This window comes from Emydura macquarii, unplaced genomic scaffold, assembly GCF_026122565.2.
Source record: "Emydura macquarii macquarii isolate MOO-44397 ecotype Brisbane River unplaced genomic scaffold, CSIRO-AGI_Emac_v2 contig_3296, whole genome shotgun sequence".
NCBI classification, from domain to species: Eukaryota; Metazoa; Chordata; order Testudines; family Chelidae; genus Emydura; species Emydura macquarii.
The window spans coordinates 213,792-443,408 of record NW_027133433.1 but is presented as its reverse complement, the minus strand read 5'-3'; the positions used below and the strand labels follow the sequence as shown (position 1 = coordinate 443,408).

The 229,617-nt window shown below is 58.6% G+C and overlaps 16 protein-coding genes across 26 annotated transcripts; 9 read left to right on the top strand and 7 right to left on the bottom strand.

Annotated features, from left to right (window-relative positions):
• Positions 1 to 865: 865 nt before the first annotated feature.
• On the bottom strand, positions 866 to 2,373 carry LOC137143134 (zinc finger protein 628-like). Its single transcript, XM_067532753.1, has one exon. The coding sequence runs from the start codon at positions 2,337 to 2,339 to the stop codon at positions 930 to 932; it is 1,410 nt and encodes a 469-aa protein (XP_067388854.1). The 5' UTR covers positions 2,340 to 2,373; the 3' UTR covers positions 866 to 929.
• A 2,881-nt stretch (positions 2,374 to 5,254) lies between these two features.
• Positions 5,255 to 7,469, bottom strand: LOC137143142 (zinc finger protein 581-like). Its single transcript, XM_067532767.1, has 2 exons — positions 7,178 to 7,469; positions 5,255 to 6,766 (listed from the first exon to the last, which is right to left on the bottom strand). Exon 2 carries the CDS (start codon positions 6,721 to 6,723, stop codon positions 6,073 to 6,075), a length of 651 nt encoding a protein of 216 aa, XP_067388868.1. The 5' UTR covers positions 6,724 to 6,766; positions 7,178 to 7,469; the 3' UTR covers positions 5,255 to 6,072.
• Positions 7,470 to 18,400: 10,931 nt separating this feature from the next.
• On the top strand, positions 18,401 to 27,401 carry CCDC106 (coiled-coil domain containing 106). Of its 4 annotated transcripts, XM_067532758.1 has the most exons (8): positions 18,401 to 18,421; positions 19,019 to 19,240; positions 21,198 to 21,262; positions 21,763 to 21,860; positions 22,447 to 22,554; positions 22,962 to 23,138; positions 23,576 to 23,782; positions 24,095 to 27,401. In XM_067532758.1, the coding sequence occupies exons 4-8, from the start codon at positions 21,830 to 21,832 to the stop codon at positions 24,409 to 24,411; spliced, it is 840 nt and encodes a 279-aa protein (XP_067388859.1). In that variant the 5' UTR covers positions 18,401 to 18,421; positions 19,019 to 19,240; positions 21,198 to 21,262; positions 21,763 to 21,829; the 3' UTR covers positions 24,412 to 27,401. The 4 variants fall into 4 exon arrangements, with proteins under 4 accessions (XP_067388859.1, XP_067388860.1, XP_067388862.1 ...); XM_067532759.1 differs by lacking the exons at positions 18,401 to 18,421; positions 19,019 to 19,240 and adding an exon at positions 18,504 to 18,523; XM_067532761.1 differs by lacking the exon at positions 18,401 to 18,421 and having other exon boundaries at positions 18,984 to 19,240; positions 23,579 to 23,782.
• A 1,638-nt stretch (positions 27,402 to 29,039) lies between these two features.
• U2AF2 (U2 small nuclear RNA auxiliary factor 2) lies at positions 29,040 to 48,137 on the top strand. 3 transcript variants are annotated; one of them, XM_067532750.1, is made up of 13 exons: positions 29,040 to 29,524; positions 35,563 to 35,698; positions 36,633 to 36,662; positions 37,019 to 37,122; positions 37,327 to 37,478; positions 38,388 to 38,504; positions 42,864 to 43,002; positions 43,634 to 43,713; positions 44,273 to 44,395; positions 44,718 to 44,777; positions 46,018 to 46,104; positions 46,913 to 47,161; positions 47,597 to 48,137. In XM_067532750.1, exons 1-13 carry the CDS (start codon positions 29,476 to 29,478, stop codon positions 47,729 to 47,731), a joined length of 1,461 nt encoding a protein of 486 aa, XP_067388851.1. In that variant the 5' UTR covers positions 29,040 to 29,475; the 3' UTR covers positions 47,732 to 48,137. The 3 variants fall into 3 exon arrangements, with proteins under 3 accessions (XP_067388851.1, XP_067388853.1, XP_067388852.1); XM_067532752.1 differs by lacking the exon at positions 44,718 to 44,777 and having other exon boundaries at positions 29,041 to 29,524; XM_067532751.1 differs by lacking the exon at positions 44,718 to 44,777 and having other exon boundaries at positions 29,041 to 29,524; positions 46,009 to 46,104.
• Positions 48,138 to 52,300: 4,163 nt separating this feature from the next.
• LOC137143143 (sacsin-like) lies at positions 52,301 to 69,697 on the top strand. The gene is made up of 7 exons (XM_067532768.1): positions 52,301 to 52,327; positions 54,273 to 54,360; positions 54,576 to 54,687; positions 55,121 to 55,267; positions 55,450 to 56,821; positions 57,171 to 57,259; positions 57,726 to 69,697. The coding sequence occupies exons 1-7, from the start codon at positions 52,305 to 52,307 to the stop codon at positions 68,534 to 68,536; spliced, it is 12,642 nt and encodes a 4,213-aa protein (XP_067388869.1). The 5' UTR covers positions 52,301 to 52,304; the 3' UTR covers positions 68,537 to 69,697.
• A 3,714-nt stretch (positions 69,698 to 73,411) lies between these two features.
• EPN1 (epsin 1) lies at positions 73,412 to 89,596 on the top strand. 4 transcript variants are annotated; one of them, XM_067532746.1, is made up of 11 exons: positions 73,412 to 73,780; positions 77,400 to 77,875; positions 78,396 to 78,645; positions 80,933 to 81,054; positions 82,263 to 82,337; positions 85,365 to 85,454; positions 85,631 to 85,925; positions 86,748 to 86,915; positions 87,125 to 87,205; positions 87,703 to 87,939; positions 88,081 to 89,596. In XM_067532746.1, exons 2-11 carry the CDS (start codon positions 77,648 to 77,650, stop codon positions 88,446 to 88,448), a joined length of 1,914 nt encoding a protein of 637 aa, XP_067388847.1. In that variant the 5' UTR covers positions 73,412 to 73,780; positions 77,400 to 77,647; the 3' UTR covers positions 88,449 to 89,596. The 4 variants fall into 4 exon arrangements, with proteins under 4 accessions (XP_067388847.1, XP_067388845.1, XP_067388849.1 ...); XM_067532744.1 differs by having other exon boundaries at positions 80,933 to 81,066; XM_067532748.1 differs by lacking the exon at positions 82,263 to 82,337.
• Positions 89,597 to 94,834: 5,238 nt separating this feature from the next.
• On the top strand, positions 94,835 to 97,501 carry IZUMO3 (IZUMO family member 3). Of its 2 annotated transcripts, XM_067532764.1 has the most exons (7): positions 94,882 to 95,236; positions 95,436 to 95,510; positions 95,761 to 95,850; positions 96,115 to 96,132; positions 96,392 to 96,472; positions 96,789 to 96,879; positions 97,320 to 97,501. In XM_067532764.1, the coding sequence occupies exons 1-7, from the start codon at positions 95,011 to 95,013 to the stop codon at positions 97,396 to 97,398; spliced, it is 660 nt and encodes a 219-aa protein (XP_067388865.1). In that variant the 5' UTR covers positions 94,882 to 95,010; the 3' UTR covers positions 97,399 to 97,501. The 2 variants fall into 2 exon arrangements, with proteins under 2 accessions (XP_067388866.1, XP_067388865.1); XM_067532765.1 differs by lacking the exon at positions 96,115 to 96,132 and having other exon boundaries at positions 94,835 to 95,236.
• A 238-nt stretch (positions 97,502 to 97,739) lies between these two features.
• IZUMO2 (IZUMO family member 2) lies at positions 97,740 to 100,340 on the bottom strand. The gene is made up of 7 exons (XM_067532776.1): positions 100,121 to 100,340; positions 99,622 to 99,696; positions 99,131 to 99,217; positions 99,005 to 99,025; positions 98,607 to 98,687; positions 98,117 to 98,240; positions 97,740 to 97,896 (listed from the first exon to the last, which is right to left on the bottom strand). Exons 1-7 carry the CDS (start codon positions 100,338 to 100,340, stop codon positions 97,857 to 97,859), a joined length of 648 nt encoding a protein of 215 aa, XP_067388877.1. The 3' UTR covers positions 97,740 to 97,856.
• Positions 100,341 to 102,211: 1,871 nt separating this feature from the next.
• On the top strand, positions 102,212 to 139,087 carry LOC137143144 (myosin-10-like). Its single transcript, XM_067532769.1, has 42 exons — positions 102,212 to 102,511; positions 108,316 to 108,681; positions 111,253 to 111,409; positions 111,671 to 111,698; positions 111,981 to 112,083; positions 113,143 to 113,163; positions 113,427 to 113,519; positions 113,767 to 113,830; positions 113,956 to 114,054; positions 114,470 to 114,613; positions 115,010 to 115,105; positions 115,342 to 115,460; positions 115,715 to 115,867; positions 116,262 to 116,439; positions 116,564 to 116,736; positions 117,649 to 117,763; positions 119,355 to 119,548; positions 121,200 to 121,321; positions 121,560 to 121,629; positions 122,057 to 122,217; positions 122,500 to 122,608; positions 123,060 to 123,191; positions 123,813 to 124,019; positions 124,610 to 124,747; positions 126,031 to 126,154; positions 126,402 to 126,573; positions 126,881 to 127,093; positions 127,686 to 127,830; positions 128,241 to 128,447; positions 128,830 to 128,934; positions 129,288 to 129,440; positions 130,732 to 130,980; positions 131,154 to 131,366; positions 131,759 to 131,971; positions 132,081 to 132,242; positions 132,616 to 132,744; positions 132,969 to 133,057; positions 133,497 to 133,620; positions 134,061 to 134,269; positions 134,765 to 134,873; positions 135,272 to 135,444; positions 136,872 to 139,087. Exons 2-42 carry the CDS (start codon positions 108,334 to 108,336, stop codon positions 137,020 to 137,022), a joined length of 5,964 nt encoding a protein of 1,987 aa, XP_067388870.1. The 5' UTR covers positions 102,212 to 102,511; positions 108,316 to 108,333; the 3' UTR covers positions 137,023 to 139,087.
• Positions 139,088 to 140,503: 1,416 nt separating this feature from the next.
• Positions 140,504 to 141,487, bottom strand: LOC137143151 (urotensin-2 receptor-like). The gene has a single exon (XM_067532775.1). It carries the CDS (start codon positions 141,485 to 141,487, stop codon positions 140,504 to 140,506), a length of 984 nt encoding a protein of 327 aa, XP_067388876.1.
• CUNH19orf85 (chromosome unknown C19orf85 homolog) lies at positions 141,486 to 147,588 on the top strand. Its single transcript, XM_067532774.1, has 4 exons — positions 141,486 to 141,557; positions 141,668 to 141,821; positions 146,702 to 146,975; positions 147,126 to 147,588. The coding sequence occupies exons 1-4, from the start codon at positions 141,486 to 141,488 to the stop codon at positions 147,586 to 147,588; spliced, it is 963 nt and encodes a 320-aa protein (XP_067388875.1).
• A 10,291-nt stretch (positions 147,589 to 157,879) lies between these two features.
• Positions 157,880 to 163,906, bottom strand: THAP7 (THAP domain containing 7). Of its 2 annotated transcripts, none has more exons than XM_067532756.1 (5): positions 163,749 to 163,906; positions 162,793 to 162,872; positions 161,990 to 162,145; positions 159,323 to 159,457; positions 157,880 to 158,795 (listed from the first exon to the last, which is right to left on the bottom strand). In XM_067532756.1, the coding sequence occupies exons 2-5, from the start codon at positions 162,870 to 162,872 to the stop codon at positions 158,156 to 158,158; spliced, it is 1,011 nt and encodes a 336-aa protein (XP_067388857.1). In that variant the 5' UTR covers positions 163,749 to 163,906; the 3' UTR covers positions 157,880 to 158,155. The 2 variants fall into 2 exon arrangements, with proteins under 2 accessions (XP_067388857.1, XP_067388858.1); XM_067532757.1 differs by having other exon boundaries at positions 162,793 to 162,905; positions 163,749 to 163,843.
• Positions 163,907 to 172,190: 8,284 nt separating this feature from the next.
• Positions 172,191 to 181,484, bottom strand: LOC137143148 (epididymal sperm-binding protein 1-like). The gene is made up of 9 exons (XM_067532773.1): positions 181,412 to 181,484; positions 179,848 to 179,994; positions 179,038 to 179,202; positions 178,456 to 178,611; positions 177,387 to 177,548; positions 176,851 to 177,015; positions 174,462 to 174,626; positions 173,399 to 173,567; positions 172,191 to 172,415 (listed from the first exon to the last, which is right to left on the bottom strand). The coding sequence occupies exons 1-8, from the start codon at positions 181,482 to 181,484 to the stop codon at positions 173,404 to 173,406; spliced, it is 1,197 nt and encodes a 398-aa protein (XP_067388874.1). The 3' UTR covers positions 172,191 to 172,415; positions 173,399 to 173,403.
• A 6,658-nt stretch (positions 181,485 to 188,142) lies between these two features.
• On the top strand, positions 188,143 to 192,784 carry LOC137143138 (E3 ubiquitin-protein ligase TRIM7-like). Its single transcript, XM_067532762.1, has 3 exons — positions 188,143 to 188,375; positions 191,709 to 191,792; positions 191,898 to 192,784. The coding sequence occupies exons 1-3, from the start codon at positions 188,165 to 188,167 to the stop codon at positions 192,413 to 192,415; spliced, it is 813 nt and encodes a 270-aa protein (XP_067388863.1). The 5' UTR covers positions 188,143 to 188,164; the 3' UTR covers positions 192,416 to 192,784.
• Positions 192,785 to 200,160: 7,376 nt separating this feature from the next.
• LOC137143147 (olfactory receptor 13H1-like) lies at positions 200,161 to 201,093 on the bottom strand. The gene has a single exon (XM_067532772.1). The coding sequence runs from the start codon at positions 201,091 to 201,093 to the stop codon at positions 200,161 to 200,163; it is 933 nt and encodes a 310-aa protein (XP_067388873.1).
• Positions 201,094 to 214,279: 13,186 nt separating this feature from the next.
• LOC137143146 (olfactory receptor 5V1-like) lies at positions 214,280 to 215,218 on the top strand. The gene has a single exon (XM_067532771.1). It carries the CDS (start codon positions 214,280 to 214,282, stop codon positions 215,216 to 215,218), a length of 939 nt encoding a protein of 312 aa, XP_067388872.1.
• The last annotated feature ends 14,399 nt before the right edge of the window (positions 215,219 to 229,617 follow it).

Below are 229,617 nucleotides of genomic sequence, written 5' to 3'. Positions count from 1 at the left end.
GGAACCCCGAAAGGAGGTACTGAGCCCAGCAAGGGGTAGCAAGAACATAGGGCCTGAGAGGCCAGAAGGACTGAGGGGGGAAAGTAGCCCAGGGGAAGAGGCTGCAGCTCAAACAATACAGAGCCAGCAGTATACCGCTGCGGTTCATAGGGCCCCTGGGCTGGGACTTGGAGGAGCGGGTGGGCCTGGGTCCCTACCCCCCTCCCCCAGGGAAGATGGGGTGATGGGCACTTTCCTGGTCCCCAACAGGAGCAAAGCACGAGATCCACTAGAGGGAAGCCGGCCATCGGCCACAAATGTTAAATAGCGTAAGGCCAAAAACCGGTCCCTCAGGGACCCCACTGGAGACACACCTGCTTGATGACGCTTCCCCAATTACAGTCACCTTTTGAGCCCTATCAGTTTTTAATCCGTGTAATGTGGGCCATGTTCATGGTGGATCGTTCTAGTTTAGCTTTATCAACCACCCCTGTAATCTCAGGGGAAATTGATTTCTTTGGGGAATTATTTTCCACCTTTTGACGGGGAAATGGTCTCACCTTTTCTCGTATCATTTGGGTGAAATTCTGGCATGGTTAGTTTTTATGGCTTGGGTTGAAGGAAAAAAATTCACACCCAACAGGTGAAAAGCACCGTGGTGAAAATTGGCTGGGTGAACAGTGTCACTGACGGGCCTCCAGGGCAGGACGAATGCGGGGGCATCTCTCTGGTAGCAGAGGATATGGCTGAGGCATTTTCACTCTCAGCACAGCACCCACTGCCTGGCCCTGGCATGGCCTCCCCGACTGCTCCCACAAACCAGCTATGGTTGCCTGGCCTGGACGTGGGCCTCACCCCATCTGCATTCATCCCAGCGGCCGGTGTCCACACCCCATGTTCTCCCTAGAGGCTGGCGACCAGCCCGGCCGTGGTCCCCACACCCTCCCAGCTCACCCCAGCAGCAGGTGCACGGCCCGGAGGTGCCGGACCACCCGCCGGCGCTCCTGGAAGCACTTCCCGCACAGGGCACAGCGGTGGGGGCGTTCGCCCGAGTGCACCCGCCGGTGCTTGGCGAAATTGGAGGAGTTGTTGAAGCGCTTGGGGCAGACGGGGCACTGGAAGGGGCGCTCGCCCGTGTGGATGCGCTGGTGGGTGGCCAGGGCCGAGGACTGGGTGAAGCGCTTGCCGCAGACCCCGCAGGCGAAGGGGCGCTCGCCGGTGTGGACGCGCAGGTGCTCCCTTAGGTCCGTGGCCCGCTTGAACCGCTTGGCACAGACGAAGCAGATGTACTGCCTGGCGTCGGCTGGAGGTGGCAGAGGGGTGCTGGCCGGCCTGCCACGTGGCGAACGGGCATCAGGGCGCGGGCGCCAGGGAGGGGCCTGAACAGGCTTGCCCAGCCCGTGGGCGTCAGGACTCGGGCACAGTTGGGGGGCGCCGATCAGCTTTTCCAGCAAGGTGCCACCAGCGCCACCGCCCTCGGCTTCCTCCGTCGCTCCTCCTTCGTCAGCAGCCTCCCTCCAGCCTGAGTCACCAGGGGACAGTTGGGCACCCGTGCCAGGACCAGCGGAGCCCTGCTCTGGGTCTGTCTCCACTCCCAGATGCCGCCGTGCCCTGGCGCACTGGCTTTCCGCCAGCCTCACCGCGGGCAGGGACGGGCAGGCACCGTTGGCCGGGAAGTAGGGCCCTGTGCCCCCAGCAGAGGACCCGAGGGGCACCCGAGAGGCACCCAGCCCCTGGGCGTCACTGTCTCCATCTTGCACTAGGCCCTTCGCGTGACCGCTGTGGGGGGCGCCGGTGAGCACAGGGAGGCAGCCGGCTTTGCTGCCCGGGGGCTGGGCGGGGGGCAGGGCGTGGATGCGCTGGTGCTTCTTGAAGTTGGAGCAGTTGTTGAAGGTTTTGGCGCAGACGGGGCAGCGGAACGGGCGCTCGCCCGTGTGGATGCGCATGTGGCCGGCCAGCACCGAGGACTGGGTGAAGCGCTTGCCGCAAAGCTGGCAGCCGTAGGGGCGCTCGCCCGTGTGCACCCGCTCGTGGTCCCGCCGGTCCGAGGAGCGCTTGAAGTGCTTGGGGCAGAAGGAGCAGGCGTAGGGCTTCGCCGGGGGGCTGGCGCCCCGCCTGGTGCCGGAGCGTGGCCGCGGGGCCGCCGGTGGCAGGGAGGGCTGGGCAAGGAATGGGCGTGGCCCCGGGGGCGCCTGGCAGCGGGCCCCCTCGTGGCTCAGCGGTTCCGAGCCAAACCGGACAGGGCAGCACGGCTCACCCATGCCCAGCGGCCACTCGGCTCCTTCCTCCTCCTCTTCCTCCTTCACCATCACCACCTGGATCTCCAGAGGCTCCCTTATCAGCCTGCGCTGCCCCCTCATGGTGGCTGGGGCCTCCGCCTCTAACCACTAGACCCCACTCCCCTTCCAGCGCAGGGGTGGAGGGGAGAGAGAATCCAGGCGTCCGCCAGCGCCTCCGATCCCTGTGGGATAGAGGGGAAGAGGAAAAGGAAGGGTGTAAGCAACAGGTAGAAACAAATACGGGTGGGGAGAGAACCCAGGTGTCCTGGCTCCCAACCCCCCCCCCCCCGGCTCTAACCATTAGACCCCACTCCCCTCCCAGAGCCAGGCGGAGAACCCAGGAGTCCTGGCGCCCAGCCCTTCAAATGAACCTGCTGTGGGGAAAAGGTTCAGGCCAGGGGAGCCCAGATCCATGGATTTGGTGGGGGGGCTGGGCCCCCATTACAGCCCCCTATCCCCCGGGCCCGCACACAGCAACTTGGGGGGTATGGAGGGGGTCCCACTCTCCCCAGCTGGGGTATCCCATACCCCCGCGTAGCCGGGGGTCCCCAGTCCCTGGGTGGGGCGGGGATGAGCCAATTCACCTCGGCGGGGTTCTGGGGCGTCCCCGAGCCATTTAACCCCCGAGTGGCCGGGGGATTCCGGGGGGGGGGGTCCCCAGCGCAGGGCCGGGGGGAGGGGTGAATCCCGGATCCATTTAACCCCCCCAGTGGCCGGGAGGGTCCCCAGCTTCATGCACCAGCCCCCCCCCCTTTGTCCCAGCGCCCCCTCACCTGGCCCGGTTCAGCACCACCCCCGGGCTCCCCGCAGCCCCGGGCCGCCCCGCTCCGCCCCTTTAAAAGCCCAAATCCCGGGATTTAAAGGGGAGGGCGGCGGAGATTTTCGCGTCTGGCCTTTCCCGTCTGCGGGCAAAAAACCGAAAGTGTGTTTGGGGTTTGGTTGTGCGAGAGAGAGAGAGAGAGATGGGGGGGAGGGGGAGGGGAAGACCCAGTTACATACGCCCTCCCACCCCAATGGCCTGTGAAGGGAGAACCCAGGCATCCTGGCTCCCAGCCCCCCCTGCTCTAACCACTAGATCCCGCTCCCCTCCCAGAGCCAAGCAGAGTCATGCACGCGGATGCACCCTGGGATGGTGGCGTTTGAGGTGCCTGTAACCCCCCCCCCCCCCAAAACTGCCCCCCCCCCCCGCCGGCTGACCCACAGCTGCCTCTCCCTGCCCTGCTTCCCTGGCATCCCCACACCCATCAACAACCTCCTCCTCACAGCGCCCTGGGGTGGGGGCGGCAGTGGCAGCTTCACCTCAGCGGGGAGGGGAAACCGAGGCACAAGGAGGGCAAAGGTCGGGTACCCCAGACTGCCATGGGGTCTGGAGCCACACTCAGCCCCGTCCCCAGGGCTCTGCTCCAGTGCAGGTGTCCTTGGTGCTGAGACAAACACTGGGATACCCAGGTGAGCACAACGTGCCAGGGCGGGGGATAGAACCCAGGAGTCCTAGTTCCCAACCCCCCGCCCCACTCTAACCACTAGACCCCACTCCCCTCCCAGAGCTAGGGAGAAAACCCAGGAGTCCTGGCTTCCCCTTCCCCCACCACGCCCTAGGGGATTTATGGCAGAACCAGATCAGTGCTCAGGTCAGCTCCGCACCTCTAAGGCCAGCCAATAAGCAGGGTGGCTCTCTGGCCCCCTCTTGTGGCTGGGGCACACATAGGGTGTGTCTACACTGCACACGAAGCCCGGCTCTGATGCAGGTTTGAGCCCAAGCCCTGCACAAATCAGTCCAACTGGGTCCTATGACCCTATGAGGGCATGGGGGCAGACTCCAAGTCCTGCTATGACTCCTGTCCAAACCCTCATTCTGCAGTGTGGACGCCACTCAAAATACAGCCCCGAGGCAGAAGGACTGCATGGTGCAGTGTGGATGCATTAGCCTGGCTGGACGACCAGGACCCAGCAGCTGTAAACCCAGGTTTATCATGAAGTGTGGATTTGCGATCATTGGCTTGGAACCCCTAGTTCCCAAGGCCAGGTCCCACAGACCTGTGTTTACAGTGCAGTGTAGACGTAACCTAAGAGACACCTCTTGAGAATCTGGGCCAGACAGCCTATGAAGTAATAAACCTCCGGCTTTTCTGGCAGGAGGTTTTGAAAACCTGTCTTATTTTTGTCAAAATTCCTTGCCAATATTTTTTGGAGGGACTGCTCCACAAAAACAAAAAACCCAACCCACATAAGTCAAAATGTTGCGAATCTTGAAAATCAGCCAGGTAAACAATTGTTTGCTTGTGGTAGCAAGCTTCCTCTTTCAAAACCTGTTTTGGATAAAATATTTTGTTTGGAGAGTTTTTGAAAACTATTTTTTGTTTCAGAAAAGAAAAGATCAGTTAAAACATTGGTTTTCCCATAATATGTTTTTCAAACAGCAAGAAAACGTTTAAGTAAAAAAATATTTCAGGGTTGGAAAAAAAAAGGGAATTAAAAACAATTGGTAAAAATTTGTTTCTGGTTTTAAAAAAATTGGTTCACATTTTCAGTTTTCCAAAACTATTGTCAGTTTAGAAAATTGAGTTTTCAATTAAACTGTTGGGGATTTTAAACACGGTTTTCAGCTACAACAAACTGGGTTCAAAGTCCATTTTCATGCCAATCAATTGGTTTTTAAATGACTTTCTCTGTCCATTTCTTTTGCCTGTATACAAATGTTTGATTCTCAAAACCCCCAACTTTTAACCAAAAAACGGAATATTTTTACCCCCAAAATGTCAGTTTTCTTGATCAAAACACCTGGAAAAAAATGTTTTTGCTGGAAAATAATTTTAGTGAGAAATTGGTGGAAAAGGTGCTTGGGACCAAAGCCACATCTCACCAAAGTACCTTTTAATATGAACCAGCCCCCTAGCTCCCCTCCAGCAATGAAATGGGCTCTCTAATGCCCCCCCAGCCCCTGCCCTCTGGGAGTTCAAACCCCAGTCCTGGCACTTTATTCCACACACACAAAAACAACCCCAAAAAAGTGTTTTAATTAATAATAATAATTAAAAAACCAACAGAACAAAGATTCCACCGTAAACATGAGGCGTGGAGGGGAAGTAGCTGACCAGGCTGGGCACTTTGGAGCGATCTGGGCCGGGCGACTCATGGGCCCAGTTCTGTCCTTGGATTTCCTTCTCCGGGGTGACCGGGAGGTGGGGAGATCTTGGGGGAGGGACGGCCTCCTGCTGCCCCGCCTCCGCCCACAGTCATTTGCGGGTGTCAAACTGAAAACCACTACATGAAGATTGGTCCCAGTGTATCGTGGGCCTTCCGGGATGGCCCCCGGCATTGGCCGCTGTCTGAGGCGAGGACACCGGGCTAGATGGGCCCCTGGGTCCGATCCAAACCCTATTTCCAGAGACTGTAGAGTCACGACGACCCTCCACTGGGAGGGCCTGTTCAATTCCCCATTTTCCCCCCAGGCTGTAGGTCTGGGGAATGAAGATTGATCTATTTGTGTCCTAAAGGGGAAAGGCCTCCAGCCCCATTCCCTGCCCCCCAGAACCCAGTATTCGACTGACTGCTCAGGGACCGAGATGAGCTTGGATTGGCCCTGCCCAGCCTGCCCTGTCCACAAGGGGCTCCCTCCGTCTTCTGGCACCGTAGGGGGGCATCTGTGGGGAGGCCAATGCCTTGGGCGTGGGCATGGGGAGGGCTGCCCAGAGAGGCACAAGGGGATCTCTGCCCCGGAAGGGTGCACCTCCCTCCCCTAGCTAGGAGGGCCCCGGGGGTGGCTAGGATCCGAGGGGGGTTGCCGGTCAGGCTCCGGGGCTCTCCGTGCCCGTCAGGGGGTGGGCGGCTGCGGGCGGTGTTTGCGGTGGATGTGGCGCTGGAGGGTGTTGCGCTCCCCGAAGCGCATGTGGCAGTCCTCGCACTGGAAGGGGCGCTCGCCCGTGTGCACCCGCTGGTGGTGGGCCAGCTCGCCGGCGTCCCGGAAGCTGCGCTGGCAGATGGGGCAGTGGTGGGGCTTGCGCCCGGCGTGGGTGTACTTGTGTCGCTCCAGGTGGGAGGTGCGCTTGAAGGCTTTGCCGCAGGCCCGGCAGACGTGGGGCTTGTGCTCCGAGTGGGTGATGCTGTGGCGCTGCAGGTAGGAGAGGTACTCGAACGTCCGCGAGCACACGGGGCAGCAGTACAGCTTCCGCAGCCCCGCCCGCTCACCCGCCGGGCCCGCCTCCTCCACCAGCACCGTGTAGGGCAGCCCCTGGCTGTCGATCAGCAGGTAGCGGCCGTAGCGGGAGGCCTCGCCCTGCTCCGGGCCGGCCTCTCCGGGACCGGCGGGCCACGGGAGGGACCGGGGGGCACGTGGCCGGCCGGCTTCCTCGTCTTCCTCCAGCTTCAGCCGGCGTCCGGACGGCTCCTCCCGGGCCGGGGGCTGGTGCCTGGGGTTGGTGGCCCCGTCCCTGGGAGGCCGCGGGCTGAAGGGGTGGAGATCCATCGGGCGTGCGGCGCCCCCTGCTGGCGGGAACGGCTCAAAGTGTCTGGAAGGAGAAACGGGTGGGGGAGAACGATCAGGCGTGTGTCATAGACCCCCCCACCACCACCACCACATACAGGAATCTCCTATGGCTGGGGGGGGACTTTTCCCCTCTAGACAGCACCAGCTTCCATCCAGCACTAGGGCAGGGCCTGGCTGGCCCAGGGGGGCAGGGAATGGGGCACGGGGCCTTCCCCTTCTGGGGGTCACCAGCTCTGATCCAGCTCCCAGCTCGGTTCCTAACAGGAGACGTGCCCGCCCGCAACTCCCCATGCCCACAGCACTGCCCCCTGGTACCCCCTTACCCCCAGCGTACCCCAGCACCCCCCACCGCCCCCAGCATCCTCGGCCACCCCAGCATCCTCGGCCACCCCAGCAGCCCCCCACCACCCGACTGCCCCAGGGGTACAGTTACCTTCCCAGGGGTCCGTGGCCAGAGCCCCCTCTCCGGGCTCATCTCGGCTCCAGTGTCCCGTCCTCACGGCCGGCCGGGCCGGCGCTGGGTGCCCTGTCCTCGGCTCATGCTCCCGAAGGCGGCCGCGGTGTCCGGCGCCGGGGACCAGGGCTCCGATCGGGGCCGGGATCCGGCAGCTCTGTCCCGGTCCCGGCACCAATCCGGGGGCTGGGAGCGCTGATGCAGTGGCTCCGATCTGGACCCGCCTGGAGAAGCCGCCCCGACGTGCCGCTGGCTGGGACTGACACCGGTCCGGTCCCGGCTGGGGGGCGGGGGGGTGGCACCGGTCCGGACCCGGCTGGGGGGGCTGATACCGGTCCGGACCCGGCTGGGGGGGGTGATACCGGTCCGGTCCCGGCTGGGGGGGGGGGGATACCGGTCCGGACCCGGCTGGGGGGGGGGGTGGTACCGGCTGGGGGGGTGGCACCGGTCCCGGCTGGGGTGGGGTGGCACCGGTCCGGTCCCGGCTGGGGGGGTGATATCGGTCCGGTCCGGCTGGGGGGGTGGCACCGGTCCGGTCCCGGCTGGGGGGGGTGGCACCGGTCCAGTCCCGGCTGGGGGGGGTGGCACCGGTCCGGTCCCGGCTGGGGGGGTGGCACCGGTCCGGACCCGGCTGGGGGGGTGGCACCGGTCCGGTCCCGGCTGGGGGGGGGCTGGCACCGGTCCAGGCTCTACGCGCCCGGCGCCCCCCTGCGCCCCGGTGCCATGTGCCGCCCCCTGCGAGCTCTGGTGCCTGGGACGGCCCCGGCTCCCCGGCCGGGGGGGAGGGAGGGGGCCTGTCTGTCTGTCTGTCCGACCGTCCGTCCCTCCACCCGCAGCAGGAGCCGGTGTCGCAGCGAAAGGCGACCGGACGGAAACGCCGCGCTCCAGGCCCGGACGCCTGGGTTCCGAGGGGGGGGGTGTGTGCAAAGAACTCCCCTCCCCCTCCCGCCTTAACCCAGGGAAAACCCAGCCACAGACCGACCTGGGGGGATGTCTGACCCCAGGCACCCCCAGACACACGCAGCCTCTGTCCGTCCATCCCTCGCCGGGAGAGAACCCAGGAGTTCCCAGCCCGCCCCACCCGCCTCCAACCACTAGACCCCACTCCCCTCCCAGAGCTGGGGAGAGAACCCAGGAGTCCTGGCTCCCAGCCCCCTCTATTCCCGCTGGTAGAATGAACTGAAATTCTCTCCCTTTCTCTCCTTTTCTCTGTAGGGCATTTTCCCACAATGGGGCTGGGGGGATCCCCACTGTCTATCCAGCCCACCGCCTCCCAGCTGGGGGCCGTGGAGGGGGGGCTGTGGACAGCAGCTGCCCAGTGGGGCTTGTGCTGAGCCCGCTCCAACACACCCCACCTAATTAGGGGTATCAGAGCAGAACAATAAGGCAGATGGGGTCCGGCGCCCCCTAGAGGGGAAAGGCCCAGGGCCCTATTCCCTGATGCCCCCTGGGCCAGTCAGTCCCCTCCTTGGTTTCCCTGAGTCACTCACCCATTTGTGTGGTTGGTTGTGCAGAAGGGTTTTTGCTCTGTTCCCTTGAGCGGGGGAAGGCAGGGACACACACACACACACACACATGCAAAGCAGGGCTTGTCCCCTCCAGCAGGGGGGTGACACACACACACACACACACACAGCAGGACCCGTCACCTCCAGCAGTGGGCAGCAGAAACACACACACGCACACAAACACCAGGGATCATCTCCTCCAGCTGGTGGCCTCAGGGACACACACACACACACACACAGAGTGGGGCTCATCCCCACCCGGGTCGCGTTAGTTTCCTCATGTGTCTTTAATGTAGTTTCTTTTCGAAGACACCAGAACCCTGGAACTCCTCTCCCCTTAGAATTGCATCCCGTGGGCCCCTGGGCTTGGCCCCATCCAGCCTCTTTATTCTGCTGCCCTCGCTCTTTTCCTTATAGCGGATTGTTTCGCAAGCACCTTCCCGCATGTGGCCGTCCACTGTCCAGCTCTCAGCCAGATCCTCCTTGTGCGTCAGACTCAAAAATACCTTCCCCCCCTTCCATCCTCCACCTTCGGAAACAAAAGATTTGTCCCCAACACCATCCAAGACCTCGAACACTCTGTGTTGTCAATCTGGAAAGTTAAAGTCACTGATTCCCACCAGGGCCGGTGCTTTGGCTATTTCTGTTATTGTCTCTAAAACTGCCTCTTCTGTCTCCTCCTTTGCTGGCCTATAGTCAGGTGTAGGAGGATTCGATTTTTTAATCAGCAGATATCAGTTGATGTCAATTTCCCCATAAATGCCAGTTTCCCCTACCTCAGTTTCCCCACAGAGGTCAATTTCCCTACACAAAGCTGGACTGATGAAAACATATGTCCAGCAATAATCATCGACATTTCCGGCTCGGCCCAGTAAGACCCATGCTGCTAGAGGACTCAGTTGAGTCTGATCCGTCGCTGTGTGTATTTTGAAAGGTGCTGTTGACAAATTGCGTTATAAAGCTTTCACCTTTTGAATCTCAGCCTCTGCAGTCGCTAAATAATTATTGTCTGACCCTCCTCATTGTCTGACCCCCCGCATAATTTCCCGCAACTGTCAAAATTTAAATCGATAAAAACTGGGAAATAATGCTTAAAAAGAAACGTCGATATTATCCACTGACATTATTTTAAAAAATCAAATCCTGCCACGCCCGGCGATAGCAGACCCTACCATGACACTGGCCCTGGTTCCGCCCCCCCCCCCCTTTTTTGTTTATCTTCACCCAAAGAATTTCAGCGTCTCTGTCCCTAACCTCTCTTTGGATCTCAGAGCAGGTGTGTGCATTCTCTGGCTGAGCTCACCCACACGTCTCTGCCATGCTGATCGATGTTGTTAAGGCAAAGAAGGGTCAGAGGAGAGCCAGGAGAATGATGAAAGGGTCAGAAAATCTGCATAAGTGTTAGCGTCTCAGGCACTCAATTAGCTTAACAAAGAGATGGTTGGAGGGGCCAGGGGACTTGATCTCATTCTGTAAGAACAAGGGGAGTCCTGCAGCACTTTAAAGACTAACAAATTTAATTTCTGCAAGCATAAGCTTTCGTGGGCTGTAAACCACTTGGTCAGATGTAAGGAATAGAAATTACGGTGGAGGTATATATACACATCCAAGGATAAGGAACAACAATGGGAAGGGTAGGTATAAGCAAAGTCCATTCAGTTAGAGTAGTTGAAGCCTATTCACAGCCATTGATTAGGAGGTGAGAATGTGTGAACAGTGACAATTACTTCCTGTAATGAGAGAACCATTCCACGTCCCAGTGTAGACCCAGTTTGATTGTGTCAAGTTCGCAGATGAGTTCCAGCTCTGCAGTTTCTCGCTGAAGTCTGGTTTTGAAGTTTTTTTGTAGAAGTATGGCAACTTTCCAGTCAGCGACAGAGTGTCCTGGGAGATCGAAGTGCTCTCTGACTGGTTTATGGATATTACCATTCTTTATGTCTGATTTGTGTCCATTTATCCTTTCGCGTAGCGACAGTCCGGTTTGGCCAATGTGCAATAATGGGCTCTTCAGTCTAGAAGACAAAGGTCTAACACGGTCCAATGGCTGGAAGTTGAAGCTACGCAAACTCAGACTGGAACGAAGGCGTACATTTTTAACAGGGAGGGAAATTAACCAGGGGGACAATTTCCTACGGGTCCTGGTGGATTGTCCATCACTGACCATTTTTAAATCCCGATGGGATGTTTTTCTAAAAGCTCTGCTCAAGGAGTTATTGTGGGGCAGATCTCTGGCCTGTGTTATACAGGAGGTCAGACAAGATGATCAAACCAGTCCCTTCTGGCCTAGGAATCAAGAATTTGGGTTTGGTGTTTCAGTCTTATTCCTTCAGCTTTCAGAGGCAGGCAAAGGACTGGATTTTGGGCTCACTGTCAGATCTGAACAATCAGGGGGTGGGGGAATCTCCCCAAACAAATGGTTTTTCCAAATTGTTGTCTGACCAAAAAGTCAAGAAAAAAATTCGGTTTGGGTCCAATGAAATATTGTGATTTTTTTTTTTTAGCTTAAAGGGTTTTTTTAAAATTGGATTTTTAAGTAACATTTTAAAATCAAAACTTTTTGACTTTGTTTGCAGTTTTCAGAGGTTTTTCTGACTGGAACGATTTATCAAAGCTGACGTGACTTCGCTCGGTGTTTAGGTCAGCCCACATCAGGATTTTGCATGCCAAAAATAAAAAGAGTTTCAGTTGAAACATCTTACCCAGCTCCAATTCCTCCTTTTATTTGCTTGGAGGATGGAGAGAGATCCACACTGAAACCAATTTTTTTTAATTTCAGAATTATTATTTATTCGGTGTATTACGGTAGAGCCTAGGAGCCCCAATCATGGCCCAGCATCCCATCGTGCTAGGTGCTGTATGTTGTTTATTAGGCGCATTACAGTAGCACCACAGACCTGATCAGCAGCAGGCACTTTCCTTACTCAGCAATCCAAGCCTGCTCCTAGCCAGTCCCATGCCCCAAGCAGCAATGTCTCTCTGCTTCCCCCATCGTCCCCCTCTCCTCTTCTTCTCTCTCAGTCAGCTAGTTCTCTTCTTCTCACACACAGACACCTCCTGCTCCTGCAATCCATCCCAGGAAAGCCCTTTAGCCCACATGCCCTAGGTCTGCTTAGCTTTGCCATGCAACCTGGTACCTTGGGTGGGGGCTTCCGACTGTCTGCCACTATCACTACCCAAAGGGATGTTTAATTGCTCCTTCTGTTTAGCTTGGGATGGCCTTTCACCAGGTCTGGGATTGTCTATAGATTCACAGATCCCATTTTGATCACCTTGTCTGACACCCTGTATAACACAGGACACAGAGCTGTCCCGAAAGAGTTCCTAGAGCAGATCTTCGAGAAAAACATCCAAATCTTGGTTTTAAAATTGTTAGAGATGGAGAATCCACCACGACCCTTGGGAAATTGTTCCAATGGTTAATTACTCTCACCCTTAAAAATTCACATCTTAGCAAAAACTTGTGTGATGGCGGCCATGATCACCCCGAGCAATTCTCTGTAGCGTCATAGCACTCTGGGCCCCAGCTGTGACTCAGGACCCTCATTGTGCCAGGTGCTGTACAGACAGAACAAAGAGATGCTCCCTGCCCATCCCCACTCCTCCCCCACTGTGGAGCTTCTGATCCCACCTTTCCCTGTGGGTTGCCCAGCACTCAGGATGCCCGAAGGCAAGTTCCCGGACACAGATCCTCCGAGACTGGAGCCCCATCACACTGGGCGCTGCCCAGACACAGTCGCCCAGATTGCAGCCCCTTCGCTCCAGCTGCTGCCCAGACACAAAGTGAGAGACGTTCCCTGCCCCAACCTCACAGTTTAAATAATCAAGAGGTTGGCCTTTCTCCTCGTTTTACAGATGGGTAACGGGTTGGAAGGAGACTTTCACTGCAGTCCCCCGGAAGTCTGTGTCAGAGCTGGGAATCAAGCCTGATTTGCTGGGTCCCAGCCTTGGCGAAACACCCGGTAGGTAGATAGATAGACAGATAGAATCAGGAGCGAGGGGCACCCGCCAAGCAGGGGGGCTGCAGGTCGGGAGTGAGGGGCATCGGCTGCCCGTTTCTGATCGGAAGCTTTTTCTGGTGGCTCCTTTTGTGCTGCCTGCTGGGGGGCGGTGGGCGGGGCTGGGGAGAAGGAGAGGACCAGACAGGCAGCGGCCACCAGCCCAGACAGGCTAGGTAGGAGGGAGGGGGAGATGGGGGAAGGACATGGTGCCCCCAGCATGGAAGGATTTGGAGGGTTTCTTGACCCCGCTCCTCTCCCAGAGCTGGGGAGAGAAGAGAACCCAGGAGTCCTGGCTCCCAGCCGTCCCCGCTGCGCTCTAACCACTAGACTCCACTCCCCCCCCACATTGCACTGAGCAAGTCCCCTCTCCTCCCTTTCTCCCACAGGGGGCGCCGGTGAAGGTGGAGGCCGGGGAGAACCTGGGCTGCCCACGCTGGCCGTGGCAGGGGGCGTTCTCAGGTGCCAGCTCCTGCTCCAGGGCAAGGCTGCCAGCTGCCAGGGCCCGCCCAGCGCCCGGAGCCTGCACCCGTGCCAGGTCTGCGGCAAGTTATTTCTTCTTCAAGTCGGGAGCCGCTCTGCCACACACCGGCCACCAGCCCTTCCTGTGCCCGGCCTGCAGCCGCTGCTCCAAGCACCGCTGCCACCTGGCGCACCACCGGCTTCCTGGACGGCGCCCGCCTGCAGGGCCACCGGAAGCACGCACATGGGCGGGAAGGCCTGCCAGTGCCAGCGGTGCTGATGTTGCTTCTCCTGCCAGCGCACCCGGCTCAGCCACCTGGCCAGCCAGCACCGCCCGTGCCCCGTCTGCAAGAAATGCTCTGAGTCGCCCAGGGAGGGCAGGAGCCCCCATGCGTCCCGTGCCAGGTGCTGCACCAGCTGAGGACGGGCCGGCGGCTGTAGCCATGCGGCGCCTGCGTGAGGGTCTCAAGGCCCTCGCGCAGCTGGCCCGGCACTACCTGACCCACACGGGCGAGGAACCATTTGCCTGCCCGGCATGCTGGAGGGCGTTCCGCCGGGCAGCCAGCCCGGTGTGCCACGAGCTGACCCATGCAGACCGCGAGCCCTTCTCCTGTGGCCAGCGCTTCCGGAAGCTGGACGACCTGGAGTTCCACTGGGCCACCCACGCTGGCAAGACGGCCTATGAGCACCGGCTGTGCCGTGAGGAGCCAGCTCAACCCGCTGGCGGCAGGCGCCACCAGCAGGCCCGTGCCAAGCAGGGCCAGGCCTAGGTGGCCTCGGGGTGCCCGGCGGAGGAGGAGGCGCTGGCGCGGGTCGAGAACACGGCGTATCAGTGCTTCCAGGGGGAGAAGTTCTTCACCAGCTGGGGTCTGCTGAAATCCCATAGCTGCATCCTGGACAGGCACCACAGGGTGGTCACAAAGGGGAGGCCACGTGGGCCTCTGAGAGTGCCCCAGGTGCTGGCCCCTGGATAGTGCCCACTTGGGCAGCACCAGCCCGTGCCAGCTAGAAAAACTGGGAAAGAGGGACTAGGAGGTTGTGGTGTGGGGTCGTATCCAGGCCCTGCCAAGAGCACTTCCTGTCCATAATGAGCTCACTTCCTGTCCTTAACCAGCTCACTTTCTTTCCTGCGAGGTTTCACTTCCTGTTCTTAACAAGCTAACTTCCTGTTCATAATGCGTTCATTTCCTGTTCTGGGAGGTTTCACTTCCTGTCTCACTCAATTTCATGTCCTGTGCTACTGGGTCCATTTCCTGTTCATAACAATCTCACTTCCTGTCCTCCCAGTGTTTCATTTCCTGCTCTGTTGAGCTTCACTTCCTATCTCATTGGTTCCCAACTTACAGTCCCCCTTAGACTGCACTTCCTGTCTTTAACAGGTTCACTTCCTATCCTATTTGGTGTCACTTCCTGTCCTGCTCAGCCTCACTTGCTGCCTGGATTATAGCATACCTTGGACCCCAAACTAGATGGATGCCTATTTAGGGGGGCAGGGAGGTGGCTGAGGGGCACTGGAGGTTGGCACCTGAGTGGGAAGAGATGGGGTTGGGTACATGGGGGGGAAGGAAAGTGAACCCCTTTATTTCATTTCCAGACACTGATCTTCCTGGAGCTACAAGTCCCACAGCTTCCCCACCCCTGCCATTGGGGACCAGGATCATCGCCCAACTGTACAGCCAGAGAAACTGAGGCACAGAGAAGTGCATGAGAATGATTCACACATCCCTTTCCTGCCCAGAGCCAGGGATAGACCCAAGAGTCCTGGCTCCCAGCCCCACTCCCCCATTCTCCTCCCAGAGCTGGACCCATTGGGGCTCATCCCATACTCAGACAGTACTGTCCCCTATAAAAGATGGGGGAGGGGAGCAGTGGGCAAAGGTCAGGTGGGATTTTAACCCTTCAATGCCTGATAATTTTTCCATCCAGCTGAACATGTAGGTGCATGAACTCCTAGGGCTAAACCATTAACGGGGGTATTATGGGATAGAACCAGTTTTGCCAGTCCCCCCCCACACCATTCCACACCCAGCCAGCCCCCAACACCCCTCTTTGCTAGATAATGGGATCCTCAAATCTGGGAGACTCTGTGAAGGACTAGAGAGCGGGTGGGGTTAGACGCACACTCACTGAGATCGGGGCCCCATCACACTGGGCACCTCCTGGACACAGAGTCATTGAGCTCAGGGTCCCAACGCACTAGGCGCTGCCCAGACACACAGTGAGAAACGTTTCCTGCCCCATGTATCTCACCATCCATGAAGCAGACAAAGGAAAGATCATTTCCCCTCTTTTAGAGATGGGGAAACTGAGGCAAAGAACTGTAGCTACTTGTCCAGGGTCACACACCAAAGCAGCTGGGTTTGTGGGTCTTAGCCACAAGGACACGCTGTTCTCGCTCACTATTTTAACCTTTGGAGTCAACCTATAGCTGGTGTTAATTGTCATAGTGTCACAGACTCGGTGTTCATTGTTTCTATTTATGTAACTCAAACATCCAAGAAACCCTTTGGAAAATAAAGTTGGTGGTGAAATTTAAAGCATCCTCTGAGCCCAACTTTCCAGCTGTTTCCCTCGCGTTGGCTTATGAATCTGGATAATTTTCCACAGTTCAAAATGTTTCTGTAAATCTTTGACCTTGAATCCAATTTTTTACATTGATTTTGGGGGGAAATTGTCCTCCCCTCCCTCCAAAAAGGAAAAATTGTGCATGGGGAGAATTTCAATTAAAAAAAATAACCCACCATGTGACTGGGCCAGCCAATCAAAACTAGTGGATGGAGGTGGGGGAAGGCAAATTGAAATGGAAACCAAGGAAGAAGAAGAAGAAAAAAAATTGGACATGAAAAGAAATGACAAGGGGGGGGGGCGACAAAGTGTTTTGCAAAGAAAAAAAAATCAATATTTTTTGTAAATCATTTTTGAAGGGACTGAAACGGTTTAATATGGAAGGGGCTTGGTAACCTCCATGACAGGTGATGAGGAAATCCCAGAGAGAAAGATAGATAGATAGATAGATAAACAGATAGATAGATAGATAGATTTTATTTTTAATGTCATTTGCCAAAAATCTGGATTTTCCATTTCAATACCAATACATGTCGCTCAGAAATACGCCATCATGGGACCAAATGGAGCAAGGGAAGAGACTTGGGATGGAAGAAATGAACCATTCATAAGCCAAGAAATGAAGCAAAACGGTTTTAATTAAAAAAAAAAAAAAAACCCTGGAAAAAGGCAGAGAAAATCCCAAAGGTTTTGTCAGAAAAATGTAAATCAATTTTGCAAACTCTTCTGCCTCTCCCAAAGCAGCCCACTGGCTTCCTTCCACTTGAGTTTAAAAACCTAGACCAATTTTGTGCCTTTTCCATTCCCTTCATTACATATTTTGCATTGGCAAAAACTTTGGAAAAGGCCGTTTTCGCCTTTCATCATTGAGGACGGCTCTTTTGGGTGCTGAAAAATATCCCCTACAAATCTGACTAGATTATTGATATAATCTAGCCACTGAGACCAGAGCCCCGGGGGCCAGCCGTTAATATAATCTAGTAATAAGATAAGAAATTCCCGTATTAATTAACAGCACACATTTCATCCACAGATCTTGAAGCACTTTACATTGGCAGACGAGTATCATTGTGCTCTGGGGAAACTGAGGCATGGAGCAGCGGAGTGACTGATCCAGCTGGCAGATGAAGGAATGAGAGGTCAGACGTGCTGGGTCTATAGTCCCCGGCTGGGGACACTATAGGGGGCAGGACACAGATGGGGGAGCAGGGTTCTGATTGCAGCCACTGGGGGCAGCATGGCGCTCTCTCTCACAGCACAGAGCAGGGACTAGCGCCTCCAGCAGGGGATGGCAGGACACACACCCACACACTTTTCTGTGCTGCCGATATATTCCTGGAGCAACGGGGGGGGGGCCCTCTGGTGGCCAGGGAGGCAGCATCTAAACACAAGAGGCTTGGCCTTGGAACTAGAGAATGTGCTTAAAAGGGGGCCAGATTAGGAGAGGGGGGGCTGAGGCCTACGTTGTGCATCTGGGCACAAATGAATCTGAACCCCCAATACCCAGCCCCTGCGCCCCACCCCCAGAGGGGCCGTGTCTCAGCACCGGGCGAAGGGTCCCCGTATAGCCAGCCCCTGCAGGAGCTGATCCAGGGTGGCAGGGTGGGGGCTGGGTCTTAGGTATGGGGGGGGGCACTAAGGGGGGCACTGTTCTTTGCTGGTCACATAACCGGTCTAACCTGCCGGGATAAGTGGTAGGTGGCGGATTCCCTGGCTGTATATTTAGTGGCTAATGACGGGTTGGGACAGTGCATCTGCCTGCTCAGCACCGCTGCAGGGCCTGTCCTGGCAAGTCTAGAGTCCCTGCCTTCCCCCCCCCCCCCGACCCCTCCTCCCCTGCTCCGCTACCACTGTCTTCTAATGCCTCTTGGTATAAAGTAGTCCCTACAAAAACACTTCACAAAGGCATCTATGTCCCTGCACCCTGGGCAGGGAATGGGACGTGGAGTCTTCCCCCCTAGGGGGTTCCGGCACCCCTCCGGCCCCAGAATGGGGTCTGGCTGGCTCGGGGAGGGTGTCCCCTCACCCCAAAGCCATTATGAATGGCACTATTTGGCCAGTTCTGCCCCAGGAAGGAGGCCAGTGGCTCAACTGGCGCCCCTTACTGGGGTCCCCCAGGGCAGTGTGGGGAGAGGGATGCAGGGGGGGGGGCCTTTCCCTTGCATGGCTGATGTTCCAGAGAGATATTGAGGGATTGTGTTTGGGGCAGCCCAGGGCTGGGCTAGCAGGGGGCTGCGGGTCGGGACTGAGGGGCACTGACAGAGCTGGGGTGGGGGGGGGGGAAGAGACAAACCCACCTATTAGAGCGAGCTAAAGCATCTCACACTTTGCAGATGCTCCCTAGCCCCCAGGCTGGGGGTACCACCCCACTTTTGTCTTTGAGGCAGCTGATTCCCCCCCCCCCCCCCGCGCCGCAGGGAGGGACTGGGGGATATTAACCCACGGAGCGTGATAGCAACCAACCGTCCCCTCCCCTCCAGACATGAGCCCCCCCGCCCCGCCGATCCATCTCCATGCCCTTCGCCTCCCATCCGGCTGGGGAATTGCGCCTCGCTCCCTGACAGTGCGTTGGGGGAGGGCGGATGAAGGGGCTGTCCCTAAAGAGTCGCGCTTTTCTAGAGGCGGAAAATAAAATGGGAAGCCCGGGGGGGGGGGGGGGGGAGGAGAGGGACGCGAGAAACAGTTCCACCCCGGTCTGCCGTGGGCTGATAGAGGATAGCTAGATTATACGGGATGGGCGATGGAGGGAGGGGACAGAGGGGGGATGGAGGGGGTTGGAGGGGCTTGTGGATAGGGTATGGAGAGAGTTTGGGGGGTGGATGGATGATGAGGGGTTTGGGGGATGGAGGATGGAAGGAGTTTGGGGGATGGAGGAATAGGGGATGCAGGGGGTTGGGGGGATGGGAGATGAACAGGGGCTGGGGGATGGATGGATGGAGGGAGGCTGGGGGATGGATGGAGGTGTGATGGAGGGGATTTGGGGGTGGATGGATGATGGAGGGGGGATGGGGGATGGGAGATGAAGGGGGCTTTGGGGGTGGATGGGTGATGGAGGGGGTTGGGGGATGGGAGATGGAGGGGGATGGGTGATGGAGGGGGTTGGGGGATGGGTGATGGAGGGGGGCTGGGGATGGATGGAGGGGGTTGGGGGGTGGGTGATGGAGGGGGGCTGGGGGATGGATGGAGGGGGTTGGGGGGGTGGGTGATGGAGGGGGGCTGCAGGAGGCTGATGGCTGTGACTGGTGAGGATAGAGGGGTGTCTATGGGGGTGTCTGGGTCTATCTCTCCAGGTCTCACCCCCTGTCAGTCCCCCCGGGGGCAGATACTGGTGGGGGGGGGGTCGCTCCACGCCGCTCTCTGGCCCAGCCCTACCCCGCGTGTCTCTGCCCTGCGTGCGCTGCGTGGGCGATCCCCCCCCCCCTCCGGCGGCGCTTTGCAGACGCTCCCTGGCTCTGCCAGGGGAGGGGGGGCGGCGTTGCAGTCCGGTTGCTGGGGTTCGCGTGCAGATCTGGGTGAGTGGGGATGGGGGAGGGGATTGTTCTCTGCAGACCCCGACCCCCCAGGACCCCCATGCACCCCCTCCCTTTGCAGTCCCCCCCAGCTCGGGGGCCGCGGAAGTCTCTTTACTGTGGGTCTGTTTTGTATCCATTTTAGGGGGTGGAGGGGAGGATTGGGGGTTACTTCCCCCCCCCCGGTTTGCATCCGGCCCCATTTCCATTGCAACCCCCTCCCCAGCGATTCGGGCTGGGAGCAGCCTAGTTATATCTTAAAACCAAAATACCCACCTGCGGGGGGAGGGGCGGAGGAGCCATTTTTTTAGGGCGATTTCCCCCCATTTTGGGGCACTCGACGACGTTGGGGGGAGGGCTGGGTACCCGAAGCCTAGACATGGGGGGCGGGGGTTAGAGCCGATCTGAAAGTTTGGGGTGTTGTGGAGGGGGGCTGGATCTGATGTGCAGGACTGGGGGTGTTTGGGGGGGGCTGGATCTGATGTGCAGGACTGGGGGGGTTTGGGGGGGGCTGGATCTGATGTGCAGGACTGGGGGGTTTTTGGGGGGGCCTGGATCTGATGTTTAGGACTGGGGGTGTTTGAGGGGGGCTGGATCTGATGTGCAGGACTGGAGGGTTTTTTGGGGGGGCCTGGATCTGATGTTTAGGACTGGAGGGTTTTGGGGGGGCAGGACTGGGGACAGTGTTGTGGAGGGGGGCTGGATCTGATGTGCAGGACTGGGGAGCTGTGGGGGGCTGGATCGGATGTGCAGGACTGGGGGGCTGTGGGGGGCAGCTTGCTCAGGTCTCTGGCTGCCGAGTCTGGGTTGCTGGTTTTTGGGGTGCGGTGTGTGGCTGGCTGGCTGGCCCCCAGCTGCAGGCTGCTGGGTTTCTTTGGGGAGCTCCCCTGCTCTCGCTGGGGCGGCAGCGGCGGTGTGTGTGTGTGTGTGGGTGTGTGTGTGTGTGGGTGTTTTCATCCACCTAGCTTGGATCCTCTGGGTCTGTTACCCATGGGGGCCAGGCCTGGCCTACGTGGCCCCTCCCCCACTTGCTGGTACCCGGCTCTGAACCTCGATCTCTGTCTTGTGGATGCCCTGGGTCTCCTGCTCTGGGGTGGGGTGGGCAAATTTAGCCAGCCTCCCTCCCCCAGGGATAAGTCCAACTCCCCATCCCCAGGTGACAGCTACTCCCAGTTTCCCAGCTCTGTGGGTGGTGTTGATTTTGGGGTGGGTGCTCGGGGGAGCAGAGGAAAGGGGGTGTGTTTTAGGGGGGTCTTGAGCTCGGGGGGCATGGGACTGAAAAAACAGTTGGGGTGTTTGTAGGGGGAGGGGCTGTGATCTGGGCTGGTTCAAGGTGGAACTGCCCATCCCTCCATGTCCTAAAATTCTTGTTGCTCTGGGGGGGGGGGGGACACTAAGTGGTGATGGGGGGCTAGGAAAGTTGGGGGGTTCTGGGCAATGTGGGGTGTCAAGGCCAGGAGTACTTGGCAACGTGTGTTGTTGCGTATGTGACTCTGCTAGCCAAGATTACACATGCTCATCCACATGTCATAGCACACATAGTGCATAGCAGAGGGTGATCCTCCTCCTGCTCAGGGGTTGGGATGCCTGGAGTCATCACTCTCCCCCTGGGAAGTTCTGAGCTGTTCCCAACATTTAATGCTGACTAGGTGTTGAACTGAGGAATAGCACCCAGGAGTCCTGGCTCCCAGCATCCCCGCTCTAACCACTAGACCCCACTCCCCACCCAGAACTGGGGATAGAACCCAGGAGTCCTGAGCCCCCCAGCTCCCTCTTCCTTTCATAAATCCCCATAGAATGGCTCTACTCCTGGTCTTGCCCTCTGATCCCACGCAGCAGCAGCCATGGCGTCTGCACGGCTCAGCCGTTGGCATTGATGAGGGCAGTCCCCAGGTTGCAGGTTCGAGTCCCGCTCCCAGAGAGTTGGCCTGACTGCATGTGTCTCTTCTCCCTCCCCCAGGGCTGGCCGGCGGGCGGCCAGGGACAGGTTCGGAGCTGGGTTGCCCCACGGCCGGTCTGTCTCAGGTAGGTAGGTAGGTGGCTGGCTGGCTGGCTGGCCAGCGGGGAGGGTCTGAAGGCAATTCCCACAGGGGCCATGCGGGGTTGCTCTGACAACCCCAGCCAGCACGGCACCCGCTGTGGGGAGCCAGGCTGTGCCCTCCTGGATGGGCCCAGGTCTGGGGGGTGATTGGCACCTGGTTCTGGGCACAGCCAGCGTGAGACGGCCACCCTGGGCTCCTGGGGGCGGGTGTGGTGGTGGATGGCGCAGGCAGGGAGGGGCAGGGGATGGCAGACCGGAGAGAGGGGGCACATTTACGGTGATGGGGGCTGGGCCGTAGGGGGCGATGATTTGGAGTATAGGGTTGCCCTGGGGGTCTCTGGGGCAGGTACTGGAGGTTATAGGAGGCTAGGGGTAGAGATAGCCCCAGAGGGTAGGGGCTGTCCCGGGGGGGACTGTGGGTGGGTTCTCTGGGGCAAGTAGCAGCTGCCCTGGAGGTTAAAACCTCCCTTTTTTCTCCTGCCAGTGTCCCTGTGCGGCGGCCGGAGGGCAGTGAGGGCCGCGCCAGGCCGGGGCGCCGGGACTGAAGGAAAATGACCGAGAGGAATAACCGGAGGCGGACGAGTACGCAGGGCACGGGCAGCAGGGGGCGCCCTGGAGCCAGGCCCCATAGAGCCAGGGGGCACATGGGGGAAGGGTCGTTGGGGGTGAAAGGGAGCTGGGGTGGGGCAGAGGAGCTGGCTGGGGATATGATGGGGAAAGCAGTAGCTTTCAGTCAGAGTTTTGCGTGACCTTTCCCTGGGGGGAGGAGAGTCCCACAGTATGGGGGGGGGGTCTCCCCTTTCCCGGGGGGGTGTTGTTGTGGTCCTGCCCCAGGCCATGCTGGCTGAGGGTGAGGCGGGGGAAGGAGGGCGCCTCAAAGTGAGTGTGGGGGGCAGGGTTGACCCGTTTGGGGCGGGGTTGGGGTCACTCCCCGCCCCCCCCCCATAGGGCAAGAGGCAGATTGTGGGAAGTACTGCATCCTGTTGGGGGAGGGGCTGCGGGTTTGTGGGGCTACCTATGGTGGGGAGGTGGGGATCCATCCCGTGTGCGGAGAGGGGTTGGGAGAGGGGTGCTATCCCAAGGGGGGGGTAAAGGCCTGGGGCTGCCATCTTGGGAGGGGGCTGGTTTTGGGGTCCCCCCGCCCCGTGTAACGCGTCTCTCGCTGCAGTGAAGAAGGACGACGAGGCCTATGAGATCTCCATCCCCTTCGAGGAGACGCCCCACCTAGAGCCCCAGATCTTCTACAGCCTCAGCCCCCCCCAGAGCAACTTCGAAGGTAACCCGCCCCCTCCCCTGGGGACCCCCCTCTTACCCCAGGGGACTCCCCTGTACCCCCACCCGCAGGGAGGGGGGGGAATGGGATCAAGATGGGAGGTGTTAGGTTGGGGGTGGGATTCAGATGGGAGTTTGGGCGGAATCCAGGCCGGGGGGGGGTAGTTTCTGATGGGGGGAGATGCTGGGGGGCCAGAGGAGAAGGAAGGGGGCATAGTGGGTGGGTGAGAGGCCAGCAGGGGCAGAAGGGTCCTGTCAGTGGGGTAAGACGCTGGCAGGGGCAGACAAGGGGCTGATGGGGGGAGGGGGTTGGGGCAAAGGGTTCAAGGCACTGTCAGGGGGGAGAGGCCAGTGGGGGAGGCAGAGGGGTCGGGCAGTGCCCCCTCCCCGCCCACGCCCTGCGCCCTGCAGAGTTGCCGGAGCCGCCCCCGCCTGCCCTGGCGCTGGTGAGCAGCATGAAGACCCAGCTGCACATGGCCCTGGAGCGCAACTCCTGGCTGCAGAAGCGCATCGAGGACCTGGAGGAGGAGCGGGACTTCCTGCGCTGCCAGCTCGACAAGTTCATCTCCTCCGCCAAGGTGGACGCTGGTGAGCAGGGCAGGACGCCTGGGTTCCTTCCCAGGTGCTGGGAGGGGAGTGGGGCCCGGTGGTTAGAGCAGGGGGGAGCTGGGAGCCGGGATGCCTGGGTTCCATCCCCGGCACTGGGTGCCTTTGTTCCCTGTAGTGACTTCATGAGCCAGAGGCGGCAGAGGAGGCGTGTTGGGACACTAGATGGGGGGCAACGGCCCCCGTTTGCCCTCATCCCAGGTTCCACCTCCCCATGCCGCTCTAAAGGGGGAGCTCCCTAGGCAGCAGGTGTGGAAGGGCTTTTATCCCTCCCAGGGGCAGCCACTAAGGGGCGCTGTATCTGCCAGCCAGTGGCCACAGGAGCCCTGGAGGTCCATTTCACTGACAGCCCCTGCCTGGTGGGGTGGGGCTGTGGTGAGGTGCATGCTGGGAGCCCAGTCTCTGCCCCTCCCCCCCAGAAGAGCACTGCCGCAGCAAGCAGCCCCCGCGGCGGGCAGAGGCGGCCGACAGCCGGCCGGGCGAGGCCACAGACAATGAGAGCCTGGCGTCCTCGCTCAGCGCCACCTCGGAGCAGGGCGGCTCCACCGAGCGCAAGAAGCAGAAGCAGAAGGGGGGCGTGAACCGGCGGCGCTTCGGCAAGCCCAAGGCCCGCGAGCGCCAGCGAGGTGAGCGGGGGGCGGGGGGCGCTTCTCCACCTGCTGGGACAGGGCTGGTGTCCTGCCTCGGGTAGCCCTCGCGGGAGGCGGGGGTGGTGTGTGGTATGGGGTGGGAGCAGGGAGGAGGCTGGAAACTATGGGGTGAGGGGGTGGCATGGGGAGGAGGGGGTGCTGGGGCATGGGGTGGGGGTGGAGGGCTGTGGGAGGCCATGGGGGAGGCTGTGTGGAAGGAAAGGACAGAACATGCTCTTCTCTCTTTCCCTCTGCTCCATCTGTCCATCCGTCCCGTCCTTCTCGCCCTCCCCGTGGCCCGCCCGGCAGTCAAGGATGCCGACGGGGTGCTGTGCCGCTACAAGAAGATCCTCAACACTTTCCAGAAGCTGAAGAGCATGAGCCGGGCCTTCGAGCACCACCGGGTGGATCGCAACACGGTGGCGCTGACCACGCCCATCGCCGAGCTGCTCATCGTGGCGCCCGAGAAGCTGGCCGAGGTGGGGGAATTCGACCCGTCCAAGGAGCGGCTGCTGGAGTACTCGCGCCGCTGCTTCCTGGCGCTGGACGACGAGACCCTCAAGAAGGTGCAGGCCCTCAAGAAGAGCAAGCTGCTGCTGCCCATCACCTACCGCTTCAAGCGGTGATGGGGCCCCCCTGCTGCTTCCCCCCCGGGACCCATTACCCTGCCAACCGGCCTATCCCACCGCTGGCGCCAACGCTGCCCCTGGGTGCTCCTCAGACCACCCTGTCCCACCGCTGGCGCCAGCGCTGTCCCCGGGACAATCTCGAACCGCCCTGTCCCACTGCTTATGCCAACGCTGCCCCCAGGTGCCCCTTGAATCAACCTGTCCCACCACTGGCACCAATGCTGACCCCGGGACCACCTTGTCCCACCGCTGGCACCAACACTGACCCCAAGACAATCTCGGACCGCCCTGTCCCACCGCTGGTGCCAACGCTGCCCACGGGACCACCCTGTCCCACCGCTGGTGCCAACGCTGACCCCGGGACAATCTCGGACCGCCCTGTCCCACTGCTTACGCCAGCGCTGCCCCCAGGTGCCCCTCGGACCATCCTGTCCCACTGCTGGCGCCAACGTTGCCCCGCCTCCCAGGATCTGTCACCAATGAACCTGCCTATCGTACTTCTCACACACTAACGCTGTCCCTGCCCCTCCCAGGATCTGTCTCCCTGCCAACCAGCCGATCCCAATGCTGCCCCTTACCAACCTCTGACACTAGCCTATCCCCTGACACCAACACTACCCCGTGGGACTCCCTCGAACTGGCCCATCCCACCATGGACATCAATCTCCCCCTGCCACCACGATCCGTCACCCTGTGGCCAGGCCTATCCCACGAACGCTGCCCTAGGATCTCCTCAAACTGGCTTATCCCATCTCTGCCACCGAGGCGCCGTCCCTGCCGAGAACCATCACCCTGTGAACTGGCCTGTTCCTCCAATGCCACCCCGTGAAACGGCCCATCCCACTGGTGCAACTGGTGCTGCCCCTTCACCTTCCCTGGGATCCGTCCCCCCACCACTGCCCTGGGACTCCCTCAAACTGGCGTATCCCACCGCTTACACCAACCCGGCCCCTGCCAGGGTCAGTCTCCCTGCGAACCGGCCTGTCCCCCCAAAGCTGCTCCGTGGGACCCTTATGAAACGCCCCATCCCACTGCTCACACCAACGCTGCCCCCGCTGGGATCTGCCACATCCTACCACTGATGCTGACACTACCCCCTTTGGAGCTGTCACCCTGTGAACTGGCCTATCTCCTCGTGCCATCCTATCCCACGGCTAACACCAATGCTGTCCTCTGGCACCGCATAGAACACCCTATCCCATGACACACATACCCTTGCTGCCCATCACCTCAAGCAGTGATGGGACCTCCCCCCCCGGGATACTCCCTCCCACTTCTGCCACAAATATTGCTCCCCACATCACCTCTTGCTTCAAGCAATGATGGACCACGCCTATCCCCTTCTACCACACTGCTGCCCGTCACCTATGGCTTCCCACCTCCACCCCACACTATCCCACTCCTGCCACCACCATCTCCTGGCACTGCTGCCCACCTGCCATTGCTTCAAAGGTGGGATCTTACTCTGCTCCAACACCCATGACCATCGACCCCCACATTCCTGCCACTCCAGCTTGTCCCTTCACCTACCCCATTCCTCTGCCAGCGTCCTCTGCCCGTGATCCACAGCCACCCCCTTTGGATTTGCTCTTTCCCGAATCTCTCTATCCCACCACGGGATCAATGGCTCTGTTTCTCCCTCTTTTTGTGCACGCCACCTGCTGGTCTCAACACAGCTGGGGAGCCAGGACTCCTGGGTTCTGTCTGGGCAGGGAGTGGGATCTAGTGGTTAGAGCGGGGCTGCAGAGAACCAGGATGCCTGGGTTCTATTTACCATCTTTCAGACCTTCAGGAAATTCCATATTTCCTCCCTACCGGCAGAGCGGGGATCTCACTCCTTTCCCGGGGCTGCGTGAGTGGTGGGGCAGGGGCCAGGCATGGGTGTCAGTTCCAGGAGCAGCTGAGCTGCCGGGCCATTGGGGTGTTGGCAGCAAGGCGTGGCTCTGAGGGGCCCATTCCCACACCCTGTCCTGGGATAGGAGGGCTGTGATAGCAGGGGCTGGGGTTGGGTTAGCTGGGGGGCTACCACAAGCGACCACAGGCTGGGTGCTTTCTTGTGGCTCAAGGGCCCCAGGGAAAACGCCTGGTTCTGCTGCCCATGGGGTTGGTCTGGGTGCCACTGGAGGAAGGGGTGGGGTCAGGTCAGGAAACTATTTGACCCTCTTGGGCTTGGGTCTAGTCGGGGCCTAAAAATTCGGCCTGAGCAGACCTCTGTGGCTCGGGGGGAGGGAATGGGACATGGGACCTTTCCCCTCTAGGGGGCGCTGGCTCTGATCATAACCCAGTTTATCAATGTCACCCCTAGATTCCACAGTGCTGAGCTGATGGGCCAACAGCTGCTCTGGCTACTTCTCCAATTTGGGGTCCCAATGCTGGACCCAACCTGCCTGCCTTCCTCCCCCGCCCCCCCCCCCATGCATATCACCTAGAGATCAAACCCGACCCCCATGCTCCGCATTCCCCCCCTCAACATCCTGCTCTATCGCCAATGGACACTGCCCTCAGCTCAGCAGCAGTGGGGCAGAAGCATCCGTCCCCCCATGTCAAGGGTAATCTGGGGCTCCCACTCCGTCTGCACCCACCTGGCACCAATGGAAGTGCCAGGATCGGGTCCCCCCTCGTGTCCCCCTCATGGGGGTTGTCATTGATTCACTTTGCTCCCTGTTTTTGGGAGTGATTCCCCTCTCCCCACCCACAGTGGGCCTAAGCCGCCAGGCCTGTATGTGTGCGTGAGTGCAAGGGGCTGTACGTGGCGGTGTGGCCAGGATGCCCCTTTTTATTCAGTGTAACAAACTCTTTTCTCCACTGTGCCTGTTCTTTCATGCCCTCTCTATGTTTAAAAAAAAAAAAAGAAAAAAAAAAATTCTACAAAAAAATCAATTTATTAATAGAATTTAAATTAAAAAGAGAAGAAAATTTGGAATAAATCAAGGCCTGAGTCTCATTTAATTACCCACACCTTTCGTTTCCTGTGAGCATAAAAACAGCTACGTCTGGGGTGGGGTGCAGGGGGCTGTTTATGCTGGGACCCTTTGCCCTGCATGGAAATGCGGCCACCTCTGGAGTGGGGGGGGCTCTATAAAGAAACCCCTCACATGGGGCTGAGATGCAGCCCATCCAGGGAAGTGCACAGGGGCTGGTTATACAGGGATCCCTCACGCGGTGCAAAGATGTGGCCCCTCTGGGGTGGGGTGTGTTTTTATGGGGAACCTCTTGCCTGGTGCAGAGAGGGCCTGTGGGTCTAATCTTGTGCAAAGCAGGCACAATACTGGGCTAGATGGGCGCATTGGTCTGATTGTCTGTCCCTAAGGGATGCTATTGGCCCACCCTCCCTGCGTGGGGGTCCCACTGGAGCAGGAGGGAGAGAAGCTGGCTGAAAGCAGGTGGAGCGAAGATGAACCGAAGCTATAAACACCCAGGGTCCAGCTGAGCCCCAATAAGCCCTGACCAGGAACACCCCACCCTCCTGCCCCTTTCTGTGCCATGGTCCGGAATCCCCCCATGAGCTCAGGAACCCGCCCCCTCACTCACCCTAGGGGAGTTCTCCAGCCCCCTGGACTGTCCCTAAAGTGAGAGGCTGGATTTAGTTGGGGGAGCAAGGTGCATGGCTGAAGCAGGCTTGATAGAGTTGGGAGGCATGGGGCCTGGTGGTGGGGAGGCAGGATAGAGTTGGGGGATCAAAGGGCCCAAGTGGGGGTAGAGGTTGGCTGGATGGGGGAGGGCAAGAGTTCGGGGGGGGGGTGTCAAGAGGCACCACTGGGGAGGGCTGGCTAGAACTGGGAGGACAAAGGGCTAGTGAGGGTAAATACATAGGTAAATCTACCCCACGCCTCCCTCATCAACGCCGAAGCAGATACACAGAACCGTATCCTCCAAGCACAGAACTGGGCCCGAGGCAGCAGAGGGCAGAGAATCGGACACTCGGCTCTGCCACTGGCCTGCTGGGTGACCATGGGCGAGTCACTGCCCCCTCTGTGCCTCAGTTTCCCCTCATTTGTCTCTTTCGACTTGTAAGAGCTTCAGAGCAGGGAGTGCCTCACTCCGTGTCTGGGGGACTGTGTGTGTGTGGGGGGGTGTTCATCTCAGTGAGGGCTTCCGGGGGTAGTTGGGGGGTAATGAGGGTGGATGTGGAGCTCAGTGGGGATTATCGGAGTAGTTGGGGGGCTCAGTGTTGGCTCTGGGGGGCTATGGGATGGTCGTGGGCTCAGTGGGGGCTATAGGACAGTTGGGCTCAGTGGGGAGCTATGGGGCCAGGGGTCTGGGGGAGAGTTGTGGGGCTCAGTGGGGGCTAGGGGGAAGCTGTAGGGCACGGGATCTCTGGGGGGGGGGTGGCAGGATGTCTGGAAGTGGGGCACAGGAGGGGGCTATGGGGTGGCTGTAGGGCAGGGGGTCTGGTAGTGGGGCACAGTAGGGGTTTATGGGATGGCTCTGTGGGGTTTAGTAGGGACTGGGGTGGCTAAAGGGAAATTGTGGGGGCAGGTGTGGGGCAGTGGAGGGCACAGTAGCGAGTGGAGGGCAGCGCTAGGAAAGTTTTAGGGGACTTATGGGGCTGGGAGGGCTGCCCTTTGCCCCCAATACGCCATTTCCGGCCCCACCCGGAAGTGCTCCCTTTCTGGCCCCGCCCCCGAATTCCGCGCTCTCTCCTCGGAGTTCTTTCGCCTAGCCGAGCCGCCGAGGACAGCCCCGGAGAGGCGGAAAGAGCCGAAACCTGCTTCCCCGTCTCCGCAAATAGCCGAATCTGTGTCACGAAGGGACGGGGGGGAAGGGAGGAACCGAAGAGCAGGCGGAAAGACCCGAAGCCGCGACCCCGGGGTGGGCGGAGCCTCCGGGAAGCGGAGTCCGGAGATCCTCGCGTGCATCCGGAGGTCGACGAGCGGGACGCTGGGGCGGCCGAGCAGCGGCGGAGATCCCCGAGCGCGGGGCGGAAGTGGCCGAGCGGTGGCGGAGATCTCCGAGCGCGGGGCGGAAGTGGCCGAGCGGCGGCGGAGATCCCCGAGCGTGGAACGGAAGTGGCCGAGCGGGAGGCGCCGCGGCCTGTGCGGGAGCGAGGCGGGCGCCGCGATGTCCGACTTCGACGAGTTCGAGCGGCAGCTCAACGAGAACAAGCAAGGTGGGGGCGGGGCGGCGCGGCGCTGGGTCGGGACCGGGCCGAAAGCGGGCCGGGGGGAAGCGGGTGAAGCCGGAACCGGGCCTCCAAGCCTCGACTGGGCCTGGCCCACAGCGTGCGTGGGGGGGGGGCTTCCCGCCCGTCCGCCCCATAGGTCCCCCCGAGCGCCCCCACGTCCGCCCCATAGCTCCCCCCGAGCGCGCCCCACGGTTCGCCCCCCCGCCCCACCGCTCCCCCCGAGCGCGCCCCACGGTTCGCCCCCGCGGGCCATGGCTCCCCCCGAGCGCGCCCCACGGTTGGCTCCCCCCGAGCGCGCCCCACGGTTCGCCCCCCCGCCCCATAGCTCCCCCCGAGCGCGCCCCACGGTTCGCCCCCCCGCCCCATAGCTCCCCCGAGCGCGCCCCACGGTTCGCCCCCCCGCCCCATGGCTCCCCCCGAGGGCGCCCCACGGTTCGCCCCCCCGCCCCATGGCTCCCCCCGAGCGCGCCCCACGGTTCGCCCCCCCCGCCCCATGGCTCCCCCCGAGCGCGCCCCACGGTTCGCCCCCCGCCCCATGGCTCCCCCCCGAGCGCGCCCCCCCCGACGGCCCCATTCGCCCCCCGCGCCCCATGGCTCCCCCCGAGCGCGCCCCACGGTTCGCCCCCCGAGCGCGCCCCACGGTTCGCCCCCCCGCCCCATGGCCCCCCCGAGCGCGCCCGTCGGGTCGGCCCACCGAGCGCGCCCCACGGTTCGCCCCCCCGAGCGCGCCCCACGGTTCGCCCCCCCGAGCGCGCCCCCCACGGTTCGCCCCCCCCGAGCGCGCCCCACGGTTCGCCCCCCCCGAGCGCGCCCCACGGTTCGCCCCCCCCGAGCGCGCCCCACGGTTCGCCCCCCCGAGCGCGCCCCACGGTTCGCCCCCCGAGCGCGCCCCACGGTTCGCCCCCCCGCCCCAGAGCGCGCCCCACGGTTCGCCCCCCCGCCCCAGAGCGTGCCCCACGGTTCCTCCCCCGCCCTATAGCTCCCCCAGAGCGTGCCCCACGGTTCCCCCCACCCCACAGCTCCCTACCGAGCCTGCCCAACGGATTTCCCTGCCCCATAGTCCCTCCCTCCTGCTCCATGAATCCTCCGCCCCATAGCGCCCCCAAGCTTGCTCCGAGGATCCAATTCTCCCCCCCCCCCCCCATTCAGTCCTATAGATGGTCCAGCTAGGTTCCCTGCCCGCCCCATGGACCCCCAATGCCATAGTCCTTGGGCCAGCCCCATCCCTACCCTATAGGCTCCTAGCCAGCCGCTAATTCCACTGCCCTGTAGGCCTTCTAGCTAGCTTCTTCTTGCCTGCCCCACATATGTCCCCTATCCCCTCCCACCTGCCTCCCAGCCTGCTCTATCGCTCTCCTGCCCCCCACGCACCCCCATAGATCCCCTGCTCCATAGCCACTTAGCCCTGTAGCTCCCCTGTCCCATAGACCACCCCCTGCCTGCTCCTGAGCCAGCCTTATAGCTCTGGTTCCCCTAGTCCTGACACCCTCCTAAGGGCCATGTCTCAAGCTCCCCTTTCCACAGCCTGCCCCATAGTCCCCTTCCAGCCAGCACCCTCCAACCCAAGTGCCTGCCTGACGTATCCCCCCACTGCCATACTCCTATGTGCCCCCAGTGTCTCCATCCCTCTCCACTGCCTCTTTCCCCTGCCAGGGACCGCCTGCTCACACCATGGCATGGCCTGCCCCCAAACTCCTGTTCCCAGTGCCCAGAGCTCCCTGGCCACTCCCTGAGCACCTGCCCCATAGCCTCCCCCGTCCCCACATCCTGACCCTGAATTCCCCAACCCACCAGCCCTCCCTTTGCCCCTCATTGCCTGCCCTGCACCCCTTCTGCCAGCCCCTTGGCATCTCCCCAGCCAACCCCTGCTTCCCCTGCCTGACCCTCTCCACCCTATAGCGACCCCTCTGGCTGAGACACTGAGCTCCATTATTAACCTTAGCAGGTTGGGGGGAGAAGGTGAAACATGTGGGCGTGCTCCCCTCCCCCAGGGACTCTGGGGGGTGGAGGAAGAGAAGGGCAGGAACACGCCCATCCCCAGCAGACTCAGGCCCCTGGGACTGGGGAGAAAGGGAGGCCCCCGTCTCACCCCTTTGGGGCAGGAGACCAACATCTCCTGACAAATAAGGGGCACTTTGGGGGGCAGGACAGGCCTAATGTCCCTACCCAGCACTTGGATGCTGTGGTGATGGCAGCCAATGGCACATGTAACAGGCATGAGATTCACATTGCCCCCTTACAACGTGGAGGGGCGGGGGTGGCAGTGGCTTGATCTCTTTGGGAAAACCCCTCCTCTCGCTGGTGGTGGGTGTTTCGCTGGCCCAGGACCTGAAAGGGTTAAAATCCTTTGCTTCCCTGCATGATTGATCATCTCCCTTGTGTCTGGAAGGGAGGACGTGGGGAAGGCAGCACATGGGGATGGCCCCGCTCTGGGGTGAAGCTGGAATAGATTCCAACTCCATCCCTTTAAGCTGATCTTGTATAAAAACAGCAAAAAGATAGTCTTGGAGCGCAGCAGAGGGTGGCTCCCAAACCGTTAAAGCCAGGATACTATTAAAAGCGTAAAGCTTTTCTAAATAAGCCCTCAAACCTGTGGTGTGTTATATTCCTCAGCTTGGCAGAATTTAGGTCTTGTTTTTTAATCATTTGAATGGATAATATTGATTATTTTAAAGCATTTTTTCTATTTATTTAAATTTTCACAGTTGTGCAAAAATTCCGGGGTGTTAACCATTTTTTTTCTCCTGTTTGCTGACTTAAATTTTCACAGGAGTGCAAAATGATGGGGGTTTTAACCATTTTTTTCTCTCTAAATGTTCAGTGGCTTGAAAGTAGAGGATGCAAACCTTTTCTGTGTCTAAATTTTCACAGTTGCATGAATTTAGGGGATGTAAACATTTTAAAAGATTTTTATTGATTTAAATTTTCACGGTTGTGTCAAGTTCTGGGTGGGTCAGACAATGATTTAAGGCCACCGTTACCACGTGTTTGATACGCATTGAGGTGGGGCTGTATATTCTTAAGCAGCCTTTTTCTTACTTTGCCAATCTGTAAATGCCGATTTATCATTGATGAAATATTTTTTTCATCGGTGTGTGGGGAGGGTGTGTCTGTGGGGGGGGTCAATTGGCATTTACTGACATTTACCCATAAAAATGGAATATTTCCAAACCAGTATATGCCTGTCCGGGTGACGCTAGGCACTGTCTGTGATGGAAAAATCAACCCCTGCCCAAACTGTCCTGCTGTGGTCTTAGAGCATGATTTTCAGAGTTGACAGTCGGCAGCTATAGGGCTGTGACATGGTTGGGGGAGCGAGGATGAGATGCTGAGTCATGTAAGGGTGATGGAGTGCTTAGGGGATCCGTATTCAATTCTTTGCTTGGCCGCAGACTCCCTTTGTCATCTTGGGGGAAGTCACCTTGTGTCTGGGTGCCTCAGTTTCCCCATCAGTAGCTAATGCTACCAACTTCCTTTTTGAAGTGCTTTGAGATCTCCAGATGAGACGCGCTAGTTGGGGAATGGTCTGGAAAATGGAGACAATAGCACACGGGAGTTGGGAAGAGAAATATAGCAAGGACCATGGGGGGCTCAGTTACCACGGGTCATGGGGGCTGGGTAATTACCAGACAAGGTTGTTTGCATAACACTGGAGTCCGGATGTGTCGTCGTCCCCCATCCCCGGACTTGCCACAAGACTGGCTGAATTACCCAAGATCAAACCACATGGATAACCCCCCTCTGGAAAAGGCAGTGAAATAGCTCCTTGAGTGCAGCGATTACTGAGTGTGATCATGAAACCTCTAAAAATGGGCACTGAGATCGCTCAAATCTAAAGACAGACCCGTGCAAGGGTTTCTCTGAAAATGACACCCCCCCCCCCACTTTGGTGGGGGAGGATCTGTACGAGCTGTGTAATCATCCACTTCAATGAGGACTGCGTGCTGCGAGATTTGCGAATCAAAGTCCATTCCCCCCCCGGCAATGCACAGACATCAAATAAACTTGTCCTGTCTGGGATCCAGGGGTGTGGGGGCTGAATAGTTAAGGTGCTTAACCATTCAGCTATTCTCCCGGCTTTGTACACGGGGTGTCGATGGTCCAGGGGCTTGCCCCTGTTGGTTCTAGAGATGGGATTCAAACCCAGAAGATCTGGCTTCCCGGAGTTCATCAGTGTATTGCCTATTCATTCATCAGTGGATCTCGTGCACTTTGCAGTCTTTAGTCTGTTTACCCTCCCAACACCCTCATGTGGCAGTGCTGAGCTGTTATCCGCATTGCATAGCTGGGGAAACTGAGGCACGGAGTGGTTAAGTGACTGAACCAAGATCTCACAGGCGGTGTGTGGCAGAGCAGGGAATTGAACTGGGATCTTGGCTGGCACTCTAACTGTGGGGCCAGCCCTCCCCTCTCGGGCTGGAAACCCGCACGTGGGAGCAGGGATTGTCCCAAGCCAGTGCCCAAACCACTAGGCCTGGCTGCTCCCAGGGTTAGGATTGGGGCTATTCACACTCCGCTGCCTGTCCTGTGTAGTCCCAGATTTCTGGATGCTCATCTCCCCTGCCCCCACTGAGAAATCTAGCCCCCCTGCTGTAGCGCCTGTGGCAGGATCACAAATGAGGCTTTGTACGGCCCAGCCCATGACACTGGCTTTTGTTTTCCCTCCCAGCACAGCTGTGGGCTCTTGGCCAGCACCTGCTCCGCTCTGGAGTTTGGCCTCCCTCCCCTCCCAGCTCAGACTATTTCTCGTGTAAAACTGCAGCCTGCGGAGTCCTTGGGCCCTGAGGGAAGGTGGGGTTCAGGACCAGCGCAGCTGAGATTGGGGTGCTGGGGGGTTGGCAGGGGCACCTGAGAATCAAAGCCCTGGTGGTGAAGGCACCTCCCACCTTTGTTGAGGGAAACTGAGGCACGGGGAATGGGAGCTATGGGGAAGGGAGGGCTGAGAAGCTAAAGGGCAGGTGGGAAGACAGAGAGGGTTGGAGGAAGGGGAGCTATGAAGACCTGGGAAGATATGGGGCAGGTGAGGGTCTAGATGAAGGGGAGCTATGGGGAGGGCGGGGGGGGAGGCTGAGAAGTTAGGGCACACATGGGAAAGAAAGCGGCTGGGGGAATAGGTGCTATGGGGGGCCAGAGGAGAGCTATGGGGGTGACTGGGAAGCTATGGAGGGGGCTGAGGAAGTCTGGGGAGCTATGGGGCAGGCGGCGGGCTCCCATGATACCCCAGGAGCCCTCAGCTGGTATATTTGAGTAATGTCTTGTTCTTTACCGTAAACCCTTTTAAAAATTCCTCCTTGGAGCGTAGCTTCTCTAGTAGAAGAGCCTATTAAAAACCCGGTGACCTGATTCACCGGCCCAAGGATGCCCAGCACACGTGGCTCCTGTTGGCTGAGATGGGGTTGGCAGGTGCTCCATGCTTCCTAAAATCAGGCCGAAGGTTGCGTTCCAGGGGGAGCCCCAGAGAGCGGGGGGCTGAATCTGGGGCTTAGAGAGGTGGAGCTGCTCTGATATAGAGGCACCGCCATTGACAGGAGAAACACCACAGGTCAACAGCAGAGCCGTGGCTGGTTTTGAGGCAGAACAGTCCGGGGGTCAGATCGCTAGCATCTTGTGTTGCCCGTCCAGGCTTTGTAGGTGGGGATGGGGCCACCTTCCTTGGACAGAAACCCTCTGGCTGGGCAGCTTCCCTCCTGGGACTTGAGCCACTCCATCACAAGGCAAAGTGTGGAAGTGCAGTCCCCCCTCCCCCCCGACTACAACTCCCAGCATGCCGTGCAGCATGGCATGGTAGGAGCCGAAATCTGCCAGCTGCACCTCCGGGACGGGGATGAAGCGTTGCATGCTGGAAGCTGTAGTCCCCCGTGGGCCGCATCCGGCAAACTGCCGTCTGCCGTTTCAACTGGACCCGCGGCTGCTGTCAGAGCCGGGAGAGGCCCGGGCCCCCCCCGTTGAGGAGATCAGTAACTGAGCTATCTTGGGGGGGTCTCGTGTGTCCCCTGCTAACCCACCCGCCTTTCCCCCCACAGAGCGTGACAAGGAGAACCGTCATCGGAAGCGCAGCCATAGCCGCTCGCGGAGCCGCGAACGGAAGCGCCGCAGCCGGAGCCGGGAGAGGCGCAACAGAGACCAGCGCAGTGTCTCGCGGGACCGCAGGCGACGCAGGTAGGGAGGAGTGGGCCAGGCACCAGGAACCTTTTCATTCACTCCCTCCGCTCCCCCCCATCCTCACCAGCGCCGTGGCTGGTTCGAGGTGCCAGAGAGGGATTGGCTGGCTCCAAGCACCAGCTTTCGGAAGAGAGCAGGGGGGCTGGGAACCAGGACTCCTGGGTTCTATCCATGGCTCTGGGAGGGGACTGGAGCGTAGTGAGTTAGAGCCTGGGCTCTCCTGGATTCTGTTCCTGGCTCTGCAGAAACTTGTTCTGTGACCTGCGCTTGTGTGGAGGGGAAAGTAAGTCCCTTTACCTCTCTCTGTCTCTCTCCTCCCCTCTAACGGTGGGAGGATCATGCTGGCCAGTCTCTGGGGAATGCTCTGGGCTTAACCCCCCTCTGCCAGGGACTTTGGGGGTCCAGGGTACCAGCGTGCTAGGTGTCCAGGCGGCATCGGCTGGTGTCCTGCAGCCCCTCGTGTGCTGCCGCAGAGCCCTTTCCCTTCGGTGGGTGACAGGCCGGGGCCGTGACACAGAGAGGCTCAGCAAGAGCAGGAAAGCGTCGCCCTGCCCGGTTCTGATCAGGTTACCATGCAGCCGATGTTAATGCCCCAGGAGCTGTGTAATGGTGCCCTCCGCCCCCCGCTATTATCTCCAGCCGAAGCTCTCCTCTGCCCCTGGACTCTAATCTCCCCGGGGGCCTTCCAGAGGAGAGCTCTTTAAAAAGCCTGTAAGAGGTGGAAATGGCCCTGTAACGTGGCCTGAAATCCTTGTGGGTTTGGGGTGGGATGACACAGCCACGTAATCCTGGTGAGGGGGTTTATCCCCCTAATCCTCCCTTGGTTGAGCTGTGTGGAGGGTGCGTTGCCACCCATAGAGTTTCTAGGGAACCTGACGGAAGCAGGAAAGGCACAAACCTGTTTTTTGTATTTTTTTCCTCCCCTCTGCAGATCACCTCTAAATCTCGCAGGCCCCCTGAGGTGAGTGCCATTATCCTTGTTTCACATGTGGGGAAACTGAGGCATGGGATGGAGGGACTTACCCCGATGTGGAGGGGTTCTGTGTCGGAAGCGGGAGAGCATGGTTGTTCCCAGCACCCTGCTGGCCCAGGCGCTCAGCTCTTGCCTCAAGCCACTGTCAGGATTGGCTGAAAAAGGGGGGAGGGCCTAGCGGGCTGGGAACTCTCCCCCTCCCGTTCACACCCCTAAATCCTGAGCTGTGATCCTGGCCGGGGCTGGATCAAAGCACTGTTGTGGGTGCAGAAGCTGACGCCCTAGCCCGGCCCTGCGCAAACCTTGCCTTTGCTGACCTGTGACTTTCTCCCCTCTCTTGACAGCCGTTCCCCCCGGCATGAGAAGAAGAAGAAGATCCGCAAGTACTGGGACGTGCCACCCCCTGGGTTCGAGCATATCACCCCCATGCAGTACAAAGCCATGCAAGGTATCTATCCCGCCTGGTGCTGTCTGTCCGAGTAGGGAGCAGGCCTCTACTGACCGCCCCGGCCCTCTAGCTTCCCCCCCATGTGACGTTCCCCAGTCTCTCTCTCTCTCTCTGTCTTCCCCCGTCTCCCCGATCCCCATCGGCACGGGGGCAGGGGGCGGGAATCGGTTTTTGAACGTGTGGATTGGTATTTCTCTCTCCTAGCCGCGGGTCAGATTCCAGCAACAGCTCTCCTCCCAACCATGACCCCCGATGGATTGGCCGTGACCCCCACCCCGGTCCCGGTGGTCGGCAGCCAGATGACCCGACAAGCCCGGCGTCTCTACGTTGGAAATATCCCCTTTGGCATCACTGAGGTACTGGTGACTTTGGCAGCCCAGCTGCCGCTCTCTCTTGTCTGTGTGTCGCCCGCACTCTCTCTGTCTGGGACCCGTCGAGGAGCTCCGGAGGATATAACTTTTCTCTCCAAAACAGGGCAGCGCTGGCATCAAAGGAGAGCTGAAATCCACGGAGCGAGGTTGACACTCAGCGGCTAAACACATAGGCAGCTTCAGGTCAAACATTAAACGTAGCATCTCACTGGGGCCGACCGCCTGATCTAGGTGGCGGAAGGGTATAGCGATCTGTCAGCTGCATTCTAACCTCTTGGAAAGCTCAGTCCCCGAGCGGAAAGCAGAGGGGGTCAGGGGGTGTATAGGGTGGGAACTGCCAGGAACGAAACTGGGACTGTGTCCGTGAATGATGTTGGGAATTGATAACTGCTGGTGTCCCAAGTGGACTCAGGTCTCGGTCTGTATCCCCATCACACATGCGAACGGGTTTCGCTACTTAGCCCTGTGAGCAGGTGCATTGGGTCTCCGTCATTTACTCTTTTCATTCCTGGACGCTAACAGGAGCACTGCTGTGGTTTTAACCTTCTCCACTCAAGTGTCTCTCAAGCCCTTTTTAAAATTTGTCCTGCCTGGTGACCACCGGGACCAGATCCCGACCCCTTCAGATAGCGTTAGTGCTTTCTTTCTGATTTTTTTTTAATTTGAATTTGACTCTTGCTCAACCAAAAAACCAAGATCAAAAAGTTGTTTCCATTTCTTTTTAAAGTGAAAATTGTGGGGCTGAAATCCCTCGTAGCACAAAAGTTTGCTACCATCATGCAAGGCAAGTAGGCTGTTCCAGCTTTCCAACCTGCTCTTTGCTATCTATTTGAAATTCCGGGCCCAGCTGCCGCGCTGGCCTACATCACGCCCTTCCCATTTCTCTCTCTGTAGGAGGCCATGATGGATTTCTTTAATGCTCAGATGCGCCTCGGCGGGCTGACCCAAGCCCCTGGCAACCCTGTCTTGGCTGTGCAGATCAATCAGGACAAGAATTTTGCTTTCCTGGAGGTGAGTCAGCTTTTCGTTCTGTCTGTACAGCGCCTGACATGATGAGGTCCTGGGCCGTGACTGGGACTCCTAGGCGCAACCACGATACACCTAATAAATAATAATTGTCCGAGTCCGCTGTCCACAATTCCAGAAGGATGTTGATAAATTTGAGAGCATTCAGAGAAAAGCCACAAGAACGATTCAAGGACTGAAAAAAATTCCTTATAGTGAGAGATTCCCGGAGCTCAGCCTGCTTAGAAGGTTAAGGGGTGAATTGATCCAGTCTGTCAGTACCTAGATGGGGAACAGAAATTTGATCGTGGGCTCTTCAGTCTAGCAGAGAAGATCTAACACGATCCAACATCTGCAAGTTGAAGCTAGACAAATTCAGACTGGAAATAAGGTGTACATTTTTAACAGTGAGGAGAATTCACCACTGGTACAAACTGCCAAGGGCCAAGGTGGAATTTCTACCACCAGCAACTTTTTGACCCATGCTGGATGTTTTTCGAAAAGATCTGCTGTGGTTCAAACAGGAATTATGCGGGGAACATTCTCTGGCCTGTATTATGCAGGAGGTCTAGATACTAGATGATCACCTCTGGCCTTAGAAATATGACTCACTTCTGTATTAGCGAGAGCAGTATTTGATCCCGTGTGTCTTCTGGTGTCCCCACTTGATAAAAGATATTGATCAAATTAAAAGGGTTCAGAAAAAGAGCTACAAGAAGGATAGGAGGGCTGGGAAACCTGCCTTGTAGCGAGACTTAAGAAACTGTATCTATTTAGCCCCCCCTGGAGATAGTTAAAAAGTAAATTGGTCTTTGGCTGCAAACAACTCCATGGGGAGGAGATTTCTTCTGGCAGAGGACTCTTCAGTCTAGGAGAAAGAGGCAGGACCAGATCCGACGGCCAGAAAATGAAGGGACAAATTCAGGGGCAGATTTTTCCCAGGAAGAAAATGTCAGGGTGGGTTCTCCGTCTCTCAGAGCGTTGAAATTTAGACTGGATTCTCCTTCGAAAAGGATCTCTCAAGCTCCCCCAGAAGTTACAGAATCATAGAAAGATCTCGAGAGATCATTAAATTCAGCCCCCTCCACTAAGGCGGGACCAAGTAAACCAAGACCATCCTGAAGTTTGTCCAATCTGTTCTTAACAATCTCCAATGGTGGGGTTTCCATAACCTCTCTTGGAAGCCTGTTCCAGAGCTTAACTACCCTGAGGACTTAGCAAGATTTTTGTAATATCTCGCCTAAATCTCCCTTGCTGCAGATTAAGCCTATTACTACTTGTCCTACCTTAAGTGGACATGGAGAACAAATGATCCCCGGCCTCTATATAACCACTTTGAACTTATTTGAAGATTGTTCTCAGGTCATCCTTCCTTGGTCATCTTTTCTCAAGACTAAACATGGCTGGTTTTTTAAAATCTTTCCTCATAGGTCAGATTTTCTAAACCTTTGATCATTTTTGTTGCTCTCCTCTGGACCCTTTCCAGTTTGTCCACATCCTACCTAAAGTGTGACACCCAGAATTGGACCCAGTCCTCCAGCTGGGACCCCCCCCGTGCTGAGCAGGGCAGGACAGTGGACCTCCTGTGTCTTTTACCTACGACCCTGCTGTTAACATAGCCCAGAATATCAGCCTTTTTAGCAACCGCGTCACATTCAGTTTGTGATCCACTCTAGCCCCCACATCCTTCTCAGCAGCACGACCCCCAGTTAGTCCCCGTTTAGTAGCCAGGCATTTGCTTTTGCTTTCCTAATGAAGTACTTTGAATCATGGAAGATTAGGGTTGGAAGGGACGTCTGGAGGTATCTAGTCCAACCCCCTGCTCAAAGTAGGACCAACCCCAACTAAACCATCCCAGCCAGGGCATTGTCAAGTCAGGTCTTAAAAAACCTCTAAGGATGGAGTTTCCACCACCTCCCTAGGTAACCCATTCCAGTGCTTCGCCACCCTCCTAGTGAGAGAGTTTTTCCTAATAGCCAACTTTGCACTTGTCTGTATTGAATTTTGTCTGGTTGATTTCAGTTTAAGGTGGTTTGGAATTCTGACCCTGCCCTCCAAAGGGCTGGTGTCTCCTCCCAGCTCCGTCTCATCTGCAGATTCTGTGAGCCTATTCTCCATGCCATTATGCAAGTCACTAATGAAAATATTGACTAGAACCGGACCCAGGATTGATCCCTGCGGGACCCTGCTAGATACGTCCTCTCAATTTGACAGCGTACCACCGATAACTGTTCTTTGAATATGGTCTTTCAACCAGTCGTGTGCCCGCCTTATAGGAATTTCATCTGGACCACGTTTCCCTAGTGTGCTTATGAGAATGTCATTCGAGACTGTTTCAGAAGCTTTACTAAATCAATATCCATCATTACTGCCGCTTTCCCCTGTCCAGGTGGCCAGTAACCCTGGTTTGACATGATTTGTTCTTGACAAGTCCATACTGGCAGTTCCTTATAACCCTGTGACCCCTCAGGTGGTTACGCATTGACTGTTTAATAATTTGGTTTAATGATAGGCTCTGGGTTGCTGGGGGATCCTTGGGCAGTTAGGCCAGACCTAGGTGATCCCAGTGGTACCTTCTGGACTTGGAAATCGATGAAAGGGGGAGTAGATTCCATGCTCCAGTGTGAGATGTGATGACAGGAGGGGGATTGCACCATTGGCCCTAATACATTACAGGTGGGTGTTGCCCACGGGGGCTGGGATGCAGGACTGGATCTAGCCCCTTCTGGCAGGGAGGGTGGCATACTGCACTTAGGGGCCTGATATGGGGCAGCATGGCAGTGGGTTACTGGCTGAAGGGGCCTGTGATGGGGAGCAGGAGGCTGGGCCCCAGGGGTAGCCAGTGGAACTCCTTGCCATATGATAGGGCTGAGGCCAGGGTCCGTTCAACATTTGGAATGAGGAAGAGACCTTGGTGTGGATAACGGAGCTTCTGCCGTGTGTAAGGAAGGGGTGTGATCCAGAGCTGGCAGGGAAAGGTTCTCTCCCCTCCCTGAAAATTTTCTATTTTTCAGCAAAAATTTGAATACCAAAATATTTTGGCTGAAAACTGAAATATTCCAATGCTGAAAGGCTGCTGCAGTGCCTCATGGGAGTTGTAGTTCAGGGATAGTTCATGCTCCCATTCTCTACAACCTGAGCCACTTGTTTGGACTCTATCTCCCATGATGCACCCTGGGCTGTTCTCTTGGAAAGAGGAGGTAGTGCATGATGGGAGTCCCTTGATGTAGTCTGGCCAGGGAACCCAGCCTGTAGATGCAGGTGGGGGCTTGAGGCAGGAGAACTACAACACCCATGGTGCACCATGATTCTTGGAGTGAGGAGGTGGTATATCCTGGGCATCCCTGGCTGTGGTGTATCATGGGAGATGAAGTCTGGCCGGGGGGTCCAGCTTGCAGAGGTGAGCAGAGACTCCAGACAAGCAAAGTACAGCTCCCATGAAGCACTGTGGTGGCGGCAAATAGGAATGTTTTGGTTTTGTGGCTTTCAGATTTTCTGTCTAAAAATTGCGCTTTTCCATGCAGAACTTTGCTTTGCCAAAGTCCCAGTTCTCTGTGGAAAACCAGTTTGGATGGAAAACTTTCTCCCAGCTGTAGTGTAAATCCCCCGTCCTGGGGCATCAGCCGGCTACTGCGGTTAAATTAGCCCAAGTGTGAGCAGCCACGTCCCTCGGCTGGACCTCTGGAACGGCAATCTTGCTGGTGCCGTGCTCCCCTGTGTATCTGGGTGCATGTCTCGGGTCTTCGTGCAGAGACGCTCTAGGATTCCGTCCTGGTCGATCGTGGGAGAACTTGACTGGCCTGCAGGGGAATTGTGGGAAAGCATTGGAGGGCTCTGAGCACTCGCATGGCTTAGCCCATGTCCTCACTGCAAAGTGGGCGGGTTCGCGCCTGGGTTCTGACTCAGCTGGGTCAGGGAGCCTTGACTTCAAACAGCAGGTCAGAGGGTTTTCTGTGTGACTGATGGGGGGGGCAAAACCCCACTCAGAGCCCAGGTTAACTGCTGTGATGGCACCTCCTAGTGGATGGGCTGGGACAGCGCTCCCTGCAGGGCCAGGTTATTCCGTTTGTGGCCTGTAGGGGGTGTTGTGCACCCAACTCTCACTGGGGCCCTACATAGGAATATTTTTGCTCCCCCCCAACACACAATAATTAGTAGGGGGCCCCCTTTGCGCTGCTCAGGGCCCATAACAATTACTTAGTCTGCTTATGCCTAGCACCGGCTCTGCTCCCAGAGGTCAGATTTGGCTCATTTTTGGAGACTCTTGGGGGCATTCGGGGCAGCGGTTCCGCTCGGCGCCCCCCAGGGCCGGGCCGAAGCGTTTGGGGCTGTGTCCCTCATCGGCTCCCCCTGACTCTTCTGCAGTTCCGCTCCGTGGACGAGACCACCCAGGCCATGGCATTCGACGGCATCATCTTCCAGGGCCAGTCACTGAAGATCCGCCGCCCCCACGATTACCAGCCGCTGCCCGGCATGTCCGAGAACCCATCTGTCTATGTGCCAGGTGCGTAGCCGCAGCTCCCTCCCTCCCCCCCCAGCCTGGTGTGAGGCCACCAGGCGTGAGTGGGCCTGCTCCTCTTCCCAGAACGCACTAGGGCGGTGGAGATCCAACTTACCCTGGCCAGCTGTGGGGTCCAGCCCTTCCCTAGACAAACTGGTGCCCATCCGGATGTGGGGCAGCTTGGGAAGGGATCCCAGCCTCCAGGCAGGATCATGGAGGTGGGAGAAATTGGAGGGAAGGATCAGATGCCCACAATCCTGCTGAATCCCAGAATCCATCTGGGGCTGCTTATCCGGGGACCCCTCTACCAGGGCTGAGATGCGGTCCCTCTGGCGTGGGGCGCGGGGGCTGGTTATAGGGAACCCCTTGTCCAGCGCTGGGCTGGGGCCCTTCTGGGGTTGGGCGCAGGGGCTGCTTATACGGGGACCCCTCGCCCAGCGCGGAGATGCGGCTGCCTCTGGGGTGGGGCGTGGGGGGCTCTAAGTACAGGGACACTCGCCCGTCCCACTGCATAGGTGGCCCCGCAGCACGTCTGTCCCTGAGACATAAGCAAGATCCTGCATTGCTGGATCTGCGTTGCTATCTCCTGGCTCGTCTCCAGAGCCCATCTGTTCCCTTGCCTCTCCCCTGGCAGGTGTGGTGTCCACCGTGGTCCCGGACTCAGCTCACAAGCTCTTCATCGGAGGTTTGCCCAACTACCTGAACGACGATCAGGTAAACACGGGACAGCAGGTCGCCTCCCTCTGACGGGGCCTGGGTACAAACTGGGGCCATTTCGCCCCGGTTGGCCCGCCGAAAGGGGCTTTTCCCCAGGGAGTATCTCTGGCCTGCTGGGTTCTCCCCCCATGGATCGCGGCTTTAGATGCTGATCCGCTCTGGTTTGAGCCAGACCTGTCCTGGGAGCCCCTGGCGATGCAGGCTCAGAGTGGGAGGGGGGACAGTGTTAAATCTTGGCCGGGGAGGGCTTTGAATCACGGGAGGTGGTGGTATTCAGCACCTGTCTTGCGGTTGTGCTTACCCGCTAACCAGATTGGGCCCTGTCATGCCAGGCATTGCGTCGTGCCAGGTGCCAATCAAAACTTGGGAGTGGGGGGCTCTTTTCCGGGGGCTGCCCAGGGACACAGTGAGAGACAACCCTGCCCCAAAGAGCTCCTGGGCAAAATAGACAAAGGGTGAGAGGGGAAACTGAGGCAGGGAGGAGTGGCAGCGTGCCCACAGTTGCTCAGGAGTCCTGGCTCCCTGCCCGCCTCATGCCGCCCTCCCTGCCCCACAGGTGAAGGAGCTGCTGACTTCCTTCGGGCCCCTGAAGGCCTTCAACCTGGTGAAGGACAGCGCCACCGGGCTGTCGAAGGGCTATGCCTTCTGCGAGTACGTGGACATCAACGTAACCGACCAGGTACCATTCAATTCCCCCCTCCTCTGCCCGCCTCTCCTCGCAGCTCTGCCGCCCTCCGAGGGCCCTGCGTCCGTCAGTCCAGCCAGCCGTGGGGGTGTGTGTGATTTCCTTTTTTTTTTTTGTTTTTTTTTGTTTTGGTTTGGTTTTTCCTTCTCCCCTCCGTGAGCAGGTACATTTTTTTTTCCTCCTCCTGTAGGGAGCGCCAGCCTTTCTCTCCTTTACAGCTCTAGGGGCCCCTATAGACCGCACCTCATCGCTGTGATCGCCTCCGTTTTCTCTCCCCCCCCACCGCCTTTTTTTCCCCCCTTCTCCCCAATCTTAGCCCGAACAGCTGCCAAAAACCAATCCGAAGACCCCAGCTCTTCTCTGCCCACTCAAGCCGGTAAGATCCCCCCCCCCTTCCAAATAAAACTCCCCCACCAAATCCCGCTGTCGCCGGGAAATCTCGTCCCTTAACAGCAGCTGCCTCCAGCGCCGATCCAGACTTGCCCCCGCCCGCGTCGGTTGCAGCCTTATAGAAATCTCTTCGGACTTTCTATATAACGGTGTTTTCTCTTCTCCCGCTGTGCTTTTTGTTATAGCGGGAGGAGGAGGAAGAGAACTGTAACAGCAGGGGCCCACTGTGCGCTGCATTCCCAGCGGTAGTTGTTCAAATGCAAGTATATATATATATTTTAATGTCTTTTTTTTTTGGATTTAAAAAAAAAAAAAAAGCAAAAGAAAAAAAAAAAAAGCAAAAAACCAAGCAACCAACCAAACGTCCCCCCACCCCCCGGCCCCTTCAAATCGCCCCCCACAAAAAGTCAGCCCCGGCGCTAGCGGGAGAGGGGCATCCTGCCGCAGAGAGGGTCTTTAGATGCGCATAACTTCATAACTGCCCCCCCCATCCCACCCCACCCCCCGGAGGGCTTAGAGAGAGCTGGTGTAATGGTGCATGCTGGGCACGAGACCTCTGTGCTTGGGTGAGTTGTGAGAGGGGTGTGTGTGTGTGTGTGAGTCTGTGTCTTCCTGGCCCCCGGCCTGTCTGGACCCCCTGCTTCCTGGCCCCAGCCTGTCTTTTGGGGCTGGTGCCCCCCTCACCACTTCCTGTCCCAAACTTGTCCCCAGCCTGTCTGGGTCCCTGCGCCGCGCCCTCCCCCACTTCCTGTCTCCAGCCCGTCTGGGTCCCCCACAGCCTCCCCCGTCTTTCCGTGGGCCAGCCGAGGCGCCCCCTGCTGCGTGGGGAGATGCAGCAAGGTTGCGCCGTCCGTCGGGTTCCCCCTGCTGGCTCGGCAGGGGGGCGCCCATGGCTGGCTGCGGGGCCCTCCCCGCCCCCCCCCCAGCTGGCCGCGCACCCGTGGCCCAGGAGGCCTTCAGAGACACAGGTAACACGGTGCCCCCGGGGACGGCGGGAGAGACGTCGGAGGCGGCTGTTCCTGCCCTCCCAGGCTCCCCGCATGAGCCTGCCGCGTAATCCAGGCACCCCAGGGCGGAGGAGAGCTGTGTGCGTGCGTGTGTGTGTCTGTCCGTCTGTCGCCCTTGGCGTCTGTGCTGATTGCAACAGGAGGGCTGCGGGGGGCGGGGGAGAGCGGCCCGCTCCGGTGTTGGGAACAGCCAGATTCATTTCCCCTCTGATTTCGAAGGCCATCGCCGGGTTGAACGGCATGCAACTGGGCGACAAGAAACTACTGGTGCAGAGGGCTAGCGTGGGAGCCAAGAACGCCACGCTGGTGAGTGCGGGGGTGGCTGGGAGCCGGGTCTCCTGGGTTCTCTCCCAGCTCTGGGAGGGGAGTCCGGTCTAGTGGCTAGAGCAGGGGACTGGGAGCCAGGACTCCTGGGTTCTCTCCCAGCTCTGGGAAGGAGGGAGGTTGGGTTGGGCTGCACTAGCTGGGTCCTTTGGTCTGATCTAGTCTAGAAATTCCTGCCCTACTAGAACGGGCGGCACTTTTTGCAAGGAAAAATGCCTCCCTCTTCCCCCAGCAGCGAACTTTTCCTCGCAAGCTATGCGGGGTGCCAGGGCCGTCTGCAGACGCGTTACCGGAGACCCTGCCTGCGGCCGGGGGGGGCGTCTGTTACCCTCACCGGGCTTCTGAGTTGATTCCCCTGTGAGCTAATTTGAGGATGAGGGAGCTTTGCTGCTGCTTCTCCTCCCCCAAGGATAGCGGGCGCGGGGGCTCTCGGCAGACACAGGCGGCATCCCGCCATCAACCCCGAGAGTTGGGGTTCTCGAAGAGCCTCGGGGTGGGGTTTTGGCCTCCGTCAGCCCTCGCCAGACCCCGGCCTCTGGAGCTCGATGTGGTTCTAATAAAGATCAGATCAGGCCACAAAAGATGGGGGTGCCAGTCCCTCCCGGCAGAGCTGGGAGCTACGGGGAAGGGTCAGAGGCTGGGCTTGGTGCTTTGGCACCGTGTGGGGCAGAGGGCAGGGGCAGCAAGCAAGAGCGTGTGGCGGGCCGGCCCAGGCAGGGGCGCTCCCCGCAGGCGCCGGCGGCTGAGCCCCGCACCGGTCCCATAACCTCCCGCCCCCCTCTCCCCGCAGAGCACGATAAACCAGACCCCGGTGACGCTGCAGGTGCCCGGGCTGATGAGCTCGCAGGTGCAGATGGGCGGGCACCCCACCGAAGTGCTGTGCCTCATGAACATGGTGCTGCCCGAGGAGCTGCTGGATGACGAGGAGTACGAAGAGATCGTGGAGGACGTGCGCGATGAATGCAGCAAGTACGGCGTGGTCAAATCCATCGAGATCCCCCGGCCCGTCGACGGCGTCGAGGTGCCTGGCTGCGGCAAGGTACGCCGGGAGGGGGGTGGGGGCTAGTGGTTAGAGCAGGGGGGTGCTGGGAGCCAGGACTCCTGGGTTCTATCCTGGCTCCGGGAGGGGAGTGGGGTCTAGTGGTTAGAGCAGGGCGGGCCTGAGTTCTGTCCTGGCTCTGGGAGGGGAGTGGGGTCTAGTGGTTAGAGCAGGGGGTTGGGAGCCAGGACTCCTGGGTTCTATCCTGGCTCCGGGTTCTGTCAGGGCTGTCCTGGCTCTGGGAGGGGAGTGGGGTCTAGTGGTTAGAGCAGGGGGGTTGGGAGCCAGGACTCCTGGGTTCTGTCCTGGCTTCGGGAGGCGAGTGGTCTCTAGCATAAGCCAGGACTCCTGGGGTGGGGGGTGGGACGGAGCCAGCCTTGCTGGCCACACACCCTCATCTCCCTGCCCCCCGGCACTGTGATCCTCCCCCTGCAGATCTTCGTGGAGTTCACCTCCGTCTTCGACTGCCAGAAGGCCATGCAGGGCCTCACCGGCCGCAAGTTCGCCAACAGAGTGGTCGTCACCAAGTACTGCGACCCCGACTCCTACCACCGCCGCGACTTCTGGTAGCCGCCGGGCCGGGCCGGGCCGGGCCGGGCCGGGCCGGGGAGCTGGGCGCCCGCGCCCCGTTAGCGACATAGCGTGTTTATATTTTATGGCCAAAATGGTTTTGTTTTGTTTTGTTTTTTTTTCAATTGTTTTCTCCCCCTCCCCAAAAGAAGGAGAAACTCCCCCCGATTTCCTCCCAGCCCCGAGGGCCCCCCCAGAGCGGGGCCGCCAGTGCTGGTGGTTCTGTCGTAGAGATGTCGCCTCCTCGCCTCTCTCTGGAATTGCATATGGGCTAAGAAGTATCTCCTCGTTCCAGTCCCCCCCCCCCCGCCTGTTCTGTTGTACCCCCACCCCCCTCGGTGTGCGTATCGAGTATCTCTCCCCCCCCCCCCTTCTTTCCCATCGTAATTAAACATTTTTTCCAATCCCCTGGTGTCTGGTCAACAGCTTGTGTGTGTGTCTCCAAGCGGGGCTGCCCACGGCGGAAGTTGGAGGGGGTCCGCCCTTTGGCTCTGTGGCAGCTGGAACGGAGGGTGTGAATTCTGGGGCGGGAGTTGGTTTGCAGTAGCATGGAGAAGCTGAGATAGAGATTGGGGTCCCCCTCGGGCTGGGCGGTGCTGGGATCGGGGGGGGGGCGTCCCATCATGCCAACCGCCATCCAGACACAGAGTCGGGGAGGGAGGCCTGCCAGGCACCCAGAGGATGATCGGGGGCGTGGGGGGTGACATGGCGCACCGGGCCACGCCCGGGCATGAGGTGAGAGAAATCCCTGGCTTAAAGAACTTGCAATCAAAAGAGACAAGGCAGACCGTGTGGGAGGGGAAACTGAGGCGTGGGGGATGAGACTTATCCCGAGAGGTCAGGGGTTGGAAGAGAATCCAGGTGTCGTGTCCCAGCTCTTCCAGCTGGGCCAGGCTGCCCGTCCCCACCACTTCCAGCCCCCCATGGGAGCTAGCTCTGATTGGATGTAGGTGTAGTAGGTTGTTATCCCCATGGGACTGAAGCTACCAGCGGGGGTGTCACCTGGGCCCAGAACCAAAGCAGGAGCCACTGCTGCTGGCTCTTGGCCCCGCTCTGTTAGCTGGCCATCCGTACCCAGAGCAGCGTCTAGCAGGGATCTATCCCGCCAGGCAGAACCGTACACCAGCAGAGAGTCTAGCTTCCCAGATTTCCCGGCCCCTGGGTCTCCTGCACCTTTAAATCTCCCAACCTCCCTGGCCAAGACAGACAGGGTGGGTTGTTATCCTCCTGTTACAGCCAGGGGAAACTGAGGCACGGGGCGATGCATAGAGATGACAGGCCCCTTAGAGCAGCTGCATGGCACCAGCCGTGGGCTTCCCCCCTTTTGGCTGAAGCGCCTCTTCTAGCCGGGATTTGAACACGCTGAGACACAATTGGCCACTTCCTGGGCTCGCCCGGGGGTGGCCTGGCCCCTGCCCGCCCCTTGCACCGCCTGGAGCCAGGATCTCTGATGAGATCCCTCCCGGCCACTGGCGGGTGGCAGCCCTGTCACAGCCCGGCAGGCACGTGCAGCGAGGTGGGGGGTGATTTCAGCGGCTTCCAGCCCATTTCCCCCCCGCACTGTCCCGTGGGCAGACTTAACCCTTTTGTGCCTCCTGCAGCGCATGGGGAAACTGAGGCAGGCGCTGGCGTGGTGGCACCACACCCGACGATTCCCAGCATGTCACGCCCGGTGCCCTCACCTGCCTGCTAGTTCTGGGGGGGCCGTGGTTGCCGTTAACAAGCGACACCCGGGGCCACTCGCCTAGAAAAACAGCCTTGGTCCTCCAAATCCTCCCAGGGAGTCGCGAAGGGCCGTGGCCATCGGTTGCTCAAAGCTGGGCCCTGACCGGAGGCTGGTGCTCGGGCGGCTTCCCCAGGCCGCTGGGGAAGTGAAACCGAGTCACGAAACTGAGGGGAATAGAAAGAACCAGCGCCTGGGTGCAGCCAGCCTCGAAATCCCCACCGGGGGTGGGGAGCAGCTCCTGATCCCTGCGTCCGGGGGCCATGCGGGGTCGGCCCAGGCTGGCTGCAAGGGTTGGAAAAATCCCCTTGGCGGGAGAGTCTCCGCCCGCTGCGTGTAACACAGCCGGGGCGAAGGGGGGCCTTGTTCCCCGACGGTCAGTACCTCCCGGGGGGCGAGGAGTGAAGAACGGGCTCTTTCTAACAGGCTTCGAGCGTGGATCTGCTCTGGGGAGCGTCAGGGCAGTTCGCCAGCCGGCCTGGCGCAGCCTGGATGGTCTCCACGGTCTCCTTGGCCTTGGAGCTGTGACTCCAGCAGATCGGGAAGCCCCCGCTGGGTGTCAGGACTCCTGGGTTCTGCAGGGCGCCTGGGGCGCAGCTCCCCCCTCCCTGGCGAGGAGCTCCCCCCGTCAGGCTCAGCTGGCCCCAGCCTACAGCTGAGCCATGGCGTTGGGTCCCTTGTCCAGCTGCACCGGGGTGGTGGATCAGGGCCGGGAGAGTCACCGGGCTGGGGAGATTTGGGGGGTCATGGGGAATCTGGGGATGCATATTGGGGTGTCACTGAGGGGGATGAGGTCGCCAGCACCTCGCTCAGGCCCTCGAGCTATGGGGAGGGACCCAGGCCTGTCAATTCCTGAGCCAGGCACCGACCCCCCCCCCGACCCCCATTCCTGCCCCCCTGGAGATGACATGGCACTTCAGTTTTTATCTGTTGGGGGGCAGATGTCACCATCCAGCCCCCACCCTCCCCACTGATGTTACCCAAATAACAAATGTGTCGGGATCTTTTCAGGGGATAAGGCAACAAGCCACGTTTATTGTGAACGCAGAAACTTGGGAAATAGGATCAAAGAAAAGAAAAGTATCAACCCTGGAACAACATCGACATTGTGCTTTACCTAGTGAAACAGCATCAATAATGATGCAGACACCAGGAAAACAGCACTAACACTGGATCAATACCACAATTACACAGACGTGTTTCAACTGGTGCTTTCATTCACACACACACACACACACACACAGGGAAACACAAACATACACAGGGATCTTCCAGATGTCGGAGTTACCAGCCTCTCGGTGCTCGGGGCAGTCACTGGCCAGGTGACTGGAGCACGAGGGTGAGGAGCAAGGTCCTGCCGCTGCGCACCGGTGCTCCCGGCTGATGTGATGCTGTTGTGGACCCGAACCTCCAGCCTTCCTCTTCTTGTCCCCTTTGACAGGGAAAGGACCCACGGCAGTCTGTGGGTTTTGCTCTGTCCTGCTGCAACTGTATTTGGTGCGATTCTCAGTCACCCGCATTCTTGCAAGCCTGACCCGATTTTGTCCTTTGAAATGGGCTGGCTCCACAGCTCTCAGGGTGGCTCCTCTTCCGCCAGTTGATCATCTTCGCTCCTTTCTTTTTCCCTCAAGCCTTCCAGGTGAGGCTGGTGTTTTCCACGTCCCTCACTCAGACCCATTCTTCAGTCACTCTCCCTGTCTGCACCCACCACAGCTGCTCAGCCATTCACACTCAGTCACTCCGGGCCAACTCCCGGCCGAAGAAGTCACAGATTAGTTTTAAAGCAAACCTGATTTCTTTGTTGCCAGTGTCAGTTTCAATGGCCAGTGGAGATCTCCCATTGCCCAGTGCGGCTTTTTATACCTACAAATGTCTTGAACGTGAGTAGAAGTAACAGATGAGATGGTCTGAAAACAAACAGACTCAGAGGAAGTCAGTGAACGTTTCAAAGGGTAAAAACACCGGAGTCAGCTGAGGTTTTAACTCTTGATTCACGTTACAGGGGGTCCGGCTGAAGTGTCTTTTGATGGGGCGGGGGGGGGGGGTGTGGTTCGGGGGGGTGGTTCTCGGTAGGAGGGGGGGTTGTGTTTCGGGGGGGGGGGGGTTGTGGTTCTGGTCTTTCATGTATTTCTCAAAAACCAGACTGGGCCAACACTGATACCCCCATGCCCTGCCCCACTGAGCCCCATAGCCCCACCCCAGGGACCCCACGACCCATTCCTCCATGCCCCACACCACTAGCCCTGCCCCACCTGCTTCCCCCCCCCCCCCCCCCCGCGCGGTGCGTCCGGCGGAACCTGAATCGAAACCGAAACGGGCTGGAGCCTGGAGAATGGATCAGCAGAAACGAAACTGACGGGGGGGGGGCGGCGGCTATAAAGGGAGCGGAGCAGCGGAGCCGAGACCATCGGAGCCCGGGACTCCAGCGACCCCCGGCCGGCATCAGACCCCGCCGAAGAGCGAGTGAGGTGGGACCCAGCCGAGACCTGGGGGAGGGGAGGCTGGAGCTGGGACTCCTGGGTTCTCTCCCCGGTGCTGGGAGGGGCAGGGCGGGGCGGGAGTCAGGACTCATCCCTCCCTGGCTTTACCACTCACCTGCTCTCGACTTGGACCTTATACAACGTCCTGCCCTGCTCTGTGCCTCAGTTTCCCCTCCCAGCTGGTGTCTAGTTAGCCTGGGAGCTCTTTTGAGGCAGGGACTGGCTCTCGCCCTGGGGGTGGGCCGTGCCTGCCGTGATGGGGGGGGGGATCTCACATGTACCCTGCCTTGAGGGAGGGGGCAGCGAGCGGGAGTGGGGGGGGTCCCTGCTTTTAACACTCCCTTCTGTTTTCTGGTCTGCAGATTTCACCATGTCGGCAACAGAGCCCAGGAGGTGGGTGCTGGGATTTCGGGGCGTGGCGGGGTGGGTGGGGGGGAAGGAATAGCCCGGCAGGTTTGGCAGCTCTCACTCCGTCAGGCCGGAGAACGCTGGGACCCTGCTCGCCCCTCGAGTGCGGCTGTGGCTAGCCTGGGGTGCAGGGCTTGGCCCTGCGTGGGGGGTGGGATAACCCGCCAGGCCGAGCCGGCCCCTCCATCAGGACTGGGCTGCTGGCCCCAGATTGGGATGAAGCTCCTCCGCCCCCCACAACTCCCCACTCGAGTTCACCGGGGGCTCCCTTCCAGCACGGACCGGGCCCTGGCTGCGGGAACCCGGCTGAGGCAGGCTCTCTGGGCATCTCTTGGGCAGCTCCCAGCATCTAGCCCCAGATGGAGCAGGGCTGGGAGCCAGGACTCCTGGCTTCTCTCCCTGGCTCTGGGAGGGGAGGGGAGTCTAGTGGTCAGAGCAGGGGAGGCTGGGAGCCAGGACTCCTGGGTTCTCCCCGCCTGCATTCTGTATCCATGCCGGAGGGCCACCTGTCCTGCCCTGCCCTGGAGATTTTTCCATGGTCTCTGGCTACTCCCAGATTTCCCATGACCTGCCATGTGGTCACTCTGCCACTTTCCCCACCCCCTGGGCAGACTTTCCCTGTGCACCCCCTGTCCCCCCCAGTCTCCCATGGTGCCCTGCTCCGGTTCCCTACCTGGTGCCGGTCCACGTGACCCTCCCCCGGCAGGGTGGGCACATGCCATGTGCCTGCCCCGGGATGTCCTCATCAGCATCAAAACATGGGCCAGAGGAAATTTCTATAGGGCCGGTGCCCAACTGCTTGAAAGACCAGACCCCGAGAACCGTTATCAGTGGGTCGCTGTCCGACCGGGAGGGCGTCTCTGGGGGTAGGGGGTCCCGCTGGGTCTGCCCTGGGGCTGGGACCTGTCAATATTTTCCCTAACGCCCAAGCCAGGAGCGGTCGGCAGCTCGGGGCAGGGTGGGATTAAGGATGTGAAACGCCCTTAAAGATGGAGAACCGGGCTGAACACCAACGCACCGCGCGGCGGGAGGAGCAGTCTGACCCCCAGCTGCCCGGGGGGCAGAGCGGGTCACACACGGAACAGCAGCCGCCAATGTGCTGCCGCGGTGGGAAAGGCGGATCTCTGCCCGGGGCTGGGTTAGCCGCGGTGTCAGAGGGAACGCGCCCAAGAACCGGGGCCTGGGCCCACTGGGGCAGGGAGTCCGGGCCGGGGCCGGTTCTGAACCATCGGAGGTTCAGAAATCCAGGAATGGTCTATACGGCGTCTACATGACACCCGTCCCCTCCCCGGCTGGCCCACGCCCCGGGCCCCCCAGGCCCTTTGTCCTCCCCGCCCCACCACACCAGCAAAGCAGGGCTCTCCTTCCCTCCCCTACCAGGAGTTCCCCTCATTCCTGCCCCCCTTTGTCCGTCCAGCCCCCAGGAAAGGCCGGGGGGGGGGGGGGTTGTGTGTGTGAAGAACCCCCTTCCCCTCTGGCTTTCCCAGGGCTTGGTCGGGGAAGGGTTAAAATCGCAGCTTCTCCCTCCCCCCCCCCAATTTTTGGGGGCCTGGAGGCAGGGAAAGGGGGAGGGGTTGGTTCTTGGGGCAGCGCGGCCCTCCGGTGGCCGGAGTGGGGATCGCCGTCTGAGCCTGGGCACCCCATGGAGAGGGGGGGTCTGACGGACCCACAGATGCCCATTGGCGGGAGGACAGACAGCCCAGGCTGACCCCTGCAATTGGGGGGCGAGGTGCGTTGAAGATGAAGCAGGACTGCCTGAGGATGGCTTGGTGACCCCTCCTCTCAGCTGGGGGCAGGATACCGGGTAGATGGGCCCATGGGTCTTAGCCGGGGATAGGGAGCGGACGGGATACCGGGGTAGATGGGCCCATGTGTCTGAGAGATGGGCGATTTATCCTGGTGAGTGACGCTTGTCTCTCTCCCCACACAGGAGGGGGTTCCGGCAGAGGCCCCCCCCGTTCCTCAAATACCTGCAGAGCATCCTGCGCAAGTACCCGGACGGGGGGCAGATTCTGAAGGTGAGTCCTGGACTTGGGGGTTCACAGCAGGACCCCGCAGCACTCCAACCACTAGACCCCGCTCCCCTCCCAGAGCCGGGATAGAACCCAGGTGTCCTGGCTCCCCTGCTCCGTGGAGCCCTGTGGCCCAGGCACCCCAGGCTGGGGGGAGGGGGGGGGGTGTTGGTAATGAGCTGACGGGCCCTGTGTTGCGCCCCCCCCCCCCCCCCCCCCAGGAGCTGATCCAGAACGCGGACGATGCGAGGGCCACGGAGGTGATCTTCCTGTGTGACGAGCGCAGCTACGGGCCCCACAGCCTGGCTGCGGAGGGGCTGCAGAAAGCGCAAGGTATGGGGGGGGGGGGCAGCAGCAGCAGCCCGGATGGGGGGCTGGGCCTGGCTGGGGGCTCGGGGTGACGGATTTGGGGAAGGAAGTTGTGATGGGTGAGGGGCCCTGGGGGGCCAAGGGGGAGAGGGGCTAGGGAAGCGGGGGTCCTGCCCCTCATGCAATGTCTGGGGGTCTGGGGGTCCCCCTCCTCACCCAATATCTCAGGGGGCAGCGGGTCCTGCCCCTCACGCAGTGTGCGGGGGGAGGGTCGGGGGTCGGAGGGGGATCGGGACCGTACCCCTCATGCAGTGGCTGGGGGGGGGTTCGGGGTTCAGAAGATGCTCAGGGCTCTGCCCCGGATGCAGTGTCTTGGGGGACTCGGGGGGGGGGGGGGATTTGGAGGGGCAAGGGGGGGCTTGGAGGCCCGGCTCTCACGCGGCGTCTCTGGCTCCAGGCCCGGCGCTGGTGGCTTACAACGACGGGCTCTTCTCGGAGGCCGACTGGGACGGGATCCAGAGCACGGGCGACAGCCACAAGCTGCGTGACCCTGGCACCGTCGGCCGGTTCGGTCTGGGCTTCAACTCCGTCTACCACCTGACAGGTGAGACCCGCCCCCGTCCCCCTCCCGCCAGGGGGCGCCGATCTCGCTGTGCCGAGGCGCTGGGGGATCCAGGTTGCAGCCCAGGGGGGGAGGGGGTTCTGGGTCCCTGAGGGGATCTGGGGGGGGGACGGCTGCGTCACAACCGGGCGGGCTCCCCGTCTCTCACCTCCTTCTCCCCGCAGACCTGCCGGCCGTGCTGAGCGGCCCCTGGCTGGGCGTGCTGGACCCGCAGCGGGCGGCGCTGGCGGACGGCGGGCAGCAGTGGCACCTGGAGGAGACGGCGGAGCTGGCCGACCAGTTTGCGCCCTTCTGGGGGGCGCTGGAGGCCATGGGGCACGGCAAGGGGGCCCCAGCGGCTGGCCACTTCCCCGGCACCCTCTTCCGCTTCCCGCTGCGCCGCGAGCCCTCCGGCATCTCGGATAACCTGTACAGCCCCGAGCGCGTCCGCCAGCTCTTCCTCGCCTTCCTCCACGACGCCCCCGCCTGCCTCCTCTTCCTCCGCCACGTCCGGCGCCTGGCCCTGAAGGTGGTGGACGGCCAGGGGGCCACCACAGAGCTGCTGGAGGCCACGGCCACCCCGCGCCCGCTCAACGGGCCGGCCTTGATCAAGGACGCCGCGGCCGCGGCGGCCCTGGCCACCACCGCCTGCATCAAGGCCGTGGCTGTGCGTGGCACGGCCACCGAGGGGGACGCAGAGCGCGAGTGGCTGGTGGTCTCGGCCGCCCCCTCCGAAGGCGCCTTCCCGGAGCTGGAGAAGCTGGCGGAGACGCTGGGGAGTTCGCCGGGCATGGCCTTGGCGTACCCGCTGAGTGGCGGCTGTGCCGGACACCTCTGCTGCTTCCTGCCGCTGCCGGCCACGGAGGAGAACGCCACGGGGTTGCCTTTCCACGTCAACGCCCCCTTCCACCTGACGGACGACCGGCGTCACGTCCAGTGGGCCGAGGAAGACAGCGGCGAGGACCGTGCCGCCCGGTGGAACCAGCTGCTGATGGAGGAGGTGCTGCCCCTCGCCTACCGCCAGGCACTCGTGGTGGCGGCAGGTTGTCCCGGAGACCCCTACGGCGCCTGGCCCGACCCGGAGCTGAGCCGGCACCAGCAGCGCTACCGGAGCCTGGCGGGACGGATCTGCCAGGAGCTGTGGGGCATGGAAGCCCTGGTGCCAGCCGGTGAACCCAGCCCGCGCCGGCTCCGAGCCGCCGACGCCGTCTTCCTGCCGCAGAACGGGGCCGGCGAGGCCACGCTCCGGGTGCTGGAGGAGGCCCTGCTGCGGGCGGGCGAGCCGCTGGCCACGGTGCCGGCCCACGTGCGCCGGGCGCTGGCCGCGGGGGGCCCGGCGGTGACGGAGGCCACGCCGGCCTACCTGCGAGAGGTCCTACGACGCGCGGGTCCTGCCCGATACCCGGCTGGCAAGCGGCTGCTGCTGGAATACGTGGCCGGAGACGGGGGCTACAGGGAGCTGGCGGGACTGGAGCTGCTGCCACGCGCCGACGGAGGCTTCTCCTGCTTCGGGGGCGCTGGTGGCGCCATCTATGCCGACAGCGAGGCCTTCCCCAGGTGAGAGATCCCCGGCCCGCACCCGCTGGGGCAGAGGCTGCCCCGGGAGCGCTGCCTCACTGGCCCGTGGCGCCTCCGTGCTGGTGGCGAGGGCAGGGCTGGGAAATGCAGGTTCTGGCGGGGGCCGGGCTTAGACGCAGGGACCCAGTTCACACCAGGGCCCTGAATCAGCCCATGGAACGGGGAACCCACTCCCTGCCCCCCTGACCAGCCAGCCCCCTGCTGTGGGGCCAGATGGGAGCTGGCGCCTCCTAGAGGAGACAGGTCCCCTGTCCTCTCTCCCCCCTGCGCCGCCAGTTTTACCCTCCTAACCCTCTTGATCTGATTGCCCTGAATTTCTGGTTTCCAGGATCCTGCTCCCTGGCCTGGCTGACAGTTTTCTGCCGGAGGATCTGATGCCTGCCCTGCGGACTCACCTGCACCGGATGGCAGAGCAGGGTACGAGGGGACCATCCCTCCCTGGGTGCCCGTCTCTGCCCGTTGCACATGGGGCGACGGGAATGTTGCGTGGTGCTGTTACCCAGTCCCTGGGCCCCACCCCAGAGGCAGCCACGTCTCAGTGCCAGTGTATAACCAGCCCCTGCGCCCCACCCAAGAGGGGCTGCATCACTGAGCCGGGCAAGGGTCCCCCGGATACCAGCCCCTGGCATGCCCCACCCCAGAGGTGCCATGTCTCAGCACTGGGTGAGGGGTCCCCATATAACCAGCCCCTGCACTCCCCCCCAGAGGTGGCTGCATCTCAGCGCCAAGCCAGGGATCCCCGTATAACCAGTCCCCGGGCCCCACCTCGCAGGCGGCTGCATTTCCCGTGGACCACGTTACACTGCTCTGGGTTTGCCCGTGGGACGGGGTGCCGACGCGGTTCTGGTCCGGTTGTGATCCCGGGTCTCTCTGGTTCTGGCAGGGCTGTTCCGGAACCTCGTCTCTCTGGACCCGGCTGTCATTAAGCAGAATCTGAAGGGCGCCCTCCCCCCGGACTGGTTCAAGGCCGGCTCTGCCCACGTGACCTGGTGCCCGGGCGACTCCCCTCGCCAGCCTCCCCGCCAGTGGCTGGTGGCCTTCTGGGACTTCTTACAGCACCACGTCCGCTCCCTGGCACCGTTTGAGGGCCATCCGCTCATCCCCCTCAGCCCGCCGGGCAACGGCGCCCATAGCATCCAGCTGGCGCGGCTCTCTCCCACGCCCACGCTGCTGTTCCAGACCTGGGATGGGCACAGCTTAGCTGAGGATGAATCTGGCCTTCTGGAGGCCCTGGGCTGCACGGTGATCCGCAGCTGGGAATCGGGCCACTGGCACCGCCAGCTGGTAGACTACGTCCTGGCGCCCACGGCCGGCAACGCGCTGAGAGCCTTCGACCACCTGGGCGTGGCTGGCGTGGCTGCCCGGCTGGCCTCCCTGCCCCCAGATCGCGGCAGGATCCTCTGCCAATTTCTCTCCCGGGCGCCAGCTTCCTCTCTCTCCGACCGGCAGGCCGCGGTGCTGGGCAGCTTGCCCATCTTCCAGAAGATGCCCTCCCTCTTGCCCCCTTGCCCGGCTGGGCTGGTGCCAGCCGGCAGCTCCCCAGCTTTGGAGAGGAACACGGTGCCAGCCGTGCCCGAAGACCTGGTGCTGCCGGTGCCCGTGCTGCGGTGCCGGGGCGAGGCGGACCGCCGGCTTTTGCTGCAGACCCGGGACAGCCTGCTTGGCGCGGCGGAGCTGGCGAGCCTGGCGGTGAGGGCGGTGAAGAAGGGGCAGTACGCCCGGCGGGTGCCCGACGCCGAGCGGCTCATGCTGTGGGTGCTGCGGCACGGAGACGCCCTCTTCGGGCAGAGCAAGAAACTGCGGTCTCTGTGCGAGGAGGTGGCCTTCATGGACCGTGGCGGGACCCTGGCACGTGCCAACGAACTCTTTGACCCCGACAATGGGATTTTCCGGGCCCTGCTGAACTCCCTTTGCTTCCCACCCGTGGCGTTCCGGGAGACGGCCGTGCTCCGATCCCTCCGGGCCCTGGGGCTGAAGACGAGTGACACAGCCCTCACCCCGGACCACGTGTTAGAGGCGGCCCAGGATGTGGGCCGGCTCCAGCAGGCCGGAGACGCCCCCGGGGCCATGGTCAAATCCCGAGCGTTGATCGAGCTGTTCAACCAGACCCTGGCGCTGAACCCGTTCTGTCAGAAGAAGCTGCAGCGGCTCCGGGACCTGGCCTGGGTGCCCGCCACCGACCCCACCGAACGCCAGCCGAATGGACCTTTCCTTGCCCCCGAGAGGTTGCGGTCGGCCCGTTACGCCAACCTGGCCGGGCTGGCGATGGCGCTGACGGACGCTTTCAGAGAGAAGGCCGAGGAGAAGCTGGGGCTGGGCCGGCCGCCCCCCCTGGAGAAGGTGGTGGAGAATCTGCTGTGCTTGGCACGGGGGTACCAGCCCAAGGACATCAGGACGGTGATGGTGAAGCTTCACGCCATCTACCAGCACCTGCAGCAGCATCTGGGGAAGTTTCAGGCGGCGGCGTCGTGCGCTGTCATCTGGACCGGTGCTGGCTTCTCCCTCCCAGCCAAGGTGGTGTTGTCCTACCCTGACGGCCTGGACTTGAGTTGCCTGATACCGAGGGTCCCCCAGGAATTGCTGCCTTACCGCCGGCTCTTCCTGGCCTGGGGGGCGCGGGACGTGGTGGGCGAGGAGGAGCTGAGCCAGGCCCTGCGCCGGATGGGGGAGGAGATGGATGGCCGTGCCGGGGGCGGCACCGAGGCGGAGCTGCGGCTGGCGGTCGCCATCCTGGACTGGCTGAAAAGCCGGGGCCACCGCGGCGATGGAGACCTGCCGGTGCCCGTGCAGGTTCCGGGGGGATCCGCCTTCGCCCTGCGCCCAGCCTCGTCGGCCCTGTATTGCGACATCGACCGGGCCAGCCTGGCGGATCTGGAAGGCGAAGACGCCCAGTTGGCCGTGGTCCACGAGGCGGTGCCGCCGGCTACGGCCGCCTTCCTGGGGGTGGCGCTGCTGAGCACCCGGGTGCTGCAGCCGCAGCTGTTCGAGCCCTGGGGGCCCTCCGAGCCCATCACCACGCGGATCTGGAACATCCTGCGGGAGTACAGCGAAGAGGCCGACCTCTTCAAAGAGCTGATCCAGAACGCCGAGGACGCCGGCGCCAGGGCCTGCTCTTTCCTGCTGGATCTGCGATGCCACGGGGGCGGCACGGCCGGGCTGCTGGATGACGGCATGGCTGCCTGCCACGGCCCGGCCCTCTGGTCCTACAACGACGCGGCCTTCACCCAGGAAGACTTAACCAACATCATCCGGGTGGGAGCCGCCACCAAGGAAGGGCAGGAAGGCAAGGTCGGCAAATTCGGCCTGGGCTTTAACACCGTCTACCACGTCACCGACGTGCCCTCCCTGCTGAGCGGCGGGAGCCTCTTGATCTTCGACCCCAACGTCACCCACCTGCGCAAGCACATCCCCAACCCGGCCTGCCCCGGCATCCGGCTGGACCTGCGCAAGCGCCCGGCCACGCTCAGCACCTTCGCCGAGCAGTTCCGGCCTTACCGGGGTTTGTTTGGCTTCCAGCTGCGGGAGCCCTTTGACTTCCCGGGGACCCTCTTCCGCCTGCCTTTCCGTACCGAGGAGGAGGCCCGGGAGTCGCGCATCAGCCAAGCGGCTTTCGGTCCCGACCGGGTGGAGAGGCTCCAGAGCGGCTTCCGGGACTTTTGCCACCTCTTGCTGCTGTTCCTACGAGGGGTGCGGGAGGTGGGGCTGGAGCGCCTTCCCAAGGGGGCCCCCTCCCCGGAGGCCACCCAGCCCTTGGCCAAGCTGTGCCGGAAACGGATCAAGACCCTTGAGGATGCCGGTGACTCCAAAACGGGCCACTCCAGCATCGAGCAGCTGACAGTGCGGTGGGAGTCGGACAGCGCCGTCAGCCACTTCCTGGTCCACACCTGCCTGGGCACCGGAGAGTCCTTGGTACTGTTTCAGCGGGGGATGAGTGATGGGGCCCGGCCCTCGCCCCCCAGCGCCGGCGTGGCTCTGCCGCTCACCCCCACCGAGGCGGGGAAGTGGGCTCCGCACCCGGACGGCTTTGAAGGACGCGTCTTCTGCTTCCTGCCCCTGCCCATCGCCTCCGGCCTCCCCATGCACCTCCACGGGGCCTTCGCCGTCCTCTCCAATCGCAAAGGACTCTGGGAGGCCGCGGCCAAGGGCGAGTGGAACCGGGCGCTGCTGCGGGACGCCGTGCCGGCTGCCTGGCTCCGGGCGCTGAGCCTGCTCCGCGACATGCACCGTGAGGGCGAGCTGGAGGCCTACGAGTATCACACCTTCTGGCCGGACGCTGGCAAAGCCAGGCATCCCTTCACCGAGGCCACGAAGGCCTTCTACCGGGCGCTGGCCACCAGGCGGGACCTGGCGCTGTTCTCCGATGGCCGGCAATGGCGCGCCGTGGACAGCGCCTGCTTCCTGGACTCCACCGTCACCCGTAACCCGCGGGTGGGGCAGACAGCCGCCAGGGTCTTTGCCAAGCTGCTGCCGGAGCCCCTCCTGGCCGTGGAGCTGCCGAACTGGGTGAGAGCCGGCTTCCAGGCCAGTGGCCATGAGGACGCTCTGCTGGCCAACACCTACGACTGGCTGAGGTTCTACCAGGAGATGGTCTTTGCCAACGTGGCCGCGCTGGACGCGCCCGACCGCGACGCCTTGATTCTCCAGGCCTTGGATATGGGCGATGGCGCCGTGGACCAGCTGCTGGCCTCCGTCTCCTGCATCCCCACCACCCCCCTGGGGCAGCTGCAGCCCGTCGGGAAGCTGGTGCACCCCCTGGGCCGAGCTGCCCTGCTCTACGACCCCCAGGAGGGGCGCTTCCCCACCGGACATGGCTTCCTGGTGCCGGCAAGGCTGCTCCGGCTGGAGGGGCTGGGCATGGCCAAGGACGTGGTGCCTATGAAGGAGCTCATGGAGCGAGCCCGCACCGTGGAGGGTCTGTGGCAGTGTGACCGCCGGCGGGCCTGCCAGAGAATCCGCTGCATCCTGGAGCTGCTGGAGCCGCTGTTGGAAGAGGGCTCGGACAACACCACCCAGGTGGCCTTCCGTGCCATCCCCTTCCTGCCAGCTGCTTTGCCGGGTGCCGGCCGCCAGCTCTGCCGGCCCACTGATCTCTACCACCACAAGCACAGGAGCCTGGTGGGACTGGTCCAACCCGTCCTGGCCAGCGAGGACCTGGGAGGGGAATTCAGGCTCTCCAAGGGGCTCCAGGACTTCTTGGGGCTGAGCCTCCAGCCGACAGCCGGCGTGGTGCTGCGGCAGCTGTCGGAGGCCTGCCGGGGCTCCAACGCCCTGCCCAAACTGGAGCTGCAGAAGACGGCGCGGCAGTGTTACGCCTACCTCGACAAGCTGGTGATGGAGCAGCCCCAATGCCGGAAGGAGGTCGCTGAGGAGGCTGCGGCGTTCCCCTTTGTCCTGGCGGGGGCGCACTTCGTGCCGGTGAAGGCGGTGGCCCAGACGCTGTCATTCGAGGCCTCCCCGTACCTCCACCAGCTGCCGAAGGAGTACTGGGACTTTGAGGCGCTGTGGGCGTGCGTGGGGCTGCGAGAGACCTTCGCCTTGGAGAGCTACGCGGGGGTGCTCCGGGAGCTGGCCGGGAAGACGGCCAGGCAGCCTCTCTCCCCGGAGGAGTTGCAGCTGGTGCTGAGGCTGGTGACCATCGGGCTGATGGAGGCCTCGCCGGACGGGCAGCCGGTGGACGCTTACGAAGCTCATGGCCTCCTCTTCCCGGATCAGCAGGGCGTCCTGCGCCCGGTGGCCAAGCTGCACTTTGACGACACCCCCTGGCTGCCCCGGGAGGAGGGGACGCCCTTGTGCCACGGGCGCATCCCCCGGGAGGTGGCCCTGTGCTACGGCGTGCTCACCACCAGGCACCGGGCGCTGGCCCGGGGGAAGATCCGAGGGCTGGAGCTGGCCCCCTGGGCGTCGGAGTTCGGGGCCCGGGAGGAGCTGACCGTGCGGCTGCGGAACATCCTGCGGGAATACTCCTCTTCCTCCCGCGACGTGCTGAAGGAGCTGCTGCAGAACGCCGACGACGCCGGCGCCAGCCGGATCCACTTTGTCTGGGACCGGCGCCGCCACCCCACCCGGTGTGTCTTCTCCGAGGAGTGGGGCAGCCTGCAAGGCCCCGCCCTCTGCATCTACAATGACAAGCCCCTGACCCAGGAGGACATTGAGGGCATCCAGCGGCTGGGCGTGGGGGGTAAAGGCGGGCGGCAGGACATGACGGGGAAGTACGGCCTGGGCTTCAACGCTGTCTACCACCTGACGGACTGCCCCGCCTTCGTGACGGGCGACAGCGCCCTGGGCGTCTTCGATCCCCATCTCCGCTACCTGCCCACGGCCAGCGAGCAGAACCCGGGCGCCATGTTCAGCATCAACGGGGACTTCAAGAAGACCTTCCCCGACGTCTACGCCACCTTCCTGCCCAGCCTCTTCGATCTGAGCCAGGGCGTGCTCTTCCGGCTGCCCCTGCGGACGGCGGAGGGCGCGGCTGGCTCGCGGGTGTGCCAGCGGGTTGTCCACGACGAGGAGCTGGAGGAGATGCAGGCGGCGCTGGCCCAGGAAGCCGAGAGCCTGGTTCTGTTCCTTCGCCATCTGAGGACCGTCGTCTTCTCCGAGATTTCCGAGGGCGAAGAGCAACCGCGGGAGCTCCTGCGGGTGGAGACGGAGATGGAGGAAAGCAGCGTGGCTCTGAGAAGGGCGTTCCAGGAGCGGTTGAGCCAGATGGCCGTGGCGGGCGGCGAGGAGGCCACGCCGGCGAGGGAGGTCTACACGATGAAGGTCTCCGTCTCCCACCGCTCTCAGCTTCCCACCAGCTGGGGCGTGGTGTGGCAGGCCGGGGTGGATGACGCAGCCAAGGAGGAGTCTCCGGACCCGGAGCGCCTGCCGTACGGCGCCGTGGCCGCCTGCCTGGATGCAGCCCTGCTTGGCAGGGCCTTCTGCACCCTCCCGTTGCCGCTGGAGACCGGCCTGCCCGTCCACATCAACGGCAACTTCTCGGTGGACGCGGCTCGCCGCAATCTGCGCAAAGAGGACGAGGGAAGCTGGAAGACAGCCTGGAACGGGTTCCTGATGCAGCAGCTGCTGGCCCCACTCTACTGCCAGCTGCTGGAGTGGCTGCGGAAGAAGCTGGGGGAGGCGCCGTGCTTTGGGACGCTCCCGGCGTGCTGCGAGACGCTGGAGCTGAAGTATCTCAGCTACTTCCCAGCCGTGACGAGGCTCGTGCCCCCGGCCTGGCACCAGCTGGTCAACCGGGTCTACAAGCTCATCGCGGAGACGCAGCAGCCGCTGATCCCCGTGTACCGGATCGAGCCCACCTGCCTCCATCTGCACGGGGCAGAGATGGTGAGAATCACGTGGACTGCACCCAGGGTGGGACGCCTGCTCCAGGAGCCCTTCTTCCTGCTGGAGGAGGCCGACGACACCGTGAGCCGTGTCCTCCAGAGACTCAAGATGAAGCTGGTCCCGGCCTTCCAGGGCCTCTGTCAGATCCATGACGAGTTCATCACGGCGGGCGTGGAGGTCCAGACCTTGACTCCTGTATCTCTCCGCCACTTCCTCAAGGCGCTGCCTCTGCACCCGCCCTGCCGGGTCTCGGAGACGCCCCTGAAAGACAAGAACAGCTGCTCCCACCTGCTGGAGTTCTGCCTGGTGGGGCTGCAGACAGGGGACGTCGGCGACCTGGAGGGGCTGCCGCTCTCCGTGACCCACGACGGCATGCTGCGGCAGTTCCGTACCCGGGAGCCGGTGTTCCAGAGCAGCGCCCACCACCTCTTCCCGCGGCAGCAACACCAGTTCCTCGCCTACCACATCGACCACAATCTGCAGCTGCTGCTCCAGGCTGGCTTCCTGAAGGCGTTCACCCTACGGGAGGTGGCCAGGTTCACCCAGGAGGTGCTGGGGCAGCCGGACTGGGAAGCCCGGTCGGAAGAGGCCCGGAGTTGGCTGAAGAAGGTGTGGGAGCTCTTTGACCGCATGATCTACAGAGCCAATAAACACAAGGAAGAAGCTGTGGCCAAGGCCTTCAAAGAGTTGGTTTCCCTCTTCAAAGACTGGGCCATCCTCCCCGTCTGCAGCGACCAGCCTGGAGAAGAGCACCTGGTTCGTATGGCCTCCCTGCCCACCATCATCCATAGGTATTTCAGCGAGGTGGAAAAGTCCCTGGGTAAGCTTGGCTTTGCCAAGCTGGATGTCCAGATGGTCCCCATTGAGATCACCTTCCACTGCATCTGCCCACTCCTGCTACAGACGGCCAACCCCGTTTCGGTGCTGAAGCAGCTGGTCGCTCGGACGGGCCTCCGTTGGCAGGAGCTGAAGTCCTACGAGACCAGCGGGTTGTTGAGGTTTCTCAGTCAGAAGGTGGAGGAGCTGACGGACGACCAGCTGGCTGAGCTCCGGTCCTTGCCTCTGTTCCAGACACAACAGGGGACGTGGGTGGCGCTGGCCTTTTACTGCAACTTCTACATCCTAGACACCAAGATCCCCAAGTCCTCGAAGGCCTTCCAGGCTTTGTACCAGCTGGACCAGCAGACGGTCTTGCTGCAGAACAACTGTCTCCACCAGGAGCTTTCCAAAGGCCTTGGCATTGGCGTCTTGAATGATCTGCAGCAGTTCATCCGCCATCTCCTGCCCCGTCTGCCCCGTCTCCCGGAATCCCAGCTGCTTGAGGCCTTGAGACTGCTCTTCACCATCAAAAGCTGCTACCAGGAGGAATACCAGGCGGAGAAGGAGACCATCATCTCGGCCTTCAGGCCTGTCCGCTTCATCCAGGACAGGCAGGGAGCCCTGCAGCCAGCTTCCTACTTCTACGACAGAAAGGTGCCGCTCTTCCAGACGCTGCGGCTGGATGCCAGGTTTGTGCCTGAGGCGTTCTTCAAGGCAGTGGGGGTCGAGGAGTACAGAGCGAACTCCTTCCTGCGGGAGGTGGGCATGAAGTGGGAGGTCTCGGAAGACGACTTCGTGGAGTTTGCTATGCGGATCGAGCAGCAGGCAGTGCAGATGGGCGCGGCATCTGGCGACCTCCCTGAACAGAGGAAGGCCCTTCTGTTACATCTGCTGTCCGAGCCCAGCAACTCCCTGTCAGACCGCTTCCTGGAGAGGGTCTCCTCCATCCGCTTCCTCACCCCGCAGAGGGTGCCGAACGAACTGGGGAACTTCCATCCGCCCTGCGTCCCTCACACCCAGCCCATGGCCCCCAAGGGTGCTCTGGTGATACCACGGGATGAGGACATGGCCCTGGTTTGGACATCGGCCAGGATCCTGGCTCTGCCGCTTGTCCCTTGCACGAAGGACACTCAGTCCGTGCTGGAGCGTCTGGGGGTGCTGCAGGCTTTGCCGGCCCCGGTGGTCCTGGACAATCTGAAGAACGTGTGCCAGGCACCGTGTGAGACCAAGGAAATGCAGAAGACCAGGACCCGTGTTTTCATGCAGACGTACGGCTACCTGGAGCGCGACTTGAGCGGCTTTGATGCCAGCTGCCTGGCGGGGCTGCCTGTGGTGCTGGTGAAGGAGGAGCAGGTGGCAGAAGCCGGCCAGGTGGTCTTCTCCTTGTGGGACGAGCTGGAGTTCCGGCCCTATCTCTACACCCTGCCCCCGTTGGTGGCCCTCTACAGCGAGCTGCTGCAGAAGCTGGGCGTGGAGCAGGAGCCCTCAGTCCGGCACTACGCCGGGGTGCTGCGCCGGATCCACCGGGAGACCCAAGACAAGGAAGCCCTGCAGCCCAACCTCACCAAGACCGTCCGGCGGGCCACCCAACATCTCTTCCAGCTGCTCAGCCAGAAGAAAGCGGACTTCTCCGGGGTGGAAGATCTGCACCTGCCCTGCACTGACGGGAAGCTCTACCCCTCCAACGCCCTGGTCTTCAACGACTGTGCGTCCACCCGTGTGTGCCAAGCCTTGGAGAGTGCCTTCCTGTTCCTGCTGGACCTCTCCAGATGCCATCTCCCCATTGAAGAATACCCAGCCTGGATGCTGCTGCGGCAGCTGCCCCAGCCCCTGAGGCCCCGGTTCCTGTCTGAGATCGTGGAGCAGCGGCTGGAGGAGACCTCTCTAGAGCTGTGCCCGTACGGCGAGCTCTGCGAGAGACGGAACCAGCTCCAGGGCATCCTGGTGTCTCCCGATTTCCGGGAGGGCTTGGCGGCACTGCTGAGATGGCAGGGGCGGGACCAGCAGGAAGAGGCGGAGACGGCCAGGAGGGAGCGGGAGGTGGCTTTCTCCGCCGAGCAGCTGGAGGTGGTGTGCTGTGAGAAGATCCGGACGGTGATGATGCACCGCGGGGAGCGCCTGGAGGGGAGCCAGGTCTCCCGGAGTGTCCATGTGGTCCTGGATGGTGATGGGAGGCGTCGGGTCTACCTGGAGCACCACGAGAGGATGGGTTGCCGTCAGTTGGTGGACATCCTGAACTGCCTGGCCCGAGAGGTGAACGGCATTCTGGGAGGGGTGCTGCGTTGGAACTCCCTGGGGATCCTCATGCAGATGTTGGCCTGCAAGGACCCCAGCGAGGTGCGAGATGTGCTGGAGGAGAACGAGGTGCCTTTGCAACCCAGCGCCGACCCCGACGCCTACACCCTGCCCAGCCCCGGTACGGAGATCCCCCAGGAGTGGCACGACAGCCTGGACATGAGCATCCTCAACACCTTCGCCCCGGGTGACTACGTGGGTTACCTGGACCCGGCGGCACCCGAGGAGAGCTACCGGTACGTCGTGGTGCTCGAGGTCCTGCCGGGTGGAGAGGTGCCCATGTACCGCATCGACCTGGGAGCTGGGCGCCAGGAGGAGGCGAGCGCCAACGACCTGTACCAGTTCAAGAGAAGCCAGCTGGAGGGCCGCAGCCGGGCGCTGGTGCCGGTGCCGGACCTGCGGCAGCACCAGGAGCGGCGGGAAGAGTGGCACCGCCAGTCCCTGGGGGAGGTGAAGCAGGAAGTGGACGCCAGCCTGGCCAAGATCTGGGAGCTGCCCGAGGGCGAGCGGCGGAAGGCGATCCGGCGCCTCTACCTGCGCTACCACCCGGACAAGAACGTGGGGCGGGAGGAGCTGGCCAACGAGGTCTGCAAGTACCTGCGGGAGCAGATCCAGGAGCTGGAGGAGGGCAAGAAGCCCCGGGCTGCGGGCAATTCCAGCAGCCCCCGGGCCTCGGGCGGCGGGCGTCATCCCAGCAGCCAGCGGGGCTTCTCGGCCTCCTGGCAGGAGTGGGACGGGCAGGCCCAGCGCCACAGGCAGAACCGCGGGGAGTTCACCAGCCAAAAGGGGCGTGGCTTCCGCTACGATTTCTGGTCGTACCACCGGGACGAGGCGGGACGACGCCCGCAGGCCGAGGAGGCCGGGCGCTGGTTCCGGCAGGCCCAGAGCGACCTGCGGGCGGCTGACCACGACGTGGGGCAGCGCTGCACCAACTGGGTCTTCTACAAGGTCTACCGGGCCGTGGAGAAGGCCCTGGCGGCGGCCATGTACAGCCGGGGGGAGCGCTTTGAGCGGGAGCAGACGCTGGCCTGGCTGGCGCAGAAGGTGGCAGCCTACGAGCCCGGGCTGAAGGGGCTGCCGGCCCAGGTGGCCGAGCTGCGCCGCCACGGCATGGATGACAAGACCACGCAGTATCCCAGCTACCACACCCTGCCCACCATCCCCAGTGAGGCCTTCCCAGCCGGGGAGGAGCAGAAGGTCCTGCAGCTGGCACAGGACGTGCTGGATGTGGTGCGGGTGTTTGTGGACCGGCGGTGAGGACTGCTCGGGCACGGTGCCATGGGGATGGTGCTACACAGGGCAGTGAGCACGCCCCCTGGGGGAGCCATCGGGGACTGCACCACTGGGACCAACGCCCCCTGGGGGAGCCATTGGGGACTGCACTATACGGACCCACGCCCCCTGGAGGAGCCATCGGGGACTGCACCACTGGGACCAACGCCCCCTGGAGGAGCCATCGGGGACTGCCTTATACGGACCCACGCCCCCTGGAGGAGCCATCGGGGACTGCCTTATACGGACCCACGCCCCCTGGAGGAGCCATTGGGGACTGCCCCACTGGGACCAACGCCCCCTGGGGGAGCCATTGGGGACTGCACCACTGGGACCAACACCTCCCGGAGGAATTACTAGGAACTGCACCGTCGCACTACTGCTAGCAGCGGGGGCAATCCCCTCCTTAGGGAACCCAGCAGTGACAGCAGCCCCTGGGGAGAGGCACCGGCTTCAAGCTGCCATCATTGCTGGTATCTTAGTGCTGGGAGGTAGGGGAGGAACAGGGGTCTCTGGGGGTGGGGGGTTATCGTAAGGTTGATGCTGTGAAGGTTTGTGGGGGCTGCCCTGAGAGCAGCTTGACTCTATCCCCTTGGCCTCACTGTTTGCTTCCTCTCTGCTCCTGTGCCGGCTGCATTCTGTATTAGGAGGAATAAACCCAGTTACTCCAGAAACTCCAGTTGTGGTGTCAACCCTTCACTCCTGCCGGCCCTCTCTTGGGGGTGGCTGGGTTCTAGCTGCCACATTCCTCCCACCGGGGTCCCTTCACCAAGGCCGGCAGTGACAGAGCTGGGCATGCTACACCCCCACCCCGCAACAACCAGGGCTGGGGCCCTGCCCAGCTCAGAACAGGGGGAGACAGGTGGACTCCATCTCTAGGGCAGGTCAGAGACCACCTAGAATTTGTTGTGTGGTTGGGGAATGGGGCATAGGGCCTCTCCCCTGTAGGGGGCGCTGGCTCCCATATTGCCTCAGGGTGGGGATTGGCTGGCTCAGAGGAGTGGGGCATGGGGCCTTTCTTCTCAGTGGCTGCCGTGGCCAGCTATGGTTTCCAGCTGTTTTGTGGTCCCTGCCCTGAAATGGGTTTGCTGGGTCTCAGTCCAATTCCTAGTGGGATGGGCCACAGCACCTGAGCCCCACTCTGCCCCCTAGAGGTGGGTTCCTTGGGGTGGGAGATGACAGGGAGGACAGGGGCTCACCCTGCCATTGGTTTCTGGGGGCTGCTGACCATGGGGCTTGGGGTCCAGCCCCTCTCACGGTGTCTGCCCTGCGGCACTGCCCTTCCCTGGGGGGCTGGCGGGAATGCGCCATGCTCCAGTTCATTGGGGACTTACCATGAGTTGATTTCCCTCCCCCCGCCAGCTCCATAGGATAGTACAGGCCAACGTACAAGAACAGCGGTGGAAGCAACCCCATTACTCCAGACAAACTACTACACAGCCCCCATTGCCAGGAGAGACCCTATCATAACAAACTAGCACATGGCCTGTTGTTCCTGAGGGGCCTTCTCATAACAAAGCAGTGGGTGCAACCCTAGGTGGCCTGGGGTTTTCAACCTCACTTCCTGTGTCGCCCCCTCGCTTTGGGCTGGCCGGATGGGGGGGGCTATCACACATGAACCTGACGCATGGGTGGGTCAAACGGATCATCTGACTGGGTCAAGTGACCGTCTCATCAGGTTAAGGGCTCACCAGACTGGGCCAGGGGGTCGTTGTGGTGGGTTAAAGGGGTCATCAGGTCAGGTCAAGGGGTCATCACAGTAGGCCGGGGTCATGAGACTGGGTCAAGGGGTGACTGCATTAGGTGAAAAGGGGGCATCAGGCTGGGCCAAAGAGTCATCTGACTGGGCCAAGAGATCATCAGGCAAAGATGCGTTGGTGATGGTTCAGAGCGGCACGATGGACGCTGCTTTAGTGGGATGTCACACAGGCAGCAGAAGACTTCAGGGGACTCGGGAGCGTATTGAAGCAGAAGAAGAGCCAAGCGATCTTCTGCGAGATCGTTCCTGTCCCACAAGCAAAGGAAGACAGAAGGCTGGAGAGTCTGGAAGTGAACCATTGGTTAGGCAAGTAGTGGAGGGTTTGGGGTGGGTTGAACATTGGGCCGCCTTCTGTGCATCTCAGGAAAAGGGACTGATCTTGTGGGCAAGCTGGCCAGCGTAGCGGGAGGTGGGGGGGTGGGCGGGCTTAAACAATTAACAAAAGGAGTGGGTAAAAAGAGGGAAGCTAAGAGCACTCTACAGAAAACTGAGATGCTGAGAGGCAAATGAATCAAAGAACCAACGGCCATGAAGAGAAGAAATTCTTGAGTTGCCTGTACACCAATGTTAGCAGCCTGGGTGACAAACACGAGGAACTGGAATTGCTCATTTATCACCATTAATTCAATCTAGTTGTGTGGAATCAAAGAAATAAGCATTACATTTATTAATAGAATGCTTGGCCTGAAACTGGTCATGGAAGGCCTGGCCTGAAGTTGTAGCCTGAAACTGAAATAGAAGCCCCAGGCTAAACCATTAACAGAAGGCCTCAACTGAAATTAGGATAAAGATGTTAAAGTCCCACAAGAGGTCTCTGAACCACACCCGAGAGGCAAGTTCTCTGTTGAGCCTTAAGTCTTATTGAAGTCTGTGAACAGACTTCACCTGTTTGATAAGTACCAATACTTGTCCCTTTGTCTTACCGGCCCCACAGAGACTCACACCATTGTATGCTCAAGTGACTCATTGGGCGTCTCTGGGAGGGCGTCTGGTGTGCCCACTATACATTATGATTGTCTACTTTTTTAAGTATAAACTGTTAATCCAATCCCAATACGATCAACATGTAAATGAACCTAAGCAACCCCTATATAAGTCTTTTGTATCTGTTAGCCAGTTGAAGTACATTTGCCCAGCATCCAGACATGCTGCTTGACTTCCCTATAGCCACCTGGGTTTTCCCTATGGCTATAGTATTCCCCATAGCTATGGTTATGTGATTGTGTGTGTCACAATTAAAGCTGCACCCGATCCAACTCTAAAATGTAGCAGTGTGTTTCTTTTCCACAACAGTTGGTATCACTGAAACCTGGTGGGATGATTTGCATGACTGGCTTGTTAAAATCAACGGTTATAAAATTATTTAGGAAGGAAGGAGAGGGCTTTTTTAAAGCAATGACAAAATAATGCACATTATATATCATTAACAAACCTTAATAAGTTCTTAGTTTTGCTTATTAAATGGATGCTGTACTTCAGCTGCTAGCTTCCGTTGAAATGCAGAAAAGGCATAAGTACAGTCTGTTCTGTTTTGGGGGAAAAAACAAATGATATCATTTTATCATATGGTGATGAGAACTCTCTTGCCATTCCATCTCTGGAGGATGTTACACAGAAGCTACGAAAGTTAGACATTTTAAAATCAGCAGGTCCAGCTAGCTTGCATCCAGGAGTTTTAAAAGACTTGGCCGGGGAGCTCTGACCTGCGAATGTTTTTCAATAAGTCGTGGAGCACAGGGGAAGTTCCAGAAGACTGGAATAATGTGTTGTGCCAATATTTCAAAAGGGTAAACGAGGTGACCTGGGTGATTATAGACCTGACATCCTGACACTGAGATGGGACTTGATTAATAAAGAATTAATGCCAAGGAACAAGAGTTAGTGGACGATAGATCCTGTCAGACTAACTCGATATCTTTATTACAAGTTTGGTGGGTGGAAGTGGTTATGGGTCGCCGCCCCAGCTCGGCGGGCCAATGCATTCGTGGGGAGGGGAGTCCCCATGCTGGGGGGAGGGGTCATTGGGCTGGGGCAAAGGTCATCGTGTCAGGTCATCTCGCAAGGTCCCAGGGTCATTGCCCTGGGTCCAGGGGGCAGCATGCTGGGCCTGGGGGTCAGGGTCCAGGGGGCAGCATGCTGGGCCTGGGGGGTCAAGAGCCTGCCCCAGGGCCTTTAAAACTAGGGAGACCCAGAGCTGCCCGTCTAGCCTCCCGTCTCTATGGTCGGTTGGCTTCCCAATCCATCCCCCCTCCGACTCTATGGCGGGGATCGCGGGAGAGAGCAACAGGAAGTGGCGTCAGGGAGAGGGCGGAAGCCAGGCGGCCGCGGTGGAGGGGGGAAGGGGGCGAAGGACGGGAAGGGCGGAAGTGGGGCAGGGCAGGCGGTGGCTTCCGCTTCCGGTGCGGAGCCGGAGGGGCCCGACTCCCACAGCAGCAGCAGCAGCAGCCGCCCCAGCGCCGCCGCCGAGTGGGGGACGCGCAGCCTCCGGGGGCCATAGAGCGGGGCTAGAGCGGACCCCCCGCGCCGGCCAGCGGGGAGACTCGGCAGAGAGGGACCCCCCCCGGCGGGGCGGAGCCAGGGGCGCAGGGACCCCCCCCGTAACCCCCCCTTTCGACCCAGCCCCCACCCCCCATAGGCCCCTCCCCGCATAGGCCCCACCCCCCCCGAGCCAGGGATGCCCCCGAAGCCAAGGGGTCTAGCCCCCCCTTAGCGAGCCAGCACCCCCCCCGTCTAGGGGACCCCCCCAGCCCTCACAAGGGCCCAGAGACCCCCCCCGCCCCAGACTCCCGCCCCCACCCCGCCCTGCAAGGGGCCCAGCCCCACTAGAGCCGGGGACACCCTTGAAGAGGGGCTCAGCCCCCCCCCCCCGATCAGAGAGACCCCCCACACACACACACCAGGGACTTCTAGAGGAGGAGCCCCTCCCCCCCTTTCCCTGCCCCCCCCCGGAGACAGAGCCCCCCACCACCACAGGGGCAAAGGGGGGGCACCTTCCTTCTCCCCCACGACATGCCCCCCCCGGGCCTTTGCTCAGCCCAGCTGTAGGTGGGGGGTCAGAGGTGATAAGGGGTGGGGGTGGGTAGGCGGGTGAGAGACCCCCCCTCCCTGCCCCTCAAACCCCCACCCACCCAAGGCAGGGCAGCGGGGGGCTCGACGCCTCCAGGGGGACGCAAGCGGCTCCGACGCCCGCCTCCCTGCCCGGATTGTACGCCCCCCCCCAGGGGCCTGAGTCCAGACAGGAGCTGCCCACAGAGCCGGAGGCTGGTCGGGCCCAAGGCCCTGGTGCCGGGGAGAGGTGGTGTCAGGCGGGGTCGCCGGCCTCCCCACCCTGCTGCAGACTGGACTGCAAATCTGCCCGCACCCGCTCTCGCTGGGGTGCAGCTGGGAAGCAGGCGCGCTAGACAGAGAGCGGACCCAGGAGTCCGGTGACCTGAGAGGCCTCCACCCCGCCCCCAACGGGGAGACGTGAGGTGAGTTCTTGACAGGGGGGTCTTTTTGGGGAGCAGGGTCTGGTGGTTAGAGCGGTGGGGGCTGGGAGCCAGGACTCCTGGGTTCAACTCCTGGCTTGGTTGCTCTGACCTTAAAGGCAAGTCCCTGCTCTTCTCTGCCTCAGTTTCCCCACCTGTGAAACCGGGCTTGTACCGTGCCCCGCTCCCCTCCACTTGTTGCATGTTGGCCGAGTGTTTGAGGGCTCCCGAGGCCGGGCACCGCGCCCTGCCAACAATCAGGTGCCTGGGCTGGGCGCTCCTGTGCTCTGATTGCTTTTTGCAGGCAGGGGGGAGGGAGCCGTGCCTCTGAGCCAGTGCTGCGAGCTTTTGACGGGCACATCGTGCGCCGCGCACGGTGCTGTCCAGAGTTCACGGGAAGGCTGGGGCTGGGAGGTGACGTGGGGCTGGTGCCTTCAGCTCAGGGCGGGGGCGGCGGGAAGTCTACCTAGGGTGGAGAAGAGGCTATTGCTGCCTGCCATTGGGGGATCTGGGCCCCAGGCGTTGCAGAGGGGCAGGCTCACACCCCACCAGCTTTGCAGGGTGTGGGGTGGCTGTGAAGGGGGAGAGGAGGCTGTTGGAAATGCAGGGGTCGGTCCTGTGCCCGGACTGGGGTGGAAGGACATCTTGCCGGGGCGCCTCAGTCTCCTTGGAGTCACTCCCTCAGACCAGCTCCACGCCTGGAGCGTGACAGGATGGCTGGTCTGGGACCCTGGGGAGGGAATGCCCAGGTGTGGGGAGGGATTGGCCCTGGGGGCGTCCGGTGGACACAGTGCTGGGAGGGAAGGAGGCTGGCCCGGGGGTGCCCTGGGCAGAGAGATTGGGGTCGGAGGGAGGCCGGCCAGGTTGTGCCTGGGCAGGCAGAGGGCACGCTGGGCAGCCCATTGACCAGCAGAGGGGCTGGTTCTTTCAGCACTGTCGCGCCGGTGGTGCCTCTCATGCCCTGTCCAGACCCTCTCTCTCTGCGCCCACCGGGCCTGGCTCTCGGCTGCCCGCCCAGGGTGGGGTGGCAGTAGCCCCGCTGGCGCTGAGGGGGGGCTGGCTGCTCCGCAGGGTGATACAAAGCAGGGGCATAGTCCGGCCTCAGCTCTCTGTGGCTTTCCCGGGCCTTGCTGATTTATTTTACCGCCCCCGGGTGCATCCCAGAAGTGCCACTGTGCTGTCCTGCTCCCATCCTCTCTCCAGAACTCCCGGCAGGAGCCACCCCAGGGGCTGCAGGCCGCTGGGGGTCTTGGAGAGGAAGAGAGTGAGGGGTCGTGGCAATGGGAGGGGAGGCCCTGCTCTACCTATCCCAGTTAGCATGTCGTCATCTGCTGCAGTCCTCTCTCCGTCTGTCGCTCCCACCCCTCTCCATGCCTGGGGCGAGGTATTTGCCCCTGTTGGGGGGGGCCAGTTGCTGCCTCTGCGGATCATGGCAGAGACGGGAGGGTGGCTTTGACACCAGCCACGCACCTGACATCAGGCCTTAAATCTTAGCAGGCACCTGCCAGCTGGTGCTGGGAGCTCCCTGGGGAGGGGCCTCTGGCTAGCAGGGGTCTGATGGGGCGAGGGTCTCCCCTGCCTCCTCCCAGCCTATATCAGCCTCATTGCACCTGCTGCTTTGGTCAGTTTCCTGGCTTCTGGATCTGTGGGTCTGTCTGTGCACCCCCTGGGTGGGCGAGGGGTGGGATTCCTGCTCGCCAGAGCTGGGTGGGGAGGTTGGATCTGGCCCAGGAAACCCCTGGGATTGGCCTGGTGGTGCAGGGGTGGGGGAGACAAGCGCAGCCTCCAGTGCGAGGTTACAGGGGCTTCGGGGGTGGTGCGGTCCAGTGGGTAGGAGGCCTGGGGCCTTCTCCTTGCTCTGTTGCTGTGTAACCTGATGTTCCCCCCCCCACCCACCATGCTTCGGTCTCCACTGACACCCCACAACAACCCTTGTTTGTGTGCTCTGTCTCTATTGTGAACCCTGGGGGGCAGGGAACGTCTCTTGCTCTGTCCCAGTGTCGCCTGGTGCGACAGGCACCTGATCTCACCGGCTCTGTGTCCGGGCGGTGCCTGGTGTGACGGGGCCCTGATCTCGGTGATTGTGTCTGGGCAGCGCCTGGTGCGATGGAGCCTTGATCTCGGTTAGAGCCTCAGTCGCTACCGGAATACAAACACACAGCCTAGGAATGGGGCGTGCTGCTGTTCTCGGTATTGCACCCCGTGGGGCTTGGTGGGGAAGGGCCCAGCCTTGTGTCATTTGGGGCCACCTAAACTGGGGAGTTCCTGTCCTTTAAACTGCCCCCTGCCTACCCCATCCCTTCGACTCCCCCAGGAACATGGGCGCCTCTGTTTAGCCTTCAGCACTCAGTGTTCGACTTGCCTTACCCGTCTTGCCATGCAGTCCAGTGGTTAAAGCTGGGAGCCAGGACACCTGGGGTCTATCCCCAGCTCTGGGAGAGGAGTGGGGGCTCGGAGCCACGACAGACAGGTGTATCAGTGGCTTCAGTCTTCAGCCCCCAGCCCGGAGATCTGCCCTGATTCGGGCTGTGGGGGGCTTCACAGGAGCATGGGGAGGGCTCCCCTGGGTCACGCTCCCCTCAGCTCAGTCCCAGGATTGCCATTGCGCCAGCCCCGATGACGAAAGGGAGGGGTGCCTGAATTCCCCCACCCCGGTGATCTCCCGCCCCACTGGTCCCATTGCCCCAGCTGGGAACAGCCAGACGGGAAGGAAGTGAAACTTTCTGCATTTCTGAGCCGTGACTCATGGCGCCAGGATGCCCAGAGATTTCCTTCCTTCCCCCAGCGCCGGACTCTGCTCGGCGTCACAGCCACGATCCCCGGGCGCTCCGGAGGGCAGCGCCGAGCTGCAGTGGGTGGGGTGCGTGGCTGGTTATAGGGAGACCCCACGGACGGCGCTGGGACCCAGCCCTGCTGGGGTGGGGCACAGGGTCTGGTTATCTCGAGCCACTCACTTGGTGCTGAGATGCGGCCACCTCTGGGGTGGGGCGTGGGGGGGCGGGTTACATGGGGCCCCCTCACCCAGCGCTGGGGTGTGGGTGATTTTGGGGCCAGCACTGACGGGAAAGGAGAGCTCCTGCCCCATTCTCTGCAGCACAGCACCCCCTAACGCTCCTGTGTTCCTTCCTTTCTTGGGGCCTTGGAATGGGGGCCATTGCCCTCCCGGAAAGGGTCTGAATTCCTGTGACAGGTGGTGTCCCTGCACTGGGGGTACTGGAGGGGGGCACCTGGCTCTGCCTGTTGTCTGCGGGATCGTCCTCCGTCAGGTGGCTGGGCACGTTTTCTCCCGGGTCTGTTGCCCCGCTCTGCCAACGCCTTCTCCTGTGCCAGCCACTCAGCCCTGCCCTGCCCTGCCTGGTAGACCTCCCCCCATACACACTCCCTGCGGGGAGGGGCAGATGGGGCCTGGAGAGTCTGCCCCCTAGAGGGAGTGTTGGGATCCCGGTCCCCTGCCCTTGGCTCCCAGCCTCCCTCCTCTAACCACTAGACCTCACTCCCCTCCCCGAGCTGGGATAGAACCCAGGAGTCCTGGCTCCCAGCCCCCCCCTTGCTGCGTCTCATGCCGGCCTCAGGCCCCGCTCTGTGTGTGTGAGTCTCTGATCCTGCTCTCTCTCTGTCACAGATGCGGCTCTGAGTGGCAGCCATGTCCAGATCGCCTGTGCCGTCCCGGGCACGGATACCGGCCTGACCACCTCCCCGTCACCCGCTGGTGCCAGCTCCAGCCCCCTGCACAGACACAGGGGACTTTCCCATCCCCTGGACCGGGATCAGGGGCTCCCCCATTGCACGGCCCCCGGGGGTTTTCCTGCTTCCTAGGACTGGCATCAGGGGCTGCCCCGCCGCCGGGACGCCCCCCCTCCTACTCCCACCATGTCGACCTCCTCGCTACGGCGCCAGATGAAGAACATCGTCCACAACTACTCGGAGGCGGAGATCAAGGTGCGGGAGGCCACGTCCAACGACCCCTGGGGCCCGTCCAGCTCGCTCATGTCGGAGATCGCCGACCTCACCTACAACGTGGTGGCCTTCTCTGAGATCATGAGCATGATCTGGAAACGGCTCAACGACCACGGCAAGAACTGGCGCCACGTCTACAAGGTACTGGCCCTGCGTCCCGCCCTCGGGGTCCTGGCAGCCAGCCCCCCCACTCTAACCACTAGCCCCCACTTCCCTCCCAGAGCCGGGGATAGAACCCAGGAGTCCTGGCTCCCAGCCCCCCCCATCTGTAAGCACTAGACCCCACTCCCCTCCCACAGCCAGGAATGGAACCCAGGAGTCCTGACTCCCACTGCTCTAACCACTAGCTCCTACTCCCCTCCTGCCTGCCCTATGCTGGGGAAGGTTGGAGTTTTGGGAGTGGCTCTGTGGGTGGGTGGCCTGTGGGTTTGGGGTGATTTGGTGACCTGTGTGGGCCTCGGGGATGGGTGGGCCCCGATTGGGGTGATGGGGGGGCTCTAGGGAATGGGGGGCTTGAGTATAGGGATGGAGGCTTCTGGGTGTTATTGGTGAAGGGGGGGGCTGGGTGGAGCTGAGGGGTGGAGGCTGGCAGGGGACACCACAGAGGAGGCGGTGGGTAGGCTGCGTGGGTGAGGATGGTCTGACCCCCCGGCCCCCCCAGGCCATGACGCTGATGGAGTACCTGATCAAGACGGGCTCGGAGCGCGTGGCCCAGCAGTGCAAGGAGAACATCTACGCCATCCAGACGCTGAAGGATTTCCAGTACGTCGACCGCGACGGCAAGGACCAGGGCGTCAACGTGCGGGAGAAGGCCAAGCAGCTGGTGGCCCTGCTACGGGACGACGAGCGGCTCAAGGAGGAGCGGGCCCACGCCCTCAAGACCAAGGAAAAGCTGGCGCAGACCTCCACGGGTGAGCCGGGGCTGCGGCGGCTCTGGGCCCTGGTACTGCCCCCCTGCTCCATCCCCCTGGGATCAGATCCCGTCCTGCCACCCGCTCGCCTGCGCTGCCCATCCTCCGCCCCGGGCCCCACTCGCCATTCGGCTCGGAGGTTGGAGGGGGCGACTGTTGTGGGGTTCGGGGGGTGACAGCTCTGAGGTTGGGGGGTGACCGCTGTGGGGCGCAGGGGGGCTCTGCTGGCCCAGGCAGGCCCTTGTTCCCTCCCCTGCGGCTCTTGACAAGGCGAATCCTGAACCCGCAGGCCTGCCAGAGGGAAGGGCCCCAGATCTGCCCCGTCTGTTGCCTGCAGGCTTTGCCCCAGGAGCGGGATTGGGGGGGGGGGAGTGCTTGGAGCCTGCAATTTGGGTTTCCCCCCGGGGGGGTGGGGGGGGGCTGTGGGGCTGTTCCTGTCCCACCCTGAGAGGGAGGGGTGGGACATATGGGTGCAGATGGGCAGGGTCTGGAGCCAATCAGAGGCTGTGCCAGTCCCTGCCCACCTGGCCTCGCCTTATCTGTGACCTTTGACCTCTGCTGGCTCCGCCCTCTGCTTCCCTCCCCCGCCCCCCTCCCAGCCAACCCAGCTGCTCAGTGATGGCCTCCCCCCCACCCCACCTGCGCCCCTCACTCCCGACCCACCCGCAGCCCCTGATAGTCCAGCCCTGGGCTCCCCCCCCCCCCAGCCGCACTGGGAAGCAGTGAAGGGGGGGTGTGAACGTACGTGTCCCTTCCCCCAGCCCCTTGCCTGCAGGTCCCGCCCTGCCCCACGGCTCTTATCGGGGCTGAGCTGCCAGTGACCTTCGTGCCCCTCTGCCAGCGTGCTGATAAAGGGGGGGGGAGGGGAATGGCCAGGCCCTTAAAGAGACAGTGCCACCATCCTGCCCCCTTGATTGCCCCAGCTGCTGAGTGCCCCATCCCCACCCAGCCCTTTTGCCCACTTCTGGAGCTCTGGCGGAGCCCCCAGCCTTCCCCAGGGGTCAGCTCCCCTGCCTCCCTCCTGGGCCCCCCCAGCAGAGCTCCCCCTCCCCGTCTCACCCCCTCCCCGATCCGTTCAGTGGCCCAGCTTTTGGTCAGTATCTGGGGGGCAGAGCTAAGGGGCACCTGTCTGGGGGAGGGGCAGACACGGGCACCCCGTCCCCGGTGAATCCCCCGCCCCGCGAGGAGCATGGCCGCCGCGTTAGCGCCGTGGAGAGCGTCCCCGTGAAGCCGGCGCAGGCTAACACGGGCTGACAGCTGGTGCCAGGGCGTCTGGGGGGAGGGGAGCCCGCCTGTCCCTTGGTGCCGCAGAGGGATCTGGGATGGGCGCTGCTGACCCCCCTCCCCCAGCCCAGCAGTTGCCCCGCCCCCCACCGGCTGGTTGAGGGTGGGGCTGGGGTGGTGATAACTGGGGGGGGGAGGAAGGGGTAAGGGCTGGCTGGGTTTGTGTGAGAGCCCCGCCCCCCCCCATCACCCCTCCCACACATGGTCCATGATGCTAACAACAATGACATTTATCTCCCTCACTCTGGATCCGCAGCCTCCTAAATCCCCGCCCTGGGCTCCCCTCTCTGCCCCCCCCCCCCCCGGGCTCGGCCAGTGCCCCTCACTCCTGACCCACAGCTTGGGGGTGAAGTTGGTGACGTGTTGTGGTGGGGGGAGCAAATTGGAATAACAGTGGGGGGGCTGGCATGGATTAGAATGAATGGGGGGGGCCTGTGGATGGGAGCGGGGCAGGGGATTATCCACCTGCCCCCTCCCTGCCCAGCTGACGGTCGGGGGGTCAGTGGGTTGTTTGGCTGCCCAGCGCAGACGCCAGCTGGGCCCTTGGCTCTTTGTTTACCAGACAGGCCAGGCCGCTCCCGGGCCTAGACCCACGGTGTCTGTCTGGGCACAAGCCCCTTGGAGCCTGCATGCGTCTGGCTCACCGGCAGGCTCTGTGCTGCAGGGAGCGGGGGGCTCAGTAGGGGGCGCCCTTCTCTGGCGGTCAGAGCTGACCCCCATGCCGCAGAGTGGGGGCGGGGAGCTGCTGGAGGTGCTCATGTTAAAACTGCTGTAGGAATCCCTCTGTACCCAGCCCCCGCGCCCCACCCCAGAGGGGCCACGTCCCAGCGCTGGGCGAGGGGTCCCCGTGTACCCAGCCCCCGCGCCCCACCCCAGAGGGGCCACGTCCCCGCGGTGGGCGAGGGGTCCCCGTGTACCCAGCCCCTGCGCCCCACCCCAGAGGGGCCGCCTCTCCTGTTGCTCTGAGCCCTCGACTGACCATTTAACCCTTTCTCCCCTGCAGCCTCCTCGGCCTCAGCCGCCAGTGCACCGGCAGAGGCAGAGCAGGCCTGGCCGCAGAGCAGCGGCGAGGAGGAGCTGCAGCTGCAGCTGGCGCTGGCCATGAGCAAGGAAGAAGCGGAGCAGGTAAGGAGCAAGGTAAATCTGGAGCAGCAGCTGCGGGGCGCGGGGGGGGAGGAAGGTTGGGGCGGCCGGGGCCGGGAGGTGGATCCGGGGATGCCAGTTGAGACGGGGCCCCTGTGGTAGCACCAGGGGGAGCTGGTCAAGCGGGGGCCGGCTGTGACCGTCCCCTCCCCCTGAGGGCATCCGCTCCCAGGGTGGGGTCCAGCCCTCGGCCGTCCTCGGGCTCTGTTACTTCTGATCACGGCCAGCCTGCCTGTCATGCAGGGCGCTAGGCTGGGACCGGCCCGGCCCGTCTCGGTGACTGCGGGGATCATTGGTGCACGGCTGTCGGATCGGGGCCCGTGCTCCCTGGCGGGGAAACGCCCCATTCCCCACCTCCCTGAGCCAGACCATCCCCCTCGGAGGAGCACGCTCATGTTTGCTCCTGGCCCTTCCCATGTGGAGGTGGGGGAGGGCAGCGGGAGGGGGGCAGGCACAGTAGGGTGGGAACTGGGGAAAGCCGGCTGGGGGCTGGTTCGCAGCATCTCCGCTTGGGGTGTCTCTTTGTGGCTTGGGTTGTCTGAGGTCCTGGGCTGTTTTGGGGTGCACAGGCCTCGGGAGGGCAGGGGGACCTCTGCACACAGTGGGGGTACAGTCTCCGGACCGCCCATAACCCCTCATGAAGCCATGGGGCAAAGAACCAGGGCCTATTGCAGTGGCAGGCTCCCAGCTCAAGATCGACGGCCGTCCCCCGCCAGCAGGGGATGTAGATGTTGGCAGGGGGGCAAGAGCCCCTCAATCCTCTCCGCCGGGCTCCTGTTCTGCCCCCCTCATGGATCCCAGCCCCCGCTGCTCCCCATCTCCCCTTAAGAGATGATTCACTCCCCTGGAACAAGCCGTGGCTCTTGGCAGCTTAGAGGGGCTCCCCCAAAATACAGCCAGCCACCCCCTCTCTGCGCTTCCACTGCCCTGCCTGCACCTGGCACCACGGGCCCCCCTGCGCCCCCTCCCCCATCCACTGCCCCCCAGCATCAGCTGCCCTGTCTTTCTCACCTCCCCTGCAGTCTGTTTATCCCGCCCCCTCCGTCTGTGCATCTACCTCCCCGGGGGGATGTTGGAGGGTTGTGCCCGAGGACCAAGCTGCCCCCCAACCCTGCTCCTGCCCCTTGCCCCCCGTGTGGGTGTGTGCCCTGCTGCGCCTTTATTCTCTGCTCTCTCCGCCCCCCTGCCAGCCCCCAGTCGCTGTCGCCGAAGAGGACCTGCAGCTCCAGCTCGCTCTTAGCTTGAGCAAAGAGGAGCACGACAAGGTTAGAGCCGACCCCTGACAATCTAACAACTCCCCGTGACGGGAGCGTGGGCCGGCCTTCCCCCTCACCCACTGCACTAACTCCCACCCCAGGCTAGATCAGAGCTAACTTCACTCACTGCTCGCCATTGCCTCGAAGGGACTTTTCTCTCCTCCAGGAAAAAGATGCTCTTAAAAGGGGTGAATTTTTCCGCCTAACCCTCCTTGCGAGGTCCTCTGGGTGCTGGAGTCAATTTCACTCCTGATCAGTTTCAGTCCCACTGGACCTTGGTCAGTTTCAGTTCTCTGGGTGCCAGAGTCAGTTTCACTCCTGCTCCCCAGCACTTTGGAGATGCTGTTGGGTTGGATCTCCTGGATCTCTGCCGCTCCCCTCCCCCGCCCCCACCCCCACCTGGAAGTGCTTAGCAGGTGGGTTCCCCAAACAGCTATTCAATAGCTGCCTCGCCCCAGCCTGCAGGTAGCTGCCTTTTAGTGGTGGGTGAAGCAATTGGAGCATCAAGCTTTGGTTCAGTCTCCGGTTCTGGGAGGGGAGTGGGGTCTAGTGGTTAGAGTAGCAGGGCTGGAAGCCAGGACCCCTGGATTCTCTCCCTGGCTCTGGGCCCCCGTCCATCCTGTGATCATCAGGTGCTGGCTGGCTTCCCGGGTTGTGTTGCCAAAAGGGCCCACCCAGCCCCTTCTCCCAAACGCAACCCCACCCCCCCATCCCGACGGAAATGTCTCCAGTGCCTGGCCTCTCTGGGGGACACTCAGGATCCCCAAGAGCCCCTCATGGTTTCTCTGCACCCCCTTTAATTCCCGGGTGCAATGTCACACCCGGATCCTGTAACCCCACCCCCAATGGAGGCAGCGGAAGGTTCTGAAAGGTTCTGGCCGAGCCTCTCTGGGTCGTTTGGGTCTCTCTGCAGCAGCTGCGCTCTAACCCCCCCCCACACCCCCATTAATCCTCACCCTGATCCTCACCCCGGCGCTAATCTGTGTCTGTCTTTCTGTCCGTCCTTCCTTCCTCCCTCCCCCACCCGGCTTTCGCTCTGGTTAATTGCCACTTCATGATGGCCTGATTTGGGGTCGGGGAGGGGGTGATAAGGGGCTGGGGGGCTGCCCTGATATGGCGGCGCAAGTCTGGGAGCCTGGCAGTGGGGGGGGGACCTAGTTGTCTGGGGTCGGTGCTTAGTTTAGTGTGCCTGACGTTGGGGGGGGGGGGGGGCTGCAGCTGGTACGGACGTTAGGGGGCTTGCACAGGGTTTCTGGAGGGCTGGGAGTGCAGCTGCAGAATTGAGGGGGCTGTGCATGGTGGGGGGGGGGGGCTGTGCATGGCTCCTGGGGGGCTGGAGCAGATTGGGGAGGGGTCTGTTGAGGGGGCATGTCTGCTCTTCGGGGGAAGGCCTGCTGCAGGCTGAGCCCACACATGAATGAGGGGCACTGACGGGGGGACGTGTCCCTGACTGCAGCTGAGGGGAGGGAATCGAGGGGGCCGCCCGATGGATCCAGATTAAACCCTAGTCCCTGCCTAGCCCCCATGTGGAGCGGGTGGCAGGGTGGGGAGCCGGGGTGCTCCGTGCTGTGGCTATTCCCTGCCCTCCAGGGCCCATAGGGGGTGGATCAGACTTCGCCGGTGTAGCTATACTGGGATACCGGACCGGCAAAGGGGACGCAGCTTCCCCTGGCCAAGCTGCCCTTTTGCCAGCATAGCCCAGGCCTTGGCTGCCAGCCGTGCCGGCAAAACCACCCGGTGGGATCTACGTCAGCAGAGTCCTTTGGCCAGCCAAGCTGCTACCAATTCCCCGAGCGAAACAGTCCCCTGGCCCGAGAATTCCCTTGCTGAGAAAATTCCCTGGAGACTTGGGCAGTTGCCGACCCGGCTGAGTCGGCCACTCCCCTCCCACTGGCATAGCCACGCCGGCCCGAGTTGGCGGCACAGCCCTGGCAGGTGCCTGTGCTGGCCAAATTCACCTGGGGCGTTTTTCCCACCGTGCTAGAGCAGGGGCTTCGCAAACTTTTTTTCCCCCAGGACTCCTTTTGAAAATATTTCAGGCTGTGACGACCCCCCCAAAAAAGTCACGACCCCCCGGACCCCATGCCAGGCCGCCCTTACTTCTGCGCTGCTGCTAGGAGCAGTGCTGCCTTCAGAGCCCCCAGCCAGCAGCTCCTGCTTTCCGGCCCCCCAGTTCTGACGGGCTCTGACCATCAACCATGCATGGGGGCTGACAGTTGCTGCCATGGCATATGCAGCGGCTGACAGCTCGCGACACCCTCCCACCCCCAAATAGCCTTGTGACCCCTTGAGGGGTCTCGACCCCCAGTTTGAGAACCCCTGCGCTAGATCACAGCTGTCTTCACTGGTGCCGTGAGAGTCGTCGTCCCCCCCCAGTCACTCGCCACGGCACGCTGGGGTAAACGTCCCCGCGCCAACGTCTGGTCCGGTGGGCATTTCCACAGCAGATGGTGGGATCCCGGCGCCTGCAGGGAATTGTGGGAGCTTGGGATCCGGTTCCCCCCTTTCTCTTCGCGCCGTCCCGCTGCCGACAAGGACCTGTACCAGCAGCGGGGCCCTGGCGGGGATGCGGCTTCAACCGGCCAAGCCGTGCTTCGGAGCTGCCTGCTGCAAGCAAAGCCAGCGACACCAGTCACCTGCTGTATAATGGCCTCCGCCAGCACAGCCACGCTGGGCTTGCAGAGCCAGGACACCTGGGTTCTTTCCCCAGCTCTGGGAGGGGAGTGGGCTTTGGTGGTTAGAGCGGGGAGCCAGGACTCCTGGGTTCTAGCCCTGGCTCTGGGAGGAACTTGGTCTGTTAACCCCGTAGATGCCAGTCAGTAGCAATGCCACAACCCCCTCTGCGTTGGCAGGGAATTATGGGCTAGGAGTCAGGCTGGGGGGCAGGCAACGTTCCCCATGGCTATAGGGACCCACGGCCGGGAGTGCTGCTGGGCTGGCAGTAGGTGAGTATTCCAACTCCCCCTCCCCCCGACGATCGGGGCCAGGCCCCCCTTGTCCTGCTGATGCCCCCACATTTCCCTTGCCTCCCCCCAGGAGGAGCGGATCCGCCGTGGGGACGACCTGCGTCTGCAGATGGCCATCGAGGAAAGCAAGAAGGAGGCGGTGCCGGCCAAGGGCGAGGAGGTAACCCCTCCCTCTGGGCCTGGCTGGCTGGGTCTGACTCATGGGCGGAGCCTGGGGCCAGGCCCAGCTGGCACTGGGTGGGGTCTGTGGCAGGGGGCGGAGCCTGGGCGCTGGGGTGTATCGGGGCGACTGGCTGCCCCTGCCCCCCCCCGTCTCACCACGTTTCTCTCCCGCAGTCGTCACTGATGGACCTGGCTGATGTCTTCACCTCGCCAGCCCCCCCGGCCGCCGCTGGGGACCCATGGAGTGGCCCCGCCCCCACCGACCCATGGGGTGGCTCGGTGCCTGCCCCCATGGGGCCGCCTGCCCCTGACCCTTGGGGAGGGGCCCCCGGGGGGGTGGCTTCCACTGGCGACCCATGGGGGGCACCGGCTGCCGTCACAGCTCCAGGAGACCCCTGGGGGGGCCCCGCTGCCGCCGCCAGCTCCGACCCCTGGAACCAGGAGGGGACGGGTCCTCCCCCACTTCCTGGTACGTCTCTGGCTCCTACGTCACGCCCCTCACTCCGGACTCTGGGCGCTGGCGACCCCATCCCCACATGCCTCCGTCACTAAAGACGCTCGAACCCCCAGCCTCCATGCCACACTGGAGATGCCATCTCCTGCTGGGTCCCAGTGGGGGGAGGGAGAGCGGAGTTGGCCCCTCCCCCATGCAAGGGGGGCAGATCCATGTCCCCCACTGAACGCAATGGGGGAGAAGGGAAGCTATCAAAGCTCTCGCCACAGCAGGGCGGTGTCCACATCCTCCATGGGGAAACTGAGGCACCAAGGCAGGGCCAGGAGCAGAACCCAGGGCTTACTGAATCCTAGCTCTTCCCACAGGGCCGCACCTCTGGGGAAGCAGCCTCCTGTCTGCCCCCCCGGCCCGAATCACCCCCAGGGCCCAACAATGGGGAGAAGGGGGAACTTTGGATGGGGAACAGAGGGGGAACGGATGGGCTGGAAGGGGGTTGAGTGTCGCAGTGGGGGCGTGTTTCTGATTCCCCAACTGTGCCCGTTATCCCCCCCCTTTGCTGACCTCCCTGGGGATTGGCCGTGTCAGTCCTGGAGCAGAGGTGGTCAAACATCATTGCCTGCCGGGAGAGTGCCCCCTTGAGAACCCCCCCTGCTCCCTGCAGCACAGCGCCCCCTAGTGCTGCCCTGGGGCAGCGGAGCCAACCCTGACTGCCAGGGAAGAGCGCCCCCTGCTGAGCTCCTTGCCCCACTCACTGCAGTGCATTGTGGGTGTATGTGGGGGGAGGGGAGTTCTGGAGCCAACAGCCCCAGCTGCTAACTCTGCTCCTCTCTCCTCCAGCTGGGGGCGCCGCAGTGAGCGGAGCGGCCCCTGCCAATGACCCATGGGTGTCGGGCCCAGCCCCGGCCCCCCAGGGGAAACCCACGGCCGACCCGTGGGCCCCCGCGCAGACCTTCCCCGACCCCTGGGGGGGCTCGCCTTCAAAACCCAGCACCAACGGCACTGCAGGTGGGTGGGCCACGGATGGCCGGGGGCCCGGACGCCTGGGTTCTCTTCCCAGCTCAGGGAGGGGAGTTGGGGGTCTGGTGGTTAGAGCGGGGTGGGGTGGCTGGGAGCCAGGATGCCTGGGTTCCTTCCCCGGTTCTGGGAGGGGAGGGGGTCTGGGGTTGGAGGGACCCCCCCTTGCTCTGCTTAACCCACCTCTTCCCACCCTGCAGTCAGTGGAGCCTTTGAGCCAGACGAGTTCTCGGATTTCGACAGCCTGCGCCCGGCGCTGCCCAAGTCGGGGAGCAGCACAGGTGGGCTGGGGGGGCCCCTGGCTGCCTCCCCCTTCCCCATTGCCTTCCCTCCCTTGCTGGCCCCTCCCCCGTCTCTCCTTTGCTGCCCTGGGTGTGTGCGGGGGCTGATGGGTAATTGGGGTGGGGGGACGTGGCCTGTCCTGGGGCTGGGTGAGAGCCGGTGCCCCCTAGAGGGGAAAGACCCCAGGCCCCATTCCCTGCCCCACAGAGCCAGCGCCCCCTAGATAGGCCCTCCTGTGTGCTTGGAAGGTGCAGGGAAAGCAGGGCTGGATTAACCCCTTGTTGTCCGGGGAGGTGAGTTATGGGGTAATCAGTGGGTCGCTGTCAGACTGGGAGGGCGTCTCCAGTGGGTCCTGAGGGGTCTGTTCTGGGGCCGGGACCGGTCCATATTTTCCCTAACAATGGGGCTAGCGGCGCAGTGAGGATGCCCCTTCCAGCCCCACGTCGCTGTGGGGCTGGCTGAGTGTCTCAGCCCCTCCTCGCTCTTTGCCCCCCAGGAGAGCTGGACCTGCTGGCCGGGGAGGTGCCAGTGTCGCGCTTGGCCGGCGCCCGGAGCCCCAACGCCTTCGACATGGCCGCTGTCACGGGGTCGCTGGCCGAGGCCTCCAAAACCACCCGGAAAACCCCCGAGTCCTTCCTGGGCCCCAACGCCGCCCTGGTGGACTTGGACTCACTGGTCAGCAAACCCCACGGGCCCCCCAGCGCCAAGACCTCCAACCCCTTCCTGGCCACAGGTGAGCTCCCGGACGCCTGGGTTCTGTCCCTGCTCGAGGTGGGGGGGTTGGAGCCGGGGGGGGGGGGGCTGGGAGCCAGGACTCCTGGGTTCTCTCCCAGCTCTGTGGCTGGTCTCTCACCTTCTCCCCCCTCCCTTCCAGGGACAGCGCCCGCGCCCTCGGTGGCAGCCCCGGGACCAGCCGCCGGAGCCTCGGCCACCAACCCGTTCCAGCCGGCCCAGCCCGCCACGCTGACCCTCAACCAGCTGCGTGTCAGCCCCGTCATGGCGCTGGGCCCACCTGGCCCCCCCGCCGGCCCCTTCGCCCCCCCCATGGCCTCAGTCACCCCCCTGGGGCCGGTCGTGCCCCTGGCCTCTGTCACCCCCATGGTCGGGATCCAGCCCCTTGGCCCGGGGGCGCCCCCTGGCCTGTCCCCCATGGCCATGCCCCCAGTGATGCCCCCCCAGGCCGTTGTGCCCACCAGCGCCTCGGCCCAGTCCATGGGCAACACCAACCCCTTCCTGCTATAAGGGGGGCAGGCTGGGGTGCGGGGGGAGGGAGGCAAGGGAGAGTGGAGCCCTGAGCCCCCCCAGTGGGGCAGCTGGGGGAAGGGAGCCCTAGGGGCAGGGCTAGAAGAAGGCAGCCCATGCAATGGGGGGGCAGGAGGGGAGGGGCCTGTGGGCATGGCATGAGATTCCCCCCTGTGAACAGTGCCCCCCCTTCCCTGAGCATTAAGGAGTGGGGGCTGGGTCAGTGTTAAACCCCTCCCCCTTCATAGCTCCACCCTCACTGAGGCCACGCCCCTGCTTCAAGCTCCTGACCCTCTCCAGGAAGTGGGGGGTGCTGCTGCCCCTTTAAGTTATAGCTACACCCCCCTGTGTCTCCCCTCAATCACACTACTGCCCCCCCTGTGGCCATCTGCCCCCCAGGACCCCGAGCCTGCCCCGGGGGCTGATGGGATGTTCCCTCCCATCTGGGGCAGGATTCTGTCTGCTCCAGGCTGGGGATGGGGGGCAGCACTGGACATGGACACATGGGGGCCCTGCTGCGGGCGGGGGGGGGGGGGGGCAGCAATGGCCCCTCCTGTGGAGCCACCTGGGCAGGGCCGTGGGACACCCCTCCCTGGGACTTACTGTTGGGGGAGGGGAGCTGCCTTAATCCCTCCCCACACACACATCATCAAGGGGCGGAGCCAGCCAGGCCAGCGCTAGGATTTGAACCCAGGACTGGACCCAGCTGGGCTTCTGCTGCCAGCCTTTGGACTCAAGTGGAGCCAGACATGCCCCCTCCGGGATGTGCAGCACTGAGCACCCCCTGCTGGCCGTGTGGGGCAGCGTGGTCCTAACCCCCAAATCCCCCCCCCCCCCACTGGGAGCAGCATGATCCCCTCCCCCTGCCCTCTATGTGCGTGTTTGAGGGGGCTTGTGGGGCTGGACTCACCCCCTGCTGGAGGGGAGGGACCCCCCAATCTCCATGGAAGGGGGAATCCCCTGGGACCATCCCTCCTTGCTGCTTCCCCCCCCATCACCCGTTTGTGTCCCCTCCTTTCACCACTCAACTGCAGCCCCCCAACTCCAGCTGGGCTGAGCCAGCCAGGCCCCAGCCACATCAGATCCTTTTGGGGGGGAGGCTGTTTCTTAAGTCTGGCCCCTTCCTGGGGGGAGGGGACCCCATCTAATTTCTCCCCCCCCCCATTTGTGTGTCCCCCCCCCAGTGTATGCAGAATGTGCTAAAATGAATTAATAATAAACAGATTCTTCTAAGGCACCAATGGGGTGTCTGGGGTGGGGCTGGTGCATCTAGGGGGCATTTGGGGGGTGCTGGAGTCTCCATGTGGGAGGGGCTGGGGCCAGGGTATGTATAGGGGGGTCTCGCTTAATCTCATCTCACTGCCAGGCCTGTGCTCAGATGGGGTTGCTAGCAAGGGTGTAATAGCTGGGGGGGGGCGGGAGGGGGGGACAGGATATGGGGGTTGATCTGAGGGGCAGGGAGGGGGTGGGATCCCAAGGGGGAGGCAATGTGGGGGGTTGGTGGGGGGCAGTTCAGTCACTTCTCCAGAGAAGCCAGGCTGGGAAAAGATGCCAATATTTAATGAATCCCCCCGGCCCCCCTCATGCTTTTGGGGCTGGATGCTGCCCCTCCGTGGGGGCCCCATCTCCCTGGTCCGCAGGGGGCCTGTCCATGGGGGACTCGTCCTCCTGGTTCATGGGGACCCCATCTCCCTGGTCCGCAGGGGGCCTGTCCATGGGGGACTCGTCCTTCTGGTTCATGGGGGCCCCATCTCCCTGGTCTGCAGGGGGCCTGTTCACTGGGTCCATGGGGGGCTCATCTCCCTCGTCCATGGAGGGTCCATCCTCTGGTTCCATGGGGGTCTCGTCGTCCTGGTCCGTGGGGGACTCCGTCCCGCCTGCCGCCAGCCCCTCCTTAGCCGCTTTGCTGCCCACGCGCTTCCTGTAATGACGGACAGCCCTGTCCCCGGGCTGGGGGTCACAAGCCAGCGCTCCCCAAGCCAGCCTGTCCCCCTACCCAGAGCCAGCGCCCCCTAGAGGAGAGCCGCCCCATTCCCCACCCTGGGGCTGGGTTGGGACCCGTCTATGTTCACTTCTCCCTCTGCCCCCCCTTCTCTCCTCCCCACTCACCCCACTGTGGCTCCAGCTCCCAGCAGCGCCCCCAGGCTCAGCACCACGGCCCAGATCACGGAAGCTCCTGGAGCGGATGGGGGGGGGGGGGCAGCAGTTAGGGGTCGATCGGGAGCAGGGGGGATCGGAGGTGAAAGGAAGTTGTGGTTGGAAGGTCCTGGAAGGGGTCTCGGGGGGATGAAGGGTTTGGGGGGCAGTGGGGGAACGGGAGGGTGATGGGGAGGCTGGGAAGAGTTTGGGGGGAGGTAGGGGCTGGGGTTTGGCGGGCTGTGGGGAGTTAGAAGCAGAAGTGGCTACAGGGCGTACTGGAGGGTGAAGGGGGTGTGGAGGCTGAAGAAAGGAGGTTGCGGGGAGTTCAGGGGCCCGTGGGTGCTGAGGTTCAGAGGTGCTGTAGGGATTGGAGGGTGCTGGAGTTTGGGGGAGCTGCAGGGTTCGTGGGGGGGTTGGGGATGCTGGGGTTTGCGGAAGCTGTGGGGGGTACTAGGGTTTGGGGTGCTGGGAGGGCCAGGGTCTGGGGAAGCTTTGGGGGCTGGGTATGGGGGGAGTTTGGGGATTACCTGAGCAGACCCGTGGGTCCCTGCACTGAGCTTGGAGCCGTCGACAGTTGCTGCACTCAGCCAAATCGAAGGGCTGGGGCCGGCCTGTCCAGGGGGGACCCCGTTAGAGAGATGCCCCCTAGGGGAGCCCCCCGTGACCCATCCAGCCCCCCCTATATTCCCAGGGACCCCTTGCTGGGGGCAGCTATGGGGGCAGGTGGAGGCAGCCCCACTTGGCAGCCGGCGCAGGGAGTGGGTGATCGGTTCAGCCTCTATGAGCTGTGGTCCCCCGGTGGGGGCGGGGGAGGACAGACGGCTGGACAGACAGATGGACTCACCACAGGACGTGCTGCACACTGCGGGGAGAGAGAGAGACCTCAGCTCTGGCAGAACAACTCTGACCCTGAGCCCAGTTCCCTCCCACCTGCCTCCTAGCCAGGAGAGAACCCAGGAGTCCTGGCTCCCTGCCCCCTCCCTGCTCTAACCACTAGACCCCACTCCCCTTTCTAGAGACAGGGAGAGAACCCAGGAGACGTGGCTTCCAGCACCCCCCCAACTCTAACCACTAGACCCCACTCCCCTCCCAGAGACAGGGAGAGAACCCAGGAGTCTTGGCTCCCAGCCCCCTCAACTCTAACCACTAGACTCCCCTCCCCTCCCAGAGCCAGGGCGAGAACCCAGGACTGAGGGGCACCCGCAGAGCAGGGCAGGGAGGGGGGCAGGGCTGGGCTAGCAGAGGGGCTGAGGGGCACCGGGGCGGGGGGCACGGTGGGTACCTTGCTGCAGGACGGCTGCTGACGCTGCTTTCAGGCGCTGGGTGAAGTTCTGCTTTTCAATTTGCGCCTCCTTCATCAGGCGCCCGGGATCTGTGGGACGGGAGGGGGTGACGGGCGTTGGTTGTGGGGTGCGGGGTGCAGGTGTTGAGGGGGGGGGCTGAAGGGAGGGAGCTCCTAGCATCAGCCTCCCTCCTCCATGGGGGGGGGGGAGTAAATCTCATTGGCAGCTCCAGGTGGCCACCTCCCAACACGGCGGGGGGGAGCCCTTGGTGCCCCCAGAGACCCAGGCAGCTGAAGGAAGCAAAGCACAGGCCTGGGGGGGGGCTGCTAAACCGCACCATACTGCTCAGCCACCGGGGGCGCCGGGCGTCACACGCCTTAGTCAAGCCAGGCCGCGTGGGGCTGGCCCACAGGTCCCTGAGCCAGCTGGGAAGGAAGGGCCGGGCTGGGCCCACAGCCGACCTGCTAGTACAAAACCATGCGGGCGGCCACTGGGGGCTACGGTTAAACCGTTGCCACCCCCGCCTGCGTGGGCGCCGAGGCTTGGCCGACGTAATCCCCGGGGTGGATGCAGCCAGCGGACTGCTGCTGGTGGTGTTGCGGTCCCGCGGGGAGCTAGACTTCCTCCAGCAATGGAACCCCCCCCCCCCCCGCACACACACACACACACACACACACACACACACTCCCGTTCCGACGGTGCGGTCTGCCCGTGGACGTAGACCCAGGAAGGCGACCACAGGGGTTCGGCTGCATCTAGGTCAGGAGAGGGGGAGAGCGACGTGGGAGAAGGCAGCGACCCAGCCGCCGAGAACGCGCCAGGCAAATTGGCTGAGAGCTTTTGAGCGCAGGGCTGCCCGGGAGCAGGCGTGGGACTGTGTGCGAAGAACCCGTCTCCCCCGCGCTCACGCCGGCTGTGTTCGGGGGGGGGGGGCACGGGACCTGGTGCTCGAGTTGCAAGGCAGCCAGGCTGCTGCTACCCAGAGGTACCGGACACCCCCCTCAACGCCGGTCTGCTCTAACTCAGGCGGCTGGGCTCAGCGCAGGAGTTGCTTGGTGGGGGGGGTGCTGGCCTGGGCTAGCCAGGGGGGTCTGGCCCGACGATCAGACAGTCCCTGCTGGCTTCACAATCTGTGGCTCAGTTTCACTGCTGAATGGCAACGGGCCACAGGACCCTGAATTTCAGCTAATGGCTCAGGTCAAAAAGGTGAGAGTCCCAAATTCTGCCATCCCTTAGTTACTGGAGGGGAGTGGGGTCTAGTGGTTAGAGCGGGTAGGCCGGGAGCCAGGATTGGGTTCTCTCCCCGGCTCTGGGAGGGGAAGGCTAGCCCTGATCCAGCACAGTGTTCATTGCTCCCTCCGTGTGGGGCAGGCGGGGCAGGCCGAGGAAGGGCTGGGCCCCTGGCTGGTGGCCCCTGGCGCTCACCGTGCCGGTTGCGGGTGATAATCTGGTCCAGGTGATAGAAGAGCTTCCCGGCTTCTCGCTCCAGGCGCTCCCGCTCTGTGGCCGGACAGACGGACAGAGGTGAGGCTTGCTGCCCTCGGCCCCCCAGAACACCCCCCACTCTCCTTGTGCTGCCTCTAGGGGATGCCACCGCGTGGGCAGCTGGGCCCGGGGATCAGTCAGGGGTTCGTTGGAGGGCGCCATGGTGCAGGGGAGGGGGGAGCTATGGGAGCAGGGAGTGGGGGGGAGGGCTCGGCAGGGGGCACCATGGGAGGTGGGCGAGGGGAAGGCTCGTGGGAGGGCCCCATACCCCACCCCTTACCCATGACCCAGATGCCGCGGTCCCTGCCCCCCCCCCGGACGAGTGCACTGAGCTCCTTCTCCAGCCCCGTGGCCCTCCCAGGCTGCGCCGCCCCCAGCAGCACCCCCACATCGTAGGGGACATAGCGGGCGGCGTCCGGCCAGCAGTGCAGGCAGGGGGCGGCGCCCGGAGCCAGCAGGGGCAGCACCAGCACCACCAGCGCCAGCATCGCCCCGGCAACCACCACGACCTCACTTCCTGTTCTGGTCAACTCCTTTTCTTAGAAGCGGCTTCTGCCTCTGACATCACTTCCTTTTCTGCCTCCAGTCCTGCCATCGGTCTGTGCTGCCTCTGACATCACTTCCTGTTGTGTGTCAAGTCTTCTTTAGCCCTTTTTTCTGCCTCTGACATCACTTCCTGTTCCTTTTCCATTAGTTTCCATCTTGTTCTGCTTCTGACATCACTTCCTCTTCTGCCACTGACATTGCATTCCAGTTTTCCTCAGTCCTCCTGTGACAAAGGGGGGATTTTCTGTAATATTTTTAATAAACTCGTGTGTGCCTCAGTTTCCCCCACACATTGCACGGCCACATTTGCCTCTTCACTCTCAACAAGCCTTCGCTGCTCCTATTACTATTTGCAAACATTTGGTTCGCTCGCAGAGTGTTTCAACGAGGAGTTTAATTGGCCCGGTTTCACTCAGGGACCCACACCTAGAAATGATCCCACAACCACAATCGACAGGTTGACGATTGCATGAGAATTCGAATGCATTTTCCAACCAGCTCCCTAGTATCTCAACCCGGTCCTTCCTCCCGCTGCCCTGGGGCCACGGCTGGGATCCGGGGGACACTCTGCCCGCAGAGACGGGCAGCTCCTGGCGCAGGAGGCCAAAATCCCAGGATGGTGATCCAGGCACAAGGGTTGGCAATCCTGCATCACTTTCCACTCAGCCTCAGTCTGCCTCCGGGCCCATCTCCTGCTTCTGACATCACTTCCTAGTCTGTCTCCAATCCTTTCTAAGCCCCCCCTCTTCTGCCCCTGACATCACTTCCTGTTTTGCCCTTAATTCTTCTTTAGCCCTATCATCTGCCTCCGACATCACTTCCTGTTCTACAGCCACTCCTCCCAACAGATGACGGGTCTGCTTCTGACATTATTTCCCATTCTGCCTCCAGGCCATCTTTTAACCCCATCTTCTGCCTCTGACATCACTTCCTGTTTTGCCTCCACTCCTCTCATTAGATCCCAGTTCTGTTTGTGACGTCATTTCCTGTGCAGCCACCAAGCTCCTTTTCTGCCTCTGACCTCATTTCCTCCCCACCTAGGGAATGCTCCGTCCCCTGTGGCTCTGTGATGTCACCGAGGCGATGAGGTCACAGCGGGGCTGGGGATCATGGGGATATCCTGCTCTCTCCTGCTCGTCCTGCTGCTGCTGCGTTCCCAGGGGGCGGGCAGCTGCCTGCACTGTGACCGGCCCTTCCTGCAGAGGCTGGGGGTGCTGCTAGGGGAGGTGGTGCCCCCCGAGGTGCCCAGCCGGGATGCCCTAATTCAACGCCAGGTCCAGGCCTTTGAGGATCTCTACCGCACCCTCCAGCTAGACAAACACCACCGGGTGCTGGGTACGCGGCCCCTCCCCTGGGGGCGCCTGGGCTGGGACAGCAGGGGGCTGTGGGTCGGGAGTGAGGGGCACCGGCAGAGCTGGGGGGTGGGAGCCCAGGGCTGGGACAGCAGGGGCTGTGGGTCGGGAGTGAGGGGCGCCGGCAGAGCTGTTGGGGGGCAGACACAGCAACCCCTTTGACCGCTTCGTTCCGCGAACAGACGTCCGCGGGGTGCTGTCTGTGAAAGCTGCTCTGACCAGCTGGCTGCGGGATCTCAAGGAGACGCCTTGGAAAGGTGAGCGGGTGAGTCGGGGGGCTCGGGTGGTCCAGGCTGGGGGTCACGGGGGGGCAGGGATGTCGGACAGGACCAGGCAGGGGCCGGGAAGTGGGCGGGATGGGAATGGGAGCGGGGCTGTGGGGCTGTGAGGGGGGAGCGGACCGTGCAATAGTTGCCCCCCATCTCGGCTGGCGCCGGGGGTGGGTGCCAGGCGCGTGGGGGACCGGCTGTACCACTGGCAACGTCCTTCCGTCCGTCCGTCCCCCAGGGGTTCACCTGCTGCAGCTGACGCTGGCCCAGCACCGCAACTCCCTGCGGACCCGCCTCCGAGATGTCCTGGAGAGCTTCGCCGACTTGGGTAAGGTGCCCCGCAGAGATGGGGGGGCTGCCCCCCATCCTCCTCCCTGCCCCCCAAGGGACAGCCAGGGCCCCCCGCCTCCAGCCCCATGGGACACAAACAGCACCAGGGCGGGAGGAGATCTGAGTCCTGTGGCCCCGAGATCAGAGCAGGGCCCTCTGGGGAGCTAGGAGGGGAATGGGGGGCTCTGGGAGGAATGGGGGGCAGTGAGTGCCCCATGGGAGGGCGACTCTAACACTGGGTCTGTCTGTGCTTCCCCCACAGCCTGCTCCGAGGACTGCAGTGAGTGCGGTCCCCTGCCGGCCCCCCTTGGAGGGCAGAGGCCCTGTGCACCATTCCCCACCCCCTGACCCAGCCAGCCCCCCACCCTGGAGCCAGATGGGAGCTGGCGCCCCCCAGAGGGGAAAGGCCCCATTCCCCAGCCCCATGAGTCAGCCAGTTCCCTCCCTGGGGCTGGACCAGAGCCAGTGCTCCTGGTGGGTAGGGTGGGGGCTCCCTGTGGGGCCCTGACCTGATCCCCGCCCCACTTTCCCCCTCCCAGCGGTGACGGAGGGGCCGGTTCTCGACTGCTGGACCTGCCTGCGCATCAACGCCCAGTGTTTCGGCGGGGAGCTTTGTGGAGGTAGCCGCTGCTGGGGGGCTGGGGTGGGGGGCTTGTATGGGGGCACTGGGGAGCAGCGGGGTATGGGGGGGCTGGTGGGCAGTGGGGTGAATGTGGGGTCTGGGGGGATAGCAGGGGTTGTGGGAGGGGGCTGGTGGGCAGTGGGGTGAATGTGCGGCCTGGGGGGACAGCAGGGGTTGTGGGGGGCTGGTGGGCAGTGGGGTGAATGTGGGGGGGGGGCTGGTGGGCTGTGGGGTGAATGGGGTGCAGGGAGTTGCCGGGCAGCGGGATACAGCTGTGGGGGGTGCTCTAGGCTCACCCCCTCTCCACCCCCCAGTGGAGGACCCCCGGGATGCGGAGAGGAAGGAGATCACCCTCTACCTCTTCCTGGTCTGCCAGTCCGTGCTGCTCGTCTCGACCGCCCTGCTGTGAGTGACCCCGCCTGGACTTGGGGGGCTGAGATGGCGCCGTGTGCAGATTGGGGGGCTAGGACGGGGGGGTCTGGCTCACTGAGCCCCCCTCCCCGCAGAGTGGCCCTGGGTACCCCACGTTTCCTGCTTCCCATTCCAGACGCCGTATTCCACCCCCTTTTGCCCCCTTGGCACCCCCAAACCTGGGATTACCCCCAAGTGGGGCACATTCAGGGTGCCCTCCAGGCTTGCCCCAGACACTGAATGGGGGGACCCCCCCCAGCATGCGGGGTAAACTATAAGACCCTTCCAGAGCCGGGGAGGGAACCCAGGCATCCTGGTTCCCAGCCCCGCCTCTAACCCCTTCACCCCACTCCCCTCCCAGAGCCTGGGAGAGAACCCAGGCGTCCTGGGGGGGGGGAGGGGGAAGAAGACCCTGATGGACGGCTCTCCCCTAGGTACTGTGTATGCTGCCGACACCGGAGGTGGTTGGAAGAGGGGCCCCAGGCCTGGCAGGGAAAGTGGCTGAAATACTAGCCAGGCCAGGGACTGCCAGGGGCCAAGATCCCCGGACCGTGGGTGTGCCCGGCCCCCGGCCTGCCCCACTGCAAACCTGGAAATAAAATACTGGTGTAGTTTGCACACGGACTCTTTGTTGGGAGAGGGGGCTAGTGGTTAGAGCAGGGCGGCTGGGAGCCAGGACTCCTGGGTTCTCTCCCTGGCTCTGGGAGGGGAGTGGGGTCTAGTGGTTAGAGCAGCGGGGAGCCAGGATCCTACACAACACCTTGGTGTCTGTGTTTATTTTCCAGCTGGGGGTGGGGAGGGAATGCTCCTGGGGGGGGATCTGAGATGGGGGGTGGGGAATTCGGGGCAGACAGCTGGAGCTAGCGCCCCCTGTCTGTGATCTCCACCTTGGCGGCTCCATCGTCCTTCCAGCCCCATCCCCTGAGGCCTGTCTCCAGCCGGCTGCCTGGGCCCCTCCTGGGCAGGGGCTACTACTTCAGCAACTGCTGGTTCCTCCAGTAGGTGACGGCCCTGGGGGGCAAGAGACAGTCAGATGGACAGAGCATGGACAGACTGCTCGCTCACGGGGGATGCGGCTGGCTCTGGGGGGGCGTGGGAGATGCGGACGGCTAGGGGGTGTCACAGGGGGATGCAGACAGCTCAGGGGAGGCGCGGGTGATGCGGCCGACTCTGGAGGGGTGCAGGGGGATGCGGCTGGTTCTGGGGAGGTGCGGGGGCCTCTCACACTCACGCGATGCTCAGCACCAGGAAGAGCAGGGCACCCATGCACAGCACCACGGAGACGCCGGTGCGGGCGATGGCCGGTCCAGGCACCGGGGGCTGGTACCGCAGAGAAAGCCGGGTCTGGGAGTCCACTGCGATGGGGGAGGGGCATGTTACAGAAGCTGACAGGCCCGAGGGACCCCCGAATACCCTCCCACCCCTGCTGTCTGCGCCCCCCCAGCGCGGAGCCAGCCACGTGGGGCTGGTCAATGATATCCCCTTTGCATCAGCTCTGTGTCCCGCCCTGCCCCACGGACTTGCTGGAGCCCCCCCATTCCCACCCCCCCATGCCCTTCCTGACCCCCAACCTCATGGCCAAGCTGCACCCCCTATGGCCACCCCTCCCTGCCCCTTACCCTATGACCCAGTTGGACGTCATGCTCCTCCACCCCTGCCCCCCCGACCCTCCCTGCCCCCCACCCCTCTGCCCCCAGCTGCCCCCCAGTTGCTCCCCCTACCAAGGCAGTAGCGTCTCTTCAGACACACGGCTTTGGCCTTCCTGCAGCTGGTGCAGTCAAAGATCTCGTAGTGGAGCCAGCCTGGAAAGGGGGAGAAAATGACCCCAGCCAAGCCTCAGCCAGACGCTCCCGCCGCCCCCCCCCCGGGGCTGGATTGGGGCTGGCACCCCCTAGGGGGAAAGGCCCCGTGCTCCCTTCCCCACCCCCCTGAACCAGCCAGGCCACCCCCTCCCCGGGGTCAGAGCACCCCAGAAGGGAAAGGCCCCATGTCACCCTCTAACACCCCGCTGAGCCAGCCAGACCCCGCTCCCCCCGGGGCAGGATTGGGGCCGTGCCCCCCAGAAGGGAAAGGGCCCCCCCCCACCCTGTTCCCCGAGCAGCAATGAAAAAATCCTTACCACAGGTTTGGGGGTCACAAGCTGGGGAGAGAGAGAGAGAAACTGATCATAGCCCCACAACAGGGGGGTGTGGGAGGAGGAGGAGCAGCCCGCCCCCGCCCCCGGCCACCCCCCGGGAGCTGGTACCTTTCGCCTGGTGGGTCTGAAGAGCCGTTTTCAGCTCCATGGTCGTCTGGCTCCGGTAAGCAACCAGTGCGTCCAGCAGGGCCTGGTCTGGGGGCAGGCGGGACAGATTGGGGGGGATGACTCCAGTGGGGATGCTGGGGGGCAGATGGGGGGGCTGGTTGGGGGGGGGATCCCGGCTAGCCCAGCCCACCCCAGCCCCACCTCTCCAGCAAGGGGCGCTGTGGGGTGCATGGGGCTGGCTAAGTGTGTGGGGGGGGCTCCCGGCTACTCCAGCCCAAACTCTCCCAGCAGGGGGGGGCGCTGTGGGGCACAGGAGTGGGGGGAGGGGCTGGCAGTGGGAGAGCTCCCGGCTATCCCAGCACAAGCTCTCCAAGGAGGGGGGGCACTCTGGGGTGCAGTGGGCTGGCTAACGGGGGGGGGGCTCTCGGCTACCCCAGCACGAGCTCTCCCAGCAGGGGGCGCTGTGGGGTGCAGGGGCTGGGGGCTGTCACCTGTCAGGGCGCTTCGATTCAGGCCGGCCGCCGTCAGCCTCACGCGATGGTTCAGGGCGTTGATGCTGCTCAGGGCTGGCGCGGGACGAGAAAACACGGGTCCCAGGTGGGCTGTGAAGCCCCTGCCCCCCCCCGCAGCACGAGGCTCCCCCCCCACCGATCCCCCCACCCCTGCAGCACAGCCACCCCTAGTGCTGCACTGGGGCTAGCCCTGACTGCCAGGGCAGTGGGGGTGGGGGAAGCTGTGGGGACGGACGGACGGACAGTGGAGGGTTTGTGGCTATGCTGGCGGATCAGATCTCATCCCTCCTGTCCTATGGTTCCTCCTGCCCATGCAGCGTCCTCCACCCCAGGCCGTACCCCCTGGAAACCCCCAGGCCATGCCCCCTGGATATCCCCGGTTGTGCCCCTTGGAGGTCCCCAGGCTGTGTCTCCTGGAAGCTCGGGGTCATGCCCCCTGGATATCCCCGGTTGTGTCCCTGAGGCCCCCGTGCTGTGCCCGTGAACTGGCTGGTGGCGTAGTGGCGGAAGAACCCGCCCTCCATGCCGCGCAGCAGGGCCTGGGCCCGCGCCCGCAGCCGGCTGTCGCGGATCTGCCGGGGCACCAGGCCGGTGCGGAGCGATTCCAGGGTGCTGCGGATCTGCCGGTCGCACTGCAGGCAGCCCCCGGCGCCCACCGCCAGCCAGGTCCCCAGCACAAGGAGCGTCAGGAGCACCATGGCGTAGCACGGCGTGACGAGTTCTGCCCGTTCTCAGCCCCACAGCGTGCCGGGCAGCGGGCGCACCAGGGAGAATCCTCGGGGCGAGGATGACATCATAATGCAGGGTGGGATTGTGGGGATGGAGGGTGCGGTGGCGTTGTGCATATCACCTCTTCTGCTCTAGCCAGCGGGCACGCACACAGCCAAGGGGGTTCTGGGGGCTGGGGCAGGCTCCCATCAGCATCCAGGCTATGACACCCCCCCCCGGCCCCCTCCTGTGTGCTGGGGTCCTGGGGTCACAGAGAAAGGACCAGGAGGGGACAGAGACAGGGTCACTGAGGTCACCGCAATTGGCATTAATTGCATAGGCCCCCCCCCCAAGCTGGGTGAGGAAGGGGTTAAAATTCTCCCCTGGTGTATGTGGGGGGAGGGGAACTGCCAGGTGATTTGGGGGTTCGGGGGGGGGGGTCACAGCACCTTTCCACTCCGGAAGGGGCAATTAGTCAAATCGAGGGACAGAGGCAAAATCCACCCGCAGAGGAACCCCAGGATCTTTGCATGGGAGACTTTACAGGACAGCGGGGCAGGACCCAGGACGGGGCAGGGCCCGGATGCCTGGGTTCCATTCCTGGCTCTGAGCTGCTGGCTGACAGCGAGCAAGTCAGTGCCCCACCCAGTGCCTCAGTTTCCCCCCTCCTCCCCCCCCACACACACACTTTGTCCAGGGGCTGCCCAGACTAGTTGCTGAGATCGGGGCCCCATCGTGCCAGGCGCTGCCCGGACACAGGGCCAGGGAAATTCTGCGTGCCAACGGTCGACCAGCTGAGCAGACGAAGGGCGGCAGGGGAGTTCTGACCTACCCCAGCTTTTCCATGCCCCTGAGACTGGCAGCTGAGCACTAACGCAGGCCAGCACCACCGGCTTCTCTCCCGACGGTGCCGGCTCCAGCGTGGGTGACCGCAGTGGGGCTGTGTGGGCGGTGAGGGGAGCTGGCCCCCAGTTGGGGATGGCAGAGAGCGGCCAGGCCCGGGAGGGGAGCTGCCAGGCCGACTCGTCCTGCCGGCCAAATCCACTCAATCCCCAGGCTCGCTTGGCCCCGGTGATCCCAGTCTCCCCAGCTGGTGCTGCATGTCTGGGGTGGGCAGAGAGAGCACCCCAGCCTGGGGCAGGTGTTGCAGGCCAGCCTGGGCCGCATCTGCCACAAGAGGTCAGGGCAATCCTGGGCGGCCGGGCTGGGCTTGGGGGCAAGCGAGCCGGCCCGGGTTCCCAGCACAGGGGTTTGGGTTGGGGTGGGGTGGAGGCTGGAAGCCACTCGGGACCTCTGCAGGGGTGGGCCCAGGCACAGAGTGGCCGAGATTGGGATCCTGAGGAAGGGGAGTGGGGTCTAGTGGTTAGAGCTGGGGGGGTGGGGGGTTTGGGAGCCAGGACTCGGGTTCTGTCCCTGGCTGTGGGAGGGGAGTGGGGGCTAGTGGTTAGAGTCAGGGGGTCTGGGAGCCTGGACTCCTGGGTTCCACGCCTGCGGCGGGAGGGGGCGCTTGGCTGATCCGATGACGTATCTGCCTCCCCCCCCCCCAGACAATGGGCCCCATTGATCCCTCCATCCCCTGCTTCACACAAAGCGCCTCATTCAGTTTCCACTCGCCCCGCCCTTCCCCTCTCCCGATTGGTCACGGCCCCTGCCACTCACTGCCACCTCCCGCCCACCCCCTAATAGGCGTGGCCCGACTGCCCCCACCAACCTATCCCAGAGCGGCCTTGGGGCCCCACCTCCCTGCCATTGGTGGGCTGCCTCCCGAGTGGGCGGGACCAGAGCACCGGGCCGCGTCCCCCCAGCTGGGTCCGATCAGTAGCGCCTGGGCCGGTGGGACGGGAGGCGCAGCGCCCGGGCTGATGCAGGGGGGTTGTCGGTCTCTCGGTGTCCCCCTCCCCCCACTCTCCCCGGGGGGGCACCTGGTTTGCAACCGGGGGCTGGGCCATGGATGCACCAAAAAAGCAGTAATCTAATTGCATAAATTTACATAAATTTGCATAATCGCTCAGATGCCTCTCCAGGCCAGTGAGCACGCCTTGGCCTTGTAAATAGCCTGGTCCAACTCAGCATCCTCCAGGGGCTCCCCCTTGGCAGCTGCTCCCGGGCGGCCTCTAAAAACCTCCCGGTGCCCACGACACCTTCCTTCGGCCCTGCTCAGGTAATCCCACCGCAGGCGGGCACCTTATCCCACCCGGGGGGCCGGCCTGGGGGTCCCGTTATCCAATGCAGGGGGGGGGTCCCGTTATCCGACCCAGGGGACCGGTGGGGGCCTGGGGGTCCCGTTATCCAATGCAGGGGGCTGGCCTGGGGGTCCCGTTATCCGACCCAGGGGACCTGGGGGTCCCGTTATCCAACCCAGGGAGGTCCTGTTATCCGACACAGGGGACCGGCCTCAGGGCCCCGTTATTCAATACAGGGGGCCGGCCTGGGGGTCCCGTTATCTGACCCCAGGGGCTGGCCTGGGGGTCCCATTGGGGGCCAACCTGGGGTGAGGCTGAGTTCGGTTTGGTTCTTTGCAGAGGGGGCCGTGCCATGCCGTGAAATGATTCCCTTTCCCGGGCGAGATCCTCTGCCAAAGCGTGGTGGGGAGGGAGGGGTTGGAATGAAAACCGCTCACCAGCGGTTTTCGTTTACAAGCCTGGGGAAAAGAGCCTGCGATCTGGAGCTCCTGGAGGAGAGGAACTGGGCCGGGAGGGCGCCGTGAACCCCCTGAAAGTGGAGTCTGGTCGTGGCAAGAAAGGCAGGAATTTTTCCATGTCTTACGCTGGCAAAAGCGTCTTGGCGCGTGGCACGAAACTCCTCTGGCGCGGGGGAAGTTCACTTGTGGGAAGGAAGGCTGGGGAAGACGTTTGGGTGCCGCTCAGAGGAAGGGACTGCCACGGATTTGAGCTGGAGAACCAGGAGGGGGAAAGACACCCGGTGCTTTTAGCGCTAACGGGAGGCAATTCAGTCGAAGTCTGGGGAGCGCAACAGCTCCGGGCCTTCTTGTGAACTGATTTCTGGCCGCCGCGCCCGCCCCCTCGCCACTTGCTGGGCAGCCCCTGCGAGCCATCTGTGATTGTTTTGCTGGGCTGGAGCGGGGCTGGGATCGGGCCTGGTTTGTAGACGCGGCGGAGGTATCGGGCCGGCGGCGGAGGCAAACGCAGTGGCTTGTGTTTGGAGGTTGTGTGCGCATCCCGCCCCGGCTGAGTTCTTGCTGCTGTTTTGTGCTGTTTTGGGTACCTGCATTGCTCTGCACACACAACTCCTGCTGGCTTCAGCCAGTTACTCCGGGACGGAAGAGCTGGTCTAGGTGCTGGGATAGACTCGCCCAGTATATGGCCCCTTTTATACTGGGGTAGAAGTCCACCCGCTAGTCTGGATTTTGCAATAAACTCTCCCAAGACGGGCCTCGGTGCCAGCCGAAGTGCCCTCACCCGAGATTGAATTGCACGGTGTCAAATCACCCCCCTGCACCATTTTGCCGGCTCCAAACGGGCTCGACCCAGGCCTGGTCCTGCTGCTGGAGCCGCGGGTGAGGTTCTGAGTAGCACTGGATGGCGTGGGCTTTCCCTGGATGGGCGCGCCGGAGGGGGATGGCGCTCCGCTGGTTTGGAACGGGCAGGGGTGGAACGACCGCCCCCCGTCCGGTGGAAAGGGACGCGGGCAGAACTCGGAGGGGATCGGAGGGCCCCGTCTCCGGGAGGGACGCTGCACTGGGCACCGGGGCGGGAGGGCTGTATTTATATCCCCGTGCCAAGAATCTGGGCCAGCCGGCTCCCTTTCCACCTAAAATAGGCGGCCGGCCCTCGTGCTCTTGGCAGGAGCCGTGAGTCCTAGGGGGGAGGCTGCCAAACCAATCGGCTGGAGCGTCGGCTTCGGGGGGGGGGGGGGGGGCGGGAGAGGGGCTTCCACCTGTGTGGCTGGCCTGGCATGATCCCTCCCCTCCCCTCCCCCCCCCCATGCCGCCTCTTTAGTGACAGTGCCAGGTTGGGGGGGGGGGGCAGGGAGAGGAGAGGCCGCAGAGAATTCTGGGACCATGCCTTTCGTTAGGGGACTTTGATCTTTTCACTTGGAAGGGGGGGGGGGGGGAAGGGGGATGGCTCTGAGCTGGTCCCACGGCTCTAACTGCTACGTCCCACTCTCCTACCGGTCCGGGGAGAGAAAGAACCCAGGAGTCCTGGCTCCCAGCCACCTGCTCTAACCACTAGACCCCGCTCCCCTCCCTGAGCTGGGCACCTTCCCCCCAGGGGAATAATTGGTCCCTGCAGAGAGAGGCTGAGGGCAGGACCGGTCATGGAGATGGAGACCCCCCAGGACTATCTACCCTGGTATCTCACCCCCTCCCTGCCCATGGGCCCCTCTACCCTGGCTTTGGCAGACTCCTTCCCTGGTGCCCACTTAGCTAGGCGGGTGGGGGTTGCCCGGCCAGACGCTCCAGAGGATGATAAGGCCGAGGGGGGGGGGGGGGGCGGGAGGGATGCTGCCAGGCCTGTGGGTCTCGGGAACATTCCTGGCATTCCACAGCACAGATCCCAATTATGCTGAGAGCACCTTCCCCTCCCCCCCCAGCACGATGGGCCTGGCTTGGTGCCCTGGGCCTGGCCAGAGCCAGGGAAAGAACCCAGGAGTCCTGGCTCCCAGCCACCCCTGCTCTAACCACTAGAGCCCGCTCCCGTCCCAGAGCTGGGTGAGAACCAAGCACGATGGCCAGAAGTCTCCCTGGGATTCTTGCTGGGGCATCGGGGCCAGCCCTGCCAGCCAGGGAGAGCGCCCCCTGCTGCCCCCCACTCCATGCAGCACAGCGCCCCATAGCGCCGCCCTGGGGCATCGGGGCCAGCCCTGCCAGCCAGGGAGAGCGCCCCCTGCTGCCCCCCACTCCATGCAGCACAGCGCCCCCTAGCGCCACCCTGGGGCATCAGGGCCAGCCCTGCCAGCCAGGGAGAGCGCCCCCTGCTGGCCTGTCCCCAGGGCAGTCCGGCGGATCCATCCCTGCCATCTCTCCTCCACGTGCTGACCTAGCTGGCCCCTGCTTTGCCGCTTTCCCCACATGGCAGCGGTGCAGTGGCGGGGAGTTCCCCAGCTGTCTTAGCCGCCTTGGGGCCTGTGGCTCATCTGTGGTGCGCCGGGCAATGCCCGCTGCTCCTGCCATCACCGTGCTCTGAGTCAGGAGCTAAGTAATTGGTTGGCCGGGTGCAGCTGGAGGGAGAGCGGGGGCTGGGCTGGCTGGGGGGGGTTCTGCTCCCTCCCAGGGCTGGGGAGTCAGCTGAGAGGGCTGGAACCCCGCTGATCTCTGGGGTCTGTCCCTGGCGCTGGGAGGGGAGTGGGGTCTAGTGGTTAGAGCAGGGAGGCTGGGAGCCAGGAAGCCTGGGTTCTCTCCCCAGCTCTGGGAGGGGAGTGGTGTCTAGTGGTTAGAGCAGGATGCCTGGGGGCCAAGACGCCTGGGTTCTCTCCCTGGCTCTGGGAAGGGAGTGAGGTCTAGTGGTTAGAGCAGGGGGGTGGTGGGAGCCGGGACTCCTGGGTTCTCTCCCCGGCTCTGGGCGGGCGCGGTTGGAGCAGGTGACTGGAATTTGCACCCTGCCCTGCGGAGCTGCCAGGATCCACCTGCCTTGGCTCTGGTCCAAAGGGCGGGAGACTCGCACCTGTCTTTTCGCTCCTTGTTAGGTAATGAACGGAGCCCGGCCCGGCCCTGCCCAGCGGGTCACCAGCCGTGAGACAAGCCCCGGCACGGCCAAGCAGCGGTGCAAGGGACCCCTCCCAGCTCTGCCGGTGCCCCTCACTCCTGACCCACAGTCCCCTGCTAGCCCAGCCCTGGGACCCCCCCCCCCGCCAGCTGGATTTTTGGTTCCTTGGCGGTGCTGGGCCCTGAATCAATCCAGTGTATTCAGGCCTCACGCTGCCTCTGGGGGCCAGGACTCCTGGGTTCTCTCCCTGGCTCTGGGAAGGGAGGGGGGGTGGGTCGGAGCCCGGACTCCTGGGTTCTGGGCGGGGGCGGGGCTGGCTTTCTCCCCTCCCCAGTGCCGGCCGGGAGGCGCCGCATGCCAGCCTGCGCGGTTGGCAAGTCCCAGCTGTCTCCTCCCTGCATCAGTGACACGGCCTGGCAGCTCTGGTGCTGCTGCCGGAGCTGGGGCTGTCCCCTGCGCACGCCGGGCCAGGTGAGGGGGGCTTTCGAGGGGGAGGGGCTGTGTGCGGGAGACGGGGGGGGGGGGGGGGGGATGTGCTCCCCCCTCCCGGACATCTCTCGGGGGGGGGGTCCCTGCACCTGGGGGAAGGGGGCGAGTTAGAGGCTGGTTTGTGCTCAGGAGTTCCCGGCTTCCAACCTGCCCTAGAGCTGGGGGGGGGGGCAGGGGATGGCTGGGGGGTGAAATCCCCCTCCCCACAGCTGCAGAGCAGGGCTGGGAGGGGTTGCCGGCCCTCCCCCGTGTGCACCCAACAAGCGAAACACCTGCAGGGAGAAGGCAGGCTGGGGCTTGTCCTGCAAGGGGGGGAGGACAGGATTTCCCAGGCAGTGGGAATGGGGAAATACAGATCTGCCCCCTCCCCACCTGCCCTTCCCCCCCCCCAGCAAAGCAACTGAGGGACAGTAGAAGTAGATTGAACCCAGGAGTCCTGGCTCCCGGCCCTCCCCCCTCCCGCTCTACCCACCAGACCCCACTCCCCTCCCACACCCTAGGAGCCTTTATCCAATCCCCAGCCCCCCCCCCCCCAGCTCTGCCGGTGCCCCTCACTCCCGACCCGCAGCCCCCTGCCAGCCCAGCCCTGAGCTCCCCCCTCCTCCCCCCCGCGGCTACTCGGGCTCAATAACAAACCAGCGCCCTCAGCCCCAGCTGTCCCGAGAGACCCTATCATAACAAACACAGTGTCCGCATCCCTCCAGGGCACCCCAAATCCCTACAGTAACAACTCATGTGCCCCTCCCCCCCCCCCCCCGGGAACCTGAGAGACCCTACAATAACAAACAGTTTTGGACAGATCACAATGAAAAATGAACCCCTCCCCAAAGAGTTTTAAATTCCCAGCCCCCACAGGTGGATTATTTCCTTATTCCCCTGGGCAGGGGTGGGGGGACAACATGGTGACAGGGGAGGCCCCTCCCCCTCTAGGGTTACCCATGGAGCTGGAGAGCCGGGGGGGGATGGGCTGGGAGAGGGGATCATGCTTCCTGGGGTGGGGAGGGGGGAGACAGGGGGCTGCCCCCTCCCATCTGGGTCCCTGAATGGTCCCCCGGGTGTGCAGGGTGTCCGGTTGCCATGGGGACAGAATTGGGCTGGCGGATGTCATGAGTTGGCCAGTCTCAGCTGTAGTGACCAGGGCTCAGCTTGCCCCCCCATTGCAGCCCAGCCTCGTGGTTTCGAATACAAGGAGGGCTGTGGGTTGGGGGCGAGGGGCACCGGCAGGTCCCCTTGCAGTGGCCTAGGCCAGTTTTGTTGTTATAGGGTGTCCTGCGGGTGGGGGTGGCGGTGGCGTGGTTTGCTTTGTTATTGTAGAGCCTCCCTACTGTGGTGTGGTCTGGTGTGTGATTGGAGGATATCTTGGGGCTGGTGTATTATTGTAGGGTCTCTCAGGGAGGAGATGTGGTCCGGCATGTTATTGTAGGGTCTCATGGGGCTGGTTTGTTATTGTAGGGTCTCCCTGCTGCGGCGTGGATCTGGTATGTTATTGTAGGGTCTCATGGGGCTGGTTTGTTATTGTAGGGTCTCCCTGCTGCGGCGTGGGTCTGGTATGTTATTGGAGGGTCTTATGGGGCTGGTTTGTTACTGTAGGGTCTCCCTGCTGCGGCATGGGTCCAGCATGTTATTGTAGGGTCTCATGGGGCTGGTGTGTTATTGTAGGGTCTCCCTGCAGCGGCGTGGTCCGTCCAGCATGTTATTGGAGGGCCTGTCGGCGGCTGGTGTGTTATTGTACGCTCTGCCTGTGGTGGTGTGCTCCGGCGTGTTATTGTAGGGTCTCCCTGCGGCGCTGACCCCGCCCCTCTCCCCCCAGGCTCCCTTGTTCCCAGCCATGGCAGCGCGAGTGGCTCCGCGGGACGATGCTGAGCGCTACCTCTTCGTGGACCGGGACTATGTGGGGAACCCGGCCACGCAGGCGGACTGGACGGCCAAGCGGCTGGTGTGGGTGCCCTCCGAGCGGCACGGCTTCGAGGCGGCCAGCCTGCGGGAGGAGCGGGGCGACGAGGTGCTGGTGGAGCTGGCCGAGAACGGGCGCCAGGCGCTGGTGCCCAAGCACGAGGTGCAGAAGATGAACCCGCCCAAGTTCACCAAGGTGGAGGACATGGCCGAGCTGACCTGCCTCAACGAAGCCTCCGTGCTGCACAACCTGAAGGACCGCTACTACTCTGGCCTCATCTACGTGAGTGCAGGACCCCGGCGTCCGGGAGCCCAACCCCCTGCCCCCACATTTCCACTCAGAGCCGGGGGTAGGACCCAGGAGTCCTGTCTCCAAGCCCTCCCCCCTTCCCAGCTCTAACCACTAGACACCACTCCCCTTCCTGAGCTGGGGATAGAACCCGAGAGTCCTGGCTCCAAGCCCCCCCAGCTCTAACCACTAGAACCCACTCCCCTCCCTGAGCTGGGGATAGAACCCAGGAGTCCTGGCTCCAAGCCCCCCCAGCTCTAACCACTAGAACCCACTCCCCTCCCTGTGCTGGGGATAGAACCCAGGAGTCCTGGCTCCCAAGCCCCCCCCAGCTCTAACCACTAGACCCCTGGCTCCCAATTCGCCCCTCTAAGCTGGGGAGAAGTCCTGGCAAAGACCCCGGGATTCCCAGCACCCCTGCTATAGAAGGGCCCCATGTCCCCTTCCCTGCCAAGTGTCCCTGGACCCAGAGAGACCCTGGGGCTGCCCCGGTCTGCACCGCCCGGCGTCCCCGCTAGGAGTCGCCCGGCCCCGTCCCTGACCTGTCCCGGCAGGCAGGGACTGGGCGGGCAGCGAGCAGCGTCTGTAGGGCGGGGGAGGCAGGGAGTGGCCTGCACTTTGCCCCGGGCCCTGGGCAGGGCGGGCCGGGCACATGGATTCCGTGGGGCTGGCTCACGGGGCGGGGGACGGAGCAGAGCCAGGGCCTTAGGCTCTGCCCTGCCCCCGGGGTGCCCTGGGTCCCATGCTGGCCCCAGAGCGGCGCTAGGGGGCGCTGGGCTGCAGGGAGCGGGGCGGGGGGACTGGGTGGCAGGGGGTGGGGAGCTCAGCGGGGGGGCGCTCTCCCCTGGCTGTCAGGGCTGGCCCTGTTGCTTCAGTGGTGGCCGCGCCCTGCCCCGGGGTACCTGATGTGGGTCCAGCCCTCTCTTGTTCTGGGGGGTTAATCCCCAGAAAGCCCCGTGGGGGGGTGTTGGGGTGATGCCCCCCAACGGCAAATCTCTCTGCTGCCCCCAACAGAGCCATGACCATGGGGGGGGTGAGCAAGGGGAGGGGCAGGAGAAGGGGGCTGGGGGCAGAGTGGGGTAGGAGATGCGGCGGTGGGGGGAGGACAGGGGTGGGGGCAGAGAACACCCTGGTTGAGGTGGGGGCGGCTGGTGGGGGGGAGAAAGGCTGCCTTGATCCCTGCCCCCCTTCTGCCGGGCTGGGTGTGGGGCAGGTTGCCATGGTGCCCGGGCCCGCTCCCACGGCGAAGACAGGCCTGACCTGTTTGGTGAGAAGCTGGGCGGGCAGCAGTGCCAGGTGCGAGTTCTGCCCTGCGTGCGGGGGGGGGGGGTGTCTGGCGCTGAGGGGAGAGGCCCCCCCCGGCATGGCACCACCCGTGCCTCACCCCAGCCAGTCTCCCTTCCTGCTTAGCGTGAGATGGGGCCAGGGGGTGGCAGCTGGCCCCCCTTCCCCACAGGAGTGACCCTGTCAGCCCCCCACGACTTCGGTCCAGCTCCCGCCCATGTGAACCTCCCCTTTCCCCGTGGGGCTGGTCATCCACCCGTGGGGCCCCACAGATAGGTCTGAAACTGGATGCGGCCCCAGCCCCAATAAACTCCCCCTCCCTGGCAGAACTCAGGCATCCTGGCTCCCAGCCCCTCCCCGCTCTAACCACTAGACCCCACTCCCCTCCCAGAGCCGGGAGATAACCCAGGCGCCCTGGCTCCCAGCGCTGAGCTGTGCCGGTTCTGAGGTCTCCTAGGCCCCCCGCATGGGCTCACCTCTGCCCCCGCCATGCTGCCGTGGCCTGGGCACCTCGCCTAGCCTGGGGCAGAGACATGCCCAGCGCTGCCCCTCGGCTCTGTCATTAGCTGGGAGTTAATTGCAGGGTGGCCCCGCCTGTAATTATGCCGCTCGGGGTGGAGTCTGTGGGTTCAACAGATGTTAGGACCAGCAGCCAGGACGCCTGGGTTCTCTCCCCAGCTCTGAGAGGGGCGTGGAGTCTAGTGGTTAGAGCGGGGGGGGGGGGGGGGGATTCCTGGGTCTGGCAGGGAAGTGGGGTCTAGTGGGATACCTGGGTTCTCTCCCCAGCTCTGGGAGAGGAGTGGGGATCCAACCCCCCCCCAGATCCCCTGATCTCCCTTTCGCCAGTTTCCAGATGCCATGCGCCCATTAGGCATGAGGTGGGCGCTGGCTGGGATCCCAGGAGAGCTAGGCAGGGAACGGGGCTGGGACCAGACGCCCAGCGGAGGCTTCCTGGCCTTGCAGAGGGTCCTGCCCCCCCCCCAGATCCCAGGGGGTTCCAGGCCAGCTGGGCTGAACGGGGGGCAACTGCGGCCGTAGCTCCGCCATGGCCCCTTTCCTCAGTGTTCGCCCCACGCCAAGGGCCTGCCCTGCTTGGAAATGAACGAGAAGGAATCAGCTTCCCTGTCTTAGTGGTGCTGGGGAGAGAACCCAGGGCTCCCAGCCCCCCCGGCTCTAACCACCACACCCCACCCCCCTCCCAGCGCCGGGAATAGAACCCAGGCGTCCGGGCTCCCTGCTCCTCCCCTGCACTGATTCCCCTCTCTCTCCCCCCACCCCCAGACATACTCAGGGCTGTTCTGCGTGGTCATCAACCCCTACAAGAACCTGCCCATCTACACGGAGCAGATTGTCGAGATGTACCGGGGCAAGAAACGCCACGAGATGCCACCCCATATCTACGCCATTTCGGAGGTGGCCTACCGCAGCATGCTGCAAGGTGTGTGTGTGTGTGTGTGTGTGTCTGTCCCTGTCGCCCTCTGCTGGGGGGGCTGGGCCCTGCGCTGTGTGTGCGTCCTCGCTGGTGGTTGTGTGGGATGAGGAAATGGGGGAACTGGGGCAGCAAAGCCGGAGGGGCTGGTATGTCTGGCTGGGTGAGCCCCCCCTTGGATTCAGGAGGGGGCTGCGGGCGGAGTGGGGGGGGTGACACTGCGGGGCGGCACGCACAGTACCACACTGACCCCTCCATCTCTTCCAACAGACCGAGAGGATCAATCCATTCTGTGCACGTAAGTATCACAAACCAGGTGTGTGCACGAGTGCGACGCTGCCTCCTGCTGGGGTGCGTGTGTGCAGGCATGTGTGTGTGTGTGCACGGTGCTGCCCCCTGCTGGTGTTTGTGTGTGCGCGAGAGAGCAGGGCTGCCCCCTAGTGGTGTGTGTGTGCCTGCCCCGCGCAGCACTGCCCCCTGCTGGCTCGTGCATGTGGTGCTGGCCCATGTGCTTGCCGGGCGGTGGCACCGGGGACGGCTCTGGCCCGTGCCCGTCACCACAGCCCTGGTGCCGTTGCAGGGGTGAGTCTGGAGCCGGCAAGACGGAGAACACCAAGAAGGTGATCCAGTACCTGGCCCACGTGGCATCCTCCCACAAGGCCCGCAAGGAGCTCAGCGTCCCGGTGAGAGTCCAGCCGCGCCAGCCTGGGCGCTGGGGTCCTGTGTGTGTGTGTGGGGGGATCCCTGGGCGCTGGGGCGGGTGCCCACTGGGGGCACGGGTATGTATGGTGGGCCTCAGCACCCGGGCCAGTTCAGATGCCCACCTGGCCAGCTCTGGGTCTCCCCTCCCACAGCTGCCCATATAAACCCATCTCTCACCCCCCAACCCCTGTGTCCTGCCCCTTGGCCTTGCCAGTTCCTCCCTGCCCTGATGTGCCCCCGAATCTGTCTATGTCCTGAGTGTTACCCTGGGGAAGGGGGTCGGGGCCGGAGCAAGAGGGATGGAGGTACACAGTGCTGAGAGCAGCGGGGGCTGGGAATCAGGACACCTGGGTTCCTCCCCAGTGGGGCCATGTCCCATTGCCGGGCAAGGGGTCCCTGTATAACCAGCCTCCCCTCCCCACCCCACGGAGCCACGTCCCGGTGCTGGGCGAAGGGTCCCCGTGTAACCAGCCGTGGCGCCCCAGAGGCAGCGTGGCCCTGGCCCCCACCTCCCCGTTCCCATGTCTCGCTGCCCCCCCCAGCTGGCATCTCCGAGCCCGGCCAGGCACTTGCCAAGTGGATGTGCCATGCACTGCCCGTGCCCGTTCTCGCCCTCTGATTGGCTACGCGTAGCCCCGCCCCCTTGGGGGGGCATTTCATTGAGTTGCCTTTTGCTTCCTTGGCTGGATAAATTTTTTTTTTTTTTGGCCACGTTTTTGGCAAAGGCCTTTTCGTCACGTCTCCCCCAGTGCCGGGGGCCCGGACTCCTGGGTTCTCTCCCTGGCTTTCTGAGAGGAGGGGGGTCTAGTGGTTAGAGCGGGGGGAGGGCTCGGGGCCCAGACTCCTGGGTTCTCTCCCTGGCTCAGAAGGGGAGTGGGAGCTACTGGTCGGGGAGGGGGTGTTAATTCCTGGTTTGTGTCGCTGTCGCCCCGTTTGGTCCTGTTTGGTTGCTTCCCTCCCGGCCGGCCCGACTCACCCTTTGGTTCTGTTTGTGTTTTGTTCCCCTCCCTTCTCATCTCGTGTCCACGACCCCTCCACAGACCTCCGGCCCCGTCTCCTACGTGAGTAGCTCCCAGCCTTCCTTGGCCACGGCCGCTCTTTCCTGGCTTAGCCCCCCCCCTAAATCCTGGGGGGTGGGGTCACGATTATAACAGCGCCCCCTGCTGGGAGAGGTGGGTGGGACTGGGGGGTGCGGGAAGTTCCCGCGGCCGCCTCCGCCCCGCAGCGCCCCCTGCTGGGAGAGGTGGGGCTGGGGGGCGCCGGGAGCTGCCCCCGCAGCCGGTGCCCCGAGTCCCGGTGTGTGACCCCGGCCCTCTCCCGGCAGGGCGAGCTGGAGCGGCAGCTGCTCCAGGCCAACCCCATCCTGGAGGCCTTCGGCAACGCCAAGACAGTGAAGAACGACAACTCCTCCCGATTTGTGAGTGCCGGGGCGGGCTGGGGGGCTGGGGCAGGGGGGCAGGTCTAAGCATGAGGGCCTGGGGGGGTGGAGGGAGGGGCTGGTCTGGGGGTGGGGGGAGATGGGGATGGTGGGAGGGGGAGGGGCAGTGCTGGGTGTGGGGGGAGATGGGGATGGTGGGGGAGGAGGGGTCTGGGGGTGGGGGGCAGAGGAGCCCTTCCAGCCCCTCTTCCCCTATATCAATTCTGTTGCACCCTCCCCCCCCCAGGGTAAATTCATCCGGATCAATTTCGATGTCGCAGGCTACATCGTTGGAGCCAATATAGAGACCTGTATCCTCGGAGCTGGGGGTGGGCGGGGCGGGGCGGGGTGGGAGGGGAGCTGGGTGTGTGGGGCGTGTGGGGCAGGGGGCTCTGGGACCCCGCCTCCCTTTCCTTTCCTTAGCCCCGGGGCTCAGACCTGCTGGAGAAATCTCGCGCCATCCGCCAGGCCAAGGACGAGAGAACCTTCCACATCTTCTACCAGCTGCTGGTGGGGGCGGGCGAGCACACGAAGGGTACGGAGCCTCCCCGTGGGCCCCACTGCCCGCCCGGAGCTGAGAGGAGAACCCAGGAGTCCTGGGTACCAGCCTCCCTGCTCTCACCACTAGACCCCACTGCCCGCCCGGAGCCGAGGGGAGAACCCAGGAGTCCTGCGTGCCAGCCTCCCTGCTCTCACCACTAGACCCCACTGCCCGCCCGGAGCCGAGGGGAGAACCCAGGAGTCCTGGGTGCCAGCCTCCCTGCTCTAACCACTAGACTCCACTCCTCTCCCTGACTCATTCCCTGGAGGCTGAGACAGTACAGCCGTCCCGTGGGGGGCTTCTCGGGGAAGGCCAGTCGGGCGCGGAGCTGACCCTGCTCGCCCTGTGGGGTGGGGGCGGCCGGTCGGATGTGGTGACGACCCCGTCCCTGTCTCTCCCCCCCCTCCAGCTGAGCTGCTGCTGGAGCCGTTCAACCAGTACCGGTTCCTGTCCAACGGGTTCCTGCCCATCCCGGGCCAGCAGGACAAGGAGATCTTCCAGGAGACCATGGAGTCCATGCGCATCATGGGCATCTCCCACGAGGAGATCCACAGTGAGCCAGTCCCACCCCGGCCCCGCCCCACTGGGGGGCCGATTCCAACACAAGGGGGGGGGGCAGTGGGAGGACACAGCTGGTGCCTAGGAGAGGGTTACGGGGGAGGAATCGGGGGGGGAGTTCATGGGGGGGCAGGATCTGGGGGCCTGCATGGGGTTGACCTGGTGGAGAGGGAGATGGGGGGGTTGGGGCAGGATCTGGGGGACCTGCGTAGGGTAGCTCCAGTGAGAGGGGGTGGGGGGCAGGATGTGGGGCAGCGGAGGTGGGCGGGGTGAGCAGGTGGGAGAAGGCCGGGCGGGTGTGGGGAGCCCCGGCCGGGCCACGGGAAGGGCCCCACAGGCTGAGGGGGGGGTGCCCACGTCCTGCCCCCCTCAGCGGCTTGCTGCCCCCCAGGCATGCTGCGGGTGGTGTCGGCCGTGCTGCAGTTCGGGAACATCGTCTTCCGCAAGGAGAGGAACACGGACCAGGCCTCCATGCCGGACAACACGGGTACGGGGGGGGGGCGGGACACGGGGACGAGGGGGGGCCCTTCCCTCGCGGGGGTGCTGGCTTCCCTCCAGCCTCAGGGCAGGGGACTGGCTGGCTCTGGGGGGGCAGGGAATGGGACTCGGGGCCTTTGCCCTCTAGGGGGCGCCAGCTGCCATCTGGGGGAGGGGGTGACCCAGTGGGGGGGGGGGAGAGGGAGCCCCCCAGGTTCTGAGGTGTCCCTGCTCCCCCCCTTCCAGCCGCCCAGAAGCTCTGCCACCTGCTGGGGCTGAACGTGACCGAGTTCTCCCGCGCCATCCTCATGCCGCGCATCAAAGTCGGGCGGGACTACGTGCAGAAAGCGCAGACCAAGGAGCAGGTGGGGAACGGGGGGGAGGGGGGAGGGGGGAGGGCAGGTGGATGTGTGGGGGGGGGGCAGGGAAGTGAGGGGGCGGGGGAGTGAGGGAGGGGTGGGGTGCAGGAGAATGGGGTGCAGGAGAATGGGGGGCAGGGTAGGCGGCGTGGTGGGACGGGTGCAGAGGAATAAGGGGGGTGGGGGAGCAGGGCGGGGAGCAGTGGGGGGGGTGGCGGGGGCCAGGCGGGGGGGGGTGACACTCCACTCCCCCCCCCCAGGCGGATTTTGCCATCGAGGCGCTGGCCAAGGCCACCTACGAGCGCCTCTTCCGCTGGCTGGTCCATCGCCTCAACCGGGCCCTGGACCGGACCAAGCGCCAGGGGGCCTCCTTCATCGGCATCCTCGACATCGCCGGCTTCGAGATCTTCCAGGTGAGCCCCCCCGCGCCCCCCCGAACCCTCCCTGCAGCGCTCTGCGCATCCCCAATCCCCTGCACCCCGAAACCTGCCCGAACCCCTCATATCTCCTGTGTCCTCCCCGCACCCCTGGGAACTCTCCCTGCAGCACCCTGCGTATCCCCAATCCTCTGCACCCCAAAACCTGCCCCGAACCCCTAATATCTCCTGTGCCCACTGCGCCCCCCAAACTCTCCCTGCCGCACCCTGTGCATCCCCAATCCCCTGCACCCCAAAACCTGCCCCAGCTCCCCCGAACCCCTAATATCTCCTGTGCCCCCCCTTGTCCTTCACATCCCCAGCTTCGGGCTCTTCCAGAGGGCTGCCCCCCCAGCCCAGCCCCCCTGACCCCTCTCCCCCCCCCCCGCAGCTGAACTCCTTCGAGCAGCTTTGCATCAACTACACCAACGAGAAGCTGCAGCAGCTCTTCAACCACACCATGTTCGTGCTGGAGCAGGAGGAGTACCAGCGCGAGGGCATCGCCTGGGACTTCATCGACTTCGGCCTGGACCTGCAGCCCTGCATCGACCTCATCGAGCGCCCGGTCAGCGGGGGCCGGCCCGGGGGGGCTGGGCGGGGAGCACGAGGGGCCGCGAGGGGCCGGGCGGGCGCGGTGCAGGGGGTCAGCAAAGTGACTCTTCCCCTTCCCTCCCTCCCTCCCGCCCCCCACAGGCCAACCCCCCGGGCTGCTGGCCCTGCTGGACGAGGAGTGTTGGTTCCCCAAAGCCACCGACAAGAGCTTCGTGGAGAAGGTGGCCCAGGAGCAGGGCGGGCACCCCAAGTTCCAGAAGCCCCGGCAGCTGCGCGACAAGGCCGACTTCTGCATCCTCCACTATGCCGGCAAGGTGTGTGTGTGTGTGCGTCTGCCGCCCCCTGCTGGAGAGGATGGGCCCTGCTGTGTGTATGTGTGTGTGTGCGCTGCCCCCTGCTGGCGGGACTGGGCCCTGCTGTGTGTGGGTGTGTCTGTGTGTCCCTCCCTGGTGCCCCCTGCTGGTGGGGGCTGGGCCCTGCTCTGTGTGTGTGTGTGTGTGTGTGTGTGTGTGTGTGTCCCTGCCGCCCCCTGCTGGAGGGGATGGGCCCTGCTGTGTGTGTGTGTGCTGCCCCCTGTTGGAGAGGCTGGGCCCTGCTCTGTGTGTACGTGTGTGTGTGCTGCCCCCTGCTGGTGGAGGCTGGACCCTGCTCTGTGTGTGTGTGTGTGTCTGTCGTTCCCTGCTGGTGGGACTGGGCCCTGCTCTGTGTGTGTGTGTGTGTGTGTGTGTGTGTGTCTGTCTGTCCCTGATGCCCCCTGCTAGTGGGACTGAGCCCTGCTCTGTGTGTGTGTGTGTGTGTGTGTGTGTGTGAGATGCTGCCCCCTGCTGGAGAGGTGGGTTCCTGCAGTGTGTGTGTCTGAGACGTCGCCCTCCAGGGAGACCCACTTTTCCCATAATAACCCAATTCCCCCACATTGTACCGGTCTAGCTAAGTGTTATGCTGCTCACTCCCCTCCCAGAGCCGGGGAGAGAACCCAGGAGTCCTGGCTCCCAGCCCCTCCACCTGCTCTCACCACTAGCCCCCTCTCCCTTCCCAGAGCTGGTGAGAGAACCCAGGAGTCCTGGCTCCCCTTCACTGTGTGTTATCCCGCTCAGGCTACTCCCCCAATCCTGTGTCGGCCCTACCCCCGCTGTGATTTCAAACCTGCCTGGTTGTCAAGCGGCAGGGAGTCCCCCAGGTCGCGTTCCCCGCGCCCTGACCCGTGCCCCGCCCCCCCCCCCCGGCAGGTGGATTACAAGGCGGACGAGTGGCTGATGAAGAACATGGACCCGTTGAACGACAACGTGGCCACGCTGCTGCACCAGAGCGCTGAGCGCTTCACCGCCGAGCTCTGGAAGGACGGTAGGGTGGGGTGGGGGTCACGGGGGGGGGGCGGTGCCGTGCCGGGAGGGGCGGATCGGAGAGGTAACGCCCTCGCTGGGACGCTGCCTGCTGCCTTCCCCCCCCCCCACGGAGCCACGGTTTGCCCCCTCCTTCTCCTCCCCCAGCCCCAAAACCTCCGGGCACCCCCCAGGCACTACTCTCTGCCCCCCATCTCCCCACGCCACCACCTCCAGCCGCTGCGCCCCCCCAGCCACTGGCCCCCCACCTGCTCCCCCTTCCCCGGAATCGGGTGACTCAAAGCGAAGTCCACTGTAAGTAATTGGGGGGGCCTAGCACCCCAGCACCAAGCCCCCCCATCCTCTCTGACCTCCATGAGCACCCACTGATTCTCAACCCCACCCTCCTGGTCTGCCGGAATCGGGGGGGGAGGGCTGCTGGAGGACACCCCCTTTCTTCCTCTTGCGGGGCTGCTGGGACGAATGCCCCCCCCCACTGTCTCACCCCCCCTTGGGTGCTGTAACTAACCTGCTCTTGCTGTTCTGCTGTATTCTCTCCCCTCGAGGCCTGGCCCTCTCTGTCTGTCCTTGATCTCTCTGTCTGTCTGTCTGTCTATCTAACCACCCCCTCCACCCACCCCCGGCGTTGGCCTTTCCAGAGATCGAGAACATCCAGAAGGTTTATTTCTTTGACAGCTACGCCGGGGTGTCCCCGGGCCAAGGTGAAAGTACGTCCACGCTCCTCCCCCCCCATCACACACACACCCCCCCACCCCAGCCCAGGCTGCCCCCCCCCCCCCAGCTAAGATCACTGGGCTCCGGGATCCCCGTCTCGCCGTGATGGCAAAGCTGCGGGGAGGGGGGTGTCAGGGTCCCGTTTAGCCAGACCCCGCCAGGTAGCTGTCCCCTGCCCGCCCCCCTGCTACCCCCTCTGCCCCCCAGCCTGCCCTTTGTGAGGTCAGTGGGGTGGGGGGATAAGGCCTGTCCCTGCTGTCACCCTTTGGCTCATCCGTCTGCATCCTCCATCCATTTGGGGTCCTCTGCCAGCTAGAGCAGGGGGCGCTGTGGGGCGCTGGCTGTGGGGCGGGGAGGGGGGGCTCATGGCTACCCTAGCCCCTTCTCTCCCAGCAGGGGGCGCTGTGGGGCACGGGATGGCGTGCTGGCTGTGGTGGGGGGAGTGGCTTCCAGGTTCCCCATCCCCATTTTTCCCAGTAGGGGGTGCTATGGGATACGGGATGGGGTCACTGCTGTGTGTGGGGGGGCTCCTGGCTCCCCCAGCCCCATCTCTCTCAGCAAGGGGTGCTATGGGGCATGGGATGGGGTGCTGGCTATGGGGGGGAGGCTATGGGGCTATGGGTACCCCAACCCCACCTTTCCCAGCAGGGAGCGCTGTGGGGCACGGGTTGGGGCGCTGGCTGTGGGGGGGGGGGCTTCTGGGTACCCGAGCCCCATCTTTCCCAGCAGGGGATGCTGTGAGTGCAGGGTGCTGGCCGCGGGAGGGGCTCCCGGCTCCCTCAGCCCCACCTCTCCCAGCAGGGGGTGCTGTAGGGAGAAGGGGGGGCTCTGGTTGCCAAGGGGGGTGGCCCCGGCTGACCCCGCTCCTTCTCTCGCAGTTGACCGGATCGTGGGCCTGGACCAGGTGAGCAGCATGGGGGACGTGTCCTTCGGGGCCTCCTACAAGACCAAGAAGGGGATGTTCCGCACCGTGGGCCAGCTGTACAAGGAGTCGCTGGCCAAGCTCATGGCCACCCTGCGGAACACCAACCCCAACTTCGTGCGCTGCATCATTCCCAACCACGAGAAGCGGGTGAGCCCCCGGTGCCAGCTGGCTGGGCGAGCGGGCCCCCCGGCGTGCGAGGGGAAGGGCCGACTGCCCTGCCGGGGTGGAGCGTGGTGCTTGTGGGGCAGCGTGAACGGTGGTAGGAGCGAGGGGGCCGAATTGGGCGTGCGCCGTCGTGCAAGCGGTGGCGGGAGAGCCGCCATGCGAGTGCAAGGGGGAGTGTGCAAAGCTGTGCAAGTGGTGCTGTTGGTGCAGGGCAAAGGGAATGGCCATTTGAAAGTGAGAGTGCAAAAGCGTGCAAAGGCCATTGTGCAGGCGGGGCAATAGGAATGGCTGTGTGAGCGTGACTGCGAGTGTGAAAGTTGATGTTCACGTGGGGCAGTGTGTGTGAGTGAGGGGAGTGTGTGTGTGTGTGTGTGTGTGTGTGTGTGTGTGTGTGTGCACAAAGCCGCAAGCACCTGTGGAAGTGGAAGTGGCCGTGCAAGAGCAAGTGTGAGTGCAAAATTGCACAGCTGCCATCGCGCAGGTGGGGAAATGTATCCCGTGATGCGAGAGCGAATCTGAATGTGCAAAAGCGGTGGTGGTCATGAAAGGCCGTGGGACCTGCGCAAGTGTGGGTGTGCAAAACCATGTGAGCACCATCTGTGTGTGGGGAAGTGTGAACCATCGTGGGAGAGTGAGTGTGAATGTGCAAACTCTGCGAGGACCTTCAGCAGATGGAATAGTGTGAGGTGCAGAGTAACAGCAAGGTGTGTTTGTGCAAAAAAGTGTGAGTGCCCTTGTCCCTCTAGGGCAATGTGACTGGTTGTGTGAGAGCGAGTGTGAGCACAAAATCATGCAATTGCCACTGAGCATGTGGGGAAATGTGAACCATGGTGAGAGTGCCAATGTGAGTGTGCAAAAGTGGCAACATTCATGTGCAGCAGTGTGAACTACTGTGCAAGAGCAAGTGTGAGTGTGCAAAACCATAAACCATCCTTTGAAAGCAAGTGTGTGTGTGCAAAATGGGGTGAGCGCCATTGCCCCTGCAGGGGAGAGTGAATAGCCGTGCGAGAGCAATTCTGAGTGCAAAATTGTACAAGCACCGTCGTGCTTGTGGGGAAATGTGAACCTCTGTGGGAGAGGAGTGTGAGTGTGCAAAAGTGATGTCGTTCGTGCAGGGCGGTGTGTCCTGCAGTGCAAGAGCAAGTGTGAGTGTGCAAAACTGCAAGCCCCGTCAGCATGTGGGGAAGTGTGAACAGCCACATGCAAGTAAGTATGCAAAATTGTGCAAGCACTGCCATTCATGTGGGGAAGTGTGAATGGCTGTGCAAAAGCAATGGAGTGTGCAAAATTGTGCAAGTACTTTTGGTGTGGGGAAGTATGAACAACTATGTGACGTCAAATGTGTTTGTGTGCAAACGAGTGTTCCCACAAGCCTGCCCTTTGGCAGGCAGGTGTGCAAACCAGCGTTCCCACAAGTGTTCCGTTGGCAGGCGGGCGTGCAAATGAGTGTGCCCCTGACGGGCAGACAGGCAGCCGCCCATGGACTTTGGATGGCATGCACCGCGGGAGGCGCCCCGGGCTGGCGGAGGGGCAGTGTGTGGGTGTGAGAGGCCGGGCGCTCTGGCGTGCCACCCCCGGTGCGTTGCACGAGCGCCCCGCCCCCCTTCCCGGGCTCTGACGCTCTCTCCCGCAGGCCGGGAAGCTGGAGCCCCACCTGGTGCTGGATCAGCTGCGCTGCAACGGGGTGCTGGAGGGCATCCGCATCTGCCGCCAGGGCTTCCCCAACCGCATCATCTTCCAGGAGTTCCGCCAGAGGTACCCCCCCCCCACCCCCCCGGGCCCGTCATCTGCCCCGGGCCTGCGCCCACCCGCCACCCCCGGGCCCATCTACCCCGGCATCCCACCTCCTCCCTCCCCCTGCCCGGATCAGCCCCGCAGGTCTACCTAGCCCAGTGTCCCGCTGCTCTGGATCAGACTATGGGGGGAGGGGGGGAGGGCAGGTAGGTGCTGTGTGACCTCTGACCCCTGTTTTTCTCCCCTCCCCCCCCTGCAGGTATGAGATCCTGACCCCCAACGCCATCCCCAAGGGCTTCATGGACGGGAAACAGGCCTGTGAGCGCATGGTACGGGGGGGCGGGGCCAGGGCCAGGGCCTGCCCTGGGGGCGGGGCTCTGAGAGGCAGCCTAGGGATTGGCCACCCGTCTGGTGGTGGGGTCAGAAGTGGGGGCGGGGGGCAGTGGCTAGTGGGGCCGGGACCCCAGAGCTCGTGTCTCCCACCCCAGTGGTCTCCCTCGTCCCACCCCGCCATCCACCTGCCCAGCCCCCCCACGCACCCCCCATTCCCCATCGCATCCTCCTATTCCACCCCCCATTCCTCCAGCCCCCCAGACCCTTCATTCCCTACCCCCTCCCCCCCACCTGCACCCCCCGTTGTCCTGCTGGCCCCAAGCTGGGCGGATGCTGCGGGGGGTGACCCTGGCCAGGTGGGGGGGCTCCGGTCCCCTCCACCCCCCCGGCTCCCCGCTCACTCCCCCTCTTTTCCTGCCCCAGATCAAGTCCCTGGAGCTGGACTCCAACCTGTACCGCATCGGCCAGAGTAAGATTTTCTTCCGGGCGGGGGTGCTGGCCCACCTGGAGGAGGAGCGGGACCTCAAGATCACCGACATCATCGTCTCCTTCCAGGCCGCCGCCCGCGGGTACCTGGCCCGCAAGTGAGTGCTGGGGGGTGCGGGGGGAGGGGCAGCCAAGCTCCTCCCCCTGGCCAGGGCGGGCTGGGACCTAAGAGGAGACAGCGGCTGGTGGGCGGGTCCTGGCTGGGTGTGGGCGGGGCCCCAGTTCCCAGGTCTGTGAAGGGAAGAGTCCTGGCTCCCAGCCCCCTGCTCTAACCACTAGACCCCGCTCCCCTCCCAGAGCCGGGAGAGAACCCAGGCATCCGGGCGGGCAGTGCTGATGGGCTCCCCCCCTCTCCCCCCCCTCCCCCCCCACACACACAGGGCGTTCCTGAAGAAGCAGCAGCAGATGAGCGCCCTCCGGGTGATGCAGCGGAACTGCGCCGCCTACCTCAAGCTGCGCCACTGGCAGTGGTGGCGCCTCTTCACCAAGGCGAGGGGACGGCTGGGAGTGGGGGGCACCGGGGCGTTCGGCCGGGGGCGAGGAGGGTGGGGGGAATGGCTGGGGGCGTGGGGGGATGGGGTGGGGGCGTGGGGGTTGGGGGGCCTGGCGGGGGTGTGTGGGGCCGTGAGAGCTTGGGGGGCTGGAGCGGTAAAGGGTGTGAGGTGAGTCCTGTGTTTAGAATGGCTGCGTGGAGGGGGGGGGGTGTGGATGTCAGGGTTGAGGGGGGCCCAGGGAGGTGGGGGTGGGGATGGCGGGTGGGGGGGACGCAGGGCCCGTGGAGGTGGGGGTGGGGATGCTGGGGGGGTGGGAGGCTGGTCTGGTCTCAGCAGTCAGGCGGGGGGCAGCAGTGCGGGAGGAGAGCTGGGCTGCCCAGGCGGGGAGTCAGGGCGTGGGGGGGGCCCCCCATTGACCCCCCCCCCGCACTCCCCCCCCCCCGCAGGTGAAGCCGCTGCTGCAGGTGTCACGGCAGGACGAGGTGATGCAGGCCAAGGCCGTGGAGCTGCAGAAGATGCAGGACGAACACGTGAAAACGCGGGTGGAGCTCAGGGAGCTGGAGAGCAAATTCCAGCAGGTGAGAGGGGGGCGGGGGCGGGAAAGGGGCCTGACCCCACGCTGGGGAGAGAACCCAGGCGTCCTGGCTCCCATCCCCCCACTGCTCCAGCCACTAGCCCCCACTCCCCTTCCAGAGCCAGGGGTAGAACCCAGGCGTCCTGGCTCCCATCCCCCCCTGCTCCAGCCACTAGCCCCCACTCCCCTTCCAGAGCCAGGGGTAGAACCCAGGCGTCCTGGCTCCCATCCCCCCTGCTCCAGCCCCACTAGCCCCCACTCCCCTTCCAGAGCCAGGGGTCCCAGGCGTCCTGGCTCCCATCCCCCCCTGCTCCAGCCCCACTAGCCCCCACTCCCCTTCCAGAGCCAGGGGTAGAACCCAGGCGTCCTGGCTCCCATCCCCCCCTGCTCCAGCCCCACTAGCCCCCACTCCCCTTCCAGAGCCAGGGGTAGAACCCAGGCGTCTTGGCTCCCATCCCCCCCTGCTCCAACCACTAGTCCCCACTCCCCTCCCAGAGCCAGGGGTAGAACCCAGGCGTCCTGGCTCCCATCCCCCCCTGCTCCAACCACTAGCCCCCACTCCCCTCCTGGGGCGGGGCTGGGACCCCGGTGTCCAGGCCGCCTCGCTGAGCGCCCTGCCCCGCAGCTGGCGGAGGAGAAGGCGATCCTGGCGGAGCAGCTGCAGGCCGAGACGGAGCTGTTCGCCGAGGCGGAGGAGCTGCGGGCGCGCCTGGCCAGCAAGAAGCAGGAGCTGGAGGAGATTCTGCACGAGCTGGAGGGGCGCGTGGAGGAGGAGGAGGAGCGCTGCCAGCAGCTGCACAACGACAAGAAGAAGATGCAACAGCACGTGCAGGTACCGGCGTGCAGGGGCCTTCCCTGGCGGTGCCGCGGCCACAGGAGCACAGCCGAGGGCGCGGGTCGGGGCTCCCACACGGGGCTCTGCCCAGTTCCCCTCCCAGAGCCGGGAGAGAACCCAGGCGTCCTGGCTCCTAGCCCCCCCCGTTCTAAACACTAGACCTCACTCCCTTCCCAGAGCCCGGAGAGAGCCCAGGCGTCCTGGCGGGTAATACTAATGGGATCTCCTCCCCATGCTTCCCCCCCTCCCAGAGCTGGGAGAGAACCCAGGGGTCCTGGCTCCCAGGCCCCCGTTCTAACCACTAGACCCCACTCCCTTCCCAGAGCCAGGAGAGAACCCAGGCGTCCTGGCTCCCAGCCCCCCTGCTCTAACCGCTAGACCCCACTCTCTTCTCCGAGCTGGGGCTAGACCCCAGGAGTCCCTGCGGCTGGGGTCCCTGACATCCCAATGGTGATTGGGACGTTGGGCCCTTTCCTTCCTGCGTGGTGGGGCTGTGCTGGGAGTGGCACCCGTCTCCCATGGCTGCCTTCGGAGGGTACTGCCCCGGCGGCCAGCCCCGCGCCCCCTGACCCCCGCTGCCCCCCCAGGACCTAGAGGAGCAGTTGGAGGAGGAGGAGGCGGCCCGGCAGAAGCTGCAGCTGGAGAAGGTGACCACGGAGGCCAAGGTTAAGAAGATGGAGGAGGATTTGCTGTTGCTGGAGGACCAGAACTCCAAGCTGCAGAAGGTGAGGCGGGGGGGTCGGGGAGGGGAGTCCGGCCCCTGCCACCTGTCCACCCTTCGTGCCCCCCTCCGTTGGGTTGGGGCGACCCTGGCTTCAGGAGCATCTCGGTGCCTGTTGGGCTCAGGACCCCCTTTCCAGCCACCGCCCCCAGCTGTGGGTTGTTCGTGGAAGGGGAAGATGCCCCTGGATCTGTCTGGCTTATCCTGAATTTGGATCCTGTTCTTACTCTTGATTAGAATGTGGGTTTGAACCCAAACTGAGAGCTGACTTGTAAACAAGACGTGACTCTGGATCTTAATCGGGATCTGAGTTTTTAGACCTAGACTGGAATCTGAATCTGGTTCAGACTCTGGATCTTAATCTCATGCTGAATTGGAATCCGGATCTGGCTCTAGATCTGAATTTGAATCCAAACGTACACTAATTGTTAATCTGGATTTTAATTTCACTCTAAATCTAAGTTTGAATACTAAACCATATTTGAACCCAATTTTTACTTTCATTCTGAATCTGGATTTGGTTTCAGTGTCCTCTCAATCTGGATTTTATTCCCACACAGAGTCTGATTCTTGATCTGAATCTGAATCTTAATGTACTCTGGAGCTGAATGCAGATGTGGATTTTAATCTCACTTTGAATCTGGATCTTGTTCTGAATCAGACTGCACACTTTAACCTGCATTTTAATCTTAATCTGACTCATAGCCACAGTTTTGATCCTAATGTGATTCTGAATCATAATCCACACTTAAATCTGATTTAAAATCCAGAACTGGGTAAACATCTGAATTTGAATCTACATCTGATTTCCTGATCCTGATGTGGCACTGGTTTTGATCTGAATCTGGACCCAGAACTCATGCAGGTGAAAGATGTGAATGCAACTCTGAATCTGAATCCAAATCTGATCATCTGACTCCTAATCTGGATACAAATCTGAATTAGCATCCAAACTCTCATCCGATTCGCAGTCCAGCTCAGATCCCAAATCTTGGGCCATTAATCTGAACCATGATCCGGATCAGGATCTGGCGAGATGCGGTGTGACCCAAAACCGAAGCTGGCTCTGCTTTGCGATCTGAATCTTGGGCAGAACTGGCGTTTCCACACCAATTCGGATCTGAATCCGGATCCAGCTGCGAAGTGTCACCCTGAACCTACCCGCGCTCCCGCCGGAGTCCATCCCATTCCTTTCGGTTGGGGGCAGCGGGGATGGGCTGGGAGGGGTTGGTGGGAGGTGTGGGGGGGTCCCTGGCACCACCTCACCCCCCCTCCCGCACCCTCCAGGAGCGGAAGCTGATAGAGGAGCGCCTGGCGGAGTTCACCTCGCACATGACGGAGGAGGAGGAGAAGGTGAAGAGCCTGTCCAAGCTGCGCCACAAATACGAAGCCGTCATCGCCGACATGGAAGGTGAGGGGTGGGGGACGGCACCCCGGGGAACCCCTGCGCAGGCAGCTGGGGTGGAGGGTCCCCTTGCCGGGGGCTGACCCCTGGGTGGGCCAAATGGGGTGTTTGGGGGGACCCCAGGGCCGGTCCCTGGCTGGAAGTGGGGGGCGGGGGCTCCCCAGGCTGGGGGAGGAGATTCCTCAGTGGTTGAGCTGGGGGTTCCCAGGTGGGGGGGGGGTCCCACGCTGACCCTCCTCCCCCCATCCCACAGAGCGGCTGAAGAAAGAGGAGAAGGGGCGCCAGGAGCTGGAGAAGCAAAGGCGCCGGCTGGACGGGGAGACGAGCGACCTGCAGGAGCAGCTGCTGGAGCTGCAGAGCCAGCTGGAGGAGCTGCGGGCACAGCTGGCGCGCAAGGAGGCCGAGCTGCAGGCCGCCCTGGCCAGGTGCCCCCAGGATCTCCCCCCGCCGGGTGTCCCCTGGGGTCCCCCCACTCGGCACCACCTCCCCCTGGGGTCCTCTCCCCCGGTCCCTGGCCAAGGCCATCCCCAACTCCAGGCTGGGTCCCCGCCATATCCCTGGTCCCCCCCCTCTTTCTCCCGTGGCCAGGGACCCCCCAACGAGATTCCCCCCCTTCCCGGCGCTGACCCACTGCGCCCCCTCCCCACAGCGCCGCTCCCCCCCTTGGCGTTGACTCGTTGCCTCCTGCGGCGCTGACCCGCTCTCTTCCTGACCCCCCCATCTCCGGCGCAGGCTGGAGGAGGAGACAGCCCAGAAGAACCAGGCGCTGAAGGCGCTGCGGGAGCTGCAGGCCCACCTGACGGAGCTGCAGGAGGACGTGGAGACGGAGAAGGCGGCTCGGGCCAAGGCCGAGAAGCAGCGGCGGGACCTGGGTGAGGAGCTGGAGGCCCTGAAAACCGAGCTGGAGGATACGCTGGACTCCACCGCCACCCAGCAGGAACTACGGTGCGCTGCCACCCCGCCCCAGAGCCGCCCCAGAGCCGGCCGCGTCCCCCCGCACCTGGCCCGCCACGCCCCAGGGTCGGCCGCGTCCCCGTGTGCCTGGCCTGCCTCTCACCAGAGCCGGCCACGTCCCCCCGCACCCGGCCTGCCTTGCACCAGAGCTGGCCGCATTCCGGGGCACCCAGCCTGCCCCAGAGCTAGTTCCGTCCCTGGGCGCCTGGCCTGCCTCACCCCAGAGCTGGCCGCATCTCTGGGCACCTGCCTGGCCCGGAGACGGTTCTGTCCCTGTGCACCCGGCCTGCCTCGCCCCAGACCCGGCCGCATCCCTGCACACCCAGCCTTGCCCCAGAGCTGGCCGCATCCCTGCGCACCCGGCCCGCTCCAGAGCACCCACCCGCCACACCCCAGAGCCAGCTGCAACCCCGCGCGCGCACCCACCCACCTGCCCCAGGACAAGCCACATCCCTGTGCACCCCGCGCGCCCTGGAGCTGGCTGCGGCCCCACAGACCCGCCCCACACCATGTCGCAGAGGGGCCGCGTCTCCGAGCTGGGTGAGGGGTCCCCGGATAACCAGCCCCTGCTCCCCCCCCCCAGGTCGAAGCGGGAGCAGGAGGTGGCGGAGCTGAAGAAGGGGATGGAGGAGGAGGTGAAGGTGCACGAGGCCCAGGTGCTGGAGATGCGCCAGCGACATACCGGCGCCTTGGAGGAGCTGTCCGAGCAGCTGGAGCAGTCGCGCCGGGTATGGGGCGGGAGGGGAAGGGTCCCCTGTGGGGCAGAGTCCCCCCTGCATCAGCCTCCCTGGACTCCCATGCCTGGATCTCTGTAGTGCTGGGCTCCCCCAGCTTTCCCCCTCTTATATCCCCCCCCAGTACTGCCTCCTTCCCCGCTATGGGGCTCATCATGGGTGGGGGCTGGGAGCCAGGAGTCCTGGGTTCTCCCCCCGGCTCTGGGAGGGGAGTGGTGTCTAGTGGTCAGAGCCGGCAGGGGGCCAGGACTCCTGGGTTCTCCCCCTGGCTCTGGGAGGGGGGTGGTGTCTAGTGGTTAGAGCCGGCAGGGGGCTGGGTGCCTGGACTCCTGGGTTCTCTCTCCGACTCTGATCTGGGGTGTCAGCTCCGTATGACGTTGCTTCCTGCGGGCCTCCCCCCCCAGTTCAGAGGCACCCTGGAGAAGGCAAAGCAGGCGCTGGAGGGGGAGAAGGCGGAGCTGGCGCAGGAGGTGAAGGGGCTGCAGGCCGCCCGGCTGGACTCGGAGCAGCGCCGCAAGAAGCTGGAAGGGCAGGTGCAGGAGCTGCAGATCCGGGCCAGCGAGGCTGAGCTCGCCAAGACCGAGCTCACCGACCGGGTGGGCAAGCTTCAGGTGAGACCCCCGCCCCCTGGATCACCCCCGTGGGCCCATCTACCCCGGCATCCCGCCCCCTGGATCACCTCCGTGGGCCCATTTACCCCGGCATCCCGCCCCCTGGATCACCTCCGTGGGCCCATCTAACCCAGTATCCCGCCCCCTGGGCCCATCTACCCCAGCATCCTGCCCCCTGGATCACCCCCATGGGCCCCTTTACCCTGGTATCCCGCCCCCTGGGTCATCCCCGTGGGCCCATCTACCCCGGCATCCTGCCCCCTGAATCACCCCCAGGGACCCATCTAGCCCGGTATCCCGTCTCATCCCGTCCCCGAATCACTCGGGTGGGGTGGCGGGGGGCCATGGAGCGGTCTCTGAGCCCCCCGTCTCCCCGAGGCAGAGCGAGCTGGATGGCGTCTTGGGGTCCCTGGGTACCACGGAGTCGAAGACGACGAAACTCACCAAGGAGCTGGCCAACGTCGAGTCCCACCTGCAGGACGCCCAGGTAGGGCCCCCTGAGGAGCGTGTGGGGGGGGGGGAGGCCGGCTCGGGGCAGTGTTGGGTTAATACAGGGATGGGGGCAGGGCTGTGAGTGGGGGGGGGAGGGGATGGAGCATGGTGTCTGAGGTTGGGGGGGGGGGCTGGGAATGGGGCCGGTGTGCCTGTGGGAGGGGGGGAGGAGCTGAGGCCAGGGAAGTGGGGCTGGGTCGGGGGTCTTTGCCATGTTGGTGGGGTGGTGTCTGGGGGGGGCAGTGGCAGGGTCTCTGGGGGGGTCTTTGACTGCAGGGCATCTCTGACCAGGAGGGCATGGGGGGGGGACTTCGAGGGGGTCTCTGACCCGGGGTGGCCCCCCCACAGGAGCTGCTGCAGGAGGAGACGCGGCAGAAGCTGGCGCTGAGCGCCCGGGCGCGGCAGCTGGAGGAAGAGAAGGGCTCCCTGCTGGAGCGGCTGGAGGAGGAGGAGGCTGGAAAGGCCAATCTGAACCGCCAGATGCTGGGTCTGCAGCAGCAGGTGGGGCAGGGCGCGGGGGGGGGGGCTTGCAGGGGGATGGCTCAGCGGTCATGGCGGTGGGTGGTGCCCGGCGCAGTGGGAGGGAGCCGAGCACTGGCACACTGGGTGCAATGTGGGGGCGCAGTGGGGGGTACCCTGGGAGCTGAGCACTGGGGCAGTGGGTGCAGTGGGGGGTACCCTGGGAGCTGAGCACTGGGGCAGTGGGTGCAGTGGGAGCCATGGGCTGGTGCAGTGGAGGGCGCAGTGGGGAGTTATCCTGGGACCCAAGCACTGGGGCGCAGTGGGTGCCCTGGGAGCTGAGCACTGGGGCAGTGGGGGGGGAGCCCTGGTGCAGTGGAGGGCGCAGTGGGGAGCACCTGGACCCAAGCACTGGGGCATTGGGGGCGCAGTGGGGGTGGGGGGTACCTGGGAGCTGAGCACTGGGGCAGTGTGCAGTGGGAGGGGTGCAGTGGGGGCAGTGGGGAGTTATCCTGGGACCCAAGCACTGGGGCATTGGGGGCGCAGTGGGTGTAGTGGGGGGTACCCTGGGAGCTGAGCACTGGGGCAGTGTAGGGGTGCAGTGGGTGCAGTGGGGGGTCCCCTGGGAGCTGAGCACTGGGGCAGTGTAGGGGTGCAGTGGGCGCAGTGGGGGGTACCCTGGGAGCTGAGCACTGGCGCAGTGGGTGCAGTGGGGGGCACCCTGGGAGCTGAGCACTGGCGCAGTGTAGGGGTGCAGTGGGTGCAGTGGGGGGTACCCTGGGAGCTGAGCACTGGTGCAGTGGGGGTGCAGTGGCCGCAGTGGGGGGCACCCTGGGAGCTGAGCACTGGGGTGGGGGGCAGTGGGAGCCACTGGGGCTGGTGCAGTGGAGGGCGCAGTGGGGAGTGTATCCTGGGACCCAAGCACTGGGGCATTGGGTGCAGTGGGGGGCACCCTGGGAGCTGCAGTGGGCACAGTGGGGGGCACCCTGGGAGCTGAGCACTGGCGCAGTGGGGCAGTGGGGGGCAGGGAGCGAGCACTGGGGCGTGGGAAGTGGTGCAGTGGAGGGCGCAGTGGGGAGTTATCCTGGGACCCAAGCACTGGGGCATTGGGGGCCGGGGCACAGTGGGGGGCACCCTGGGAGCTGAGCACTGGCGCAGTGGGGGGCAGCGGGGTTGGCGTGGGAAGTGCAGGGTTTCCTCCCTCCGGCCCCCTCTTCGCTGCGTGTGCCGGCTGGGTGGGGCTCGGTGCCGGGGGGCCGGGCGGGGGGCTCGGTGCCGGCTGGGCCGGGCGGGGGGCGCCGTGCCCCGGCCGGGCTGACCCCGCTGTGGGCAGGTGGCGGAGGCGCGGCGGAGGCTGGAGGAGGAGGCGGGCGCGGCGGAGGCGCTGGAGGAGGCGCGCCGGCGGGCGGCCCGGGAGCTGGAGCTGCTGGGGCAGCGGTGGGAGGAGAAGGCGCAGGCGGCCGACAAGCTGGAGAAGAGCCGGGCCCGGCTGCAGCAGGAGCTGGACGACGTCAGCGTGGAGCTGGGCCAGCAACGCCAGGCCGTGGCCAGCCTGGAGCGCCGCCAGAAGAAGTTCGACCAGGTGAGGGTGCCGCCCCCCAGCCCCCCACCCCCCCATTGCACCCGAACCCCTGCAGCTTCCCTCCCCCAACCATCCACACTTCCCCTGCCCCCCCTTCCTCCAATAGCCCCTGACTCCTCACCCCCCAACCCTCCTGCCCCGGCCCCCCCTGAGCCCTCTGGCCCCCCCGGCAGATGCTGGCGGAGGAGAAGCTGGTCTCGGCGCGCCACGCGGAGGAGCGAGACCGGGCCGAGGCGGAGGCCCGGGAGAAGGAGACCAAGGTGCTGTCGCTGAGCCGCGCGCTGGAGCAGGCCCAGGAGCTGCGGGAGGAGCTGGACCGGCAGAACAAGCAGCTCCGGGCCGAGCTGGACGACCTGGTCAGCTCCAAGGATGACGTCGGCAAGAATGTAAGGGAGCTCCCGCCTGGACGCCTGGGTTCTGCCCCTGTGGGGGCGAGGGGGTCTGGTGGTTAGAGTTGGGTACCAGGACTCCTGGGTTCTGTCCCTAGGAAAGGGGAGTGGGGTCTAGTGGTTGGAGCAGGGGGGATGCTGGGAGTCAGGACTCCTGGGTTTCGTCCCTAGGGAGGGCTGTGGTGCGGTGCACTCTGGGAGTCGTGGGCCGTGCCCCAGTGTATGCTGGGAGTCGTGGGCCATGCCCCGGGAGGGCCATGGCACGGTGCATGCTGGGAGTCGTGGGCCATGCCCTGGGAGAGCTGTGGCATGGTGCATGCTGGGAGTCGTGGGCTGTGAGGGCCGTGGCGCGGTGCACACTGGGAACCCTGGCCCGTGCCCTCCTGCAGGTGCACGAGCTGGAGCGGTCGAAGCGGGCGCTGGAGCAGCAGGTGCAGGAGATGCGGGCGCAGATGGAGGAGCTGGAGGACGAGCTGCAGGCCACGGAGGACGGGAAGCTGCGGCTGGAGGTGAACCTGCAGGCCATGAAGGCGCAGCACGAGCGGGAGCTGCAGAACCGCGACGACTCCGACGACGACAAGAAAAAGCTGCTGTCCAAACAGGTGGGGGCGGGGGGCTGCGGGGCTGGGGCGGGGGCCGGTTGGTTGGGTGCGGCGAGCTGGGTGCTGGGTGGGCGCTGGCCGTGTGTGACCCCCTGAGCCCCCCCCCCAGGTGCGGGACCTGGAGCAGGAGCTGGACGGCGAGCGGAAGCAGCGGGCGCTGGCCGTGGCGGCGCGGAAGAAGCTGGAGCTGGACCTGCAGGACGTGCTGGGGCAGATCGATGCCGCCAACAAGGGGCGTGAGGAGGCCGTCAAGCAGCTCCGCAAACTGCAGGTGGGGGGCCTGGCTGTGGGGAGGGGCCTGGGCGGCTGTGGGGAGGAGCGGGGCCCACCACAGGGGAGGCCAGAAGGGGAGCGGTGCATGCTGGGACCTGGAGTATCCTGTTCTTCCTCCTCCTGCGTTACGGGACCCTGGCGTCCGGGCGCCCAGAGGGTGGGGTTTACTCTGTGCTATGGGACCCTGGCATCCAGGGCGGGGTTTACTCTGCATTACAGGACCCCGGTGTTCAGGAGCCCTGGGGGGCAGGGTTTACTCTCCATTATGGGACCCCGGTGTCCGGGTGCCCCGGGGGGTGGGGTTTACCCTGTGTTATGGGACCCCGGTGTCCGGGGAGGGTCTCTCACTCGCTCTCAACCCATCCCTCCAGGTCCAGATGAAGGAGCTGTGGCGGGAGGTGGAGGAGTCCCGCACGTCCCGCGAGGAGATCTTCATCCAGTCCCGGGAGAGTGAGAAGAAACTGAAAAACTTGGAAGCGGAGCTACTTCAGCTGCAGGAGGTGAGGGGGTGGAGCTATTGCACTCGGGGGCGGAGCTACTTCAGCTGCATGAGGTGGGGGAGGAGCTATTTCAGTTGGGGGTGGAGCTACTGCAGCAGCACGAAGTGAGGGGGTGGAGCTAGTGCAGTGGGGGCGGGTGTGCACTGGGGGGGGAGTGTTAGCTCCCCCTCCCTGAACACAGCAAAGACCCCCCCCGCCTCTAACCACTCCTCCGCCCATCCCAGGAACTGGCAGCAGCCGAGCGAGCCAAGCGGCAGGCGCAGCAGGAACGCGACGACCTGGCTGACGAGCTGGTCAACGGCGCCAGCGGCAAGTGAGTGCCCCACCCATGGCCATAGGCCCCGCCCCTACCGGGTGCCCTGGGACACGCCCACTACATGAAGCCACGCCCCCCAGCCCCACCCACTTTCCTGCCTCTGCCCTGTTGTGTGCTCCACCTCATTGCCCTGCCCCTGTGCCTGCCCCACCGCTGTGCACACCACGCCCGCTGCCCTGCCCATCCCACACCCTCTGTGCCCGCCCCATCTACCTGCCACGCCCCCTGCCTCAGTCGTGCCTGTGCCCCGCCCCCTGCCTCACCCACAGCCCCGCCCAGTCTTTTCACTTGCCCCGCCCATGCCCCCCTGGCCGACACCGGCCCCTCAGCGGCTGCTGTTGCCATGACCCGTCCCAGGTGCTGCTCGCCCCAGCGCCCGTCCCCGCCCCGGGCTCCCCGCCCCCCGCAGCTCAGCTCCACTCCGCCTTCCCCGCAGGTCGGCGCTGCTGGACGAGAAGCGGCACCTGGAGGCCCGGATCGGGCAGTTGGAAGAGGAGCTGGACGAGGAGCAGAGCAACGCCGAGCTGCTGAACGACCACTACCGCAAGCTCACCCTGCAGGTGGGTGCGGGGAGGAGAGGGGCGCCGGCGAGGGGCGGCCTGGGGCGCCGGCGAGGGGGGACGTGGCTGGGCCGAGAACCCTGCAGCCCAGCCCTGCGTCGGGGCTGGCCCTGCCAGCCAGGTGTGAGCGCCCCCTGCTGGCCCCCCAGCTCCCTGCAGCACAGCGCCCCCTAGCGCCGCCCTGGGGCATCGGGGCTGGCCCTGCCAGCCAGGTGTAAGCCTCCTCTGCTGGCCCCCCAGCTCCCTGCAGCACAGCGCCCCCTAGCGCCACCCTGGGGCATCGGGGCTGGCCCTGCCTGCCAGGGGAGAGCGCCCCCTGCTGGCCCCCAGCTCCCTGCAGCACAGCGCCACCCTGGGGCATCGGGGCTGGCCCGGCCTGGGGTGAGCACCCAGCAGGGCAGGGGGTGCCAGGCTCTGCGTGACCCGTGGGCCTCCCGCAGGTGGAGACGCTGACGACGGAGCTGGGGGCCGAGCGCAGCTTCTCGCAGAAGGCGGAGCACGCCCGGCAGCAGATGGAGCGGCAGAACAAGGAGCTGCGGGGCAAGCTGGGCGAGCTGGACACCTCCGTCAGGGCCAAGTACAAGCTGGCCATCGCCACCCTGGAGGCCAAGGTGGCCCAGCTGGAGGAGCAGCTGGAGCAGGAGTCCCGGTGAGCCCGGGCGGGCCAGCACCCAGCATGCACTGGGGCTGGAGAGCAGAGACTGGGACTGGTTTACCCAGCATGCACTGGGGCTGGAGAGTGGGTGCTGGGGGTGGGGGGCAGAGGCTGGGGCTGGGTTACCCAGCATGCACTGGGGCTGAAGAGTGGGTGCTGGGGGTGGGGGGCAGAGGCTGGGGCCGGGTTACCCAGCATGCACTGGGGCTGAAGAGTGGGTGCTGGGGGTGGGGGGCAGAGGCTGGGGCCGGGTTACCCAGCATGCCCTGGAGTACAACACATACCCTTTTCCACCCCGCCAGGCGCCCTGGGGGATTCTGGGTAGAGCCATGGCCGTGGGGTGGGGGGGGGGGTTGGTGTTTGTTTGCCTGGAACCCTCTGGGGGAGGGAGGGTCAGAGAAGAGAATGTGGCTGCCCCGGGGGATTCTGGGTAGGGTGCCCACCCCCTGTGGGGCAGGTGCTGACCCACCCCCCCCCCGCCCGCCCCAGGGAACGGATCCTGTCGGGGAAGCTGGTTCGCCGGGCGGAGAAGCGGCTGAAGGAGGTGGTGCTGCAGGTGGAAGAGGAGCGCCGGAGCGCCGACCAGTTCAAGGACCAGGTACGGCCCCGCCCCACGGCGCCCTCCGCTGGCCCCCCTGCGGAGCCCCCTACCCTGCCACTGGCGGCACGGGGTGCCCTTTGCTGGTCCCCTGCCCCTTGTGGCACGGCGCCCCCTGCTGAGCCCCCCTGCCCCGCCCCCTTGCATCACGGCGCCCCCTGCTGAGCCCCCCTGCCCCGCCCCCTTGCAGCACGGCGCCCCTTGCTCTGCCCTGGGGCACGGCCCTCCCCACCTGTCTCCCGCCCCATGACACAGTGCCCCCTGTGGCCCAGTGCCCCCAGCTGGCCCTCCCCCCAGCGTGGTGCCCCCTAGCGCTGTCCCCCCTGCCCCGTCAGCGGGAAGGACCCCCACCCCCCGGCCCCGGCCCCGCTCCGAGCCGCCCTGTCCCTGCCCGGCAGGTGGAGAAGGGCCACATCCGGCTGAAGCAGCTGAAGCGGCAGCTGGAGGAGTCGGAGGAGGAGGTGGCCCGGGCCAACGCCAGCCGGCGCCGCATGCAGCGGGACCTGGACGACGTCACCGAGTCGGCCGAGTCCATGAACCGCGAGGTCACCACCCTGCGCAACCGGCTCAGGTGACTGGGGGGGGGCACGGGACACCTGGGGGGGACACTGTGGAGGCTGGGGGCGGCATTTGAACCCAGCTCTCCCTGCGCAGTGGGGGACACTGACCTCTAGGGGGCGCTGGGCACCCGTCTAATTCCTCCCCTACAGCTCAACCCCCCCCAGTCTGATCCCAGGGTTCTTCCCACCAGGCCCCAGAGAGCCCCACCCTGCTCTGGTGGGGGAGGGGAGGGTGGGGCTGTCTGATGCTGGAGGAGGGCGTTAGCTGGGGGGCGCCACCGGGAGGGGGGTCCCCGGGGGGGTCCCCCCAGCTGGTGTCTGCAGGGCTCAGGTGAAAGTTTCCCAAGAAGGGAAACAGGTCTAGGGAGGGAGCCACGAAGAGAACCCAGGAGTCCTGGCCGCCAGCCTCCCCTGCTCTAACCACTACCCCCCCGTCTCTCCGTGGCTGTGTGCTCTGTCTGTCTGTCTGTCTGTCTGTCTCTCTCATTTTCTGCATTTCTCCGTCTCTCCTGTTTCCTTCTCTCTCTTCTGACCCCCCCCCCCTCCAGCAAGTTGGAGCGTCTCCAGCGCAAGTACGTACCCCCCCCCCCAGCTTGCCAGCCCCGTGTGGTGTGTGGCAGTGCCCGGTACTGGCACCTTGGGGGGGGCTGCTTTTGCGTGCGTGTGGGGGGGGGGCACTCCCTGGCCAGGCCTGGGGGGAGGGAGCTGAGCCATCGACTGGGACGGGGTCCCCGTTTGAGCTTCCCCCACCCCCACCTCTGAACTCCCCCCGAACCCAGGAGAGATGGTTAGGGGTCGGGACACAGCCCAGAAAGTTACAGCAAAGTCCATGTGGGTCAGTCCGGAGCCCAGCCCCCCCGTTTCCTCCCCTCCCCGCCTAGGTCACCATGCTGCACACAGGGGAAACTGAGGCACACACAGTGGTACAAAATATTACGGAACACTCCCACTCTGTCACAGTGTGCTGCCCGGGGCCTGCTGTGCAAAGCTGCTGCTGCGCTCTGCTCTGGGGGGGAGGCTGTCGGGGGGGGGCGTGGGGCTGAGTGTGTCATTTCTAGCCTCTCCCAGCAAGGGGCACTGTGCAGGGCACTGCGGGATGCTACCTTGGGTGGAGGGGTGGGTTGGGGGCCCCCCCAAGGAGTGCTGTGGGGGTGAGGTGGGGATGCTGTCTGTGGGGGGGCCCCAGGGAGTGCTTTTGGGGTGGGGGCACTGGTGCAGGGGTGTTGTGGGGCAGGGTGGGGGTGCTGGCTATGGGGGGATTCTGTGGGGGTGACATAGGGGGCAGACTGAGGTGTTGGCTGTGGGGGTGCCGAGGGAGTGGGGGGCACCATGGGGGTTGGGGTGGGGGAGGCTGGCCCTGGAGGCAGGGTGGGGACGCTGGCTGGGGGAGCAGATTGGGGGACATGGGGCCCACACTGACCCCCTCTTTCCCTCCCAGGCGTGCCCCACTGACGTTCACCACCCGCACGGTGCGCCAGGTCTTCCGGCTGGAGGGCGTCTCGGACGAGGAGACCGACGGGCCCGACCCAGAGACCCCGGCCCCCGACCACCAGCCGCAGCCCCCCCCGGCCGAGCCCCCTGCCCTGTGAGGGGCTCCGGGGCTGGGGGGTGGGCACAGACAGGCCCCCCCCCTCCCTTGCAGCAACGCGGCCAGGCTCAGCACCGTGCCGTGGGCACCATCCCAGCCCCCTTGCTGGGGGGCTGTTCGCATATCAGCCAGCACTTTATAGCGGGGGGCCCGGAGGGGCTGTCTGGAGCCTAAATGGATCCCCTATGAAATAACCCCCCCGCCCCCCACCAGGGTCTGACCTCCGGGGGGGGGCACAGCAATGGCCTCCCAGCCTGGGATCCTCTGCCCCTCCCCACCTCGGCCCCCCAACCAGGGACCCCCTGACCCAGCACTTCCTCAGCCTAGTCTAGCATCCCCCCAACCCAGCCCCCTCACCTCCCAGTCCCAGGACAGGAGGGCCGGGCTGGGCCCATGCGCCCCATCTTCTCCCCATTGTGCTGCCCTGTGGGGCAGGGCAAGGCTCAGCTGGCTGGGGGGTGCCCCACACCCCTACACCCTGCAAGTAGCAGGCACTGAAGGGGTAACAGGCTCCCTGGGGACTGAACCCCTCCCCAGAGCCAGGCCCGGGCCCCATGGCGACACCCCTTGCCTGGCGTGTGTCACCCCCCACCCCGCCTGCTGGGTCCTGCCCCCTGCCTGCAGCGCTGCCGGCTCCAGCCCTGGCAGACAAGTCCTTGGGCCCCGGGGCCCCTCGGAGCCTCTCTGGCTTTAGCCCCACTTAGGGCCAGGCTTTGCCCCCCATGCCCCAGGCCTGGTCTCCACAGGGCTGAGCCCACAGTGCTGTCGGCATCGCTGCCCCACAACTGCCCCCCGGGCCCATCTACCCCGGTGTCCCGTCTGCTCCCTGCTCCTGAGTCAGGCCCCTCCGGGTCCCTGCAGTCACAGATCCACAGAAACAATTCCTGGGGGGCCCCCTCCGGGGCATCGGCCCCCTCCGGGTCCCCCTCTCAGCTTCCCTGCCCCCTGGGACCGAACCTGGGCGCCTGCATCATGCCGGGAGCTCCCCGCAGCGGGTCTGCCTGGAGGGGGACCCACACATTCAAAGGGAGCAAGGCCCCTCCCGCCCCCTGTGTCCTTGATCAGGAGTGACTCAGCCAGCGGTGTGAACGCAGGAGGGTTTATTAGGGGTCGGGACCCAGTGCAGAAAGTCCTTCGTTAACCTGGAGGACGGAAAGCGGCAGCAAAGCCCAGCTGGGTCGGCCCAGAGCCCAGCGCTGTCCTCCACCGGCCCAGGCCTCCAGCGACCCACACACCGCCCGGCCGGGCCCCTCCTCAGTCCTTTGTTCTTGTTCCCGGGCAAACCTGGGCACCTGGCCTCCTCCCGGCCCTTTGTCCTTCAGCTGCTCACACCCAGCTGGCTTCCTGCAGGGGGGGGGGCATCCGCGGTCTTTAGTTAGTAGGCACCAAATATCCAAGCCCTTGTCTTCGGGAATCCTCCACGGGCAAGGGGCCAGGCCTCCAACAGGCAGGGACAGTCACCCCTGGATCTTTGCAAAGAGGAATTCCCCCCCCCCCCCCCCCGTTTCCCACTGTGCAGCACAGAGGGGAAACTGAGGCACACAATATTCCCACAAAACGTGAAAAATACCCACTCCGTCACACCTGGTCCCCTGGAGCAGACACAGCGGCCCATCTACCGCAGCATCCTGCCCCAGGAAACCCTTTGCTCAGCCCCTTGCCTTCGCCCTCCCCCCCCTTTCAGCAAAAGCTGGGTCAACAAATTTTCTCCCCCACGCTCCTCGCCCTGTTAGTTGTCAGGGCCACCTCTCCTCCCAGGTTGGATCCTGCCTGGCCTTTGTGATCCCCCCCACTCCCTGATTTAGTCTCATCTCTGCACTGATATGGGGGGGGGGCCCTAAAATTGCTTCGTTCAGAGCGGTTGGATTGTCGCCCTTTTGGGGGTTTATTAGGGAAAATTTCTCGGTGACTTTGCCGTGGATTTTCTCCCCCTGCTGGGGCTGGGCCGGGATTGGGTTGGTTGGGGGCTGGCTGGGAAGGACGCGAGCGGTTTGGTCTTTTCTGCTTTATTTTTTTACCCCCCCCCCTCCGGTTTGTGTCTCCTAATAAAGCTCATCTCAGATACACCCTGCCACGTGGCTCTCTTCCTGGGCTGGAAGGGGCACCGGCAGCCTGCCCCGGGTGCAAGAATGAGACACGCAAGCGGGAGATGGGTGGGTGGGGGGGGGGGGGTGTCCCTGGCACCCCTGGCTTGGCCCTCGCACAGCTCCAGCCGATCGGGCGTTTCCAGGACAGCGGAGCTCGGCCGGGATCCCTGGCACCCAGCACAGGCGCCATCGCGACAGCAACCATCTTACGTAGCAGCGTGTGCAGTGGCAGAGCCAGGGGGAGAACCCAGGAGTCCTGGCTCCCAGCCTCTTCCCCTGCTCTAGCCACTAGCCCCCACTCCCCTCCCACAGCTGGGGAGAGAACCCAGGAGTCCTGGCTCCCGGGGGGGCTAGTGCCAGCCACTGCCAGTTGCCCCCCAGCACAGGCGCTTTGTTCTCCAGGGGTCAGTGATAAGGGGGAAGCTGTCAGAGCCCAGTGGGGCTCCCCTCAGGTCCCCCTGGGCAAGTGGTGGGGCCGGCACAGCTGGGGGAGGGGCCCTGGGGTGCTCGCAGTTTGCTGACCCCAAGGGAAGACGTGGGGCTGGCTTGTGCCACCTTCCTGGCGGGCAGCGCATCTCTGGAGCTGGGCACAGGTGTGAGGGGTCAGGCCCCCGGCTGTGTTAGTGCCTGGGGCGGGGGGAGGCTGTAGATACCTTCCCCCACCCGTGTAGAAACCCAGCCACACAGACCCACTTCATCCAGGGGTCCCGCGAGCTACTGCAGGGGGAGGCAATATCCCCTCCCAGAGCCCGGGAGAGAACCCAGGCGTCCTGGCTCCCAGCCACCCCTGCTCTAACCACTAGGCAACCCCGTCCCTCCCCTCCCTGCGCAGTGGAGCCCTGTCGCCTTGTTTCCCACTGGTGCGGCTCCTTTCTCCTCTGGTCCCAGCTGTGCAGGGTTGAGGGGCCTCTGGTGGCCGACGCCTGGTCCTGAGGGGGGGCTGCGCCGGGGCCAGCGGGGGAGGGGGGGAGCAGGTCCATGGCCAGGCTGCAGGGGGGTGCTGCTCCTAGGGGTGCACAGAGAAGGGGGCTTAGGGACAGAGCTTAATGTGAGGGGGGCCAACCCTCACAGAGCCAGGGTCCAGATCAGACAGGGGGCCGGGGGGGGGGAACATATGGGCACTAAGGGGAGCTGGCGCACCTTAGAGGATAGAGGCCCTGTGCCCCACGCCCCTGGGTCTGCCAGTCCCACTGGTTTAGAGCTGGAGAAGTGGGGATGCCCCAGCTGCGAGCTTCCCTCCCAGCAGTGCCCTGTGCCAGCTTCCAAATGCTGTGAGCTTCCCCACAGCAGTGCCCCACGGCACCCCTCCCAAACGCTGTGAGCTTCCCCCAGCAGTGCCCCCCCCCCCCCACTGCACTCCCCCCTACCTGCGGCTGGTGGAGGGCTGTTTGCTGCTCAGACCCCAGCGTCCTGGGCCCGTGGGGCCCCCCCACGCCGGGCCCGGTGTTGACGCGCCCGCAGGTACTCACGGTAGCTGCGGGTCAGGAGCGTGTACAGGAAGGGGTTGATGCAGCTGTTGCTGTACGTCAGGCAGGTCACCAGGTGGTTGATGTAGATCTCGGTGGCCACGGGCAAGCGGGCGGCCGTGGCCGGGCTATAGAGGGGCACCAGCTGCCACAGCCAGAAGGGCAGGAAGCAGGCCCAGAAGGCCAGGACGATGAGGAAGATGAGGAGGAAGACCCGCTGCTTGGGCCCCCGCCCGGGGCCCAGCACCCCCCGGGTCTGCGAGAGCCAGTAGGCCCGGGCCAGGCGCCCGTAGAGATACCCCAGCGCCAGCCCGGGCCCCACCATGCTGGTGCCGAAGAGCACGGTCAGGTAGGTTTTGTACTGGGCCTCGTCCCAGGTGGGCACGCACAATCGCCGCACCCCGCCGTCCTCCGCCGCCCGCTCCTCCTGCCGCACCATCAGCATCATGGGCAGCGCCAGGGCGAAGGCGGCCGCCCAGGCGGCCCCGGCCAGGGCCCTCCGGCGGGCGGGCGAGGGGCGGGCGGCCCGGAAGGGGCGCCGCACGGCCCGGCAGCGCTCGCCGCTCAGCCAGGTGAGGAAGAAGATGCTGGCGTGCATGGTGAGCAGGTCCAGGCTGAGCAGGGCCCGGCAGCCGGCCTCCCCGAAGCGCCAGTCCCGCACCAGCCCGTTGTGCACGATGAAGGGTACGCCGGCCAGGTAGAGCAGGTCGGCCAGCGCCAGGTTGACGATGTGGACGTGCAGCGCCGAGGGGGCCGCCCCGGCCTGGGCCACCGCCAGCGTGTACAGGTTCCCCGCCACCCCGGCTGCCCCCAGCAGGCTCAGCGCCGCGCCCAGCGCCGCGGCCCCTGGCAGGTCATCTGTCGGCACCAGTGAGCCGTTGGAGGGGGACGACGAGTTGGAGGGGGGGTCCATGGCCGTGGAGAGCTGGCCTGGATCCGGGGGCTTCGACCGACCGGAGGAGAAATGTCCCTCAATCGGCAGAGTCGGTCCGTTTATCTGTCCATCCCCCAGACGCTCCGTAATCTATCTATCAATCTACCTATCTCCAGACACCTCCTCTGTCTCTCTCTTTCTCTCCTGCCTCTGTCTCAGTCCGTGGTTCCGTCTGGCGTGCTCTCGTCCGACCCTCCGACCCCCAAGCCGTGCCAGAAAGGCTGGGGGTCCGACTGCCCCATCGCTGGCCTTCTGCCCCCTGCTGCCCGAGGGTCGGCGTCTGGCGGCGCCGTGGCTGGGCAGGCTGGCGCGGGTGCGTGCGTGGCGGGCGGGCGGGCGGGCGGGGGGGGGGTGTGAGTGTGTGTCTGGCCTGGGCCGTCTCCTGCGTCCGCATTCCACGCACCCTGCTAGGTCGGTATGTGGGGGCACACGCTCCCGGCTTCTGTCGGAGCCGCGCTGCCGAGAGCAACCTGTTTATCCCGGCCCCCGGGCGGGCGGGACGGACCGCTTGGGAGAGGGGTTGGAAAGAGAGAAAGAAAGAAAGGAAAAAGGGGGTCTCCACTGAAACACGCGGGAACAAAGAAGGGCCGAAAGAGATGGGAAAGGACGAGAGAGAAAAAAAAAGGACGAAGAAAGGCAAGAAAGCAAACAAGTGCAGCCTGCGGGAGCTGCGTAACCCTGCTGCTTTCAGCGGACCCGAGGGCACGAGAAATAAATAGAGCCAGAGACCCAGAAGAAGCGAGCGAAGCGCCGGCAGAACGACAGGAACAGCTGCACGAGGGAAGGCAAACGAGGGGCCAGCTGGAAAATGCTCCTTGCCTTTCCGGGGACAACGGCCTTTTTGACCCAGCGAATCTTGGCACCAGGATCTCTCCGTTTGATTCAGAAAATTGCCTCCCTGGGGCGTCAGGGCCAGCACTGACTGCCCGGGGAGAGCGCCCCCTGCCGAGCCCCCGACCCCCTGCCCTGCAGCCCAGCACCCCCTAGAGCCACCCCGGGCCAGCCGTCTGGGCGTGGGGAGCTGGCTAGACCGGGATCCAGGGCATCTGCCTTGGCAAAGCTTCCTGGACAAATGTCAGCGACTTGCCCACAGAGAGGAACCAAACCCCAGAGACAGCAACAAGCCAGAGACCCCCCCCCCCCCACACCCCTCCCTCCCCAGCCCAGCCTTCGGGAAAACTTACATTTCAACACCCTGGCCCCCACTACCTTCCCAGGGCTCCCAACCCCTGAGTCCTGCTGCCTCCCCCCTGGTCTTCATCTGTAACGAAAGAAGTGTCAGGGTTTAAACTGCCGGCCGGGGAGCAGCGGCTGCTAGCCAGGCGCCCAGCTCTGAAAGCCGCGGGTGTGTCTGTGAATAAACCATTCCCCCCTCCCCCCCCCCCCCCCCCGCTTCAGCTAAGCCCACGTTCCTTCCCCAGGCCTGCATCCCCCGCTCTGTCACTCTGTTATGTGCTTGGTGAGTCGGGACCCTTGACGGCGACGGGGTCTCCTACCGGCCAGGGCTCCCCTTGAGATACGGCCCCCGGTACGGGCCCTGGCCCCCTGGCCGCTCCACGCACCCCCCTGGGTTCCTCTCACCCGCCCGCAGGACACAGCGATCCTTGATTTCCCCCACTTCTTCCCTTTCGGCTGGGCGCCTGGCCCCAGTGATGGTTCCCCGGCTCTCTGTTTCTGTACTAGGGGCAGGCAGTCGGCTCTTGAAAGCTCCCACCCGGCTGGAATTTGCCCGGCCTGGCTGCGGGATCTTTGTTTTTTTTTTTAATGGATTTGCCAGTGGGCAGAAAAAAATCGACTCGGCCGTTTGTTTTTTTAAGCGGGGGGTCTGAAGATTGGCAGGACGATGGCGGGACTCTGGGGTAGCTAATGGGCAACACGTAGCCTTTGATTTGATGTCAAAGGAATTTAGGAACGTTGCATTATACCCTGGTTCAGCTCGCATGGCTGTGAAAACCACGACTGCGGCTCGCTTCAGAGGTAGGGACACATAAAGCCCAAGGTTCGCGACCAGACGGATATTCACAAGCGCAAAGTCTAGCCGGGTTTCCAAGGTTTATTCAAGTGTCAGTTCAGGTTCTGATTACGCACACTCACGGAAAGCCATGAAGACCTACGCCAGAGTTACAAATCTAGCCCCGCTCACATCCCGAACCGTCGTCTGGTTGCCTGGCCGCCGGCTCTTGCGTTCTTCACCCCCCCCCGGAGCCAACCCGCCGGTGACGTGATCCCACACGGCTGAATTCACTCGAAAGAAACGGCGGCCAACGTTTGCGTCCAGCGAAAGAGGCGGCCGCGGTTTCCCACTTCGCCAACCGGGCGAAACAGCCACACGTACAGCGCTGCGGGCCCACCGACACGCACGTGTGCCGCACGGGTGTGCACGAGAGGCACTGGGTCACACGAGAGTGCGGGGACGTGCGACGGCAGCTATCGGAGCTCTCTGTGCGATCTAGCTAGAGGCTAGGCTGGAGTTGTGGGGTTGTTTTGTGTGTGTGGGGGATGCATGCTGGGAGAGGGGGTTGCATTTCAAAGATGGTAACCTTATTTCTCTCCCCACCACACACACACACAGGGAGTCGCCTGAATGAAGCAGCCACTCCTGTTTAAGTGCGTCTACACTACAAAACGAAGTCGCCCTGTTACGTCCGGCGCACGGCCGCTGCAGGCCCGAAGTCGGCTGCGCACGCGTCCTCACTGGCAGCACGTCCGTGGATGCCGAGGGCCGTGCCCTGGGGGGCAGCTCGCCTGCCGTGCCGCCGTTGGGTGCTGGGGGGGGGGGGGGGCAAAACCTTCCCCCGGGGGCGCCTGGAAACGTGGTGCGAGCATCCCCAGCCCGTGAGGTTTGCACCCCTTTTCGCCAGCCCCGCCAACCCGCCGGCCCCGTGCTCCACGGCACGGCGGCAGGGGGAACGCTGTACCGCGGCCGAGGGCGCCGGGAGCTGCCTTGTGTCGCCCCAGCGCTGTAGTGCAGCCTGGGGCTTTGGACGCTTGCCACCCCTCCCCCCCCGGCCCCGCTTGCCATCCTGGCTTCCTTCTTCTTCCTCCCCCTTTCGCTGGGTCGCTCTTGAATTCGGCTCTTTCTTATTCTCTGCACCTGGCTCCTCGCTCGGCTCGTCCGTCCCTCCTTTCGGTCTCCCCTCGCCCCCACCCCGGCGCTGCTTCTCCGTTCCCTCCCGCGCCCGCCTTGCCCTCCCCAGTGCCGCCGAGGCGTGACGGCCGCGGGCCGCGCCATTCCTGGGGAACGGCTCACGTCCGCCTTGGCTGCCGTGCCCGCAGCCTGGGCCAGGGGCAGCGGGGATTCCCTGCCGGTGCCAACCCCGGCGCCAGCCGCTGCTTGGCTCGGGCCTGGTGGAAAAATAAACCAACAAAGACCGGCAGCAGCAGGGAGGGGCCAGGAAGACAGCCTCCCCCTCCACCCATTCACTAGACTCCACTCCCCTCCCAGAGCCAGGGAGAGAACCCAGGAGGCCTGGCTCCCAGATCCCCCCCTGCTCTAACCACTAGACTCCACTCCCTTCCCAGAGCCAGGGAGAGAACCCAGGAGGCCTGGCTCCCAGATCCCCCCTGCTCTAACCACTAGACCCCACTCCCTTCCCAGAGCCAGGGAGAGAACCCAGGAGTCTTGGCCTCTTGCTCAGAGGATATTCCTGCTGGCTGTGGCTGCTGGACCCCCCCACACACACCGCAGGGCCTCCCCCCCCACACCGCAGGGCCCTGCTAACATGAGAGGAGACATTGTTCCCTGTCTGAGTTTATTTTGCTGCCTGCTTGTGAAGGGCAGGGGTGTGTGTGCGGAGGGGAGCCTGGGAAGGGGGGGGGGGGGGTTGAGCTTTGATCTTGCCCAGCCAGGAAGGGGGGGGGCAGTGTTTGCCAAGGTGGAGGAGGGGACTGGGGGGGGGGGGGGGGACAACACAGGCTGGCTTAGGCAACTGTGGGGAAGCAGATGTGTGTGCATGTTGGGGGGAGTTTCTGCCACCCCTTGCTGGAGGAGGGGGCCTATGGGTCTGATCCGGGGGGCAGGGGAGGGGGCGGGATCCAGGGTGGATGGACCGGTGGGGGGCTGGGGAGGGGTCAGACACACGCTGGCCTTGCACTTAAGTCTCCAGTGCTCCGCAATTGCTTTAACCGCTCTCCATGGCGGGGAACCGGGAGGGGGGCCCTTTGTGCAGCCGGATTCCTGCCCCCGCGCGCCCCATTGAGCCTGTCTCCACGGAGCCGCTGGCGCGTGGCTCCCCCCCCCCCCGACGTCTGCCCCCCCCCCCCCAATTGCTGCTAGGTGCCAGGGCCGCATCGCAGGGCAAAGAATGTCCTAATTGGACAGCTGGCGTGTGTGTGTGGGGGGGGGGGGGGGGATTGGTGGGGGCGGGAGTGGAGGAGAGATCGGGGGGGGGCAGGCGGGAGAATGGGGGGCAGAGATGATGGGGAGGGTGGGAGGATTGTGGGGGGTCGATGGGGGTCCAGGAAGGGGAAGAGATGGAGCGAGGGGAGGGGGCCCCTCTCAAACCACATCCCCTGTTATTAGAATCAATGGGGCTCCCCCAAACCCCCCAGTTACTGCAGCAAGAGACTTAGGAGGGGGAGGGCCCCGTGCCCCACACCCTGCCCCACCCAAGCCAGTCGGTTCTTTACCCTGGGGCAGATTGCAGCCGGCGCCCCCTACGGGGGAAGGCCCCATTCCTTGAGGAGTTAGGGGGGACGGGCAGGAGGGAGGGGCTCAGAGAGGCGGGGGGAGCTGGGGGGGGGGGCTCCGCGGGCGACTGTCTGAGCATCTTCTTGCTTCTCCCAGCTGCGCTCGGCCCCCACCTGAGACTGGAGCCAGCGCCGGGGCTGGCTGGGAGGGTCTGGGCCGGTGGGGCAGGGGGCGAGAAGGGGGCAGCCCCAAGAGAGAGGGAACAGGGGCGGGGAACTGAGCCCCCCCACACACACGCTGCGTAACCACGGCTGCTTCTTCGCACACCTGGATGCCGAACCAAGTAAGTGTCCTGGGGGGGGGGCCCAGCATGAGGCGTTTGCCCCTCGCGGCCAGGGCTGACCCCCATCCGGAGACACAGCTCCCCCCATCCCAGCCCTGGGCTGCCCCCGACCCACAGCTCTGCCGGTGCCCCTCACTCCCGACCCACAGGCCCCGCTCCTCCTGGTGCTTTGGGGGCTCACGCTCGCTGGGCTGAGACCCGCTGCCCTTCGTTACTGCAGGGCTCTGTGGGGGGGGGACCGGCCTCGCCCAGTCTGAGGGGGCGCTGGCCATTGGTTCAGCCCCTCCAGGGGCTGGGAGACAGCGGGGCGGGCACCTGTCACTGAGTTTCCTGCCCCCCCAGCAGGCGGGGCTGTACGAGCGCGGCCGGGACCTCTTCACCTTCCTCACCGTGGCCTCGTCCCATATCATGCGGACGCTACAGAGACCCCGCCGGAGCCGGCCCGGCAAGAGACGGGTGAACCACCGCCGGTTCCTGCACAACCAGATCAGCAGGTGGGAGCCCACGGGGCACTGCTGGGGGGGGGGAAGGGGGGGACGCTCGCAGCACCAGGGTATGTGCTCAGGGCACTGCTGTGGGGAAGCTCACAACCCCCTCAGGGCACTGCTGCGGGGAAGCTCACAGCCCCTCTCTTCTCTCCCCAGGCAATTCGCTGACATCGAAGCCGCCACGCGCCGCCTGGCCTCCTCCATCCTGGCCCAGGAGGCCCCGCGGGAGCCCATGCCCCGCGTGGAGCCCCGGTGTCTGGGACCAGCACCGCCCGCCCCGGCGGCCAACGTCTTCCTGGGCGTGGCTGAGGCCTTCGTGGCCCCTGAGCCGGGGCCCGGCTGGGGCCTGAGCGTGGCCTCCACGGCCCCCGACCCCAGCGACCTCTTTGATCCCATCATTGGCCCCGAAGATCCGGGGCTACCCCCCGGCTGGGCCCCGATTACCCACAACTCCCTGGGGTCTAGCCAGAGTCCCCTGCCCTGGGACCCCCTGCCCTGGGACCCTCTGCCCCCGCCAGGTACGGAGGCTGCCCCTCTTTGGGCGCCAGGCCCCCCTGGCTATGTGCCCCACATCTCCCCAGGGTACCCAGATGGGGCAGCAGCACCAGGGAGGTGGTAACCACAGCAACTGCATGCCCACTGCCTCAGGCTCCTCCCGCATTCCCCCTCCAACCCCTTCTGCAGGACGTGGGGGGCCCCCATCTGCTGGGCACCCCACAAATGGACCCGGAGAGGAGTCCTGCTGAGCTGATAGATGTTGGGGGGGGGTTCTTGGAGATGGCCAGGATACCCTGAGCTGGGTGGGCACCCCTTGAATTGTGTGTGGGGGGGTGTCACCGTCAGCTGGGGACAGAGCCTTGAATGCGGGGGGGGGGGGGGGGCATCTCTAAATTTTGGGTGTCACTTTGCTGGGGGGGGGGGTCTCCCTGGATTTGGGATTCCCACCATGTGCTGGGGTAGGGAGTCACATCTTGGGGGGGGGGGACAACCTGGGTTTTGGGGGTGTCAATTCCTCATGGGGGGGGGTTTCCTGTGGGGAGGGGGGTCATAGTGCTCTCCGGGTTTTGGGGGTATTGTGGAAGTGACAGATGTTCCTGGATTTGAGGGGTGCCCTGTGTCACACCAATAATTGTAAGGTGGGGAAGGGTCTCTTATTTTTGAGCCTCCCCCATCTCCCAGAAGCAGAACTCCTCTGATTAGCATCAAGAAAGATGGGGGCACCCCCCCCCCAAATAATTCCCTGACCCCCCCCCACATCCCGTCTGTGTCTAATAAACAAGAAGGCCGATGCATAATGGTGTCTGGTGTGCTTCAATTTCCATTGCGCGCCCAGCCTGGGGGGGGAGGGCGGGAGGGCCTTGGCAGAGACACGACCCCTTCGTGTCCGTGCCCACCTCCCGGCACAGCGCCCAGCTCCACCCGGTCACCCAGTTCCGCCCCATCTCTCACTGTGTCGGGGTTCCCGGATACCCAGCCCCTGTGCCCCACCCCAGAGAGGCCATGTCTCAGCGCCAGGCGAGGGGATCCTTGGGTAACCAGCCCTCCCCCCCCCCCCCCCCGGAGGCCCCACCCCAGAGGTGGCTGCATCTCAGCCACCGGGCGAGGAGTCCCCGGATAACCAGCCCCCGCCCCAGCGGTGTGGACACAGGAGGGTTTATTAGGCGTCGGGGCCCTAGCGCAGACAGTCCTGCGTTAACACAGAGAACGGAAAGCGACAGCAAAGCCCAGCTGGGTCGGGCCCAAGCCCGGAGCTCCCCTCTGATGGCCCGTGAGTCCCAGTCCACAAGCCGGGCAGCCATTGGCACCTGGCCTCCTCCTCGTCCTTTGTTCTCCAGCTGGTCACACCTGGCTGGCTTCCTGTGTGTGGGCTGGGTTAGCCATGAGCATTAGTTGCTAGCTACCAAATGTCCGGGCAATTGGTGGGGGGGCCACTATTTTCTGTGACTGTCCATGGATTTGGGGGGCGGGGGGGAGCCAGGCAGGCCCCACACAGCCAGGCCTCAGGTCTGGGTCTCTGCAAAGCATAAACCACCTTTTCAAGCATGCACCACACAGGGGAAACTGAGGCACACACACTAGTCATACAAATTATTATGACAAATTCCCATTCTGTCCAGCTCCCCCCTCCCCCCCATAGCTGGGCTCCCTGACCTGGGGTAATGCACACTTACCCCCCACCCCTGCCAAATTTAGTCTCTGCCCGGCTGGCTGAAGCCCTGGCTGTTTAGGGGCATCTGGCTTTCCTTCTGTCCCGACGGAGCTGGGAACCAGACAGAGAAGCAGATTCCCCACAGCGAGGTGGGTGTGTTACAGCCCTGCCCCACAGACCGCAAAGCCCTTCCAGTCTCCAGAGGGGGAAACTGAGGCAGCGAGAGGAGAGGGAGCTTGTGGAGGATAGAACCCAGGAGTCCTGGCTCCCCAACCTGGGCTCTGCCTATTGTGCATTGCTGCCTTTCCAGATGCTGGCGGCGTCTTGGATGTTGGGGTGGGGAGTCCATTGCGGGGGGGGGGGGGGGGTACATTGCAGCTGGGGTGGGTCCTGTGCATGGCTAGCGCTGAGATCTAAGCACTTCTGGTCTCTCTGTGCTGCGTCACACACCCCCCCTCTGGGCCCCACGGCCCCTGCCAGGATCACCCCACCCAGCAGCTGGCCCCACCCTCGGCAGGCAGAGAAGGAATGTGTCCTGTGGGGCTGTGGTCCCTGGAGACACGTGGCGAGGATCTGGTCTAGCGCCCCCTACTGTCAGATCTGGGCCCTCTGCTCCCAGTACCCCCAGGCCCCAGGACCCTCCAGTTTCTCCCCCAAAGCCGGGTAGGGTCGAGGCCTCAGTCAAAGCGCTAGAGTGCAGGTCGCCTGCCACTTTCCATGCTAAGCCCCTGTTTTCAGCCCCTGGTAACTTTGCCCCATGTTCACCAATGGGGCTGGACTTCCTCGGCCCAGGGGGGCCACCTTGGAGTGAATTTGGGGGGCGGGACAGAGGGGAGAATTTCAGCCAAATCGGTTCTTTTGGTTCTGAGAACCAGGCCACCGGTTTGTGAGCCGTTAGCCCCCACCCCCGGACAGCTTTGCCTTTCAGGTTAACAGCAGCTGCCCCCCACAAGTCCCTTCTGCAGGCGTCCCCCAGCGGCGTGGACACGAACGCGCAGGGTAATTACCAGCATGGCTATTTGCAAGGGGGCCGGGATCCCCACAGCTGGACCCAGCTGGGGTGGGGGGGTCAAACCGTTGGGACACAACCACCCGCAGCAACAGTCCCGGCGGGAACAAAGATGGTTATTACCACCGCCGAAGCAGGAGGCTGGAAACGGAGCGGGCTACGCGTCGCCCCAAATCAGAACATCCTTGTCAGAGCTGAAATTTACCTTTAACAGGCTCAAGGCCTGGGCTGAAGGAGTTTCTCACCTAAAGCAACTGCCCAGCTCACCAGCCCACATGGCTGGGACCATAAGAGCTAGGAACAGTCAGAGCAATGGTCCATCTAGCCCAGCATCCTGTCTTCCGACAGTGGCCACTGTCAGGTGCTTCAGAGGGAATGAGCAGAACAGGGCAATTAGCGTGTGATCCAGTCCCAGCTTCTGGCAGACAGAGACCAGAGCCACCCAGAGCACGGGGTTGCATCTCTGCCCATCTTGGCTAATAGCCATTGATGGACCAATCCTCCATGAACTTATCTAGTTCTCTTTTGGATCCTGTTATGCTTTTGTCCTTCACAGCATCCCCTGGCAGTGAGTTCCACAGGTTGGCTGTGTGTTGGGTGAAGAAGTACTTCCTGTTGTTTGCTTTAAACCTGCTTCCTATTCATTTAATTGGGTGAGCCCCTGGTTCTTGTGCTCCGTGAAGGGGTAAATAACATTTCTTTAGTCACTTTTTCCACACCAGTCATGATTTTATGTCCTCCATCATACGCCCCCCCGGCACCGGTTTGTCGGCCCAGGAACAACGCTGACTGCTGTGTTGTTGAGACCATCTAGCACCCCGTGCTGCAGAGAAGGGATGTGAAAGTTGCCACTCTGTGTGTGCATGCGTGTGTGTGTGTGTGTGTGTGTGTGTGTGTGTGTGTGTGTGGTCCGGGGGGGTTGAACCAAGGTGTTCCAAATTGAACAGTCCCAGGTTTTTTAATCTCTCCTCCTATGGAAGCTGTTCCAGCCCCCTAATCATTTTTGTTGCTCTTCTCTGCATCTTTTCCACTTCTAACCTGTCTTTTTTGAGATGGGGCCACCAGAACTGCCTGCAGTCTTCAAGGTATGGCCGTGCCATGGATTTATATAGTGGCAGTATGAAATTTTCCGGCTTATTATCTACCCTAATGGTAATCTAGCCTAATGACCTTTCCTCGTGGGCCCTAAAATTCTGTCAGCTTTTTGACTGCTGCTGCACTTGGGTGACCAGATGTCCCAATTGTATAGGGCCAGTCCCAATATTCGGGGCTTTTCCTTATATAGGCACCCATTGCCCCTCCCCCACCCACCCACCTCCTGTCCCGATTTTTCACATGTGCTGCCTGCCTGGTCACCCGAAGCTGCACACTGAGTGGATGTTTTCAGGGCTCTATCCACGCTGACGCCAAGATCTCTTTCTTGCATGGGAACCGCTAATTTAGACCCCATCATTTTGTCTGGACCGGTGGGATTGTTTTCCAACGTGCGTTGCTTTGCATTTCTCAGCGTTGAACGGCAGCTGTCGGTTTTTTGCCCAGCAGTTTTGCAAGACCCTCCTTTGTAACTCTTCGTGGATTGCTTTGGATGGCGGGTCAGGAGTGAGGAGCATCCTCCCTGGGGGAGAGGGGAGGGAACGCCGGGGTTGAGGGCACAAGAGGCCCTGATGGGAGGAACCCCTCTCTGTGTCCGGCCGCTCACTTGGTCGAGGGGGCCTCCTTTCTCCTTTCTTTCTGTGGCAGGACTTGGCCAGAATCACCCCCAGGACTAGCAGGACCCCGGCGCCCAGGCCCAGACGGATGAGGTTGCCATGGGTGAAATCGGGGAGCGCGGGGGAGGTGGGGGCTGCTAAAGAGAGGAAGAGGGGAGGGGTCAGTCTGCAGCCACTTGCCAGGGGTTAAATATTAGTCGGCAGCGGGTGGTGGTGGAGGGGGGGCTGAGATTAGACCCTGCCCTGCCCCCATTGCAGTTGGGGGGTGACTCTGGATTGACACCGGGGGAGGCTGAGATCAGAACCCAGCCCTGGCTCTGTTTTCCATGTCACTTACCCAATGAAGGGCTGTGGCTGAGCCCCGAGAACGCTGGTGAGGTGGGGCTGGGGGTCTCTGGGGGATTGGTGGGGCTGGAAGCCGGGCTGGCGCCTGTGTAAAGAGAGGGGTTTAAATGCAGCTGCTTTATCTGTCCGCTGCCACTGTCCAAGGCACCATCTCCCAGCCCTGCCAGTGCCTGGGCGGTACAGATCCCCTGGCATTTCCCCCCCCCAGATTGGGGGCCTGAACCCCGACATCCTGGCCAAATCCCTCCAGGGGTCGGGGGAGTATTCTTGGTTTTTTTCCCCCCTAGTAACTTTTTATTCTGTTTTTAACAATAAGATGTCTAGGAAAACCAACATAACAAACCAGACGTCAGCGTCTCGGCCCACAGACCCCTTGTGCCAGCCAGCCGCAGCGAGACGTCCCCCACTGCGTTCTCCCCAGGGCGAGGGGGGAACACCAGGCCCCCGTTCTTTGTGTCCCACTGCGTACAGACCCCCCACGCCTCAGGCATAGAGTCATAGAATCATAGACTATTAGAGTGGGAAGGGACCTCAGGAGGTCATCTAGTCCAACCCCCTGCTCAGAGCAGGACTAACCTCAGCTAAATCATCCCAGCCAGGGCTTTGTCAAGCCGCAGCTAAAAAACCTCTAAGGATGGAGATTCCCCCACCTCCCTAGGTAACCCATTCCAGTGCTTCACCACCCGCCTAGTGAGAAACATTTTCTAATGTCCAACCTAGACCTCACCCCTGCAACTTGAGACCGTTGCTCCTTGTTCTGTCATCTGCCACCACCGAGAACAGCCTAGCCCCATCCTCCCTGGAACCCCCTTTCAGGTAGTTAAAGGCTGCTATCAAATCCCCCCTCATTCTTCTCTTTTGCAGACTAAACAAGCCCAGTTCCCTCAGCCTCTCCTCATAAGTCTTGTGCTCCAGCCCCCTCATCATTTTGGTTGCCCTCCGCTGGACTCTCTCCAACTTGTCCACATCCTTTTTGTAGTGGGGGGGCCCAAAACTGGACACAATATTCTAAATGTGGCCTCACCAATGCCGAATAGAGGGGAATAATCACTTCCCGTGACCTGCTGGCAATGCCCCTCCTAATGCAGCCCAATATGCCATTGCCTTCTTGGCAACCAGGGCACACTGCTGACTCATCTCCAGCTTTTTATCCACCGTTACCCCCAGGTCCTTTTCTGCAGAGCTGCTGCCCAGCTCGTCGGTCCCCAGTCTATAGCTGTGCATGGGATTCTTCCTTCCTAAGTGGAGGACTCTGCACTTTTCTTTGTTGAACCTCATTAGATTTCTTTTGGCCCAATCCTCCAGTTTGTTTAGGTCACTCTGTATCCTATCCCTACCTTCCAGGGTATCTACCACTCCCCCCAGCTTAGTGTCGTCCGCAAACTTGCTGAGGGTGCAATCTACCCCATCCTCCAGATCATTAATGAAGATGTTGAACAAAACCGGCCCCAGGACCGACCCCTGGGGAACTCCGCTTGTGACCGGTTGCCAGCTAGACATGGAGCCATTGATCACTACTCGTTGAGCCCTATGCTCTAGCCAGTTCTCTATCCATTTGATAGTCCATTCATCCAACCCATACTTCTTTAACTTGCTGATAAGAATACTGTGAGAGACCGGATCAAAAGCTTTGCTAAAGTCAAGGCATGAGGAAATCCAGCTCGTTGAAGAAAAATGAGGACAACAAAGTTCAGAAGCAGGGGAGCGAGCTGGGAAGGGAACGAAGTGGGCACAGAAGAGGGGGGGATGAAGGAAGGGCCCAGGCATTTAATACGATCATTCAGATACTTCCAGGAAAGCATCATATGCCTGTGACTGCCCTAAATACCCTCTGCCCTTTCAGCTGCATTCTCCATCACGTCCTATCCCAAACACTTGGGGTATTGCTTTGTGCTGTTAAACAGCCCCTACGTCTCACCCCAGAGGTGGCTGCATCTCAGATCCAGGTGAGGGGGGTCCTTGTATAACTGACCTGCGTGCCCCACCCCAGAGGCAGCCGCATTTTCGGGGACTCACCTCTCACGACCAGCTGGACGGGGTCGCTCTGCTCTGACCACTGGGGCAACCAGCCTCTGCTGAGGTACCGACAGCGGTAACTGCCGGCATCGCCTAGACCGGCGTGGGAGATGGGGAACTCGGCCGCCTGGCCCTGCGCTTCCGCGTGCCGCACCGGGACGGGGCTCGCGCCCCTGTAGAGGAAGAGTCGGGTGCAGGGCACCTGGCAGAGGCAGCGCAGGGAAACCTGCTGCCCCACGGGCACCGCGCCCTCCGCTGGGGTCACCCAGAGTGAGGCTTTGTCTGGGGTGACAGAGGGAGGGGCAATAAGACACAGAGCTCCCAACCCCACACCCCAGGGGGCAGAGACTGCTCCCCTCTCCCACGCCCCAAATCCCCAGGGGGCAGAGATTTTCCCTTGGATCACCCCCCATATGAGCAGAGACCACTCCCCTCCCCTATGGGGGCAGACACCTGCTCCCCACCCCACATCCCAGGGCTTAAAGCCCTCCCCCACCCGGGGCGGGGGGGGGCAGAGAGCTCTCCCCCATGGTCTGGCCCCTTCTCAGAGCAGGAAGGGCCTGGCTGGGATGCCCAGAGGGTTGCATGGGGGGGGGTGTCAGGCCCCCCAGCCCCCATTCAACAGCAGTGGGATGTGGTGGCCTAACCCCCCCTCCCCCACGTGGGTCCCAGCCCCCATCCCAGGGTTACTCACGCGCTGCAGCACCCAGGAGGTGGCCAATCCTTAGGGCACCTGCAACAAACAGGGGGTCATTATGGGGAGAGTGGGGGGGCCCTGATGGGAGGACCAGGCACCATGAGCCAGCTGCAGAGCAGGCCAGACACAGGGCCCAGGGCAGAACGCGGAGGGGGTGGGGAAGTAGCGGATGGGACGCTGGGGGAAGGGAAGCCCTGTCAGTAGGGGGTGATGGAGGGGCATGTGTGTGGGGGTGGAGGGGGCCCTGTGTGGGGCAGTGGAGGGGATCTGGGGGGGTGGCAATAGGGCTGCCCCTGGCACTGCCCCGGCTCTAGAGATGCACCAAGCCAGCACATCCCAGCCGCTGAGCGACCTGACAGCCCCAGGGGTGGGGGTCCGGACGGGAGGACACACCGGCTATGGGGAGCAGGTGGGGGGCACGTCGGCCACGGGGTGGGCAGGGGAAGCTACTCACAGCCGAGGAGGAGGAGGGCGAGCACGCGGCCCATGGCGTCGGGGCCCACAGCAGCCACTGGGCAGTGACGGCACAGCCGGGGCTGGGCAGGAAACGTGGCTAGAACAGGAAAACCAGCGACTTGCGAGCGAGGCCGGTCTGTCGCCTTGTGCTGGCCGCCTCTCGGGCACCGTCACTGAGCTCAGGGCCCATCAGGCCAGGCACTTCCTGGACCCTGCCACGGAGGCGAGGCCTGGCTCGGCTGAGAGCCAGTGCCAGGGTGGGCATCGCCTCTTCGCACTCATTGCCCGAGGGCCGCGAGCATCTCGACTCCATATCCAGGCTTCTTCCCCAGTGCCCGCTGGCTCCGCAGGCGCGGTGTGAAGGGGGCTCACCCCCCACGGGATGCCCCGTCTCCCAGCGGGGCCACCTGCCGTGGCGCCCTGCGTCGTAGCTGGCATGGAGCTGGGTCAACTGGGTGCTCTGGGAGAGGCCGTGGGCTGTATCCATTCCCCTGGGACGTGGGGTTCCCTTTGTGTCACCGGAGCAGCCCGTTTTAGCCGAGGCTTTGCCACACGAGGCCCCACCCGCCCCGTCCTGGCTGCCGGCCACCCACAGCATTAACCGAGTGTTGGCGTGAGGGGGGTTGGGAGGTGATGGCATCTGGGTGCTCCCCCTCCTCCATCGGGCCCCTGCCCTCCAGGCAGGCAAGGATCCCGCTGAGTTCCCGGCTGGGGGAGACAGGGCGACATGGAACAGGCCAGTTGGCAGTGAAGGAGAACAAGGGTTGGGGTACAGGGGAGCTGGTGTCAATCGCCATAGCGCAAGAAGCGGCAGTGGGTTACATCGACTGTGGATCTGGGATTGGGGCCAGCTGGGAGCAGCTCCCTGATTTTCAGTAATCTTGGCTGGTTTGGGGTTTACACACACACAATTATGAAATTACTAATTCAGGCCTAAATGGACGAAGGGCGCTAAGGCCTCCGTGTTCTCCATGTCTCTATAAACATCTGTCACTAAAGGTCTGTGTCACCAAATCCGTATGTTTTACCAAAAAAGTGTAGGTAGAACAATTACACCCAGTTCTAACCAAAACTCTCCCTGGTCTGAGAACCCCAGGGCCTGTGGGGCAGTTTCCCCAGGACAGAGGGGCAGGCACCAGCCCCAGGCATCACCCCAAACTGACACGGGTACCGAGCTGATGCCAGCCTTCCTCTGGCTTTGTGAGTGTAAAGCTCACTAGTAACGTGCCCCTTCAACTCCCTCTAGTGGCTGCTCCATATCCGAGGGTGGTGAGCCGGCTCCTTCCCAGCTGTTCACTTCAGGTTCCCCTTTTAGGTTCCTGGCTTTAACCCCACTCCCGGCCCAGCTGGGTTAGAAAAGGGGAGGTTCCGAAACAGGGACTGATGCTACATGGCGGAGGTGGGGTTGTGAGTCGCCTCAAGTGATAATGAAGCCAGCCCGCTGCCAGCTTGGTTTTTTGGGGGGATAGAGCTCCCCCAGACGACAAATCTTCTTGGGATGGCTGGGGAAAATCTGATGTGAGGTTTTGGAGTTGAGAGGGCGAGGGAGATGCACACACTCACATATGCAGAGAGCAGGGCTCACCCCCACCAGCAGAAGGGAGGAGGGATGCACGCACAGACACACTGCCTTCCACGTGAGCGTCTCAGAAATACCGGCCCTCAGCGGCTCAGCTTGCCAAGTTTGGGGCTCCTAAACTGACCGATTAGCATCTACATGATGCTGGAGCTGGAGGGCTGGGGTTTTCTGCTCCCTCTAGGGTGGAGCAGAGGCGAAGCCTGCTCTGTGCAGCCTGATTTACGTGCCATTAACCCATAATCCCACCTGCTGAGTTTGGCTGTTGTGCATGGCCTGTGTTCACGTGTTGGTGTGTAAATGTGACAATAGTTTATTATCCTTGCTGGGTCAGAGATGGGGCACGGGGCAGAGGTGTGAAGAGGCATGGCTCAGGGGTCACCCCCACGGCTCAAGCAATTTGGCTTGGTTGGGTAATGAAAATGGGTAACAGTGGCAGGTGGGAAAGTCTGGACATGAAGGAGGGAGATTTGCCTTGGAGAGATGGGCTGGGCTGGGGATTTTGAGCTGTTTGATAGCTAATGTGGGCATCGTGTTCTTGTTTAAATCTAATCCTTTGGGACTATAGCAGACGCCGTCTGGCCCCTCTATTTTCTTATACTTAGAAGATTTTGCTGCCATCCTCCTCATCAAAACAAAACTTCCTTTATCCAGTATTTTAGGTGCGTGGAGTCTATGGTGATGAGCATCGTATAAATCCCTAAATAGCGCCGGCTTTGAATATCACATGCTCTCATAGATTCCCAGACTTTAAAGCCAGGAGGGATCGTTAGATCATCTGGTCTGACCTCCTGTAGAATACAGGTCATAGAATTTCACCCCATCATCCCTGAATTGCGCTCAATAACTTGTATTTGGCTAAGCCCGTCTTTCAGAAAGGCGTCCAATCGTGATCTGAAGTCATGAACAGATTGAGAATTCACCACTTTCCCGGGCCAGGCCAGGCCCATCACCTCAGTACAAAACAAGACTTTATTTACAACCCCCCCACGAATCCATCACACTGGCACAGAGGCAAAGGTGGGGGGAGGGAAGTGCCGTTACCTGGCTTGCGTCTGCAGCCCTGGCATGCCACCGTTTACAGGGAGGGGGCGAGCTCAGTCCGCGGTCGAGGCATAGCGACGGAGCCCAAGGCCTTCCTGGAGAGACGGCCGGCCCGGGCAGAGGCGTGATTCTCATGCAGCTCCTCTGGGGTGGAGCGAAGCCGCCCCCCATGCACAGTCCCGGGCTCACTCGAGCTCACGGAGCAGCTGCAGTTCGAAGACCTGGAGGTGCTCCTTGAGCTGACGCCGCATGTCCGGGGCCGCCCGCCGCTCCCGCTGCAGCTCGCAGATGCGCAGGCGCAGCCGCTGTTCCCGCCGCTTGCAGGCCTGTAGCTGCCGCTGGACCCGGTCCAGGGCGTCCAGCGCGGCCTCTGCCCGCCGCTTCCACAGCAGGGCGCTGCCCACCTGGTAGCTGTGCTCGCTCTGGATGTAGGCGCCGGCCGGGGGTGGCAGGCGCAGCATGTAGAAGGAGGGGGAGACGGGGCGGGGCGGCTCCGGGGCAGGCGGCGCAGGGGCCTCGGCCTCTGAGGGGGCATCTGTCTCTGGGAGCCCCGGGGCGTCCGTCTCCGGGAGCGCCGGCGTGGCTGTGGCCGCCTCCTGGCCCGTGGCCACAGCTGGGTGCTCCAGGAGGATGTCTGACAGGCTGGCCAGGATGACATCGTGCTGATCCTCTAGCTCCACCCCCTGGGGGAGGGGCCCAGGCAGGCTGCGGTGCTCAGCAGTGGGGGCGGCTGCGGGCGTGGCCGGCTCGGACTCCGCCTCCTCTGGGAAGCACGAGATGTCCACGTGGGCTGGGGCGTCCTGCTCCTCTCGGCTGGGATCGCGCCTGCAGGGAGAGGAACGGGGTGGTCAGAGCCCATCCCACAATGCACTGCAGGGGGCAAGCTCAGCAGAACCCCAGAGCCCCAGACCAGCCCAAACCTCCCCAACCCCTGACCCAGCCCCAATCCAAACTTGGAGTGGCCCCTCCCACACCTAGACCCTGACCTCACCCCCAACCTAGCCCAGGGGTCAACATACATGGGCAGCCCCGGCTCCTCCCACCCCCAGACCCTGACCCCACCCCCTCAATCTAGCCCAGGAGACCACATCCAGGGCTGCCCCACCCACCTGACCGTGACTTCATTCCCTGCCTCCCAGATCTGGCCTCCGGTCCCAGCTCCTCACCCTCACCCATTGCCCCTGTCATGACCGAGCCCTGATCAGCCTCCCGGGCCCTTCTAGTCACAGTCTGGCCTGCACAGCCCCCTGCTCGGAGGCTCTGCGTCGGGAAAAGACAACCCAGCCCCTCACTCCATGACCCAGCCCCTGCCCCCCTTAGTCCAGCAGACAACACACAGGCCGGGCACACACCTCCACCTCCTCCAGGCCCTGGCAGACTTGGGGTCATCGCTCTTCTGGCCTGGAGGCCTCACCTTTGCCGCCCGGCGCGCCTTGGAGGACTCAAAGATGGTGGGGACGGCTCCCTCCTTGAGCCGGTGATAGCCACTGCAGAGAGACATCGGCAGGCATGAGCCATCCCCAGCCCAGCTGTCTTGGGAGGACCCCACTGCCCTGCACAAAAGGCATCACCCTGAGAGGAAGCTCACCCAGAACGGGGACGCTTGGATGGGAACGCGGTTCCACTAACTTAGCAGAGTCTCTCTTTGCTGGCTTGGGAATATTTTTAAATGGCTCTTTGCCCCGTAAGAAGCACCAGGCCCAGGATCACGCCGTGACTTTGGGGCATAAGATTTTTAATCGATCAGTCTGTCTTGGGCCGTGTCGACGCTATGGGTGGCACAGCGGCAGCTGTAACCCTTTAGCACCAGAGCACAGACACTTCCGACATCGACGGAAGGGGTTCTTCCATCAATGCAGGTAACCCGCCTTCCCGAGAGAATTCTTCCGTTGACCTAGCCTCCTCCACAGTGGGGCTTAGGCAGGCTTAACTACGGTGTTCAAAGGTGTGAATTTTTCACACCCCTGAGCCACGTAGCTAGGTCGATCTCAATTTTAAATGTCGACCAGGGCTTAGTTTGTGGTCATAATTTTCACCTGTATATAGGCTTCGTAATAAGCAGCAGCCTGAGTTTTTACCCCCTCTTGCACAAACCCCATTGGCCTCTGAACCAGGCCATGTTTTACTCAGGAGTTTAAGGACCCAATCCTGCGACTGGATCCACAGTCAGCCCTCAGGGCTCCACATCCATAGATTTTTAAGGTTGGGAGGCAGAATTAGATTATCTACTCTGACCACACATCTAACAGGCCATAGCATTTCACTCATGCCTTGAACCCAGTGACTTGCGTTTCATTAAAGCACCTCTTCTGGATATAAAACCATCAGGAGATGGACACTCACTTCCCATGGGAGTCTGCGCCAGTGGATAATCACCCTCATTGCCACACACCTGGGCGTGAGTTCTAATTGGAACAGGTCTGCAGAATCCAGCCCTGAACATGGATTCAGGAGCTTCACATGCAGCCATCCAGGTTTGACACTTTGAAAATGAAAATGGACCCAAACATTTGCTTTTCGGGGCAATTGTAGAGGCTGATCCAGCTACTGCAAAGGTAAGTCACTTTGTTCACATGAACAAGCAGTCGGAGTCCCTGATCTTAAGCCAGAAGGTATCTTCACAGATTCCAAGGCCAGAAGGGATTATTGTGATCATCTAGTCCATAACACAGGCCAGACAACTGCCCCCAAATTATTCCCAGAGCAGATCGTTTAGAAAAACCCACATTCGATCTTGATTTTAAAATAGTCAGTGATGAAATCCACCATGATCCTTGGTAAATTGTTCCAGTGGTTAATTACCACCACTGTATAATGGGATAATGGTCCTGGCTTTCTTTGTAAAGCGCTTTGAGATCTAAAAATGAGAAGCCCTAGATAAGAATTGGGGGTTATTACGGTCTACAGAGGGAAACTGATTGGAAGAGCTCTTATATCCATATCATTATTCTAGAATAGCTATAGTGCTTTAAATTCACACCCTATCCTGTTCCCGGTTAACTTCCCTGTCCTATTACACGCCTGAGGAATGACTTTAATTATGCGGGTAAGTGGTTGTGGGTACGTTTAACCTCCATCACAATAAACCCCAGTGCAGAATATAATGCTTATTTGACATTACTTTTATGTTCTCAAAAAACCTAAACTTTAAACCCCCACGCCACGCATTTCTTTGCTCACTGGAAAGACCTTACACCAAGAGATCTGCTGTAACCAACCAGCACTGCGTTCCATCAGACCTCACTGAAAAATGGGGCCAAGGAACTGTGACAAACAGACCTTAAGAAAACTCTAGGCCTGAGGGGACTCACGATCCAGTCACTCCTCACAGGGAGAGGGGATGTGTCTGGATCTGGGGGGACAATATGGACCAGTCTATCTTCACAGGTAGAGGGGAATATCTAGACGGGAGAAACCATGCAGATCAGTCCATCCTCATGGGGAGGGTAAGTGCATCTGGACTAGTGGGATCATACAGACCAGTTCATCTTCCCGGAAACAGCTGTCTTGACTGGAAGGTGGGGGAACCCTACAGTCCAGTCCAGCCTCACAGAGAGGGGACGGTGGGCACATCTGGACTAGAGGGAACCAGTCCATCTTTGGGGGCAGTGAGTGTCAAGACTAGGGGGAACTATATAGACTAGTCCAACTTCAGAGGAACATGCCAGGACTAGGGGGATCCATACAGACCAATCCATCTTTTGGTGGGGGAAGGAGGGTATGTCAGGACTAGGGGGAAACATATGGGCCAGTCCATCCTTCCAGAGGGCAGATGAAGAGAGCTCAGGCCAGGGCACCACATGGTCCAATGCACCCTTCCAGTGGGCAGAGCACCAGGACCAGGCGTTTACGTGGCTGATGGAGCTGCTCCTCTCCGCCCTCCAGCTGTGGGCAGAGTCAGGGAGAGCTGGTGTGAAAGCTCACCTGCCAGACTGGCTGGACTCAGATTCTGTAGTGTGACCCAGCTTTGGGGCACAGAGCCGGGCCACCCTGGCGTCGGCTCGGCTTCCTGCACCCACCTGATCCCCACCATCTCGAAGCAGCTCTTCTCAAAGTGTCTGGAGCAGAAGTAGATGTAGTCAGAGGCTGGGTTCCAGGGGCCCTGGCCGCTCGGATCCTTCCGCCGGCAGTTCTCCAGCCACACGCTGCGCCGTGGGTTGTCCTTCTTGGGCAGCCTGCGGGGGTACAGATGGCACCGTTCAGCTCCCAAGAGAGGCGTGGACTGGGGGTTCAACTGTGACAAAGAGGGGCTCCATGGGGGGCACAGGCAGATCCAAGAACAACCACCCCTCCTTCTCAAGAATTTTCAGCCTAGAGATGACACTGTCCTTGTTGAAGAAAAAGCAACTCAACCTCCAAATGATCCCCACCAGCTCAAAGGCTCCACTGAAGCTGGGACATTGGACCAACCAGAACGAAGCAGATCAAAGGCCCATCTAGCCCAGCATCGCACCTCCAACAGACTCCAGCAGCTTCAGAGGAAGATGAAAGGCACCTCCTAGAACTTCTAGTGGGCAGTTCTGGAATAACCTGCCCAGAGGGGAAGTTTGATCCTAGCCTCCCAGTGATTCCTTGATAACACCAGGACACTGCTGTGGTTTTGGAGAAACAAGCTTTGATGCTAACGAGCAATTCCCTGCAACAGGGAGTGCCGCAGGCTGGCGGTGGTGCTGGGAAAATGTTTCCTTTCTGTGGGTGTTAAAGGTGCTGCCATTCAGTGTATCTGGATGGCCCCCTTGCACCTTACCCATGGGGGGCGGGAAGGGAGAGTCGGCCATAAGGGAAGGTCGAGGGGAGGGAGCAGGACCGGGGTGGCTCTTACCGATGGAAGGAGATGCCTCGGTTGCGGGTCTCGCGGGTGTCCCGGGTGCAGCAGCCGGCAGCAGAGCAGTGACGGGGCATCTGCAGGGAGAGAGAGACAGAGATGGGGAGGCCCTGAGAAGCACTCACCCCTGCTCTGTAGCTATGACCCAGCCAGTCGCTCACAGTCGGGAACCCTGATGCCAACCCTCCGTTATAGCCGGGATAGTCCCCCATCAATATCTAACCCCCCCCCACCCTTCCCGGCTCTCAGCCTTCCCCGTAGGTGACCCCTGGGGACTCCCCCTCCACAGAAGCTCTCTGCCTTCTCCTGTATGATGTTCCTCCCCCATAACCAGGGCACCTCCCCTCCCCCAACAATATCAACCCCCAACATCCTCAGGTCGGTATCTTATCCTCCCAGCCCCATGGCTCTCAGTCTTCCTCACCTCACCCCCATCGCCAGGCCCCCACCCCCACATCTGCCCCCCGCCCCCTTATCGCCAGGCCCCCACCCACATCTGCCCCCCACCCCCCCCTCGCCAGGCCCCCCTCCACATGCCCACCACGCACTGCAGCTCTCAGGTTCCCCATACGTGTCTCCCCCCCCCCCAGTAACCGGGACCCAGCTGCAGCGACGCAGGGAGCTTGGCCCCCCCCCGATCCGCATCTTTGCGCCCCCCCCCGGTGCTCGCACCCCAGCTGCGGAGGAGAGGCAGGAACCGGGTGCGGCGGCTGGGGGGGGGGAGGGGCGATCCCGGGGGGACAAACAGCCCCGGCGGGACGCGGCCCGGGGCAGAGGCGGGGGGATGGGGGCGAGTCACACGGGGGGGGGCAGGGAATCCCCCAGGGAAGGGGGCGCCTACCAACAGAGGGGGGCTGTTGGCAGGGAACCCCCGTGGGGGCGGGGCTGTGACGCAGCGGGGGATTCCCCCCAGGGAGGCGGTGACGCGGTGGAGGGGGGGGGTCCCGTCTCACCTCCCCGCTCCCATCACTCCACACGGACGCCGCAGCAGCAGGCCCGGGTCTGACGCTGGCGGTTCCCCCTCCTCTCCCCGCCTCCGGCGCAGGCGCAGTTTGGCCTCTTGCCGCGTTCTCGCGAGAGCTGGCGACGGCCGCTAACGCCCCCTCGCGGAGCGAGCGCGAGTCCCTCCCTGCGCGCGACAGCGGGGGTGGGGTCGGCGGCGGCCAATCGGATTTCAAGCGCCTGCCCCGTGGTGGGGTGGAGGGAGGGGGTGACGCGTCACTCTCCGACGGGGAGCCCCGCCCCCCGCCGCCCGCCACGGCTTCGGAGCCCGGAGACAAGCCACGCCTCTTCCTGCCTACAAACCCCGCCCCGCCCTCAAAGTCTACTACAAGCCCCGCCCCTTCCTCACAGAGCCCCGCCCTTTCCCTCAGGGGTGGTGCAGATCCCCACAGGGCAGCCCCTCCCCCCCCGCAGTGGCCCATGGCCCTGAGGTGGCTCCTTTCTCGTCTCCGGTGACCAGGTGGAGGGGTCTTGGAGGCTCGGCCCAGTGACCTCCCGGCCCCGTGGCTGCCCAGCTGGCTGCAGGCTGCCCCCGGCACGCCCGGGTTGAGAGGACAGCAACTCAGAGCATCCAGGGCGCCGACCCGGCGCATCCAGGCCATGAGGACAGCAACTTGGTGCAGCCAGACCGCAAGGATGGCAACTCTGTGTCTCCAGGCTGCAAGGACGGCAATGCAATGTCTCCAGGCTCTCAGGCCGGCGACTCGGCGCATCTAGGCCGCGAGGACGGCGACTCGGTGCATCCAGGCCGTGAGGATGGTGACACGACACGTCCAGGCAACCAGGATGGTGACATGGCACCTGGCGGGGATGGAGGCTCTCGCTCATCCCCCCCCCCCCGCTTGTGCTTGCTGAAACGCCAATCATCCATTCTCTCTGCTCTTTCCTGCCCTGCCCTCTCGCTGGCCCTACTCACCATACGCAGTTGAGCTAATCCCACCTTCCTTCGCTTGGGCCAGGCCTGTCAAATGGCCTAGGCCTAGGGAAGTGCTGGCTGGCTTTGGACGTGTCACATCCTATGGGGGAATTCATAACCTTACACCGTCACTACCGACATTTCACCGGGAGGTTATTGCCCACCGAGTCAGATCTAACAAGGCAGGATTCCGCCTTCCTGGTAGGCAGTGGAATGCACTTAACCGCGCTCAGACAACACAGAGAAGGTGTGGGGTCTTGAGCATTTGGTTTTTGGATGAAAATTCAAAATTTACTGGCAAGCAACGCTTTTTGAAAAAAACAAGTTAGAGTAAAACCCAATTTTTCATAAGAAAAGGGCTTAAATAGAGAATTGTTGACCATTCCTTCATAAGAATGGCCATACTGGGTCAGACCAGACCAGACCATCTAGTCCAGTGTCCTATCTTCTGACTGTGGCCATTGCCTGGTACTTCAGAATGAACAGAACAGGGCAACTATTGCGTGATCCATCCCCTGTTCTCCAGTCCCAGCTTTTGGCCGTCAGAGGTTTAGGGATACCCAGAGCATGGGGTTGCATCTCTGACCATATTGGCTAATAGCCATTGATGAACCTATCCTCCATGAACTTATTTAATTCTTGTTGAACTTAGTTATACTTTTGGCCTTCACAACAACCCCTGGCAACGAGTTCCACAGCTTTGCTGTGTGTTGGGTGAAGTATTTCCTTTTCTTTGTTTTAAACCTACTGCCTGTTAATTTCATTGGGTGACCCCTGGGTCTTGTATTATGTGAAGGGGTAAATAACACTTCCCTATTCATTTTCTTGACACTATTCATGTTTTTATAGACCTCTAACATATCTTCCCTTAGTTGTCTCTTTTCCAAGCCGAAAAGTCCCAGTCTTTTTAATTTCTCCTCACCGAGGCTGGGTGAGTAGGAGCTCTAGACATCTCTGCCTCTTACAACACCAGCCCCTTGCGAGAAGACACAGCTCTCAGCTGGAGAAGGGTTTAACTGCTTTGCAGGGGCAGCTGCGTCTCCAAAGCTTTGAAATATCCTAGCACCTCTGGGAGCCGTAGGAAGACACAGTCCCTCAGGAGACAATTACTGGTCCCTCCATGCTCCCAGTTCATGCCATGCATCTGCCAGTCTATGGAGGAACATCACCCAGCGTCAATCCGGAGCCACCCCTGACTGCAATGGGATCAGGGCTGAATTCTGATCTCAGCTTCCCTGGAGTCAATCCAGAGTCATACCCGACTGAGATGAAATTGTTCTGGATTGGTTTAAATATGAGCAGAATCCAGTCCATATTCTTTAGAAACAACCCCTGGTGCTGGAGATGCCGGCTCATATCGCCTCTGCCCTCAGTTTATAGCCACAGACCAGTTCATAGATTCCAAATCCAGAAGAAACAATTATGACTCTGCATGGTGCAGGCCGGAGGTTTCTCTAAATTAATTCTTGCTTCCAGTCCAATAGCTGTGATTGAACTAGAGCATATCCATTTTTCTGAGATGCAGAATCCAAACAGCAAATGCAGCTGTCCACACACAGAGTCTGTTTCTGGGGTTTGTTCCTTTTTCTTAGTCATGTATAATAGCACAGAAATTGTGTGTTGGAAAGCCCACCCCTTGTAATAGGTAATCAAGATCTGAGAAGGAGATAAGTGCTCATATCCTCCTCAGATGGGGTGGCTGAGTGGTTAAGACAATGGCGTGGTTATATATTGTGCTCTTGATACATTCAAATCCCAGCTTTGCTAGACTCTCTTATTCTTCCTCCCTTCACAAACATCATTTTCCTCCTTGAGTTCTGCCCCGCACTAATTGCTGTATTCGCATTCAGGGACCTTGCAAGAGAAACCAGACAAAGGAGTGTAAAGTGCCTGCTCTCCAGATTCAGTTCACGAGCGGCGTTCACTTTTGGAAGCGACAAAGTTTGGATTTCAATGGGGAAACCATCCCTTAATAACCAGCGGCTCAAGTTTGTCTTCTTTCTCATTTCGTTTCATGATGTCACCAGGATTGTATGCACCTGGTGCAAAATCAGCATGGCACACATTTGTCATCTTCTTACATGGGTATGGACCTCTGCTAATCTCTTTGTGAATGAGTAGTCCTTTTGATCCACCCATCGTCCAGACAAGACCTTTTTCTGCTTTGTGTTCTTCTGCTGTCAACTTTCCCTTCCAGTGCCCGTAAACATGCATCGCTCGCTGAACCTCTTAAAATGCACCCTGCAAATTGAACCTGTCTTTTCATAAGACCTCTAATTAACATTTGCTTTGTTCCAGTCATCTTCGTTGTTGGTTACGTGGTCTATCCATGATTTTTTCAGAATTTTCCTATAACACCATAATTTAAAGGACTGTAGTTTCTTTATTATCGATTGTTTGAAGGTCCATGTTTCCCAGTAACTTAACATAGACCAAATGTATGTTTGCAAGAGTCAGAAATTTAGTCTTCAGATTTATGCCCCTTCTCATCAAAGGTTTATTCTTCCAGAATGTCTCTTGAACTCTTGCTATTCTGGTGCTGACTTCAATATCCAATCTTCCATCTTCTGTCATGATGCTTCCTAAATAGCAATAATTTCTCACTTGCTGCATGGCTGTGACATTCACTGGACTCTTGCATGTTTTCCAGGGATCCCTGCATGCCGCCATAGTTTTTGTCTTGTCCACATTCAACTTTAGACCATATATTTTGCCATATTCATATATAATCTCCACTAACATCATAAGACTTTCTTTTGAATCACCCAACAGCACTATGTCATCTACGTAGTGAATGTTTTCATTCATTTTCCATTAATCTTAATGCCTTCTTCTGTTTCTTCCATTAATGTAATCAAATACTCACTATAAATGTCAAATAAAGTCAGTTGCATTATACCGCCTTATCTCACTCCTCACTGGATCTTCATTAGCTTTTCATTTTCATCTCCCATTATTATTACCTTCTGATGCCAGTATAATTGTTTTATTACTCGGAGTTTGTATCCATCGATCCCCACAGATCTTAATATATTGAGCAGTTTGTAGCGGTAGCTTCTGTCGAATGCTTTTTGGAAGTCAATAAAACACAAGAATATTGTTTTCCCCTTTTCAATTTATCTTTCTAAAATGAGCTTCAAGTTCACAATGGCGTTTATCGTGCCTTTCCCACATTGGAAGTCATATTGTTGTTTGCTTATTCCCTTATCAATCTGTCCTGGTACTTGGTTCTGAACAATTTGCAAAAGTATCTTAGAAGCAATACTACGCTGCTTGTTCTGTAGTCTTTACAATCCATAGTAGTGTTCTTTTCTGGGATTTGGATACACAGTGAAGTTGTAAAATCCTTTGGCAAACATATTCTTCATTACCTCATTACAAATCAGCTAGTATTCCACCACAACCTACTGCTTTTCATTCAGAAGTATTTTTATTGCTACCATGATGTCTTCATCCATTATTGACAGGCTAACTTGGTTGATATCTAGTTGACGTTTTTCAGTTCTATCATCACCATATAATTCTTTGATATGTTCTCGCCATCTCTCGTTCTTGTCTTTAGGATCTGTCAGATATTGTTCATTTTTGTCCTTAAGGGTTGCATTGGTCACTTTCCTTCTGTAATTTAAACTTTTTGAAACATTTTACTTTGTTTGTTTTCTTTATCCAGTTCTTCAAATTATTTGCATTTCTAATTCAGCCATTCAGACTTTGCTAATCTGCTTTTATTCTTTATCACTTTAGTTAGTCTTTGGTATTCGTTTTCTGCTGTCGATCTGTGTGCTTTTACTTTCTTTCATCTAGCAGAACAGTGATTGTATCCGTTTCCATGTTTTTTTCTTAGTTAGTAACTTCTTGCCTACCTGTTTATCTGCACCTTCTTTGATGGCATCTTTGAGAAGTCTCCAGTTTAACTGATCTTTGTTGCCATGAATGCACACATTACATAGATTAAAAACTGGCTAACTGATAGGTCTCAAAATGTAATTGTAAATGAGGAATCATCGTCAAGCAGGGTTGTTTCTCGCAGGGGGGTCCTGCATGGATCAATTCTTGGCCCTATGCTACTTAACATTTTTATCAATGAGCTGAAAGAAAACAAAGTCATCACTGATAATGTTTGCAGATGACCCAGCGATTGGGGGAAGGGTAAATAATGAAGAGGACACATCACTGATACAGAGTGACCTGGATCGTTTAGCAAACTGGGAGCAAGTGAACAATCCACAGCCAAATTAATAATGGCCAAATGTAAAGTCGTTCATCTAGGAACAAAAAGTACAGTCAACTGTACTTATAGGCTGGGGAACTCTCTCCTGGGTAGCAGGAACTCTGAAAAAGATTTGGGGGTCGTGGTGGCTAATCAGCTGAACACGAGCTCCTAGTGCAACACTGTGGGCAAAAAGGGCTGATGCAATCCTGGGATGCATAAACGGGAATCTTGAGTAGGAGCAGAGAGGTTATTTTACCTCTGCATTTGGAACTGGTGTGACTGCTGCTGGAATCCTGTGCCCAATTCTGGTGCCCACAAGGTAAGGAGGATGGTGATACGTTGGAAAGGGGTCAGAGAAGAGCCACGAGAAAGATTGGAGGACACAACCCAGGTGCTCGATCTATTTAGTTTAACAGAGAGAAGGTTAAATGGTGACTTGATCACAGGCTTTCGGAACCTACAGGGAACCAGAAATTTGCTCTTTACTCTATCAGAGACAGGTCTAACATGCTCCAATGGCTGGAAGTTGAAGCTAGACAAATTCAGACTAGAAAATAGGGTGTGCATGTTTAACAGCAAGGGCAATTAACCTCTGGAACAATTTACCAAGTGCTGGGTGGGGGAGGGATTCTCTATCAATGGTAATTTGTTAATCTTGATGGGCTGTTTTTCTATACAATCTGCTCTCGGTCAAACAGGAATGAATTCAGGGAAGTTCTCCGGCCTGTGTCATCCAGGAGGCCAGAGGGGAGGATCACGATGGTCCCCTCTTACTTTATAGTCTACGAATCTACAGGCCCATGCCCAGGGCTAGATTAAGGGCTAGGCCTTGTGGGCCTGGATGCACAGATGGATTTAGCCGTCGCGAGGCTGAGTATTGCAGGACTTACGCTGCAGGGACCTGGATGATCACAGTAAGATGCTGTGGTTGACAAAGCCCGAGTACGGCACCTACACTCCCTGTGCAATGAATGCGGGGAGAAAGGTGCTGGAGAATGGGTTCCACAAATGCCAGCACGCGAGGAGGGGAAGTGCCTAAGCCAGCCAATGGGAGATGCGGATGAGAGGGGGTGTGTGCAAAGCCCCTCCCCCTCCCTTGGAGAAAGGGGCCTAAATCCTGAGGACCAGGGAGGTGCCATTTTCTGCTTGGGGTCCACAGTCAGGAGCCCTCTTTGGAACTCAGTTCCTGTGGTGTTCTGGCAAGCAGTGGCCCCCTGATAGCAATGAGCCCGGAGGTTGGGGTACTGCTCCGGGATGCGGCTCTTTAACCTCCAGTGCTATTTAACTCCAGGATGCTATTTAACCCCCAGTGACGCACCTTCAAGAAGAGAAATGAGAGTGCCGTCCCTTGGGCTATCCCAGAGCTCAGCAATCAGGGCATTCCTCTGACAAGCAGCCAAACCGGGTTCAAATCTCTTCCCCGGAAGAGGGGGGAACTGAACCACTGTTGCCCACGTCCCACAGGGGGCCGTAAGCTTTGCACGAGTGCCTCCTTGCATGAACTCGCCCAAGTCGGCGGGCAGCCTCTGCGCACATCCCCCGTGTCAGGCCCCACAAGCAAGTTCAGTGGCCGAACACCTATCTTCTCCCAGCCTGTGACTAGTTCTCAGAGATGGGCATCCAGCTGCCTGGTGCGGGGCTGCAGAGTGCAGACCTGGAGGCAGAAACAGTGGCGCTGAAGGAAGTTTTTGCTGAAAAAAAAAACCAAAAAAAAACCCCAACCCAAACCTGCTGGAATGCAGCCGCACCCCAGCCACTGACCCGTCCATGGCATGGTGCCACCCAGCTTACACGCGGACCGGACTATTGCAGCGTAACCATACAACAAATCGTATCCCCCTCTCCCTCACTCTCAAAGCTTGCACCCCTTTTTTTTGCAATTAAATTAATTGTTTATCTGCTGGCTGCTTCTCTTCACAGTCCCCCAAGGCAGGACCGTTATCTATGCCCAGCAGAGCCACTTTGCGTTTCCTTTTTAACTAGCCCCGCTGGAGTTCGCTTCGGTTACCCGCTGTTAATGAGGTAACCACGGTGCATGTCCTCCCCATCCCTTGGGAAAGGAGTTGTGGGTCTGCTTCTAGACTCTACGCTTGGGCCTGGCATCAGCGCCGGCAGATGTGGCCTCTGGATTTGACAGGCATTTTGATGCCCATCTCCAGCTGTCTCAGACCTGGCTTTCTGCACTCAGGATGCTAGTTAAAGACTTTCTCTAGCACATCAGACTTCCGGCTTGTTGTTTTCACGTTCAAGGCCCTTCAGGGCATATTCCCCATCCCACCCTGGGCCAAGACCACCATGCTGACCGCTCAGGAAGGGCTAATGCAGTCCTGGGATGTGTAAACTGGGGAATCTGGAGTAGGAGTTGAGAGGCTATGTGCCCTCTGCATTTGGCATGGGAGCGACCACTGCTGGAATCCTCTCTCCGGATCTGGTGCCCACAAGTCAGGAAGGGCGCTGAGAAGTTGGAAAGAGGCCAGAGAAGAACTGCGAGAATGATGAAAGGGTTGGAAAACTTGGACTCCAAGATCTGCATTTATTCATTGTGACATGGAGGAGGCTGAGGGGGAACTTGATCCTGGCTTATCAGCACCTACGCGGAGAACAGATATTGGCTAATGGACTCACCAGTCTAACGGACAAAGGTCTCACAAGAGCCAATGGCCAGAAGTTGAATTAAACGAATTCAGACTGGAAATAAGGTGCAGTTTTTTAACAGGGTGGGTGTTTAGCCAGGGTCGTGGTGGATTCCCCATCAGTGGTGATTTCAGGACTGAATGTTTTTCTAAAAAATCTGCTGTAGCTCAAGCAGGAATTGGTTCAGGGAAGGTCCATGGCCTGTGTTATCCAGGAGTCCAGATTTCAGTGGTCCCTTTTGCCCTTAGAATCTATGGATCTAGGAACCTCTGGACCTGAATCAGCTGTAGCTCCATCAGAGTCAACAGGGCGGACCCGTATCTGGGGTCAATGGGTGTTGCTCCATTACTGAAATCAAGTCAGCATCACTCCATGGATTTAAATAATGAGCCACACCCACTGAGGCCAGGAGGGGATCTGGCCTCTTGCCCTTCGCAAGCATGGAAACCTGTTCCCTTCCTGATCACGAAGAGTGATCACCTTCAACCCTGAAACATGAGGATTTATAGCCTTCCAATAAACCACATTCATTGGGAAATGCTGAATATGCATCAGAGGCGAAAGCCATCACATTATCATCCTCACCCCTAGGAAATGGACAGGTCATTTATTGCCCTTCTCCTGGACACAGAACCTGCAAACACCATGTTTCAAAAGATGCTTTATTTGACTATAATAAAATCAGCTAGAGGAACAAGCACGGCTGGGTTCAGACACAAGGCTGATTACGCCACCAGCGTCTATTGATCAGAAGAGATCTTTGTTGAGAGAGCTGAGGGGCTAGAGTGGGGCTTGCTCCTTTTATTTAATTTCTAATGTCACAATTCTTTCTCCTCCCGGCTCTGGGGCTGTCACCTGAAAAGGAAAGAAAGACAGACCTTCAGCACCATCCCATTGGCTAGGCAGTGGTATGGCAGAAAAGGGTTAGAGTGGATCCCAAATTGAGCATGAGTCAACAATGTGATGAGTTTGTGCAAAAGGCAACTATAATTCCAGGTTGTATTAACAGGACTGTCGTATGTAAGACACAGGAGGTAACTGTCCTGTTCTAGCTGGCATTGGTGAAGTCTCAGCTGTGTCCAGTTTTGGGTACTGCACTTTAAAGGCAGATGTGGACAAACTGGAGGGAGTCCAGAGAAGAGCAACCAAAATGACCAAAGATTTAGAAAACCCGACCTAGGAGGGGAGGTTGAAAGAACTGGACACGTTGAATCTTGAGAGGGGAAGGCTGATGGAGGATCTGATAACAGTCAGTGGTGGTTAGAAAGTGGATGGAGCTCAATTGTTCTCCATGGCCAGCAAGGGAAGGACAAGATGGAATTGGTTGAGTTTGCAACTGGGAAGATTTAGGTTAGATACCCGGAAAAACGTTCTCTCTCTAAGACTAGTTCAGCACTGGAGCAGGTTACCTAAGGGAGGCTGCAGCATCCCCGTCATTGGAGGATTTTAAGAACTGGCTAGACAAAACATCCGTCAGGGATGGTCTAGGTATATTTGGTCCTGCTCAGCATGGGCGGGGGACGCTGAGCTCCCTGCCAGCCCTATAGCACTGATTCTGATTCCAGAGTTGGATGGTTGGTTGGATGTGTGTGCGGATTGATGAGGGTGATAGGGATGGGGGGTGGGTAAAGGGATGGATGAAGAGTCACCAAGCTTGGGTCCCCTCACGCCGGGCGCCACCCAGACACCAGGTTGCTGAGATCGGAGCTCCCTTAGAGCATGCGCTGCAGAGACAGTGCCCAGAAGTGTTCCCCGTGTAACTAGACAAAAAGAACATCATCCCCCTGGTCCAGACGGGGATGCTATAAACAGAGGCAATCCTCCCGCCCTGCTCCTACCTGTCTCATTCAGAGCAGTAGCTCCACTGATGATCCCGGTCATAGTTGTCGGTGGTGGAACACCAGAACTTCCCCGTGGATGTATTCAGGTTGGTGCAGGTGTGGAATTTAAAATTGTTGTAGATGAAGGGGAAGACACAGGGTTTGCCATGGGTGGGGTGGTCGTAGTCTGCAGGTCAAACGCACCAACACCAAGTGACTACCATGGCCAGAATCAAGGACAGCAAATAGCAAACACAAGCAGCATCAGACCATGAGCAAAACACTTGGTTAGACAGCTCCCCAGGCAGCTTAGGGCTAGGGGAGAGAAAGTCGCTCTGTGGGTAGGGGCACTGGCTGAGCAACAAGAGATTTGCGTGCTATGTCTGGCTCTGCTGGGTGACCTTTCACAAGGCACGGCCCAGCTCTGTGCCTCAGTTTCCCCACTTCTGCAAGGTGGAGCGAAGGAGCCAAAGATGCCAGGGGGACAGGCAAAAAATGTCTGTGCTGCTGGGGACTACGTGGGCAAAAGCTGTTAGATGGCTTGTGGGTCCAATGGGAAAGTGGAGTTAACCAGTTTATACACGTGCAGGTGGTTAGACATAGCCATGCCCAGATGTGATTTTGGGGTGCATCCTCTGTGGTAATTTGGTGTATCAGTCAAGGCTTCTAGTTACTAGTGTGAGATTTGGGGGCTCTCGTTGCTGGGTGCCCCCCCCCTCAGACACAGAGTCACTGAGATCAGGGCCCTGTCGCGCCAGGCGCTGCCCAGACAGACAGATCTACAGTCCCTGTCTCAAAGTGCTTCCAATCTAAACAGCCATAAGAAGGAGCCCTGTCACCCTTGAATAAGTGGGATCTGAGACCCAAGGCAACTTGGGGAATGGTTTTAAGACCTGCTACCCATGAACTTCAGCTTGCTCATCATTTCCAAAGGGTGGAGGTGGGGAAATCAAAAAACCATCCCACCAGCTCCTAACGGACTCACCCAAGAAGTTGGTGACAGAGCCAGGAACTGAACCCTGACCTTGGGGAGCCAAACTCCTTACCCGCGAGGCTCAACTTCCTCCATCCCCTGCCGTACCTGGCATGGAACAGTGAGTCCACCTCTTGTCTGTGTCGTAATTCTTGGTGGTGCTGCACCACAGTTTTTCTGAGTTCCACCCTTCACTGATGCAGGTGTGGCGTATTTTGTTTTTGTAGATGTAGGGGAACGCACAGCTCTTTCCAGCCGCGTTCCCACCCAGGACTAGGGAGGTAAAGGGAGAAGGTTATAGACACGGCCAACACATCCACCTGCCTACAGTCTAAAGGCTCCCACATCCCAGTAGGACCCGGCCATCCACCACGAATACCCAAGAAATCTCAGAAAGGCTTAGAGATCCCATGGCCAGAAAGGACCGTTGAGATCATCCAATCTGACCTCCTGTATAACACAGGCCAGAGAACGTCCTCTGATTATCTCTGTATTGAACCCAGTAACTTGGGTTGCATAGGATCAGGGTTGCATAGATGATTAGGGTTGGAAGGGACCTCAGGAGGTATCTAGTCCAACCCCCTGCTCAAAGCAGGACCAACCCCAACTAAATCATCCCAGCCAGGGCTTTGTCAAGCCAGCCCTTAAAAACTTCTAAGGATGGAGATTCCACCCCTCCCTAGGTAACCCATTCCAGTGCTTCACCACCCTCCTAGTGAAAAAGATTTTCCTAATATCCAACCTAGACCTCTCCCACTGCAACTTGAGACCATTGCTCCTTGTTCTGTCATGGGCCACCACCGAGAACAGCCTCGCTCCATCCTCCCTGGACCCCCCCTTCAGATAGTTGAAGGCTGCTATCAAATCCCCCCTCACTCTTCTCTTCTGCAGACTAAACAAGCCTCAGCCTCTCCTCATAAGTCCTGTGCTTCAGCCCCCTGATCATTTTTGTTGCCCTCCGTTGGACTCTTTCCAATTTGTCCACATCCTTTCTGTAATGGGGGGCCCAAAACTGGATACAGTACTCCAAATGAGGTCTCACCAGCGCTGAATAGAGGGAATAATCACTTCCCTTGATCTGCTGGCAATGCTCCTACTAATGCAGCCCAATATGCCATTAGCCTTCTTGGCAACCAGGGCACACTGCTGACTCATATCCAGCTTCCTGTCCACTGTAACCCCCAGCTCCTTTTCTGCTAAACTGCTGCCTAGCCCGTCGGTCCCCAGTTTCATTAAAGTATCTTCTGGAATGGTGTCTGGCCTGGATTTGAAGACATCCTCATGACTAAAGCATCATCCAGGAAGGCCAACACTGGGCTGGGGCAGGAACCTGGTTTCTCAAATCCCACAGACGTTGGCCTCGCCATCGGTTCTAGATTTGATTCTGCACTGATTCCATGGTTGTTCCTAGACCCTGGCCTTGAACCTTTCCAGAAGAAATCCCTTAGAAGCTCATTTAGTTGCTGGGAGTGGCGTATCGCGAGCCAAGATCCCATCCGTCAATCAAGCAGACTCCCCTTGCCCAACTCCCGTGGGTATCAAAATGCCACAAGTCCTCACTGGCTCTGGGTACAACAGAGAGATGATGGGAGATCAAGAGGCTCCCGCACAGCTCGGTAAACAGAGCTGGGTGAAACTTTTCAGCTGAAATGTGTTTTGGTGAAAACTACAGATTCGGTGAAACCAAAATGTTTTGTGAATTCACGTCAGTTTTGTCGGATTGTTCGTGTTGAAAAAACGACCAAAAAAAAAAAAAAAAAAAAAGTTGATTCTGCCATTCAAAACGCCTTCTGCTTTCAAAATTTCCTTCTATTTTATTAAACCAAAATTTAGAAAGCTTTTAAAAAAATGCTCAAAATTTAAATGAAAATGTTCCATTCAACCCCAAAGGATTTGTTCCCTACATTTTCAATTCAAATGAAAATTTTTTAAAATTTCATTTTTGGGATCCATCCCAAACAATTTTGTTTCCTGATGTTTTAATTCACCAAAAGTTTGGAAGAAAGTTTCAATTCCACGATCCACCCAAAGTGTTTTTTCCCTTGCTCTTTCGAATCCCATAAAATTTTGAAAAAGTTTGTTTCCAGGATCCTCCCAAAACACATTGCTCCCTGATTTTATGATTAATTGAAAACTGAAATATTTCATTTTCTGGACAACCCAAGACAAAATGTTTTTTCTAATGTTTTGACTCACTGAACATTTCAAAAAATTTCATTTTAGGAATCCACTCGAAACCGGTTTCCTGACTTTTCAATGCAATGAAAAAAACAAAAACAAAAAAACCCTGAACTTTTCATGATCCATCTGAAATGATTCTCCCCCCAATTTTCTGATTCACTGACAATTTCAAAAAAATTAATTTTCATGGCAACCCCCCACCCGATTTTTCTGAATTGCCACCAAACCACAAAGTAATTCTTTGCCCAGCTGTATGGGTAAAGCCAGAATCAGATCTGCCCGAGAGAGAACATACGAAGAAGAGGGGATACATTACTAATGTCAGGACAGTAACTCCACTGCTTTTGCTGATCGTAGTTGTGGGTTGTGGCACACCAGAAATTTCCCAGACTGTCTCCAGCGTTGGTGCAGCTGTAAAACAGCTGTTTTTTGTAGATGAAAGGGAACGTGCACCGCTGGCCGTTGCTGTTCCCCCCGTAGGCTGCAAAGGCGAGAGGAAAGCAGAGTGAAAAGCAGGAAAGCCAAAGAGAGTGACCATCAAGGCTGTTTTCTTAGCAAAAAGGAAAAGCCGGGGTGGGGGTGTCTCGTCTCACTGGTGCGGCCAAAGGTAATTTTTTTTTTTTTTTTTCAGTGGTGAATGACATTGTGCATGTCTCTGACAGCCGCATCAGAAGGAGGTGCCAGGCAATCTGGCTGCACAGGGGAAGCCGTTTGTAGCATGCAGCCCCGCGAGTGTGTTCTATTTGGCCTGCAACCCCAGGTGACAGCTCCAGCGCCACATACCGGCACATCCTCCACAAACTATTTACCTCTGTGCCGACACAGAGTGCTCTGGTCACAGCCGGGACTCACCCTTGCTCAAGCAGAAGCGCCAGCGATGGTCTTTGTCGTAGTTGGGAGTGGTAGCACACCAGGGCCGTCCCATCTTGTCATCTACTGCCGTACAGCTGGAGTAGGTCTTGCCCTTATAGATGAAAGGGAAGACACAAGGGGAGCTGTCCGAATTCTCCCCCACTGTTGGTGGAGAAAGAGGCAAGGGAGCAAAGGGTTAAAAACCGAGCCAAAGGCAGGGCACAGGGCTGGTGATTTGCCTCAAATGTAGAACTGGGTGCGAATTTTCCTGACAAAACCTTTAGTGGAAAAAATGCCAATTCACGGAAACTGAAAGTGTTTGAACATTTTGACAAATTTTGCTGGATTTGACGCATTTTCCAACTGAAGAAATGTTGAGGGGAAAAAGCGCGGAAGTGTTTAGCCACATTTGAAAGGAAAAAAATAAATCTGGGTTTCCACTTGGGAATGCCTTTTTGTTTTGAAACTGAAGCTAATTAGAGTTTAAAAAAAAAAAAGTTAAGAAAAAGAAAATAAATGGTGGAAATGGAAACGGAACATTTCAAAATGATCAAAACGAAACATTTCAATGGAATCGAACTGAAAGAGCATTTGGTTTTTCCATTCACGAATATTTTCGAGGTTTCATTTTTCCCCTCCAATCCAAGGTGGGGAAATGTGTTGAATTCCCAAAAATATTTCTAGGATAGGAAAAAGAAACGTGTCGATCAGCTGCGCTGAGCAAAATTTTGGCTTGGTTTCAATATGGGTGATAAAATGTTCCTTGCTCCTGCAAAACCTATGTAAAAAATGAACGCTTCTTGGCTGCTCATTTCATTTGACCGTTCAGATACCACAGGGTTGGAGATGCTATAAAAACCAGAGTAGAACACAGAGCCGCCGAGATCAGAGCCTGTCACGCCAGGCGCTGTCCAGACATACAGTGAAAACCAGCAATAGAACCCAGGTGTCCTGACTCCATCTCCTATGCTGTCTCCACTGGGCCATGCTACCTCTTCCCCCTCATATTTTGCATACAGTCCAGTTGCAAAGTGCATCCATCCCTTGAGTCTCTACCAGCCCCACGCACCTGTCGTGCCGCAGTACCTCCATCGACGGTTCACTTCGTAGTTGCTTGTGGTAGCACACCAGGGCCGGTTTGCATCGTCCATGGTGCAAGCCGAGTACTTCTTGCCTTTGTAGGTGAATGGGAACGTACAGGGCTCCTCTGAATTCCCGCCCAGCACTGGGGAGAGAGATGGGATGATGGGAGACAGAGAGCATGCTGGGTAACTCAAACCAGAACTGCCCAAAGTTGAGCCCGTTGCCAAGTCAATAAAACCCATCCCCTCAGCCCCCCAATTGCTGGCCACTGTCCTCCAACCACCCGAGGATAGTGCAGGAAATGGGGGTCAGGAGAGGGGAGCCCAAGTGTGGGCTAGCAGGGAGCTGTGGGTCGGGATTGAGGGGGCATCTGCAGAGCTGGGGTGGGGGAACCCAGGACTGGGCTAGCAGGGGGCTCTGGGTTGGGGGCACTGGTAGAGCTGGCGGGGAGCCCAGGGCTTGGCTAGCAGGGGGCTGCAGGTTGGGGGGCTCTGGCAGAGCTGGGTGCGTGGGAGGATGCTGGGTGCGGCTGTGTTCCATGACCAGAGAGTCCCCGGAGGCGCCATACTTGTGTCAGGGCAGTAGCTCCAGCGCTTGTCCGCGTCGTAGCTCGCCGTGGTGGCACACCAGGGCTGGGCCCCGTGGCTCAGGTCCGTGGTGCAGGTGTGGAAGGTACGGCAGTGGAACACGAAGGGGAAGAAGCAGGGCTGGCCGCCCGCGTTCCCACCATAGACTGGGGGGAGACACAGACAGGGGCCGTCAGGGGGTGGGACTCCCTGGGGGGCAGCACAGACAAGCTTAGACTCCTCACCCCACTCTGGGTAAGGCCCAACACGGCCCCCAGAGACGGGGAGCCTGCTGCCACCCCGCAAGGGTCTGACCCACAGACAAACAGACAGACAGGGGGTGTATGGGGCTGGACAGACAGACAGGCAGAGGCGGGGTGTATGGAGTTAAGCAGACAGACAGAGGGGGTGTATGGAGCTAGACAGACAGAGGCGGGGTGGTGCATGGGGCTAGACAGACAGACAGAGGGGGTGTATGGGCTAGACAGACAGACAGACCAGGTGGCTCTGCTCTGACCAGCCTCTGGGGGCGTTGCTGGTGCCGGGCAGATGGCAGCCAAGTGCCTGGACCTGGATCCAACCCACCGGTCCCGGGCACATGGAATCACAAGCGGGGAACATGATACTCGTCCACGCTGCCCACCGCTGCCCCTGTCCCCATCCCCCATCTGACCCGGTTCCCCTCCCTTCCCCCAGCTGGCCCCCGTCTCTGCCCCATCTCCCAGCTGTCCCTGCCCCGTCCCATCCCCCACCCCATTCCGCTGCTGCCCCCTGTGCCGGTCGCCCAGCCCCATCCTGCCCCGGGCACTCACCCTCCGTGGTGCAGAACTTGTAGGCCTTGTCCCGGTCGTAGTTGGATGTGGTGGCGCACCAGGGCCGGTTGCTGTCCACCGTTGTGCAGGCCACATAGACCTTGCCCTTGTAGATGAAGGGGAAGACGCAGGGGGCAGGGTCTGCACCTGGTCACGAACACGGAGCAGAGATCAGAAAAAGTGGCAACGGCCACCTGGGGGCCCCTCAAAACCTAGCAGGTAGAGCACTGAGCTGGGAGCCAGGATGCCTGGGTTCTCTCCCTAGCTCAGGGAGGGGAGGGGGGTCTAGTGGTTAGAGCAGGTGGGGGCTGGGAGCCAGGACTCCTGCTCTCCAGCTCTGATCTGCTGGGCTGACATGTCGCACAACACTTCAGAAAACACACTGTGCTATTCCACACAACAACAGGGTGTCCCTCAGCACGCACTGCCCAAGAACACTGCACCACCGCCCCCGTGCACGATAATCCACAACACACTGCTCCACACAGAGTGCATTACACGACACAACAAAACAGTACGCGGAGCCCTCCCCGAGCACCCTACTACGCTGCTCCACAACAGCCAGTTACACTTCACAGCACACAGACTGCACCTCAGCGTACGCCTACATGACACCCCAACACACTGCTGCAGAGCCACAGACTGCTACACTACACGCACTCGACTACACAACACCACACACTGCTGCAGAGCCACAGACTGCTACACTACACCACACACTGCTCCACAACACGCACTCGACTACACAACACACTGCTCCACAACACGCACTCGACTACACCACACCACACACTGCTGCAGAGCCACAGACTGCTACACTACACCACACCACACACTGCTCCACAACACGCACTCGACTACACAACACCACACTGCTGCAGAGCCACAGACTGCTACACTACACCACACCACACACTGCTCCACAACACGCACTCGACTACACCACACACTGCACACGCACTCGACTACACCACACCACTACACCACACCATACACTGCTCCAGAGCCACAGACAGAGCCACAGACTGCTACACTACACCACACACACACACCACGCACACTATACAACACCACACACGCACTCTACACACACACACTGCTCCACAACACACTCGACTACAGAGAACCACAGACTGCTACACTACACAACACCACACACTGCTCCACAACACGCACTCGATTACACAACACACTGCTTCACAACACGCACTCAACTACACAACCCCACACACTGCTCCAGAGCCACAGACTGCTACACTACACAACACCACACACTGCTCCAGACTACACAACACCACACACTGCTGCAGAGCCAGACTGCTACACTACACCACACCACACACTGCTCCATAACACGCACTTGACTACACAACACCACACACTGCTCCACAACACGCACTCGACTACACAACACCACACACTGCTCCACAACATGCACTCGACTACACAACACCACACACTGCTCCACAACATGCACTCGACTACACACCAACACCCTGCTGCACAGCCACACACTCTGCCACACTACACACCAACACACACCCCGAGCCCTTATCTCCCTTACCCTGGATGCCCTCGCAGAGCAGCACCAGGGGCAGGGCCCAGCCCAGGATGCACGCGGCTATGGGTGAAGCCATCCTCCTCTCCTCACCACTCCAGCCCCAGACTAGAGCCCCAGCCCCATATATAGAGCCTCCCTTGGGGCTCCGCCCCTTAGCCGCCCCATGGGACTGGCCCTGCTCACCAGACGGCTTGCCATGTCACCACCCTGCCACACCCACAGCAAACCATCAACTGTCTGCTTTCTGATGCCAGCCCCCCCAGCCCCAGCCAGCTGGGGAAGCACCCTAGACCCCTCGCTCCATGGCTATGACGGTCTCATTGTCCCCCTGCCACAGGCCATAAAAGCCACACTCAAGGCCCAGGGACCCAGATCCACAAAGATATTCAAAATCAGTGGAAATTAGGTGCTTAAATATCCATGTGGATCTGGAGAAGCATGAGATTCAATCCCTCCTGGGTGTGACGGTCGGGAATTTTTGCCGTGAATTTCCAGTGGGTCAAATCTCATTTGACCTTCCAGGGTAAGAAAATTTTTGAGATTTCAACTTTTTGGGACTGGAAACTTTTCAATTTTTCAGGATGTCAACTTTGCATGATGAGAGATTTTGACTTTTCAGGAGGGGAACTTCTGTCAAAATCCCAGCAGGGGAAAAACCACTGCCTTCCCACCTCTACTCCTGTGCCACATCTATATAACAACCACCCACCCTTGGTCCTCAGCAATTTAACACTGAGCCATGCCCCCCTTCCTAGTGAGCTACAGGCGCAAGCGTGGTTAGCTTTCAGCAGTAGTAGGTTGTTATCCAGCCCTAGAGGGGGAAATGCCATACACTGTCCATGAGCTTGCATGAAAGGGGCAGCTCTCTAAAGTTAACTGATGTTGCTCTCCACATCTCTGGCAAGCAATCGATTCTCAAGAACAACTCTTTCCAGGATCACATCCCTTTCATCGGCTCCTTGCCAGAATTTGGGTCTCGGGTGCAGTTGGTACCATTCCATGGCAAACAAGGCGATTCTGAAGCACGCCGGCACTTCAAAGGGTAGTTTACAAGTTCAGGTATCCCGGACCTGCTAATTCCTGAGAAAGTTTACTTTCCATCAACCACCCGGTGAAGAGACAAGAGGCGCTTGTTCCGGAGAATGACTGGCTGGCATCTGGCATTTAGGAGGAAAGCGTCCCTGACCTGACGATGAACTCATCACGGTGCAGGGTTCCCGCCCCACCGGCTGGGAAAAGCAGTGGGAAGGGGCTGCAGGTCGGGATTGAGGAGCACCGGCAGAGCTGGGTGGGAGGGAGCTGCCCAGACAGAGTCGCTGAGATCGGGGCCCTGTCATGCCGGGTGCTGCCCAGACACAAAGTCACTGAAATCGGGGTCCCATCAGGCCAGGCGCTGCCCAGACACAGAAGGAGAGAGTCTCTGGCCCCAAAATTTCACAATCTTAATAGGCAACACAAGGTGAAAGGAAAAACTATCCCGTCCCCTGCTACAGCTGAAGAACAGGGGCAAGGGGATGTGAAGGGACTTGCCTGGGTTACCCTGAAAGTCTAGCACTGCTGGGAGCTGAGCCCTCAGCTACATGGCAAACCAAGAAGCCAATTCTTCCTGTGGGGAAACTGAGGCACAGAGCGGCCTCGGCCCTCAAAGGCACATAGATGCCTAAATCCCATCGGTTTCCATGCATTCTAGGTGCCTAAATCCCTTTGAGGCTCTGCTGCCAGGTAAGTTGCTCAAGGTCCCCACAGTGACTTAATAGCAGAGTAGAACCAGTTCTCCTAAACACCACCCCATATGGGGGCGCTGATGGGAAAAGTGTCTTTCCCTCCCCAGCTCCACCTGAAGAACCTGACAGAGAACCCAGCCGGGTTCATACAGGAAGGTCGGGGTGACAGAATGGGAATTTTCTGTGTTATTTTGTAAGAATAGCATGTGTGCCTCAGTTTCCCCTGTATGCTGCTTTGTTAACTAGGTGATGGGAAAAGGTTGGTTACTCTCTGCAGAGACCCAGGTGTACCAGCTGTCTGGGACCACAGAGAGCCCGAGAAGATAAGGATCACCCCAATTGCCTGGACATTTGGTACCTAGCAGCTAAGGACCATGTATTGCTTGATCCTTTTTAAAGATGGGGATTAATGGCCAATCGATCTGACTACAATAAGGTTCTTCCCCCAGAATCAGACCACACAGAATTCCCACTGAGGAGTTCAGATATCTTGTGGGGAGTCTTGGGGTGGCTAACCAGGGCCACTCATGCTGAGTGACCTTTATTAAAATAATAGAGCCAGCTGGAAAAGACCCGAGCCACATGACAAGATAAAGATAACACAGGGTCTGGCTCACAGGCACTAGCTTTTTGAATCGCAGACTCACCCCCTCAGCGAAGGACCTGGTGGTCAAAGACAAAAGGACTAGCCCGGTCTTTCTGCATTCTGTGTCCGATGGTCCCCAACGAGAAGGGTCAAGCAGAAAGAAACAGACAGCAGTGGAAGACGTCCGGCCCCGGGCCGCGTGGTGACTGCCTTGTTTTATGGCCTCAGCCTCAGCTACTCATGCCGTCCTCCGTGTCCATATTCAGCCTTCCCACCAATATGACACCGAGGTGTTCCTGATCTCTAGGTTAACAATCACAGGCGTCGCCAGCATTTCAGCGCGCAATCACACCATGACCCCTCGCTTAAGCGGATTCGCGACTTTTACTTCCATGTTCCTTGCGTCGCACTGACTGGGACACTCGAACGCCCATCATTGAGCAGGCGTGTCTTAGCTCCCCCAGTCTAAAGATCCTTAGCTCCCAAGCCGGGCCCAGGGTTATGGCCTATTTGACCACATTCATGCTAATTTATGTTCCAGCTAATAGCTTCCTGGCTGCCTGTAGATCTCTTGCATTGCAGCTAAGTAAAAGGCAAGCCAGTGACTATCATGGGGTGAATCTCATCAGGCGAACCTGCCCTCTGGGCTACACGCGGATGGCCCATCCCGCCGCCGCAGGAATCCAGCCCGGTTTGCTTGGGAAGATCAAAGGACTGAGGAGGGGTTCAGTAGCAGATAGAGACCATCCTGACCTGGGACAAAAGAGGAGTCAAGGCGGACGAGGCTGTAACTTTCTGGTCTCTGCGCTGACCCAGGACGCTCTGTGCCGTGGTCCAGCCCTCTAAGAAACTCGACTGTCTGTCTCCTGCTGGCTGAGAGTCACGGTAGCTGCTGGATTTGGCTCCCTTTGGGGGGACACGTCTCCCACAGGTGCCCATCTCAGGGGGAGCGGCTGAAGGGAGCTGACGGTGAAGCAGGGGGGCTGGAGGCTCCGAGGTTTGGTCCAAGGAGGCAGAGAAGCCACATGGCTTCCCTCAGGGACAAAGGGGGGCTGGCCTGCTGGGGGGGGGGGGTTGCCCAGAGCTCTGGACCCGTGGCTCCATGACATGGGATCATTGGCATTCGAGCCAGGACATTCTGCTTTTTTCCTGAGAGGTTTTTTTCACATGCAGGAACTATCCCACCACAGGCAGCCAAATCTTACTCCTTCGCACCCTCTTACCCTGCCCAAGGTCCTGTTGGGGTGGTTCAACCAGTTCTCCTTATCTGCGTGGTTATGTGCTCCAGTCCCGACCTGGGGCATCACTGGGTGTTACACACCCTGGACCCTACACAAAGGCATCGGTCATTTTTTCCCCCACGGACAGGATTTCCTCAGTTTCATTTCTCAAGCTAATGGTGGAGAGCTGTTGTTTTCCAGAGGGGAGCAGTTAATCAATCAATCAATCAATCCATCAATCGGCCCCTGCTGCAGTAACCACTGTGGGGCTGTGATCTCTGAGTTCTGTGTGAGTTATCAATTAATCAGTCCCTGCCTCAAGAACCTCCTCCCGTCTGTAACTGACAGCTTCCATGTAAATGACCAACCAATCAATCAATCCCCTGCTTCAATACGATCCTTGGGTCTGTAATCTATGGGTTCTGTGCGCACTGCCAATCAATCAACCAATCAATCCATTCCCCAGTCAACCCCACCCCTCTACCTCTCTCGGCCTCTGTGATCTCACCAGCCCACTCCAAGCTCGGGGGGAGGGGAGCCCAACTTTAGCCCATGAACGTCAACTTTTTTTCCCTCCCAATCCCTCCCCCCTGAACGCAGGCTGGTGTCACCCAGCGGCTAGAGCCTGGCCCAGGACTCCTGGGTTCTGTCCCCGGAGCGGGCACCCCCACAGTGCTGGCCTGTTCATCCTGAGGGTCCCTGAGCACTTCACAAAGGAGGCTGGGCTGGTGATGCCCGTTTGACAGATGGGGAAACTGAGGCAGGGAGCAGTGTCCTGCCCAGATGACCCGGGAGGCTCCTATAGCCTTGTGGAGGGCGGGCAATGGGCCCCTCATGCTGGTAGAAACGAGGAGACGGATCAAGCCCCTGGCAAGGAGGGGGCACCAGGGCTTCCTATCTCTGAGCCACGGTAGCTGCCATCCAGGGGCCAGTGTGGCATAGCAGCTAGAGACCAGTGCTCAGGGCTCCTGGGTTCTGTTCCCCGCTCTGCCGGGCCCGTCTGCTGTCTCTGCCTCAGTTTCCCTCTCTGCACAACGAGGCGGGTGGCCCTGACCCCTCCCCCTGCGCTGGGGGCACTGCAGATGGGGAGAGCCAGGAGTCAGGGATGGGGGGCAGGAGGTGGGCGGCGTGTGGGAGCAGCAGAGGAAGGGGGGGCACCGGGAAGCAGTGGGGAAACGGGGGCTGGGATGGGGGAGCTGGGACCCCCCGCGAGTGACAGAATAAAAGCAGAGACCTGATCGTCAGGGAAAAGCTGGGTCGATATCGCCCTGTGCCCCCCTGCGCCGCCCTCTGCCCATCTACCCCCCCCCCCGCGCCGCCCCTCCGGCGATGAGCCGCCCCGAGGCCGTGCAGACGGGCTGGGGCCGGCCCGGGCTCCCCGCGCCGTGTGGACGCTCTCTCGCCGCCCGGCCGCGCCGCAGTCCCGGGCTAAGGGGGAGGCGGGGCTGGGGCCCGGGGGCGGCCTTTGATCCTCGTCCCTCCCCCCCCCCCGAAGCACTTTCGCTTCCGCTTTTCATTGCCGGGGCTGGTGAGTTGAGCGATGCCCGGGACAACCCCCCCTGACCCCCTCTCCCCACTGACCCCCTCCCCCTGCTAACCCCCTCTTCACCCTCCCGTCCCTCCCCCCCGATCTTCCTCCCCGTCTTCCTCTCTCTGCCCCCTTCCCCATCTGATCCCCCTCTTCCTCTCCACCCCTCCCCTCCGGACCCCCATCTGACATCCCCCCTTTCTTCTCTGACCCCTGCCCCTCCCATTGCTGCCTCCCCCACCCCACAGCCGCCCCTGAGCCCGGGGGGGGGAGGGGGAGCAGATGGACAGGGGACCAAAAGCCAGGGCAGCTGGGCCAAGGGGCTTTCAGCTGCCTCCTGCCTTCCCCATGGGGGTGAATCCACTTCTCAGCAGCTGAGCGGCACCAGAAGCCGGGGCGGCTGGAACCTGGGCGTCGATCCAAGGGGGCGCTGGGGACCCAGCGGTTCAAGCTGGGGCGCTCCCTGTACTCAAAACAGGTGGCAATGGGGAAACTGAGGCACAGGACTGGCAGGCAAGGGGCAGCCGCAAAGACACACAGCAAGGAGCCCAGATCTGGGGTCTGGGCCCAGTTCTGCCATGGGGTGTCTGGGGCCGGGGCTGGGGCTGGGGGATTGTGTCTGTTTCAGGTGCTGAATAACGCCATGTAACCCCTGGTTCTCATCAGTAGCTCTTGCAGTGCTCTGCAAAGGAAATCAGGATTGTTATCGCCATGGCACAGATGGAGAAACTGAGGCACGGGGCAAGGGAAAAATGACTTGTCCAAAGCCCACTACCAACAGAGTCGGGCAGAGGACCCAGGTGTCCTGCATCCCAGTCTGGGTCTCTAGCCCCTATATGAGCGTCTCTGGAGATTTATTTATCCTCTCACGGCAACAGCAGTGAAGAGAGAAGGGTTCCAGAGCCCTGGCCCCCACCAGAACGCCACCATGGCTATGTTATAGTCCCACAGCCTGAGCCCACTGGCATGGGTCAGCCACAGGTGTTTTATTTCAGCCAAGGGATTGATTTTTAAACATAGGTAGGTGCCTAGAGCCGCAGATGGGCAGCTAGTGGAACAGCCGCAGGGCCTGGGTGCCCAACTCCCCTTGGTTTCTGGGAGGATCAGGCACGGCAAATTGTTTGGTCAAAACACGACCCATTTTTCTAAATATTTCTCTGACGACAAAATCGGCAAAATTTCCAGCCAGCCCTCGCTTGGTGTACAGCCAGCACCCACGTGGTACCCAACCACCAGAATGCCTGGCCTAGTGGGTGGAGCACACTAAGGGCTGTCAGGTTCTATCCTGGCTCTGGGAGGGGAGTGGGAGTTAGTGGTTAGAGCAGGGGGGTGGGTGGGAGCTAGGACTCCTGTGTTCGCTCCCGGCCTCTGGAAGGGGAGTGAGGTCTAGTGTTTAGATTGGGCTGGGAGTCAGGATTCTTGGGTTCTATCCCTGGCTTTGCGGGGTGACCTTGTGCAAGTTGCTTCTCCCTTTCTGTGCCTCAGTTTCCTGATCTAGACAATGGCGATAATAATCCTGCCCTCCTTTATAAGGTGCTTTGAGATCCCCAGGTGGACAGCGGTCATTATTCATGTTCTCTTCTGCGCAGGCCGCTTTCCTGCTGAGGTCTGGGACGCCGGCCTGGGGTGGAGATGGCAGAGAGCGCGTGCTGCAAGCTGGTCGAGTATTTGAACGATCTAGCAGCAAGCGAGTTCAAGATGTTCAAGCTGCACCTGGAGCACTTTCCCGTGGAAGACGGCTACCGGCGCATCCCCCACTCCAAGACGGAGGGAGCCGACACCATGGACATAGCGAGAGCCATGGTCCAGGCTTACGAGGAGCCCCTGGCTCTGCGGATGGTGACGAAGATATTTGATGGCATAAACCGGAAGGATCTGTCTCTCCGGGTCCAAAAGGACATGCCGGAGGGTGGGTAGATGGAGGAGACACCCCTTCATTTCCCCCTATGGTCTGACTCGTTCCTTACTGGGGCTGGTTGATAAATGGGGCTGGGGGGAGGAGGGGGTCAGCTCCATGGTGTGCCTCAGTTTCCCCCAATCCAACAAGGGTGGCCCAGGGACTGGTGCACAGGAGTGGCACTCAGCAGATCGAGGTTCCATTCCCAGCTCTGCCCCTGGGCTGTCAGGTGAGCCCAGACAAATCGCGGCCCCCTCTCCAGGCTTCAGTTTCTCCATCTGAAAAACGGCCAGTAGGGACCCTGGCTTCCCCTCTGAAGTGCTTTGCCTGTATGAATGGAAAGTATGAAGGCACGGAGAGGCTGTGTCTACAACTCTGCCACTGAGCCTCGTGTAGACGCCGCGGACGCTCTGTCTACACGGCAAGAACTGCCTCGCCCGCTGCAGTGTAGACGGGTGTCATGCTGTCTGGATAGGGGGAGGTCCTGAGGTGTATTCGGAAGCTCTGATTGCTCCTTGCTACACTAGTCTCGTGTTGGGGGTGTCATGCGGGCTGGCTTGAGTGGGGGGGCATTTAGTATATGGTGTGACATCAGCATGGCAGAATCATAATAATCCATGTGGGATAGGCCACGTCAGGTACTGTTCGGAAGGTTGTAATGTGCTAAGTAAGATAATATTTATGTTCATGTGTGATATTTGAAATGGAAGTTATAGATATATTTGAGATATCTGTGTTTCAGATTGTTCTGCCTGGGCAACACCCCAGATAGGAAGGCTGCAGAACAATGGCCTGCATAATGGCCCATTGAGGCATTCCCAGGTGCAAGGGGCCAGGAGGGAGAAGCCAGCATCACCAATGAGTCACCAGAACCTGCTTATGTGACTCTGGACTCCAGTTTGGGTCTTGTGACTGTCCGCAGGCCACATGGCCGGAGGAGGGGGTTTATAAGATCAAACCACAGGATCCATCTTTGTCTATGATCCTGTCCAGCTACAGACACACACCTATCTCTGGAACAATTCACCTTGGCATTATCAGTTGGCTACCCTGGGCACGGGTCTAAGGAAACATTCCTTCGTTGAGCCCTAACAAACTCATTCTGCATGTGACTCCAAGTCAGAGCCGTTCCAACCCACCCTCAGCTGGCCACACCCTCAGCTTTCCCCCCCTTGTCCGGCATGTCATCTGCATTAACACATACACTAGCTAGTTTACTAGTTTCCAAATCCTTAACTGTTATCCCTTTCCAGTCTGGACTAGGTTCTAAAGAGAGCTCCACCATTTTCAGGGCAGGCTGCAAAAGGAGAGCAGATTCTCCCCACGCTGGTGGGTGACACTGAAGCCCGGCTTCCCAACCAGCCACGAACTGCTTCTGATTACCCCACACTGGATATCACGAAGCCAGTCCACAAATGCCTACAGCCAGCTTTACTGCATTTCAGCTCCAGGCTCCCAAATCAGCACCAGGTCCAGCAAAGAGACCAGTTACTTAAACTCTCTGCTCTTTGCTCTAAAGGTTCCCTCTGACCCCAAAGGGTCAGCCACAGCACCAGAGCAATAGAAGTGTGGAGCTTACCTAAACTACCCCGCTGGCAGCCAATCCTTTAGTATCTAAACTAAAGGTTTATTGTAAGAAGAAAGAAATAAACCACGAGAGAAATGTTAAAGGGTTAAAGTAAATCACAGATATACAAATGATTAAAAGTCCATTTACATCAGGTTTCTGGAAAAGATGTGGATTTGCAGGCTTGTGTAGTTCTCTCTGGTTCACATCCAGTACCTGGATGGGTCTAGGTCCTTCGGTTCAGTTGCAAGATGAATTGTTCCAGAGATCGGTATGTGTCTGCAGCTGGACAGGATCATAGACCAAGATGGATCCTGTGGTTTGATCTTATAAACCCCCTCCTCCGGCCATGCGGCCTGTGGACAGTCACAAGACCCAAAATGGGGTCCAGAGTCACATGGGCCAATCCTGGTGGCTCTTCAGGTGTGCCTGGGGTCCAGTCACATAAGCAGGTTCTGGTGACTCAGTGGTGATGCTGGCTTCTCCCTCCTGGCCCCTTGCACCAGGGAATGCCTCAATGGGCCATTATGCAGGCCATTGTTCTGCAGCCTTCCTATCTGGGGTGTTGCCCAGGCAGAACAATTTGAAACACAGATATCTCAAATATATCTATAACTTCCATTTCAAATATCACACATGAACATAAGTATTATTATCTTACTTAGCACATTATAACCTTCCGAACAGTACCTGACGTGGCCTATCCCACATGGATTATTATGATTCTGCCATGCTGATGTCACACCATATACTAAATGCCCCCCCACTCAAGCCAGCCCGCATGACAACGGGTCCTACATCGGTGGAAGGGTTCTTTTTCGGTCACTGTGGTTAATAATCCTCCTCTTTGAGAGGTGGGAGTAGGTCCATGGAGGAACCTGTCAATCTAGCTGCATTGACGCTGGGAATGAAGTCGGCCTAACTCCAACGCTCGGGGCGTGACATTTTCCACAGCTCAAAAAATGCAGCGAAGTCAATCTCATTTTGAAGCGTTGGCTAGACACTCTCGTCCTTTGCAGCTACTCTGGGATGTGTTTGAAGTGTAGACCGGGCGTACGTGGCTTGTCCCAAGGCATCTATGGTGATGTAGCAGATTCCCAAAGCGTCCAAGTGCCAGGCCAGTATCCTAAGAAAAATACGGCTTGAGACCTCATTCAAGTTTGATTTAAGGCTGTTTACTTGGTGTATTTTGATGTGTGACGCAGCCACTTTGACTATAAAGCTTGAACTTGTGGAATCTCAGTGTCTCCTGCCATTAAATAACTATTGTCTGACCCGCCCACCCATCGAAAAAATATTCCTGCAACTCTGAAAATTTAAAATCAATCAAAAATAAATGCTTAAAACCCCAGAAATTTGGCACAACTGTGAAAATGCTGGTCGATCAATGCAGAAAGAAATGCTTAAAACCCATCATTTCCAGCACCTGTGAAAATTTCAGCTGATAAAAAGAGACCCAAAAAAAAAAGGCTTCCAAACTAAACATTGATAGTTAGCTGTCAAAATTGTAAACACATAAAAACTGAATTCTGCCAGTTCAAGCTGTAGAATTGTTCATTGTTCCCGTATAAAAAGAGAGAGGGACAGGACAGTGTGACATTCAGGTTTTAATCCTTTCCTCTGCAGAGATGGCCTGGTCTCTGGCCTGGGAAGCGATGCATCTTCAACGGGTCAGACCCCTGAAGTTTGTAGCCTGAACTCTCGCCAACCTGTCTCTGTTTGTCCCTTTCTGAGGCAGTTTCTCCCATCGGTAATCGTTTCTCCCGTGTGTCTTATAGTTTTTGAGCCGGATGACAAAGAGGACCAGGAGGAGAAGCTGGCCTTGGACATGTACGATCGATTTTTTGGGGACAAGAAGAAAGGTCAGTGGCTGTCCGATACCAGCCCAGAGCGCCGTGGGAGTTCACAGCAGCCATTGGTGCTGCACGCTGGGATCTCACCCTAACTCTGTGATTCTCTCTCCCCAGTGGAGGTGATGCTGGATCCCAACACTGCTTTCCCCACTCTGCTGATCTCCCCAGACAAGAAAAGTATGAGGCTTGGAGACCGTCCCCAATACCTTCCCAGCAACTCCGAGCGCTTCGATTACCATCCCTGTGTGCTGGGCTCCCCGGGCATCTCTGGGGGGCTGCTGGATTGGGTGGTGGAGGTGGGCGCTGGGAAAGGCTGGATTGTCGGCGCTGCCCGGGAGTCAGTGGAGAGGAAGGGGTTTCTCTCCATGACAGCTGAGAAGGGGTTCTGGGGTCTGGAGCTGAACAACGGGGAGTACCACGCACTCAGCACTCCTAAGACAGCGCTTTCCCTGCGGGCATCTCTGCACAGGATTAAGGTGCATCTAGACTACAGCCTTGAACAACTCTCCTTCTACGACAGCGACACCATGCAGCACATCTTCACCTTCAACTATCCCTTCTCTGAGAAGATGTTCCCCTTCTTCCTGACCTGGGACACGGATGTCCCACTGCAGCTCCACCCAAGCAACTGAAAACGCCTCCCCACGGCACTTTGTTCAAGAGCAGGGATGTTAAACTTCAGTATTCTGGCCAAGATTCCAGGCCAGCTGCCTAAATACTTCCACTTGGCAAAGCATCCCATCACTTCCTATCCTGATCGGGTGCGTACCCACCTTGTCTGTCTCGTCACTGTGTCAGATTATATTTTCTGTTGTTTCACCATGTCTCCAGCTCTCGGAGCCATGGGTATTTGTGAAAATCTGAGCCTTCATTAAAAAAAAAAGGAAGTAGGTTTCTTCCCCTGCGGGTTGTGGAGTAAACCTGTGAGAAATGTGACCCATGAAAACTCAAAACTCAGAATGTAAATGTAAAAAAACCTCCAAGGTTTATTATTCGTAAAATCTTGTGATTTTTTTTCAAGCCAGTCTCATGAATTTTTGGGGCTTCCATCCCGCTATTTGAGAGGGAAAGCCTTCTTTGGAGAGGTTTCAGAGGTGACCTGATTCTGACATGTAAGTACCTTCCCAAAGAGAAAATACCAGATACCAAAGGGGTCTTGAAGGTCACAGAGAAAGGCAGGACGAGAACCAAGGGCTGAAAGTTGAAGGCAGACAAATTTGAATTAGAAATTAGGCGCAGATCTTTAAGAGAGAGGTTGACTGGCCATTGGAACAAACTCCTGGAGGAAGAGGTGGATTCTCCATGTCTCGATGACTTCACACCTTTCTGGAAGTTGCTTTCTCCAAAACACAAATCCAACATTCTCCAAATACATTAGAAGGAAGAGGAAAAGCAAGGACAGGATAGGCCCATTACTCACCGAGGGGAGGGGAAAACAACAACAGAAAAGGTGGAAATGGCAGAAGTGCTAAACCTATCATCAACTTATGTGACAAATTTGGCTTCTGTATATTTCATCGACGTTGCTATTTGCGTGAAAGGCTGATAGTTTGCACGCATCATTGGAAACTAATGCGGCAACGCGCCTCTCCCCTCAAAGCCAATTAAAACAACTGCCACTTACAGAAACTTCGGGCAAGTTTGCGCATCCCCAGGTGTTTCATTAAAGGTCCGTTTAGACATTGTGGGATCCCGTGTGGCTGAAGCAATCAGACACGCGGCCTAGCATAAGCTCTCCGCACGCAGCAGTGCCCATTAGCATTGCATTCTTTTAATGATGCCCGGTGCAATTTAGCTTCGTCATTAAAAGTTTCATCTGGGATGCTAACTTTGCCCCTCTTGGGAGACACATGTTCACACTGCAGATCTGCTTCAGCAATGGCCAAAGGGGACTGCTTCTGAACCACTCTCCAAGTCGTGGATCTGATTCGTACAGAGAGACCTCGATCAATTTGATAGACAATGGTCTCAACAGCCCACCAACCTAACTGTTGTCAAGTTAGGCCTACTGTACACCCAGATTTTGTACTGGCAGAAACATTTTGGTTAGAGGTGTGATTTTGCAACCCAGTTATACCAGTGAAACAGCTGGAGTGGACACAGTTCAAGCCAGTATAAAGATATCTTATAGTGGTTTAACTTATTTCCCTTCCCATGAAAGAATAGTTATACCGGTATAAAGCACCTTTATGACAATATAACTAAGGCCTGGTCTACATTTAAAAATTAGATTGATCTATCTACTTGTGCCCTGAGCTCTGTAGCTTGATAAATAAGGACGCGTTATTTACTCCTTCTCATAATACAAGAACTAAGGGTCACCGATGAAATGATTGGGCAGCAGGTTTAAAATGAACAAAGGAAGTATTTCTTCACACAACACACAGTCAACCTGGGGAACTCCTTGCTGGAGGATGTTGTGAAGGCCAAGACTACAACAGAGTTAAAAAAAGAACTAGATAAGTTCATGGAGGATCAGTCCATTGATGTCTATTAGCCAGGATGGGCAGGGATGCAAAACCATGCTCTGAAGTGTCCCTAGCCTCTGTCTGCCGGAAGCTGGGATTGGGCGATGGGATGGATCATGTGATGATCACCTGTTCTGTTCATTCCCTCTGAAGCACCTGGCACCAGCCACTGTCAGAAGCCAGGATACTGGGCTAGATGGACCATTGGTCTGATCCAGTCTGGCTGTTTTTAAGACTCCAGATACTGGCTACATGCTTAGGCCAGGAAAGGGTAACAATAATTAATAAAGTAGGAGGACTGAGAGTTCCTGTTATGATGGTAAGAAACCCATTCTAAATGTGCCCTTATATAGGCCAACCAGTCCCTGTCCCAAAAAGCTGACAATCTAAGTATAGGGCAACACACAGAAAGGGGAGTACAAGGAAATGAGACGCATAGATTTCAAAGCCAGACGGAACCGCTGTGTTCATCTAGTCTGACCTCCTGCATAGCACAGGCCAGGAAACCTCCCCAAATCCTTTCCTAGAGCAGATCTTTTAGGACGCTATCCAATCTTGATTTAACAATGGTAGGCCTCGAGAGCTAATTCCCAGAGTAATCAGGAGGAGGCGCCAGACCGGCGGTGCGAGGAGCACCCCGTGACAATGCAAGCATGACCCCTTGCTAAATCCACCCCCCGTGGCTGGGCCTCTGCATTAGGATTCACATCCCCAGACTCAGCTCTGATCGAGCATCAGGCGAGAGAGTTGTGGGTCTCCAGCTAGGGGTGTCTGGAGATGTCCACCCGCGGCCAGCAGGGCAGTTACACATTAAAGGTGGTTATAAAGAGGATGGTGATCAATTGTTCTCCACGTCTAGCCAGGGGAGGATGAAAATAAATCAGCTGAATCTGCAGCAAGAGAGATTCAGGTTAGATCTTAGGAAAAAACTTGCTAGCTGGCTCAGCACTGGAGCAGGTTACCTAGCGAGGCTGCAGAATACCCCCCCGTGACGAAGTGGGAATTTCCTGTAACATTTTGACTAAGCCTAGGCATGTCTCAGTTTCCCTTTGGGCGTGGCATGGCTACCCGGTAGGTACCAAGGGGTTAATGCTCCTCTTGGAACAGTGCAGGAGGCGGGGTGTGGGTGTGTGTGTAAGAGAGAGATCACCGCACTGTCTGGTGGGGACAGATAGCGTCATTAAAGAACTGGCTGTAGCTGATTCAAGTCAACAGAGGTTCCAGCAAGAGAAAGATACACCCCAATGACCGAACAGTGCACATGTACCAGCAGGAGACCCGGTGGGCAGGACTAGGGGATGGAGCTGGAGAATAAGGGGTCAGGGGACTCAGAGAAGAGGGGCTGGAGAAAGATTCAGGATCCTGGATTGCGGGGGGCAAGAGAGGGAGCCAGAGATGGAGTCCTCAGGGCACCGGTTTGCCCAGGATGGGCAAGGGCTGAACTTCTGCCTCATTCTGCTGCCCTCCAACCTGTCAGATGCTGGTGCCAGGTGACTGATCCACGGTTCCCTTCTTCTGCGAAGGCCACCAGGTGTTGCTGTGAAGACCCCCCGGCATCGTGTCCTGGAGGAGACAGGACAAGCCTCTGTAGCAATCGGATTGGGCTGGATTGCTGCCGGGAGCCAGGGTTAGTGGAACTGTGTGCGACCTAAAGGGGTCACGGCCAGGGGACTGCTTCCAGAGGGGGCGTAACCAGCTCCCGTGACTCTGCCTAGGTCAGAGCTGAAACAGGTGACCTGGGGCAGCTCTGGAATCTTCTTCATCAGAGGTGCTTAAGGGCAGGTCGGACAAACACCTGCCAGGGATGGTCTGGGTTTATTTGGTCCTGCCCCAGCATGGGGGAGATGGACGAGATGAACTCGTGAGGCCCCTTCCAGCCTGAAGTCGCTACAATTGCGTGATCACCTAAAATTTTTTTAAAAAGGGTAAAATGGAAGTTCAACATTGCAAGCGACCTGACACCAGTATGGGGGTGGGGGATTTTTCTCTCAGGCAGGAGTTTGTCATTTTCAGCTTCCATTCACAATTGGAATGAAGACAAACGTCGAAACCCCAACACGGAATTTTCACCCTCCGCTCAGCGCCTCATATACTCCCCTGAGAGTCTACGTGAGACGGCCTGCACCTCACACGGGCTGTCTGCACACAAACAGGCGTCTCCTCACCCATGTACTCCTGTGAAAGTTGGGGGGGGGGGATGCAGAGGTAATGCCTACTCACATCGATTTATAGAGTCCCGAGCCAGAAGGGACCAGAGTGATCATCTAGATCTCCACGATAACACGGGCCAGAGAACTGCCCCAAAATAATTCCTGGAGCAGATCTTTTAGCAAAACATCCTATCTCGATTTGAAAATGGTCAGTAACCGAGAATCCACCGTGGGAAATTGTCCCACCGGTAATTACAAATTTATTACAAGTTTTTTTACTTATAAGTTTATATATATGTATAAGATTACAAATTTTTGCCTTATTTCCAGTCTGAATTTGTCTAGATTTAACTTCCAACCGTTGGGTCATGTTAGATCTTTCGCTATTAGCCTGAAGAGCCCGTTATTAAAAACGTGTTCCCCATGTTGGTACTTGTAGACTGGGATCAAGTCAGCCCTTCACGGGCTCCTTGTTAAGCTAAATAGATGAAGCTTCTTGAGTCCATCACTAGAAGGCAGGTTTTCTAACCCTTTAATCATTCTCCTGACCCCTCTCCAATTTATCACCATCCTTCTTAAATTGTGGGCACCAGAACTGGACACAGGGTTCCAGCAGCACTGAACACAGATAAAATAACCCCTCGACTCCCACTGCTGATTCCCCTGTTTATGCATCCCACGATAAGTAAAGGATGAGGCAGGGGTACAGGATTGGCCCTTTTCATTAAACGAAGTATTAAAGGCGTAAGAATAGCCTGTGTTCCAGCCTAAACGGTATGGTCTATTGGCTTGGACTCCTGGGTTATATTCCCAGCCCTGGCACTTCCCTCCCGGCTAACCTTGGGCAAGTCACTTTCCTTCTCTTTTTGGCCCTGTGTTGACTTTGAAGTGTATGTTCTTTGGGGCAGGGACTGGCTCTTGCTCTGTGTCTGCAGCAGCCAGCATCATAGGATTCTGATCTGGGTTAAAACCTCGACCCAGTGCTACAGTGCAAATGATACTGCTGGCCTTTTTTCCAACCCGTACCTCCCTTTCCGATACCAGTGTCTTCCCTCTGCTACCCGGTAGCAGTTATCCAGTGATTCGCAGGCCAGCTTCCCAGTAGAAGAGAAATCAGCAACACGGTGTCTGGGCATATAATTTAATGCAGCTTGTTTATTCAACCGATTTACACACCAGTTTTGGAGCAGGGGATTCCTTTCTTTTAGTTCCAGCCAAGCTAACGGCATTTTTCTACTGCAGCTCCCTGAAAGTACCTGAAAATTAACAAGGTATTAAAAAGTTAGCTTATTGCTAAAGCTTCAGCAAAGACTGAGCTTTGAATCAGATCTCTATCATCTCCAGCCCATTTGGACTCAAGGAGGGAAGGGTTTTTATTGTCTTTAAATTGAGATTGATTGCCAGTCATCCTCGCATTTTCTGCTCCTGATCTGGTTTCTTTTTCGAAGGCCTTTTTCGAAGGCCAGAAAAGACCATTGTGATCACCTAGCGTGTCCTCCTGTCTAACACAGGCCAAAGAATTTCATCTACCTATTCCTTCATCAAGCCCCATATCTAGTGGTTGGACTAAATCGTGTCTTTCCTCTGCTGTTGTTCTCTGCCGCATGCAAGAATTGGTTCTGTGACTGATTTGTGCCAAAGCCTCTCAAGGCGTCCTGGAGACCAAAATTTCCAGATTGTCAAAGGAAGAAAAATGCTGCTTGAGAACATACTAGAGACATTTACTAAGGGTATGTGATATGTGATGTTGACAATTTGTGTTTTAACAGTTATAAAGCTTTAAGTTCTTGAATCTCAAAGTCAACTGCCACTAAATAATTATTGTCTGACTTCCCCCATAAATCTGTGCAACTGTGAACATTTAAATAGATAAAAATTGAAAAAAAAATTATTTAAAATAAACATCAATATTATCTGTTGAAATTATTTAAAAAAAAAAAAAAATCAATCTCATTCCGCCAAGCCTCATTATTGGATGGTTTTTGCTAAAGCAAAAGGTTTTATAGCCCTTCAGACACTCTTGTAATCTATTTGGTGTCTCTATCTTTGTTTTCATCCTTTCTATTGTAACTCTGCTGAGGAAATTTCCATGGAAAATGCCGCTTCCGCGAAATTGAAATTTTCCATAAGGAAAATTCAGAATTTTTCTGAAACAAGTTCATTGTTTTGCCTTTTTTTTTTTTTTTTTTTTTAATGTTGTTTCACAGGAAATGTTGACTTTTTTGCTTTCTTTCTGTTTTGGAACAAAACCAGTTTCAAAGGTCGGGATTTCTCACAGACTGGAAATTCCAAATTTGTTCTGCCAGCGTTACCAGTATCTCACTACCACGAAGATACCGGCGCGGTGAAAGCGGTTCTGAAAAGAACCAGGTTGGATGTGCATATCTTGGCTATGTTCAGCTGAGTGGAACGTGGCAGCAGATTCTTCTTCTTTCATCTGGCTTGGGTAGATAGCAGCAATGAATGTATATCTTGGTTTGATAACCAGCACATTGCCACAGCAGTGAGCTGGGGAATGTCATTCAGGCCTCCGGTGAAGGAACGAAGGGGATCTCAGATACGACGTGCTCCGTTGTTTGTGACTGGTGACCACAGTTGCATACAGGTGTTTGCCTCATTTTCCATTTAAAGAGGGCTTGTCCACAGCTCCCATGAGATGTCCTGATGCGGTTCAATCTGCACCAAGTGCTCCGACATAAAGCAAAATCCAGTGATTCGTCAGCAGGGTCAATGATGAGCTGTTTTGTCTTGAGTGGTTGAAACGCTCTACCTGCCTCTCCATTAAGCCTCAGCTTCGAAGCTGAGCGTAACCGTCTTGATGCAGTTCCATAGAAGGCTGCAGGAATTTAATCTGGTCTTTCTTGGGTTCTGCAATGGGATCCACATTGTTTGCATTGACATGGTTAAGGAAGCGAGATGTCTGGACAGCTCTTCTAATCTGTGGAGGCTGGATGTGCAATAGGACCAGGAGCCACTCAACTGGGGTGGATTTGAGCGTCCCTGACGCTATGCGCATGGCGTTATGGAGCGGAGTATCAAGGAGTTTAGTGTGACTGCTGAGAGCGCATATTGGCACATGGTATTTAGTCGCAGAGTGTACCAAGGCAGTCGTTGCTGTTTGTAGGATCTGTGAACTGGAGTCTCATGAAGTTCTGGCCAGCTAGTGAATCCCTGAGAGGGGAACTGGGTCCTGTTAACAGCAAAACGTTTGGTGAGATACAGCCTGATTTTTCAGTGTAAAGACAGAAAATCAGAGTGGTTTATATCAAGACCAGTTTTATTAGTTCATTTATACGGATGGTTGGGAATTTTCTGTCAATTTTTTTTTAAATGCAAAATGGAATTTCTGCAACATTAAATCTTTCCCTAGCTGGACCAAATCCACTATGAGGCGACCTCTGGTTGAACTGTTGCAGTATATCATGGGAAACAGGTGATCACTGTGCATCATGGTAGATGTAGTCCAAACCACTGAGAATGGGGGAACAAGACACCCAAACTACAACTCCCAAGATGCACTGCTGTCTCCCTACTGGTTGAACGGATGCAGTGTATCTCAGGAAACGTGACCACCGTGTGTCTTGGGAAATACAGTTCAGCCCATAGAGAAGTACAACCCCACGATTAACAGTAGTGCTCAGGGGAAGACAGATTAATGTCAAACACAACACTCTTATGTTGGTAAGTCAACCAAAGGAGGCACATGAACAAGGCTCTGAAGCGCATATGGGAGAAAGGAATCAAAGTTCTCAGAAGCTCTCAGCAATTCATTTTCGCTCCTCTCAACTTCTTCAGGGCTTCCTTCACATCCTTGTTTCTCAGGCTGTAGATGAGAGGATTTAGAATGGGAGTTACAGCGCCGTAAAAGAGGGAAATGTACTTGTCCTGATCTAGGGAAGATTTGGACTGAGGCCGCAGATACACAGAGATGGCCGTCCCGTAAAACAATGCCACCACTGTGAGGTGGGAGGCGCAGGTGGAGAAGGCCTTGGCCTGGCCTTGGGTAGAGTGGATCCTCAGTACGGTCGCAATGATGCGGACATACGTCACGAGGATGAAGGAAAAGGGCACCAGCAGGACGAGGATGCTGGTTGTGAACATCACAATCTGGTTGCTGTGGGTGTCTGAACAGGCCAGCTTCAGCACGGCCTGAAGCTCACAAGCAAAGTGGTTGATGACGTTGGGCCCACAGAAGCGAAGCTGCTTGGCAAGGAAATCGGACATGCATAGGAGGAAACCGCCGCCCCATGACATGGCCGCCAACTGGATGCAGACCCTGTTGCTCATGAGGATGGTATAGCGCAGCGGCTTGCAGATGGCCACCCAGCGGTCATAAGCCATCACGGCCAACAGGAGGAACTCAGTTATCCCCAAGAAGAGTGAGATGTACATCTGGGCCAAGCAGCTGCCCAGGGAGATGGCGGGTCTCTTGGAGAGGCAGTGGACCATCAACTGAGGGACATTGCTGGTGATGTAGCAGATATCTAAAAAGGACAAGTTACTGAGGAAAAAATACATGGGGGTGTGGAGTTGGAGGTCCACTCTGGTGAGCAGGATCAGGAGCAGATTTCCAACCAGGGTCAGTAGGTAGATTGCCAAAAGGAAGCCAAAGAGGGCGAACTTCACGTGTGGGCCACCAGAAATTCCAGCCAGGATGAATTCAGTCACCACAGAGTCATTGTCTCCTTGCATGGTACCACAGTCTGGGGCTCATCTGGCAAGAGGACAGGAAGAATGGTTACAACAATGAGGACTAACAACCAGAAGAGACGTCATGCCATGCAGAGTCAGAAAAGCCGGGCATAAAATGCAAATGGATGGTTTTCCTCAATAGTGCACACAACGCTGTGCTCAATGCTGAAATGTGCATAGTATAGTTGTTTATACTGCAGTAGCACCTTCAGGCTCAAACCAAAACCACTGCCTGGAGTGTGCTAGGAGCTGTACGTATAGCAATGTATCTGTAGCAATGGACAGTCTCATTCCTGTGCAACTGACACAGTCTAAATGGCCAAGGGTTAGTAGAGCTGGGGAAAAACTTCCAACTGAAACTCTTTTTGGTGAAACGGAACAACAGATTTAATGAATTTGTGTTGGTGTCATCAGATTGTTCATGTCAGAAAAACCAAAAACAAACAAACCCCCAAACCAAAACCCTGAAAGAGTCAAAATGGTGGGTTTTGGTTTTTTGTTTGTTTGTTTTTTTGACAGTTTCAAAAGATAATTTTTTTTCAATTTGGAATGACATTTTGCTTTGGAATTTCCTTCCATTTTATTAAAAATCAATAAAAATACATTCACAAATTCTTGAAATTGAAATGAAACATGTTGAGCTCTGCCTGAAATCAAAACTGATTTTATTGTTTGATTCACGAAAAAATTCATAACATTTCTATTTCAGGTTGACTCCAAGCTAATTTTTTAAATAAAATTGAGCCTGCCAGTGAATCAGAAAAATCCGTGATTTGCACAGCTGTAGTTATTATTACAGTAGATTCTCGATTTCACAAGCATCAGTCTTACAAACAACCCATTTTACAAACCACTTTTCCTGATGGGGTTAAAAAAAAATAAATAAAAAAGCAATCACATGACAGAAGTAACACTGATGAAAAATACAACATCTTTTCACAGTCTGAAGCCATCACTTAATTGGAAATGGTTTTGCAATGACTTGAAAGACAGGAAGAGAGCACCATACTGCAATTCACAAACCACTCCTGCTGTCATTTGGAGATGTTCAATTTATGATAATTTCAATGCTATGAACTCCTCAGTTCTCAGTTAGCTGGTGAACATTGAAAATTAGCTCGACCTAGATATGGTGTTCAGGACTGTGAAAAGAATTGTGCCCTGAAAGGGCTTGATAGAAACGGTGAATAATATGGAGGAGGAAACTGTTGCGGACTTGGACTCTGCACGGGAAGCTTGGGAAGTGGAGGAGCAGTTATATGTATTGCTCCTGTTAATCTTTGACAATAGATTAGAAGTGAGTTTGCAATGAAATGTGGCAGAAGAAAGGCTCGTGCTGTTTTGGGCTGTGTACACAAAGACGCCAAGTCATGGACAGGAAGATAGAAGTCCGTCTTTTATATGGCTCTGGTAGGATCTTATCTGGAATATCAAATTTAATTCTGGGCAGCCTCTTACCAGATAGTAGCAGATCTGTGTGCTAATTCCAAGAGGATCAGCCAGGAAGATGGACTGATTCTTTGGTTACAGACTTTAGCTTCCAGAATTCTAGGAAGCAAGGATGGGTGAGGAAAAGAGAGAGACAACGTTATGAAAGATTTTGGAAGAGCTTCAGATAAGTATCCAAATTATGGGGAAAAAGTATCTGAAACTTTTGAGTTTCCCTGACACTAATCACTGTAGGATGGCTTCCCTAAAATAAAAATAGAGACGATGGGGAAAGGAGGCAGAAAATAATGTACAATGTGGCATAACAATCCAAAGGGCATGCTGCCCTCTGCCCTTTTGTGGACACACAGTTCATGGATGCTTATTCAGTGCCCTGAAGGGAATTAATCACACAGCTTAAGAAAGTCACAGACATGATTGTTTGAAAAAAAAAAAAAAAACAGCAATAACATATTAAAATCCTCGCTCAAAATATTTTTCTTATTAAAATTAAGGTTGTTTTTAACCCTACTTATGAAACCTGAATAGTACATAACTTCACAAACAGTAGAAGCTTAAAGAAAATTACTTTGGAACGTTAATCTTTAGACCTTTGAACAGTTGCTTTGGTGCATAGACAGAACAAATGGAGGTTGATGGCTTTCATTGTTTTATCATTGACCTTTAGGAGAATGCTGATAGTAATGGTAAACAACGTTATTTGCATAATTCACGACTATTTATTCCACTTAAATGTTTCAGATATTTCATTGCAAAACTTTATCATAATTTATGACAAAAATATTAAGTCAAATGATTTATATGCTCATTATTTACCTTTGACAGCAGTAAAAAACATATTTCCCTCCCAAACGGTGTGAAAACCCTTCTCTCTGTTGTATGTTCACAAACTGTTAAACTTATACAATAAACTAATTAAATTTAAATGACATTTTCATTTTTCCCTAAGATTCCCATAGGTTTTCCCACCTTTGATACCTCCAGTGGGCTGGACTAGATGACCACCCGAGGTCCCTTCCAACTCTAATATTCTATGATTCTATGATGGTTAGGTCGATCTAACCCCCAGTGCAGACACACCTGTGTCAATGTAAGAATTCTTCCAGCAAACTAGTATCACTGACGGAGATGGATTAACTACGTCGTCAGAAAAACCCCTTCCATTGAGTAGGAAGCATTCGCTCTCAGGCACTCCAGAGGCTCAGCTGCAGAAGCAGCTGTAGTGTAAACACAGCCTTAGGGTACTACGAGCTGGTGTGTAAATCTGCAGCACGCTAGCTTGCCCTGGGAACCCTGCCCCCATGCATTAAAAGTTCCCAGCAGCTGCTTCAGTATGTGAAAACACACGGGAGAACTAATTTCAAAGATTCTAAGGCTAGAAGGGACCATTGTGATCATGTTGTCTGACCTCCTGTATAACACAGGCCGGGGAACTGCCCCGGTCATCCTTGCGGTAAACCCAGAGCAGACCAAGCTACACTGGTCTTGATTTAAAGACTTCAAGCGGCGGAAAATCCAGCAGGTCCCTCAGTGAATTGTTCCACTGGTTAATCAGCTCCTGGTTCAACAATTTGTGTCTTATTTCAAGGCTGACTTTTCCCTCGCTTCAGCTTCCAACTGTTGGATCTCTTGATGCCTTTTTCTGCCAGAAGAGAATTCCTACTGTCAGATAGCTCATCCCGCACGTAGGTTATTGTAGATCAGGATTGAGCCTCTAAATCCATATTCTCAAATTGTGCCGCCAGTAAAGACATTGTAGATGGTAGCATCGTTAATGGCAGCCAACATGGATTGAAGAAAAAAATAGGCCTCATTGAACAAGCATGTAATCCTGCCTTGAATGCAGGGGTCTGGACTAGATGGACCCATCGAGGTCCCTTCCAATCCTACGCTTCTATGATTCTATAATTCTACTGATCAGACCACAAGTAGGGTTGATAAAGATAGCTATGATGACATATTATATCTATACTTCCTTAAGGTATTTGTCATGACATTCTGTTAAATATAGTATGTTATTCAATAGTGAGACTGATTTCCAGTTAAGTGTACCAAAATGCCTTTCCAATCTACATAGGAACAGAAATATGAAAACCAGAATAAAAATATACAGAAGGGGTCAAAAAGGGGCGGCTCTGCACATGAAGCAAAGGAAAAATTCCAGTGACTCACCTCATTCCATAGTCCCGGGATTAACTGCAGCCAGGAGATCGGCAGAAGCCCTTCCCAGGAATTTGCATCCTGTGGAATCACAGGGAAGAGTCCCGAGAAAACTTTGACAGGAAAAGATGATTTTTTTTTCGGTTTTCTGGGACTTGGTGCCAGTTACAGCTGGCTTGAAAGTAAGAAGTCTAAAGAGTTGTTATCTTTTCAGATGTGAAAGCCAGACAATATTGCATCAATTCAGGGATATTAGTCCTTGGAACAATTCATCTCCAGTGAAGTAAGGTGCTTGGAACACCTTTGGTTTTGGGGGGTTAAAGCTAAAGATTATTTTTTTAAGTACCAAAAAATATTTCTATTGCTGATTGTATTAATTTTGGCTGATCACATCAGCAGAAGGATTCTCCATAGAACATAACCTCTATCCCAGATCGCATATGTGTATGAAAATTTCAGTGCCTTCTGCAAGTCTTTGACAAGGACCCAAACTCCTGGGCTTGTCTAGGTAGCATGCACATTGGAAGTGGAAGGACAGAGAATGGCTGGATAAGGAAATTACATGGCAAGTGTCCCCTGTTAGATCAGAGGAGACAAGCCTGAGAGGCATTCTAGCATCTCTATTTAGAGGGTTAATTCAGTTTCTCAGACCGCAGAGAATCAGGGAGCTCAGCTGAAACTGGAAGAAAGTTACATTTTCTCGAGATCTTTATACACCTGACCGACATCCTAAGTGCCCGATCTCAGGCATGACGAGACGATTCACAAACTGATTCTCCAGGGCTCAAATCCCAAAGAGGCAATTAGCCGGAGCGCCTGCTATCAACTTTTGAGTTGAACACGGAGGATGGAATTCGCAGCTGATGTGCAAGGCGGAGTGAGCAGCGTCTAAGCCATTGTCTGCAGTGGAAAACTGCACTGCTTGGCACTGGACAGGGGTAATGAGTCAGCTTACGCAGAGACAGTTCATTGAGTGCACTGCAACCAGGCTGACCCCTTCACCACCCGTGCCCCGAAACCATTTCAAGCCGTGCTGATCAGTGCTAAAACCTTTGCAGGTCTGCCCTGCATTGTCCCAGTCCAGTTCAGTTGCAATGCTCTCTGGTACCTAAGCCACACTTCCCAGCTCACAAGCTGGCAGCAGTACATTCTGGGAGATTAGAAACATAGGAACTGCTACACTGGGTAGAACTGGAGAGCCAGTTAGTCCAGCTTTTTATGGGCTGGGACTGTCTCATTGCTCTGGGTTTGTACAACATTTAGCACAACGGGGCCATGACTGCAAATCCTAGGCACTACCGTAACACACTTAACAAATATTGTACAGCACCTTGCACAGTGGGGTTCTGGTCATGACTGGGTCTCCTGGGGACTATTGGAATTTTAAAAAACAACAACAACAACAACATTAAATGACCATCATTGGTCCCCACTTGGGATTAAATCAGGGAACTCAAGAAAGCTGCTGTAGCTTGAGCTAAAAGGAGAAACTTCTGGCTCCAGCAGCTTTATCCGTTTCACAATTTTTTTTTTAAATGGAAAACTGGGTTTTCAGCTCAATGCAAATCTTCATGGAACGTGTTGGCATTCCTCACAATTGTTTGATTTTTCATGAGAAAACCGAAAAGTTTGAGTTTTCAGCCAAAATGCTCAGGGTTGTAACTATGGGGCTGAGTGCTTTGGGTTTTTGGCAAAAATTTGTGTCTTCTGAAGAAATATCAAAACAAATCTCAAGGCGAACAGTTTTTGTTTGGCCAAAAACCTAATTTCCCATCAAAATAAAGTCTGGATGGGAAACATTGGATCCAGCCCTTATTCCTGCCTAGAGAGGAACAGAGTTTGTAATGGAACAAAAAATCATTTTTAAAACCCTATCTTTCTCTCTTTTTCTCCACCATAGAGAACCCAAACGTGGTATTAGCCACTTCTGTTTTGTTTTCCTTCTCCTTTATAGGTGACCTTTAAATATAAAATCGATCAACTACCACACCAAAAACCATTCTTGGATTGTAGGGTTCTTCACACATTCTAGGGCCAGAAGGGATCATTGTGCTCATCTAGTTTGACCTCCTGTATAGCAGGCCAGAGAATTACACCCTGGTATTACTCAATGGAAGAATCACTAGGATGAATGGTGACTGGAATGCACATAAAGTCTACGCTGAAGCCTGCATCGAAGCATCAGAGGTCAGCATGACTCATACAGAAGCCGTTTTGCCATAGGGGCAGAGATCTCATAGCCCAGAGAGGAGTCCAGTTCAGATCATGGGGATTATGGAATATTTTCATTTAAGTGCATTGCTAATGCCAGTTTCCTGCCATGACAGAATTGTTCTCACTTGCTCTGGTGGCATTCTCTCTCTCTCTCTCAAGCCTTTAATTTAACTGCAATGGCTTTGATTGGGTCATTAAAAACAACAGTGACTAAAGCAACATTCGTGAGATCTGTCCCGGACATTATGTCCAGTTCTGGGGTCCTTTCTTCAAAAAGGACGTTGAAACATTGGCTCAGAAAAGAGCTACAAGGTCTGGAAAACCAGCCTTTTAGTGAGAGAGAATCAAGAAGCTCCATCTATTTCGTTTCTCCAAATGAGAGTTCAGAGTGGACTTCATCAGAGTATACACAAGCACAGGCATGGGGAAGGACTTTCTGATAGCAGACAGCTCTTTAATCAAACAGAAAAAGGCAGTGTGAGCTCAATGGTTGGAAGTCGGGAGCAAAAAAAAGGTTAGGTTCAATATCTAAGGGTCCCTGTTCAACAATACAACACAGAACCAACTCGAGTGCCCACCCAGTAACCTGGGATAATTACAGACCACCTCTTGGGCATCTCTAAGAGGCCAGACATCCCTTCTCGCAAGCTCAGAGTCCGAGTCTAGAAAAGGAACTTTTAATACAAAGGAGGAAAGTAACCTGGCATTCACTTGGGAGAACGCTGGAAGCAGGATTCATAAGCATAAACCCATGAACAAAATACCCAGCCCAGAGTACGCTGAGCAGTGTCCCTTTGCCTCAGGTTCTTAAATCCAGCAACCCAATACTCTGCTTCTGGCCACCGGCCGCTTTGCCGGCTGCTCCGCTCCGCCAGCCATTCTGCTGGCCATCCTGCCTACTGGTCACCACCCCACTGGCCGCCCCGCCGGCTGCTTCGCTCCCCTGGCCAGTCGCCACTCCGCCGGTCGCCCTGGCCGCTTAGCAATGCACCCTTTGGGATGTCTTGAGGCACCACCACTTAACACAGCTCTCAGGGATTCGAGCTGTTAGTGCGGGAACCTCACTGCACGTGCAGGCCGGGCAGTCTCTTGTAGCAGACCTGCTTAGCAGTGATTTCAGCTCCGTTGGTCTGCAACAAGAGACTCTCCCTTGCGAGTTAAACAGCTTTTTTATTACACAGTAGAGGAAAGAAAGGTCAGGGCCCACGCCACCAGGTACAAATACTCGTCCCCACCCTCCTTCAACTCCACTGGGCTTTGGCACCCATGGGCGCAGTTTAGTTTAGTTGAGGGGGAGTCCCTCAGTCAGGGTTTGCCAGGCACGGTTCTGCTCCCTTGAGCCATGCAACCCGGGTAATACCTTTAGTGCCCCTACCCCCAGTAACATTACACCAAATCCACCCGTTCCTTCTAAAGAGCCTGAGGAAACCTACTATGACTTCCACAGGCCTGAGAGCTAAGTGGATCGGTTCTTTGCTAACCCCCCCAGGTGTTACCCAAACAACAAATATCACAAGATCTTTTCAGGGGATAAGGCAACAAACAACATTTATTGTGAACACAGAAACTTGGTAAATAGTATCCAAGAAAAGAAAAGTATCAACCCTGTAACGACATCGATATTGTGCTTTAGGTAGTGAAATAGTATTAACAATGTAACACTAGGAAAACAGCACTAACACTGTATCAATACTACAATTACAGAGACATGTTTCCATTGGTGCTTTCATTCACACTCACACACATTGACAGACATACACAGACAGGGAGACAGACACACACACATAGGGGTCTTACAGATGTTATAGTTACCAGCCTTTTGGAGCTCGTGGTAGTCACTGACCAGGTGACTGTAGCATGAGGGTGAGGGGCAAGGTTCTGCCAATGCGCACTGGTGCTCTTGGCTGGTTGGTGATGTAGACCCGAACCTCCAGCCTTCATCTTCTTGTCCCATTTTATAGAGAAAAGACCCCATGTCAGTCTGTGGGTTTTGCTCTGTCATGCTGTAACTGCATTTTTGTTGTGATCTTTAATCACCCACATTCTTGCAAGCCTGATCAGATTTTGTCCTTTGAAATGGGCAGGCTCCAAAGTTATCAGGGTGGGTTCCTTTTTGGCCAGTTGATCATCTTCGCTCCTTTCTTCTTTCCTCAAGCATTTTAGGTGAGGCTGGTGTTTTCTTCATGTCTGTTTCCATATCCCTCACTGAGACCAATTGTTCAATCACTCTCCCTGTCTACACCCAGTTCAATTGCTCGTCCATTCACACTTCAATCACTCAGGCCCAACTCCTAGCTGAAGAATTTACAGATTATTTTTAAAGCAAAACATTATTTCATTTTTGCCAGTGTCTTTTACAATTGAAAGTAGAGATCTTACATTTCCCAGTGTGGCTTTTTATACTTACAAATATATTGAAAGTGAGTAAAATTAACAGAAAAAATGGTTTGAAAACAGACAGACTCAGAGAAAGTCAGTGAACATTTCAAAGGGTAAAACAATCAGAGTCAGCTGAGGTTTTAACTTTTGATTATTAACTTTCGGCATTGGTGAGGCCGCACTTGGAGTATTGTGTCCAGTTTTGGGCCCCCCACTACAACAAGGATGTGGAGAAGTTAGAGAGAGTCCAGCGGAGGGCAACAAAAATGATGAGGGGGCTGGAGCACAGGACTTATGAGGAGAGGCTGAAGGAACTGGGCTTGTTCACTCTACAGAAGAGAAGAATGAGGGGATTTGATAGCAGCCTTTAACTACCTGAAAGGGGGTTCCAGGGAGGATGGAGCTAGGCTGTTCTCGGTGGTGGCAGATGACAGAAGTAGGAGCAATGCTCTCAAGTTGAAGGGGGGGAGGTCTAGGTTGGACATTCGGAAAAAGTTTTTCCCTAGGAGGGTGGTGAAGCACTGGAATGGGTTACCTAGGGAGGTGGTGGAATCTCCATCCTTAGAGGTTTTTAAGCTGCGGCTTGACAAAGCCCTGGCTGGGATGATATAGCTGAGGTTAGTCCTGCTTTGAGCAGGGGGTTGGACTAGATACCTCCTGAGGTCCCTTCCAACTCCAATATTCTATGATTAAAGTTCCAGGGTGTCAGGCTGAAGTGCCTTTTGGTAGGAAGGGGGGGGGAGGGGCGTGTTTTTGGCTCTGTTCTTTCATGTATTTCTCAAAAACAAGCTTCGGCCAACACAGGCGCATCAAAATTAACCTGTTCGCTGGCCTTAGAGCCCTGCCTTGCCTATTGAGAGTGAGCATCACAGGGGCAGGGGGGACTTCTTCTTGGGCTAGGGATGGTGAGGGCTCCTTTCAGGGCCCCTCAGCACCAGGCATAGGCCCCTGCATCTCTTGTTCTAGTAGTGGAAGGCCCAAGGCACCCGGGACACCTTCCACCCGTGTGTCCCCCCTGTCCGGCATGTCATCGCGGGCCGGTCTCACTGGCGGCTCGGGTGTGCCAGCGACGGGCCTAAACGCATCCGCCGTGGGGTTTGAGGCTGAGGAGGTGGCTCTGTAGGGGCGGGTTCGCCCCACGGGACCCACGGTCCATGGAACTTAACGAGCTCGGAGTGTTCCAGCCCACGAGAGACCTTCCCATTAATTGGCTTGTTGTAACTTGGTTCATTATCCGCCCAGTGCCACGGAGAGAGGAAAGGTGCCCAACACCTTCTCAATTCTCCCCCTTGCGTTATCAGGGCCAGATCCTTAGCTGGTGTAAACGAATGTCACTCCAGGGGAGCAACAGTGAGTTACACCAACTACAGCTCTGCCCTGTTCACCTCTGGGGACACCTTTGCACTGCCAACGATGAGTGCTGGAGACACGACAATCTTATAAGAGCATCATTACAGTGCATGTCGCAAATGACGTTCTGCACCCAGGGCCAGGATACATGGATTCTGGTTTGATGCTCCTTCCTTCTCATGCACATCAGGTAAAACTCCTTCGCATCTTTCCTAGACGCAGCGATGCCAGCGGTGGAGACAGCCTGTAGGTCAGAACCAGCCCCCTTTTGACCAGTGTAGGTCTGTGGCATACACTGTATCCAGCTGGTTTTGCATCCCATCATCTTCCATGGGCTGCTGATGCAACAGCAGGTTTCTCTTAGTTACCTTCTGATTGGCAGCTTCAGATCTCCTGGAGCTGGTGTGTGTAGAGACCGGCCAGGGAGAGCTGACTGTTCAGTTTGTTACCTGATGCCACTTAGCCATGTTATTATAGCAGAGTGTAGGAATCGCAGACTAGATCTGCTCAGGGCCCCATCTGACCTGGGATCTTGTCTCCAACAATGGCTGGCACCCGCTGCTTCAGAAACCGGGGGACGAAACCTAGCACACCCATGCACACCTATACAGAAAGACTGGTGGAGTGGTTAGGGCCCTAGCCCAGTAATTGGCAGACACCAGTTCAACTCCTTGCTTTGTTACAGGTTTCTTCTGGGCTCTTAGACAATCCCTTAGCTTCAGAGTGCCTCAGTTTCCCCATCGGTCCAATGGAGATAACAGCACTGCCCTACCTCACCGTAGTGAGAAAAGACTGCCAGGGGTTCAGACACTGCAATGGGGCCCATCTAAGTCCCTGAGCAGAGACAGGCACACGCACACATGGGTAAGCCCCTCGTCCCTGCTGCTTCATCTCTCTCTCTGCAGCTCGTTGCTCCCTTATGAGCAGATAATTCTTTCCAAGCCCATGGTGGAAAAGATAATGATGCCGTGTGCTGCCTGCACTGGTGCTCCGGGCATCTGACCCTGCCAGATACATGCTGAAGAAGGTCTGCTGGAGACAGAGTCTCACCCTAGGTTTTGTTCTTCCAATAACAATTCTGCTCTGCATTGCTACTGCTCCTTCTGTGTGAGTGTCTCAGAGGGGACGGGGACCTTTAGTTAGGAGCATTTTCCTGGTTCTCTGAGTTGCTTTAATTCCACCTATCTACCCATCCCTATACAACACCCCCCTCTCCTTTTTCCCCTCACTCCCAGATCCAGAATGTTTTCTGTTCCAAAGTGGAACAGAAACCCATCACATTTTAAAATTTGCTGTGAACTGGAATTCCTCTGTAAATGCATTTCAGGTTCATCAAATCCTTCTGATAAAATTACAAACATATCGTTACCGTTTCGACCTTTCAAGACTGGTTAGCGTTTGTTTTCTGTGAAAAACAATTCATTTCATTTTCAAAAAAGTCATCTTGAAAGGAAAAGCCATAACGTTTCCTTCTGAAAGTGTCAAAAGAGGGACATTTCAATATGATCAAAACGTTTCATTTAGGGGTTGTTTTTTTTTTCCCCCTAAACAAAATTTCAGCAAAATTGACACTTTCTGGAAACATTTTGATTGTGACCAAAAAAAGACACTTTTTTGCTGGAAAAAAAAGTTTCAGTGAAAAATTTCCAACCGGCTCTGATCTGAGCTTCTCCCGTTACAAAACCAATGACCATATTTTCTCCCTGCTCCCAACTGGCAGGTGGGGGGGTGTTGTGTCCATGACTGAATCTCTGGGGGAAAGGATAGTGTTGTGGAGGAGCCCAGGGTGAGGAATCGGTTACATTAGCTGTGAATGCAATGAGGTTAGCGGCTGTTCTGTTTTCCCCGCTATCTATTCCATATTCTCTGCCTGGTTCAGTATAAATGCACCAAGGCGTGTAAAAACCTGGCTCCATTCTATGGCTCAGACCGGATTTCAAATCAGCTGGGCCAAACCTCTCTAGAAGATGTCCCTTCATGTAGTAAAAATCCCAGCAGTGAGACTGCAACAGGAGCTGGATGGCTAGATTGGCTGGATAAATCGGAGTGCTTCCTTTGAGAGAATTTGTAAAATGGTGAGGGTCTCTCTCCTTCTACTTTCTTCAGCGAGGGGGGTGGAAGGAGAAGTGAATGGCAGGAAGAGAGAGAGAGAGGGGGGCGGGGGATCATTTCTAGAGAAGCAGGAGCATTTCACTGTGAGCATCACCATGTGACCTGGCTTATCCTCCTAAATGTAAACTGATAGTTGTTGCTCTATATCTACATCAGACAGATGAAGATCATCGTCTGCTGGGATGTCGCTCCGCATTCCACCCTCGGTAGCAGGGAAGAAGTGGTGGGAGTGGCAGAGTCTTCTATAGAATCATAGAAATGTGTCCCTGGGAGGGACCTCGTTAGGTGCACTGAGGCAGGACTAAGTATTATCTAGTCCATCCCTGACAGGTGTTTGTCCACCTCCAGTGATGGAGACTCCACAACCTCCCTAAGCAATTCATTCCAGTGCTTAACTACCCTGACAGTTAGGAAGTTTTTCCTAAGGTCCAAACTAAACCTCCGTTGCTGCAATGTAAGTCCATTTCTTCTTGTCCTGTCTGCAGAGGTTAAGAACAATTTTTCTCTCTCCTCTTTGTAACAACCTCTTATGTACTTGAAAATTGTTATGTCTCCTCTCATTCTTCTCTTCTCCAGACTAAACAAACCCAGTTTTTTCAATCGTCCCTCATAGGTCATGTTTCCAATAAGACCTTTCATCATTTTTGTTTCTCTCCTCTGGACTTTCTCTGATTTGTCCACTTTGCTGATGTGCCGTGCCTTTGATGTCATTCATGGATCAAAGGACTGATTCATTAAAAGGCAATGGCTAGTTTTTACTGTGTGATGAGTAAAGCTGATTGGAAACAGGAATTTCCATTGCATGGGAAATTCTGAAATTTTAAACAAAAATTTTGTTCTGGATCTGTAGAAAAAGCCAAAATTTGAAGTTTCCCATGGAAAGAAAATACTAAAGAGTTCCAGTTTGGAACCATCAAAATGTTTTGTTTCAATAATGTTGAAACTTTATAATATAATATTTTAATATTTCGCATAGAATAATATAATTAATAAAGTCAAGATAAAATGAACTGGGAAGAGAAACTTGAAACAGAATGTTTCAACATTATCAGAATGAAATTGTTTGGATTTATTGAAATGAAACATTTTGAATTATCAACACACCACATTTTTCGGCTGAGCAGTTTTCCTTTGGAAAATGCAGTTTTGTCAAAATTCAAATGGCGATCTTTTTGTGGGAAAGTGTCAGTCTTTGAACAACATTTTCAACTGGACTTTTTTGGGGTTATTTTTCTCGAAATTTTCCATAGGGGAAAAAGTAGGATCCAAAGAGCTTTACTCTTAGCCTTCACTTTGCTAAGTGACTGGTGATTTTGGGAACACGACTTGAGATGCCACTGAAGGGCTACTTTTCAGAAGGTGGGTGCTCAGCACTTTCTGAAAAATCAATGCCCTTTGAAAGGTGTCTCAAGGTGGTCACCCAAAGTCACTCGTTGTTTTTGGAAGATCTACTTGGTTTCGTGAAGCGAGGCGTTATATGAACCGTTCCTCATCTTCCTTTGCAGATGCGGCCTGGCGGAAGATGGGGAATCAAACAGCTGAGCTGAGCTTTGTGTTCCTGGGCTTCTCTACCTTCCCAGAACAGCACAAATTGATCTTTGTGGTATTCCTGGCGGTGTATCTCACAGCTCTGGTTGGCAATGGGCTGATACTGACTGTTGTCTGGCTAGACTCCGGCCTCCAGACCCCCATGTACTATTTCCTCCAGCACTTATCCTTCCTAGACATCTGCTACATCTCGGTCACACTGCCCCAGATGCTCAAGAACCTCCTGGAAGAGGAGAAGGCCATTTCCTTCCCGGCCTGCTTTGCTCAGCTCTACTTCCTCATCACTTTCGTGGGGGTTGAATGCATCCTCCTCACTGTCATGGCCTACGACCGCTACCTGGCCATTTGCCACCCGCTGCGCTATGCCGCCCTCATGGGCAGAAGGACCTGCCTGTGGCTGGCAGTGGCCTCCTGGATCTGTGGCGTCTTCAACTCGGCCCTGCACACAGGCCTCACCTCTGTCCTGCCCTTCTGTGCTTCCCGCCACATCGCCCATCTGTTCTGTGACGTCCCCCAGCTTCTGAAGCTCTCCTGCTCGGACACCTCCCTCAACAGGGTGGTACTGTTGGCCGTGACCATGCTACTAGGCGCCAGCCCCTTCCTCTGCATCGTGGTCTCGTATGGGGCCATCATCAGAGCCGTCCTGCAGATCCGCTCAGCCCAGGCCCAGCGGAAGGCCTTCTCCACCTGCACCTCCCACCTTGCCGTGGTCACCTTGTTCTACACCACGTGCACGTTCAATTATAACCAGCCCAGCTCCAGACACCCCTTGTACATCGACACCCTGGCTTCTGTGCTCTACAATGTCGTCACACCCATGCTGAACCCCATAATATACTGCCTGAGGAACAAGGAGGTGAAGGCAGCTCTGAAACATGCCATAAGGCTAAAATATCCCTCTCTGAAAACATGAGCTCCCTAGGGGACAGGGAGATGTTGACACTGGGCTCATCCCGCCCCTCGATTCATCCCCTTCTTTAATAGCCAATGGGGAGAAGAGAATTGCCTACATTTCTCTTAACTCTTGCACCCGTATCATAATGACTCGACGTGGTAGAATCTGACTTTTAATTTGTGTAATTTCAAAAGATGTCTATTTTTAAGCTTTCCCCCCAATATTTATAGATTTAAATTTTCACAGTTATGGGAAATTATGGAGGGCACTGAACAAGAGGGGCTCAGAACAATAACTATTTCATGACAGAAGATGCTCAGATTCAAAAAGCTAATGCTCCACAGGAGTTAAAATAGAAATTATCCACAGCACATGTCAAAATATTCAAAGTCGATCGCCTTACATCAAACTAAGGTCTCATGCAGACATTTCCTTATGTTGCTTATCTGTACATTTTGATTATTATTGATGGAAAAAAAATTTTGGTTGGTTGGTGTGTGTACCTTGAAATGGAGATTTATCTATATTTACCGATGAAAATTCAAATCTAATGATGACCAATCCAATCTCATGCTTCAGGGCCTCATGTGGGGTCAGGAAGGATCCCCCCCCCATCGGGGGGGTGGTTTACCCACCTTCATGCGAAGCATCAGAGATCAGTCACAACTGGAGATGAGATACCAGTTGGAGTGGACTGGTGCTCTGGGGTAGGAAGGAGAATCCTCTGTCTTCAGTGTTGGGCAGGTGCGTCTTGCTCAGTAGCTCTCAAACTTCATTGCACTATGACCCCCTTCTGACAATAAAAATTACAACCTGACCCCAAATGGTCTGAGGTGGGGGGAATGCAGAAGGTGGAGCCTGAGTTTGAGCCCTGCCACCCCAGGCTGAAGCCCTGAGGTTCCAGCTTCAGCCCGGAGTGGCGGAGCGCAGGCTTTGGCTTCAGCCCCAGGCCTCAGTGAGTTTAACACTCACCCTGGCAACCCCATTAAAATGGAGTCACAGCCCATTTTGGGGTCCTGACCCACAGTTAGAGAACTGCTGGGTTAGAGCATAGGAATCAGGATGCCGGGGTTCTAATTCCAGTTATGCCACTTGTTCTTTGTATGACCTTGGTCAAGTGACTTTCCTTCTCTGCACCAGTTTTCCATCTGGAAAATAGATGGATAATAATATGTACAGAGCAACCTCATATGGAATTAATAGTCAGATCAGATTCCTGCAAAGTTTAATAATCAGTAACATTTCTGTGGGGTTTGTAAGGTGAGATGTTCGGAGCAAGATTTAAAAACATCATCGTTTTTTAACACACACAATTTTATTTGGATAGTTTCATTGCTGAACTTGTATTTAAAATCCACAAGGATTTTCAAATTGTGTTTATGTCAAATAAAAACCTGTTATAAATACAGGATCTGTCATGTAGGAAGTTGTCTGTATTTCTTTTAAAGTAAAAATAATGTCATTTATCATTATTTGGAAAAGTAAGTCAGTGAAAACTGATTATTTGGCATTTGGATTTCACCTTCACAGACATATATTCAAAAATATTTCTACATGAAACCTCCCATATACAGGAAAGACTTTGGCTCAGAATTGTGCTGTTCAGATGGATTCATCCCTGTGGCATCACATTTTGGAATCTTAACCTTTTTTACCCGCCCCAGACTCTAAATTGCATCTAATTTTAACATGGATTTGAGTCCATCCCCCAGTGATTGAAGGTGCTGGCTGAGAGGGAGTTAACACCCCATTGAAGTGGATTAATCAGCAGTTCAATTTCACACTCCTTTGATATGGCTGGATAGAGACAGAGCTATTGTTCTCCATCAGGCAATGAAGAGCATGTGGCAAGTGCCTCTGGTGGTTAAAGACCCTAGTGGAGTTAGAAAAGAGAAGGTGAATCTACTCACAGATTTTGTACCAGTACACATAGGGAACTGACGTCCTCGCCCCAGAGATCACCAGGAACTCTCTCCAAATAACCACACACAATTGTGCCTCATGTACAAATACTCAGTCAAATACACAGAGACTCAGACACTCCCACATGTAGAAACACAGAACAAAACAAACTAACTTACACATGCAATCAAAGAAAGAGAGAGGCCACAAACACACATTACACAATGAATGTCCAAAGGGTACATACGCTCTCATATAGAAATATATAACATACAGAGAGGCACTCAATAGCCAACCAACAGCTCCCAAACAAACACACACACATGCTCTCTCAAGTGTCTAAGTAAGAAAGGGCTGCCCTGTTTGGATACTGTTCCTGGAGGAAAATTCACGCAGTGAACTAGAATCATAGCATCCTAGGACTGGAAGGGACCTCATTGGGTCATCTAGTCCAGTCCCCTGCACTCAAGGCAGGACTAAGTATTATCTAGATCAGCCCTGACAGGTGTTTATCTAACAGGCTCTTAAAAATCTCCAATGATGGAGATTCTGCAACCTCCCTAGGCAATTTATACCAGTGCTTAACTACCCTGACAGTCAGGAAGTTTTTCCTAATGTCCAACTTAAACCTCCCTTTCTGCAGTTTAAGCCCATTGCTTCTTTGCCTAGACTCAGAGGTTAAGAACAATTTCTCTCTCTCCTCCTTGTAACAACCTTTTATGATCTTGAAAACTGTTATCTCCCCTCTCAGTCTCCTCTTCTCCAGACTAAACAAACACAGTTTTTTCAAACTTCCCTCCTAGGTCACGTTTTCTAGACCTTTAACCATTTTTGATGTTCTTCTCTAGACTTTCTCCAGTTTGTCCACATCTTTCCTGAAATGCGCCTAGAACGGGACACAATACTCCAGCTGAGGCCTAATCAGCATAGAGTGGAGCGGAAAAATTACTTCTCCTGTCTTGCTTACAGCACTCCTGCTCATACATCCCAGAATCATGTTTACTTTTTTTGCAATAGTGTTACACTGTTGACTCATATTTAACTTGTGATCCACTATGACCCTCTAGATCCCTTTCCACAGTACTCCTTCCTAGGCGGTCATTTCCCATTTTGAATGTGTGCAATTGATTGTTCCTTCCGAAGTGGAGTTCTTTGCATTTGTCCTTACTGAAGGTCATCCTATTTACTTCAGACCATTTCTTCAGGTTGTCCAGATGATTTTGAATGTTAATCTTATCCTCCAAAACACTTGCAACCCCTCCCAGCTTGATATCGTCCACAAACTTTATAAGTGTATTCACTATGCCATTATCTAAATCATTGATGAAGATATTGAACAGAACTGGACACAGAACTGATCCCTGCAGGATCTAACCCAGTGGCTCTCAACCTTTCTAGACTACTGTACCCCCTTCAGGAGTCTGATTTGCCTTGTGTACCCCCAAGGCTCACCTCACTTAAAAACTACTTGCTTACAAAATCATAAAAATACAAAAGTGTCACAGCGCGCTATTACTGAGAAATTGCTTCCTTTCTCATTTTTACCATATGATTATAAAATAAATCAATTGGAATATAAATATTGTACTTGCATTTGAGTGTCTAGTATATGGAGCAGTATAAACAAGTCACTGTCTGTATGAAAGTTTAGTTTGTACTGACTTCACTAGTGCTTTTTATGTAGCCAGTTGCAAATATCTAGATGAGTTGATGTACCTACTGGAAGATCTCTGTGTACTCCAAGGGGTACACGTACCCCTGTTTGAGAACCACTGATCTAAACTAGTTTAAAAATCACACTTTTAATTTAAAAGGTGGGACTTTGTGTGTAGGCTGAAGGAATTTCTCTTGAGCCTTTATCCTTGCGGGTTCCCAAAACTCAGCCGAAATTCAGACTTGACACTCAGGTTTCTCTAGTGGCATAACACTAACACTGCATAGAACTGATCAGACTCATGTGTAGGGCATGGATGTGGGGTATACCACTTCTTTACAAATGTAACCCAATACTGATGCGCGAGTCTTTCAGTCTACATCATTTCATGCACTTTATTTTAGGACCAGTCCCTGTTTATATCATGCTCTGTTAATGCGCCACTTGCACGGAGCATATTTAGTTATTCCTTTATTGTATTTTTTTTGTTTCCTCCCTGTATGCTACGCCTCCTTCCATATGATCTTAGCCATTGCTGCTTACCCAATTATTTCTTGAACTTGTTTTTACACAGCTCATATCTTCCCTTATCCTGGACTACTGGGGCCCACTCAGAGCAAGTGAGACCTGCATAAGCTAGGTTTAAAAGACACACACACACACACACGCGCGCGCGCATTCAGTCGCACTAAACACATAAACAGGCACACAAGCAGAAAGACACAAACACGCTCACCCACTAAACACCGCGAACCACACACTGACACAGAAACAAGCATTCGTTGAGTTGCTAAATAAGAAAACACAGCTTGGTTTGGATTCTGTTCCTGGATCTGTGTAATTGGGTGGGACCAGGAACTAAAATTAGGACCAGGCATTATGACTCCTGAGTTCTATTCCAGCTCTGGGAGGGCAGTGATGTCTAGTGGTTAGAATGAAGGAGGGTTGGGAACCAGGACTCCTGGGTACTAACCCCAGCTCTGGGAGAGGAGTGGGGTCTAGTGGGTTAGAGCAGAGGAGACTGGGAGCTAGGAGTTGGGTTCTATCACTGGTTCTGGGAGGGGAGTAGGCTCTACTGGTTAGATGGAGGGGGGCTGGGAGCCAAAAGTCCAGAGTTTTATTTCTGGCTCTGGGTGGGGTTTAATTTGTTTGAATGGAAGGGCTGGGAATTAGGAATCCTGGGTTATATTCCCGGTCCTGGAAGGAGTGTGGGGTGTACAGCATAGTACTTGGGCTCACGACTCATGACACTGGTTCTTTGTGTGATCTTGGACAAGTTAATTTCCTTCTCTGGGCCACTGTTTTCCATCTGGGAATTAATAGTCAGGTCATATTTCTGCAAGGTTCAATAATCGGTTCATATTTCCTGTCTAGTGGTGAGATGTGTGACCCGTCCGTGCCCAGGGTAGCCAAGGTCAGGGCAGGCTGCAAACGGAGAGCAGATTCTCCCAGCACTGGTGGGTGGCACTGAAGCCAGGATTCCCAACCAGCCACAAACTGCGCTTCTGAATCCTCACAGAAGCCAATATACAAAAGCACACAGGCCCCTTTACTGCATTTCAGCTCCAGGCTCCCAAATCAGCACTAGGTCCAGTAAAGAGACCAGTTGTTTTAACGCTATGCTGTTTACTAAAAAGGTTCTCTCTGACCCCAAGGGGTCAGCCACAGCACCAGATCAATGCAGTTTGGATCTTATCTAAAATACAATGCTGCCAGCCAATCCTTTAGTAACAAAAATTAAAGGTTTATTGTAAAAAGAAAGAAAGAAACCATAAGAGAAATGTTAAAGGGTCAAAGCAAATCAGATACATACAAATGATTGAAAGTCCAGATACATCAGGTTTCTAGAAGAAATGTGGAGTTGCAGGCTTGTATAGTCTCCTCTGGTGTACATCCAGTACCTGGATGGGCGTCAGTCCTTTGTTACACAGCTTCAGTTTCACATGACTTGATCCAGAGGTAGGTAGGTGGCTGAAGCTCAGGATAGAAGGCAAAATGGTTTCTGTGGTTTGATCTTATATACTCTCTGTCTCTGGCCATGCGGCCTGTGGAAACTTACAGGAGCTAAAATGGAGTCCAGAGTCACATGGGCCAATCCTGGTAACTCTTCAGGCATGTCTTTAGTTTCTTCCTGGGCCCTTTGCTTCTGTAAAGGTTTTGATGGGCCATTAAGCAGGCTATTGTCCTGCTACCTCTCTGTCTGGGGTGTATCCCAGCCAGCACAATTTGAAATACAGGTACATCAGATATGTCCCTAAACTTCCACTACACACATAACACATTAATATAAACATCATCATCTTACTTAGCACTTTATAGCCATTCTAACAGTACCTGACATGGCATACCTCCCATGAATTATTATGATTTTGACATACTGAAGTTAATTAATATGACAAATGCTCTCCCCCCCCCCCATTTACCCAGCATGACAAGATGTTTAGAGGAAGATTTTAAAACATTGTTATTATTATTATTTAATTTTTTTTTTTTTTTTTTTTACACACACATGTATTTGGATTGTTTCATTGCTGAGCTTGTATTTAAAAATCACGATTTTCAAGTTACATTTATGTCATAAACAAACAACCTGTCTATAAATAAAGGATCATGTAGGATCATGTAGGATGAAGTAAAAAGAGTGTCATTTATCATTTTTTAGTAAAATAAGTCAGTGAAAACTTCTGGTTTATTTGGTATTTGGCTTTCACCTTGAGAAACACACATGCAAGACTGCTTCTACATGAAATCTTCCTTAAACAGGAAAGTCTTTGCTTCAAAATTGTGTTATTGAGATGGGTTTGTATTTGTGGCATCAAATTTTGGAGTCTTAACTGCTTTTTCCCATCTCAGTCTCTAAACTGCATCCAATTCTCATGGATTTGAGTCTTTCCCTGAGTGATTGAAGGAGCTCCCTGAGAGGGAGTTAACACCCCATTGAGGTGGATTAATCAACAGTTCAGTTTCACACTCCTTTGATGTGGCTGAATAAAGTCAGAGCTATTGTTCCCCTCCAGACAATGCAGAGGCAGTTGCCTCTGGAGTTTAAAGAACTCAGGGGAGTTAGAAAAGAAACACTCATTAGGCCTAGTTTACTGACAGATTTTGTACCACTACAGGTAGAAAACTGATATCAGGCTGCCATCCTTCCTTACCCTAGGGATCCCCAGGAACTATATCCCAACATCCTCACACAACCATGCGCTCTAACACAAATATGCAGTTAAACACACAGAGAATCATGCACACCCATATGTAGAAACAGAGTAAGAAACTCACTTTTATATGCTAAAAGTTTTACCAACAAACTTGCTAGTGTAGACAAAGCCTAACAATGCAACATGCACTCAGATATATTCAACTACATACAGACAAGTTATATTTATGTCATCAGTAAACAACCTTTATGTATGTGACCCATCTCGTGCACAGGATAGCCTCCTGAAAATGGCAAGGTCAGGGCAGGCTGTAAAAAGGAAGCAGATTCTCTCAGCACTGGTGGGTGGCACTGAAGCCAGACTTCCCAACCAGCCACAAACTGCACTTCTGAATCCCCACAGAAGGCAGTATACAAATACACACAGCCCCTTTTACTGCATTTCAGCTTCTGGCTCCCAAATCAGCACTAGGTCCACTAAAGAGACCAGTTATTTAAACTCTATGCTCTTTACTAAATAGGTTCCCTCTGACCCCAAGGGGTCAGTCACAGCACCAGATCAATATGAGTTTGGATCTTATCTAAAATACCTCGCTGTCAGCCAATCTGTTAATAAGTAAAACTAAAGGTTTATTGTAAAAAGAAAGACACAAACCATAAGAAATGTTAAAGGATCAGAGCAATCAGATACATACAAATGATTGAAAGTCCATATACAGCAGGTTTCTAGAAGAATTGTGGAGTTGCAGGCTTGTATAGTTCCTCTGGTGTGCACCCAATCTCTGGCTGGGTCTCCCAGACAGCACCATTTGAAATACAGATATCTCAAACATATCTATAACTTCCATTTCACACATCACAGATGAACCTAAGTATTATCATCTTACTTAGCATATTACAACCTTCCTAACAGTACCTGACATGGCATCTCTCACATGAATTAGTATGATTTTGACATATTGATGTCAAACAATATAACAAATGCTCTTGGTCTAAGAACTATTTTCAGTCAGATACGTAGCCTTTTAAAAAAGGTTTTGGAATCTTTTTTGTAGGCTGTCTATGGTTTTATAACTTTGTTTTATATTAAAAAAAAAGTTCTAGGTGCTAGAACTAAGGGTGCTGCTGGTGCAGCACCCCCTGACTTGAAGTGGTTTCCGTTATATACAGGGCCAGCACCCAGGCTGCATGATTTCTAGGTTATTCTTGGGCATGATATTTTTGAACATCTGTCTAAACCATCATGAAAGAAATGCTCAGTTTACGTGTTGTAACTTGATCTTTCACCACTAACAGAAATGAGTTGATGCTAAACTACAGGGGTTAAGATGTCCATTTAAAAGTTTGTCAAGGGGGAAAGTAGCATTAGAGAGGAAGTATGTGCATTCATTAACAAACGAAAGAGGGGAATAAATGAATGATGGCTCAAAAGTAGCTGAGATACCAAACTTTTTTTTAAAAAAAATCACTATCTAGTGTGTAAAAAAAGATGGAGGTTAGCAGCATGGATCTATAATGAACACATTTTGGCAGCCAAATCTTTCAAACTGGCTTGGGTTTCTGTGCATTGAAGGTTTCATACAAAGAGTTAGGATACCTACAAAGGGTTCAGTTGGAAGGAGTGTGTTGCTGTAAGGATTTGAGACAAGAACAAACATCGCTGCTATGAAATTCATGGAGGGACTCAAGTTTGAGACTCTGCCCCTTCCAGAACCATTACAAAGTAAGTACAAGAGGAGCTCAGATTACTTACCCGTTGGAAGAGAAGCAGCTCAGCAGACACACAGCTACAAAATGGCTGCTTGAGAGCAGTAATTGCTTGTATCTGCACATACAAAGGCCCAGCAACTCCTCAAAAGGCATTCTGGGAAAGAGCTCCTAGAAAAGTGCAACCCTGGGGAGTTTGGTAAAATCAAGACATTCACAGCATGTGTGTGTAACAGCCTATAGGGACCCACCTGGTAACCCCCTGAGTCTATTGTAGGCAAAGGAGAGATTCTCACAGACAAGTGGGATTAAATGGCAGAATAAATGGCCATACTGGGGTACTGTGATTCACTACAAAATAAGAGAGTTTGGGAAAAAAATGGGAAGGTTTTAAGTGTAATTTAATCAATATTTGCCTAACATTCAGCCCAAAATAAGAACCCAGGGCCCTGTGTGTAGGCCCAGAAGCTCAAAAGTATTTAGGCCCCCGATTTCCAATGCCAGAAATTGGGCTGTAGGAGCCCAATGGCCTGATAACAGATCTGACAAGAAGGAGGGAAATGTAGGACAATTGCATTAGAGGCCCAAATGTCTGTGCAAATAGAGTGAAATAGAAGGGAGTTGGGCCCAAGTGCACATGATGTCCCAGTGGCCCAAATTTCTCTCGACAGGCCTGCTTGCTACATAAGAAAAGTGATTTGCAGAACTACAGTGGTAATATAATACTGTGAAAGCTCAATGGGGACCTGGTCCAGAACCTACTCCCTATATAGCCATGCTGGCATAAGAGCCCACGCAGACTCTTTATTCTGGAGTAACAGTGAAGCAGAGTAATTATTCTAAAATGAAGTCCCTTTTATGCTGTAATAGTGTGTTTATGTGGGGAGTTATGCCTGCATTGCTATAACCAATATAATTACTCTGCTATATTTCTGCTGGCCAATTTTCCCTTGTAGAGGGGCCCTTGGACTCCTTCGGGCTGGTCTGCACAACAGAGTTACGTTGGCACAAGGCAGCTTGTACTTACTAACCCCACCTTCACGAGCGGCATAGAGTCAAGGTCAATGTAGTTAGCTCAATACATTGTGTCAATGTAGACACTGCATTGCTTATGTGTACTGTTACTGGCTTCCGGGAGCCTTCCCATAATGCCCCACACTGACAGTACAATCGATACAAGCACTCCTGGGGAGTACGTGCACTGCAGACACAAATATAGACACGCACAAGTGATGTCATGACCATGCGGCTGTATTAATTTTGTAGTGTAGATATAGCCTCAGTCACTTTGGAGTGTTTGAAAAGAGTTCTTCTCCCAGTCTGGTGTTTATCCCTTTAATGTATTCACAGAGAAGAATCAGCTCCCCCCTCAGCTTTCTGCAAAGAGGATAAAACATTATTTCTATTTTTAACACACTTCTACATGCACCATTTCATTGCTGAATTCTAATTTGAAATCCATGATCTAGATGATATTGAAGTTATGTTTCTGTCATAAACAAACATGTCTATAAATACAGGATCTGTCATTTTTGCATTTGTCTGTGTTTCTTTTTAAGTAACAGCTTTTATTATAATTTTGTAAAAAACTAAGTCAGGTAAAACAGCAAGTTTCTTTGGCATTTGTCTTTCATCTTCACACATCAGTATGAAATCTACATACACAGAAAAGATTGTGGCTCCACAGTGTGCTATTGAGATGGTTTTCTCCTTGTGCCATCACATTTTGGATTCTTCCACATCTCAGGCACTAAACTGAATTTGCATCCACTTCTAACATGAATTGGAATCTAATCCTCAGTGATTGAATGAGCTGGCTGAGAGGGAGTTAACACCCCATTGAAGGTTAACCAGCAGTTCAGTTTCACGCCCCTTTGATCTGGCTGGCTAGCTATGCCAGGCATTGAATAACATGTGGCTACTTCCTTTGCTGAATAGAGACCTAAAAGGAGAGAGATACTGACCAGGAGGACTGGTCTACACACAGATTTTGTACAGTTGCAGGTTAGATGGTGAGGTCAGTCTGCCAGTGCAAACCCAGAAATTCCCAGGAACTATACCCAAACAAAAGTGTGTGTGCGCACACACACACAAATTCATATAAATATACTCCGAAACTCTACAAACCACACAGTAATGTACATTAACAAGGACTGTCTGAGTGTCTGACTAAATCAGAATGATATGTATGGAACACATACACACAACACACGCTTGGATAAACAACATGTAGTGAAACGTCTACACGAACATCCATGCGTACACAAACAAATACAGTTTCTCATGCACACACTAACAGTGATGCAAACAAACAGTCAATGGCAGATTCAAAGACACAATCACAGTGGCAGATACACAAACACACAGAAAGGGCTTCTTCTGTCACTAAAGTTTATTCCCATTATGAGCGTTCATTCAAAATTCTGCTACTGAGAAGGTTATGTCCTGATGTCCATCACATTTTGGACTGCCAGCCTCCTTCTCCATTAAAGGAGTGATCTAAAACCGACACTGGCATAGCTACATCGGAGAGGGGTACGATTCTTTTATAGAGATAGCTCCGTCAGTATAAACCGTAGTGTAGACACACTTATACCAACCAACCCATTTACAGCTCAATCGGCCTTAAACATGGGACCGCGCCGAGGCCTAGTGCTAAGGTCTGCAATAACATAGTGCTTCAGTGTAGACATTACAGAAAAGGGAGCGGTTCTTCCATCACTGCAGTAAATCCACCTCCCTGAGAGGCGATAAGCTAGGTCAATGGGAGAATTCTTCTGTACACTACACTGGGGCTTAGATCAGCTTAACCGTGTCTCTCAGGGGGGCAGGTCTACACTAGAAGGGCTGCACTGATACACTGTAGCGTGTCTGGTGAAGACGCTCTATGCCAAATGGAGAGCACTTTCCTGTTGGCATAAGTACTCCACGTCCACACAAGGCAGGAGAGTGTCTCCTGCCAACATAGCGCGGGTAGGGAAGTGCTTCAGTTGCTATAACTTGTGTCGTGCGGAAGGGACGGGGGTGTGTGTGTGTATTTTTCACATTGCTGAGCAGCGTAAGATCGAGTTAAGTGGTAGTGGAGACCTGCCTTCAGGAGTGTGAATTTTTCACTAGAGCCTCCCTCCCTCGAGTAACTGGTGTAAACTAGGCCAGCAGAATAACTCTGATGGCAAAACAAGCTGCGTCTGTGCCAGCCAGATTTCCTAGTGCAAACAAGTCCTCAATCTGTCAGCTGCATCCTTTTCAAGCGTGGATGTCTGTCTAAACCAACAATGAGGGAACGGGGGGGGGGCTGAAGTGTTTGGGGGAGAAGCCGGGTCAACGCTCTTATTGTTGCTGTGATTGCGGAGGAGAAGATTATCACAGAGCAGAGCCTAATGCCAGGCCGCAGAGTGGCCCCATGTTGAAGACTGGTTGATCTGTAATAGCACAGACTGGGACCCCATGTTCCTAACCATGCGGCTTCTCTCTCTGCTGGCTTTGCAAACAAGCTGCTAGGTCTGCACAAGTGGATAGGGCTAATATGATACAGGCTTAAATCAAATGTACCTCAATTACTCTTGCTGCATCAGAAACTGGTGCAACGTGGCCTACACACACACACACAGAGCGAGGCACTCCCACACACAAATATTAACACAACTTCACATATGCACAAAGAGGCAAATGACCCCAAAAGCCCACCCTAGCCCAATGGGCAAATGCAGCCACACGCAAATGCACTCACGCATGCGTGACGCTGCAGTGCAAAAACACACAGTCACCCATAGCATCAAGGACACACACTAACATCGCACACTGAGATGTGTGTGTCCTTCCGCCATCACCCTTTGGACTCTCAACCTCCTTCCCCAGCTTGGTAGCTAAACCGTACCTGGTTCTAGCATAGATATGAGTCTACATCTACAACCCAATGGGCAGGCTGGTTAATCCTGGACGTTTGCAACATGAACTGATTTCATCAGCAACTCAGGCTGATGCTCCTTTGATCTGCCTGGCCATTGTTCCCTGCAAATCCACAAAGACTATGTGACAACTCCCTCTGATGACTCAACTCCCTCTGATGATTAAAGGGCAGAGGGGAGTTGGGAGGAGACACTGACCAGGGGCACCCAGCATATAAGAGAGGCTGAAAAAGCTGCAGGCAGGGTCAGGACAGCTCACAACAAGTCCTGTGAGAGACCCAGCAGCCTCAGAGACCCAGCTCTGCTTGAGCCCCGGACAAGATGATGCTTTGCAAGGAGACATCTCATCCAGCCTGGACCCTGGGAGAATGAGCCTCACACACTGATGGGTAAGTCCTGCTCTGCTTTGCAGAGACCTGACACTTAATTATTTGAACCTTTGCAGCATTGTTTGGGTAAAAACACTGGGACTTTTCCTGGGAAAAGGAAGCCACAGGATACATCTGTTTATCTGATGCTAGCCACTGTAAGCAGGAAATTGGACCATGGGTTTGCTTGTGTCTGTAAATTCTTATGTGCTTTGTTTCCCCTTCTTTTTTTCTCAGGATCTCTCTCTACTTATACCTCACTCATCTCTTCCTCTGGAAGGAGCAAAATCTCTTTCTCTGTCTCCATCTCTTTCTCTCCATCCAACCTGCTACCTGTCCTCCTTTCGCTCTTTTGCTGTCTGTTTCTCTCTGTCCATGGGTGTACCAATAGTTTTGAACTAGAAGTTGCTGCCTAGTTTGGATCTGGCTGAAAGAGACAAACTACAAAGAACAATGGTTGGTTTCCTTGCTAAGATTCACCTTCTAGTGCCTTCTACTCAAAATTCTCCTGCCAAATGGTATACCTAATTTTGTTAGACAAGCCAAGACAGGAGATCACCTTTCCCCAGAGATGGAGGGTTAGGCCTGAGTAGATGTCCATTAGTGGAATACTTGTGTGTTGGATACTTTATTCTTGTACTTCCTTTCAAAGTAAGGCAAATTTCCCTTCTCTCTTTTCCCCTCACCTCCAAATGGACCATCACTGATCTGCCCCCCAACAGGAGCACTTGCTGGAACATTGAGCAGGGTAAGTGCTCCCCTGTTGAGGCGTGGGTCAAGTGAAAAAATGCAGCGCTGTCTCCACACAGCACAAATGCACAACGCTCATTCGTATGTTTTCAGGCTCTGTCTTGCTCTCGGTTTCCTCTTCTCCAATCACTGATAGATTTAATGCAGTTCCCATAGTGCATTGCAGGCTGCCTCATTCTGAGGTATGACAAAGAACTGCACCTTTCCTCCAGAGCTGAATGAGGAGAAAACTCAAAATAGGAAATTCCAACCAATCACGTCATAAGCACAGCACTCACCGGTCATTCTGTAGGATAGCGCTGCCTGGTTTGGAGCTGGTTTCTTGTAAAGCAGAAGCACATTGCTGGGTTTCTGTGGAGTACTCCTCCTTTTGTTTTTCACAGGTTAATACAGCCTTTTCCTAGCAGGACACTGACTTGGAGGCAACTGGCTGGCTGCCACCGGTACCCGCTAAAATTCCCAGAAGCAATATCTGAACACCTGGCACTCTCTGAATAGCTAAATAGGAAAGTGCTGCTCTGTTTGGACCTTGTTTCTGCAGCAGAGACCGTATGGAATCGTATCTATTGGTTTCTTCAACCCTCCCAAGAGATTTCCTGCTTTCTCGGAACATTTCTCAATTGTGAGATGCAGAATGCACAGAATCGCAATAGAGCGTCACTGCCTTTGCACCCCAACGGGAGCGCTTGCTGGTCTATTGAGAAGGGTAAGTGCTCCCCTGTTGAGGTACAGTTTCAGTGAAAAAAATACAATTTTTCTCCATACAGCACAAAATGACAAATGACAAATGACAAATGACAAATATGCTTCCTCTCTCTTGAGTTGTTTTCTCTCTTTTTCCCTTTTCAATTGACTGTTTTCATTCAATCATCATTGCTAACTGCAGACAGGCTTCCTCTACCGCAGGATAAAGAAGAGCAGCTGTACTCCAGCACTGAACGATTAGCAACCTCCACAGGGGAAACTCCATC

Excerpts from the sequence above, each read along its gene's own strand:
- LOC137143134 (XM_067532753.1), bottom strand. The coding sequence starts at position 2,339 with ATGAGGGGGCAGCGCAGGCTGATAAGGGAGCCTCTGGAGATCCAGGTG.
- LOC137143142 (XM_067532767.1), bottom strand. The coding sequence starts at position 6,723 with ATGGATCTCCACCCCTTCAGCCCGCGGCCTCCCAGGGACGGGGCCACC.
- CCDC106 (XM_067532758.1), top strand. The coding sequence starts at position 21,830 with ATGACCGAGAGGAATAACCGGAGGCGGACGA. Across the intron at positions 22,555-22,961 it reads CCCCCAGAGCAACTTCGAAG|AGTTGCCGGAGCCGCCCCCG; the intron begins GTAACCCGCCCC and ends TGCGCCCTGCAG. Across the intron at positions 23,783-24,094 it reads GGCCCGCGAGCGCCAGCGAG|TCAAGGATGCCGACGGGGTG; the intron begins GTGAGCGGGGGG and ends CCCGCCCGGCAG.
- U2AF2 (XM_067532750.1), top strand. The coding sequence starts at position 29,476 with ATGTCCGACTTCGACGAGTTCGAGCGGCAGCTCAACGAGAACAAGCAA. Across the intron at positions 37,479-38,387 it reads TCCCCTTTGGCATCACTGAG|GAGGCCATGATGGATTTCTT; the intron begins GTACTGGTGACT and ends CTCTCTCTGTAG. Across the intron at positions 44,396-44,717 it reads ACATCAACGTAACCGACCAG|CCCGAACAGCTGCCAAAAAC; the intron begins GTACCATTCAAT and ends CCCCAATCTTAG.
- LOC137143143 (XM_067532768.1), top strand. The coding sequence starts at position 52,305 with ATGTCGGCAACAGAGCCCAGGAG. Across the intron at positions 52,328-54,272 it reads TCGGCAACAGAGCCCAGGAG|GAGGGGGTTCCGGCAGAGGC; the intron begins GTGGGTGCTGGG and ends CTCCCCACACAG. Across the intron at positions 57,260-57,725 it reads GCACCGGATGGCAGAGCAGG|GGCTGTTCCGGAACCTCGTC; the intron begins GTACGAGGGGAC and ends TGGTTCTGGCAG.
- EPN1 (XM_067532744.1), top strand. The coding sequence starts at position 77,648 with ATGTCGACCTCCTCGCTACGGCGCCAGATGAAGAACATCGTCCACAAC. Across the intron at positions 77,876-78,395 it reads ACTGGCGCCACGTCTACAAG|GCCATGACGCTGATGGAGTA; the intron begins GTACTGGCCCTG and ends CGGCCCCCCCAG. Across the intron at positions 81,067-82,262 it reads CGGAGCAGGTAAGGAGCAAG|CCCCCAGTCGCTGTCGCCGA; the intron begins GTAAATCTGGAG and ends CCCCCCTGCCAG.
- IZUMO3 (XM_067532764.1), top strand. The coding sequence starts at position 95,011 with ATGGGGATATCCTGCTCTCTCCTGCTCGTCCTGCTGCTGCTGCGTTCC. Across the intron at positions 96,473-96,788 it reads CGGCGGGGAGCTTTGTGGAG|TGGAGGACCCCCGGGATGCG; the intron begins GTAGCCGCTGCT and ends TCCACCCCCCAG. Across the intron at positions 96,880-97,319 it reads CTCGTCTCGACCGCCCTGCT|GTACTGTGTATGCTGCCGAC; the intron begins GTGAGTGACCCC and ends GCTCTCCCCTAG.
- IZUMO2 (XM_067532776.1), bottom strand. The coding sequence starts at position 100,340 with ATGGTGCTCCTGACGCTCCTTGTGCTGGGGACCTGGCTGGCGGTGGGC. Across the intron at positions 99,697-100,120 it reads CGCCACCAGCCAGTTCACGG|CCCTGAGCAGCATCAACGCC; the intron begins GCACAGCACGGG and ends GTCCCGCGCCAG. Across the intron at positions 99,218-99,621 it reads GAATCGAAGCGCCCTGACAG|ACCAGGCCCTGCTGGACGCA; the intron begins GTGACAGCCCCC and ends GCCTGCCCCCAG.
- LOC137143144 (XM_067532769.1), top strand. The coding sequence starts at position 108,334 with ATGGCAGCGCGAGTGGCTCCGCGGGACGATGCTGAGCGCTACCTCTTC. Across the intron at positions 117,764-119,354 it reads CGCCGAGCTCTGGAAGGACG|TTGACCGGATCGTGGGCCTG; the intron begins GTAGGGTGGGGT and ends CTTCTCTCGCAG. Across the intron at positions 124,020-124,609 it reads AGATGCAACAGCACGTGCAG|GACCTAGAGGAGCAGTTGGA; the intron begins GTACCGGCGTGC and ends CTGCCCCCCCAG.
- CUNH19orf85 (XM_067532774.1), top strand. The coding sequence starts at position 141,486 with ATGGCCGTGGAGAGCTGGCCTGGATCCGGGGGCTTCGACCGACCGGAG. Across the intron at positions 141,558-141,667 it reads AATGTCCCTCAATCGGCAGA|TCCGTGGTTCCGTCTGGCGT; the intron begins GTCGGTCCGTTT and ends CCTCTGTCTCAG. Across the intron at positions 141,822-146,701 it reads GGCTGGGCAGGCTGGCGCGG|GGCTCTGTGGGGGGGGGACC; the intron begins GTGCGTGCGTGG and ends TCGTTACTGCAG.
- LOC137143151 (XM_067532775.1), bottom strand. The coding sequence starts at position 141,487 with ATGGACCCCCCCTCCAACTCGTCGTCCCCCTCCAACGGCTCACTGGTG.
- THAP7 (XM_067532756.1), bottom strand. The coding sequence starts at position 162,872 with ATGCCCCGTCACTGCTCTGCTGCCGGCTGCTGCACCCGGGACACCCGC. Across the intron at positions 159,458-161,989 it reads TTCGAGATGGTGGGGATCAG|TGGCTATCACCGGCTCAAGG; the intron begins GTGGGTGCAGGA and ends GTCTCTCTGCAG. Across the intron at positions 158,796-159,322 it reads AGGGCCTGGAGGAGGTGGAG|GCGCGATCCCAGCCGAGAGG; the intron begins GTGTGTGCCCGG and ends CTCTCCCTGCAG.
- LOC137143148 (XM_067532773.1), bottom strand. The coding sequence starts at position 181,484 with ATGGCTTCACCCATAGCCGCGTGCATCCTGGGCTGGGCCCTGCCCCTG. Across the intron at positions 179,995-181,411 it reads GCTCTGCGAGGGCATCCAGG|GTGCAGACCCTGCCCCCTGC; the intron begins GTAAGGGAGATA and ends GTTCGTGACCAG. Across the intron at positions 177,549-178,455 it reads GAGGTACTGCGGCACGACAG|TGGGGGAGAATTCGGACAGC; the intron begins GTGCGTGGGGCT and ends CTCCACCAACAG.
- LOC137143138 (XM_067532762.1), top strand. The coding sequence starts at position 188,165 with ATGTTCAAGCTGCACCTGGAGCACTTTCCCGTGGAAGACGGCTACCGG. Across the intron at positions 188,376-191,708 it reads CCAAAAGGACATGCCGGAGG|TTTTTGAGCCGGATGACAAA; the intron begins GTGGGTAGATGG and ends TGTGTCTTATAG. Across the intron at positions 191,793-191,897 it reads TTTTGGGGACAAGAAGAAAG|TGGAGGTGATGCTGGATCCC; the intron begins GTCAGTGGCTGT and ends CTCTCTCCCCAG.
- LOC137143147 (XM_067532772.1), bottom strand. The coding sequence starts at position 201,093 with ATGCAAGGAGACAATGACTCTGTGGTGACTGAATTCATCCTGGCTGGA.
- LOC137143146 (XM_067532771.1), top strand. The coding sequence starts at position 214,280 with ATGGGGAATCAAACAGCTGAGCTGAGCTTTGTGTTCCTGGGCTTCTCT.